This window comes from Melozone crissalis, unplaced genomic scaffold, assembly GCF_028551555.1.
Source record: "Melozone crissalis strain CALT ecotype California unplaced genomic scaffold, PUWL_Pcris_2 ptg000007l_1, whole genome shotgun sequence".
NCBI lineage: Eukaryota > Metazoa > Chordata > Aves > Passeriformes > Passerellidae > Melozone > Melozone crissalis.
In genome coordinates, this window is record NW_026535785.1 from 3,246,736 (window position 1) to 3,534,426 (window position 287,691).

At 44.3% G+C, this 287,691-nt stretch overlaps 7 protein-coding genes and 1 long non-coding RNA gene across 11 annotated transcripts; 2 read left to right on the top strand and 6 right to left on the bottom strand.

Annotated features, from left to right (window-relative positions):
* Positions 1 to 3,208: 3,208 nt before the first annotated feature.
* CRISPLD2 (cysteine rich secretory protein LCCL domain containing 2) lies at positions 3,209 to 25,138 on the bottom strand. Its single transcript, XM_054296129.1, has 14 exons — positions 24,896 to 25,138; positions 19,511 to 19,629; positions 17,208 to 17,340; positions 16,987 to 17,102; positions 15,608 to 15,708; positions 14,272 to 14,430; positions 13,332 to 13,392; positions 12,499 to 12,565; positions 11,427 to 11,557; positions 11,234 to 11,277; positions 10,259 to 10,331; positions 9,508 to 9,583; positions 5,157 to 5,290; positions 3,209 to 3,263 (listed from the first exon to the last, which is right to left on the bottom strand). The coding sequence occupies exons 1-14, from the start codon at positions 25,136 to 25,138 to the stop codon at positions 3,209 to 3,211; spliced, it is 1,512 nt and encodes a 503-aa protein (XP_054152104.1).
* Positions 25,139 to 36,175: 11,037 nt separating this feature from the next.
* Positions 36,176 to 83,301, bottom strand: USP10 (ubiquitin specific peptidase 10). The gene is made up of 14 exons (XM_054296127.1): positions 83,199 to 83,301; positions 64,124 to 64,192; positions 61,091 to 61,136; positions 55,678 to 56,688; positions 50,142 to 50,233; positions 48,536 to 48,645; positions 48,041 to 48,096; positions 46,760 to 46,863; positions 45,942 to 46,041; positions 43,829 to 44,009; positions 40,358 to 40,523; positions 38,443 to 38,587; positions 37,351 to 37,416; positions 36,176 to 36,449 (listed from the first exon to the last, which is right to left on the bottom strand). The coding sequence occupies exons 1-14, from the start codon at positions 83,217 to 83,219 to the stop codon at positions 36,262 to 36,264; spliced, it is 2,355 nt and encodes a 784-aa protein (XP_054152102.1). The 5' UTR covers positions 83,220 to 83,301; the 3' UTR covers positions 36,176 to 36,261.
* A 5,808-nt stretch (positions 83,302 to 89,109) lies between these two features.
* On the bottom strand, positions 89,110 to 109,123 carry KLHL36 (kelch like family member 36). Its single transcript, XM_054269408.1, has 5 exons — positions 108,884 to 109,123; positions 104,091 to 104,172; positions 99,338 to 100,411; positions 97,597 to 97,754; positions 89,110 to 91,158 (listed from the first exon to the last, which is right to left on the bottom strand). Exons 2-5 carry the CDS (start codon positions 104,148 to 104,150, stop codon positions 90,603 to 90,605), a joined length of 1,848 nt encoding a protein of 615 aa, XP_054125383.1. The 5' UTR covers positions 104,151 to 104,172; positions 108,884 to 109,123; the 3' UTR covers positions 89,110 to 90,602.
* A 227-nt stretch (positions 109,124 to 109,350) lies between these two features.
* On the top strand, positions 109,351 to 129,321 carry COTL1 (coactosin like F-actin binding protein 1). The gene is made up of 4 exons (XM_054269515.1): positions 109,351 to 109,466; positions 109,846 to 109,928; positions 120,091 to 120,248; positions 128,001 to 129,321. Exons 1-4 carry the CDS (start codon positions 109,390 to 109,392, stop codon positions 128,109 to 128,111), a joined length of 429 nt encoding a protein of 142 aa, XP_054125490.1. The 5' UTR covers positions 109,351 to 109,389; the 3' UTR covers positions 128,112 to 129,321.
* Positions 117,667 to 176,044, bottom strand: LOC128932797 (uncharacterized). The gene is made up of 5 exons (XR_008482725.1): positions 175,918 to 176,044; positions 161,312 to 161,414; positions 134,723 to 134,775; positions 125,598 to 125,679; positions 117,667 to 117,787 (listed from the first exon to the last, which is right to left on the bottom strand). It is a non-coding gene; the product is annotated as an uncharacterized LOC128932797 (long non-coding RNA).
* A 2,628-nt stretch (positions 176,045 to 178,672) lies between these two features.
* On the top strand, positions 178,673 to 189,135 carry MEAK7 (MTOR associated protein, eak-7 homolog). 3 transcript variants are annotated; one of them, XM_054296381.1, is made up of 9 exons: positions 178,673 to 178,836; positions 179,023 to 179,137; positions 180,231 to 180,407; positions 182,993 to 183,223; positions 183,691 to 183,835; positions 184,469 to 184,909; positions 186,110 to 186,228; positions 187,057 to 187,236; positions 188,208 to 189,135. In XM_054296381.1, exons 3-9 carry the CDS (start codon positions 180,240 to 180,242, stop codon positions 188,340 to 188,342), a joined length of 1,419 nt encoding a protein of 472 aa, XP_054152356.1. In that variant the 5' UTR covers positions 178,673 to 178,836; positions 179,023 to 179,137; positions 180,231 to 180,239; the 3' UTR covers positions 188,343 to 189,135. The 3 variants fall into 3 exon arrangements, with proteins under 3 accessions (XP_054152356.1, XP_054152358.1, XP_054152357.1); XM_054296383.1 differs by having other exon boundaries at positions 188,211 to 189,135; XM_054296382.1 differs by having other exon boundaries at positions 179,023 to 179,132.
* A 2,366-nt stretch (positions 189,136 to 191,501) lies between these two features.
* Positions 191,502 to 218,672, bottom strand: ATP2C2 (ATPase secretory pathway Ca2+ transporting 2). Of its 2 annotated transcripts, none has more exons than XM_054296385.1 (27): positions 218,574 to 218,672; positions 213,209 to 213,319; positions 212,461 to 212,577; positions 209,626 to 209,715; positions 209,017 to 209,052; positions 208,867 to 208,928; positions 207,630 to 207,738; positions 207,404 to 207,553; positions 206,982 to 207,050; positions 206,602 to 206,677; positions 206,309 to 206,375; positions 205,046 to 205,170; positions 203,195 to 203,292; positions 201,674 to 201,775; positions 200,741 to 200,830; positions 199,296 to 199,397; positions 198,583 to 198,739; positions 196,839 to 197,009; positions 196,410 to 196,507; positions 196,272 to 196,322; positions 195,430 to 195,596; positions 194,514 to 194,582; positions 194,319 to 194,435; positions 193,587 to 193,734; positions 192,915 to 193,010; positions 192,471 to 192,612; positions 191,502 to 191,825 (listed from the first exon to the last, which is right to left on the bottom strand). In XM_054296385.1, the coding sequence occupies exons 1-27, from the start codon at positions 218,670 to 218,672 to the stop codon at positions 191,713 to 191,715; spliced, it is 2,832 nt and encodes a 943-aa protein (XP_054152360.1). In that variant the 3' UTR covers positions 191,502 to 191,712. The 2 variants fall into 2 exon arrangements, with proteins under 2 accessions (XP_054152360.1, XP_054152361.1); XM_054296386.1 differs by adding an exon at positions 215,056 to 215,061 and having other exon boundaries at positions 191,723 to 192,612; positions 213,209 to 213,310.
* A 7,478-nt stretch (positions 218,673 to 226,150) lies between these two features.
* Positions 226,151 to 239,457, bottom strand: WFDC1 (WAP four-disulfide core domain 1). Its single transcript, XM_054269530.1, has 7 exons — positions 239,305 to 239,457; positions 233,927 to 234,125; positions 232,623 to 232,706; positions 229,779 to 229,919; positions 228,219 to 228,260; positions 227,374 to 227,448; positions 226,151 to 226,604 (listed from the first exon to the last, which is right to left on the bottom strand). The coding sequence occupies exons 1-6, from the start codon at positions 239,455 to 239,457 to the stop codon at positions 227,390 to 227,392; spliced, it is 678 nt and encodes a 225-aa protein (XP_054125505.1). The 3' UTR covers positions 226,151 to 226,604; positions 227,374 to 227,389.
* Positions 239,458 to 287,691: the final 48,234 nt, after the last annotated feature.

The window sequence follows — 287,691 nt, forward strand, 5'->3', positions numbered from 1 at the left end:
ACCCAACTCTGGCTGAGCATTAAAGACAAGAGAAGCATTCATTCTGGGAAGGTTTTATTTCACAAATAATTCAGAAATCAAAAGAAAATGGAAGGGTAGGGAGGAAAAGATACTTTACAATTCTGTATTTAGACCCAAAAAAAAAAAAATCTAGTTTATAAACAACCACAGCCCCTTGGAAAACATGCATAGGCACACAAAAATTTACAAGTAACTTTTATACATAGGAAGTAAAATACACCATTTTTCATAGAAAAAAAAAAAAAAGAAAAGCAACTCTATGAACTGGCCCTAAATATTTAGACTGCACAAGTGACAAACTGGAGCCTCCTCAACCAGCTGTTGGCTGGAAGTCTTAAAAACAAGGAATGAGTGGAGCCAAGGCCCCACCAGCCCAGGCTCTGGATTCCACCCTGGTTGTGTCTCCTGGAGGTTGGGCTGAGCCAGGTGTTCTGCAATGACCAAGCCATTGCTTCCAACCCCCAAATTATTGGAAAGGAACAACCAGGCAGCAGCACCAGCTTTGTCTGCACCTGGATGCTGCAGGTGCCTACAGATCTGCAGAGCTGGGGCTGAGGAGGAGAGGGCCTGGTGAGAGACAGACGTGATGATGCATCTTTAAGCTGCACTGAAATATAGCAGGCTGAGAAATGTCTTGGTATCAGAAATAAAAATCTGTCAATATTTGGCTAAAAAAACTGGTACTGTCCCACCTCTTCATGAATAGCTAGCACACACGATTGCGAGTCATTGACAGGTCATGACTGCCTTGGAGGACCTGATCACCCCTAATTCTGGGGGAGGTATGTTTAAATTAATAGCACCCAGGACCTCGAAAAATATTTGTGTAGTAAAGTCACAATTTCTCTTTTGTACAACAAATACAAAAATAAACAGATACAGACTTAAATTAACATCGGTTTCTAAAAATCCAAACCAGTTGGCTGAAGATAAAAATACGCGATTGTAACTTGAATTAAGCATTTTAGGATATTTCTGTTGGAATAATAACCCTTCCCCTGTCCCCTTTCTGTCACCTAGATACATCCCCAGCTGTTTGGGTTTTTATGTGCTCTCAGTAATCCCCTGGGTTTTACTCCAAGAGCCCTCACAGTCCTTTCCATCACCTTCCATCCGTAGTTTTCATGGACCCCACGCTAGAGCCGAGGTGTTTTATGTGCTCCTGCAGTCCCCATGAACCTGACTGCACCTCTCACTCTCCCCAGTTCCATTCCCAGCCCATTTGGCCCAGGATTCTGGGATTTGGTCCCAGATTCTTGCTGCAGTGTTGGATGGGCTGGAACCAGACCACGCTCACCCCAACGCTTCACAGCGGGCAGAAAAGGGGGAGCTTCTCCTCACTGCCAACATCTCAAATGCTCCCAACCAGCAGATTTTCTAGGATATGTTCCAGCTGGTTTTAACACCAATTTATTTAGTAAGAAAAGGAAATGGTTCAGTTTTCCTATCTATACTGTACACCTTGGACGACAATACTACATTAACAGATGACACAAAGGGTCACTTCTCTCTATCCACCCCAAAGTGGCTTTTCTGTGCAGTATCTTTGGAGACAGTGAAATGCAGCTCCAATTTCAGGTTTTCATCCCAAATTCAGATTTTACGGAGAAATAAATCCCAGTGGAGTGACAAACTGAGTGATAAATGTCATTTAAATGCCATTTCCTTGGTGATTTCATGGTGTTTACAGAATTAAATATGAATTTAATCATATAAATGCTTATGTCTGTCCAGATTAAACCAAACATATTCTGGGCGTAAAAGCAGCTGTGAAACATCAGCCAAACAGAGGGAAATATTTTCCCATTTGTTATCCAATATTACAATTCATTGAACGGAAGGACTGCGCATTTACAAAAACTGAAGAATCACTGTTGGCTGTGTCTTCTCATGACTGATGAAGTTACTGCATGTGTGTGTATAAAAACTCACCAGATTTGTGTTTAGATCAATCATAAAAATTCATTTCCAATATGCAGCAGAGAATGTCCTTCTGCCTAAAAAAAAGCAGTTCATGCTGAGCCCTTCTCTTGGCTTTGAAATGAATTTGGGTGCACATCAAGACAAAAATATCAAAATATGGAATAACACCATTACAACACCTTATGAGTTTTGCAAAACCCACCATCCTGGATATCAAATGCTCATGTTTACATCTTTAAAGTCTCAGAACTGCACACACCACAAGGAGCTTCACAAAGGGAAAGTGAACCCGTTTCCTACAGATGCAACCATTCCTAGCAGAAATAAGATTAATTTTATCACTACTCAACTACTATAAAACAACCAGCACTGCTGTATAAACCAATACACTGCATTTAACTGAAGTTACGGCGTGGAGTATAGGATGAGATGCGCCAGCACAGGAGCCCCAATTCTCTGACTGCTCAGAGGTTGCCAAAATACCTGGGAGTGTTTGACCAGCAAACACCAAACCTGCTCTTTGGATGATCTGGTGGCCTCATTTTCTGCAGTGAGGATCTCTGCCACCGTTTTACACCCTGCTCCAGGCCCACAAAACCTTAATTTTGGCTGCCAAGAACATCCCCAAACCCCATCGTTCGAGGGACCCAGCAGCCTCACACAGCTGCTGCACGTCACCTCAGTGGGAAAACACCACTTTTTATGCCTTTTTGCACAGAAACCATCCAACACACACAAAATCACTCTGTCAAAGCCCATCCTCTCCCCAGACAATGCCATTTTTTCAATGAGTTTCTCATTTCAAAGTGCCCAGCGCCTGGACAGTCGCTCACTCCCGAGTCTCCTCATCTTCACACCCATCCCAGGAGAAGCTTCACACCCTCAAAACACCATCCAGGGCCAGGCTGAGATCCCTGAATCTGCTGCACGTGGAGCCACCACCATCCTGTGTAGCAACACCTCTGGTAGAACAAAACCTAGAACAGTTCATGGTCGCTGAATGCCCCTAGAGAAACACAAAACACGAGACAAAAAAAGATACAACGCTGCACGGGTGCGATGAGATGCCAACAGCTGAGTCAGAACCTGGGGTCTTTTTTTGGGGTTTTTTCTTTTTTTTTTCCCCTTTTCTTTTGGAATTCCCTGAAGGAGATGGGCAAGGAGGGTACGGGCAGAGCTGATGCTGTTCAGAGGAGCTTTTGGCGTCTCTGGAGATCAACAGAGAGCTCTCCCAAAGGAACCTGCACCTTCCCTGGGGGGTTTTTTACTGCTTCACAGCAAAGATTCGGAAGGCATTCCCATCTGAAGGGTTCTTCAAGCTGGAGACAAAGAAAAAAAGAAAAGAAAACAAACATGGAATAAAACAAGTGAACACAACACAGAACCCAAACAGGCAGCTCTGAGTTTCCCCTATCTCTTTCCTACCAGGAGCAGGAGAAAGATAAAGGATGAGAAAGAAGTGGCACAAATCCACGGTTGCATCCTTTTTGTAATGTTTTCAATCCAAATCTGTAGTGCTAATGCCAAAAAAAGGAGTTGGAAGACAACAGGTTCTCTTACAGCCCTAGCTTTTATCCAAGGAACACTGTGCTCCCTTGTGCAGAGATTCAGGCATAAAGAGGAATATGTTTTCCTAAAAAAAACCTGCTGTCAAATAGGCTGGCAGCTTCCCAGAGCCTGTCTGGCTTGGCTCCTAGAGCTGGGAGTAGGAATGGCCCCATCAGCTCATGGTAAATGACAATAAATATGGATATTCCTTTTCAACCTGCAGAGGTGTCCCCAGCTGCTTGGGGTGGATGTGTGCTTGGGGAAAGGGGGTGTTTCTATTCCCGTGTCCTGCAGTACTGAAAAAACTCAGGAAAAATACAAAATTTCATATTCCCACAAGATAAACATTGCAACAAGGGTAATGACCCAGTAAACCCTCAAGGAAATCTTTTCCCATACCTGTTTGGGTGTATGTCTTTACTCAAGGTTATTTCCAGTGTCCTAAAGGGTGAGGGTTCACCTTGATCATGGAAAAGCTGTTTCAGTGTCTGGTGGATCTCACAGCATGAGGCTGCTCCTTATTGCTGAGTGTAAATAACACTTTCCAAATGTTCATCCCCACTGTGAGAAGGTCTCTGGTTTCCCTCACCCCTCAGATCAGCACTGGCTGCTCACATTGCATTTCCCTGGGAGGGGTGGGATTTATTCTGAGCTAGGGCACAGTTTGCCATCCCAGTAAAAAGTTGTCTTTTAGTATAAAATATAAGTGAAAGCAAGACTGAGATAAAAAAATTCAAAGCAACAGGAGGTTTTTCACCTAAATCCAAGTTATCCGATTGGAAAATGCTGACCCTGGTAATCCATATTAAAACCCCCATATTTAACAGCTTTCCTGTCTTAGTCTGCTTTTATTTCTTGAGATGCTCTAAAGCATTCTGGAATATCTATTATTAGAATAAAACCAGAAAACTTGATAGAATTTCTTATGCTCTTTATAAAAGAAAAACTGCCCAGAGCAGACAGAGTTAGAATTGACCAAAACCCCCCTAACTGTGAGAAAATTTGTGCTTGTGAAGATAGCCCTGAGAAATAAGTGCCATCACACCAATATCTGAAAAAACACATAACAGGTTGAAAGTGAAGTCTCAGATTAGGAAGGACTGGATGGGCTGTGACAGGATTGTTGTGGTCTTGAGGAGGTGCGGGATTTTGGAAGCACAGATTTGCAATTGGTCACTGAAATTGAGAAACTACAAAAAATACCTACAAGGGTGGCAAATGAATCTTCAAAAAGTATTTGATCATGTCTCAAGAGGTTAATTTACTTATTTCAAAGAGAATAGAGGACATGGATGAACAAATGAATCCCACACCTAGAACTGAATGGAAATCCAAATTACAAAACCCAAATCATGACCCGGGCTGAGAACTGCAAATACCTGTGCTGACCTCCTGATGTGTTAAACACATCGCAAAATGTATTAGCATGGATTTGTGCTGTGACAGAATCTAACAAGGTTTAACAGCATTTCACAGCAGCCTGAGCACAGCTCCTGGCTGGGGGAGGAACGAGCAGGACAGCACGCTCCATTTGCTTGGCTGTCACAGCTCACAGGGACACTGGGAAGTCACTTCTCCCCAAGTCAAGCTGATATCTGCTGACTCTCCCAGGCAGCTGAAATCGCTGGGAAAGAAGAGGGAAGTGCAAAGGAAGGAAATCTCACCTCTCTGACTGGACGCCGTTCCTTAAGGAGCCCACGTAGGTTTTCTTCTTCTCCACAGGCATCACGTCCACAAAGCCTCCTCTTTCATCTGAAATGACCCCTGCGTGCACTGCAGTTTTGCAGATACTGGAGCTCTGGAAAATATTTAATTGTTTTGACTTATGTACTGTCTGTATTTTATTTACGAAGATTTATCAATTCCATCAGCACCAAGAAAAACAGAATAGACAAAGAAACAGTTATGAAATAGTTTTGTCCCTCTTTTGGACAAACTAGGGACTAGATCTTGCAGGTATCTCATAATCCCTGGGTGAAAGAAGATCCACCATCACCACAGAGGAGAAGCAGATTTTCCATCATTCTGAGGTGGAGCTGCACATGTGAGATCATCATAAAATCATGGAATGGTTTGTGTTGGAAAGGACCTTAAAGTTCATCCAATTGCACCCCTGCCATGGCAGGAACACCTTCCACTGTCCCAGGCTGCTCCAAGCCCCATCCAACCTGGCTTTGGACATTTCCAGGGATGGGGCAGCCACAGCTTCCCTGGAAAACCTGTGCCAGGGCCTCCTCACCTTCACAGGGAACAATTCCTTCCCAATGTCCAGTCTAAACCCACACTTCTTCATCTTATCCAGGGCCAAGACTGAACTGAGGACAACTTTCCAGTCAGTGCCTCTTGGGACTGCACCAGAGAAACCTCTGAGGTGAAACTCTGTGCTACTGACAGCAAAGGTTACTCACACAGTTGCTTGCAAAGGAAATTATTCTCCTGAATTAAGGTAAATGATCAGTAATTATCTGGGACAGCTCATATCCTTCTTTCTAGGAAAGACAGAAGGGCTGCCCCCTTTGTCTGGTGCAGTTTTTGGATGTTTCACCGCCTAAAACAGCATCAAATGTGGACAGAGATTACACTTCTAGAAAGACCAAACTTCTCTGTTGCACATCCCAGATGTGCAGAGTCACAAGAGCTGGAGGAACACAAACCACCAGCAACTGATGACTAAGCCCCCAAAACATCCAGAAAAAGGGAGCAAAAGCACAGAAGGCTGAGGGACAGTGTAAACTTGGCCATCAGCTCTCTGCAGGGTTTACGCACAGCAAGCTGGAAGAACAGAAAGGAAAAACCAACTCTGCACAGCAAAACTGCAGCAGGTGAAAATCCCAAGCCCAGAAATGCCCTGATTGCTAAAAATCCAAGTACCACAAAAGCAGTGCCAAGTGCAACTCTTCCCGTTGTGTAAGCAGGGTGCAGCCCATGCTGCCTCCCTGCCACAGCCATATATGGCAGCTCTTGTCCCCTATATATATATTTATCACTTTGGATGGCCTATCTCTTGGCAGGCCTCAGAGTTTTGAGTGCTGGTTTTGTGTTTTGCTTCTATATATGGTCAATGGAGCAAGGGAATGCTGTGTTTGGAAGATATGCAGTGAATTTGCCCTAATATGTGGTGGGAAATCTATAAATCTAAAACTGGCTCGTAAAATTAAACTGTCCTGGATCAATTTGAAGCACCCTCCACTGGGAGACATCCTGAGCAATGTTCTTTTCAAAGCATTCCTGTTATTTCTTTTTCCAGGACTTGCTGTTCCGCCGCTCACTCAAAGCTCTGAGCAACAGATCTACCCCAAACCTCCTCTTATCACTCTGTTGGGTTACAGCCCTCTGTGCTTTGATTAATTAATTGCAGAGCTTTTGGAAGATGAGATATTACAAGAATAAGGTCCAGGAGTACAGCAGCGTGGGCAATAAAACAGTTTTCCATGGTGAAGCCCCTTGGGATGCTCTGAGACCAATTCCTGATGAAATGAGCCCCAGGGCACACACCATAAAATGACAACGCACTTTATAGTGGGTCATTACCAATAATCTCTGACTGTGAGCTTAATCACCCAGAATTTCCTCACTAGTGTGACTGGTTTAATCACTAAGTTCATATCTCCTGGGAGCTGACTGCCAACTCAGTTTGCTCTGGTGACAAATTCCTGCCTCTGTGCAGGCCATCCCTCCATCCATCCATCCCTCCATCCCTCCATCCATCCTTCCATCTGCCATCCATCCATCTGCCATCCATCCATCCATCCTTCCATCTGCCATCCATCCATCCATCCATCTCCAAGCAATCACTGCACGACTGTGGATAAATCCTTATCTCAAAAGTTGGGCAGCTGTTCTCTTTCTCTCCACAGGGCTCCTGGGCAGGGATGGGGATGGGTTTCCCCTGCAGGATTATGTCACACCAGGAGCCAGGCAGAGTGACAAATGACAGAGTCTCATGGAAGTCAAAAGCTCTTTTACAACCTCCATAAAGGTCCCTGGCTGTTCCCACAGCTCCAGGTTGGACAGGGCTTGGAGCACTCTGGTCTATGGAAAATGTCCCTGCCCATGGCAGGGGGTGGAGCTGGATGAGCTTTGGAGTCCCTTCCAACCCAAACCATTCCATGGCTCTGTGATCATCCCAGAACCAGGCCCGTCCACTTTACCATTGCTTATTTCTTGCATTTTATTCATTTACCCCAAAATTCAAGTCTCCTCTCTGTCCCTATTCCACAGCCTTACTAATTTCCCCACTAACAAATTCCCTGTACTGCTTTTTAAAGCAAAGTGCAGACTGGAAATGGGGATACATGTTTCATTGTCTTTTAGGTAGCTTATTTAATAAGACTCATTTGGAGCCCCAGGGCCTTGAAAGTGCCACCCTAGACATGAAGTTGGCTTCTCAAAGCCCTCCCAGAAAACCTGCACTTGTCTCATCCAGCTCATTGCCTACTTTAATAAAATTATTCCCCAGCAGTGGGCTTGGGTTAATTCCCCTGCATGGGCCTTTCTCCCTAGAAAAATCCTTTCCCCAAATTCTCCTTGCTTGGTGTGGTTATTTCTCTTCTCCACTTCCCATTCTGAGCATCCCCACCTCTCCTTTGCAGCACCATTCAGAGCCACCTCAAACTCTTTGTCCCACCTGCTCTGCCACCAACCTCAATTCTTTCCTGACACCTCCACACCACCCTGCTAGCACAGCAGTCCAAACAAAAAGGTTAACCAAACCCTCGAGGAAGTGGCCAAATACTTTTTTATTGCCGCTGCTTTTTGTTTTTCTCCCAAGCCCCTGTTTCTGAAACAATACCCAGGAGGGAGAGTAGGAAATGGGTTCATTAAAGGACACTAATCCTTTTGCGTCAGTGCAGTGCCAGCCTGGGATGCTGCTCCTCACCTAATTCCCCTGTAATCACAGGCCCTGTTCAGGGCTGATCTGAGGGAGCTTTGTCCTCTGTAAAAAAGACAAAACTATTTCCCATTTCCTGCAGGTGGGAGCATGCAGGTACTGCAGGGAGGCAGCTGCTCCGTGGATTTGCCTGTGAGCTAGTCCAGGATAACCTGTTTGTGCAGCTCTGCCTTCAAAAAAATTGGTCTGGAGCAAAATTAAAAATAGTCTGGGGTTGGGGTTTTTTTGTCTTTTTTGAAATTGCTTTCAAAATTGCTTCTCCACATTACTGTATGATTCCTGCAGGATGGATTTTCTCAGCTGTCTGCAAAGCTCCAGGGTCACCTGAAGCTGGGGGTCCACAATGTGCTGGCTGCTTTCCCCAGGTTTTCTAAACCAGGATCCTACAGGGCAGCCAGGGAGCTGCCATTCCTGAACACAGCCCCCGATGGAAAACAGAAAATGAGGGAAAAAACCAAAATAACCAGACACCCACAAATGGAAAAACATCGAGACCCAGTTTTTGGAGGCCTAATGGTAAGAGATTTCAAGAAAATGACTCTGCCTAGTTTTAGCATCAAGTCTCAGCTCATCCCCTTGAGCAAAGCTCAGAAAAACAAACCCATAAAACCAGCACTTTTGTTTCCACTGCTCTGAGCTCTGTCCTGGCTGCTCAGAAGCTGTTCCTCTCCCAGAAAGAGGAGGAAAGGAGAGAGAGAGGTCTTTTCTGTCAGCTCTGTAGTGTGATAGGATGGAATAAAAGCCCTTTGGTGCTCATCTATAAATCTCAAACTGCTTTAAACAGGTACAGCCATTATTTCACAACCAGAGCCCAGAGGCTTGGGGAGATTGAGGGACATGACCAAATCTCAATGGCCATGATTAATTCTTTAGGAAGGAGTCAGTGCTGGAGAGTAGAACAACTCACCAAACCCAACTCAAGGAGTTGTGGAGTGACACATCCAAATCCTTCTGAATAAATCAGTGTACGGAGACCAAAAGGGCTCCCCAAGCCTGCTGACCCCATCTTTCACCCCTTTTTGCCCATCCCCACACGGAATAACCACGAGAGAGTTTGAATTTCCCCCCTGAAGCCCAGGATGAGCCCAGCTGTGGGACAGGGCAGTCAGGATGTTGGTACTCACATCTGCATAAACGTTGGTGCCGAACACGGGCGCCCAGTACGATGGCTCGTCCTTGCAGTGGGCAGGGCAGTAAATCCTGGAAAACAATGGATTCAGATTGATTCTGCTGCACAGGAAGGCCAGCTGCATTCCTGGGAGATTTCGAGTGCCTGCGTCTGGTCTGCAGGTGGCAACAGTGAATTTGATTACTCGCTCCCCTCAGATGACATTTGGTTTTTGCTGCAGAGCTGCAAATAGAGGGATTTGGACCAGCAGAAGAGGGGTTGGTCTTTTATGACCCTTTCAAGGGGGACTACCTGTATTTCTGCTCAATTCTGTGCACATAAATCTCTGCATGTGTTTGTGCCCCCCTGCCCTGTCACTTACTCCTGCAGTTTCCACAACAAACTTCTTCCATGTTTTAAGGTGGAAAGGAAAACCACATCCAAAACCAAAACCCAGCAAGTGCAGAAGCAAAAAGACAAAGAGCATACATTTGCACACTCACACATGGGAGTGTGCTGAGACAGGATTGTGCAGCCTGGCTGATATGTTACTGAGGCCATCTAAAAAACATGAAGTGAATTTTCTACAGTGATGCCAAGAACAGCATGGTGGCAGGAGGAAACACACAATTCCCAACACCCTCCTCCAGTTCAACCAGTATGATCAGCTCTTCTCCCACCATCCCTCAAATTCAGGGCCCTCAGCACCTCTGTGAAGCTGCCCCTCATTTAGGACAGAGGTTTTTAACCCAACAGATCTGTGTTACCTTGGGCAGTGGCTCGCTGGCTTTTTGAAGTGGCACAGCTCAGCTACCGTGGTGTAACAATCCAGAGTCTGTGCTGCCAAGATAAACGTGGAAAGGCAAATTATTACACCCAAAAGCTCAGGCTGCTGCAGAAAACACAAGTCAGAGCCACACAATGCATGAGGTGGGACCCTTGAGCACCAGGAGAAAAGCTGTTCCAGCAACAGGATCCCAGGATGGGGCTGACCAGCTCTCCAGCAGGAATCCTGGAGATTTTTAAGGCCACTACAGTGTGGCCTTGAATAGGTCACAGCTTTCAGAAGAGACAAGCAGCTGATCCACACCACCTGGGTTTGCTGCAGCTCCAGATGTGGAGCCCAAATATCCTGACACCTGCAGTTCTCCCTGAGAGGGGCTCGGGTGGATCTCATCACAAGGATGGTTCTGCATTGGAGGATTTTTTCAAAGGTATTCAGAAAGTGGGAATTGTTTAAAAAGCAGAGCAGTGTTTATTTGTATGCCCATCAGAAATGTGATGATTCACTGTTAAAAACTAATTTCACATGAATTGTGTTTGTCATTACATTACTGCACTGGGGCATTAGCCACTATATTTTTTTTTCGGTTTTTCTAAGAGTTGACAATTGACTGAAGCTTTAAAGATGGATGGCTCAACTTCCACCCCTTCACTATCAGCAGCTAAATCTGGACCCCACATAATCTATCAGCAGGAGATGCTGCTGGAATTGGCCCATTTTCACCTATTTCTCTACTTTCCTCCCAGGAAAATGAGGTGGAATTGCCCAGGGTGGGTGGGCTGTGACCCTAAGGTTCTGATCACCCCAGACCACCACTCCAGGGTCTGGTTGTGGCACAGAACCATTCGACACAACCACTGGAAATGAAAAAGAGCCCTGAAAGGAATGATGTTTTCAAGTCCCCCATAAAACACCAGCAACAATATATTTTTTTTCCCCCTCAACATTTAAAACTTACTTGTGACTTTAGAAACCATGAATGCATTCGAAGGTTTGCTTTTCCTGTAAAACAAGCAAACAAAAAGAAAATTATTAAAAAAAAATAAGCAGAGTAGAATTATTTGGAGCACTGTGCCTACATGAGAGCAACAATGACTGAATATTTGGGTGTATTTAAAGGTAATTCTAACAGTTTTTGGTGAGGGCAGTACCTGAATGACTCCACACCATTCCTGGTGGATTTGACAAAAGCAGGAGTCCTCCCTTTCCTGGTGATGTCCACCAGCCCTCCCTTGTTGTCCAGGATTCCATAGTGGATTGCAGCCCGACAGATGCTGGAGGACTGACAGGAGATAAATAGATGTGAAATGAAATGAAATAAATCTCATTCACAGAGCAACGCTGCCCAAGCGCTATGTGAAAAACAGAGGAGAAATGAAACCACCACCAAGTGGAAAATAAGCTGAGTACACTCCTTTGGAATCTGGTTGTTAAATCTTCCTCTCCCAATACAGATTCTTTTATTACTATTATTTTAAGCGCTGCCTGGTTGAATGGCAAGATTTTTTTTTTTTTTTTGAAATAACAAAACCATACATTTAAATACAATTTAGAGGAAAAGCAGTGTTGGAAGCGAGCGACCAGTCTGAAATATTTCCAGTTCTCGAGAAAATATTGAAACCCAAAATATTTCTGCTGACGCCACTTGTAGGGGTTGGGTGTCTGCAATCACAGAATTTCCAGGGCACAGACACATCAGGGGTGATGCAGTCACACACCAACAGTTGGAACAGGAAATGAAAACCTGATTTTACCCAAAAAAACCCCCTTTAATCTTCCAACTTCCTTCACACCAAAAAGCAGTTTTGATGGGGAAATGGTGCTATGTTTTATTTATAAATTATCTTATTAATTTAAGATCAAGCAAATCAGCCCAAAATATTATGTAGTTATAAAATTTAAGTGTTTTTTATATAAAGTTGTCTGTTCAGATGATAGGAGCAAAGAGATCTTTGTAAGAGCTGCCTGTTGGTGCTCATCCCTCATTTTCCATGGGACATGAAGGACAATTCCTGACAAAATCACATCTGGAGCCACTTTGCCTTCCCTTTTTTCAACAGCAAGATGAGGAAAATACAGATAATCTTTATAAGCACCATTTTACAGCCCCACAACCGGAGAGCACGAAGAGCCAGATTACAGCAGAATGGCTGGCATTTCCCATTCCTGTCATTCCCACTGCCTCCCACAAATTACATCCAGCAGCTATTAAAAGGTACTTACACTTTCATAATAAAATGTTCCAAAGATCTTTCCCTTACTGTACAAGCAGCCAGCTGGGCACAAATACCTAGTAAAGATATTTATCTTTGAGGGTGGCGAAAAACAATTCAAGAAAAACAGACTTTGACTCTATTGCACTTTAATAGTCATTCCATTCATTTCACGTAGCTCTCCTGTTTTAAAAACAAGATTGCAAAATAGCTGCTTTTTTAAAAACAGTTTCTCCACCCTCCTTGAGAGCCCGACCAATATTTAGGTTCTGTGGATTTGGTTTTTCTCCAAGTGATAAACTGTCCTGTTCTCTGCACAAACCTCAAGCAGAAGTTCTGGACTGGCTGGGAGGGGACAAGCCATGAATTATTGGTCTGCCTTGGGCAGCAGTGGAATGCATGAAAAAGGCTCGAAAAATGACTCTGCTGAAATTTATTAAATTATTTTGGACACCTGAAACTGTGGGTCATCATGGCTGAGTAAAATCATCCAAATCACCTTATTGCCAGGCTAGGCTGAAGGCCTAAATTAAGAGAAATTTAGGGGATTTTTTTTTTTTTTTGGGTTTTGGGCTTTTCCTAATGAGATCTACCTAGAGAGTCACAAAATATATATAGTGGAATATGTCCTATGTTTGCAAGAATTGAATAATATTTAGTAATAAAATATAAATATTTATTAAATATATATTATATATAATATACTATATCATATATCATATATCATATATTATATATTATAATCAATATATTATCATTTATTATACATATTTATAGCAATAAAAAGTAAATATTTATTTACTTTTCCCCTCAGCACTCCAAGAAGTATCAACAAAACCCTACCTGTTGCACGTTGAGCCTCTGCACTTGTCTCTCATCTTGGTTTCACAGGTAATGACTTGTGCTGGGGAGGAGGAAAAAAACTCAAATAAATACATTTTTTTAAAAAAGGAAATTGCTCAGCCTGCTCTTGAGCTACAGAAATGAGCAAGCTCCACACATCTTTCCTGGAGGTCTTTGGTGCAGCAAGATAAAATCTGATTTTATGCAGCCTGGAGCAGTTGGTGCCTCTTTAGCCCTTCACCTGAGACAGGTGTCTGTGGAATATTAGCAGGGAAGATGCAGCTGACAGATGAAGGCTTTGATTTGCAGCCCGAGGTCTGCACTCAGAGCTCTCATTCTCCTTTTAATTACAGACTCTCCAGATGCTGGCTGATAAACTTGAGAAGGGCCCTCTGGCTTGCCCCACCTTGTTTTCTCAATTGGTGTCTTTTAATTAACAGCGGCTGGAAAACAGCTCAGGAAGCACCAGCAGCTCCACAAACAACTTCAGAAATATTCCCCACCAAGGAATACAGAGGAAACAAGCCATAAACCCCAGAAAAGTTGTGAAGAAGGGTAAGTGCTGAGTGCAGAGTTTTTTAAAGGAGAAATAAAACCAGTGTTTCCTAAACGTGTTACTGATTGAGGGGACTTTTGGTACATTGATATTTTATTGAGATTAGGAGGACATGGGATACTGGAGTCAGTCAGAGGAGGCCACAGGGATGCTCTGAGAGCTTTGCTCACCACTTCCAGCAGCTTTCTGCACAGCTGAGATGTTCACACAGTGAATTTTCACACAGATCACCTTTCCTCCACTCAAACATCCTCCCAATTTCTTTGTCCCTGAGCCTCCTCATCACTTCCCACACCTTTTTGCACTGAGGTGCTCCAAAACCCATAGGAAAAAGAAAAAGAAAAAGAAAAAGAGAGAAAGAAAAAGTGCAAGTTTGTGTCTTACTCATGTAGGATTCTGGGGTGATTTTCTTGGGCCTGAGGGTTTTGCTGGGTTTGTTTTCTGGAAGGTGGAACTGCACCGGCTTCTGCTCGGCCACCTGCGGGATCTCCACCTCATTGGTCTCGTCTGCCTCAGCAATGATGGGATCTTCATAGCGGTGATCTGGGCAGAAAAGGGGGTTCAAAATCATCACAGGGTGCTCACACTGGTGGGCAAGTCAGGTTCATGGTCAGTGGGGATGGTTTGGTTGGACAAGGATCTGCTTTTAGGCAGCTGGGAGATCAGAAATGCCCACTGGAGGCAGCACAGGGTTGTTGCCAGGACACTCCTCCCCTGCTCCTCTGCACTTGGAGCGCCATTTACACCACCTCACAATAAAGATTTGAAGGAATCCTCACTAATTAGTGAAAAAACCAGCTGTTATTCCTTCCTCTGTTTCCCACTGAGCTCTTCCCTCTGGAGGAAAACTCAAACTTGCTGAAGGGCTCATATTCCATCAGGGCATCCCCCTCCTTCTCTCCCTGCTGGAGCCCACCTGCACCCTGGGGTCCTCCTTCAAACCCCACAAGATAAAAAATGAGAAATGCATGGGAGCAGCAAAATTAGCTTTGGGCAAGTCTCCAGGGAATCTCCCTGTTTTCAAAGAGCTCAACTCTCTGGGAAGCAAAACACTGGGGAGGAGAGAAATGGCCCCAGGAGATCCTGGATGCTGCTGCTGGAGGGCTCACCCTAATAATCTGTTTTATCCTATTGACTTCTCTTCCAAAAACATTCCACAGGTCAGGAAAAACCCTTCAGGATCTCCTTCCTCTCCTCCAAGGGACACGAATCGCCAGGTTCATTTTGCATCCCTGAAAAGCTGAAAACCATCCCTTGAATCCCCCACCCTGAAAGGTGGGGAGGGAGGCAAAGGCTCCACCCGTGGCCCCTGAAAGTGCAGGGCAGGCAGGCGAGCTCTGCCCACCCAGGATGCCTCTGCCAAGCCCTGGAGAACATTCCAGCAAATGTTCTTCCCCAGCAAACCCCACCAGGATGGGATCGCTCCTGCCAGTGCTCAAAACACCCTACAGCTCCCAGGCCAAACCCATGGGAGCTCAGCGCTCCTTCTCCCCATCCAAACTCTCTGGAAAACATGCTGAACCCCAGCTCCAGACTTTCAGCAGCTCAGGGATTCCTGCTTTCCGTAGCTGATGATCTCCCACGCTTCCCAACATCGGAATATTGAGGACGGCTGATTAAGAGGGGCATGAAGCTGTGGCTGGTCCCAATTAGAACCTCCCACAGGTTTGCTCCAGCCTTGCCCCCCACCCCAGAGGAGCCCCAGGCCCCCAGCAGGTACCTTTGTAGCAGAGGTTGTTCTGGCAGCTCCCCCCATAGCTGGGAGGGCACTCGGAGCAGGGACGGCCGGTCTTGTATGGAGCTTCCCCAATCCAGTTGCCCCTGGTAGCACGGGAGAAATGAGCACCCATCAGACACCCAGACAGCCTCCCAAGCCTCCAAACCCAGAAACACCATCCTGGCCTACAGCAAATAAATAGAGACTAAACAACCAGCCTTGTAGGAAAGATGTTCCTGCTCGTTCCATCTCTAAAATGACATTTTTTAGGGGTTTGCTAAATTGTGTGCCATATTGCTTTTATATTACATTCCAATATCAACACCAGGGTCTTATGTGAACAGAAATGAATCAATGGATTACTGCATTTTCCTGATGAAACCCCCCAGAAACAACAGCCCATTTTGGCCTCCTGTCCTGCAGGTTTTAGGGGATGGGGAGGTTGAAGGAGCTGGAGTTAAGCTGTGCCTATAAACTCCTGGGTTATGCTCTTTGAGCTGTCTCCACCTATAAGGCTACATGAGGACAATGTGCACCGGTGCCAGAGATGGGAGATTAAGCAGAAACTGCAGAAACAGAGTGTTTTTCCATGCAGCAGCTCTGAATGGATGACGTGTAAATCTCCCAGCCTGCTGAGGGGGCTCTGTGGGAGATGCTGTTATCCCTCAGGAGCAGCAGGCTGGTGAATCCCCCAAAACCAGAAGCAAAATGTGCTCATCTGACGTGGGGAGAGGGGCTTGGAGAACCCACCCAGAGAGCTGCAGCCCCACATTTCTTTTTCCTTTGCATTATCCTGCTCTGTGATCCCCTGAAGTCAGGTGCTCCCCAAGCCACTCTGTTTGCATACAGAGATTTCCCTATTTTGTTTTGAAGTTTGAAATTGCCAAGGGCTTGGAGCGAGAATGTTTCTCCTATTAGCCATTAAACCAGAAAATCTCAACTGCCACTGCCAGGTAGTAAACTCCTCCTGGATGTAGTAGGCAAAGAAATATGATTTTCATTTTGAAATTTAGTCAAACCGTCGAGCCGGTGAAATCCTGACTGCTGCAGCTATTTCAGGGTTTTTTTGGCACCCACCACCAGCCCATCCCTTCCCACCCTGTGACAGCAGAGAGCAAGCCTTGCTCAGCAGCCAGCTCCATCTCCTGCTCCTCCTTTCCCTTCCCGTGGCAGGGACATCAAAGCTCCAGCCTGGCCCCAGCCTCCCATTCAGTTTTCCAGGCAACGCTCGCTCTGTAGCTTTGAACCAGCACAGCGCTGAAGAAAAAAAAATTTAAAGCCACAACCAGCAGTCTAGACTGCCTGAAATCTCTTCCCCAGAGCTGGTTGAGGCAGCTGCCAGTGTTGGGAGGGCTGGAGGGGGCCCAGCTGCTCTGCCTTACTTGGGGGAGTAGTTGCAGACCAGGTAGACAGCGTTCTCCCACATCTCCCCCCACACATTCATCTGCTTGCAGACGTTCACGGCACAGCCAATCCTGTTGGTGGTGGCCCAGACTATCTGTAAGGGAAGCGTGGTTGTTGAAAATAAGTAAATTTAGCTCATTCCAGACATGGGGGGGGGGGATGTGGGGAGTGTGGGTGCAGAGCCCTTGGAGTGCTTTACCTGGGTGTAATGGGTGCACATGGCACCTGAGCACCTGTCTGGGCACCAGGGGTTGCACTCGTGGGGGTATGGGAAGGTGTAATCCTTCACCTCATCATACCAGGACTGCACATGGAAGGCTGGAGACCGATACCTGAGGGGGGGGAAAGGCAGCTGGAGTCAGGATGTGATGGTAGAAGATTGAAGATTTCAAATTAGAAAACAAACAAACAAACAAACAAACAAACAAAAACCAAAATAACCCCCCTCCCAAAAAAAAAAAAAAAAAAAAAACCAAAAAAAAGGGTTTTTTAAAATGTTAAAGCTGAGGGGTTAGATGGGATATTGGGAAGGAATTGTTCCTGTGAGGGTGGGGAGATGCCCAGAGAAGCTGCGGCTGCCCCTGGATCCCTGGAAATGCCCAATGCCCGGATGGAGAGATCTTGGAGCACCCTGGGACAGTGGAAGCTGTCCCTGCCCATGGCAGGGTAGTTGGAGCTGGAAAGATCTTTGAGGTCTCTTCCAACCCAAACTGTTGTGTGTTTCTATGATTTTTTTCCCCTCAGATTCACAGCCTGACCTGACTCTGTATTATTTATAGGTTTGACAAGATCCTCAAGTGCTGCTGACCTGAAATGCCCTCTCCCTTTTCCACTCAACTACAAAATAACTTCTAGTTTGGCGGGAAGTTGTGTTTTGAAAGTAAACACAAGCTGGGCTTTGCCAAACATCTTAAACCAAAAACCATCGTGTACCTATTTTACCAGGGGGCAATTTGCTAAATCTGGGAGTTAACTCACAGCCAATACTGCAAGAACTTTGAAAGTGAGTGGGCTTTTCCTCACCCACATCCCACCAGGAGCTGGTGTGGAGTGGTTGGTGCTCTGCACTCCTATCCTGCCTTTTTTTGGCAGCAATATTCCCCTGCACCAAGCCCCTTATACCCTGTGTGCAATTTCTGCCTCAGATATCACAGTCTAATGCTGTTTGTGATCTTTGGGGGGCACAGATGGTGCCAAAACCACCTGTACAAACTCATACACACTTCACACACAATGATCTGTACCAAACTCACTGCTTTCTGATTGCTTTCAACAGCTCACACCAAGCCAGCTGCCAGAATTCCAAATGATATCATTACCCACTGGAGCTTATCCCCTCAGCCAACTTTTCATTAAAAATCACTCATTAGAAGTATTTCAAAAACATCCATCCCATGATGTCATGAGGCAAATTCTTTCCGAGTCCTATTTTACAGGAGAGGAAATGGAGGCAATCAAGTCGTGGCCCATTCCTGAAAGAGCTGAGATAAATCTGAATTTTCTTTCCTCTCAGGGACCTCAAAGGGACCAAGATTGGATCTTCCTCCATCAGGACCCATGGCCATCCTGAGCACTTGTGGGACAGCCAAGAACAGCACCATCTTTTGACTTTGTTTCCAATTAATTAACCACTCTACTTGCCAAACATTAAAATGGGCCCAATTTTTACATCTGGCTAATTTCACACCAGCAAATTTCCTTTGCTTTCCACCAAGTTCTACCTGATTTACAGCAAAGATAACTGGACTTCCACCCAGGAAATGGGGGGAAAATGTTCAGTGCTCCTGAGCAAGTACAAAATATTTGCTGTGGAAATCAGGTTTAACCTATAGCAAGCTTAAAAACAGGGGCTTAACAATAAACAAATTTCATCTTGAGATGGAGAGGAAAATCCCTTTGGAAGCCTTCATGTCAGCTTTCCTAACTGGGTTAATGACTCTAGTTTAGGTACTTGTCCCAGGAATTGGAAAAAAAAAAAAAAAAAACCTACAAAGTGTTTTCAGTAAAGAAAAATCAGGAGCCAGATAAATATTCATGGAAAACACAGCGAGAGAGAATTAAATTCTGAACCGAATCCAGACACAAATTCTGAGCTGAATGCAGACATTGCTTCTGACAAAATTCAGCATTCAGCCACATGATGCCAGAAGCCCCTCAAACAGCAGATTTAGGAGCAAGGGTTCAGGCTTCTGTACTTGTTCTCCTCAAGGAGAAGGAGGGACTTTGAGCGTGTTACAGAGGTGCTACCCCCAGATCCAGATGGATGGAGGAGCCCAAATCAGTGCTGGGAACTCTCAGTGGAAGGTGGCTGCAGGAGTTACCATGACACCCATCCCACTGATCACAATTAATCACAATTAATCACAATTAATGACCCCCAGATTTTCTCCCATCTCCCCAGCGCTCCACCAAGCACCAGAGCAAACATTTCCAGCAGTCTCTCTCCAAAGGAGGGCCCATAAATCACCCTTTGCAATGGTCCTGTGGCACCCCAAGCCTTACCTGCCCCAGTGAACAGCCAGGTTCTGCCCAATGGACCTGATGAGGTCGCTGGGCCCGTGGTCCCAGATGCACTGCTGGGCCCAGGCGTGTGCTGACCTCTCCAGCTCCTCATCCCAGGTCTGCAGGGGTGGGGACAGAAAAGAACAGGTCAATTTTGCATCTCTAACATGCTAAATCAAGAGATTAAACCAACAGCAGTTAGTGGACAAAGATTAAGGTACAGACCACCACCCTTATTTCTGGCCTATCCTGGTGAAGCCACCGCGTTTCTGCGCTAAAATCACATTTCTCAGCACGTTCCCCTGCCATGAAAGTCCAGGGCACTGAAGGGTTGGTGATTTTCCCCAGCTGATGCCATGCATCTGGGGAAATGGTTCCCTCAGTTCATCAGAAAACACGCAGACCCACGTGGGAACACCTCAGGAGCACATCCAGACCATCCACCCTGAACCACGAGATGTTCTTGGCAGTTGGTTTCCTAATATGTTTTTAAAAATTAAAAATTAAAATTCGAGCTTGGAGATCCCATGATCTCCAACATGGCACACATTTCTGAGATCCCATGATCTCCAGTATAACACACATTTCTGGGATCCCATGATCTCCAACATGACACAGACATTTCTGGGATCCCATGATCTCCAACATGGCACCTATTTCTTTCTGGGTTTCCATGATTTCCAGTATGACCATATGACATATTTCTGAGTCCTGCAGGAGTTCTGACACGCACTCCGTGCTTTGATGCATTCCAGGATGGTTTTTCATCCATTGTCCTTACTGTTGGGATATCTCCAGGCTTTCCCACCAGGTGAGAGCTCCACTACCTCCACCACCACGCAGCTGGAGATCCTTGATCCAACCCCCTCATCAAGAACTGTGGGTCTGAGGCTCTCAGTCTCAGCTCCCCTCCTCCTTCCAGAATAAATGAGAGTCCACCAGTCAAATACATCAGGGGTGGCAATGTCCCAAGGTTTTTTAAGCTTTTTCCACTCTCACTGAAGCAGGCATCACGTTAGAAGTGACAAATCCCATTTCTGAGGGCAGGATGCTGGGGTGAGATCACTGCTCATCGAATATCAGAGTTGTGAGCCAAAGGAGAGCTGCAGCATGACACAAAGGCAAACAGGAAAGCAGCTCTGCTGGCTCTGCTGCCCAGGAGAGCATTTGTTCTAAAGGCCAGGCTCTCTGGGCCCAGCAGCCAGTGCCCTGAATTCATTGTGTGATTACTGACAGCTGCTCTATTCAGGGCAGCCCTTAGAGGATAATTGGTTGGGATTAAAATGTTACCACACATTCCTACGAATGAAACCAAAGAGAGGAGAGGTCTTGCAATGTGCACCCAGCCCATCCACATGCCAGCACGAGACTGTCCTCTTTGGACATTTACCATCACAACCAGCTGCTCTTTCCAAGTGCTGTCTCCTCCAGAAGAAAGGCAAATTCTGATCTCAAGCATTTCAAAGGACCCGAAGGGCTGCAGGGCATCAAACACATTTACAAACCATCCAGTGCTCACTCTGAGCATATCTGCACACAGTCTCAGGCAGTTGTAGCTGGGATGGGGAAGGACTGTGCATCCCTGGGTAAGGCAACAGGAAAATGCAGTGTCTCCTGGAGCTTGGTGTGTCTGCACTGTCTCAGAGAGGCCAACATGACCTCATCTCACTGAGCTCACAGAAGAGTGAAGCACTCTCAGCATCCCAGATTCCAGCAGCATCCCAGAGCTGCCCCAGTCTCACCAGCTTGGCTTTGGACTCAGCAGTGACCAAGAAAATTCAACCCCGTGTGGACACAGCTCCGACACAGGGAACCGAACCATTTTCCCTCTCAGCTCCTCGGGAGTGATGGGGTCAGACCCGCCACACATCCCCGGCCCTCTTGCAGCAGACACAGCTTTTTGTGGTTCCCCACCCTGTGGGCTCGCAGCTGCCCTCCCATCCAGCATCGAAGCCACAGAAACTCTCCCAAGCTGTTCTGCACTCCCAGCTCCCCAGACTTCCTACCCAGCTCTGTTCCCTGCAGCCCCGCAGGCGGAGATGTTCCAAATTTCTTAATTTAATGCAGAGACGTCCTGAGCAACGGGCTATTAAATGGGAATTAATGCGCGCGTTCGCGCTGTGTCTCCCTTTGATGCCTGCGGATAAAATAAATGAACTCGGACAAGAGACACTTAACAGGGAATTGGGACGGAGCTCCATCTCTGCACAGCTTTTTGCTGCATGAGGAGAGAAGCTCCTTTCTGCAGGCATCAGATTACAAAGCCATCCCATCTAAATTAGAGCAGTTATTTGCCTCTTGCTTCTCAGACGTGAATGCGGTCAGGAGGCTGGAATTATTTCAGAGCAATAAACATAGAGGGGGAGAAAAAAAAAAAAAAAAAAGAGATTTCAGACTTTCCCAGCTATACTTGCAAGAATTCTTTATGCCAATATTCAAAGCAGTATCCAGGAAGATGACTGAAGCCAGAGGGGCAATGAGCCTGTGCTCAGCTTCCTTCAGAAGCAGAGGTTGAAAATTATTTGGGTGTGTGTGATTCCAAGTGGGTTAGCACAGGGACTCTCTTTTTTTTTTTACTCCTTTCAAAGTGGAATGGACAGTGTATATGTAAAATATATGCATGGCATACACACAAATCCCACCACAACTTGTAGGCCCAAGTTTAATAATGCATCCCACAAGGAGTCTGCTCCCTCAGCCTGAGGAGCCTGCAAACCCAAAGCCAGACACCTGAATTGCAGTGATCAGGTTACTCGCTCATTTTTCTCCCCAGCCCAGACTTTCTGCAATACAGCTTCCTTCTAAAAGTGGCATCAAACCCCAGGGCTGACATGTCCTGGCAGAGGTCTGGAGATGCTTTTTGCTAACCCCCACAGAAACGCTGCCCCATCCTGACAGGGAAAGCCGCCACCCTACAGCTGAGAGGAAGGATGCATACCTTATACATGAAAGCAAACTATTTTCCTTCCAGCAATCTGCACTGAGAACAATTTTGCTTTATCCAGCTGTCTCTGGGGCCGCCGCAAGAGGAAAGATTCCTGCCTTTCATCACTGCTGAAAGCATCTGACTAAGCCATCCCAAAAGGTCACCGTGCCTTAGGACCTATTTTGTCCTTTTTCCTCTGAGTCCGTTATGTGCTTTTCACTCTGGGGCTGTTAACAAGGAGTTTGTTTTGGCCTTGGCACCCACCCACCTCTGTTCAGCATCCAAATGCACTCTGGAAGTGTCGATCACGGAGCTGGTAGAGGGGTTAAGGTTAATTTTGAACTGGCCCAGCTTTGTCAGGAAGTTGTGCCCTGCTCACTCGTTTTCCATTAGCACTGAATACCTGTGCCAGCTTTCAGTTAATTACACAGGCCCAGCAGCTAAACTGTTTCTTTCTTCATTTTTCAGTCTACTTTGCCTTTATCCCATATATATATAAAAATTCTTTTGATCTCCAGATAAGTAATAGAATTCACTGTGGCCTTGCTTTCTCATTAACAGTGTCCAAAACCAGAAGTTCATCCAGAAGCAGTTAAATATATTCCTTTCCTGGAATGTATTAGGTCCCATTTCCCTTTTAGACCACTTAAATACATCAGATATGGAGCTGGGAGGAAGGATTTTCACAAGGGATTGGTTGGAGGTTGATGGGCAAGAACAAGCTCTACCCTATTCATCCACAAATTATCCCAGCACATCTCCAGTGATGCTCCCCTCCAGCACCAAGGGGAAAGAGGAAAGTTTATCCATGGCTCTACAGACAGACCATCCTCTTAAACGAGTCCAAATGAGAAATGTCCTCTGCAGGACAAAGGATTAAAGAGAAATTCCCCTTCAGCACATACACGGCATTTCCAAGTCCTACTGGGTAAACATGAGCACATGAAAGGCTGATTATAGCCCTTCCAAGCAGCACCATCTCATACTCAGCTCCTTTCTTCAGAGCACACAAGGCCCTTTCACTGGCCCTGCATCACCCATGAAAACCACTAGAAAAGCTCCCGGAGCAAAGGCAAACACAGGAGTGCAAACAGCGGCCGGGCCGGGGCTCTGCCAAAGCAGGGCCAACCAAAACACCCTGGGCAGCTCCTGCCTTGTGTTTGCCCTCTGGAAATGCATCAAGCAGCCTCTCCTGGCAGTGCTTCCCTGCAGGACAACGCTGAGAAAGGGATGCAATCCCCTGTTCTTAGAAAGGCAAGGGATTTCTGGCAGAACCCAGCTGGTGGGGACGGACCGAGGGACAGCTGTCCTTCCTCACCATCCCCTGCCCTCCCTCCTCTTCCCCTTCTCCCTGCCGCCACAAAAGGCAGGATTTTCCATCTGCAGCCCTCACTTCAGCACAGCTGGAAGACAATTTTATATTACATTTAAGTTTACTCTTCTTTTACCCTTTAAAACGTGGCCTTAACAAGCCATCCATGATTTGATCCGTCAGCAGGGGCACATGGCTGAGGTCAGGCCAGTTTTGATCAGAACTATATTTGCACATTGGGAAAAGGCACACAAAAAGTAATTATTTGCCTACATCATTTTGTGGCCCTGTAATATTTTGATGGCATGGCAAAAATAGCTCAAAGTAGGGTCTCTGGCACCAGGTGAAAAAAAACAATATTCATGTGAATTGTTGATGGCAAAGGCATATTTTGTACTCCTCCAACTTCTAGGTTCTCCCTCTAAAACAGGAGAATACATTGACCAAATTTTTATTTTGGTTTCCTGAGCTACAAAACCCAACGGCACTGACCCATCCACCCAGAGCTCCCAAAGCCTTTCCAGCTATTTCCATTCCTTTGCAGATGGAGCCACATTCCTCAGGCCCCGTTTCCCTGTGGTCCCGTGCAGATTCCCAGGAGCATCGTGGAGGTTTGGCTCTCACATTGCTGAGCTCAGGTGATCAGTGTGTGACTGAGGGCAGGTGAACCTCCAGCATTGAGTTGGTAACCCAAAATCCACCAGAAAATCCCCTGAGCAGACTGAGGTGTCCCCACAACAGCCTGAAAGCTTTCACAGGGAGAGCAGGGGTTAAACACTGGGGAGAAATTTCTGCTTTTATGACCTGGAGGTAATGGAAGAACCTGCTGAGGCAGGCTGGGGAATTGCCATCACTGGAGATGCATCCAGGGCTGGGCCAGATGCTCCTTTATGAATAATGGAACCACTTCTGGAACTGTGCAGAGGACGGACTGGATGACCCATCAGCAGCAGCCCCTTCCAAGCAAAACAGGCCACAGATCTAAAGCATCCTTCACTCTGGAGTGAAAGGCTTCAGGAAACTCCTTGAGAAAAACTTACTTCAGAGGAAATTTGCGACACCTCTCACACCACAAGGAAAATTTAAATACAGTTAGGGGAAAAAAATAAAAGTAGAAATAAAGTGATGTATCAGGCTCTAGACTCACCATGTATTCCATGTTAGAGGCCACTGGATACACCTGACCTCTCAGTTTATTGTGGAGCATCAGGATCTCCTGTCTGTCCGAGAACAAAATGGCTCTCTTGGACCTGGAGTGAGCTTCCCCATCCTGGTACTTGCTCAGGATGCTCTCCAGGTGGCTCGAGTTGGGCAGGATGAAGCTCTCAGCTGTCTTTGTGAGCAGCAGCACACATCCCAGGGGAATGATCCAGGGCAGGGCAGGAGCCATGCTGCCAGCAGAAGCACAGGTGAAGGTGATGATGATGCTGGGTTTTCCTGCAGGGACTCTCTTGGGTCAGTGCAGCTCTGGAATTTGGGGAGAAACAGAGAATCAGAGCAGTGCCACAGGAGATTTCAGAGCATTTATCCCCCAACCACGAGGTCTCACAGCCCAGATTTGAGCTTGGAAAAGAGTGGTGCTTAAAATTATTGCTCACCCCAGAGACAGGGAGACCCAAAGAGCACCGAAAGAGGTGAGGACTCAGAGTTTATTACACCTGGGAGTTTCACTGATGCTGCTTTGGGAGTGAACCCTTCCCAGGCATGCAGGAGGATGCTTTCAGCACCCCTGATGGAGCTGCCACCCTGCAATGCCCATCAGCTCTGAGCAACCCCATCTCCATCCCTCCACAGGCAGGGCGACACTTGGAGCCATCCCCCAAAGAGCAAAGCCGAGATTCGCTATTTTATGAACAAAAGGGAAAGTTCAACCCCCAGCCAGGCGGGTGAGGAGCTCGGGCAGCCCAAGAGCCGCTCTGGGGCGGCAGCAGAGCAGCTGCAGGGCCGGGTGAGAGCGGCTGTTTTTGGGAAATGTCACCGCGGGACGGAGCAGCGCGGTCCCCGCTGGCACTGACGCACCCGGGGCTCTCGCTGACGCTCCCGGGATGTGAGTGATGGAGCAGCGGCAGCAGCCGCCCTCCCCCGGCCAGATTAGGTGTTCCCAGGCACTCGGATGCCGTCAGCACCGACAGAGTGATCTTGGGTTGTGGATACCGTGGGACAGAGAGAGAGAGAACAGCAAGCGTTTCTCACAGCGGCTTGCGAGGAATTTTAGAGAGTTGGAAAGATCTTGTTGAGTATAAACAATTTGCAAGTGGTGTTTTTCTACTTCGTCCTTCTGTTCTTCTCAAGGACAGTGTGTAAAGAAGTTAGCCAGTTCTATTCAATTGGCTAACTAACTTTTGTTAGTTAACCAATCGAATAGAACCTATCACATCACTCTATAAAACCGCGCAGTTCCTTTAAATTAAATTTTCTTTCTCTTTTCTACAGCCCTGCCTCTCGCCTGCTCCTGTGTCCGTCTCGGTGCAAGAGTGACATCTGGTCTGTGAGCAGCTTCCTTTAATCCCTTGCTCCACAGTGCTCCTGCTCCTCCTGTCATCCCCAAGCACTTCCAGCCCTCCCGTGCTCCAGTTTAGCAATCCTTGAGCATCTTGGCTGGTTTTGTTTGGATCATTCACAGGAGGCTGTGCAGCACTCGCTGAGGCCCTGGAGTAGGATCAATCCATCCAGGGCAAGAAGCATCTCTACAGACAGAGCAAGCACAGGATCTCCCTCCTTACGGTTAATTTTTGGGAGAAAGTTTCCCAGCACGAGGTGAGGATCTGGTTTTGACAGCACTCTTGGAAGCCACGCTGAAAGCATTCCTCTGCAGCGGCAGGAAACAACCCCCAGATTAACAGGAATTATTTGAGAAGTTTCATCAATGACACGGGATTTGGACACTCTGAGAGCGGAGGAGCTGGAAGCCAACCAAAGCAGGGAACAGCCATCTGACTCCCAGCTAAAAGCAGCACTTGAGCACAAAACCCCAAATCTCTGTCCCCCAACCTGCTAGAGCAGCATCTGAGGAGAACAGCAGCAAGCACAGGCAGGAACCCAAAAAAAACTCTGAGAACCCCAGAAAACTTGTTGGCTGACTGCACAAAAGACACAGAGTCCCTGCTTGAGGCTTCTTTCTTGGCCTGAACGTCGAGGCAGATGAAAACCAGCTGCCCTCAGCCTCTCTCCAGGCAGCCTTTGCCTGGCTACAACAATGCAGGATGTCATTGCTCAGTTTGGGTAACAAATCCTCATCATTTCCTGCTCTGCAGAGCAAGCCGAACACACACGCCTTGTCCCCAGCTGCAGGCACACCTGGAGGGCAGGACAGTCGGTGGCACAGGGACAGACAGACAGACAGACACTTCTTTAACCTCATCCTGCTCAGCCCCACCTGCGGCATTCGCTTCCCCCCAGGCAGGAGCCCGAATTTCTGACCCGGCTGCACAGGGGCAGGGGAGAAGGAGCAAGCTGCTTTTGTAGACTGTCTGACCCAAATTCAGGGAACAATTCCTACTTTGAGGCACTTCCCTGAGAGGTTAAAAATAGCTGCATTGCCAGGGCCATTGACAATGTGGCCATTTAGCCCTCCCTGCAGGAACAGCCGGCGCTCAGAGGCGCCCGTTGCACCCCTCGCTTGGCTGCCTGCCCTCGGCTGAGCGGGAGCCCAAATCCGCCACCCATCTAAGGCAAACACTGAACTTTCAGAGAGGGCAGATTGAAAAAAGTCAGCTGTAGCATCTGAGAGCCAGAGGAGCTGCCCCGCTCAGCGCTCTGCAGCGCGTCTGGCGCGGCGAGGCAGCCAAAACCTCCCAACAGATGGTGCTTTATTCCTTGGGATGTGCTTTACTCCTCGGGATGTGCTTTACTCCTACTTTTCCAGGGATGTGCTTCCCTGGCTCCCACTTGCCAGCAAAAGGATACCAGCACCTCTTAAAAATTAGGTCATTTTGGCTTAATCTATTTCACTCGGGGTGTGCAAGTCCCGTCCTCTGCTTCAGCTTGAGGTGAGGAGCATCCCAAGGGAGGATAAAGGGAGCAGAGAGTTCCCTGACCAGATTAATTGAAAGCAGCTGGAAGATGCTCAGGTTTCAGAAAGCTGTCACAGATTTCAGATGTCCATCCATCTGCCTCTCGGTATCCCCATGCCCAGGTGCAGAAGAACACTGGGACTTGTGTGCTGCAGCAATGCCTCACCCAGGGAGGCTGAAATCATAGAATCACACTGCCTTTGAGCTGGGGTTTGACATTATTCACAGGAAATCATCAGCTGACAGTCAGCTGAGGAAGCCTCTGCTGTTGATTTCGAGGATTCAAGGGGAGCACAAGCTCCCTTTAAACACATCAGGCCCTTGACACTGGTGCCAGGTGAACATCTGGGAGCCATCAGAAACGACTGAGTCAGCAGAAAAGGACTCCTGGAGATGCTGGAAAGCCTGTCCAAAGTGGGGAGAAATGGGAGGCCTTCTGGGGTCTGAGGGAGTTAAAGAGCAGCACTGGACTTAGGGAAAGGTTATTTTTAGAAAGCTATTTCCCCAGCTAATGGATGGTGTCTGCTGTGCAGGAAAGCAGGAGAGCTGCTCCCATCTGAAGCCTGGCAGAGACACTGCTAAAGCCACATGCAGGCTGATCCTGCATTCATGTCCCTGTATCACCTTTTTCCTTAGGGGCACTGAGCTTTGACTGCCCCCCTGGTGAAGCACATGAGTGGGCTCCTGCTCCTGGGTTGTGGGTGACATTTGCAGCTAAAACATCCCAGGGCCTGTGGAGTTACACATGGCACCAGCTGGCGAGGATGGAAAATGAAAAGTTGGCTCAGGATGTCAGGAGAGCATTTAAAACAGTGAAGCAGAGGGGAGTCAGCCTGGGATCAGCTTCTAAACTGAGCCTGGGATCAGCTTCTAACCTGAGTTAGCCTGGGATCTAGGATGAGTTAGCCTGGGATCAACTTTAACCTGTGCAAAGAAATCCAGGGATAAAGCCACAAGAGGATGCAGGAAACCCCAGGTCATCTCTTTCCCTGGGATGCACACACCCCAAGCTGTGCTGGATTGTGCTGCCTTCCAAAGACAAGGAGGATGACAAGTTCCTAGGCACAGGACAGCAGTGACACATTGCACTGGGCACACCACAGATTCAGCATCTTCAAGGCCATGGGTTAAAACATCTGGACCTTCCTTTTCTCCCACAGAACCCAAGTGAGTGAATTTCTATGGAAAGCCACATGGAGAACCCACTGGTGACAGACACATGTGGTGATGCTGAAGTTCCTTTCCTACAGGACCTGAGAGCAGAGCAGCACAAACACAGGCAGCCTGGAGCACACAGATGTGCCCACAGGACTGCAGCAGCATCCCTTGGATATTCTCTATTTGCATAGAAATCCACTCCTGTACTTGCAAACTCCTCCCATTCATTCCAGATTAATGCTTCTTAATCTTGCATTAAATTCTGCAGGGCACACACGAGGGAAGCTCAGTTTTGTGTTGTTTTATACCATCCAGGCAACTTTTTGGAGAAGTTACTAAACCTGTGCCTTCTTCAGAGTCATTTCTTGCACTCCCACCACCCTTAAAGCCAAAACTTCAGCAGCCAGGACTGAACTTTACACTTACCTTGCTGAGTACTTCCAAGTCTCCAGGTAACTGCAGCTCCTCCAAGCCTGCTTGTGGGAAATAAATTAACGTATCTGAAATATCTAAACGAGGAGGAGAGGGGGAAAAAAAGGACGGAATAAGCCTGAGGAGGTGCGAGATGTGCAAGGTCTGTGCTCAGACTCGGAGCAGCGCAGCCGCCCAGGGCTGCCCGGTGGTATTTATGCTCTGCAGGCAGAGGGGAGAACCCGGGATCATCCCAGTGACAACGGGCGTGGAGCAATAACGAGGAGCAGAGGGAGGGGAAAAGGGGGGGAAAGCCACAGGGAGAGGGGCTGGGATGGCAGGAGCTCAGGGGCGGTCATTGGGGCTCGGAGGAGGAGGAGGAGGAGGAGGAGGAGGCAGCCCTGCTCTATAAAAGCGCTGCCTGTGCTGTGCCAGCTCCGGGACTCGCAGCCAGGAATTCCAGGGCACGCGGAATCCTCCCGGCACAGGGGGGACCGCGACACTGCCCTGAGGGCTGTGGTGACCAGGGAGGGGAATTCCAGACAGGAATTTTCCCTGGAAGGGGCTGGAGGCAGCGCTCTGTCCCCTCTGCCGGCTCAGCACAGGGAAATCCCACCCAGCTGCGTCCCCTCCAGTAAAACCCCATGGCATCCCCCTTTATTTCCAGAGCCGGATTTTTGCTGGGAACAGATTAATCGCACTGTGGTTTGCTGCCAAAGCTCTCCCAGCGCTGACATTCCTCCGGTACAGGAGCGGGAGCCGCAGGGAATGGGGAACGCAGAAAGCGGGTGAGACACGCAGGCAGCACTCACCGCTCTGCCGATGGCCCAGCAGCTCCAGCCTTGGCATCCAGCTCCGTGGTTTCACCCGCTGTGAAAGGAAGCGATTGAGCAAAAGACACGCTAAAAGTTCCTTCCTTTTTCTCGAGGTAAACAAACAGGGAAAACCCAGAGCGCTGTCGTGAGTAACAAGGCGAGCGTGTCACGGCAGCGGCAGCAGCGGCATCCCCGGCATTCCCGTGGGATCCGCATCCCAGCAGGATCAGCACAAACCCGGGATGTCCCCTGAGGAGGGACACCAGCCACACCCTGCACAGAGCCAGGGGAGCACCATCTCCTGGGAGCTGCCACAGCCAAGAAAAGCAGCTCTGATTTTTCCAAACGCGCTGCCTTGTCCTCTTTCCAAAGTTTTTTTTTTGGGGGGGGGAAAAAAAGTCCTTCTATTCTTCTAAGCAGTCAATATTTATTTCTTCCTTCAGGCAAAACACCAAGCACTTTTATTTACTGTTTACTAGGAGGGAGTTTACAAGATATTCCCAGAGGTTTGTTCAAACCCAGCAGCGCTCAGAAAGCAGAGGGACGTTTATCAAACTCGTTCAGCAGAGCAGGAGCAGAGCAGCAAATACGGGCAGCTGGGAGAGCAGCAGTGCTCTGAGCAAAGAAAGAACCGTCTGAAGCCAGCACCGAGGCTGATTCCATCTCTGACACCATTTTCCTGAGGATTTTTCAAGAAGGAACAGATTGCCACCGCTGGGGTTGCGTCTCCCATTCCAAGCTGAGCTGGGCAGCCAGTCCTCACCAGCCAGCCCCAGCCCCACAGCCACAGCAGCCCCTCTGGCTGCTCTTCCCCTGCCCACACTCTCCCATCCCAGCTGTATTTACAAAGAGTTTCTATTTACTTCCACACAAACTGTGTATGGGAACCAGCAACACGTGGTCCAGCAGCTGGACCTGCCACTTCTGCCCTGCCAGGAGCTGTTCAGTGCAGTTTGCTCCCAAAAAAAGCTCAGATTTTGACACCAACACAGGCAACTCAAAGACCACCCAGGACTGGGCTGACAGAAGGTTCTGCACTGCTTTACTGTAAAATCACTGTATACTCTTATTTTTTCTTTTTTACCCCTTGCTCTTTTGATTCCCTCTGGATCAGTGAGTTTGCTGTAGGCTGATTTAATTATCTGAAAGATGCTGCAGCCCCTCCCCAGTTCCTAATTTCCCCAAAACACAGTGAGTTTCACCCCAACACAGTGAACCCTGTTGCCCCCACACAGGCTGCCATCCCAAAACCAGGCAGCTCCCCAGCCCTGACTCACAGCCCTCAGAAGGTGCTGCTCACTCCAATTACCATAAAGCTGAATTAACTCATTTTAAATCTCACATACCGACGGACAGATAATTTCCAGACCTCAGAGGAATCTGGTATTTTGTAATCTCCACAAATATCCCTATGGGAAATGAATCCCTGTAGGATGGTTTGGGCTGTCTGACTGCTCCATCAACCTGGCTGCTTTACAAAGATTTGATTTTTTAATTTATTTTTTTAATATACACCAGGATGGTTTCACTGTACAAGACACACACAGGGCCTGGTTGTGCTCAGGGATGAGCACAGCCTGGAACAAGAATTTTTTACCCACCTCATTTTGTCTTGAGTCAGCAGCTTGGGGTCATTTGTTCCACCAAAGCCAAAACAATCAGAAGTTACTTTTAATCATTCCTCCTTATTACTGCCTTGATTATAACGTCTCCATTTCATATGTGGTAAAAGCCACATAAAGCAGGCTGCATATATAAGTATATATTAGCAGAGAGGCTTTTAATGTAATAGCCAATGAATGGGAAGAGACACAGATTTCCCTATGCCCTCCTAATTGACCAGGCAGACAGAGAGTCTTGATCTCCACTGGAATTAATGCTCCTTTATTTCCCTCTCAAACACAGCTCGGCAGGAATGGCCCCAAAGCAGGGCAGGATGAGAGGCACAGAGCTGCAGGGGATCCCCTGGTTGGATCCAGAGCACAGGGGGTTGAACAGGGTGAGGTGGCAGCAGGGATGGGCAGGAGCTTGGCTGGGATCAGCAGCAGTGAGAGCACAGGGGGAGCAGCAGCTCCTGGGCTGGGCACCAGGGAATCACCCCCTGAGCTGGGCACCAGGCTCAGGTTTGGGGGAATCACCCCCTGAGCTGGGCACCAGGCTCAGGTTTGGGGGAATCACCCCCTGAGCTGGGCACCAGGCTCAGGTTTGGGGGAATCAGCCCCTGAGTTTGGCACCAGGCTCAGGTTTGAAGGATTCACCCCCTGAGCTGGGCACCAGGCTCAGGTTTGGGGGGCAATCACCCCCCATTTGCTGCCTGCTCACATCCCCCTCGTGCCTGGGCTGTGTTTACCTGAGGGAGCCAAGGAATCCCTGCCACATCCACCACCCCAGCAGGGTGGAGATGCCCCTCTCTTGACCATGCTACTCCAGCAGATGAATTAACAGTGTGGGGATCCAAATCACAGGAGGGAAATCCAGGCATTGATGGATTTGTTCCCAAACACAATTATTACTTGGCACTGTGAGCTCCTTGTTTGTTCTTTCTTGCTGCTCTCCTGTTTTGGGGTAGCCTGGACTGACCACCCAGGTCCATCTGCAGCTTCTCCACCTTCTCATAGTCAAGAATATTCCCCCAAATGCCTCAGCAGCTGATGATGAGCAAGAAAACAACTCCCCATAAATCTGTCCTGTTTCATCAGTGAAAAGCTGATGTAAAACAATGAAATAAGAACGAGAGCTGCAGCAATTTCAGAAAATTGCAGAAAATTTAGGGGGCACCACTGACTACACAAAGTACAAGTCAAATATGAACTGAAATGCACAAAATCCTTCCCTATGAAGGTGGTGAGGCACAGGCTGTCCAGAGCAGCTGTGGCTGTCCCAGCTCTGGAGGGGTTCAGGGCAAGGTTGGACAGGGCTTGGAGCAAACTGGCCTGGTGGAAGGTGGCCCTGCCCATGGCAGGCGCTGGGACAAGAGGAGTTTTAAGGTCCTTTCCAACCCAAACAGTTTGGAATTCCACGAAAACCACTCACCTTGTTCCCACAGGTTCCCTGGTCACATCTGCACACTGCAACAGTTCAGGACCCTGAACCCAGCACCCACCTTTGGAGGTTCCACCCCAGAGCAGAAGCTGAACTGCTACCACAAGCTCTGCAGCCACCACATCTGGTTATTCACCAATAGAAATGATTTCCAAAAAATCCTCTGGGTCATTAAGACAGCCTGAAATCAACCCCCAGCTGCACAAATCTCCAGCATGTTGGGAACATCCCCTACACATCCAAGGTTTCCTCTTCATTCCTAGTGAAAAGCAGCAGATTCAGAGCACATTTACAGAGATAAACTCTGACAGCTCAGGATCCATCCTGGCAGCAGCCCTGGCCCAGCCCAGCCCTGAGGGACACCATCTCCAGAGGATATTGTGGAAAACAGCAATTTTCTACTTAAAACAGCTTCCCCCACCCCAAACACCTCATGGCTTTCACAATCACCCTCCCCCATCCCATCCATCTCTTCCCCTGCACATCTCCTTCATGGCACAAGGTTTTTCCCCACAGCCCTTTGGAGCTGCACATCCAGTTTCTCATTTTGGAAATTCCAGGTCTTGTTGTGCATTAAGAAAAAAACCCCAAACATTTCTCAAAATGTGGTTTGAACTTCAGCAAACAACCAGTGGATTTACGGTGTATCAGAGGCTGTTGGGGTTTTTGTTTTACATAATCACACCCAGAGCAAATGATCAAAAGCTGCAAGCTCTTGTTTTGCAACAATGGGGGAGTTACCACAGAAAATAAAAATTGTGGCTGTGTGTCTACATCGCTGTTGCCACATACTTTTATTTCCTTTTTAATACACTGCAGAAGAATGACTTTAGTGACAAATACATTTATAATATCCTCAGTAAAAAATGCAAAAAATCACTTTTAAGTGACACTGAGACAACGTCAATTCATACTGAGACAATTTCAACACTTGATTTTTAAACTGGCAATGACTCATTGCCATTTCTTAAAATGGCAACATATGTAACCTCTATTAAGTAATATATTAATTACTGATCACCTGCAGTTTTCTCTGCACTGTTCAGGTTAAGCTGCACTATCAGAAATGCACTTTTTCACAATGCACTGGGGATAGAGCTAAATAAATACCCAACACAGGTACAGGACTAATTAAAACCAGGATTTCTGCTGAACAGAAAACCACTTTAACCAGGTTCCAGAAACAGGATGTGAATAATAACCAGCACAGAACAATAAGTTCAAAACCTGGTTTCTTTCTTTTTTGGAACAACCTCCCAGTCCCCCAAGATTTCCATTTCTCACCAGTGGGTGCTCTGGGGCAATTCCCATCACAGAGATGGGAGCATCAATTCTACAGCAGGCTCAGCTCCAGGAGCTGAGGTTTTCCCTGCAAACAGCCAAAATCCAAGTGAGCTTTGCAGAGAAAATTGTTTTGAAATTGGTGGAATGTCACCAAAATCACGAGCAGTCACCACCTGTGAATCAGAAAATCCTAATAAAGCATGAGCAGCAAAAACATAACAATACATGTAGACATCCAAAACAATGCCAGAGCATCATTAAAGTAATTCAGCAGAGCAGGAGCAGCCCAAAGAGCCTTGGGGTTGGGAGGATGCTCCTTCCTGCAGCCAGAACTCTGGGCAGAAGGGTCAGGACAAGCCAGGGAGCCTCCACCATCCCATGATGAAATAAGGATAAAACACCACTGTCATCAGAGAATTAAATAATGTATAGGAGTTTTTTAGAAAAAGCAACAGGAAGCTGATCAAGGAAATATTTTTACCAGAAGTTCTCCAGGGCAATGTCAGCTGGCTGACAAAGAGACAAACAAAACATCATCTGCTTCAGAAATAAGAGTGCAGGAGTTCCCAGGAGGACACAGAAGGAATTCCATCCCCTCTCCTGGCTGCTCAGTGCTCAGCCCTGGGACCACCACATCCCTTTCCCTCTCCCCTCCAAGTTCAGTTCCACCTGAATGCAAAACAGGAATACTTCTGAAGTTTCAAAAAGCTGTAAAAGCAAAGAAAAATCATCTCCACTTCATTTGGGGAAGGCTCCCCACACCTTGAGAAACAGAAACCTTTGGAGTTTCCAAGGGCAGGATTCACACCTGAGGAAAAACAAAACCCACACACACACACACTCCTTAAACCAACTTTGTGACTTTTATTGATGGGCGACAACTTTATACTTCTAGGTATCACTAAACTGTGTACAATTAGGAACTCAACATTATAGGAGAGCAGACAGCAAAATTAAACAAAGCAGACTTAAAGAAATATCAATCTTAATTATTTTGCCCATTTTCTTAATTTCATGTACACAGAAGCATAAATGCAGTTTGAAATTTCTTAATAGCAATAAAGTTACAATCACCCATCTATATAGACTAACATCTTAACTCCAAATATTTGATCTGCAATGTGTACTTAAGCAGTTTCTCATCGCACAATTATTAAAATGTGTCTTCCTATCAGGAACCAGCAACTCTGCAGTTTGTACATGTTTTGAAGCACAAAGGACCATTTCCATCTCATACACATCGGCTCATATTTTACCACTTATCAAAAAACTATTGGGGAAGCAGAGAGAGCTTTTTATCATTTTTTTTTAAATTTTTTTTCTTTTTTTACTGAAGTAAAGATAAAACATTTTCACAGAAATCTACAAGTTCTGTTGCTGGTGCAGGGTTTTCTTCTACTACGCAATTAGAAAGTGGGAATTCAACGCAAATCCCCATTTTTTTTATATTATCTTAGGATTCAGCATTAACTCGGATGAACTTTATTTCTTTTTTTTTTTTTCATATTTTTTGTGATTCACGAGGCTTCCAACCGAGCGACTTCATTCTGCAAAGTCAAAAAAAGTCAACACAAACCATGTTGTGCACAAACGGCAGCTTCCTTTAGCACTCTATCCCATAGCTGCAAGGGGACCAAAAAAAAAAAAAAAAAAAAAAAAAAAAAAAAAAAGAGAATAAAAAGGGGGGAAAAAAACCAGAAAAAAAACGAAAAAAACAAAAATCACTCAGAAGAGCATTTACAGGAGAAAAAGTTAGTGATGTTGGCGTTCTACGGGGCGGGGAGGTGGGGTCACAGCAGGTCCACCTGGCGGTAGTACAGGAGGTAGGCCGTGCGCTCCAGGGCCGCCTTGACCACCTGCGAGTGGTGGATGACCCTGACGGCCTGGTCGTCGATGCGCAGCCACCCGTTGAGGCCGATCTGGAACACGTCCGTGGTGTAGTGCCCGCCCGTGGCGCTGTTGCCGTGGTGGTACACAACTGTGGGGACACACAGGGGGAGTGCTGTGGTGGCGTTTACCTCAGAAGGTCAGGTTCCTCCTCTGATTGTTGCAGTGCGATGTAATAGCCTGTTTCAGCTATCCCAGTTCCTCCCACAGGTTTTAAGGTCCTTTCCAACCCAAATCAGTCTGGGATTCCATGAAAACCACTCACCTTGTTCCCACGGGTTCCCTGGTCACATCTGCACACTGCAACAGTTCAGGACCCTGAACCCAGCACCCACCTTTGGAGGTTTCACCCCAGAGCAGAAGCTGAACTGCTACCACAAGCTCTGCAGCCACCACATCTGGTTATTCACCAATAGAAATGATTTCCAAAAAATCCTCTGGGTCATTAAGACAGCCTGAAATCAACCCCCAGCTGCACAAATCTCCACAGGTGTGCCAACAACCTCTCCCTTCGCCTTCCCCTTGCTTGCCCAGCAAGGGCATCATGTGATTGGCAGAGTTCTAAAGATGCCTCTCAGCCCTGGGGACACTGGGCTATCCAGGTGTCATTTGTCCCCTGAGATTTCCCCACCCTTACCTGGTTGGTGGGATCCCTACCCCTTCCCACCCCCTCTCCCCGGGGTTAAAAGACACAGCAACCACAGAGTTCCTTGGTTCTGTTGGGGCTGTTGCTGCATTCAGAGGTCTGTGTGCCAGAATAAAGCTCTGGATCCAAACCCTCCATCAGAACCAACTCCTTCCTCCACCATCACCTTAAAGCTTCACCAGAGATAAACAAGAATTTCACACCCAAAATTTAAAAGAAAACACTTAATGTAACCCAGTGTTTCTATAATTCCATATGCAGAATCTGCACTTGCAATAGATGTAAAATACACCCATAAAACCACCCAGATAAGTAAAACAATAAATAAAAGACACAGATAAAATACCTGCAAAGAGCCGGTAGGTTCTTTGGCCTTTGGAAATTTTACTTTTCACACCAGGAGATAGTAGCTCTGGAGGAGGAAAAACAGCCACACATTAGAATTTCCATATCAAGAGGATCAATTATTTTTCAGAGAAATCAACACTGTCACAAAGGAGAACATTTAATTGAAATTTCTTCTGCAGCCTATAAAGAATGGTCATGGTTCTGATAGCTGGTAATCAAGGGAGTGAATTTGCAGGTTTGCAATACTGTGGTTTATTAAAGGTTAAAAAACACCACCAAAAAATGAAGGGAAAATAAGACATAGTAAAAGATCAGATTATTCTATTTTCTCCCTTTCACTCCTAGGAGGATTTGATCCTTGACAGAATCAATTTCAGATTCCAAGTCAGGCTTACATTCCTAAAAGAAAATTGCACAATAAAATATTAAGTAAAAAAAAAAAAGGCACTACATGACAAGGTCCAGATCTCAGCTGAGATGTGAGCATACATTGATTTTATTTATTCCTATTTGAGCTACTGGCTGGCTAATAGTCCATTTGTCAGCTCAAAACAAAAGGCATTATTTTGGCAGGTTCAGATGCTGGACCATTTCCAATCTCATTATTTAAAGTCAGTATCTCCTAGGATACTTGTTAAACAAAGGATCCTTGTTTAACCTCTGCACTATAGATTGTCTACCTTCAGGCTGCATTTTCAATAAAACACCAGTTTCCTTCCAACTGCCACTCATTAATTAAATAATTTGACACTTCTCTGAATTAAATTCATGATAAAAATATCCAATATTGGCAACAGGGACACACATCCAAGAGGATCACTTCCCATATTTGCCCTCAGCAGCCTATATCCTTACTCTAAAAACCCACAAGAAATTCTCATTTGGCCAACCCAAAACCTTTGGGACTTCATAGGCAATAAGATCTTTGAGCATAAATAACCCCCATAAAATATTCACCCAAATGACCAAATTTTCATACAACGATGAGAACAAAATCTTGTGTGGGAGAAAATTAAAACACAGACACTGTAGGAAATACAACATTCTCTTTTCCATGAGGAGAGGGAAATTCTGTTCCTAAATCTTTTACCTTTGCTGATTTCCAGATCAACAGTATATTCAATATTCTTGATCAGCTTCTGGCATCCTCCAGTCTTCTCATACACGAAGCGTTTGAGGTGTAAAACGAGAACAGGGGGCAGCTTTTCTAAGGTGAGTCTTCGACTGATCTCCACCTGAGAGCATTTCATTTTAAGTATTAAAATTAATAATAATAATAATTTTAAATTTAAGTATTTAATTTTAAATATACTAGCAGCAAACAAAACAAACTCCACACGTGTTATTATTGCAGTATTAATTTATGATAAACACTCATTTGTGACTTAAAGCCCACTGGATCATCAATCCTATCACTATTTCAAAGGAGAACTCAATATATTCAAAGAGAAAAATGTGAGTTATGACCAAACTTTTCTCTACTAAATAGTGATTTTTATATAATTATAACCAAACAATCCACAAAATTTCTGCCTAGAAACCAGGAGCTGAGCTCAGAACTGTAGAACAAAAATGTTTTCCCTTCCAAGAAATGAAGACATGAAAATATTTCTCAAAATAACTATTTAAGGTTTTTCTTCATTTTTTTGAGAAAAATCTCTTTATTGGTAACCATGATCATATTATTTTTCAATACATGGCTTGATTCTGCTAGAACCTATGTGTTGAATAGAAACTCATGGGGGAAAAGTACTATATCTTTCCAAGGTTTTACAGACAATATATTCAGTGTTTTTACTACAATTTTAATACAAAAACCAACTATTTCAATTTGAATTTCTTTTGAAAAATGATCTGGAAGACACTGTGGGTGCCTGTATTTCCATCCAAACTCTGAAATATCACGAAGTACCTAACTCATTTCTTCCAACCCAGCACTGGGTTGTCCAGTCAAAAACTCTAAACTATTTGCAGTAAAAAAAGAAAAAATGAATGGCAGGCAAAACAAGATCTTTGTGGTAAATCATAATCAGCTTGCAAATGTTTTCTTCACATGGAAAACAACTGGAGAGATATGTGTTCTGAATACTCAAGGTAAACAAATTTCTGCTATTCATCTTTAGCTTTCTAAGGGAAATGAACCTTTCTTTATCTAATCCTGTTCTCACTTGGAGGATTTTGAAAACTTACAGACAGGAAAGTCAGAGGAACAGCTACAATTCCAGAGTTACCAACAGTGACCATGGAATTCCAGGTGACAATCCCCGCACACCAGAGATGCCTTTACAAGAGCCCACCACAGGAAAAAAGGCAAGGCCTTAGTGAGGGAAATTTAATTATTATCCTCCAAAGTGCCAAACCAAAGGCATGCTTTTCCTCCTTGTAAGTACTTTTCTATTGTAGCTATTGCTATCATGTATTATATGTAAAATATAAAGTTTATAAAAAATATAAAGTTTATAAAAAATAAACTCAGAAGAGCTGCTCCTTTACTAACAGCATCTGGCAATCCCCAGGAATCAATAAATTTATATAAATAAAATATAAAGTTTATAAAATATAAAGTTTATAAATATAAAGTTTATAAACATAAAGTTTATAAATATAAAGTTTATAAAAATATAAAGTTTATAAAATATAAAGTTTATAAAAAATAAACTCAGAAGAGCTGCTCCTTTAATAACAGCATCTGGCAATCCCCAGGAATCAGTAAGTTAGGATATTGAACATAAAATTATGTATCTTTACCACAATTCAGCCTGATAATTTAGTATATTCTCCATTAAAATCTCCAATAAATTATTACATCAACTCAAGCCTTAATTATTTACAGGCCTGGCTTTGTTTTAGAGCTGACACCTCACTGCTCCAGGACGCTGAAAAGGTTTGTGCCTATTTTGTTACAGCATGCTCCAACAACTCTCTGTAAAGCCAGAGCTCTATGAAAACCCTTTTAAATTAAAAGTTTAGCAGCTGGCTGTGAGGAAGGGCTGAGCAGAACTCACCTCCTGCTTGGTTTTTGTGGTGTAGCCCTGCACAGACTCCCTGGCCACCAGGCTTTCCAAGGCATCCTGCACCGTGCGGATCTTGTCCGACTGGATGTCCAGCTGCAGGGTGAAGAAAAGCTGCAGCGTGGCAGATTCCTTGGAACTCTGCTGGTAAACTACAGATCTGTGGAGAAAAAAAGGAATCAAAATGAAATAAAGAGTGGTTTTCAACCAGACAGAACCTTCAAGGAAGAATGAGTTACTTAAGTAACTCAATTTATATTTAACATCAAGTTTTAACAACTTATCCCAATTTAAATTATTTTCGTCTACTAAAAGGATTCTGAATGTAACTGAACTGTTTTATTCATGCAAAGTTTAAAGAAAAAGACTGAAAATTTTGATAAGCATTTTTTAAAAATTCACCTCCTGGCTCTTTTTGTTAGTTTAGTTTTCCACCAGCTCTTCACAAGTGCAAAGTGCCAGTGATTATCTGTGTTGTACTGTAAAACTCACAGCTGATTCCAGATTCTCCAATAAAAATACACTATTATTTCCAGTCACTTCTCTAAAACCAATTTTATACTGATTTTATAGTGTTTGCTTAAATCTTGCCATAGAAAATATAAGCTATGCTCCACTGAGGACTGGCAGTTCATTTTCTTCCCATCATTTTCTGTACCAAGACTTTGTCCATGTATATAAATTATTATGTCGTTATCTATTGAAAGCAGAATTGTAATTAACACAGCTCTGACCCATTTGGCCATGCTGGAATATTTCCAGGTCAGGAAGGAAGTGTTAACATTCAGGTTAATTTTAATGTTCAGGATAACAAAAAGAGCTTTTTTTACTCAGGCAAAGCCCTGAAGCACCAACACAAAGCCAATGCAGCTTAATATTGGCAAATATATATCCTTTAGAGGGAGAGAATGCATGAACAGCAGCACCTTTGTTTTAAAAAACAGAAATTATATTTCAACACCTCTTCGGGATATTTTCTTCACAGGGTATGCAGAAATTAATTTGATAGCAAAATCTTCACTGGGCTATGATTTCTCTATAACCATGCCCCTAATGAGAATAATTACAAATCTCAGCTGGACATGGGAAAATCCATAATTTTCAATGAAAAATTACTCAAGCACTGCAAGAATTCCCAGGAAAACTTTGTACTTCCCACTTAAGCCTCATGTTGCTAAGAAAGGCTTTATAGGCTGGGGTTTTTAAGTAATTAAGCCTAAATAGACATTTAATAGACTCAAGCCTCCCAAGGACAGCCTAAAACCTCCCAAGCCTGAAGTTTCCCCAGACAGAAGATGCCAATTGAAATCATCTTTTCCTCACTGCTTTTCCCATTGGATTTTTCCAGTTCCTGAAGCTCTGATTTAGTGGAATTCTACTGGCAGTTTTATATTCAGCCCTTCCCATCTCCACCCCTGAGGATGAAGCTTTCCCACATCCCAGGGGATGCTGCTTCTGTGGTGTGAAGGATAAATAAAGTGGATGTGGTGCCAGCAGATGTTGGATTGGATCCCGTGGTTCAGCTGCTCAGTGCAATGTTTTCCCTTTTTCCAGTACTACCTTTGCTTTATTTCATTTTCATGGACTTCTACAGAAAACTGTCATCATCTCAGTATTTTTAATATAAAAACTGATGGAATTATGTAGATATCTAAACAATTGTGACAAATTCTGGTAAATACACCTGGGGTATTAACAGCACCTTGGATATGTGAACCATTGATGCAGGATTCCATCAATACCTACAAACATCTGTCTACCAAATTCTATGGAAAATATAATTTTATTTACCAGCTGTCTGGCTCAAAACCCAGAAGAATAAATAATTTCAGAGCATTTCCAAGGCAGAAGGCACTAGCCCACATTATTCACACTTCTAGACTCAATATCTGGCAACACAGAGAGTCAAACACCAGCAATTAAGTGTCTGTCTCCAGTTTAAAAATAATTCTTCAAGTCTAGCAGTTTTGTTTTGCTGTGTGTTTTTAGCAAGTGTTTACTTTGCTTTCATTTTAAATTATACTTTTCTCCAAACAAGTCAGGAGGTTTCCTTTGCAAAAAAACATTCAGATTCTCCTTTCTGCCTTTGTCTGCTATCAGACCTGCACAGAAGTGATATGCCACATTCTTTTCATTCCAGTAACATCTTGTAACAATTTACATTTTTCCAGACTTCTTTTTCCTTTAACATTTCTTTACTATTAAACACAGCTTTCTCTGGGAAGCATGAAGGGTCTGAATAACCTAAAATTCACAAGTTTTTATGTTTGAATGAATTGTTTTACTGTCAAGATAAAACAATGTGATCTCAGTCTCTCTCAGTATCTTTATTTATGAGATGAGAGTCCTCAAAGGTCATAAAAATAGGCAAAAACTCCTAAAATTGGGAAAGTCTTTTTCCACATGCAATTCAGGGCTTAGGATCTCACAACAGACTTTTCATTTAAGACATTTTCAAAGATGTCTTAAATCTTAAAGATAAAACAATGTGAATCTCATTCTCTCTCATAACATGAGATGAGATTCCTCAAAGGTCATAAAAATAGGCAAAAACTCTTAAAATTAGGCAAGTCCTTCTCCTTTTCCTTTCCTGAATTCCATGGAATTCAGGGCTTGGGATCTCACAACAGACTTTTCATTTAAGACATTTTCAAAGATGTCTTAAATCTTAAAGATGAAACAATGTGAATCTCACTGTCTCTCAGTATCCTTAGTTATGAGATGAGAGTCCTCAAAGGTCATAAAAATAGGCAAAAACTCCTAATATTGGGAAAGTCTTTTTCCACATGCAATTCAGGGCTTGGGATCTCACAACAGACTTTTCATTTAAGACATTTTCAAAGATGTCTTAAATCTTAAAACAACGTGAATCTCATTCTCTCTCATAACATGAGATGAGATTCCTCAAAGGTCATAAAAATAGGCAAAAACTCCTAAAATTAGGGAAGTCCTTTTCCTTTTCATTTCCTGAATTCCATGCAATTCAGGGCTCGGGATCTCACAACAGACTTTTCATTTAAGACATTTTCAAAGATGTCTTAAAGATAAAACAATGTGAATCTTATTCTCTCTCAGTATCCTTAGTTATAACATGAGATGAGAGTCCTCAAAGGTCATAAAAATAAGCAAAAACTCCTAAAATTAGGGAAGTCCTTTTCCACATGCAATTCAGGGCTCGGGACCTCACAACAGTCTTTTCATTTAAGACATTTTCAAAGATGTCTTAAATCTTAAAGATAAAACAACATGAATCTCATTCTCTCTCATAACATGAGATGAGATTCCTCAAAGGTCATAAAAATAGGCAAAAACTCCTAAAATTAGGCAAGTCCTTTTCCTTTTCCTTTTCATTTCCTGAATTCCATGCAATTCAGGGCTCGGGACCTCACAACAGACTTTTCATTGAAGACATTTTCAAAGATTCAACCACTTCAAGTCAAGAACTTGTAGAAATCAGCACTGTACCTTATGTGGCCCCCAAAGATGTCAGTGATGGGGGTCTGCACAAAGTCAGCCTGGCGAGTGACCGAGGATTTGTTGCGGGGTCCCACCTGCTCCCACTCGTCCTCGCTGCCCTCGCCCTGCTCCTCCTGCTCCTCCTCCTTGGGGACACTCTGGGCCTCGGGGCCGTTGGACACCGACACCTCTGCAGTGATCGGGGAAAACACAGGGTCAGACACATTTACAAATAAAGATCCAGGCAGATAGAGGATTTGAAAAGTAAAAAACCCAATACAAACAGCAGAAAACCCAATAGAAATAATTCAGGATAATGTGTTTTCAAAAATCCCCCAAAAATTCTATTAAAACCCCCTAAAAACCCTCTAAAAATCCCCTTAAAATCCCATTAAAAATCTTAATAAATCCTATTAAAAATCCCTAAAAAATGCCCTAATTTTTTTTTTAAATTATCAAAAATCTCCCCAAAATTGCTGAAAATTTACTAAAAAGTCCCCTTAAAATTCCCAAAAAACTCCCAATAAATCCCTAAAAATCCCCCCAAAAAATCCCCAAAAATGCCCAAAAATCCCTAAAAAATCCACTAAATTTTTTTCTTAAGTTACTAAAAACTGTCCCAAAAATTGTTAAAAATTCACCAAAAAAATCCCAAAAAGTCCCCTAAAAATCCCTTAAAAATTCCCAAAAAAGCTCCCAATAAATCCCTGAAAATTCCCCAAAAAATGCCCCACAACCCTTAAAGAATCGCTAAAAAAATCCCCTAAAAGTTTTTTTAATTACCAAAAAATGCCCCAAAAATTGCTAAAAATTAACTAAAAAATCCCAAGAAGTCCCCAAAAAACTCCCAAGAAATCTCTAAAAATTCCCCCGAAAAATGCCCCAAAATCCCCTAAATTTTTTAAAATTACTAAGAAATGTCCCAAAATTTGCTAAAAATTCACTAAAAAAATCCCAAAAAGTCCCCAAAAATCCCTTAAAATTCCCAAAAAAACTCCCAATAAATCCCTAAAAATTCCCCCCAAAATCCCAAAAAATCCCTAAATAATTCTCAGTAAAACCCCCAAAAAATGCATAATCGTTTTAATTTTAAAACCATTATTTTTTTAATTTAGAAAGAACAAGCATGTTCCAACTTTGCTCCCTGCATGACACATCCATGTGTTAACAGAAGGCATTCACTGATGACTGTATGTAAATATCAAAGTTTGATATATTTTTAGTAGTAAATTTATGGGGTAGAAAATTAGAAAGCCAAGTGTTATTCTGGCAACAGAATTATGCCATTATTAAATCCAACTCCTTTTCTGCACAGGTATTTTACAGGGAACCCAAAGCTTAACAAATATTTTTTCAACCTTCAAATTCAGGTTATAAACTGCACAGAGCTAAGGAACAAAATATGGTATGACTTTATATCCTAAAAAATTTACCCTGCTACAGAGAAATTGGGTAACTGGTGATGTGAATTCTTACTTGGCTATGGGTTGCAGGATTTTATTTGTGAAAGGGTTCAAGTTAAAGCCTCTATAAATAAACTAAAATGACATTTAACTCAGCATACAAATTCTAGTAGTACTTTCAAAGCAAATTCACCTCCAACTTTATAAGAATTTCCATATAATTTAGTAGGTTGGTTTGTATTAGATAGAAAAAGAAAGATTTTAACAGTTGGTTTATAGGTCAGTGAAAAAGACACTGATGCACTTTTGAACTCCCATGGAGAGTCAAAACCCACTGACATTACATGTGTTATAAATGACAAACTGATGAACTAGAGTTTAGGACAGATAAACTAGAGTTAGCCTCAAATAATGCTCAGCTGGGCTCAGGAAAATGTGTGATATTGAGTTTTGTTGTTTAGGAGAAAGGGATGTGATTTACAATTCAGAGTATTGACAGAGCCATGATGCCTTTCCCAGATCATCCATAAACTGGGCAGAATGCACTCACTGTATCCAGAATTTACCAAAATATTATTTGCTTATGTCCCAGTCCTCTAAAACATGATATTCTATCCCTATCTCAACCTCTACTCCAAGCACTACTCTAATATGGAATCACCCAAAAAAACAATATTTGAAATTAATTGTTTGCTATTAAAAAAACAAAATCCACTAACTTTCATTATGTGGAGAGAGAAGTTTCTTGAGGGTCAGCATTTCTTCATGTAGTCCATTGAGGATAAATCCCAAGTATTCTTCAGCATCCTCTTGCCTGCCCTGAACAAAATATTTTTTTCAATTAATTCTATGATATTTTCATGGTGTCCTTTTAACAGAAGGTTCATGACACTGAACAAATCCAGCATTCTCCTATAAATTTAGCAATTACTCAGTCTAAAGTTATGCCAAATAAAGTTTATATTTTATTATAAGACAAAGTCTTTTTTAACTAGTTAAACCCAAACTGTGCTAAGCAGTAAATACACACATCAGTTCTACAATGATTAAAAGAATTCTGCATTTTTCTCAATACAAATTCCATTTAATGTGTGAGCTGAAATTTTTTCTCCCCATTTCTTTTACAGCCACTCTTAAAAGTTGCTGTCAAGCCAAGGCCAAATCAAAGAATAGTTTGAATTATTATCTTTTCTTTATATTGAAATTAAACCTGACCTTCAATCAGTCTTAGCTGAATTCCTCATAAAAATGAACAACTGCTCATTTTTTAAATGTAAATCAATTGGTAACTCCATTATAAAAAGACATGTTCCATTCCAACAGTAATTTTTCCATTATTCTGACATATCAAACTGCCAAACCTGTAATTAAGATTTCCCTGTAATTCAGGTCCCAAGACAGTTGAGCTTTATTACCATGAGCTCTCCATGAGCTGATTTTAGTGGCATTTGAGCAGAGCCTGAGGTTTTTTTGCAGTTTTTAAGGGCTGGGACTGCCCTGCAATGCAGTGGCACAAGTGAAGGATTTGAAGTCTCACCTTTTCTGACAGACTTGACTTTATAACTGTCAAGAGCCTGTAAATGTAGGTTGGTTCAAAGGCAGCTCCTGGTCGGATGTCTCTCACTATTTTATCACCTAAAGCTGCAAGGTGAAAGAGAATTCATGTGAGTAATAATAAATAAAAGGGATTTTTTACATTATAGCTTAATAGTCTCTTCACATATCACTAGTTTTGCAGTCCAGCACTTTTTTTACTAATGGCTTAATTGTAATTTGGGGTCTTGAGGTCAGAAGTTACAAGACACAACCCTCATTGCTTTAAAACCTATCACCCTGCATAAACTCACAGACAGGAAAAGTTCTGAGATTAACAAGAATATCAACAGCCATCGTAAAAGAACACTTTTAGTGCTATTTGCATTTTTCTATTTCTTTAGTACTCAAAGAACACATCCTTAAACCTTCTGTGTATCTGCATTTTTTAACAGATCCCTTTTGCTCACTGCAGAATAAAAACCCCAAGAATAGCCTGACAAAATGTTCCACTAATGGCAATACAAGGCCTCAGAACTGTACTTGAAAACTACACAAGAAAATGACCTACAAGTAAAATAAGTTGCATAAGCCAGTAAGATTTGTTTCACAGAAAGAAACCACAGAAATGTCTGAACTGTTTGGAAATCACTGGAACAACCAGCTCCTCCTGATATTTCCTTATCATGTTACATAAAGAATAGTTTCAGGAATGTGCTTGTTTCTACAAGTTTGCAATACAACAGACTTGGCTTAAAATGAAGATTAAACAACTGAAACCTTTAAGATCATTTATTTGCATCAAAAAATATGCTGTTCCTCACTTCATAATCACCACTGAGCCTAAATATGTATGAATAAATATGTATTAGGAGAAATCAGATCTGTCTGAAGTTTTCCCGCTGGAATCAGAAGCCAGGATAATATTCCTGTAGGCAACATCAAGTGCTTAAGGGACCTGTTCTGGGCACATTTTGTTCCAAATCAGTGAATGTTCAGGATTTAAGGAGCAGAATTGAGCAATCTGATAAACAAACAGTTGGAACTGTGGAAGGAAGTGGAGGAAAATGCAGGGAGTATCAATTGATTTTCTTAGAAAGGGCATTTTCTTAGAAGGCATCTTTAAAATAAGTGAACCTTCAACAAAAACGGTTCCTATTGCACTTCTACACTTGGTCTACCAAATACAAGGAAAAAATCCAAGGTGCAACACCTCCCCCATGCAGAGCTTTACCCCAAAGGCTTCTCCCCACCATTTTCTGCTTGTGCCCCTGCTCCCACTCACCTTGCTTTGCTTTAGGAGGCACAGGCATATTAGTGAACTCATTCATTAAACGAACACTGAAACAGAAGGGAAGACACTGGACATGAGCAGCAATTTAACACTTACAAGAACAAATAATAAAATTAGAACATTGTCACTCTGACTGCCAAAACAAACAAAATCAGAGTATCACAGAAATCTGGGTGAAGTTCAGACAAAAAAATCCACCTGATCACTGCACTGAAACCCAGGTGTTGGGCTGGTCCTTGCACCTCCCACAGTTCAATTTTGCACATTAAATACTTCACAAAACTGACACTCCCAATGCAACAGGAATTCTCTTCCTTGACAATCCAAGCACTTGTAAAACACCAAGTTCATTATAAGAGTGTCACCCAAAAAACACATGAAAAACTTCCAGCCATAGATCAGCTTTTATCAACAGCCATTGTTAGGTATTTCTGAAGGAGTTCAGCCACATCCCAGAGTTTGATTCCTTTTTCCCAAGCTACTTACAAACTGTCTAGCATTGGTGTGGAGGTGCACGGCCTCTGCGATTTGGAATACATTGGAATGGACTTCATTAAATGATACATTGGAGGGCAAGCAACCAAGGCTTGCAGGGTCTATGCAGTGGCATTAAGGAAATATGCAGGAAATGGCATCTGCGTTTTAACCAAATATTCAATTACATGCAAAACAATAAAAATGCAGCTCTGTTTTCCTTATGAAGTCGATCAATCCAAGAATTTAACTGGAAAAGAGGATGAAGCTTTATCACAACATTAACCAATATACAGAAGTTGTATTAAAAAAAACCCGAGCATCGTGGAACATGCGGTGATTTCACTGATATTTTAATCGTGGCAAAAACTTGAATTCATGGCAAAGGAAACTTAATCCAGGAGGAGGAGAGGAAAAGAACTTTCACAGGAAGGACTTTAGAGAATTAACCATTAGAAAATTGGCAGGAGATAACCTGGAACACATTTTCTGAGAAGAATGGAAGAAACCAGCTGAAACTTAAAGGTGCTGAGTCACCCCTGCAACCAAAGCAAAACCTGCTGAGATGTGAGACATTCTGCACTGCAAAGGGTCAGGAGCAAACTGGAAAACTCCAGATATGCTGGGAGAATGATACTCTACAAAATCACAACTTGGTGAGAGCAGTAAACAGAAGAAATGCACTAAAAAACTGGAGGGAAAGGGAAATGGCAAAATAAGGCATCGATCTCAAAAGTTGAAGAGAGATTAATTTGATCCCCTGCAATGTGCAAAAACCAATGTAAAACCTCAAGACTGAAAAAATGGGAGCTAAGATATATAGTGTACATAACCAAATGTGCAGAACTGGTTAAGTAAGATAAAAGCTTTATTTAAGGCACAGTTGTTGGCCTAGAAATAGTTCATTAGGATCTGCCATGATCAGTCTTGAAATTGGTGTTAACATTTTTCACTGGCAGCACCAGCACTGGAAGTATCCCAAGTGTCACACTGCTGACATGGGAGACAATTCTTCTTAATTATTAATATTTTTATTAATATCACAGTATACCATGGAGGGAAGGTGTTTTCTGTTCCTCAGGGTAAAAGTTATTTTTGCAGGGGAATACAACTCCAATTCATTAAGAGCAAACTCATCTTCTATATGTAAATTTGTAGTAGGATTAATTTAGATTAAATGCTGATTGACACAGATGAGATAACAGTGAAAACCTGCTCAGCACAAACCCAAATGATCCATTTAAAACTGCAAAACAAAGCCCAAGTGCAAGAACAGTTACTTCAAGTGCAAAAGAGAAATAACCATTTAAATGGATGCACAGAATCGAGGGGAAACACTGCTAGAAATCACCAGGGTTTCAGTCAGGAGAAGTTACAGCTCTGAAATATTTTGACAAACTGCAAACAGGATTGCAGGGGAACCCTGCACACCAGGCTCAATGACCCAAAATCCCCCTGGATTGCTGGCTGCTACATTTCAACATTTTAACCACAGCAGCAGGATCTGGGAAAACAAAACACTTTTATAAAATACTTACCAGAACAATCCAAAACAACTCTGACAGATATAATATAAAAATATCAATTAAGAGCATTAATTTTTCCCAGGGAAGGATACAGCATTGATGTAGCACCAGTTTCCTTTGTTGATCAGCCCTCGGGGTTGCAAAGACACTGGTTTATGTATTAGTCTTACATTTTCCAGTATTTCTGCAGAATGAGAAACAGTCAATTGAGCATCAACATCAAACAAATATCTGCTGCAGCATCACAGAGAAATTCAAACCAATGAGGAAGATTCCCAGAACCTCCAGCAGATGATTTCCACTCCATTTACCCACTGCTCTCACTCCAAACCAGACGTTTTTCTTCCACTGAAGATCCTGGGATTCAAAGCAGGAGATGCTGATACAAAACTGATCATTCCATAGCAAGATCTACTGATTTGAGTGTTTGTTTCCCTAAATCCAGATGTTTTATTTATATTGCTACATAGATACATACACAGATATAAAATGCAATCAGCTGGAATCACTTGTCACCAGCTTTATGAAGTATTTCCCACATTTTTCTGCTTTGAAGAGGGATGAAGTCAGTGCAGCAGTTTCAGTTCAGAAGTTTCACCAATCTTATAACAAAATCATCTCAGTGCAAACACATAGACTGATGTGCTCTGCTCTTCAGAACACACAGTTTTATTTAACACTTCCAAAATCTACGAGATAAAAGCCTTACATAATATAATTCCTGCTCTTTCCTGCTTTCAAAACCCAAGCTGAAAACTTAGAAACCACTGCACATTAGTCTGTCCCAGTTATGAAACCAAGAACAACAAAAGGAGCTTTTCCAGGAATCCTGACCTGTTATTTAGAAACCTAAATAAGAACTGTTCAAAGAAAATATTGGAGCTCATAAACTTTAAACTTGCAAAATAAGGTGTATACAAGACAAAATACAAACTGCAAGTAAATACAGCAATTGTGTACCAGTGGGGTTAGTTTTTTTATAATAAATGTGAGGAGCTGTAAAGGTTTTACATGCTATAACCTGAAAGGATTTGAGCTGTTCGCTACAGGACTAAAAAGATAAAATAACATGATGTAGGTACAAAAGCAGAGGTACAAAGTTGAAAGTAAGCAGAGGAGATGGCAGAACTGCAAACAAAATCCACATCCTTCTGCTGCCAAGCTATCTCCCCTATCTATAAGATCATATTTCCTGCAGATAACATCAGTTCTAAGCAAACAAAATTGACAAAAAAATAAAAAAGTTTCATTCCCTTGTCTATTACATAAAGAACATGCCACCTGAAAGAGCAGACAGCAAAGAAATGTAAAATGGAAGATGAGGTAGCACAGATGCAGAATAAGATTCTTTTCTAGTGAAGGCTAAAATATGTTATTAAATTGCTGCTCAAGTGCTTCAGAATGTATTGTCAGAGCAGCAACATTTGAACTGTGTTCACACACAGTATTTCTGTTGACATAATTCATCATTGTTGAAAACAAGGATAAAAGTAACAGGAAAAGTTCTATTTTTTGTGTCTACCAATAACTTTTTACATTAACTCTTTTCTTCCCCGTTTTTGCATCATGCTCAATAAAGGCATTAAGAGGACCTTTAGCATCCTCTTGTGGTCACAAAGCTGCTCTGGGAACAGGCTCCAGTGCCATTGCTGGAGTTTTGCTTCTTTTAACAAAGACCTGGGTTTGTCTACAGCAATTACATCCAGCAGCACATTTCCAGCTCACATTAACACACAGTAACTAAAGAACTTTTACAAATGTACCAGAAGAAAAACAGACGACTGTGAGAAAATCTTAACATTTCAAAACCTGTTGGAAAGCTCATGTCATCACCTAGTACCCTTTGGAGGGTACTGATTTGTGAAATGAGGAAATGTTCAGACATTTCTGTTGGTAAACAGAATTATTAATTGGGTTTTGTTATTACAATTACCTCTCACATTTTTCTTTAGCAAGGTGATTTCCTAACAAAGCAACTCCAGAGTTTAAGGCAAGAGGAGCCCCGTGGATGTGGTGTCCATGCTGAAGGGATAAAGGTGCTTACAAGTCAGGAACTGAACTCTTGGCTTAAGGCCCTGATTTAGAGAATATTGTCTCTGTCACTCTGATCTTTCCTCAAATCTGGACAAGGCCTAAAAAATCCCAGGACAACATTGCTGGATGTCCCTAAACAAAAACATTTCCTGTAAGAAACAAGTCTGAATGTACAAAAGGCTGCATTGCTGAAGATTATAAAACCCCCAGATCCTGGATGTCTCCACAACTCCTTGCTCTAGCATTTACCTACCTTTACAATGAGAAAAAATCTTCTACTATATGACATTGAAACACCTTTCTTACAATGTGAATGAATTTCATTTTATCACTAGCCTTGGCAGAAGTGATCTCCTTCACTTTATGAATCACCATCTTCTTTATGGATTTGTTTTGTAAATTTGGATTTACAACCACAGTCGTGCCAACAATATCATCTGACACAAACTAACTCTGAATATTTCATGTTTGCCCACATGGTTTTTAAATCTTATTTCCATTTTTGCTGCTGTACCATGAAATTTTCCTTCAGAAGGAAAGCCCAAAGACTGCCATTGCATCAAGTCCTCCACAGCAGAATTTGTTATTTTCCATGTTTTCCATGTAAATTGGTATTAACACACACTGGTGAAAAAAACTTTGTTTTCTTCAGATGTACTAAAGAGACTCATCAATTCCCTAGAGCCTCCAGATCTTTTTGTCTAATCTGTCCACCATTAGTTCTTCACATTGTACTCTCATTTGGTTTGGTGTTCTGGTGTCTTCCACACTTGCATTTATTGGATTCCCTTCCTTCTAATTTAAAATCATTCCAGATTTAATCAGATCTTAAAAGTTTCTGTTCTTTGATTCACCTGAAATCCTGTCTGCTGTAAACAGATTTTATGAGCACTGTTACCTCCATCACCCACAGTGAAAACACTGCAAGAAAATATGATTCAGAAAATTGGTTTAGATTCTCTCACTGCAATTTTTCCTAAGATCACCAAGAATAGTTAAAAGACTACTCGGAGAATTGATATTTTTCCAATCACTTATTTCCTACACTATATAAGGCATTATTAATTATCAGTTATAATTGTAGGGGACCAGCTGTGAAATGTGGCAAGTAAAGCCCTGAAGAGTCGTATTTTTCACCAATATAATTTATGACCTTACTATCCCATAGATATTAATTATTAAAATGTTTGTCCTAGCATCTAAATTAGGCTGTGGTGCATAATTACTGCATCACATTGTCCCTTTCTGCACCTGCACAGCAGATGCACCTTGGGCACTTGCTAAAATTACCTCTTCTGCCTTTGTTTCTCATCAAGATTAACATGAAATTTGTCTATTTATTTTCTAGTCCTGATCATCTCCTTACCTTGTGTAGCTTCTGTCTTTGAGACTAAAGGAAGCACAGATCTCTGCAGGCTGAATTAAGCAGCATTAAATGATCTTCAGGGGGCCTGTGAATCATTAACCTCCCTTGTAATAACTGCTGAAATTGAAGTACAAACCAACAATTTGTCCCTGGAAAAGCAACTCCTCTTCTTGTGTTCTAAATAAAAACTGTGCAGAAGGACCTTGGCACTCCAGCACTGGGTTGTTTGTTAATTTGATTTGTTAATTGGATTTGTTCATTTTGCCTGCTAATTCAGGTGTAGAGTTTACCTGTGTCCAGCACCCCATGGAACTTGTGGTACAAATTTCATTCCCATTGGCATGAGCTGAAGTTGCTGAATTCACAACAAACCCAACAGGGGGATCTCAACTCAGCCACAGGGAAAACAAGGAACACACCTGACAAACACACAGAGCCTCTCACAGTGATGATCAGGGAGGCAGGAGATTTAAAATTTACCTACAGAACAGAGCAAATGATCTGTCTGGAAAGCATGAACTGAAGCTCTTGTAGCACATTTTTGAGTGTGGGAGGATGAACAAAGCACTCAGGTACCTGTTTTTTGAGTACATATAAAGAAATTAAAGAAAAGCACCTTTTTCCACAGAGCAGAGCACTGATCACATGGCATTTCAATCTCCAAGTAAACATTTTACACCAAAATCAGCAGCATCTGAATTACAGGAATTGCAGCAATAACTCCTACCTAAACCAGCTACAATGAGCAGATGAATTCCTTTTATCCATATTCAGATTATTCCTCTGCCCAAAGAGCAAGCAAATAGTGAAGGTGCAGAAGAAAACTGGGTAAAAGTTACATTTGTGTTTTACTACAGTGAAGACAGAATAAAAAGCTCTGCTCCCACCTGGTGGCAAAAAATAGTACAGAAACAGTGAAAGTCTAGAAAGTTAACTTACAGCTGGAACAACATGGACAAGAGAAAAAACCTTTTCCATTCATGGCAAGCAATCCTAGCTTTATGATGGTCACAAAATAGCTTTAAGTTAAAAATCACTACCAAATGATAGCTTGAGATTTTAAGACAACATTCTCCATATGGGTTCATACAGACTGTATTCACCTGCTCTTTTATATATATATTGTTGTAATACAGTGTTTGTGATATCTCAGTGGAAAATACACTGAAATATAAATTATTCTGACAGCTTTTCTCCCAACAGACAATTCTGAGTACTGAAACCATTGCTGAGTAAGGAGGGGAGGAGAGGCAGCACACAATTCTGGGCACTGTGGACATCATCTCAGGTCAGCTTCTGCTCAGAGTGGAAACCTGACTTGAAGCTGTCACTTTCAAAGCAGCATTGCACCTGTAAATGAGCTTGCAGCATAAACAGCAGGACTCTGCACAAAGCCATCTCACACAGTGACCACTTCACAGAATTAAAATAATTCCTTTGGTTCCAACACTGGTGAGTCAGTGACACAAAATGCACCCAAGCTGGGAGAACTTCACCATTTCTGGCTGAATCTGCACAACCAGCCTCCTGCAGCTTCTAGCATTTCCCATTAAGAGCACAAATATGACAGGACCAAGAGTCAAAGCTTTTGTATCACTCATTCCCTGTCCTGATGTCCCCTCTGGACAACTCCTGAGGGTTATTCCTGAGCTGGGCACAGCAAGTATTGGTTATGGATAAAGCAATACTGTTTGTAATGGTTAAATTGGAAGGAGAGACCCCTCAAGAAGCATTTTAGTAAATATAGTTATTTTCTGAATTGAAATTTCTGAAGCAAGACCTATGTAGCCATTACACTTCAACTGCTGTTTAGTGCCCAGGAATTTCAGCTACTTTGGTATAAATACAGTAATGCTCTTCTTGCAATAGAATACTACAAAATTGTAAATATTGGATATTGTAACACACCATTTTCTGAACAAACCTAACATAGTCTCATTTTTGTAACAGCACACAGCCCATTTGAAACCACAGATCACTTCCACAGACTGTTTGACAAGTTGTTTGACAAGCAGCAATAGTTTCCCTGTACCTGGGATAACGACATGGCAATGCCTGCTTGGAATGTTTACTCAGGGGGATACAAACTGGCTAATTCAAATGCAGTGTTTGAACAGCCAGCTCATTACCAGAGGAATGTTCTCTATCAATTCTGCACACTCCTGTTCACAAGGAGTGTGAACAGCGTAACATTGCAGTGTAACATCCACTCGTGTGTGTAACTATACCTGCAATCTTTATGGCTACGGGATCCTCTGAAACTGGAACAGGTCCCTCTTTGACTTCAACCTGTTTTTCAGGGACCAGAGGAGATGTGGCAGGAGGGGTATACTTAGTCTCAACATAGACCACAGATGTGGAAGCAGAGGGCTTGGAATTGTGAAAAAGACTAGCCCACGACTTTGCAGGCTGATTAACAGGGACAGATCCTGCGAGCGGGACCGTCGCCTCAGTAGTAGGTGAAGCTTCCTCAGGCTTAGCTTGGTCTGAGTCAGAGCTTTCCACAGTGTGCAATTCTACCCCATTGGCAGCCGTGTCCTCACCAGAGGAGGATTCAAGTGTTTGTCCATTACTAACGCCCAGAGTTTCAGTAGTATCAGTACCGGCATAGGCCTGTACAACAGCTGTCCTTAGGGGGCTCTCTCTGACGGCCTCCGGGGGGAGGCAGAACTGTTCCGAGTGAGCCAGGCGGCAAAGCTCGGCCTGCCCGCCAGTCCTGCCCCCGGGGCCGGGCTCGGCACACGCAGCTCCGGCCAGGAAATCCACGGAGCTGCCGGGGCTGCTGCAAGTCCTCGGCGTGGCCAGCGAGGGGAGGTCTCCGGGCAGCTCCGTGTCCTCGGCGCCGCCGAGTCCCGCGGCCGAGGCGTGGCCGTTCACCAGCGCCTCGGGGGCGGCCACGGCGTCAGGGACATCTTCCAGGTAACTGTAGTACCCGGGCGGTCTTTTCTTCTTCTTTTTGCGCTCCCTCTGCCCCAGGCCCCCAGCCAAGGCGTCGTTTTCGGCGTTGGAGCCGCTGTCCAGAGCCAGGGTGGGGTCACTGAACTGGCAGTCAATGGAGTTGTAGTTGGCGTCGCTGAGAGCATCATCTGGGCTTTTCTGAGCGGGGGCACAGCTGAGAATGAATTCTGGAGCCTGAGGGTTCAGAGTGCTCGAAATGCTGTAGTCGGTGTTGTTCAGGACAGATGGCTGAGTCTCGATAACTTCATTAACACCAAATTCTATTCTCTGATACTCTTCCCCTGGACAAGAGAAAGCAGATCTCAGTCAGAGAATCACACTGAAACAAAAAGCTACAAAAGCAAGAAAAACACTTTCCTATTTTGCTGTAACTGAGAAAACAAAGTAGACTCCCCAAATAAAAGGAATTCTCATTCTCAACCATGACAACTTTCAAAACATCATTTTCTTAAGAATAGCAGAGCATGATTCAGGTTCTCATAACCAGAGTTATGTAATTTCCAAATCACTGCAGAATCCTGCATATAATCCCAATTAAATTCCCCTCATAAGAAAACTATTAAAATCCAAGGTCTATAGGAATAATCTGTATTACTTACTGGATAATTGCCTGTGAAATATGGTGTAACACTTAATTCCACGCTTTTTTCAAGCCAGTCTGTTCAACTGACAATTACAAAATCTAAGCCTTTCCTTTTTAACTTTTCCATATGTGAGGTTTGCTTTTTGAGGGGCTGGGTTTGGTTTTTCTGGTGGGATTTATCACAACTAAACATAACTGAAAAATATATTTATTAATTGCATGGCACACTGCAATTAAAGCTTTCGAGCCTCCAAGCTCATTTATAACTTCAATAATTTTATCACAGTTAAATGTATTACGATGTGAGAGTAATGATATACATGAATCTAGGATTTTATGACAAAACACAACACATTCCTCAACATAAATCTGCATTCAACTTGTACATAGGAATTGTACTGAAAACTTATGAACAGATTTTTTTTGTTTTATTGATTTATTTAGTTGCCCTGGAACTAAATACTCTCATGGCAGGCTGCAGTATCACAAAACATTTTCAGCCACCAAATTCAGCCATTTCCTGGATTTTATTTATTGTTATAATGTATGTGTGCTAAGTGGCAACACTGAATACTTCAGCTAAACTATTTCTGTAAGTACTGAGTAAAGACATAAAATTAATGAAACAGTTTCAGGAATTTTGAAGGTAAGCTGACATTTAAAGCTCTGCAAGTCTTTATGATATGTATGTTACTGTTCCAAGGACATTACATTTTAATATTTTGTGTTTCCTCAACCATGGGGGCTCAAACACACATTTCCAATTTTTAAGACTTATTACAGAACCAAACAACACTAGGTATTAATTCCGAAGGAATTAAGTGGATACAGCACTAAACTTTTCAGATTTTGTGCCACTTACATTATGCATGACATCAACAAATACATATTTGCAAGTACAGACTCACTAAAAATGAGGTGGATTTTTTTTAAAGCACAACAAAAAGCAACCAGCAGTTCTCAGAAAAGAAGTTATTCACACACCTAAGGAAAAAAAATCCTCTGGGAAAACAACCTAGCAGGGAATATTTTGATATATGACTGTCAATATAAAAGTTTTGCAGTTCTGGATGTTCTCTAGAAAAATCTGCTAACAAATATTTTAGCTTTAAAAAATGTGAAGGGAACAAGAATCTGCATTTTTTTAATACCAAATGAAGAGTAACAAACATACAATGTGTGTTGATGTCTGACTTATCCATGCAATACCAACATATGATTTAATGAACAAATTAAAACGATGCTAATTACTTTTCTGCATTGATCTATTAATCTGACTATATGAGAAGCAGACAGGTCACACAACAACTTCAATCTTGCTCCTAGTCAGACTAAAGGAGACTTTTTAAGAATAAAAAAGGGTAAAAGCTCCACACACATCTGGCTTCTCTAAATCATCTTAGGAAAAGAGTGAATTTCAAATTTCTAATTTCTAGATTTCTAATTTTTTTCCCCCTCTCCCTGTGAGAAAGCATTTTTAACACCCTGTCTGCCATTCACCAACCACTTCTGCAGTCACTGAGGAGCCATCAGCACCCAGAGGAGAGGCTGAAGCTCCTTTTTAAACCTCCAGCAGCCTGGAGCCAGGCAGGGGGAGCTGTGCCTGGTGGGCACTGGGTGCCCGGGGGGGGCAGTGCCACAGAGCCTGAGCTGGCAGTGCACACACAGCTCCCTCTGCTGCATCTGAGGGCAAATGCAAAATTCTAGGGGCTTTAAGGGATAGAAATGCACAACAAAACCATTCCTCATTGGTTCATCTGTTTATGGTTCTTTCTACTCTCTGTTACAACAGCACAAAGCACAAGGAATAATTGCTAACACCCAATATTCCTCCAACTTTGACAAAAATGAATTTCTGGGCACATTTCAAATCCCTACCACTTCAAATAATTCATGACTACTTCTTTTCTAAAATCCAAGTTCAAGAAAGCAGCAATTGCTTCAGAACAAAGAATGTGGTTTCCCTCCATGGGTGAGTCAAGTCCATCAGAGGCCAAAGTGAAAGCTGTCACCTCTGTACCCCTGTCCTGCTCCTCTGTCCCCAGCAAGCTCCCAGCACTTGTGGGACCCAGAACTAACCTGGCAAAAATCATCTAAAGGAGCTTTTTTTTTCTAGTTTTGGTGAATTTATCAGTTTATTTTACACTCAGGGCTAGTGGGGAGCAGAAAACAGAACACATCCCTTACACAACATCATAGGCTGAAACCTTGCCAAGAGCAGAACTGATGTTGTAGCATTTAACAAACAAATTAGGAAGTTACAGCTGAGTAATTAATCTTTGTACCTTACAGGAGGATTAGAGTAATAAACACCAGCAGCTACTGTACAATTGGTCTGTGCAATGACTGGCAGAAGCTCATTTGCTGTAAGATTGTGTCAAGTTCATTTGAGAAAAATAAGAGGTAATATATTTTCTTATTTGTTTTGACTTTCCAACTTTGCTTCAGGGCATCTTTGTTTCAATCTAGTTCACAGCTCTATTTCTGAATGGACTGAAACAGATCTCTGTGCCATGAACAACGAGGCACACATATTGAAACAAGCACCAGCAGATGCTCCAAGGACAGTCTGTGTACAACCCCAAAATCGGTGAGTGCACAGCACTAATTAGTGTGAACAGAGTTCTGCACATTAGAGCTTAAGCCATGATTTGATTACTCCTAGGAGGTGTTAACAGATCTTCTGATTCTGTAATAAAGTTAAACACTGAAGTACAGAAAAAATGAAGACCATGGGGAATGGTAACATGGTAAGTGTGTGCCATCATATAAAAATACAAATATTCTGCATGACCAAGCATTCCAGTTTAGTTTGCACAGCTTCCTATGCAGCCACCACAGTGATAATGTGCATGCACAGTACAGTGCAAGATTGTTAAAGACATTTTTCAAGCAAAACCTAATTTGCTGTCATTACCTAATCTCAGGGTTGGGAGGGGTTCTCTCAAGGTCTAGGAATGATCTGAAAGACATTTGTACAAACCATCTTTCTGTATGGCTTGTGAGCATTAAAATCTCAGCCTGAAAGAACAAAACTTAAATCTAGTTAGACAAAGAAATAAATGACTGGATGCCCCTGTCACCAACAGACAATTCACACCATGTGGCCTTTTTAAAGAACCTTTCCAACTCCTATTTAGAACTACTCAGGGTCCTAAAACTGATACTAAATAAAATTTCTGAATTGTCAAAAATGCTGCTGATCTGCTCTCAAATGAGACCTGTGGTCCTTCTTTCTGACTGCCTATCTTGTTTATCTTTAAAAGGAAGGCCAAAGTCTCTAAGGACAATGATTGGGGTGTAGTTTGGTCCTCTTCTGAGCACTTATGAGAAATGTTCAGTCAGATATTTCCATGATTTCCCAAGGAGACCTGGAAAATGACCTAGACATTTTCACTGTCTAGGTCTCAGCTTCCTTGCTCTCTGGTTCAGGGAATAAATCAAAACCTGATTTACCTGCTGCTTAAAATTCTGTGGAAGTTTGGTTAAAACTACTCAGAGTGAGGATGCCAGGGCAGCTCCCACCTATCTGTCCACTTCTTACAACCCTGAAGTAAGGGCAGGTTTTGGGGTAGAGGCAGAGGAGACCTGTGAGTGTTACAGCTTTAAAAGGGGAACTCTGTCATTTAGTATTAAATCAAGTCACACCTTCATCAAGAGATTTAAATAAAACCAAACCAGGATTCTCCAGAAAACAGCCAAGCCAGGCAGAAACAAGAGTGAAAGGGAGCACAGAGCAGAGCACTGCCTGCAGAGCAGCCTTGCTGGAACTGTTAGAAAACACTCATGCTATGGCTCTTCAGCCTCCTCATCTTCACAGCCACATCCTGCAGAATTCCACAAGATTCTGACTGTGGCAGCACAGCGAAGGAGGAACAAGATGCCCACTGTAATCAGCTGAAGTTCAATGCAGGATTTTCCAAACCTCTCACAGGTATCACTCAGTAAAGTTTAAAAATCCAACCTAATTATGCCTGTGTAGGTGCTGAGCAAGTTGTAACAATTGTATTCAAAGAGAAGTTACAGTAAATCTCAGGAAAGTGTCACAACCTTGAAGTTTTAAAAAAAAAATCTTGATTTCTTACCATCATGAAACTTACCTGTGGATTTAATACCACATGAAACTGTTTCATTGTATGGGGGGAGCTGTACAAAAAAGAAATGAAACTTATTTAAAGGCAAAGCAAATCTATGAACATTCCATATCAGTTTCATATGAAACATCCAAATCCTTTAAAAAATAACATCATAATTGAGATTTGATTTTTGGAGAGGATGCCTTGAACTCATGCTTCTATATTTATCAAATCCCACACTCCAGCTTCAGGTGTCCTTGCAGATTACCACAAGTACTGAGAGATAAAGATTATCTTGGTTACACACCACAGGCTCACCAAGCTCTCAATTCACCTCCCAGCATCTTTCTTTATCAATTTATTTTAGGATGAGGAACATATCCTCTTTTTAGACAAAAGCTGAAGACAGACCAAACTGGGAAAGGATGAAACAAACCTTTGCAAGGAACAATCACACCTAAACCTTTTGACTCTAACCTGCTCCAGGGTGATCCTCGGAATGTTCCAGCTCAGGTGGGGTCTTGAACACATTGATCAGCATGAAGCACCCAGAGCTCAGAGCGTGGATAACTTTATACAAACACTGCCACCATTTCATGGGCTCAGGGCTGGCAGAACCCTTGCCATGGTGTAACCACAGGGGGACAATTCCTGACCCCCTCACCTGCCCCTAAACCTCCTGAGCAGCTCCAAGCCCTGCAGAACCAGCAGCCACTGCCACACTGCACCCAGCTCAGAGGGCACAGAGCAGCTTCACAATGCTGCTCTAAATATAACTCCAATGCTGTAGCAAATAAAATATTTCTTTATTGAAGTTTTCAATTCCTTAAACAACAGATACTCACATATCACCTTTTTAGTGCACTGCAGGCACCAGTGCATCAGAAACAGCAAGAAAAATATTCCTGAAATTCCACTGCAAAAGTATTTTAAAAACTACATGCTGTAAATCCATTTATGAACCTCAATACATCTTAATGTATCATTTTTTTAAGCCAGAAATGAGAACCAATGGGTCGAGCTCCATATTAATTCTGAACACAGGTTCAATATAATTTTACTCAGAGCTAAAAAAAATTACCATAAATGTCTATAACAAACAGTTTATGATACACCTTACAATTTTTGTTTTTATTCAAAGCAAAGACCTTCAGAGAATAAGATTTTCTAAAAGTAGTCAGCCTCTTGATGCCCAAAATATCAGAATAATCAACAGCACTCTTGCAAAGCTGCCTTGCTCCATACACCTGGGTCGTGGGAACCATTCCAGCCAACAGGCATGAGACAGAACATGTGCCAAAAATGTCACATGTAAAAGGCACATTTTAGACAACAGAATGACTGGGTTGGAAGAGACCTTCAAGATTATTGAGTCCAATCCAGTCCCAACACCCCACCTAAACCCTGGCACCCAGTGCCACGTCCAGGCTTTGTTAAACACACCCAGGGATGGGGACTCCACCACCTCCCCAGGCAGAAAATTCCAGAACTTTATCACTTTTTCATTAAAAATTTTTTCTCTAATATCCAACCTGTATTTCCCTTTAGCTTTAACTACTCCCTTGCCAGTCCCCCTTGGGTGTGAGGTTAAGGGACCTCAGGGGGACAGCAGCAATGTGGGACTGTCCCCAGCAGGATGTGTGCCAAACATCCCTGCAGCATTATCAGCTCTGCCTTGTCCTTCTTGAGTCTCACCCTGCCTTTTGCAGACCAATTTTTTACACCAATTAGTGCAAAACTAATAAGCATCACTTTTATTTCATCATCCAGGTAATTAAAACATTGAAGTGAACCAGATCAAGGACAAACTTAAGGAACATTGTTCAACAGCTCTTTATTTTGAAGCTAACCAGTAAGTGGTACACTGAGGAAATGAAGTCACACTGGTGCTGGTGCTGCAGGTTCATGCTTTGAGAACAGCTCAAGATTTGACATTTTCATCATCCTCTAAGTGTTGAAAAAGCTGATGGGGGCACTTCAGGTGACACTACACAGGATGACAATGTCCCACTGCTGTGACTGCAGTTATGGTGGGAGAACAGCAGGGTCATCACAGCTAACAGGAATTACCCAAAGATCTCCTCTGCTACACAGCTCTCCCCCCAGAAATAAATGCTTTTTCCTTTCTGAATTTCCCTCACTCCTCACCCCACCCCGTTCCCTTTGTGCCCTTTCATTGTTCAGCAGTTTATTACACTAATTAGCCTTGGAAAATTAAGCTACAGGAAAGTAAGTCACGTTAACAATGGTTTGTAAACTGTGACAAAAGGATTTCCCCATCCACAGCTCGAGTGTTTGTTTCCTTTATGCTGAGAGGGCAGGATGGAAGCATGACTGAAATGTCTGAATGGAAATGTCTGGAGGAAATGCATGGAAATGGACCCAGAGGAAAATTATTTTTCAAGTCTGGAGATGAGGACAATGGGATAAACTCCTCCCTAGAAAGGAAAATGGTTCATGATTGACTACCAAGAACTGCAGAGAATGAGAGGCTGCAATGCTCTGTGAGTGTGCAATGAACTCCAACACACAAAGGCAACTGTTCCCACTCTGTGCCTCTCTCTGTCACTAATTAGTTCATTATTAATGCATTTCTCAGACCTCACACACAGCCTTCTCTGTGAGCACAGCTCTGAGGGCCAGCAGTGCTCCACCTGGCCAGAAATATGAACAATCCTTGTGCTTCAAAAGGCTCCCAAGGCGTAGAAGCCCACCTTACAACCAAGAACTCTGCTGGGAAAGTTCTCAGTATCCACCCCTTAAAAAACCCATCAAAACTGAGGTACAGGGCTGGAAAATTCATCATCAACATCCCACCACTACTGTCAGCTAGTCCAGCTCTGAAAGATGACAAGCAGAAAGTGGAATCGTTAATTTATGTCTAAAAATTGATTTAATATCCACAGACATGGAAAGAAGACTACTAAATAAAATTTTCAGTTTGTAAATTAGCAAGCCAAGTGAATGACAAATATTTGTATTGTTGTATTTCAAATTCACACAAAGAGATGGAGCTTCAAGATGTTATTTCTAAAATAAGTTTAAAGTAGATCTTACCTCAACAGAGCATCGTGGAGTCACAAAGAACTGATTAAATTCATCAGGGCTGAACTCCCCAAAAATATACTAAAAATAAAAGAGAAGGATCTTTGTTAAAGAACTATTAATATTCAGTACAATCAATAAATTCATATCAAAATGCTTAGGATAAATTCAAAAAAGACCCATGTGCTGGGAGTCAGGAACTCTTACCTTGCATCCCAATTCTCTTTTGGTTCCTTCCTACATCTTTAGCAAGGAACTTTAGGCTCTGAAGGTGTAAGCAAAGCATTTTCCTTCAGATTCCTATTGGAGGTGATCACAAACTGCTCCTCACCCTGTGACCAGTTTAAAACCCTGTTTGGGTGCAGCTGCACCAGTTCATAGCCCCAAGCAAAGGCTGGTTTGCCTTTTAAACCCATCCCTCACCAAATGAGAAAAAACCAAGAATTATTTCTCCAGAGTTGTGCTAAATGAGGAGTTACACATGACTAAGTGTACCTGAGGGCACAAAGAACTGAAATTGTAGGAAAACACACAAAAATCATCAATTCTGTTATTCCTGAAACTCTCCATAACAAACCTAAAATAAAACATCTTTCCCCAACATTATCTTCCTGCAGCTTTCAGATACTTTGCATCTAGATACTCTGAAAAAAGTACCTAACAAGGTCACAAAGAAAATTACACTAAATGAGAAAATTAATTTACAGAAAACAAAGATTGCCAATAAAAAGGCCTGAGCTGTGGGCATTTCACAGCACCTGGAAATTTCTATAAACTTCCACTCCAGCTGTAACAGAATAACACCCAAACATTCAGGACAGAAAGAAGTTAAACAAGGAGCTGAATAAAGTGACAAAACAAAGAGGATGAAAACCACTCCTGGCATGCAGCAGGTCAGCCTGGCCAGCACAGCACAGCCCCCACTCCCATTTATCTCCCTGTTCTCCCATTCTGGACCATTCCCTGCTCTCCTCCCACCAGCAAAGCTTTTTCAGCAGTTTTGAATCTTGCTCGTGGTAAATCTTTAGCTTGGTTCTATTGAGACACAACAAACCAGAGTGGGAGCTGAGCCAGAGAAAAGAATTCCCAAAATCTGGGAAATCATCTCTTGTGAAGTGCAGCCTGCTGCCACACTGCACACACAACAACCCAATCCCAGGGGTTTTATTTCCAGACTTGAGGTGGTTTATTCCAATGGAATTTGCTGCTTGCATGACTCACAGCCATCCACATTCAGAAATCTCACAGCTTAACTGAAAGCCAAATCCCCAGCAATTCCAAACCGTCCTTTTCTTACACAAAAACTGATTTATACACACACCACTTTCACGTGTGCCCATTTCAGTGGCCTTCAGGTTTTTAAAAAAACTAGAAATGTGATCTGGTTTAGACTACAAACAACTCAAAGAGTCAAAACAAACTGGAACATCTGTGATTCAAAGGGTGAAACACAGTTAAACATTTAATGCTTCAAAATCTCTTCCCTCAGCCAAGTGCTGCCCACCAAGGGAGAATCCAACACCCAAACCCAACAAATCCCTAAATTGTACCCAATTCACAGCTCCTGGCACAGCATTCAGGATGGTTTATACTTTCTGTATAACCAAGGCATTTTTATTCAGAACATATGAAGTAGAATTTATCACAGTCCAAAAACAAACTGAAGAAAACCACTTGCTGACTCATCATTAAAATTATGTTTTAGGAGGTATTTTTGATGCTGTCATGCAACAGAACAAAACAATAGTCTCAAGGCAAGTCTATTAAAAGTTCTAGAAATCCAACCCTAATTTCTCAATCTAATAGTATAATACAGTCATTTCATTAGCCAGCATTTTAAGCAAAGTATCACAGGCCTAGTATGTCTTTCTGAGCTTCTTTTTTAATGAACAGGACAAAAATTGAACAAAGTGATCATTAATATTGTATTAATTAACTGTTTTGATTGTGTATTCATATAGAGAAATTTGTGTCTATGCAACTCTTCCTGTGGAATTTAAAATAGGATTTTAAATATTTACCAACATCTCATCCTAGTCAGACTAAAGCTTAAAAATCCCCTTCCCATTTGGCCTTGAAATAAACAGAATTTGATCTGTTTTTATTTGCCAATGCATATTTACACCAGCATTAAGTCACCAGCTGAAAGATCCCTGCATCATAACTGAGAGAAATGATGTTTCAAAATAAACTTAAGGCCCTGATGATGATATCAGTCCTTAAACTTAAAGAGTGGTGACATCAAATCTGCCCAGTTTAACCAACCTCCTCTGCCTGCAGCCATCCTCATCTCCCCAGAAATAACTTCTGCAAGCTGGACAGAATTTCCCACCCTTTTCGAGACACCACTGTGCACTCGAGTGAAAGAGAACTGTGATAGCACATCCCTTGGCAAGTACAACAACCCCTAGCAGAAAAAGAAAGGATTCAGAGGGAAAAATGTATTTTAAGCAATTTGAAAGATACTGTAACTCCCTGCCTGCTGTCCATCCATCCATCCCAAGGAATCAGTGTACCTGGCACTCTGTAAGTTACCTGTGTAAGAAAATACTTGTTTAGTTCTAAAACTGCATCAGCATTGCTGCAGTATTTACCCTGTACCATTAATTCAAATTCTGAAGGTTTTACAGCATCTTAAATGCCCAAGTAATAAGAAATTTTAAGCAAGAATCTTATAAGATCTAATAAAAAGTAGCACACTTACAAGAATATCCTTATTATCAGCATGAGTTTTGGGGTCCTACTTGTTTGCACCCTCAAAATTACTCCAACTAACCTCAAAATTCTCAAAGTTGCCTTCTTCCCAATCTGACAAATAAAATCTAATGCTTGGCACATTAAACATTTAATTAAATTACTTACACGAGCTACTGACAGTCAGCATTAATTTCTCCCCCACTCTATAAATAACATTTTAACACATGCCAGAGATACATCAGCACGTGTTAAAAGCTTGGCCAAACTAATTTCTGATGATTTCAATTCCGATTTGAGTATTTTCAAGTGTGCAAGAAACACACACCCATTACAACTGCATCAGACTGATGCCTTAATGCCCCCACACTGTCCCAGTCTCTGGTCCTGCATGTCACAGCACCTCAAGGTCCCCGTAGGGATAACAGACAGACTGCACAAGCTCCACAACAGTGGGAGTCAGACACAGCCAGCTCAGGGTCAGCCCTGGAGCAGGTGAGAGATTGTGCTGTGCTGGGGATAAGCTGCTTGTGCTGCTCCATCACTGCTGGGCCAAGGCAGCCACAGCCTCACCTGCAGCAGCAACTGCACGGCCCTGAGGGAAGGTCGGGCACTGCCGTGAGCACAGAGCTCACCTGGCCCAGCAGCACAAACTCCCATCAGTAACAGAAATCTGGCAACACACAACCCCAAAATATTAATAAATATTACCTGTGAAATCCTGAGGTTGCATTAATAGCTCTGCACAAATTTTCAGACAAAATACGTATATATATATATGCATAGGAATATGTATAGGAATATGTATGGGTCTATGTACGGGTCTATGTACGGGTCTATGTACGGGTCTATGTACGGGTCTATGTATGGGTCTATGTATGGGTCTATGTATAGGTATTGCTTCAAAAACTGATTTGGATTTATAGCCTCATTAAAAAATGTAGCTGCTTGAAAATCACATTACACAGCAGTCAATGGTGTCAGTGTTCACTCACGTGGATAAAGCTCAGAGATCCAGTCTCACACCAAGACTGAATGTGGAAGAAAATCTAAAGAGAACACTGGGAGAAAGTTCTGAAAATTTCCAACTGTAATGATATCCCCAGACTTACTTTTAAAGATACCTAATCCCTAAGAGGCTTAATTCAGTCCCATCTGCCCTCCCTCTCCTGTCAAACCCTCTCCACAGCCTCTCCCAGAGCTGTCTGTCTGTCCTGGCTGCTGGGAAGGAATCTCTGGTGAGTTTGGAGCAGGAATTTCACTGACCCTGCACTGAGGGTGCCCAAGGTCCCTCAGGACACCCCAGGCCAGGGAGGTTCATGTCTGTCACAGGTTGAAAGCAGATCAGAACAGTAGCAAACACACCCCAGTGACCTTGCACTGGCAACTGTATAAAAATGAAAGCTCCTGAGGGGGGAGGCAGGGCTGGGTGGGAACAACGGGGCTCTGTGAATCCTTGCAGAGGAGATGAAACACAGGGCAGCTCTGCCTCTGCTGCCTTTCCAATTCCTCACCAAGGCCACCAAACTCCTCCTCTGGGATGGATGAACACCTCCAAACCCAAACACTCTGATGGATCCATTCCATTCTCAGCAATAACCCAACCTGACCATTTACAGTGTTAAAAACCACACTAAACTCCCATGATTTAACTCATGTGAGCAAACATACACCAACTTAATAAAATGCTTTGCTTACACTGCACAATCTAGTATTTATGTATTTTCCACCCAGTATCTTCCATACTGAGGTTCCATAAGCAATCACTCAAGTTCTGAACTTCTGGGAGTTTTCAAATGTGAATGTCTTCTTGCAGATGTCACATGCATGAGAGCAAGGATGAAAATAAAACCAGCAATGCTTAAATAAACCTGAAAATGAGGTTTTAGGACATACCAAAAATCTTCCCCTTCAGATACAGACACTAACAACCACCAGCACATTAATTAAAGAAAAAATTGCAAAATTAAACATACTTTATGCTATTCTAAAATGGCATCTTCTCTCATGAACCTGCTGGTGATGTGGGTATTCTAGTACTTCATACTTAATTTATTTGCACCTATCAAGATTTTGCAATAAAGTCTGGGCATTGAATGCAAAATATTGTCATACTCTTGGGACTATTAAAAAACCCACACAACTAAATTCTTAAAAATAACCAAGGAATCAGTTACAACTGTAGTTCTGAAATGCTTCCTGTGTGACTCAAAAGAGAATAAAAGAAGAGCTGCATCTTGACTCTCTTCCCCAAGTTAAAATTTTAAGATTAGAATATTATACAAATACTCTGCAGATGAGAATATCCTTTTAAGTGTAGCATTTTTGAAATCTATTTTTTCTATAATACAAGTTAGGAACATTGAGTGGATGAGACTATTAAAGCTGGAGTTTTCAGCTCACTCCTGAGCCTCTGGCAGCGATTTCCATGTTCAGTCTGACATGCTGCAAGGAATCAAGTTCCCTGTATTGAATCCCTGCCTCCCAACATTAATTCTCTTCAGAAAAATACTCATGTTAAACACTTCCTTAGAGCAAATCCCAAATCCTGCTGATTGTCAGCCCCTGGTGTTTCCAGCCACAACAAAACTGGAATCAGTTTCTAACTTAATCTCCCCAATGCAATTACAGCAGTGGAACATCCAGCTGCACTCCAGGAGATTCTGCAGCACTTGGAACAAATCATTTCATCAATAACATCCCCTTCACATCTTCAAGATATTATTTGCAGCTGGATTTTAACATAAATTACATAAAATGCATTAACCAAACAAATCTATCCAAGAAGATTTGTTTTCTACCACTCAGGAATGAAAGTAAAAGTATTTCTATATTTGTGTGGTAACTCGGATCACTAGGCAACATTTAACTATGCAGATAAAAGCAGCAGCAACAAAACTAATTCCAAAAAGGTGGGGAAAGACCCCAAAGGGTTAAAATACCTGACCTGCAAGCTCTGCCCATGCTGACTGGTTTGTGCTGTGGTCCCCCAAGCACTTGAAAAAGGAATGCAAATGTTACCAGTGCCTGGCATGAAACCCACACTGCTGTTCCTGCCCAGCAGCACCGAGGCTGCCCTGCAGGAATAAAAGGAGGCTGAGTCTGTGCTCCACAGCTGCCTGTCCTAGAAAAATAGGTAGAAATAGCACTGCTGCTGCATCATCATCCTGGGATCACCTGGGCTGCAAAAAGCTACAGGAAAATGAAGTGTCAACTTTGGCTTTCAGAAAGCATTAACGTGGCTTTCATCTACCACCCAACAGCTTCAGATCTTCAGTCAAATCAGTTTAAGCTGCAAATACTCCCACTTCAAGTGCTTTTCCATAAAGGAGTTAAAAATACAGCTTTTACAGCTGGATTATTCCTTGCCACCACTGAATGTCTCAGCAGAAGGCCAAACAAGTCAAACTAGTTCACATTTGAAGTGAAATGATGAAATAGCTGATGTATACCCTAAGCTACACTTAGATATATATTATACATATTATATATATAATCTTGGCCACCCAGTTACTCCTGCAAATTGGATTTACTCTCACAGCTCTGGGACAGGCTGCAGCAGAGCAGGAAAAGGAAGCATTCAGCCAGAAGTGTGATTTCTGGCAAGGAAAAAAAGGCACAGGGATATGACTGCACTTGGGTTTATTAGCAGAGAAAACACTCTCCCATTACTCATCCTGCAGCAAACAAGGCATTGCTTCCTCAGCCTTTACTTCTCTCCCAATTTCTCAATTTTATGGAAAATGTTGGAAAAAGCAGCCTTCCCACAGGTTGTGCTTTCCTCTGAGATGAAATTCAGATGATTACTTAACTGGACACAAGGTTTTACAAACTAACAAATCTCAAGAAAGTTTTTACTGAAATGTTTAAAAAAGTACAGACAAAACTGTGAAACTGAAAAACAGTTTTGCTGTTTGGGCTTTTTATAGATTTTGAATTTGCACCCAGCATCCCATAACCAGGAGCTATGAAAACCACTGGCCATGAATTTACAGCTGTCCACAGCCTAAACAGTATTTCAGGCAAAGCATATGTCAATATACCTCTTTACCAAAAAATAAAGTTGACTTTTCTAAACACAAGCATATGCAAATGAAGGCACACTTGAAGGTGGAGCAGTTGCATATTAAAACTTTTAACAGCTGAAAATGTAACAAATCACAAGCAAACTCTCAGAGAAGCTGCCAGTCCTTTATCATTAGCCTGCAGCTCCAAACTAGAACATGAACACATCTCCACAGTGCCTGGAGAAAGATCAGAGCTAGGTAAATGTAGGTCACCTAAGCCCATGAGTCAGTGCAACTCCTCCTGCCCACCATTTAAGCTATCAAAGGCTCAAAAATATAGTGCATGATCAAACCTTTCCTTTTTTTCCTTCCCAATTCAGGAGCTTTTAGGATGTTATTACAGAATTACAGCTGAAAAAATTACATATTTTCTACATGTTTCACATCAATTAATCTGACAGGTTTTATTCCTTCATAAGAAAAAAAAAAGAATTCTCATCCTCAAAAAGTCATTTTCTGGTCAGAGGAAAGGCAGACCTCTGGCCAGTAGGGAAGCACAGTTGTGACTGTCACATTACTGGCAGGACAAGTTTCATGACCAAATTACCCCTTCCAGCCTGATGTAATTAAGGGAGCACATTGTGGATCTCAGAAGTTTATCCTGAATATTGTAACTCAAATACAAAAGCAAAGCAGGTTGTACTTTTTTTTTATCAATTATATAACGTACTTCAAATCAAAGCAACAAACTGAACAACAACCATAGAGAATCCTGCCAAAAGACAAGCCAGTTTCTTACACCCAAACAAGTTCTGTTTACGTATGCTCCTCATTCTATTTCAAATAATGAGGTGCCTGTTGGCACTCCTCTATTTCAAACAGCAGCTGCCACAAAGTGCATCCAGCCCAAGGAAGTTTTGTATAAAATGGTCAGTGCAGCGAGCAGGGGGGAGAAAAAGGGAGTGCAAGAATAAAAACCAACCCGTGTCACACAGACACCACTGCATTTCTGTGGGAGCTGTTCCACAGACTCCTCATCCTCCCATGTCAGGACTGCACCAGCAGAAAACTCTGCTGCTTCACATTTCAGATTTGCCCCAGCTGATATTTTCTGTTCCACAAAACAACAAAGAGAAAGCCCACCAGAACAGGGACAATCTTATTTTGTAAATAATCACAGCATAAGGAGGGCAGTGCAGCTGCAGCACTTGTACAGGATCATAAAGCAATGGCCCCTGACAGAAGAACTGTACCCACATTTTATAAACTACTTTTAATTTGTATTCTGTGGTACAGCACTGAGTGTTCTTGATGAGAAAACTCCTTCCCTGCACCTTCCCTGGCAGCCAGGGCAGGAACACACATGAAGATCAGGCATTTGGGGACTACAGCAGCAATACCTGCAAAGTGCATTCCAGGCACCAGGGAGAGGGAGGGAACTGAATTGTGAGAGGTGATTACATCAACTCTTGGCTCTGGGGAGAGCAAAAGAAGGAATTTCTGACACCTTTCCACCACCACTACAAACCCACAGAACATCTGCCTGTGATAATGAGAAATAGTAACATTTTCCTACCTGTTTTCTTGCTATGTTAAAACTAAATACAAGCCAAACAAAAATACTTTCCTATCATAATCTCCCAGCTGGCAGTCCTCACAAATATCAAATGAAAAAGAAACCCTTCCCAAACGGGGAGACTGGTCCTTCCTCAGTTCTGCACTCAAGCACAGTGGTTGGTAAAACCCCTCTGGCCAAGGCTCTGTCTCCTCACAGCCTCTAAAAGTTTGGAAACAGCAGCTCCAGGCCGGCTGCTCATAACTCAGCAAACACATTTATTTATTCAAGCTCTGCAGGCTCCTCTTGCACTGAACTAGCTATTGAGTCTATGTGCAAATTGGAAACTCTCCCTATAATGAAGAACAAAAATAATTAAGACTTGCATTATTCTGATTTACCACTGCATGATAAGCTCTGAGGAGAGAGAAGCCGGAACATGAAGTTCCTCAAGAACACAGCCAGTTTAACTACTCTATTACAGGTGGAGCAGGCAAAACAATCCCTCAGTCATTTTATCTAATACTTCCCAGCAGAAAACCTTTAGTGCTGGCCCTTTTTTTTTTTCTTTTCTCTGCCAAGCCAAAATCATTAGAGCTGCAACCTTCAGTGGGATGAAGTTCTAAGAACACAATGGTAAAATCAGTTCTGCATCTGGAGAACACAGCTTGGGCCACATTAAATAGCAAATTGCCTTGGAACACCTCACAGTGTCCACCCAAGTTCCAGGCACGTTCCAGAAATTCACCTTTTTCTGTAGTTTACAAAATCTTTATTTAGCAGCTAAGATCCCGAAGGATTGTTTTCCACAAGCCTCTCTCAGTTCCTCAAGGTGGAAAAGCAGCACAAGCATCTTCCCTGCCATGCCCAGAGCCTGCAGCTCCAGGAGCCAGCACATTCCTGCCCTGGCCAGGCAGCAACAAAGCCTGGCTCTCCTGGAATGGCTTCCAGCTCACAAACTGCAGCCTGGCACTGCCCTGCCACTGCAAAGCCTTTCTTCTCCTCTTGCTGTGTCTGAATTTACCTCACAGGCTGCTTTTATCCATCAAATCCATGATTTAAAGAAGTAAAACCAACAGATATAGACTTGGAGGGGGTTATTAAAAAGAAAGAATCAGAAGTAGAGCTCTAGGAGTAAAACGTGCAAGAATGCGACTTTTAAGAAATGAAACAGATTAAATATGGGCACAGATTAAATATGGGTTGTTAGTAGTTCAAAAATATTACAATTGGCTTGATGAGGCCAAAGATGAGGAACAAGAGTTAGATGAAGAGCTGAACTTCAGAGGATCTGAAGTTATGGGTAAAGACAGCAAAGGAGAAAAAAAGAAATTGAGAATGGGTTTTGTGCCCCCCAGACCACTCTCCCTTCCAAAAGCTGAACTATCACCCAAGATTGTGGAGTCATGAAATCCTTCCACTGCTGTGAGGAATCTCTAACTCAGCTCCAGCAGTTTGTATCTCACACTCCCTCTCCTGTGAGCTGCTCCATGTGCCCTCTCCATGCAGGTGAAGGTGCCAACCTTGCAGATACAGCAGCCAATATTCAGGATGGCATCCTATTATTTTAAATAAGGAAATCACACTAAAAATAATGCTTTTAAAATACAGCAAACAAAAGCAAAGCTGCAAAATTCAGACTGCTTGTATCTTCAAAAAGTCCCACTAGTTTGTGTATGTTTGATATTTTCTTTGCTTATTTCTACTACTCTCATCTTCACAGAGGACAAATCCCTCAAAGGATCCACACAGACCCATCCAAGAGAACCATTCCACCCTGGGCAGTGGGAGATTGCTGTTCCTATTTGTCTAGCAAGCTGGAAAATACAGTGGAATATAAAGAAAAGTGGGAAAAGAATGTATAGCCACTGAATTACTGCAGCTAAACACTGTGGAAAACTAAAATCTCTCTCTACCAGCACCTCAGCAAACGAGTCACCCACACGATGCTTTTCACAAGCAATTACTCAGGGCAGGATTTAGGGTGGCTAAGATTAGGTGAGGCAAAAATTAGCTATCAGGACTCCATCCTGACAAGGAACACAGATTAGCACTTTTGGAAAGCAGCTCAGCCCACCTGCCCAGCACTCATGTGTCTCTTTTGATGGCCTAACTTCACTTCTCAGCCCTAAATTTTTGAAGAGCTGAATGCTCAGAACATTTTGCTGAATTGACAATCTCATTTCTTCTCCACAGGCTGAATGATCAACGAGGTGATTACTGTCAAATTAAATAAAAAAATCATTTGGATCATTTTTCCTTATTTTTTCCACTGGTGGAAGGAGTGTTAAGGAACTGAGGAACCAGTGTCAAGCAGAATATACAAATGGCCAAGAACAAGGAAGAATGAGACTTTCCCCTCTGTGAGTTGCCAAAAATGGGTTATCTCATAGAGAAACAGCCAAAAATAAACCAGAGAATACGTGAAAAACACAATGGTTGGTAAAGGACTCATGGGGGTCACAGAAATGAAACACAACAACCACCACAGAATAAAGGCTCCAATATTTCATGTTCTTTATCAGCTGAGGTTTCAGTACCAGTTCTGCAGAGGTTCTTGCTGTGCTTTCTGCAGGAACTCCAGGACTGCAGCAGGTGACACACATGGATGTGGGATGTCCCATGAGGACACCAGCCCATGTTCTGATTCCCAGCACATTCTCAGCCCAACACGCGGCAGGTGGAAACCTGCAAGGATCTGGCAAAGCCTGTGACAGCAACTTTGTATTTTCAAGGGGTTTGCAAGTTAAAATGAAAATTGGGACACGACACATACGCCACCTCCTCCCCAGACAGTTTTAGAGCTTAAGTATCTGCAAAACAATTTTATGTAGATGCAACATAGCTGTTAAAAGAAATGAACAGATTAATAGACTGCTGCCACCAAACCCCAAACAGTAAATATACTAAAAATTCGTATTTTTAAGTGACAGCATTAAAAATTGGGTATGAGTATGGCAGTAGGTATATTGCAAGAAAAAAAAGAAATCTTAAATGGTCAAAGTAGCTCATTTCAAAGGACTACCACTGATAATGCTGCTACTTTATGTCTTTCCTTGTACAACATCTTCTGTCAGCATTCAGAATTATTTTGCACATATGAATGAACAGAATGCACAAAACAACACTCCAGATATTTCCCAACGCATTTAGTCTCGAAGACACTGAAATAATTTTGCTTTCTGGATGTTAAAAAGCGATTAAAGCAGAATATGCTGACAAACTGATAAAGGCCCAATCTCAGAGAGCTCCCTGGGTACCCTCACGCAGCAGCAGCTGAGTCACCACTTCCCTGGCTGCTCACCCAGGCAGCTCAGAACAGGAACATCCACGGCAGCAGGAGCACAGGCAGCTCTGCTCAGAGCAGGGACAGAGGCAGGAGAGCTCTGTGTGCAGTGTCCCTGCTCTCAGCACAGCTCCAGCACCTCCTGCTCTCCTGTCCCTCATCCATCCATGGTTTGGAGACCCCACAGAAGTGCCACCCAACTGTCATCAGGCCCACCGTGCAGACGAGGTTGAGAAATGATGATGAAATCACACCCTGAACCCTCACACTTCTGCACACTCGGAACCTGTGAGACTTTCCACTTTCAAACAACACCAATGCAGGCAGTTTTTGGAAGAACATGTTTCTCGTGGGTCTGTTCATTGCCTCCTTTGGTCCCAAATCTAATTAAGAGATCTTGCAAATCATAATGACATTCAGTAAAGCAAGGAATTACTCACACAATTGTTCAGAATGGTTGTTTTGCAAATAAGGCAGAAAACAGAAACTGAACTAGAAAATACAAACTGATTTAAGTTGCACATTAGTGATGTCTCCATTATCAAACATTGCTGGCTACTCAGCAAACACACTGCATGTGCTGGACACTCAGACCTGCCAATAAGCAGTTGTTCACTAATTCTAAGTGGTTTTTATATCAAGCTGTCACAAAAGAAATAAATTTAGAGCACACACGCTTAAAATTGGTTTCATACCAAATGGCTAAAAAACACCTTAGCTCTTAGCTTATGTCTTTCCTAACTATAAAAATCCATGAGGAATTCAGACCAATTATGAAGCCACAGAGGCTGCACAGCTCAGCCCCACTGGAGCAGTGCTGGGCAGGAGGGACCCCTCAGAGCCCCTGGCACCCACCAGTGCCAGCAGCACAAAGCCAAGGGGGAAATGGGCACAGCTGCCCTCCCACAGCACTGCAGGCTCAGCACTGATCACAACTCGGGGACATCTCTGTTCCAAGGATGTGATCACATCAAACCAGAAAATCATGTCAGCCTTAATGTGACAATCATTAGTGCCAAGTGTAACACACATCCACTGCATTTATTCTCTCAGATTCAGGAAACTCAGAGCTGTGGCAACACCTGGAACACCACGGCAGCATCTGCCACCTGCACTGAGCAACAAGAGTGACCCCCACAATTCACTGACCACCACAACCCAGGGACCCCCACAATTCTGCACTATGGCTGGACTACAGTGAAGCTCAAGAGACTGAGACCACCATGAGTCTGTTGACAGGAACAAATTCAAAGCTTTATTTCTTCTGCTCTGAAAGCTGACTGCTCCTCTTTCACACCTCTGACTCTGCTGCACTTACATTTTCTGTGGCTTGCAATGCCAGGATGACAATTTTATGTATCTCATTCTTGCCTGCTCTGAAAGCACACTAACTGCATAAACTCTTTTTCATTGTTGTTTCAAGTTCTGTTAGAGAGTTCTCACTCTGTGTGATGAAATGTGGAAGCCTAAACTTGTTAGGGGCAATGGTCTATGGTCACAGCCCTTAACTGAGAAGAAAGTGAGTACTGCCTAAGCAAGGGGAAATTGCCTCAGTAAGTTGTCTCTGACTTTTTTCCAACTTTGTATCAATTAAACACAGCACTCCACAGACCTTTTCAAACAGTTGTGGTTTTGTATCCCAAAGGCAGCAGCAGAACAGAAAGTGAGGTTTTCCATGCTGTAAGGACACCAGAGTGCTATTTCTTGCTTTCTTTGGTCAGCTAGCTATTATTAGAACCCCTAAGATTTAATGGATAGACTGAGTACACTGGAGCTCCAGAGAACTTGATTCTTTTTGCAATTCAGCTGTTACCTGTGCTGACAATGACTCTTTTCCTTTCTGCTTGACTTCCCTCTCCTTTTTACCCTATCTACTCATATTTAAAATGACAAGGCCACCCCACACTATGTGCCAGACTCATTTTGAACTGAATGCCTTCCCTAAGTAACATGGTCCAAACCCATTGTTTTAATACAACTAATCTAATTGCCTGCCTCTACCATTAACAAATTAACTGAACTTTTTCCACTTCCCTCTCCAGTCAGCCTAAAGCTTGCACCAAGAATTCTAGGGATTATCAGTATTTTACCTATTTTAACAGGTTGCTATAGTACCTACAAAGACATCCCACTCCAACAAGACAAAATATTTTCAGAGCAGAAGCCTTCACTTCTCTGTATGAATGATACACCACTTCTGTATTTTGAGTTACAGTGGCAAATCCACTGCCAGCCTGCAACATTCAGGGGGAAAAATGAGGCAGGAAATTCACAGTGATTCTGTAAATCACTACAGCAGGCTCTAATGTTGTATTAAAAAACATGCCCAGTGCACTGGGGGAATAACTCAGCTGTTTCTGCTGGTCTGCTCAGTGGAGTTCAAACAAAATAAGAAGTCTTTCATACACAGATTTCTTTGAAGAAAACCTACTTTCCTGCATGTTTTTTTAAAATGCATCTTTTCACACAACCTTTAGAGACATCCTCTCCTTTACAGCTTCTTACAGATTGTGCGTTTTTCTCTTCCACCTCAAAGCTGAGCCTCACTTGGGGTATTTACTTTTTTAACAAAGTAAAATAATTTCAGATCCCTTAAGTGGTTTTCCAGTTTGTGTTAACATTACCCTCGATGGCAGCCCATCTATATCCCTTTTTTTTCCTACTATAATTCCAAAGCAAACAACACAGAGTGCTTCCCTTAAAGCTCCCATCCATGATCTGAATTCACACACAATGCTACCAGCAGCAAATTCCCCCAAGTGCTCCTGCACATTTCTTTCCTACACCACTGACATTGGTGGCTACAACAGAATCTCAACAAGCATTTCTTGATTTGAAGAACAGATTTTTTTTCACAAGGTGCATGATTCAAAGAAGCCTTGCACAAACACTTTGTTAGGGTTACTGTGATTTAATCTTCCTCCTGCCTAACTACAGGTGAAGAAAAACAGAGCTTGTAGCACACAGTGACGATCAATAAATTGTATGCTGTCAAACAAGGAGGAAAAGTTCTTACACATATTTAAAATATCAGGAATATCTGGAAATAAATTAGGTATTAGAGAGTCAAATGCAAAATGAAAAGAGTAATGTACTTCAAAGTTTTACTCTATTAAAGCACTAATGAATATATTAACATGAACACTAACAAAACAGAATCCTTCAAAGTGTTTTAAAAATAACCAACACAGCCCCATTATTGGAAATACTTAAAACACAGTGTTAAATACCTATGGCACAATTTCATAAAACAAAAACAGGGTTCAGAACCCCAATTTTAAAATCTCAGACTATTCTCTTATGGAATGTCCGAATATACAAACACACACATGTACACACACACACTTTTTCACCACAAAGCACAACCCTTTGTTCCCTAATCCCCAGTTGTGTGTTTAATGATCACACATAAAAACTTCCATCAAAAAGCAAAAGCGCAGTTCCAGCACGTTTAATTCTTTGCAAATGAACATCTACATTGCTGAAATGGCATCAGAGTGACAAATGACCATAATCCAATGGCCCAAGGCCAGCAAGTTCTATTCTAACAGATCTGGCAGTTTTGTAGGACACAGCATGTTGTGTGAAATGAGACTGCTCAGTTCACCTACACACAAAACCCCACTTCCCTTCACAAGGATTTTAGCAGCTCCATCAATGCAAAGACCAGTATGTCTGAGCAACTGCCTACAGAAACTGGATTTATTAATAGGTAAATGGCTGGATCCATTCTAAGAAGGCTCCAGATCAGTGCTATAGTCTAGAATGCACAGAATAAATAGCAGTGATTCACAAAACCTGTGGGTTTCAGCCTATTTGCATGCTGCCATATAGTTCCAAATTTAAGTTCTATGTCAGTTTTCCCAGACTTCCTTTTTTTAAGTCAACCAACCCACATTCACCCACTTCACTCAGTGTGGATTCACCATTCACATTTTAGAAAGGCAAATGATCCCTTGTGGCTACCCAAACTCCCAGCTCCAGCTTGAATTCCCAAGATCACAGAATTCCCAAGAAGGAATAACTGCACACTCCATGGGCAAAAGATGAGCCCAGACCCTTCTGAGCAATGAAAAAGAAGTGGGGAGAGACAAATCCAGCTTCTTCAGCCCTTTAAACACAGACACAACCGAGCAGCAGCAGCGAGATGGGGCACTCACACACCTCCCCCCAATCCCACTCCCACAGCCACCCTTTATTTTGTGTTCAGGGTGTTTGTCCCCCACATCTTCAGTGAATTTCACAAACCTGACAGAATCCAACTGCCCCATCCCCAAACGTTTCTTTCTGCCCATGAGGACACTCCAACATTACATATATGTGCACAAGGAACTCATCCAGCTGCATAACAACCATTTTTTGGACATTATTTTCGAGACATCGATTTCCTAATCACCACAAACATCAGGCAAGACACTGCAAAGGCAGCACAGCACAAATGCCTGCAGGCTGCTGCCTTTTTTTTTTTTTTTCTTGTCTTCTAGAAAGAGTCCTGGCTTAAGGAAACACCAAGCTGCAGCCTGGCAGGGAGCAGGCCATAAAAGAGGCAGCTTGCAGTGCAGTGTTGCAGGAGTCAGGTTGCACGCCATGTTCGAGTTCCAGTTCTTCTGGTTGCCAGGCCAGACACAACCTGGGTGAGGATGAGCAGCTTAGGAACTTGTTCAGCTTTTTTTTCTCAGCTCAAACCCAGCCTGGTTTTCACTTCAGCTGGGTTTGGGGCCAGCGTGGTACCTTTAAAATGGCACCGAGCTCATCTGACACCACAGTAATGGTGGAAGAACAAAACAAGCATAAATGATTCATTCTGCTATGGTATCCTTTCTTCTGCTCAACTTGTTTTCACAGGATTTACAAATGATGCCTCTGTATTAATTCTTTCTATGAAAAACAATAGAAAAAGTGGCTAAAACAATTGTTTATACAGTTCCTACAGAGTTTTAGTCTTTCCAAACAGGGAAATAGTTTTTAAGCTGTCTTTTTTATTTTTTTTTTTAAGAGATTTTTAGATGCCCTTGATGACAAGTGGGTTTAACTAGATCAGCTTAACATCTTTAGTGTCATGGAGCAATAGAGCAGGTTCACTTGTAGCTCACCTTAAAAAAAGGACAGATTGTGAATGCAGTCAGCACACACCCAGCAGACCCACACAACCCTGAAACCTCTCATGAGGTGATTATGAAATTGTGACATGGAGCACAGAGGTACAAACAGCAGCAAGAGCTGAACTGTGCTACCAAACACCTCTGTGCTGGCTGAGCTGAGCTGGCACCCAAAATCAATGGGAATATTCGATAGGATGGGGTTTCAGGAGTCATTTGTCACAACGTGCAAACTGACTGATGAAATATTTCTGCCCACTATTCCATGAATCCACCCATGGCAGAAATCTGACTCTGCGTTTTGGCTGGAGGAGCAGCACCATTTTCCTGAAGATGTTTTTTCCCCTGTGTGACAAAAAATGCCTCAGTGATGGTACAGCCAAATTGGAGATATGGAAGAAGAACACACTTCTGTCTACTTCTGCATCATGACATGAACATAATGATTCAATAATCTTATTTATCTTCTACTCAGAACAGGCAACTTTTATCAAAACTTTCTTATTTTTTCTGTAACACTATCATCCTAAACCAAAAAGGAAACACCTTACACATGTAAAACTGCATCCCTGAGCTTATCTTCAGGATTTCATCCCACAGGCTCCAAGACATTGTTACCTTAATTCAGCATCTCAGCACTGCTCTGGAAGATGTGCTCACATAAATCCCACACAGCATCTCAATAAACTGGTTACATTCGAAAAAAACCCAAAAACAGGTTGTGTTTAGTAACATGAACAAAGCATTAGGTAAACAATATTTTATAAATGTGCTTCCAAAATATATATGTTCCATGTTCCATATGCAAACTATCTAATACAAATAATATATTACAACTTCAGCAGCAACTTCACAAGACCTAAAATCCACCTTTACCTACAGAGGGGGATGATTTAAAGTAGTCTGTGCTCAAATTGCTACTAAAGATGAATTTACAGCACAGTTTTTATTTCAGCAATGGAGCACTTCACCATGAACTAAATCACCAGCATAACTTATTTTTTTGTTTTAAAGTACACCAACATAATTATGTACAGACCAAACCAAATCCTTAACTCCTCTAAATCATTTTAAAAGTCGCATTTTAAACACCAAACTCGTTAAACTGACCACATGCACGGCTGAGGGGGGAGAAAGCAGGCAGTGAAACAACTCTTGAGCTGGACACTGAATGCTTCTGATGTATCTGCATTCCAAAATTCATTCACTGGGACAGTAAAAAAAGTGAGTGAGATTCCTTCACTTTGAAATAAAACTTGAGGGACACAAAATTTTAAAATGAGTCGTAAATTTGAAGCAAACTCCAGACACTGCAGCTGCCTTAAGAACACCCACATTAACAAAAGCTCTCCCGTTTTTCTCTCAGACATAAATAAATCAAGCTGGACAAGGAATGTCGGTATAGTTTTCACGAATTAAGAACTTTAAAAATGGAAATAACAGTGCCACCAGTGCACGTCTTCATTTGATGTGTAACTTAAGTTCATTGAGAAGAAAAAAGACCAAATCTATAGGACTTATAGTAAAGCATCATCCTGTTCAAAATGACTTTGTATGAAACGTGCTTTCTATGACAGAAGACACAGATCCTTAACAAAATTACTTTTAACGCTACCACACTTTTCTAAACTTTATTGTTTGCTAAACAACAAAGCTGCTCTAAGTCTTGCAAATAAAACGCTCCAGAGCTCCACACGCTTCTCCTGACACTCCTGCTTTCAAACTCTTTGGGAGAAAAACCTTAAGGGAAAGAAACAGCGAAGCGAACCCATTCAATCATTCGCTCTAAGCACACACCGGATTAGCCCAGGAACCGAGCTGTAAACTTCCAGCGCAAAACCACCACGACTGCAGTTTTTTTTCCACTCGGTGCACAAATCTCCGGGGCTGGTTCAGCCAGTGGGATCCGGGGAATCCGCACACGCATCCCCGGGCACGGCGATCTTGCAACACTCAGCCCTTTGCACCCCGATGCGCCGGGCTTTAGCGAGTGTTTGGGCGGGGGGGAGGGGGGAGGATTAGTTTACAAATCTCCTTATTCCCTTCTCGTTATAGAATCGTTTCTGCCTCTCCCCCCCTTCCAAAAAAATTCAAAAGAGCGGCCGGAGCGATGGGCTCTGTCCGAGGCACGCTCGGCCGGGGGCTCAGCAGCGGCTCCCCCCGCCCCGGGCCCCGGCGTGGGGACACCGACACCGGCGCGGGGCCGACCCCCCGCGCTCCGGGCCCCTCCGGGATGGGAATTCCGCCCCGGGAGCGCCGGATCCGCCGTCCCCGCGGGCAGCGAGGCCGCCCCACCGCCCTCAGCACATTCAATGAACGTGCACAATCACCCTGGGCCTACTCCCGGCCACCACGCTCCCCCCCCATCCCGCGGCCCGCCCGCCGCCGGGAGCCCGGCGCGGTCCGGGCGCGGTGCCGCAGTGGTGCCCGCGGTCCCGGCCGGTACCTGCGCGCCGTGCAGGGCCATGGCGCCCCGCGTCCCCCGGGAGCTCGGCGGTCCCGGCCCCTCACGCCGCCGCCCCCGCCGCCGCCATCTTCTCCCTCGCACGCACCAGCCGGGCCGGGCGGGCGGGCGCGCGCCGCACCGCGCATGCGCCGTCCCCGCCCGCCCGCTGCGCGCGCACGGGGCGGGAGCTGAGGGCGCCCAGGGAAAAGGGCGGGAGGCGGCTCCGCCTCCCTGAGGGGAGCGAGGCGGGCGAGGAGCCCCGAGAGCTCCCCTGGAACCGCCCGGCGGGCATCCCGCCTGTGGGAGTCTGAGGGAGCGGAGGGGGTTTAGCCTAGGGGAGAGGAGGCTGAGAAAGGATCTGGTTAATGCATGTAAAATATCGCCAAGGTGGGTTCTGAAAGAATCATGGACGGAGCTTAAAGATCATCCGCTTCCACTCCCTGCCATGATCAGGGACGCCTTCTACTGTCCCAGCTTGCTCCGTGCCCTGTGCGGCCTGGCCTGGGACATTGCCAGGGATCCAGGGGCACCCTGTGCCAGCCTGGTGCCAGACCTTTTTCTGTGGTGCTCAACAACAGAACAAGCAGCGGTGGCCATAAACTAAACCACGAGAAGTTTCAGCTCAGTGTGAGAAGGAATTTCTGTCCGTGTAAGGTGGCAGAGCTCTGGAACAGCTGCTCAAGGAGGGCATGGGGTCTCTTCTGAGGGAGCCATTCTGACCCCACCTGGCCACGTTCCTGCTCCAGGTGTCCCTACCTTGGCAAAGTTGTTGGGCTGGGTGATCTCCAAAGATCCTTTCCAGCCCAAATAATTCTGTGATTCCTTGATTAAGTTGGAAAAACCTTCCAAGACCATTGAGTCCAACCTGTGACCAACCCCGACCTGGTCAGGCAGCCCAGTGTCACATCCAGGAATTCCTTGGACACCTCCAGGGATGGTGATTCCACCACCTCCCTGGACAGCCTGTTCCAATGTTTAATCACCCTTTCTGTGAAAAAATTCCTCCTGATGTCCAATTTTCTTCTGTAAAAGGGCACATGCACAAATCTTATTTGTCAGTCTGGTAGGTGACAGGTAAGGCTGTGTGCCCAGGTGATGCCAGAGTGTAGCTGTCCCACCTCTGTCCCAAATAACCAGGGTGGGAAAGGGTTCAGGGCTTTATCTAGGAAAAAAAAATAGGAATGACTAAGCCAATCTCATGATTTTGAGAGGATTGAGTCATAACAATACTGAAACCCCCAGGCAAGAATCCATCAAATTAATCGCTAATTTACTCCATATTTTTTTTTCCTTGCAACAAACTACCAAGTCCTGCAAAAGTCTAATTCAGCTCTGGATCCATAGCGAGTGATGGAGACAACTTTATATCAGTGAGAAAATTGAATAGAAGGAAGAGCACAGAAGAACTCGGTGTCTTTGGGAAAGTGGGGAGAAGATTCCTCCCCGTCTCCAGGACAAGGACACGTCCCTCCTGTTTTGTGAAGAGCAACACTTCCCGTGTGCTAATGACAGTAAATGATTTTCTCTATCAGCCTTCACCCTTCCAGCTGACACACCCAGCTGCCGCTCCCTCGCTTTTGTCTCTCCCCAGTGCTGCTGTGCTGTCCTGAGGCAGAGAACCAGCAGTGAAAATGGCTGGTTAATATTAAAGGGGAGAAACAAAAAAGGGAGACAAATGTTCAGGCTTTTTGCATACAGCATTTCAAACGTCTGAAAGCCCCTCTCCCCTCGGGACTCTAATTTACAAGGTAAATAATGGAGTGAAAACCCTTACGTGGCTCGTCTGGTTGAAAGCAAAATTCCCTTCTGCCCACAATGCTGCCTAAGTAAACTGACTGTTCCAAAATACAAATGAGCACAGTGTCTTCAGCCTGGAAAGCAGAAATTCAAATACCAAAAGTGCTAAAACCCAGAGCTGAGGGTGAAAACTGAGAAAGGATGTCACTGTTTCATTCAGCAATGTTTTAAACACGTTCGATTTTATCCCATCTTAGTATAGTTTAATTATAAAGTCTGTTAACGTTTTACCATAATATTTTCTAATAATCTAAGGGGTTTTTTGTAATACTGTGCTTTGATGAAACTTACCTGCTGCAAAGTTTCCACCTCGGTTCTGTTCCAATAATTTTTGCCTGTTATTTCATTACTGCTTTCATTGCACAAACCAGTTGTATCTTCTTACATTCTTTATGCCAGTGGCTGTGAATTATCCCTCCAAATCAACAAGTTGCTTTTCCAAATTAAAAAAAATAACCAGTGTTGTGTTTTTCTTTCTGCATATGCACATTCTTAAAATTCATGGAGCAATGTTCCCGACAACATGTGGATTTATCAAAACCAAACGAGGCTGTGGAAATAAAGGATTGTGTGACAGCAGCCCGGGAGCTGGATAAACCACTCCCAGGGTATCTGGCTCCGGGTGCTGCTGGAATTGCTCCTATCCTGCTGCAAATGCAAAGTGCTGGGGACTCCGTGGGACTTCACAAGGTCATGGGATCTGTGCTCATGTGACAGTGCCAGATGTGTACACACGGCTTCTGAAGGTGACTTTTGGGGAGCGGGAGCACTCAGGACCCTCACACCACCTTTTCAGGGACAGAGGGAATGCTGTAGCCCTTCAGGAGGTTTGGTGCTGTCCTTGTAGAGCTTCCTCCTGGTGCCAAGAGTTTCAGGAGCTCCCAGGACCTTTTCTCCAGAGATGCAGAACCTTTATCCCAACAGTTTCTAGGTCCAGTAAGGGCTTTGCCTACATGCAGTATTTGCAAGCCCTGGTTGGATCTCAGGGAGGGTCAGTTGCCTCATATTAAAACCAGGATATTTAAGTTTTCAGTAGAGAACCAGCCAGCTCTAGGTCACCATCAAAGATTGTACAATTATCGACCTTATCGACCTTGGTGATATTTTTTTAACTTTCTGAGCCCTAAATGTCCCAGGCCAGCAGCAGGCACTGGGAATGGGCAGAGGGAACCTGAGAGCAGAAGGGCAGGAATGGTTCTGCAGGTGGAAGAGTTTACACAGGTAACATGGGCAAACAGCAGCTATTTAATTCCAAAAATGGGTTAATGCAAACCTGACTTCAAATTCCATTGAAAAGGGGGAATTCCTAAATTTTCTGGACATTTCTAAAAAGATTTGCTGATGCAAAAAGCTGAAGCATGGACTAGGTCAAGCAGAAACACATTTGAAGTGTGGACAAGCCTTGAGCAGATCATGTGGATGCTTGACTCAGTGTTTCAATGATCTATGCAGAACTTCTGGCTAATTAATTGTGACTTATTCATCCTTATCTTAAATACAAGGTTCCCTCTTCTCATTCAACCATCTCTGTCAGTCCTGGAGCGTCAAAAGAACCAGCAAGTCTCCATCTCACCTTCCCCTCGTGTTCTGTCACCAAACCCATCATAAAACAAAGTTATATTTTTTTCCCAAAGCTACTCCAGGTTCCAGGAGGAACTAAAAGATGTGTGTAGCACCAACAACCCCGTGCCTGGCCTGTGTCCTCCTGTGTGGAATTACCAGGAAGGAGGAGGAAGCTATGAGTAGCTGAGCTGTGAGTAGCTGAGCTCTGACTCTCACAGTGTGGTGACAGAACCTCTCCATCTGCCCTGACCTGATCCCTGAGACACCCCAGAGCCACAAGTTCATGAAGGGATAATTAGCACTTCTCTCATTATTACATTCATGAGAACTGAAATAGCTCAAAAGCTGAAATAAAATAATATTTAAAGCCTGTCACGCCAGCTTTTATTTTTTTGTCTTACTGGTCAGAGCTTTGCTAAGACATACCAGCAAGGGAAGAATCACAATTCAAATCTGGGCTTGTTTTCTGCAAGTTAAATTGCCCTCAGAAAGAGCACTGGAGGTTGAATTATTTCTTTACATTCCCTAGACACACAACCCCTTTTTTTGCTGTCACGCAAGAATCCAGAATCCCAAACAGTGCCCAGAAAATCAGCAGTGTTTGGAAGAAACCCCTGAAAGCAGTCAGATTCTTACACACAAAGACACCAGCACATTTTTCTCAATTTAAAATATCAACTTGAGAACAAAAATATTTCCATCTTCTCTCTCAAGCCCTCAAAACAACTGCATCTCACACCAGGCTGGGATTGTTCCTCAGGGCGCCTCGAGGGATTTGTTATCCAACGTCAGAGTTGCAGCAGCAGCTCCTTGGCATGCCAGTGCCACCATGCAGGCATGGAAGTGTGGGAAGAGCAAACCTGAGGGTTCTGGTAGCTGCTTTGTTTCAGGTAAAACGAGCTTTCCTCAGAATTTGGCAATGGAAGCCTTTTTAGAAATGAGGCAGAGCAGTTGTGATTTTTCCCTGGGGCAGGAAGAAAGAGCTGTGCTTCCTGGCAAGAGTGAAACACTTCACAGAGCTTAGGGATGAAGGCAGTGGGATCTGCAGGTTCAGGAGCCAGGCTGAACCAAGAGAATGCACCTTTCCTCTGCCAACCCTCATTCCTCACCAAGAAGATTGTTCAGACCTCAAAAACCAGAGCAGAAATCCACTGGTGTCACACAAATTCTCCCTTTCATTTTTCAGGAATTCCAGCACGCCAGTTCCCAAAAGCTGAGCAGTGCTGGGGAGTGAGGGTGAGCTCCAAACTCCCTGTGCTGTCTGCTGACACTTCTGAGGGGTGATCAGCCACATCTGGATCCACAACATCCCAAATCCAGGGGGATCAGCCACATCTGGACCCACAACATCCCAAATCCAGGGGGATCAGCCACATCTGGACCCACAACATCCCAAATCTGGGGTGATCAGCCACATCTGGATCCACAGCATCCCAAATCCAGGGGGATCAGCCACACCTGGATCCACAACATCCCAAATCTGGGGTGATCAGCCACATCTGGACCCACAACATCCCAAATCCAGGGGTGATCGGCCATGTCTGGATCCACAGCATCCCAAATCTGGGGTGATCAGCCACATCTGGATCCACAGCATCCCAAATCCAGGGGGATCAGCCACACCTGGACCCACAACATCCCAAATCCAGGGGTGATCGGCCATGTCTGGATCCACAACATCCCAAATCTGGGGTGATCAGCCACATCTGGATCCACAATATCCCAAATGCAGGGGTGATCAGCCACATCTGGACTGAAAACACCCCAAATCCAGAGGCACTGTGCCAGACCTTGCCTTTAGGAGTGCTCCCTGCCATGGGCTTGGAGGTGCAAATGGGGATCACTTGTTCCTTTAGTAACGGGAAAATGCTTCTGGCAGCAGCAGGTAGGATCCCCCAGGGACCTCTAATGACACAGGACATGTCCCACCCTCACTCACAGCCTCTGGCTTTGGTATTTTCCCCAACAAACCCTTTTTGATGAGCACTGAAGCTGTCTTTTGTTCATGTTTAACATTAAGAAATTGTACATTGTTTATCTACACTCCATTAAATTCTGTCTTTGAAACCACCCTACAAACTGGATTGGATCTTTTGTCAGACCTGCAAAAATGTGAAAAGGAATGGTTTGGCTTGAAGGGACCTCAAAACTCACCTTGTGTCACCCCCTGCCATGGGCAGGGACACCTTCCCCTGTCCCAGGGTGCTCCAAGCCCTCTCCAGCCTGGCCTGGGACACTTCCAGGGATCCAGCACCTCCCCACCCTCACAGGGGAGAATTCCTTCCCAATATCCCATCTAACCCTGCCCTCTGGCAGTGGGAGCCATTGCCCCTTGTATCTTCTGACTGTCTGGAGCAGAAAAATGTAGAAAAAAAATGAATTATCTAAATAAGTTCTACTTCTACTTAATATTGTTACATTTATCTTGCTGCTAAAATGTTTCCACTGTTATGAATTCCACTGAAAAATGATTACAGGATTATTTTTTTCCAATTAATCAAAAAGGAAAACCTCAGTGAAATCAATACACAAGACATCAGACTGTGATGAATAGAATATTCTAAACTGGATTTATTGTTCCCAGACATTAATGTCATACATAAACACAATAAAAGAGGGGATATAGTAACAAGCAACCCAGTAACAGAAAAAAAGCAAGTCTTTGAAATTTTTGTTGAATACTTACACATGAAAATGTCCCCAAAAAGTTAAGTAGCTGTCAGTCAACATAGCAAGGATTTCAGATATTAAAAAAAATAACCCCAAAAACTTGTCAATGAGTTTGTCATAACCAAAATGTTCAATTTGGGGTTTTTTGGTTTTAAATTTATTTTTAGGCTAAAAAAGAATAACCATTACCTCATGCAGTACACTAAGGCTTTAAAATAAATCCATTAATGCAAATGAAAGCCTGACTCCTGAGGCTTTTTTTTAATTAAAAAAAACACCAAAAAAAAACCCCTCAAAGAGTTCCAGAAAATTAATTCCAACTAGTTTTCTTAGCATTGAAGAAACAACCTATAACCTCCTTGCACTCCAGAAATTTATTGTCACCTCTTTCCTTACACATGTGCTTGTAGTAGGTCTTAAAGTAGTTTTCTTTAGTAGAAACTCTTACCAGAGTTTCAAATGAAATCAAGTGCAAAAATGTTTTCTTAGTGTTTTCCAATGATTGAGGTAAGTAGTTTGAGGGGGGGAAAAAAAAGACAAAAGAATGAGGGTAGCAGGATATCACCTGGAAAAAAGACAAAAGAATGAGGGTAGCAGGATATCACCTGCACATACACCAGATCAGAGAAATCTGAAATACATGGAAAGGGAGATGGGAGAGGAGGACTGAGGAGAAAATAACAGCAATGATCAACAGCTGAACTTTAAACCAAAGCCCTTGAAATGCACTCAGCAGATCAGCAGCCACTGAATAAAGGGTGTTTATGGCATGGCTGTCGAGCTGGGCTCTGGGGGAGCTGGGATTGTGACAATAGTCCCGATTCCAGCTGACTGCCTGACAATGCTGGGAATGCCAGCGCTGCTCCGGCAGCTGCTCCACGTCCTGGCCAAGCCACACAGACACCAAAGATCATCACACCAGGAGCTCCTGATGCCAACAGCGCGGTCACGAGCACAGAGCTGCAGCTTCTACAGTCAACAACGTAATATATGGCAAACGAGAGACTGAGTTAGCAAAATGTGGTATAAAAAAGTAGAAAAGTTGTTTTTAAAAACCTCCTTAAAACGTCGATATAATACGATGTATGTGGAAATGCCATGAACCACAGAAGGAGAAGCCTAAGCCTTGACATTCAGGAGAGCAGCAGAACCTCTCTGGCCACATCACCCTTCGTATAGCAAGAGGGGGAGTTTTTGGTTTTGTTGTTTTTACCTTAAACATGAGTTTAATTCAAAAACCACATTCAAGTGAACATTTTCTGAGGTTTCAGAAGATGCCCTCCCCACCCTGTTTAAAAAGAAAAAGAATTAAGGTTAGATAGAAATGTCTAAATACAAGGAGCCCACCACCCAAGGGTGGCTATCCAGGAGTGGTCATCTTCCTCGATCTTGATGTTTCTTTGTTTTTATCTTTTTCTTTTTGTCCTCTGTTTTGGGTTTCAGGGCGCAGACGCACGCGGACACTCCGGCAATCGCTTTGGGCAAGTCCGTCCCTTTGCACCACTTATTTTTCTCCTTATCGTACACCTGGACTGTTTTGGAGAAGACAGCCTCCTCCCAGCTGTACCCTCCAAGGATGTAAATCTTGCCTTCCCAAACCGCCACCCCCGATTCACTGTTGGCTTGCAGCAGAGGGGCCACCCTGGTCCACTGGTTGCACTGGGGGCTGTAGGACTCCACGCTGAGGATGTCGAACCGAGCCATGGTCTCGATGTTGTCGTCGCTGCCGCCGATGGAGTAGATGTTGTCCTGCAGGGTGCACATGCTGTGCCAGCCCCTGGCCGTGATCATGGGCCTCTTCTCCTCCCACACGTCCGTGCGGTAGTCGTAGCACAGCAGGTTCTTTCTGTAGGGCCCGATCTGGTAATCGTGGCCTCCCGAGATGTACACGAACTCCTTGTACACGGTGCCGGCGTGGCCGTAGGTGAACCTGGGGCACAAACAGGAGCAGTCCTTAAGGGTTTTATCAACACACCAGCACGCAGAGGGGCTGTGCTAAAGAAGCAAATAAACAGTAACTAAAGGCAGAAGAATCCCTGATCTGGCGGTTACCCAGTAACTGTAACTCCTCTCATTCCCAGGGCCTCACCCTGCACTGCAGAGTGCACAGCCTGGCAACCACTTTTAAATCACCCTTTCCATAGCTGGTCACTACAGAGCACTAAGGCATGACAATCACTTCTTAATGCATCCTCTAGAGTGTGTCACACAACAGAAATAGCCCATCCTGCTCTGCTGGCATGACCTTCACTCCCATGTTTCTGCTCCAGTGCTTGGCTTGCATCAGCCTGAGAGGGCCAGAGAGGGAAAAAAATCCACATCTCAGAAAGGGTTTCTGTGACAGAAAGAGGAAATAATCATGACACGTCTCAGACTTACCAGTAGGGATAAACCAAGAGAAACCAAGAGGAAAACTGCTGCTGCCTTGCCCTTGCACAGCTTTAGGATCACTGCATCCATTTCTTACCCACGGGCGCTCTCTGCCCGGTTCACCTGCAGTCCCAACACAGGCAGTGTCCTTTTCATGAGCCATCTGTCTGCTCTGCCACCGCTGCCCTACAGCTGGGAACTTCCTTGGTCACCCCAGGACAAGGCAGCAGCCCCCAGCCCATCACAGATCATGAGAGAAAATGAGATTGGAGAAGCAGCACCATGCATGCTGCATCCACAGGGCAGAGAGAAACCCCTTTTGATCATCTGTAATAAACCCACTATAAGAACAGCCTGGAGACCTAAGTTTAACTTCACACTGGGCTATTCCTGACCAAACCCCTTTGAGACAGCCAAGGTGATGAACAGCATCAGCTGCTTTGAACATATTGTTCATACACATATTTTTTCCCTCTTTTGGGGGAGTTGGGGTGTCAAAAGATGCAGCACCAGCCACAGCGAATTGGCTCTCACAAGGAGCCCAAGCAATTCAATCCCCACAGGGCACAGAGCAATGTTCTCATCAGGCTGCACTCACCAGCCTCTACCACCATCCTTTGTGGTCAGGCCCTGCAGACCACGCAGCCTCCATGGCAGACAGAGCTCTGTTAGCATTGCTGCAGCCTTTGAACTGTGCCTGGACACGCTGGAGCTCCGTGTGGAGAGAACCTTGAGCTGTTTTTATTTCACAGGCTAATGGTTTCTCTGAGCCACACAAATGCTATCGGAACATCTTCCACGCACCTGAGTGCCAGCACTTGCGTGCCAAGGGAGAAGATGGCCTAGGAAAGAAACCCCACATTTACCCTGAAAGCACAAGGCTTCTGAGATGAGCTAAAAGATGGTTATTATCCTAGATGCCTACCAAAACCTCTGATCCCTGTCTGAATCAGATATTTTAATAGGTTCCTGCTACAAGAAGCAGAAAACCCCCTGACACGCTTGGGCTGACAGTGCTGAGTGACCAGGACAGTCTGTTCAACTACAGGGGCTGGAGATCTTGCAGAGGTGACTTCACTGCTGTTCTCCTCCTTGGCCTCTCAGGGAAAAGATGGAGAGAAAAAAAGAGAGAGCTTTGGTGCAGTTATGGACTTTATCCAAAAAGGCAACTCAGAATTTCCAGAGCTCTCACTGTGCCTCATGATGGAAGCAGTTAATTCACGCTCAGTGCTTCTGGGGGACACCATGTACCCTGAGCACATGGACCCCTGGCTTTCACCCTGACAGAAACACCAGGCAGGTGAAGTGCCCAGAGATGCTGCTCCTTGGCTGAGGTCTCTCCCAGACAAAACAGGGGCTGTCCCACTCCAGTGGCTCCTGGGCTGCTTGTCAGAGCCTGTGTTTCTCTACAAACACAGGAATGGGTTAAAAATGCTCACTCTGGGGATGGGGTGAACAGCTTGAGCTCAGTTCATTTCAAACTGCAGCAGACTTTAAACCCACATGAAGCCAAGCTGCCTGGAGGCTGTGCTGTACCAGGGAGTTTGGAGGAGTCAGGAGGGGGACAATGAGAGGACATGGAGTGCACCCCAGAGCCCTGCACTGCTGGTGGCAATCACACTGCATTCACCATTCAGGGGGAAAATGACCCTAAGTTAATGAAAACCTGCTTGGCTTTTGGAGAAGTAAGTTAAATATTCTCCTGCTCTGGAGCTCTGTGCAGGTAAGCAAGCAATAGCCATTGTGTCTCAAGCACAGGAATGCAGCCCAGCACGGGCAGCTGCAGAAAAAACACTGATTTTCTGGTTCTTTTGTCTCAGTCAATGTCTGTGTCTAGGAAACAGCAACAGCCAGAGAGTGCTTTGACACAAACCATCAGATCTGAAGCACCAAATCAACCATCAATTTGTTTTTGTCCAGCACAGGACAAATACCCACTGAAAGGCACCAGAGGTGTTTCACTTTGAAACTTTCACTTCTGAAAGCTCATCCAAAATAGCATCACTTTCCTAGGAGCTGCATGAAATAGATGCATAAATTGAAACCAATCAATACAAATCCTTTCTACGAGGCCTGTGATTGAGAGAGGGGCATTTCTAAATGGGCAACAGAACAGGCACATCAATAGAGTGGGTCTAGACATCCTCCAACAGAGAGCATTGAGCATTTTGGCAGCATTATCTGCAAGAGTGGCCAGAAAAAAGCAGAGGCATTAAAGAAAAGAGATTTGATTTTAACATCTGCTGGAGCCTGGCACCAATTTTGAATGCCTTAACCCAGATGCAGTGCTGAAAAATTAGTTCCTGACCCAGTAACACCATTCAAATGCCAGAAAACCTACAATTTACTGCCCAAGACAGAAGAGCACATAACTCAGTAGAGCTTTGGGAATCCCCTGCTCCAACCCAAGTCCAGGTGAGCTGTGGTTGCTCTGGATCTCGGTGTCCACTTGTGGTAGCCCTGAGAGATCATTCATGACCCAACTGGCAGAGCAGATAGCATCACTGCCCAACCTGTTCCAGCACAGCTCCCCACACAGCAGCTTTCAGTTCTTCTGCCAAACTTTAACCTAGGGCCACTCCATTAATTCACTGCTGGCTGCAGCAGACCTTCCATGGTGTGCTCCGGATGAGAACACACTGCCCCACCTGCAGCTCCTCAGCACCGCTGCTCCCTGCCGGGCTAGAAACCATAACAGAAACTGCTCCCAGTTTCTGGGAAAAGGGGAAAAAATATAAAACCTCTCTGAAGAAAGGAAAGGTATCCCACAAGCAAGGACCCTAATTGTTACCGTTAGGCTGGATGTGACATACACACATGATCAGGGTTTAAGAAGAAAAAGTTTTTTATTCTGCGTGTTCTCCAGCTTATATACTCTTAACAAAGTGTGATCTTAAGTCATTAACTACATCACAGTAACTTATTATATTCATTGGTGTAAAGCAATTAACATTTCTGTAAAACTTTTGCCAATTATATTAATGTAATAAGGCATGTATACACATCTCAGCAAAGCTGAGTGAACAGAAGAAATAACAATTGATGATTTTTGAGTGTATCCATAGCAAAGAAGACAAGACTGTCAGCATAGAAACAGATTACAAAAGATACAGGAAATTTTTTGTAAGCTAGACTACGTGCATAAGTAGATGTGTATATGTGCCTTATTAAATTTCTGTAAATCTTTTACCAATCATATTGATGCTAATTGCTTTGCACCAATGAATATAAGTTTTTGTGATGTAGTTAGTGACTTAAGATCACGCTTTGTTAAGAGTATATAAGCAGGAGAACACACAGAATAAAAAACTTTTTTCTTCTTAGACCCTGATCACATGTGTGTATGTCAAGCTGACCTAACAGTAACATTGTGGCAAGCTCTGACCCTTGGGAAGCAACAAAACAAACCCATTTTCTGGATGTTCAGCATAGAAGCTTTAACAAACAACCTCTGAGAGTCCCACCCCACACAGCTTGAGTTGAACAACACGAGCCCACACCCCAGGATGAGCTCAGCACGAGCCTGTCACTCCAGGGAACAGGATCCAGGCAGTTGCTGGCTTGGGGCAGTCAGGAATGGCACCAAAAATCTGCTGGTGGTCATGCTCCCAGAAGGACCAAAACTCCTACACGAGTTCTCTTCAGAGGGAAGAAAACAGAAAAATATGAGAAAAGAACAGTTTTGTTGGGATACAATGCCTGATCAGGCAGTCAGGAAGCAGAAGACTGGAGCTTCTGTTTCCTCTACATGAGAAGTCTTGCTGCTGGAAGAGGGCTGGGGGAGATGTTGAGTGAAACAGGAACTTAAATCTGTTTGGGAACACAGAGATCAGATGAGGAGTGCATTGAAGGGAAGAGTGGAGCAGGCAGCAGGAACTGTAGCTGGAATGCTTTCAGTCTTGAATGGATCACAGAATCCTCTCCCATCCTTCCTCCCCTGCCAGTAAATCACACTCACAGGGATGGGGCAGCCACAGCTTCTCTGGGCAAACAGAGAATGGTCTCACCATCTCACAGCTGAGAATTGTTTTCTAATATCTGATCTAAGCCTGCCCTCTGCCCGTGGGAAGCCATTCCCCCTTGTCCTGGCCCTCCAGGCCCTTGTGAATTCTCTCTCCATGGTTCCTGTGGGCTCCTTCAGGCGCTGGAGTGCCACAGTTGGGTCACCCTGAAGCTCCTCTTCTCCAGACTGAACAATCCCAGTTCTCTCAGCCTTCCCTCTTAGGAGAGCTGCTCCATCCCTCTGATCACCCTGGTGCCTCCTCTGGGCTTGCTCCACCTCAAGTACCTCAAGGAGGGGCTGCCCAGAGGCTTTTCAGCAGCCCCAGATCTGCCAGGGCACCCAGCTCCAGCAGTGGATGTGTGTCAGAAAGGTTCCTGTAGCTCACCTCTGGGTCTGGCCTTTTGCAAACTGCATAAAGTTCTTTTTGCTTTATTCCTTCTGTGCAGAAGCAATTCAAACTCAAACAATTCACTGCCCAGCACTAAATGGAAAAAAAGGGCTGAAAAGACAAAAAATCCAAAGGGCCCAAGAGTCCACTAAGATCTAAATAAAGACACTTAAATGTGCAAAACTGCAGCTGGATGGAAAAATGGGGAGCTGTCACCACACAGCTGAGCTGACACAAGGACAGAGCAACAGAGAGGGAAGATGCAGAATCGTTTATTTGGGTGCAGGAATAATTCATCCTAAAAGGGGTCTGTCCCCTAAAGGGGGGACTTTTGCCTTGTCCAAGCAAACCAGCCAGGCAATCTAATAACAAATTAACACCCACAAGTCAAAGTTCACTTTAAATGCCGCAGCTGCAGAATTCCCAAAGCCAGCACACAGGCAGCAGTTGGAATATTCAGACAAACTGCTCCTTTTTAGAGAGGCTGGGTGGATAAAGCCAACTGTGTGGACTTCCCCAGGATCATTTATGAGTAAAAATATCCCCACAGGATACACCTCACAGGTGATCCCAGTTAAGAGAAGGATTTAGGACCTGAAGGTACTCTCCTACACAGCTTCCCAGGCAGGGCTGTGGTGTTTAGCCCCAACTGCTGGATCTGCCCAAGTGAGCAGAAATAAAAAGCATCCTGCTTGTGAAGAGCACTCGAGCCCAGCTGCTAGCCTGGATCAGCCTTGCATTGCAGCACCTGCCCAAAATAGAATTGGGCAACAGGGTTCTGTGCCTTCACTGGCTGCCTCTGGCTCTGCAGCCCTGCAGCTCAGGGACCAGGGAAAATCCCTGAACTCTCACACAAACTGCAGGAACCTGCTCTGTGATGGCACCAGGGAAGCCAGCACTGCTGCTGAGCTTTCAGGCATCATGGAAACAGCTTCCACACAGCCTGTGATCCCCTCAAATGTGAAACATCACCAAATCTGATCACAGCAAATGAAATGCTGTCCTGCTGTCCTTCCAAAGTCACTGCTCTGACACTGATTCAAGACACAGCAATGTTCTGTCTGCTACAACAAGAGCTGCAGGGCTTAAACCTCTCACAAGAGCTGTTCTAGCCACATTTTAACTCAGATATAGAGAGAGAGAGCTCACATTTGCCAGGGTTCTGTATTTCCAACACAGATAAATGTGTTTAGCTGTGACAGCCAGCCTGAGCAGCCCAACAAAAACACCCTACAAGGAAAATCATCACACCAAGGTGACAAAGTAAGGCCAAAGAAATGACAAATCCTTTTGACCAAGACGTGAAAAGTGCTTCTGAAATTATTCAACTCCAAGAGGCCTCAGGAAAAGCTTTGTAAGAATTGTAGAATGAAATCAGAGCTCGCCCTCCCATCCTCCAGATGCACCTCGGGATGAAAATTCAAACCCTGCTGACACAAGGCACTGCCTGCTCAGCTCCAGCTGCTGCTGTGGTTGGCATGGCTGATGTCACATTGCTTTTACATCCCTTCTCTCCCTTCCAGGGCTCCTTTCATCAGCCAAAGCCACACAAGCTCCCTTTGCTGCCCCCCTGCAAACGCAGGGGAGCCTCCAGACAGTGCAGTTACCTGGGCAGTCCTGCTATGTAGGTCCAGGAGTCCTTCTGAGGGCTGTAGGTCTCCACTGAGGACAGGGCCCCGTTTTCATTCCTGCCACCAACAGCCACCAGCATGTCAGTGATGGCTCCCAGGTAGAAATCCACTCGTCGCTGTCTCATGGAGGCAACCTGGCAAAGAGAAATGAGCTGCCGGCATCTTCCAGGGTTGGGCAAGCAAGGGACTTAAGGGCTATTCGTGTCTGAGGATGGGAAAGTTGCTCCTTCCCCTTTATTTGGTAAGGAGAAATTCTGGTTTTGACTATTATATTCATAAAACACTTCTGTTTTTCTGCAGTAGCATCCATTTCAAACAAGGGGAAAGCAGGAGACATCTAAGAGACAGGTTACTCTGTAAACATTTGTGTTTATAGGAACTCTTTCCCAGCTCTGCAACAAACAGATATTGGAATCACTGAAATCCACAAGTGAGCCATCCAGGATGGCTGATCCATAGAGGAATCACGACTGGTTCATATGGAAACCATGGCTGCTCCATACAGGAACCATGGCTGCTCCATATGGGAACAAGGAGTGGCTGACACAGTAACCCACACACATGAAGGGTTTTGTGGCAGCACTGGGAGCAAAGAGCTCGTTCTAAGGGACATTTAGCACACAGACACTTGACAACTGTCAGAGACATTTCCTTCTTACATCATACCCATTTCTGATTTATATGTACTACTGCTTGAGGCAGATGAGCCAAGCAATCACCTCTAAGTCCATTCCAGAATTATTCCCAGAAGTAATCTAAAGAACTGTGGGTGGATGCTGATCAGAAATTTCTCAGATGAGATGCCCAAATCCCAAATAAAGCTGAATGTCTGAATATCTGAATATTGCTCTTTGTGTAATTTAAGCATTCCCATAAAGGACTCAAGCAGCTGCTTCAATGTAAATAACTTGACTTGTCATTTGGAAGAGCTGACATGTTGACTATGCCAACAAGCCCTGCCCTTCCACCAGCAAAGGAGAAAACACTCTAAACATCAAGAAAAATAATCCAGCTCAGGCCTCACCTTTATCCACTGGTTACAGTGGGGGTCATACCTATATAGGAGATTTGACACTGCATCCCCTCCATTGTCCTGCATCCCCCCCAAATCCCAAATGAAGATATCTGAATACTGAATATCAGATACCAGAATATCTGAATATTGCTCTATGTGTAATTTAAGCATTCCCACAAAAGACTCAAGCAGCTGCTTCAACTTAACTAACTTGACTTTTCATTTGCAAGTGGGAATAGCCACTTTTCATATGCCTCTGGAATAGCCATGTTGGCTATTCCAACAAGCCCTGCCCTTCTACCAGCAAAGGAGAGAACACTCTAAACACCAAGAGAAATAATCCAGCTCAGGCCTCACCTTTATCCACTGGTTACAGCGGGGGTCATACCTATATAGGAGATTTGACACTGCATCCCCTCCATTGTCCTGCATCCCCCCCAAATCCCAAATGAAGATATCTGAATATCTGAACATTGAATATCTGATATTGAATATCAGAAAGCTGAATATCCAAATATTGCTCTTTGTGAAATTTAAGCATTCCCACAAAGGACTCAAGCAGCTGCTTCAACATAACTAACTTGACTTTTCATTTGCGAGTGCTGCCACGTTGACTATTCCAACAAGCCCTGCCCTTCCACCAGCAAAACACTCTAAACATCAAGGACTTTGAACAGAAAAATAATCCAGCTCAAGCCTCACCTTTATCCACTGGTTACAGCGGGGGTCATACCTATATAGGAGATTTGAGGCCGCATCCCCTCCGTTGTCCCGGGAGAAGCTGCCCCCGGCTATGAAGATGAATCCTCCCAGGACGGCCACGCAGTGGTGACTCCTGCGGGCGGGCAGGGGCGTCTCTGCCACCCACTGTCCCTTCCTGGTGTCCAGGAAGCAGGTGTCATCGCAGAGCTCCAGGCAGCGCTCCGACACCTCCCCTCCCACGAAGAGCAGGCGCTCCTCGCAGGTGCGCAGCGCCGTGCGCTTGCTCTGCAGCACGGGCTGCGCCGCCACGCTGTTGTGGTAGCTGACGGCCTCCTCGATGAAGCCCTCGCAGTTGGCTTCCTTGGGCAGCAGCGAGCACACGGCGGGCTTCACCCGGTGCAGCAGGTCGCTCTTGGGGATCAGGGGGAAGTGGATGTTGTCCAGCACTTGGTAAGCCTCGTTCTCCCGCTCCGGGTACTGCGTGAGCCACTGCAGGGCCGCCTGCAGCAGGTCGTGCTCGCACTCCTGCTGCACGTCGCTGCTGTCCAGGTACTGGCACAGCTTCTGCAGGGAGATGTTCTGCAGGAAGTCCGGCGTGAAGGACAGAGTGCCGAAGTTCTGCAGGATGAAGGAGTCGATGTAGGAGTCGAGGCGTTTCAGGTTGTAGATGGAGGCCAGCTCCTGCAGGTACAGGTAGTTCTCCTCGCTGACTTCGTTCTCCAGGTACTCGCAGCAGAAGTCCACCACCTTCCAGATCTGCAGCAGGTGCGCCGTCTCCAGCACGTAGTCGATGTTGCCTCCGTCCAGGGACAGCTCGCTGCCGTACAGGAAATCCACCACGGCCTTGAGGCCGATGTAGGAGGCCCCAAAGAGCTCCACCTCCTTCTGGTGGGCCTCCCTCATGCCGATGGTGAACATGGAGTTGAAGTAGTCGCTGCACACAGCCAGGAGGTTCCTGTGGGCCGGGACTCTCTGCTCGTCCACCACCAGCACGATGTCACAGAAGAGGCCTCGGTGCCTCTGCTCGTTCAGGCTCTGCAGAACCAGGCTGGAGTGGTCATCCCACCTGTACACCTGGGGAACACAAACAGCATCAGGCAGGTGGCACCTCCACCACGATCAGCTCCAGAGTGGAACGTGTTTTCCCACTAAGTGCAGTCACACATGAGTCAGAGACAGCTTTTGTGTGTTGCATATTCACATTTATAATAAATTCTGACATGAAATAGTTGGCAAGTGACACAGTACGAGCCTGAGCTCCTCACCTTCACTTTGAAAGGCCTATGGAGACTTTTACTGCTTCCTACTCCCCTTTCTTTATAAAATTTACTCTTCCTTCCCCCACAGTGCTGCATTGAAACCTCCTCCCTGATGAGTTATACAGGCACAATTTTCTGAAGCTCTTCCACTCATTGTCTCAGAGACATCTTGCTGACATTTCCTTTCTTCCTTGTCCCCCAAATGACTCCTTGCAGAGTTCTCCCAGCTAAGCTGCTCACAGAGCATTCAGAGTGGGAAGCAGTACTCTGAATTTTCATTCAGCCCATGTATTGTTTGGGTTACTGCTTGCTTGACAGCTACCCCCTCTTAAATCTTTCCAGAACTCTGCATTTCTAAGCTTGTTAGGGTAAAATCCCTCTCTTTCTTCCCACATTATTCCAGGCACACACACTGCACTCAGAAGGAATAGCTGTTTATTTCTGTGGAAAGCCACACATGTGGAGAGCTGATTCCCACAAGGCTTCTCCTCGCTTCCAGAAGCTGAGGTAGGTTTTGTATAAATGAATAGCAGCAGATATTTTTCTTTTAAAGGACAGGGAAAATGCCCTCAGGACACATCCATTAAGTGCCCTTCTGGGGTCCCTCTGCTCCTCACATTCTGACCACCAGCTCTGGACGTGTCACTGAGCTTTTGAGACCACAAGCATTTGCTTTTTTTCCTCACATATTCACATCACCAGCCTTAGGATGAACCAGGATGGAAACATTTTGTTACCCCTCAAATGTCCTGCAGAACGTGAACTGAACTCTGCTGCTCAGCCCACAATGCCAAGTGAAATTTTAGGACCACCCTCTGGAGGAATTAAATGTGTGATTGCACACTCAGGTACCTGGTGAGGCCTCTTAATAAAAGCCAGGTAAATGCAAATAGCAAATACTTTAATTACCAAATCCAAACCAGGCAGAGCCTGTAAGGACTTGTGTGAGCAGTGAGAAGGGGTGGAATGGAAGCACATCCCTGTGTCCTACCTAGGGCAGCTCTCAGCAGTCCTGGCTGTCTGAATCGTGCCCAGTCCTAAACCCCCAGGCTGCATTGCCAGGGGTGACACCTGAAAAGGTCCCACAGGTGACCTGACCTCCAACACTCTCCCATCCCTTCCCTTCCCCACCAAGCTGCTGTTTCTCCTGGGAATCCCAATTCCCTGTGGCTCTCCTGGCTGCCCAGGCAGAGAGCACACAGCCACAGCAGTCTGCAAAAGCTTTGCTGGGTTGCTTAAACCACAGTGGGACCCTCTCTACCCACCTGGGTGGAAAACGTTTAATTCTTAAAGCCAAGAGGGCTTTTTGAGACCCAAATTAACAGCCAAATGTGCGGCTCTTACTGTGACATCCCAGCAGATCCTCTTTATTTCCTTATGTTCTCTTCTAAACAATGGAGCCCAAGCTGCCAAAAGTCCTGCTGTTGGAATGGCTCTGAACACTCAAGTGTGCAGAGTTAAACCAGTCTAAGGGAAGAGGCTTCAATAATTAAAAGGTTTCTGCATCAAAACTCTTTAATTTGCCTTATACTTGTGAACACACCTCTGAATTTAAAAAGGGATCTATGGCATAAACAACAAAGTGGCCTCCACTGAGGAATAGGAAAAAAAGAAAAAAAAAAAAAAAAAGGTGTTCAAGGACTGTAAAGCTTTTTATCTGTGTTTTCCTGAGGTTGGGAAAAGCTGATATTGTACAGGAGCCTAAGCAGAAACCAGGGGGTGGAGAGGAGAGGGGAGAAGAATAAATATGGCAAAGGATAAACCACACTTCTGTAATCAGGGGTAGTTGATGGTGGCAGATGAACAGACAAGAAATAACAACTTGCAGCACCCTCTCCCAAATCTGACTGACAGGGGATGGGATTGAACCAAAAACCCTTGGATTGAACCAAACCCACCCTCCCTCTGATCCCTGGGAGCTGGCTGATCATTTCTCTCTAATATTCCCTAATTCCACCATCATGCATAACGAGATTACAGCAGAATATCAGATTTGCCAGAGATGCCTCTGTGCTGAGCTGGATGCTGAGGCAGCGGCGTAATCCTGAATCCTGCCCTCAGATCTGCCTGGCAGCTCCTGGAATCCCTGTGGCCATGTGGGATTGCTGCTGCTGCTCCAGGAACCAGGTACAAACCCATCCCACACTGAATACAGCCCATGTGGGATTGCTGCTGCTCCAGGAACAGGGCACAAACCCATCTGGTGCCCCAGGAACCAGGCACAAACTCATCTGCTGCTCCAGGAACAGGGCACAAACCCATCTGCTGCCCCAGGAACCAGGTATGACCCATCCCACCCTGCACACAGGCACTCACAGCTCAGGATTTCAGCCACTTGCTGAGTTCATTTGTTTGGAGCAAGGAATGGAGCTGAGAGCTGCACATTTCAGAACCAAGACTAATTTCATACTGAACTTGAGCATCTTCCTCAAGCTATTTATATTCTGGAGAGCAGCCTTACATTATCCAGTGATTCTAAGTTTAACAGATAGTGACAGCTGCTGTCTAAGCAAGCAAATAAAACAATGCTGTCAAGTTAATTAATTTTTAATGTGATGAATTATCATTACATTCAGACTAAACAATTTAAGTGGCAGACAGGCTCAGGGAAAGATTATATTGGTAGGGATGCATTTAAAAATTAGTCCTATTTATCTTTCATCAATTGTGTTAGACCAGAATTTCAGCTTCTCTTGGATTCAAAGATCTAATTTCTCTCAGACTGTTAATGCAGCTCTGCTGCTCATCAATGGTGCAAAAGAAAATGAGATCTGGCTCATTCAGCTTTGGTAAGGAGGCACTGAAAAGTTTCTCTTTTCCAGCTTCTTTTCCTGGTATTCCAAGGTACCTGTTCTGCATTTCCTGTAACTACAGCACAAAAGCAGCTTGCACTGGCACAAAACAAAGTGAACATAATAATTACAGCTGCTATTAACATTTTATAAGTCATCCTGAGGACCTGCATAAAGAGCTGCCTGTGATGGATTTCCGTGAATTCACAAATAAAAACAATGTATTTGTGCAGACAGAGCTTTGATACAAAGAAAATGAACCCCACAAAGTTAAGAAATAAGCTCAAGTTCTGTGAGTTCACCGGGCTAAGCACAGTTTGCAGGATCGAGGCTCCCATCTTGAACTGAATCTAAGGAGCAATCCCAGCTTTGCTTTTGTAACGAGCTTGGGTTTTACGAGATGGATCAGTTTAAAAAACAAACACACCACATTTCATAACAGAATTTTTAGTATAGAGAAACTACTGTGCTGCAATGATGTGGGTTTCTGAGTTATGAGTCACGATGAGCAGATGCCCATTCGCTGCTGCTTTTCCTTTTTTTCCCCTTTAATCACCAGGCAGCAACTTCTACCAAAAATACTTGAGCAGGTAAGCCACCATTTCCATCCCTCATTTTAAACCTCTGAATCCTCACATTCCCCCCCAAAGGACACCTTGTACCCCCAGCAGGAATTTTGGCAGCGACACGAATCGTACGAACCTTGGAGGATTCGCTGATCTTGTGCGGGCGGCAGATCCTGCTCTGCCGGGTTCCCTCCATGACCGCCCGATCCGCAGCGCTCCTGCAACAAAGGCAGGGGAGGGAGATGTTCAGCGGCTCGCCAGCCCCTCCTGGGCGCTCACCCGCATCTTCCACCGAGCAGGGAACGTGCTGGAAACGCCCGGCTTGAAAAATATCAATTTTCCCTCCTCGCTGCTGTTGCCAAAGGTCGGTGGTGTCAACAAGTTGGGCTCAGCCCAGCCCAGCCCAGCCCCGGGCTCAGCGCTGGGGATGCGGGAGCGCTGCCCGGGGCCGGCCGGAGCGCCCCGGCCCCGCTACATCGGCCGGAGGGGCAAAATCCGGGCGAAAAACAGCCGGGAAAACAAAGCGGGGACAAATTCCTGCGGGCTGCAGCCGCCCCTCGCCCGCGGCCCGGGCAGGAAACGCCGGCGGGGCGGGAGCGGGCGGGGCGGGAGCGAGCGGGGCCGGGAACGGCGGGGGAGGCGCCGGGAGGGGCGGGGATACCCGCGGAGAGACCGAGAGATGGGCAGGGATGCTCGGACACACCCGGGAGATCGGGGCTGTTCCTGCTCCGGGATGCTCGGACACGCGCGGGAGATCAGGGCTGCTCCCTGCTCGGACACATCCGGAGATCAGAGCTGTTCCCTGCTCCGGGATGCATGGACACATCCCGGGAGATGGGAGCTGTTCCCTGCCCCGGGATGCTCGGACACACCCGGAGATCAGGGCTGCTCCTGCTCCAGGATACACGGACACATCCCAGGAGATGCGAGCTGTTCCCTGCCCTGGGATAGACGGACACACCCGGGAGATCGGGTCTGTTCCTACTCTGCGATGCTCAGACACATTTGGGAGATCAGGGCTGTTCCCTGCACAGAGAGCACATCCCGGGAGATCGGGACCGTTTCCTACCCTGGGGTGCATGGACATATCCCGGAGATCAGGGCTGTTCCTTGCTCCAGGATACAGAGACACATCCCAGGACATCGGGGCTGTTCTCTGCCTCGGGATGCTCGGACACATCCCAGGAGCTCGAGGCTGTTCCTTGCTCCAGGATACACAGACACATCCCAGGAGACGGAGCTGTTCCCTGTCCCGGGATGCTCGGACACACCCGGGAGCTCGGGGCTGTTCCTGCCGGGTCAGGAATGATGCTTGCAGGGCCTGAGGCAAGGCAGACATGGGTGGCCGTGCCAGGGGCATTGGCTGCAGGGAATTTGCGTTTTTTTGTGTTTTGTTTGTACAGTGTTGATAAACTGTGCAGTGGCTGTGGGAGGTGCAGCCCGAAGCTCCATCACCATCTCCTGCTTACCCGGCATGACACTACCTGACCTCAGAAATTCACCTCCCCAGTGGGGCTTTCCCTGCCTCTGTGGGACTTTCCCTCATTCCTTACGGCCCAGGAGGCTCAAAATGAAGAACCTCCCCCTGGTGAGCAGCAGGCTGAATGTTCCCTGCCTCAGGGGGGAATCAGAAGCAAAGACACTGCACAGAGCCACCGGGTCCAGTTTCAGGGCAGTGGTCAAGGGGAAAAGCCCTTTGCTCACCCAGCACCCCGGGTACCCCCCAGAGGTGATCACAGGGACAGCAGAAGGCTGTGTGTGTGTCCAGACTCCATCTGCTCTCACCAAGGACAGCCCAGCTTGGAGAGGTGTCCCAGGTGGTGACAAGGCTGTGTGGCTGTAGAGGGTGATGTGTGACACCAGGGGACGGTGCCACAGCTGCCTGTGCCATCAGAGGGTGATGTGTGACACCAGGGGACGGTGCCACAGCTGCCTGTGCCATCAGAGGGTGATGTGTGACACCAGGGGACTGTGCCACAGCTGCCTGTGCCATCAGAGGGTGATGTGTGACACCAGGGGACTGTGCCACAGCTGCCTGTGCCATCAGAGGGTGATGTGTGACACCAGGGGACTGTGCCACGGCTGCAGAGGGTGATGTGTGACACCAGGGGACTGTGCCACGCTGCCTGTGCCATCAGAGGGTGATGTGTGACACCAGGGGACTGTGCCACGGCTGCAGAGGGTGATGTGTGACACCAGGGGAGTGTGCCACGCTGCCTGTGCCATCAGAGGGTGATGTGTGACACCAGGAGACTGTGCCACACTGCCTGTGCCAGCACCTCCGCCTGCCCCAGCCTCTGCCACCCTCCAGTGCTGGGGCAGCAGCACCCAGCCAGCCCCAAGGACACCCCAGGAACCAGAGGGGATGATGGGCCTGTACTCATCTATTGATTACTGAGCCTGGGGATGAAAGTGGTTTTTGCCAGCTTTGGTCTCTCCTCGTGTGACCATGAGGACCTGGGTAAAGACCCTCGGCTGTGTGAGTGAAATCCCACTCTGCTGCCAGCCCCAATTCCAACTGTGACCTGAAAATTGACAGCCCAATGCTGTGGCTTGAAAACTGACAACCCCTAGACATTGACCTGAAAATTGACAACCCCAATATTGTGACTTGAAAACTGACAACCTCAATACTAACTGTGACTTGAAAACTGACAACCCCAATACTAACTGTGACTTGAAAACTGACAACCCCAATACTAATTGTGATCTGAAAATTGACAACCCCAATGCTAACTGTGATCTGAAAATTCAGGGCATCCTCTTCCTGAAGGAGACCATTGTTCTATCCATTCCTTTCTCTGTTCTCTCCATTCCTTTCTCTGCTTCTGCACAGAAAAGTCAGGGATGGAGAAGCAGGATTGAGAACAGGCACATAGAAAGACTGGAGAAGAAGCAAAAAGTGGGGGAGATGGCAAAGAGACACAGGGACAAGGCACTTGCAGGGGTGTAATTTAAGATAATGATAATGTTCCTGGGGCCCATGGCTGTGCAGAGCCATCCTGTTTGCTCAGCTCCCTCCAAATATTCTGAGACCCTTCCTGAACCTCATGGTACATTCTAGACAGCTGAAGGTCACTCCAGACTCGATCCCATGCCTGCTGGAGATGTTTTTTGAGGAGGTCTATAAGTCCTCACTTTCTCTTGTGCTTCCTCTCCAAGGACTCCTGTGACATGGACAGGTATTTCTGGTATTTCTGGTATTTCTGACAGACCAGTGACATCTCCCTCACAGGATGAAAAGCCCCGTGTTCTGAAGGTCTCAGAATTGCCATATGAAAAGCAAGTCAGAGCTCACCAAAGTCAAAAAAGTAGGTGATTTCCTCACTCCAGTTACAGCCTGATGAAACTGAGCACAATACTTATCCCTACACGCATTTAAAAAAATATCCATGGAAAAGTGAGAAAAGACAAGGAAGAGAAGCAAAGAGAAGAAGTTTGGTCTCACAAGGGAGATGTGCATTTCTGATGTTAGATCTGGCACTGAAATGTGTGAGGCATGAAGTCCCTAATTAAGAGAATTAATTCTCCAGCCACTGGGTCACAGAGAGCTGCACAAGGATGAGGTTCCCTCCTCCTAAGGGGATGACATTGGAGTCACCCACCTGTGCCCTAGGAGACATCAGGAGCTGAGGGTCAGAGACTGAAGGGACAAGGACAAGGACAAGGACAAGCAGCAGTGTCACAGGTATAAACAGCAGCAAGTGCCAATGGATGATAAACACAGACTACAAAAATACATTAATGAGCAGATAATGCTCAGCATAAAGGCTTTAGAAAAAATTAAAGCACTCCTAAAAGCAAAGAAAATCAATATAAATCCAGAAGTATTAATGTGTGATTATATTTTCATCTAGAGCCTGCAGCCTGCAGATACTGAGTGTGATTCACTCGGTGTCCTCCACTTGTACTGACTTCAGAAATATTTCCCTGTTCCCTATGACCTCATCGAGCCAGAGAGGCACTGCAGCAGTGCCCCAAGCCTCGCGTCATGCAGGGCCGGGGATGCAGCTGGAAGGAGCTGGGGCAGCCCTGGTGGCACTAAAGGGTCCCTGGCACTCAGGGCTGCTCTGGAGCTCTCGTCCCTCACGTCTGACAGCACTCAGTGACAGGGGGGTGATGGGGCTCCTGCTGCTCAGCCTTCACAGGCACAGCACTGATGTCAAACAAGCAATGGTCATCCCCTGCAAACTTTAAAAGAAACAAAATGTGATACTTTTTACCGAGGAATGCAGTTTTTTATTAAATGGAAAATCCAATCCTATGGGTTTTGGGTAGAAGCCCACTAAAATGCCGAAGGGCTGGTTGGTAAAACTCCAGTCCTTGGGCACGACATCACCCCGCGCTGTTTATTCCCGCGGGTTCTGCAAAGCAGAGAGCTGTCTCTGTTTCTGTGGGAATGCAGCTCGGCCTCACAGGCAGCCTCAGGCTCTGCCCGCATCTCCCGGAGCGCGGGGACTCGCGGGGATGCGGGATCGCTCCTGGGCAGCGCCGGCAGCCCGGCAGGGGGAGATCGCTGCATTGCAACGGGGCGAGCCGCTCGCACAGAGACACGGACACACACACGGATACACACACAGACACACGGACACACACACGGATACACACACAGACACACGGACACACACACGGACACACACACGGATACACACACAGACACACGGACACACGGATACACACACAGACACACGGACACACACACGGACACACACACGGATACACACACAGACACACGGACAGACACACCTGGCCGAGCAGCGGCTGTCACCACCCAAAATCACCCCGGAGCCGCTGTTCGAGGCCGGGGCCGCCCTGAGCGCTGGGGCCGGGATGCGGGTGATGCTCAGCCCCCGCTGCTCCGCACAGCCCTGAGCCCCCATCCCCGAGCCCCCATCGCCATCCCGGCCCCGAGCCCCCATCCCCGCTCACCTGCTCCTCCTCTCCGCGCTACCTGCCGTGCTCCCGGCCCGTTCCCCGGCCCCTCCGCGCCGCCGCCGGCCGCTCCATCCCGGGCTCTGCCTCCTTCCTCCTCCCGGCCCTCAGCGGCCGCCGCAGCATCGGGGGGCTGCCAGCACGGCGGCGCCCGGGAAAAGCATCCCCTCTGCCGGGAAAAGCATCCCCGGGGCGGGTGGGTGCCGTGCCGGGCCGGGCCGAGCCCCGCGGCCCCCGCGCCCCCGCGCCCGGGCTATTGCATCACCGCGGTGCCCCCGGCGGGCCGGGAGGGGCCGGGCCAGGCCGCGCTGAGCCATTGGCGGCGGCGGCGGCGGGGGCGGGACGGGCGCGCTGCGCGGGGCCACGCTCGGCTCGGCTCGGCTCGGCTCGGCTCGGCTCGGCTCGGCTCGGCTCGGCTCGCTGAGCGCGGTGCGGCAGCAGCGGCGGCCGCGGCCCCCCCAGCTCCGCGCCGCTCCGCGCTGCCTCCCCTCCCCTTCGCCCCCATGGCCACCAAAATCGACAAGGAGGCGTGCAGGGAGGCGTACAACCTCGTCAGGGACGATGCCACCGAGGTGAACTGGTAGGTGCCCCCCGGCATCCCCCCGGACGGGCAGCGGGCGCTGGGGTTCGCTGTCCTCTCTCCCCGCTCCCCAAAGGGTGAATTCTACAGATCTCGCCCCCTTCTCCTCTTCCTCTCTTCCTAAAGGATGGGTTTTTCACCGCCTATTCTTCCCCATCTCCTCCTTTCCCTTCTTAAAGACTGTGACTGTTCGGTGTATTCTTCGTCTTCCCCATCTCCTCCTTTCCTTTTCTAAAGACTGTGACTGTTCGGTGTATTCTTCTCCTTCCCTTCCCCCATTCCAAAGGGTGACTTTAAACGTGTTGTTCCCCTTTCCTTCCCCCCATCCGGAAAGGTGACTTTTAACTGTATTTTCCCCTTGTCTTCTCCCTCCCCGAAGGGTGACGTTTAAGTACAATGGCTCTACGATCGTCCCTGGAGACCAAGGGGTAGACTATGAAACCTTCAAAAGGAAGTGCACAGGTAAGCTCCGTCTCCGTGCCTTGGCCCCTTTCCGCCCTTCTTGGTGCCCGCTGAGAGGGGAAAGGACGGGGGGAAACTTGGGGGGACCGGGATTAGCGCTGCTGCTGCTGCTTCCCTGCCCGCCCTGTCCTGCGGGATCGCCTTTCAGCCCCACACAGTGCAGCTCCCCCAAGTCCAGAGTCCTGCGGCTCCTTTGTCTCACCCTTAGACTTCACGTCCTTTGGGCTCTTCCTCCCCTCTTTGCACAATCTTTCGCTGCTCCTCGGTTATAAACGAGATAAAACGCCTGATAAGCAACGGCCGCCTTGTTGGCAATGCAATTTCAGGGCAAACCCGACTCGGTCGTGGCCAGAAAGATGCGGTCGTGCAGATCGTTGGGGATGAAATACTCATAAAATCCTTCTGAAAACCATAGCACTGAAGTGAGTGCAGTTGGAAGGCTCGTTGGGGTTTTTTAAAGACACAAACCTGACTGGAGGGTGGTCGTTGCAAAGCTGGGCTGAACAATCCAGCCCTGCAAACAATCGGACAGTCGCAGATGTGGCGTTGCACAACCGCAACTGTTGCGGCTCCAGGTTCAAACGTGGCAGTGGATTGTGGAGCTGCCGGCTGAGGAACGTTCAGGGCAGGAACAAAGCCTGGGGAAAATGAAGATAAATTCAGGAGTGATTAACTGCCTCTGATCGTGACTTTTGATGAGTTTCACAAAGGGGGGGTTTTGATTTTTATCTCAGTTTTTATCAGTTTTTCTCCTATCTTGGCTGCTAGTTAATGTCACCAAGCGAGGTGAGATATGGAGTATTTTGTACTAATACTGGATTATAACAAAGACTCACTGAGCCAGTTCCTGTACAATGTAGTGCTGTGGTTCACCTGCATTTTCAGAATTCTGTGTCTGAGCTGTGGAGGAATTGTGTTGAGCAGTCTCTGCCTACCAAGGTGGGGCAGTTCATGGGGACACCGTGGGGCTGGCAGTCCCAGGGCTTGGCTGGGCTTTACTCAGTGGAAGGGGAGAACTCTTAGGAAAGTAACTGAGGGCAGGACAGCTCTGATCTGACAGGAGAAAAGTGTATTTTAGTCCTTGGAAAGGAGCCATGAGATGAAGATGGTTTAGGCTGCTCTGCTACGATGTTGGCAGTGGGGTCTCACTGAGATTAATGCAGCCACGCGCTTCCAGCTGTTCCTGAGAACCTGCAGGGAAATTCTCAGAACTAGGAAAGGTCCTGTTGTGGTTGGTGTCAGAAGAGCTGATCCTGCACTGCAGGAACTCCTTCCCACTCATCTCTTTTTAGTGGGCAACAGAAGGGAAGAGCAATTACCTGGAACCCAGGGAATCCCAGGGCTCAGCACTGTGGAAGTTCATGGCAGTGGTTAATTGTTCCCTTGGGAGGTCAGTGACTTCAGGATCTGAGTTCTCTGTCTCCTCTCCTGAACAACTTAACTGAGCATCTCTGCTGTCTCCAGACACCTGAGGCTTGCAGGGGAACCTTCCCCATTTTTTTTCTCTCCTTGCCTTTATACAGTTCCTGTCTTTCTTTTTGTCTGAGCTGATTTTCAACGCTTTTTCTGGAAGAGAAAAGAACTTAAGAACTTCCTCTCCTCCATCCTGTGGCAAAGGGAATCCTTTTCTGGGGTGGCTGAGCAGGCAGAGGGGCTTTGGCAGAGCACAGGGAGGGGTTGGGTTGGGGAGGATGAGGATGACAAATGGTGGAGGCACACACTGCACTCTGGAGTGGCCACACCTGTGTTATTAACAGGGCTTATAAACAGGGCCCAAACTAAGCTGACCCCAAGACAGAAAAAAAGGAAATTTTCCATATTTTAGAAAAAAGCTCAGTAAGGAAAGAGTTAAATATAGGGCACTTGTGGGGTAAGCTGTGGCCCATTGTTTGCCTTTAATGGGGAGCTAAATCCCTTAGAGCTGCTCCATTGCTCCCTGTTCCTCCTTTCCCTTTCCCTTGTGCACCTGCTGAGGGCTGTTCCCTGGCACACCAGGACCAAGAAATTGTCCTCAAAGGCACCTCTGGAGCACAGCTGTTGGAGGCTTTAAAAAAAAGGCAAATTGAGGTGCCTGGTCCATGGCTGAGAGCTGAAAAAGATCTTCCTCCACCCACGAATTTCGGTGCTGCAGTTGGGGAAGGAAGAGATGCAAGTTTTGGAGCCTCCATCTGTGCAGCAAACGTTCACCTGGCCTGCTAGACACAGTCAGGGATCAAACCTTGTGCCAGCAGTGAAGTTGGAGACTTCCTTCCCATCTGGAAGAAAGTAGAGTTGGTTGGAATATTTCTACTGAAACAAAGTCAGTAAAAAAGAGTAGCAAGGGATGGGAAAAGCTGTTGAATGTTATTTCTTCTTGTTGCTCCATCTCTTTCATCCTGGTCTCTTCCATCTCCTTTTATGTTTCATTGGAGGGGAGAGGAGCTGCTATCAATGCAAACAGCTTCAAAAAATGCAATTAAAAATTTAAAAAACCCTGGTATCAGAACAAACTTCTTTGTTTTGAATTCCTGTTGTGTGAGAAACGCTGCCCTGAAAGCCACAAAGTGCAGCAGCTGCCTCTGGTAAAAGCTGATCATCACTTGGTGGTTAGAGGTGAGAGCAGGAGCTGGGATTGAAATCTCAGCGTGCAAAGAGTCCGGGTCAGAGCTCACTGTGCTCCACTTTCTGCAGCAGCTGTTCTGAGCTGCAAACATCGCGTTCCTGCTTTCTTTAAGAGCCATTCTCATGAAAAGCACCTTGGTACCCATTGCTCCCCTGCTGGGCGGGGTCGCTGAGTGCTGCCTCCTGTGGCTCTGGGACCTGGAGGGGCTTTTGTGCCACTTTGGAATCTCTTTGCCTGTGGTGCATGTCCTGCCTTGTACAGTGACAGATGTCAGGGGGCTGTTGGTAACAGCCCCTACTTTTGCTTTTTCCCCCCCTATCCATAACCCTTTCCATGCCCATCACTGCCTCTGCAAACCTGCTTGGGGAACCAGAGTGGCTGGGGACAAAGGGAAAGGAGAGAAAAAGGAGAGAAACTGAAATTGCTTCTTTTAGAGGAAGTAGCAGCTGAGGGAGGCCGTGTCACAAATCAGCTCTGCACACCTCCAGCCCTGCTCTGGGGCTGCTGGGGTGCCACAGGTGCTGAGCTGGGGCAGGGAGGCCCATGCCCTGAGCCAGGAGCTGCTGCTGTCCCTGCTGTGGGTTCTGTCCTCTGCTGTGCTCTCAGATACACCCCCCACATCAGACCTGCATCCTACAGATCCTGGCATGGGGGCCTTTTCCTCTTTCCATCTTCACTAAGCTTTGTGCAGGAACAGCAAGGTTGTACAAACAGCATCATTAAATGATCACATTTCCCCCATCCCCATTTGGGGACAGCAGCTGCCACTCCTAGAGGAAGGAAACATGGAAAGAAGAGCTCCTTCAGTGCCCTCTTGTTCAGGGTCCTGGGGTGATGCTGCAAACACAGCCTGACCCTGAACTTCTGTGTGTCAATCACTGTAGTGCTGTCCCTGTCAAGGTCTGTTTGTCTCAGACAACTCCAACACTGCCTGGGAGGCAGCAGACCCTGCTTTAGAGACAGACATCCATCTTCCCTGGCCCCCAAAGGCAGCCCCAGTGTGTGAGACCTCTCCTCCAGCCTAAACCAAAGCAAAGCCAAGGAGGTTGGTTTAGGCCATGGAGGTTGGTTTGGGCCATGGAGGTTGGTTTAAGCCAAGGAGGCTGGTTTAGGCCATGGAGGTTGGTTTAGGCCAAGGAGGCTGGTTTAGGCCATGGAGGTTGGTTTGGGCCAAGGAGGTTGGTTTAGGCCAAAGAGGTTGGTTTGGGCCAAGGAGGTTGGTTTAGGCCAAGGAGGTTGGTTTAGGCCAAAGAGGTTGGTTTAGGCCATGGAGGTTGGTTTAGGCCAAGGAGGTTGGTTTAAGCCACTGGCACATCCTTGGGTGATTCGGAGGTGGCTGCTGGGGGCTCTTCCTCCTGCAGTCCTGCCTAAGGGCCAGTGTCCTGCCTAAGGGCCAGTCTAATGGCCAATGTCCTGCCTGTGCTGGCCCTGGTCTGACCCACAGAGTCAGGACACAGAGCTGAGGGCATTCACTGTGTCAGGGCCACTGAACACCCGCTGCGGACACCCCGTGCCTGCTGGCTGAGACTGTTTGGGTTTAACATCACAGATTACCTCTGCATTAAACAAGTACTTGATTCAAGGTTTCTGATCCATTTTACTCCCCAGTTCCATCTCTTGCTCTGCAGATGGCCTGGCTCCAGAGGAAGCATTAATTTGGTGGTTAGCACTACGTGCCATCAGGACACTTTGAAAAAAAAAAAACAAAAACAGCTGAGCTGGTGCATTTGAGGCCAGAAATAGATAAGAGTTGAAGGTTATTGTATGGAAGGATGTGACAGCTCTTAGGATTTTTTTGGGATGTTTTTAATTTCAAAGTCTTATAACTGGGCTGATGATGCTGTTGCTGAGAAGAACAGAATGAGTTACCACTGAAATGGCATCCTGTGAAACTTTTGTGTGTGTCTGTTGTACCTGACTGCCCTGGACATTGCCTCAGTGTCTCTGTTATGAAGCAGCAGAGCATCACATTGGCTCTGTCTGTGGTTTCATTTAATTTTTTTAGCGTGTATTCTGCCATTAAAAAGATGGAGTGGTCAGAAGGCTGGATTTCCCCCCACCTCCGCCCCATGCCATATGTGAACAGCTGTTTTCAATGCATCTCTGACAAAAGAAATAATGAGCCTTTTATTTGGAAAGCCTCAGTGCAGATAAATAATTGCAATGACAGCATGAAATGGGATAGTTATTCATGTGTCTGAAAAGATCAGCCCAAAACCACACTGGGCATTCAGCAGCAGGAAGAACAGAAAATCTTTAGAAGAACAGAAAATAAATACCCTATAAAATCATTTGGGGTTGATATAAAATATTAGAAAATAGAAATAAAATTGGCTCCTAATAAAAATACAAGTTTTTTGGGGTTAGATCAATTGTCCCAGAAAGCCTGGGCTGCACATTAAAAAGGAAGGAGCTGTGAGTTGAGACATCACCAAGGTAACGTTGGCACCTGAGGTTGTAGGAAAGATTTGTAAAAACACACGAGGACATATAATGAGATAGGTGCTTATCTGCATTTGGCTGCATCTTAAGTTGCTAAAATGGGCCTTGTAAATCAATCTCCTACTGCTTTTGTTTTTCCTCCTCAGCGTTCATCTCTCCTGCTTTCCCTTACTGGCTATGTCAGGGAAGACCTGGGGCCATGGGTGGCTTATGGAGTTTGTCACCCTGCCCCTGTGCCCTCCCTGCCTGTGTGGACGTGCTCTTGGCAGGGTCACAGAGATCTCCTGGCTGCCAGCTGCAGCCCAGGCTTAGCCCGGGTGTGGCTTTAGGGAATATTCTCACTGATTTTTGTGGGAGTGACCAGGTCAGGGAGTAATCAGGTCAGGGCCTGCAGTGATGGTAACTCTTGGTTTTTTTGGTAACTCTTGGTAACTCCTTGGTTTCGTGATGGTAACTGATGGTAGCTCTTGGTTTTGTGATAACTCTTGGTAATTCTTGGGTTTTTTGGTAACTCTTGGCAACTCTTTGGTTTTGTGATGGTAACTGATGGTACCTCTTGGTTTTTTGGTAATAACTGATGGTAACCTGGTTTTTTGACTCTTTAGTTTTGTGATGGTAACTGATGGTAACTTGGTTTGTGGTGGTAACTGATGGTAGCTCTTGGTTTTGTGGTAACTCTTGATAGCTCTTTGGTATTGTGATGGTAACTGATGGTAGCTCTTGGTTTTGTGGTGTTTAATTAAATATCATGGCTGTGGGTCTGCCTTTGCCATCCCGTGGTGGGCACACGAGCAGGGAAAGAAGAGCTTTGTACCTTTTGCCTGCCCTTTGTTTTGGGGCCTGCCTGGCCCTTCTGGCCAACCATTCCTTCCTTCAGGGAAGAGCTGGGTTGCCTTCTGCTCCCACTCTGCCCTCAGCATCCACCCAGGTCAGGAGAGGAGCTATGACTGTCACTGGGGTAGCAGCACCCCCTGGAGTAGAGCAGCCACTATGGGGTCACTGTTCCCTTGCACTTGTGTCCCTGCACTCACATGGGCCACCCCGAGTCACCTGGAGGAAGTTTGGTGTCCCAGCAAGGCCCTCTGGTGGGGTCTGAGATGATTAAATGAACACTTTGGGGTAGAGCAAGGCAGCCCTGCACGAGAGCTGGGGGCTCAGTGCAGGGTTTAAGAGGGAAAAAACAGTGTAGGAAGAGGGAAGGAACATTTCTGTCTGCACTTGTAGCCATGTGACCATGGAGCTGACTGAAGAAGTGGAAAATTGACAAATTAATCTAATATTAATCCAATTGAAGCAAACAAATTAAATCTTTATGGAACCTGTCATGTGCTGTAGTAATTCATGTTGGACAGAAGACAAAAGCAGGTCAGTCCATCACCTGCCTGGCTGCCTGTGACCTTGATTCAGCCGGCAGGTGAAGCTGGGAGCAGGGGTTTTATCATGGAGCAGGGGTTTTATCATGGAGCAGAGTTTTTATTGAGGCAAATCTCTGGCCTGGCCACTCAGAGCCCTCAGAATCCTGATGGTTTGGCAGTGAATTTCTTTCCTGCAGCTATTATCTTTTACTGATGACTCACTGCATTTTAATCTAAGGGGGAATTTTTCAGCACAGCTGAACCAAAGCACTTGAGTGGATGTAGAAAAAGGGAAGGATACCATGAAGGAAATCTCTGTAGTTTGGCATCAAGCTTTGTTGACAGCCAAGGGCAGCTTAAGCAGAATATTTGGAAAATCCTGTCTTAGTGATAAATAAAGAGTTTGGAGAGAAATACCAAGTGATGCTGGTTAAGGCATTCATTGTGCTGCTCATTGTTTGTCCAGCCATGGTGAAGGGAGCCGTGGTATTAATTGAATAAACATTGTTAATTTCTGCTGTTTGGATCCTGTGTGATCTCAAATAAAGCTGCTATTTCTGTTCTCCCCAGACCAGTTATTCACTTCTCTCTGCCCTGAAATTCATGTCTCAGTGGCTGGGAAGGGGTGGCACAGCTCTGGGCAGGATTTCCTCCTTCAGGGGCAATCTGTGCTGCCTCTCTCTGATTTGTTCTGCTCCCCTCACTCCCAGCAAATTCCTAAAACCACCGTGAGTGCTTTTGTGTGAGCAGGGGCTGCTGGATGTTAATGCCTTGAGATTTCTCAGGGAATTGGCACTGATGGCATTGATGACTTCCAGCGTGGGGAGCTGATGTGGCAGGGCAGAACTGATGAACTGTGAAAGAGGAAATCTGGGACTAGGGAAGAACTTGCGTTTTGATCCCCTTATCACTCCGAACACGCTTCAGACTAATTGTGAAACTCAGCCACTTCTGCTCGGGGATTCTGACCTGCACTTGGAGAGGCTTATACCCAGGCTGAGCCAGTGCTAAAAACCTCTCCATCCGTCCCTGATGCCCTTTTAGGAACTGAGACATGTTAATTGCTCAGGGCTCCAATTCACATTCCCTCTGGCTTTGTGTGCAGCAGCTAAGGCATCACGTTTGTGCTAAATATCCTGTTTGTGCTAAAGAGCCTGCTCTGCCTCCAGTGGGGTTTAAACTCCATGGGGAGACAGGAGGAGACAGGACCCAGCTGGGTGTGACCCCTTCAAGCCCCCACAAGTGAGGCAGCCCCAGGAAAATCTGTCTAAAGGTGACTCAGAGCCCCAGTCCAACCTCAGGTGCTCATTAAACTTACAGGACATGGTGAAGTAAAGGGTTGTTCATGCTCAGGTGATCTCATGGATGAAAGCTGGAATTGCTGCATTTGGCTCTCTTCAGCCAGGATGGGCAAGCACTGAGAGTTCTGCTGAGAAGCAAATCCTGCTGCTGCCAGTGAGCTGTGGGATAATGTCAAAGGGAAGTTATTCTGACTGGGAAATTCACAGAATCCCAGAATGGTTTGTGCTGGAAGAGGCCTTAAAGATCATGTCATTCCAGCCCCATCATAAGCAGGGAAACCTTCCACTATCCCAGGCTGCTCCAAGCCCCTTCCAACCTGGCCTTGGACACTTGGATGGGGCATCCCTGGAGCTCCCTCTCTGTGCTGCTATGAAAAAGCACTGGTTTTTCACATTCATTATCTTTTTTCCACTATCTTTATCACAAAGGGGCACATTGCAGTGTTCAGGCTCTGTGACAGGGATGAAAACCCAAGGTGGGGACAGAGGGCTCCATGGGAAGGGTGTGACACCACTGCAGTGCAGGAGCTCCCAGCACTGTGGGACTGCCAGGGCTGTTCCCAGAGGAGGCACAGGACAGCTCTGGGCAGTGTGGCCTCCTTTGCTGTCAGAGCAGGGGAAGCAAGGCTGGCTCCTGGAGCTGTTAATTGTAACATTAGGGGATTTACTGTCTCTCTTCACCTTGGGTATTTCCTGGCTGTCGCTTCATTTATGGCTCTAATCAATCTTGGGAAGAGGATTTGCTGTCAGAACCAGCAGCCCCCACGTGCATTTCCTACACTCACCAGCAGCAGGGCAGCTGAGAGAGAAGTTTTGTTTGCCTGCATTGTTGATACACGACTCTCTCCTTCCAAAGATCCATCTGGATTTTTCCCCTGAATAAGATCTTTCTTTTTGTTTCTATTTTGAAATCTTCAGAGGAGTTTGTTTTGAACATTGTACTGGCTCACACACCCCCCTACATCCATTTTCCAGTTTGCCCAGTATTACTCAGTCGGTAACAAAAAAATTAAAAAGAACAAAGAGAATAAAACAGGGAGAGCAGAGGTGGATTTTTTTCAGACTTAAAAAAGTCTTCTCTTTTATCAAGGAGAATTTGTATTTGTCCACGCTTCGGCAAATCAAAGTGTTAAAGAAGCTCTGAGATATGTTAGCTTGCAGAGAATATCCAAATTCTTTTTAGCATTGATTTCTAGCAGCTTATTTTTAGGGGATGAGCAATTTAGAGCTGCTTCTCCCCTGTCTCCAGAGCTCCTGGGGCTGTCCTGGCTGCTCACAGAGTCTGCTGGGGATGTTGGCAGTCATTCCTGCACCTGGAGCCTACATTTTCACCTGGCAATTAGTCAGCCCAGCAAATCCCTCTAAGGCACATTGAACTGGCCACAACAAGTGTGCCAGGATTACCAGGAGTCTTCTCTAACAGCAGGTTTGTTCTTCTGCTTTGAGTCACCTCCTTTAAAGGCCTTAAGTGACCTCTGAGAGATGAAGATTGAAATATTGATTATTAGGAATATCCCACAATTGCACAAGTGTCCATCTGCTCTGCTTTCTGCCCTCCTGGTGGAAGGTTCCAGCATCCCTTGGAGCCTGGGGATGCAGGGGGATGGTGCTTACTCCTGATCAGGAAGCTTCCAACGGCTCCATGAGTCACAGGAGATGGAGGAAGGAGCTCTCTGAGATAAGAGTCTGCAAGGTTGTCACACATATGGCCAGGCTAAATCAGTCTGGTGTGATGGAGCACGAGCCAGCTGTGAAACAGGGATCAGCACAGCTCTAAAGTCCAGGGCTTTTCCCTCCAGGGCTTTGGAAGGAATAGAACACCTGGGCAAGTCATTGCAGATTTTTCTTTTCCTCCTTCCTCTCCCCTCCTTCTTGTAAACTCATACTACACTACAAGTGAGCCAGAAATGGATGGAAGGAAGGAGAAAGCTCACACTTGCACAATGGCCAGTTTCTGGTAATGTTATAAAGTGTGACCCTAATCCTGCTATTCTGTAAGAAAGAGACATGAGGATATGGTAATGGTTTCTGGCAATGTTATACAGTGTGACCCTAATCCTGCTATTCTGTAAGAAGGAGACACCAGGATATCACTGTCTTCCCTTCTTCACCAGACCTGCAGATGAATCATTTGGCTCAATGTGTAACTGTGCTCTTGATCTGCCTGCTGACTGTATTTTAGCCATTTCCACTGTGGTGTGGGGTGTCCAGCACAGCCAGTTTCCTCCCAGGAACTCAGAGAACCCAGAAAGGGCAGAGCCCACATGAGCAAAGCACACCTTGCAAGCACAGGGCATATGTGCAGAGCCCTGTCCTGCCCCCTGATTCCCAAATGCTGGCACTTGGAAACACGGGATCAGTGCCTTGCCTTGGTGTTTGGGAGCTGTAGGCTCACCCTGAAGAGGGGAATGCAGGGATGTTGCTGGTTTTAATCCTTTGGTTCCTTTTTTGCCTCATTGCAGACGATGTGCGATTGTTCGGCTTTGTCCGATTCACCACCGGCGATGCCATGAGCAAGAGAGTCAAGTTTGCCCTCATCACCTGGATTGGAGAGGATGTCAGTGGCCTGCAGAGAGCCAAAACTGGGACTGACAAGACTCTGGTCAAGGAAGTAGTACAGGTAAGCTCTTCCTTTTCCTCCTAACCAGCAGCTCCCATTGCTGTTCTCTGTACCAACAGCAGCAGGAGGGAGAGAGAGGGAAGGGTTGGCTCATCCTCCAACTTAGGAGTTAATCCTTTAAAAAGAAGACAGTTTCCTATTGCCTGTCTTCATCCTAGGAAGGCTTAACATCTGCCCTTTGAGCACTCAGGCATAAAGAAGCATCTTTTGAGCTTAAGGCTGCTTTAGCTATTTCATGAGGAGGGAATTTCTGCACTCCCCTCCTTGCCACCACTGAGATGTGTCCCATCCCCTTCCTTGCTATGGAAATAACTCACTATTGAATGATCATCAGCAGTATTCAGTTCAGCAGGTAAAATTAAACAGGAAAACCCACACCCTTGTTTAAACTTCTCCAGAGGCCTTTTGCCTTTGCACGGTGGGTTTGTGGAGCTAATCACCCAAAGTCTGAAGTCCCCGTGGCACCAATTAACTAACAGCTCTTAATGGCTAACTAGATGTGAACAGGCTTTGTTTGGCCTTGGGCGTAGCAGGGGAAAGAGAAATGTGCTCAGTCCAAGTGAGAACAAACAACAGCCAGGAGAGAAGTGACTCTGGGAGGCACAGCTGAGACCTGGCTGTGATGGAGAGGATGCTGATGTTTGGAATGTTTCTTCTGGAGGAGTATTTGGAGCAAAATTAGCTCCTCCATTGAGACATAGAACCAGCTCACCAGAGCATGAGAAATGGTTTTGTTTATGCTCTTGGATAACAGGCTGATGATTAAATTAATCTCCCTCAATAACTGAGCTCTTGCCAGTGTAAAGAAACCTCCCAACAGGACACTGGAAGGGTGAGAATGAAGCCCCCTCGACTCTTTGGTAGTTTATATGATACAGAAGATTACATTTAGATAGGAAGAATGAAGATAATACATCCCTGTCCTTCCAGAGGATAAACTCTGGTGCTGAATGTTTCAGAATGACGACTCAGAGGGGCCTGTTCTCCAAAGAAACTTCCAGAATGACACCTGAGAGACAGGAAAGCAAGTTTCTGCTCATGGGAAGCAGCTGAAACTGCGTAATTGTAGCTGAAGATGAAATTATAGAGTACTAATGAATGACTCTTATGTGAGTCACTAAGCCCAAGATTTTCTTTAAAATCTGTTTAGACAATGTATTCCTGTTGAGTTGAATAGCATTCCTGAGCACTGTGCTCAGATCTGTCCCTAGGTCTGTTACATATAATTTGCAATTTCACTTGTTTCATCTTTGATTAGTAGTCTGTACAAGTTAATAATCTGGTGGAGCATTAACCACTCTTGGCTGTTACTTAAAAGCTTTCATATTCCAATTAGTCTGTACTAAAATATAAAAACAATACAACTGGTGCTTGATACACTTTTACTGAGCAACCTTGTCTATAAATGCTTGCAAAGCATTTCTGAATGTCACAGCAATGGTGATCTGTCCAGGAGAAATTATCTTGACAAGTATTTTGAATAGTTCTTGATATGCAACTGAATCCCTCTGAGTGCAGTGAGATAAAGCAGAACCATTTTCTTCTTTTTATGCCTGTGACCTTGCAGGTAATCTGTCAGAATAAACAAGGACAAGAAAGTCCAGCTGAAATTTAAGGGAGGGAATTTATCCCAGAGCTATTTCACTCTTAGCAGCTCCCTTGACCTTCAAGGACATTCTCAGTGTTCTGTTTTTTACAGAGATTATTTGAAATGTGAGTTAAACATAGAAAAATATACTTTTTTTTTTAATTTCTGTAATGATAAACTCCAAATCTGAGCCAGTGTTGGTTCATCATTTGGAATAAGCAGTGCCCTGAGGTGGGAGGTTTTTGGTCTGCAAACCCTGAGTGGGTGCAGTTGGGCCCTCAGGTGCACTCACCCTGTGGAAGGGTGGCACAAGGAGGATTTTTGAGCTGCACAAGGGACAGTTTGGGGTTCCAGAAGAGCACTCTTCACTCTGAGAAGACCTCAGCAAACCCTGAAGGGCTCTCACAATCTTGTACTACTTGCCAAAGCACCTGTGGGTCTTTATTTAACACCCAAGTGTGAGGAGATTCCTGTTTTATACCCTGTGCTGTATTGGTGAGCTGGGCTAAGCTCTGCTCAGGGCTCAGCAAACACCAATAAATGCTGCTGTTCCTGTGAGGCCAAGGGAGAGCCAGTCAGCTCAGGCACCTCCTGCCAGCCCTGGGACAGAGAGGATCTCACCAGGGATGGTTATTGGGCTCCCAGAAGTACCTGCCATCAGGAAAATGATGCCTGACACACAGGGACATGAACTGGTTAGGAGGGGATTATGGGCTGTGAACTATTACAGAGCAGAGGGAGGAACTGGGCTGCCCTGGCAAATTTTGTGTTCCTGCCTTGGAAGGAGGAGCAGGTGCTGTGAAATCCATGGGGAGGTGGCTCTGGAGCGCTGATAGTGAGTGCAGGAGGTTGCCAGAAAACCTCTCAGGAAGAAAGAACAATTGATTTTTAGCTGTAATAACTGTAAAATGACAGGGGTGGATCTCATCTGCTACAAATAGCTGTAGTTCTTCTGATCTGTGCAAGATGGGAGCCAGGTCTTCTGGCCCTACTTGGACCTATGCTCATTAGCTCTTTAATGTTGTTGGAAAATGAGTTTTGAGTTTATTGTATTTCTTTTGGATTGTACACAAATCCATTTAAGGAACTATCAGGAGCTATTTTTTTTCCCCACAGCCATTTATTTTTCCATCCTTTCCTCCTTAACTCAGCAGGAAATGTTGGCTCCAGCCTGCAGCCTGGTTCAGCTGGGAGCAGATGAGAAGTAAGGCCAGGATGGGGAACAAGTATTTATCTGTAAAAATGGGTCTAGCTAAGCCCTGCTGTGTGAGACTGCTGTGGAATGGAGACAGGAGAGGCACAATCCCACCTCCTACCCATGGGCTCCTCTCCATGCCAAGGACAGATCTAATGGGGGAAGAATGGCACAGAATTTCCCATTGCAGGTGGCTGATAAACATCTTTGGGAGATGATTTCTGGGGTAGAGTCTAAACCTGCCCTTAGAACAATCTAAACAACTGGGAACTTCATGGAGCAGTGACTTCTGCTTTGGCAGCAGCCATGTGTCACCTTGTGCCCAGGGTGGGCTGGCAGATGTGTTCAGAGAGCCACCCCACAGCCCTGATGTCCCCTGCCAGCTGCACTTTGGTCACCAGACCCACAGCAAGGACCGGCCCAGGCACTTGGAGTGGCCCCTGGTGCTGCAATGGGGTGGTTCTGATGCAAACACCAAAGAAATGGAGCTCGGTTTCCCTCGGAGTGCTCCTTCCTCTCTGTGAACTCTGTCCCTTCATGACTGCATTTCCTACCAGATTTGAACTGTTCCTTAGGCAGCACTGGGGTCTTTTTCCTGACAGGGCTGAATTCATGTCCTGCAGGACTCTCCCAGCAAAGGAACTGCCCAATCTTTGCCAGTTTGTCAGATTTTCCATGGATTTTGACTCTGTTTTCATCAGCACTCCTTCCCCCACAAAATCATGTGCTCTGTTATTTCCCTAATTCATATTCAGGGTAAAACAGCTCTGTTTCTGTGAGCAAATATTCAAGGCATTTTATTCATCATTATTTTTGGTGAGGAATTCATCTGGCTTTCATGATGTCAACAGCTCTACTGGGTTCCTGTTTTGCAGCTCATACCCAGATCTTTTTTTTGCTCACCTTTCCCTTTTCCTCTGGATTTCTCACTGCACTGATGATGTGCCCCAAGAGGGAGCCCCACTGATGGGGTCCCTGTCCCTGATTTTGGGATCACACAGAATTCCCTGAATGTGCTTTGGTTTTCTCATATCAGTACAGAGACCTGAGCAGAAGATGAAATAGCTGAATTAAAGCAGAAGGTTTAACAGCTTTGTTAGAGGCAGGAAATCAAACTCACAGGGAACAGCTATGTCACAGTTACTCATGAGGGTGAGTGAGATCCTGCTGGGAAGGCAAAATAAATTCTCCTTTTGGTTGTTTTTTCCTGTTCTGGTTTACTGCAATGACCATACCCAATGGATATGGATTTACAAGAAGTCCCAGTCTAGAGAAGAGGATCAGAATCAGCAGCTTCTCACCTCCCTGTGTCTGACACACAGACGTGTGACTCTTGCAGTGGGATGGAGCACAGCAGAGAGAATTTGCAGAGCAGCTGAAATGCAGCTCCCATTGCTGAGAGAAGTGTTTGCCAGAGGTTTGGACTGGCTTCTCTCACAGTCTGGAACTGCTCCATGTAAAATTGGCAGGCAGTGGATTTGAAGAGAGGGTTTTTGCTGAGCTTGGAGTCTGACAGCTGAGTGCAGGAGCAGGTTTGCTGTAGGGCTGGGACTTAGACCCTGCTGGAAAAGAAACCTGGGAGATGTCACCTCTGCACTGAGGCTGAGGTGACCAGTGCATGGGAGTGGTGACATTAAGCAGAGTAGAACTGAGGGTTCTGAACATCAGCAGAAGCTGCTGCAAGCCCCAGTAAAAATAAAATAAATAAAAAATGGCAAGAAGATGCTCAGCTACCTGGCACCATCTGTGGCTGCTGGGAAGTGTCTGTGGACTATGCAAGGATTTTACTCCTGGCTTCAGCTTCCCAGGCTGGGATTTATATGGCTCTCTGCAGACCTGGTTTGGTACAATATCTGCACCACATGGATTTTCCCTTGGGCAATTTAGGGAAATTTTATGGCCCATATGCTAAACATTCAGGGCTTGGAAGAGAGGAAGAAAATCTACTCCACCCCTTTTTTCCCCCTTTAAGTTGGCTGGAAGAGAAGGATTGAGCTTTCTGCACAAATTTCATGTTTCCCATGGAGGGTGCAGGCTCCTTCTCTGCTCCTGCATGGTTGGAGCCCTCTCAGTCTGTGCCTGGTGTGGGATTCCAAAATTGTGATCCTCAGGCACAAAGAGGAGCTGGAGCCAGAGTGGATTATTGGAGAACCAGGAGTGAACCTCAGTATTTCTGTGTGCTGGTCACTGATTTGAGAGGCAAAGCAAAGAGCCTGTGGTCACTGCTGTGTTGTGAGAGTGATTAAGATAAATGGCATCATTGTTTTTGTTATCTGGAGGCTGCTGCTGACTGGGGTGAAGACAAAGGCTAGAATTCACTGGCAGGGCTTGCTGTGGTTGTGGAAAGCCTGGGGTTGGGGGGAGGAGAAGGGAAAAGGAAGTGGAGGATGTAAGATGAAGACACATGTCAGCAAATCAAGGGCCCAAGCACCAGAGTTATGCACTGTGCCTTAGGATTTGCAGCCTGAACTAAAGCTCAGAGAGCTCAGGCAGTAAATTCAGAGTGATGAGGCTGATGAAGGTCAAGCAGGATGTTAAAATCACAAATTCCAGGCACCAAACTCACCAAAAGCATCTTCCCTCCTTAGGGCCAGGCTTGAGGAGACACCATGGTGGGTCAGAGCTGGTGTGAGGAACCAAGGAGCACCCTGAGAGAATGGAATAAAGCAGAGTTATTAATAGCAGTGACCCACATTGCACTCTGAGGGTACAAATCTGGCACAAGAGGTGGCCCAGTCAGCTAAGAGGATATTTAAGTGTGGCTGGGAGCAGAACCCATCTGGCCACTGCTGGGGGGACACTGTTCATTCCTTGCAGGGTGTTTTGGTGAAATGGTGGCTGATGCCCCCAGATCATCACCCAGGAGTCATCTGGATAAGTGTCTGCTTGAGAAGGCATTGAGTAATTATATTTACTGTGTGGCACATGTGATGAATTCTCCTCTGTTTGGGCATGAGTGCACTTGCAGTTTCAATTTCAGAATCAGCTGGATTCTGCAGAGTGGGCACTGAAGAAAACCCTCCCCACTCTTACAAAATACACTTTTCATTATAAAATACACTCTTTCATTAAAGAAAACCCTTCCCACACTTATAAATTACACTTTTCATGGAATCCCTCTCAGAAATAGTTTTATGGACCTGCCTCAGTTCTCACTAAAGCAGGGCAAAGACTCATCCTGAAATCATGTAGTGTTGGATAATCTGCTCCCAAGGTGAGGAAAATGTGTTAAACCTGGTGTCATAGAAAAGGAATTGAAAAGGCTCAGCTCAAAACTCACACAGGAGCATCAAACAGCTGAAAATGCTGGGATGGGTCTTAGCAAGGGCTGAGCTTTGCAGAGATGTCACCCTGGAGACCTGGAAGTAGGACACTCGTGAGCATGACTAAATCTGATGGTTTGGGCAGTTTGCCTCTTCTTTTCTATCTTAAAAAAAAAAAAAAAAAGAAGAAGAGAAAAGAAAATGATTTGTTTTTCTCCAAAAAGCAATGTCTTTCCCATTTTCCCTGCACTCTGCCAAGCCGGGGGTGAGTGCCTGTGCTGTCCCCATGGCCAGGAAAGGCGGGCACTGCAGGCAGGGCTGTTATTGCTGAGCACTCTGGAGCTGCCCCTCGGGCTCAGCAGAGCAGCCAAGGCTCCCGAGCAGCTCCCAGGATTTCCTGAGTGTGAAACAGGATCAGCCCCAGCCCAGAGGGGGGAGGAGGGAGCTGCTTTCCTCTCTTTTCCATCTCTCCCACCGCATGAAAGGGGTGCTGAGGCTCTTTCAAGCTGCATCCTCCTCCACCCCCTCCTTTATCTGACTCTGATCCCAAACTGAGACCCTTGGGATGCTGCCAATAAAGAGCTCTCCCATGGCTTAGAGGCTGAAACCAATTAGGAGCCCCCCTGTGCCAGTGCCAGGGAGACCCACACAAGATTCCTGCTGCCCTCCCAAAGCGTTCCCTCCTTCTCCATCACCCTTTGGGGAACTCACTGCCCAGGGATTGGGGCATTGCAGATTCCCTGAGATGTCTCAGCAAAGCTGTTGGGATTTTAATTCGTGTTTTTGGTGGAGTGCAGTGGATGCTTGTGTTTGTCACGTGGGGGAAGGGAGACTCAAGCAGTGCTCTCAGTTGTGGTTAGGAAGGGGAGGAAAATGCTAAAGCAAGCAGCAAACAGGCTGTTTGCTGAATGGCTGTGCACACACATGGATGCCATGCCAGCCCTGCTGGGAGGCAGGAAGGACAGCCCCAACAAGGGAAAAAATCCCCGAGCTGCCCCTGACAGGAGCCCTAAAGGCACCCTGGGTCCCATTCTGCTCCCAGCAAGGTTTTCTGTGTCCCAGCCTCTCATCCCAGCACTGCCTGGGGCTTGCCCAGCTCCAGAGCTCTCCAGAGGGAGGAAGCTGCCCTGCACACACAAGTGCATCCATCCAGGAGCTCACTTGGGACACAAAGCACAGGGCAGAGCCTGTGCACAGCCTGTCTGGGGCAATGTCTGCCTTGTGTTTGCTCCTGGGAGCATCCCTGTGCTGCTCAGTCCTTCTCAGGTGTGACACTGTAGTGTTCTCTGGTGTGGTGCTGTTCTTTTTTTAGGAGAAGAGGCCCTAAAAAGGGCACAGAGAGGATTAGTGACTTGGCCAAGATTATGCTGAGGGTCACTGGTGGTCAGGAGGTCAGTAATTTTGAGGGTTTCAGTTCTTATACTGCTTAGGGAACTTGACCTAACCTGGCCTGTGCACCCCTGCCCCCCTGCACTGGGTCTGCAGCCAGTGGCTGTGGGAGTAGATATATAACATTTTTCCAGGTTAAATGTTGGGTTTTGCCTTCACCAGCCCTCTGTCTCATCCACAGCTTGCTATTTATCATCCCAGCCACAGGAGATCAGGGGATGCAGCTCAGACACCCAGGGAAGCTGAATAACCCGTCTTCAATCAGCTAATTGAAAATATCCCTCTTTGTTAACAGGCTTTTTCTTTATCTCTTACAGAACTTTGCCAAAGAATTTGTGATCAGTGACCACAAAGAGCTGGATGAGGATTACATCAAGAACGAGCTGAAGAAAGCAGGGGGGGCTAATTATGATGCACAGACTGAGTAAAGGCAGGAACCTCCTGGCACCATCACCTGCATCTCCAAGGGAGGGCAAAGGCACAACAAACTAACACCTGAGAGATGAGGCAACTGAACTCCCCAGCTTTCTGTGGCTGCACCTAAGAACTCCCTTTTTTGCATTCAGAGGACTTTTATTTTCCATTCTTTCTCATTAAACATTCCTCTCTGGGGCTCTGTTTTTCTTTTTCCCCCTTTTTTTACTCATAACTCTGTTTCACACCTGTGGAATTTAGGTTTGGCTCTGCTTTGGCCCTACTCAGCCCTGTGTTTGTAGAGGCTTGCCACTGTGTCCTTCTTCATGTCTGTGTGTTTTACTTGGGCTCAACCTGGTCTCTGAGGGAAGAAAGTTTTGAGGGAGTTCTGAACATCAATTATTTTAATTTTTGAAAAATTTGTTCTGACTGATATTCTTGGGAATAGCATTATTTGCTGTCCTAGGTTCAGATCAGCTTGAGATGATTTCCCTCAAACTCTGATTAAATCATCTAAGCAGAAATGTCCAGCTGAGATGTTATCTAACAGCTTCAACAACAAAGCCAACAAACAAAACCATTTCTTTGACTCCTGATAAATGGGAATAAATTTGCCTTAAACATTGCTTGACAGTTGCTATGCTCTGTGCTGCATCTCTGTCCCTCCCTCTTAAAAATAAGATCCACCACACTCCTAAAGTGGGTTTTGTTGCTTTTTGGAGGTGTCACAGCACAGTAAACTGAGGGGCTTAGAAATGTCTGGATCTTGGTCACTATTTTGCATACGTTGGTCTCTGGGTTTGTATCTGACTTTGCTAATGCTGGGGCTCAGGAGGTGAAACTGAAATGCATAGATGTCCTTTTTCAATGATGTCTGAAAAAAACAGCAGCTGCTGAATCCTTCCCTACCCGTCCCCCCTGGTTATTCTGCAGTTAAACACAACATCTTCAGTTGCTTGGGGCCTTTGGCAGGGAACATCCTCCAGCTGGGCCCAAGGGATGGGGCAGGGCAGCTCCATCCCAGCTGGGGTTAAATCTCCAACAGCACAGAGAGAACCTGGGCTCACTTTGGTACCAAACTGTTTGTTTGGGGGGCTCCTTTGTATGGCTTTTGTTTTTCCATCCAGGGTAACTGTGCCCAGAATGACCTGTTGGGAGAGGCTGTGGGGCTTGGGAGTCAGAGCTGTAAATCCATGACAGAATAAATGTTTTTCAAGAACAATTCTCAGAGACTCCGTTGTTCTTTTTACCATCCCTGCAACAAAGCCATATTTAGGATGTTTCTTAATCCTTGGTGGGAAGCTTTGAGCTGCTGCAGTCTTGGGGCTATTAGGAGAATTAAACACTGGCTTAGATGTAAAATGATCCCAGCCCTTGTCTGCTCCTCACTGCTCTGACAGGCAGAGGTGACCACCGTGCACCTGACACACTTTTTTGTTCAGCAGCTCTGCTCCTCCATTTCCAGTGCCAAAACACCAAGTGGGAATTGTAATTAGGTCAAAGAGAATTTCACAGCCACGGAAAATAAACGTAGAGAGGTCAGGAATAGATTTGGGAACAAGAACAACACTTTCAGACAAGTTTTGCAGCTTCCTGCACAGGGTTACATGGGGCATTGCAGTTCTGGACAGGACTTCCTAAACCTTGCCCTGAAAGAAGGGAAATGGTTGTTTTTTACAGGACTGACAGCAGGGACAGGCATCACTAATGGGAAAGGGCTTTGCAGAGAGCTTGTGATGCTCTGAGGCTTTGCCTTGCTGGTTCAGTGACCACGATAAACTGGAATTTGACACCCTGTGGCACAAATCTCTGCCTGGTTGTGAAGCCTGGCAGCACCGCCACTAGAAATTCATCAGCACCAGCTGTGGTGAGGGCTCAAGAAAGAGCTCAGCAGAGGCAAATTAGCTTTCTCAGCCTTCCAAGGCATCTCAGCGAGACAAATGGAGCACTTGTGTTGCCTTTGGCAAGCTGGGTCCAGGGATGGAGGCAGAGGAGGCATCACCCTGGCTCTGGTTGCTTTGCTATCCTTAATCCAGTCCTTAGAACATGGAAAATCCCACATTCCCTCTTTGAATAACCTCTGGGGTGCACAGGCACATGGACTCTGCTGCTGAGCACAGGAATATCAAGTTTGCATGGTAACACACGAGAAAAATGAGAAGGAATTACTGATTTGTAATATGAAGATAAATCCTTGTGGGAAAAAAAAGAAAATCATAATGAATGAGTGAAATAGCAGAGAAGCAGTGGGGTTGGGTTTTTTCCAACCTCAATTTCATCTTTGAGGGCAGGCTGTGCAGGGATACCACCCTGGTGATGCTATGGAGAACTTTGTGGGGAAAAGCTGGGGTGAGATGCAGGGGAGCACTGCTGCTGCTGTGCCCCTGGCCTCACTGGGTCAGAGCTGCAAACCAGCAGGGAGCTCCTGTTTGTGCAGTCCTGTCCTGTCCTGTCCCTCTGGCAGCACTGCAACAGCCAAGTCAATCAAACCCCTGCCTGTCAAAGCCTCAGTCAGACAGGAGATTATCTTGGTCACAAAGAATGTCCTGAAACACACCCAGCCCAAGCTGATGGATGCACATCCCAGGGGGATGCCTGGGAGAGTTTGGGGCAAAATGTGTTTCCAGAATTAAATGTTTCATTTTATTTACTTCTCATTCCTGAGGAGTAATCTGAATTAGCCATTAAATGACTTTGTTTCTAGAATGCTGATTATATTTCAGTGTAGGAATGGTTTTCATTTCCCACAGGAGAGTGACTTTATTGGTGTTGTGTCAAACCCTTACACTGGTGGTGGGAGCAGCTCAGCTGGTCCAGGGGCTGACAAGCCTGGCCTAACTCACAATCTGTCCTGCAGCCTAAAACACATCTCTGGGGTCTGCACCCACTAGGCTGGAAAATATTTACACTACAGTGTTTGCAGGCATTCTCTTTCTGTGCTTACAGATAATCATGCAAGGAACAACTGGCAAAAATGGAGCAGCAGAAAGGCTGGGATGTGAAGAGCAAAAGCTTGAGATCAATTATCTGTGCTGTGTTTGGGGTCTCATGCTTGGCATATCACAAGAACAGAAAATAAATTGGAATTTGTCTCTGTTCTGGGACCCCAGGGGAGCTGAGTGCCTGTGAGTGGCTGCTCTGATCTGATGCATCAGGGACTCTGCTGTGGGTTGTATTTTCACCCACAGTGGTGGAGACAAAGAAGGAATTAATAATGCCTATTTTTGCTACAACACTGCTCATCAGGAGTTCCCAGAGTGTTTTAGGAAGTTTGGAATCACAGAATCATTAAGGTTGGAAAAGACTTCCAAGATCATCAGGTCCAACCTTTTGCCCAACAATACCATGTCACCAAAACCAGAGCACTGAGAGCCATCTCCTGTTGTTTATTGAACAATTCCAGGCATGGTGATTCCATCACTTCCAGTGCCTGAAAACCCTTTCAGTGAAGAAATTCCTCCTAAAAATTGTTTCTGGCCTGGAGTTGCTCACTTTGCTTTTCTTTCAAGGACTGCTTGATTTGTGTAAGTATATCTGGGCTGGGAAACAAAGAGAAACCTTCCAAGATATTCCACCTTCCTCCCTCTCTCCACCATCAAAATGTCCAATAAAGATTTTCATTAACCTCACGACTTCCTCAGAATGAGAGCAAATTTCTGTGGAAATGAAGCTGAAGGGAACAAACAGCATCTGCTGTGCAAATATTAAATGCAGGCAGGAGATGAATAGACTTATCTCCTTTATCATGATTAGCCACATTTCGGCCTTGTAATTTTGGCCTATCACTCAAAAGAAGCTGTAATCAGGATGTAATACATCCTATTGGCAAATTACAGCCAGGCAGCTGCTGGAGGCAGCAGCTGAGCCCTTCAGCAATTTCAACTTGGTTTTATTACACCAGGGCAAGGCTCCAATGAGTAGATTAGTGACATGATTTAAAAATAATAAGAGTTGAATCTCGTCCCACTGAAGGATGATGCTGGTTTTCGTGGGAAGAAGTGTTTTGCCAAAATCAGGACTGCAGGAGCTCTCAGGGGTGTCCTCAGCAGGGCGAGACTGTGAGAGCAAAGGAGCTGTGGTGAGATCAGCCCCGAGCAAAGGTGTGAACTCCTCACCGGGATTGCTGGGTTACTGCGAGCCAAGAACAGTTCCACGTGAGGAAAGTTCAATGAAATCTGGCTACAGAATACGGGGCTCAGACAAGATTTAAAGTGTGCTGTGGCAAAGTGTGAATTTTCAGCTCTCTTCTTGAAGCAGCAGTGAAGGGGGTGTTACCATAACAAAGAGCACCAGAAGTGTATTTAACCTCAAATGTCAGTATTTCAATTTTGCTGAGCTCCGAACCAAGATAAAACTAAAAGCTGTTACAATTCTTGAGAGTAACAATCCTGCAAAAGTCCCTAAAGTTTTATGCAAAAATTCCCAGTATTTTTTCAGGCAAGAACCATAACTCCTGGTCCTAAAACAGATTCTTGTCACAAAATCACAAATTCTGTGGGCTATTAGAGACACCTGGTAAGAGTAAGAGAAGCACTGTTCTCTTTTCTAGATGCAAAGTGACTTTGTCTATTTTGCAGTGCCCATATCAAAATTCCCTGTACAATCCAGACCAGCAGCTGTTTTCCATATCCATGTGCTGGCTGTCCCCAGATACCATATTCTGTTTGAGAATTATTTGCCTTTTTTTCCCCTAACACTTTTAGTTCAGTTGGAATGACAGGGTTGATGAAAAACTTCTTGGGCTCAATAACAAAACTAGTTTTTAGGGCAGAAATCAGCACTTTCCTCCTCTTTTAAGCTGTTTTCCAGGAAGAATCTTGCATCTGGCTGTATCTCCCTTCTAAAACACAAAGTTTCTGGACGATCCCACTTCTGGATTCTCACTTAATGTGAAAATATTGTATTTGTTTAAGTAGTTACAGCTATGGAGTGATTTGATAGGGAATCTCATTTGTGATCTGTACAGAGCAGCCAACTTATCTCACATCAGAGCTGTAAATCAAACATGCTACAACATTTATTATCTTTATCTCCCTTATTTAAGACCCAAACCTGTCAGATGAAACCATAAATCTGCTCCTTGCATCAAGCCTCTTAATATTCCAGTTGATGTTTGTTTCCAAAAACTCTGCCAACGTTTCATTTTCCTCTCATACTGACACTTAATGCCTTAAGTGCTTGCAAAGATAAACACTGGCTTTAAGCAGCACAATCTCATGATCAGTTTAGCTGAGGATTATCACAGGGTGCACAGAGGAGTCAGGCATAAATTGAGCACTTTTTGCCCTGGCTGCTGATTTAATTGCAATGAATGGGGTGGAATATTCTGAGAATCACTGACCTGGGACGTAGAGGAGATTCAACTCACAATTTTACCCAATTAAACCTGCTGGGATGGGACACCAGGCTGTAACTGGGACCCAGGCTGGGGGTGAAGAGAGAAGATGAATTTTACTGGGGGCTGAACTGGTGTCTGGCAGGACAGACCAAGAACCAGTGGCAAAAGGCTGAAGACACATTGACTGAAACATCAAAGTAGACACAAACAGTTTATAAGGAAAGATGATTAACCTCTGGAAGAAATAAAACAATTGACTGATTCACCTTTTCACTACAAGGCAAAGCAAGAACTCTCTTCAGTAGATGCTTGAATGAAACACCAACAATTGGATTTAGCAAATGGGAAATACAATTGTCTGCAGTGCACAGATGATTAAATTTGATCTCAGCTCCCTTATGAACTTGAAGCAGCTTCCTGTCTCAGGTGCAATAACACAAGAGATGATTCAAAGTGCATTTTCACAGAGCTCAGATGCATTTTCAGCGGTGAGGCAGCTCTGCTCCAGGCTGGGCAAACAGCTGGAATAAAAATGTCTTAAATTGTTAGAGGGCTCCAAGGGCAAAACTCATCTCTCAGAGCCATGGGATTCCCAGCCTTAAACAAGAACACACAAGCCTTTGTTTGCTGTACTGCTCTTTTTCCTTTCCAGCCTCATTTTGAATAGATTAAATCGTTTGCAGCAGGGTTTATGGCTTATACCAAATGCTACTTTCAGCACAGCCAGAAAAGCTGGAGTCTTCCAGTGGAAAAAGTATTTTAGAACTGATGTTGTATTAAAATAAACCAGCACAAGCTCATCCCCTTAAATGTAAACCAGGCAAGAAACCAAGAAAGTTTGATTTTAGTGCATGTTGGACCAAAATGTAGAAAAGAATCTGCAAGATGTGCTGGGAAAGAGCTGTGACAGATTAAAACAAGGTATGGAACTGGTCAGCTCTGCCCTCCTGGCAGCCCAGACAAACAGCTCAGAACCTGCCTGCACATCACTGAGTGCCCCTCTCAGCACAGGAACAGAAAGTGAAAGCATCTGAGCAAGAAATAACAAATCCTTCACTCAACAGAGGCACAAAGCAGAGCAGCCACTCCAGGCTCTGTAGAGCTGGTGAGGGGTTCTTGCTGCACTCCTGCTCCAGACACCACAAACAGGACAAGGCAGGAGGGCACAGTGCTCAAAAACTGAAGTAAAAGCAGTGAAATGTTTGCTAAATGCTCTGACTTTTCCATTCAAGGCTTTAAAGTGCTCCCAGCAAGTTGATCTCTGCAGAAAGAATTAGAGTTACTCACCCATCCCCTGGGCAGCACAGCAGGTGCTCACTGGTTACTCTGCATGGCAAATCCTGTGCAAAGTGATAATGAATAAATGTCAAACTAAGCTCAGAAGGGTCCACTTAGGGTAACTGACAATTAAATATTGCCCTGGTAATGCAAATATCCCTAATATCAGTGCACAGCTCTCAGCTTTCCATTCTACAAGGATATTTTTTGTGAGTTTAAAACCTGCTTAGTGGAGCAAGTCCCCATTCTGCTTTCACCAGCTTGTAAACATCCCCCACAGGCCAAAATCCTCCTGGATTTTTGATTGGAAATGTAAATCCCAACAAAAAACAACAGAGCTTTCACTGCAAACTTCCTTTCCAGGCTTAACTGCTCCCAAGGCTGCTTCTGGTGACACTGCCATGCCAGTCTGACATTTCTTTTTTTTATTTGCTTGCAACTTGTAAATCTGAGCTGCAAGAGTGATCCAGCAATGATCACAGTGTTCCTTTTTGCTGGCTTCAATATCTGAGTGCAGCTCTGCCTGCAGCAGCAGGTTGTCAGAATCACCACCCAGTTACAAATCTTCTCAAATATACACAATAATTCTTCCAAATTCCCATTTTACTACATTATTTATACCAACAGATGTCAAGGCAAGAACACACTGGATTGCTTTCTGAAAACTGGCACTGATTTCAGTTTGGGAGTGCATTCTCCTAATGAGAACCACGTTAGAGGAGAGGATGTTTTCAAAGCAACTGGTTCTGGCATGTTAGATGTTGAAAATAAAGATATGCTTTTCTGTATCCTAAAAGAATTCCACAAAATTCACACATACTTGGGAAAACAAAAGATCTTTTGTGTGTGTGTGTGAATATTGACCCATTTCTGGAGCAAGAAATTCAAGCTAACAAAAAAAATCTGCAATGAGGACAGCTCATTTTGGGACTTCTTTACTGTGTAGATTCTTGAACCACTCATAGCAGTGATTTTTGAAATTCTTTGCTTTTGAAAGGTTCTTTGTGAGGGAAATGGGGTCTAGATGGAATCAGGGCTTTGGGAGCTGGAATAGAGAGTCCACTTTCTCATTAAACAGAGCAATTTTCATGTTCTAAGCATGACAGACCAATACAAATCATAGACAGACAAATCATAGAAACCAAATACTGAAATTCAGGATTTAAACCCACAGGCAGATCTGCCCTTCCACTCTGTTCCAAGGGAAAGGAGGAAAAAACCATCCCCAGTTTGTGTTCACTCAACACTGAGGGGACAGAGAGCTCCCATTCAGCAGCCTGATGTGTGAGGCTGACTGGGGCATGAGATGGATTTGGGGTAAACCTCCATGGAACCCTGAAAATTCTCCTCCAGATTCTCCCAGGGACCTCTGGTATTTTCCAGGACAGAACTGGAGAGCTCCTGTCTGTCTCCTCACACACTCACACTAATTAATGTGCCTCTGCAAATTATTTCATGCAAGGAAATTACAGCCACATCTCCTCTGCTGGCATCATCTGAGATAAGCTCTGAAATTGTACCTCACTCTCCTTTCCTACAGAACAACAACATTTTTACTCCTCCAGGCTTTCCTGTCCAGGTTATTTTTCAGCTGTTACAAATGTGGTGTGGTGAAAGCATCACCAAAGAAAATGTCTCATAAATAGTAACAGGGCGCTGTGTTACCCTCTCACTCTGGAGAGTGAAAGATCATTTCATTTCAGCAAAGAAGTGCAGAAGAAATGGCTAAAATCTTTTATTACAAGTCATCTGCTCCTTCTCTCTGTTCCTGTTGATTGAACAGAGAGGAAAGTAACAGACTCAGAACTGTGATTTTTTTGTTTATTGTGCATTCATAGCTCTATGTTGGATTCAAGAACATGAATTATTACTGAGCTACATCTGTTAGAGAACACTGTCCAGGTAAAATCAGCTTCTGCTGGCTCCTGTTCAGATGAAATCAATAGGCTTTTTGCCATCATTTTTATAGGCCCTGATATTGCTGTAAAATGTAAGGGTAAAATATTTGGACAGGCAGACACATATGATGTGTCTGTGCAAACTGAAGCCAAAGCTTTTCAGCCTCCAGCAAGATTGTGTTCTAAATTAAGTATAAAGAAGAAGGATAATTTGATTCAGAAATAACATTATCTTTCCTGCAGCTCCCCTCACACCAGAAGGTGCATTTGGTGTCACCATCATTAATAAAAGCCCAGAGAATCAAAGATCCATGGCAGTGCCATTTAGCTCCCCTGATATTCTGGCTAAAAACACGCTCTGATTAATCTGGAGCACAGGCCAGGGGTGCTGAACTGGTTTGCAAGCAGGGAGTGCAGAATGTGGGGATCTATTTAGTGGAAATGGTGTCTGCAAGGGGACCAGGCCAGGATGTACAAGATGGTGAGCTCAGGAGGGAATGATCCCTAAAAGGGAAGAAATGGTCCTTAAAATGGAAAAAATGGTCTCTGAAAGGGAAGGAATGATCCCTAAAAGGGAAGAAATGGTCCTTAAAATGGAAAAAATGGTCTCTGAAAGGGAAGAAATGATCCCTAAAAGGGAAGAAATGGTCCCTAAAATGGAAAAAATGGTCCCTGAAAGGGAAGGAATGATCCCTAAAAGGGAAGAAATGGTCCCTAAAATGGAAAAAATGGTCCCTGAAAGGGAAGGAATGATCCCTAAAAGGGAAGAAATGGTCCCTGAAAGGGAAGGAATGATCCCTAAAGGGGAAGGAATGGTCTCTAAAAATGAACCCTAAAAGGGAAGAAATGATCCCTAAAAGGGAAGAAAATGGTCCCTAAAAGGGAAGAAGCGATCCCTAAAAATGACCCCTAAAAGGGATGTATGCTGCTCTGGCATTGGCAGCACATCACTGCAGTGTGGTTGCATTTTCCCCCCCTTTTTTCTGTGTGACAGTTGTGGATTAACTTCAGGCTCAGACTGCCAAAGGGCCATCCCCATGGGTGGGATTGCTCTGGAGCTGCAATCTCCTCTTTGATGCAGCTCCTGGAGCAGAATCCTACATGAGGAAGTGGTTTTTGAGGTTAGCTAAAGAATGTAGAGTGATGATGGGTTTTGTTTTCTTCAGTCATCAAGCTTTGCCTGAGGAAGACTTTAAAGAAATCAGTATTTTCTGTATTTGCTGGCTGCCCAGTGATAAAGGGAAGGACATCCAGAGTTCCTGTACACCTGGACATGATGGCACAGGCTGGATCACCTTCCTGCCCAGCTTTTATTCCCTTTGGAGTAGAGGGGAGAGGCAGCTGAATTCAGAGGACACAATCAGAACCTCTAAATGAGCATTTAACTTTTCTCTAGGTGCTTGCAATAATCTCTTTGGACACTGACATGGTCAGGGATCAGTTAGGGATCCCCAAGCTTGAAAACACATGAAAATAGAAGTTCTCAACACACAGTTCCTCAAAATGAACTCCTCATTCAGGAGCTGGTTCATACTTGGAGATGCCTCTATAAGCAATGTGTGTTTTCAGTAGAAGACACAGCAATGGTTCCATGTGAAGCAGCCTGGCAAAGAAAGAAACTAAGAAAGAAAAACTGACCCCAAAAGGAAAGATGATAAAGCAGAAGATGGAAAGAAAGTTGGTTTCAAAGATAAAATCTTTAGAAGGCTTTTGGAAACACAAGTGAGGAGAGGAGATTATTTGGAATTGACTGGAATATTTTTAGTGAGAAAATGAATTCAATAGCCACAATTCTCTGTGTCTCCAGCACACAGGGACATTTCACATTAACCTTTATGAGCAGACATATATTTTCTCTCTCATTGAAGCATTTTCCCTCTTCTATTTTCAGAGCCCTCTGGAGTGCTCAGATAACGCCCCTCTGTAAGCCAATCCCAGCTGGAGACTATTTAATAGGACTCTTTTTAAGATAAAATATTTCTGCAAAGGTGGAAATAATGCTATACCTACAGTCCTTTTCAAAGGAAGCAGAACAAGAGAATTTTGCTGTGGAAAACCCCTGTTTGATCATTCCAGTGCCTGTCTCTCTCCTGCAGGACACAGCAGTGACAGGGCTATGTGATTTGTGGTTATGGCAATCACTGAGGCTCATCTGGAGACCCCTGAATTTCATTATTCTGTTCCACACCATTCCCACTGACCCTGCAGTGTCCTTGTACCTGCTCTGACCTGTCTGAGGGTGCTGTCAGCTTAATTTGGTCGCTAAAGGACCGGAGCAAGAGCAGGAGCCTGTGCTACAGCTCCTCAGTTTGCCCTCCTGCACCTCCCAAAGGCAATGGCAGGGAAAGGAACAGAGGAACCTGCTTTGTCTGCTCCAGTTTAACAGAAAATCCCCTCTTGGGGTCTCAATATACTCCTGAGTGGGCCTGAATGCAACATAAAATCCCATTCTGCTAGGGGCTTTAATTTCCTTCTGTGCCATGGAGAGCTGTCCTTGTTCATGTAAGGCACTTGGCTAATTGAGCTGTTAATTTACTTGTCATGTTGATTTTGGGCAGGTTCTCTCCAGCCTTCAGAATTTGTTTTCTTAAAAGCCAGGAAGGAACATTTTGACATTTTCCCTCAGCAGGTGTTTATTATTTCTGGCCTCTGAGTGTTCTGAGCACCCAGCTCCTGGAAACCAGGGCTGCTGGGCTCTCTGAGAGCTGCCTCTGCTGCTCCTCTCCCTCCAGCTGGGCTTTACACCCAGGAGAAACCTCAGCCCACATCAGAGGAGCAATCTGGGCCAGCCAGGAAATCTTCAGCCTTTCATGGCCCTCAGGGGCAGGAAAATCAACAAAGAGAAAAATGCTCAAGGTCTCATGTACTGTCCTACAGCCCAAAGCACCAGGAAACAGGAACTGGAAGTGTTTTCAGTTTATTCATCAGTCCTGCTCTCTCTGCCCCATGCACCCACAAGATATAAGGACAACAGGACATATATTCTATATTGACTATATATTCTATATTGACTATTTATTCTATATTGACTATTTATTCTATATTGAATATTTATTCTATATTGACTATTTATTCTATATTGAATATATATTCTATATTGACTATATACTCTATATTGACTATATATTCTATATTGACTATATATTCTATATTGAATATATATTCTATATTGACTATATATTTTATATTGACTATACATTCTATATTGAATATATATTCTATATTGACTATATATTCTACATTGACTGTTTATTCTATATTGAATATATATTCTATATTGACTATTTATTCTATATTGAATATACTCTATATTGACTATTTATTCAATATTGACTATATACTCTATATTGGCTATATATTCTATATTGACTATTCTATTTTGCCTATATTTCAGAAGATGAAAGTTTTAAACACAGCCAAAACTTTAAAAAATACACATTGCTTAGAGGAAAAATAAAAATCCCACAAAAAGTTGTGACGCTTACAACAAAGCCAAATATTTTTTTACACAACCAAACTATTTTATGTTGATTTTATACATTGTTTGAATACGTATAAGAAATTCTGTCTTACCACTGACATTTCTTTCATTGCTAATTCTTCAAAGATTAATAATAACAAGTATTATAAAAAATGTAAACTATTCAACTTATCTTTTTTTCTTCCCTGCTAAACTGAATTGATGCATTCCCAGGAAAGGTTTTAACTCTGCAAAATCAGCACATCCCACAGAATTTTTGTTCCACAGGGAAAAATTTTATCTACCTGCATCCGGTAATTGTTCTATTTTTCACCTCCAAAAGACCTCAGTTGGATCAGATCAGCTTTCCTATTCTGGTTTACATTTGTTTCCAACAGGAAACCATGTCTGTCAACAGCTGAGTATTCTGCAATTAGAATCCCATCCAACACGTGACAGCTCTTTCTAGCACGCTGCAAGAATGGCAAAAGGGCATTTTGGATGGCTTAGAGGCATTAATATGAATGTGTGTCACACACCAGGCATTGTTGATTTGCCATGACAATATCTCCATGGAGATTTCTAAAATACTTATCCCTGGTTAATGTTTCAGTATTGGTCAGAGACTCATTCTACACCCCAAATTTTGGGGTTAATTTGGGTATCTTAGGGGTTCCAAAGGAAGTACAATTAGCTTGGGTGCAATTTTCAGAGATTCACAGAATATCCTGAGTTGGAAGGGACCCACCCTGCAGAGACACCCCCAAAATCCCCCCTGTGCATCCCTGGAGTGCTGTCCAACCTCTCCTGGAGCTCTGGCAGCCTTGGGGATGTTCCCATTCCCTGGGGAGCCTGGGCAGTGCCAGCACCCTCTGGGGAAGAGCCTTTCCTGATATGCACCCTAAACCTGCCCTGGCACAGGCCTGGAGAGAAGAGATCAGTGTCTGCCCTTCCCTTCAGGAGGAAGCTGCAGACTGCAAGGAGATCTTGACCACCTCAATGTTTCTGTAATCCCCTTTCCCCTTCCCTTCCCTTCCCTTCCCTTCCCTTCCCTTCCCTTCCCTAAATATTTATTGTGATTATTTTACATGCTCAGCTGTCATTGTCTCTTTTTTTTTCTGCCTCTCTGGTTTTGCTTTATTACCAGGAATCCATCCACTCCAGGAGTTCTGCTATTTTGATTGACTCTAAGAAATTAAACTACTGAATTGTCTTTCATTACACAATTTAATTCTGTTTGCTTTTGGAAAGGTTTTAGGATAATCTGCCTGCTGACCTTGGCTTGAGCAGAACAAACCCCCCTGTGTGCTGCAGGGGGTCAGTGCTGTGGCATGGGAAAGCTCCTCTCCAGTGGGCAAAGCCTTGGGGCTGCACTGAGCTGTGTGCTCTGCACACAAACTGTGCAAGAAAACAATGAGCATTATCACTAATGAATTCATCTCCATTTTTTCCCTTTCAGCACAGATTATATTTAACAAGCTATAAAGCCAAAACAGCTGTAGGTGAATAACAGCAGAGCTCAGAATGGACTCTGGCCCTAAAAATGTCACTGAAAGCCTTCAGATGTGCAAAGATCCTTGCTCATTCTCCCTCAGGAGCGCTGGCACAAACTGCTCCAGCTCCCTGGGCTCAGGATGGACTGAGCTCACTGTGAAATGACTTTCTGGGAAGCCTCTCCCTTGTTTATTGCAATTCCTTGTTTTCTGGAAGAGACTCTGGGGTTGTTCTGGCTCTTCTGAATGTGACCTCAGATGTCTTAGTTGTGATTTCTCTAGCTGGGAGAGGGTTTAGCAGCATGGTTCAGGGGCCAACAAAGAATGATCCCAGTTAGTGTGAAATGTTCACCTGGTGCCTGTGTCAGTCAAAGTGCCCAGATGGAAATGGATAATAAAATTCATGACACAAGAACACAACTCACAGAGAAAAAGTACTGAAATAGTTAAGGCAAATGTGGCTTCAGGCTACAAAAGAAACTCCAGAAAACTCAAGCAAATTTGCTATCAGGGATCAATTCTGTTTCCCAAAAGAAGCTCAGTCTGGAACTTCTAACAACAAATCTCCAGCATTTGCTGAGCTTCTCCTTGCTGGGACAAAGAATTTAAACTATTTCAGGCCTGACTTCAGGCATTTACTACCAGGGTGTGTTTGGCAGGGCCAGCTGAGGGAACCTTCAGGGATGGCCTGGGGAGGGAAGCTCCCTGCTCCACCACAGCTGGAATGTTTCACAGCTATTCTCCCTTTTGGTGATATCTCACTGGACTCTTGAGTCTCTCTGAGCTTCAGGAAGAATTCTTTGCAGTGATTTGCCCTTGGCAGCTTTGCTGACTTTCCTGATGGAAGGAGCAGGAGAAATGAGTGCCCTGATGTTCTCTGAGTGCCTCTGTGAAAGCACTGCTGCTTTTTCCAAGCATTTTCCAGGCTGCTGGGGCAAGGCCGTAGTTCTGGGATCATTGATAGCAGAGCTCTGAAATAATCAGAGCCAGCAACACCCTGTGGATGTGGATCAGCCATTGGGATCATGCTTCTGGTGAAATGCTGAGTGCAGGACACAGCATTCACTCTCACTTTCCCTGCCTAGAAGAGAATAGAGCATTTCTGACAGAGGAAAAAGTCTGGAGCAGTAGCTGCAGGAGATGTCTCATCAGCACAGAGACTTCTGGTCCAACATAAACTTCTCATTACTGTTTAATACATTCAAAGAGGCAAGTTTGCTTGCTCTGGATCAGTGTGATGTGATTCTGTGTCATGACTTTTCTGAGCTGGCACAAGGAGCCCTTAAGCTGGATTTATTGTTTTGTTGAATCATGACCTCAGGGATTTGTGAGAGAAATGAACTGCAGCCAAGGGCTGGAGATTTTAAGGCAGTTTACAAGTGGAACCTGGGTCAGGCTGAAGTCAACAGCAAATCTCTGTATTCTTTTTTGGAACAAACCCACTTGATCTCTGAAATGTGAACTCTCTGTGAGAACATATGAACCAGGTTTGGTGTGCGTTGAATTTCTGGCCTGAGGCTTCAAGGAGAGGACATTCCTTCTGTCAGAATGATGGAGAGGCCATCCCACCTCCTGTGGGATGGGGGCTGGAGCAGGCTCACATCAGCACCCTGAGCATCCTCAACTCTCCCTCCCCCTTCTCTGACAAAGCCACTCTGCAGGGTTTGTGCCCCACTGCTGCAGCTGATGCTCCCACACCCACCCTGGTGCAAGCACGAGGCAGGAAACACTGAAATGATCCTTGGTTTGGAAAGGGATCTCCAATCCTCCTGTGGCTGCCATTGGTGTCCTTCCAGCCAGTGAGTAAGTAGTCAGAGCTGGATAAAAGCCACTTCTCCCATCTCTCCCCCAGATTCCTTTCCAAGACATTTTGAAAGGCTCAAGATCCTTTCTACTGCAGTATGGAATATTTTGGAAGATGAAATACAATGTGGCTTATATAAAACTGCAGGATGCAGAACACAACCCCATTCAGACACAATCAAATCTTCCCTGAATATTGACATCCTTTAGAAATTTTTGATTATTTTCACCAAATTTTCAGAATCACTAAACCACCTGAATTACTTTTTAATGTTGCTTTGATTAAAATATTAATTTTCTTTCAAGCAATAAATTATCTTAGCCAGAAAATAATTTGCATTAGTTGAGCATATGGGTTGACTCAAAGACAAGTTAATTACAGAACACAGTGCAGAGAACCTTTGCCTGCTTGAAGGAGACTGCTACAAAAAGGAAAAATGAAATAGGTGTTATCTCTTTTTAAATTAAATTGCCTGTTACAGGGGATGTACTTTATTCAACATGAAACAGAGTCTAGATGAAATGAGAAGCAAAAGAAAAAATGAGTTTGAAAAGGTATTAGGAGAAAAAGAAGAAAAAACCACCTAAATAAAGGCTGGAGGAGAGAATGAGGTTTTTTTTTCTGTATTTTTCAAAAGGTCCCAAAGGAACTGAGGTGACACTGAGAGATGCAAGATGGAAGAGAACAGCACTGAACCCACACTCTGCTGGGTTAAGGGAATTTCTGCTGCAATTGCTGCAACTAAGTCAGGGCAGGGCTCTGATTTTCACCAAGAAAAGCAAGTTCTTAACCCAAACAATTCCTCCCCATGCACCACAGACTCCCTGTAATTGTCCTTGGGAGCAGGACAAGGCCAAGGCCACAGCCTGACACACCAGCTGAGCCTTGCTGTCAGCTCAGGATATCTTCATGCACAACATATCATTTCAAAAGGCAGCTTTAAACACTGGGATGATACAATTCTGCTCTCTGTGATTCCTTCCAGATTATATATGTGGATATTAACTATGTAAATACATTTATCATTCATGTAATAACTACATATGGTGATGAATATAAACATGGGAGTCATGCCAAAGGCCAGGGAGAGGCTGTGCTGAATTTCAGAACGAGACTTCTGGTCCCATCTCAGGCTCTCTGATAAGATCAGAGAAGTCTTGGTGCACATTAGAGCTTCATGTTCCAGTATGAGACCATCCAGAACTGGGAAACATTTCCAGGATTGACTTCCAGGATTGATTTCCAGGCTTGACACACTTCCAGGTGTGAAAATGGAATTCCCCCAGAGAAGAAAAGATGAAAAATGCAAGGTAGCTTTCCCCCAGCCATGTGTGCAGTGCAGGCTTACAAAGAGCCCAGTGATTTTCAGGGTCATTCTCTTTAATCTCAGTGTACAATCCATCTCCACAAACCTACAGGATTTGAAATGCTTGGTGCATGAATTCAGATCAATATAATGAATACCAGGTTGTCATTCCTGACACTGCTTGTGCAGGATAGAAGATTATAACATCAGAGTTACAATTATGTTACCAAAAGCCTTGGATTTAGTGAGTTAGTTAGATACCTGCAATTTACTCTCTTATTGATCATTCCTCATTCAACCTTTTATTTATCCCATACCTGGAAAATGCACAGCACAAGAACCAAACACCAGTTCACATTTATCTCCCTCCAAAAGCTTTCTTTAGTTTGATTGATTTTTGAATATACCTTCAGCTCTGGGTCACACCAACTGTGGCAATGACAGCCCTTTAGAGTCATTTCAGTATCTCATAAAAAGGGATTTAAGTCCCTGCTTCTCACAGTACATCAGTTTTATTGTCTGTGTGAAAGGTTTGGACAGGGCAGGGAGCAGCCAGCCCTGCTCTAAAGCACTGTTTGATCATAGGTAAGGAAAGGAAACTGTTCCTGTAAATATCTGGAGATTTATGGAGGGGCAGGAGTGCAGTGGATGTGTTTTGTGCAGTGAATCAGGACATGGTTTATGGCCAATCACAGACACAGCACTGTTAAAGCCTTTCCAAGGCATTTCACACATTTGGATTGTCCTGTGTGCGGCAGGGAGAAAACCTGAACACTAATTTCCACGTTTTCATGGCTCTTAAAAATAATATATAATCCTGTAACCCAAGTTTTGGATGACAACTGTAGATGCACTTTCCTACTTAAGCTCCACGAATCAAGAATATCTTCATAATTAATTCTTTGGACAGAATAAACTGATTCATAGATGTCATTAAGGGCATAATTTAGCGAACCATCATTACAAGATAAAATCCAGCCTGGCTCAGAAATATTCCCAATTTGAGTCTAGACTTTCCTGGGGTCTGTATTGGCAAGGCAATGTGGGTATGGGTTTGGGGCAATATAGGGAAATTTCTGTGGGGAAGGGCAGGACTGAGCTCTGCACCAAGGAGGTTTTTATGGGCACCACTCTGGTGCACTGGTACTGAGGCTTTCAAAAGGACCCTGACCTGTCCCCAAGGATAGAGGGAACTTTAGATGTGGAAAGCTTGAGTAGCTTGTTATTTTTGAAATTTTTTTTTAATCCATCTTGTTCTAAAGGAATTCTGAACATGAGCAGAATTCTGAACACTCAGCATCTCAGGACTTTAACCTAAAGCAGGGACATCCCTCACCCAAACAGATGTTTAATATCAGAGAGTGGACTCACTAAAAATCTGTTCAAGAGCAGGTGACAAAAAAAAGTTTACAAGCCAGTCTGTGTCCAGCTGGGATGTGCTGGCCAGGCAGTGATGCCAACCTGGTGCCAGTGCTCAGAGCAGGGCAGGGTGCTGGGGTGGATCTCCTGCCTTGTTCACATGCTCCCCTCACTGCTCTCCTTTGCTCAACCAGCAGCTTTACACAATGCCTTCAGGACTTTCTTCATGTCTGAGCAGTGCCAGAGAAAAGCAGAATTGGGGAGGTCTTGTACAGCATCAAAGTCAGAGCAGAGCACAGGAAACAGAGCACTTTAACCCTAATCTGACATTATTAAATTCGAAAAGGACAGGGGAAACACATCCTGGTGAAAGGGGACCATGAGGAGCATTTTTTCCCCACAGCGTACCAACCCTAAATTAGTATTCTGTGCTCTCTGAAGGAGGAATGCTTTTTTTGTGCTGTACTACTTCAAAATGGCCCTTCAGAAAGTGTTTCTCAGCATGCAGGGAACAGCTGAAGGCCTTGAAAAAAAAAGAGTGCATTCAAACCAGCACTTGGCACTTGCAAAGATTTTGGCTTTCTATGACCCCAGTCCTCCCATTCTTCTACAACTACTATCCAAAAAGAAATATTTTCATCCAGCTGGCCTCCCCTGTAACAAAATAAGCCAGAATCTTTGTGTTAATTTGCAAACTGGGCAGTTCTCTGGGATTTGGGCACTCCCAGCTGTAATTTATTCCTTCATGTGACATTTATTCCCAGCACAGTGACACTGGCCAGGGCAATGTGGGCACTTGCCAAGAGAGCCAGGATCTCCTGCCCTGCTGGAAGGGCTCAAATGGCCACTGCAAGGGGCTGGAGGGAGAGGAGTTCTCTGCTCCTGCAGGGCCACCATCCTGCTGGGAAATGGAGCCTGAGCCCTTTCCCCCAGGGATATCAGCTCAGCTCTTTGTGTCATTCTGTCTGTCTTTCTTCTGCCCTTTCACCAGACAAGGGACTCCACACCCAGACCAAACTCACAGAGTGGATACCAGAAACCTTGGATGGATACAAGTTCCAGCTCATTTCCATTGCTTTGATTTAGTTCAACATCAGGTCTTTAATTTGTCATAACCTTCAAGTTCTTTTACAAAATTAAAACATTTTCTTATCTGTTACTGATTATTTTCTCATGTTCCTTCCCTGGGAGATTAAGTGAGATACTATCTGTAAGCACTTTGAAGATGTTACAGTGCTTATTACTGTATTTGAAAAGTCAACAGAATCATAAAGTTACAGGGTAAAAATATATATTAAAAAGGAATAAATCCCAGACAGCACTCCTGACTCATCAACACAGCTGGATGCTGAGTCCTTCTGACCCTGGATCATGTTCTGCTCTTTTTCCCACTGTCCAAATCCCTCTGATTGCCCAGGTGAGGAAAAAAAGGAGCATCATCTAATTCAAATTCCCAGTTTCATCCTAAAGAAATCCCCTGGGATCCAAAGCTTTTCTCTGAGCAGAAAGGGAATTTTACATCACCAGTTTCTGGCCTTGTGTACGTAGGCAGACAGCTCTGGTTTCACAACTTGAACATCGTGGGCTACAAATTACAGCCTGATTCAGATGCTGCCTCATATGTGGCACATCTGTGCCTTCTGCCAGCCCAGGAATTGCTGGGAGTTCGGCAGGGCAGGGCTTGCAGCTTCAATTTAATCCCTTAGTGCCTGCAAGGGGATGCCCTGAGGGAATGGAAAGGAGGTGCAAAGTGCAGCCCTCCCAAATTCAGGGCAGGAACAGTCATAAGGACACAGAGCACTGACAGATGGATTTCCCTGTTCTGCAGTCCACAGTAATTGAAGAATTATTGTGCAATTAGTGGCAAAATAATACAGAGCAGGAAATGGATTCAGGTAGATGTTAGCATCAGGGAGGGGATATTGAAGGTGGCACCATGATGTCACTTGGTTTGTGTCCCTTTATCTCCTAACAGAATCTATCCTGGGGAAAGGAATGTACTTTGGAATGGGAGTTTTGCCTTCACTCAGCAGTTTTTGCAGCCAGGCCTTTGAGGGCTCCTGTGATATGAATCCTCCATCACCTGCAACTGCACTGACCTCTCTGTGCATTTTAAAAACTTGTTTTCTTCTCAGAAGAGTTCCTCCCTGCTTCTCCAGAGCTCCTCTTCAGTCTTGCCATCTTGGAAAGGCTTCAGTCAAGCCCATCAGAGGCAGATTCGGTTTTCATTGCTCACATGTGACGTGCCTTGCTGACCTTTTGGTGCATCTGTTAAACCTGGTCACCGTGACACTTCAATTTCCCCAAAGAGAAAGGAGGAACCAAAAACCCAAAGGGTTTCATCTGCAAAGCTTCCACCTCTGAACTCCACAAAGCAATGTTTAAATTGAAGGAGTTAATAAGTGTCAGGAGCCTTTTTTAGAGCTCAGAGAAGTGCAGAGAATACAGCAAAGGAACAGCAATGTCTGCAGAACTGTGATTCAGATTTCTTGTACCTTCTCTACAGAACTCACAGAATTTTCTTGGGTATTAATTCTGTCCCTTGTGCTTTGTGCTTCTCTGACACTGAGCCAAGCCTGCTCAGCTAATGCTTTTACAACTCAAAGAACCTATTTTATCTCATTATTTTTCAGCCACTTGAAATTAGGGTTTGAAACTGCTCTTACAAAGAGCCATCTGAACTGATGAGAATGGGAAAAAATAGCTCAAGTGCCCATCAGAGAAATATCCTGACTGTCAGCTGCTTCTGGGGAAGAAACCACTGCACTGAGCTACAAGAGGAAGCATCAAGAGCTCTTTAGCCCCCTTTTTGCTTCTAAAGAGGAAATCGTGTGAGCATGGTTTGAGGAACAAAGTGGGGAGAGCTGAGGTGTGAACTCTGCTAAACCCCAGAGGTGGTGGCACTGAGTCTGCATTTCAGCAGCTCTGAGAAAAATGCACAGAGGGGGCTTTTCATTGATCCCAACGCAAGGATGGAACCAGCAATTCAGCACCTTGTCTGTGTGCACCAAAAGGGGAAAGAGCAGGAAAGGTGTTGTGCCTAATTCTCCACCACTGGTAGGAATAAGGAAAGCACTCTGTGAATGTGCTGTCTCTATGGTAACTGTGCAACAGGGCTCTCACTGCAAGGATCTGCTCACTGCTTTTTGCACTGCACAGGAAATAAATACCTGAACCTTCTGTGTGAGCTCCAGCATCTGTGGATTTTACTGACTTCTGAGCAGAAGATGTACAAAAAAAAACCAAACAGAATTTTCTTATTTCAGATTTCAGTTTTGGAGCTAGACTGCCAAAAACCCTAAAAATGAACCAGGTTTTTATCAGTGGGAAAACAATAAATGGGAGAGAAAAAATCCCTCCACTGAAAAGGCCTTTTATGCACAGAGGAAGAATTTTTCTTTTTTTTTTTGTAGTGTGTACTACAGCTGTCTCCTTTCTCTTTCATATGCTCACTGCGTCTCAAGCATGGGTTTAAGGAGATGTAGACTTTGTTTCTCTGGATTATTTCTTCTGGGCATTACCCAAAGCCAGATTGCCTTTGCCTCCAGCTGGTCATATTCATATCTGAGTTTTCACTGGATCTTTTTGGAATTTGTGGCACTCATCTGGACTTCTGTAGATCTGGCCTCAAGGAAAAGTTTTGGATCTGCAGGTATTTCAGCTCTTTTTCCTGACACAAGAATGGTATTTCACATGCATTTCAGAGTGCAGAGGTGGAAGGAGAGGGTGATGGCAAGATCACAGATTAAAAGCAATGATACAGATGGACAAAATTTCCATCCCACACTCAACAGTGGCTGCAACACTGCCCTTTTGACCATGCTTTGGTTACTTCAGTTTCCATTCCCCTTGGAGACAGAGCCTCTCCTCTTTCCCAGTTCCTCTCAGAAACTGTTCTATTCCAGGCTGCCCCAGTCATTTCCACTCTGTGCTGACACAGAAAAAGGGGCTCAGCCCAACAGGAATCCTGGGAGGTCAGGGGTGTTGCACCTCTAATAACTTCCCAAGACTGAAACATGAAAGTAGCCCAAAAACAAGAGTGAAAAGGAGCAAAAAATGATTTTGCTAAGAAGCACTGAGTTCAGGGCAGGTTCATTTGCAAGGGGGTTTCCTACTTTTCTTTCCATTGAAATACAAGGAAATAAAAACTCCCCAGTTAATCTGCTTAATTTACTCACATCCTGAAACCATTAATAAAACCATTTGGGAAGCCAGTTGCAAGTGATGCTGTAGTCTCTTTGTAATTCTTGTAACATCTCTGGAAAGTATCACAGTGGGCTCTGCTCTGGGTTCAGGCACCCACAGAGTGGCTGCAGCAACACAGCACAGTAACACCAAGTCCTCCCTGAAATCCCAGGAATGCTTTATTCAACATCCTGAGCTGAAGTCTGCAATTATTCTTGTGCTTATCACCAAGAATTTTACATGTATAATGTCCTTTTTTCGAGGAACTGGTGGCCTCAGCTGGCTCCAGCATTTATAACTCACGTTTTTGCTAGCAACAGAGGAAAGTTAATGCAATTTTAAAAGATTTTAGGTCAAGTTCATCCATGTTTAATGCACTGGGAAATAATCTAGCTCATTCTGTGCATCTCAATTTGCTTGACTGCTTAAAACAGCAACTGCGTCTGTGTCCAAGCACAGAACAGGACTTACATGGTCAGACATACATAATTTGTGGATTTTACTGCACAATGAAAATGCAATGGCATTGTGGCTGTGCCCTGATGCAAACCAAAGGGGTTTCACTGGGAATGGTGGGGCTCCCTGTAGGTGTTACACTGGCAGGAGCCAGTGGGAATGCAGCATGGCTGGGCTGATGAGGACTCTGGAATTTTGCCTGTTTTCTCTGAGCAGGGGCTTTGTGCTATTTCCTGTTCCCAGTCCTTGTCCTTTCCACTGGTGCCTCCATCCTCACCCACTGACACTCCACCTTTCCACTTCCTGCTTTTCCATGCTCTGCTGACACATCCTTTAACAGCACAGCAGCTTTGCTCTTCCTTCCAGCCCCCCTCCTACTTCCTGTCCCATCCCTCCTCAGATCTGGGGGTTTGACCCCAATTTCCCTCCTGCACACGTTTCTTTGTTTCCTGAAATGGTGGTCTCACTCTGCTTTTTTCCTGTTCTTGTTTGGCTGGTGAAGGGAGCCTTTCCAGGAACACCCAGGAGCACAGACCATGTGAAAAGTGTGATAATGGTGAAAGAGGGCAGATAAGGCCCAAGCAAAAGATGAGGATGAGTAAAATGATTTTGATAAAAACGCAAACCAGATAAGTGACAGCAGTGAACAGAAGTATTTCACACTCAGAGCAGACTGCAATCAAGATGGGGAAGAAAGTCTGGTAAATTTAGCTAATGTTGACTCAGCTGATGTCCCCAGGGTGATCCACTAGATCTGCTTTACAGTTCCCTCAGGCTGCTGCCTCATATTTGAGTCTTTATCCAAAAAAGCTTTCAACCAATAAAAGAACCCAAACATCTGCCTCTTTCCCCCTCAGAAAAACTCCAGAGGGTTTATCTGCAAGTGCTCTTTAGTCTGTGCTCTGTGCTGAGCCTTCCTGGAGGAGATGTGGTTCCAGGAACCACTGATCTGCATCAGGTACTGCCGACCAGCTGGAGCTGGGAAGAACAAGCTGGGAATGCTCAGCTGAAATCCTCATTACTGAGTGTTTGGCAGAATTATGAGCATTCATTCTTTGAAGCCAGTGATAAATGCCAAGAAAAGCTGAATTTCTAGGACTGCCTGTTAAAGTGCCTCCAATGCCCACATCCCAGAGTGTGTATGCACGCCAAAATATCTGATTTAATTACTACATCTGATATATATCAACCAAAATATTTTTAAGTAGATGCTGTAAATTGTAAATGAAATACATGAAATACTCTCCCGCTTTACTCCTAGAAAAGGCTTTTAAATTTTAATAACCTCCCAGAATGTCCCTCAGACATGCTGGGTGTCCAATGAGACACAGCTCACTCAGGAGAAACACAGAGTGCACCAAGCAGCAACTGCTTGTTAAGGATATCAGCCCAAGAATAGCATCCATCTGAAACACCAAGGAGAATTTAGGTCAGGAGAACATAATTACCCAAGTTGGAGTTTGTCCAGGTTACCTGGATTACCACTGCTATAAAAAGCAGAGTGGGACCATCAGTGAGTGATTAGGAGCTGTGTTTAGCAAGGCTTTGGAAGATCCTAATGTGAATTAGTGTTCCATTCCAACCAACTTTTGGGATGAGTTGTGCATCCATTTCATTAAAATCTCTTCTTTATGCCATGGCATTCAGCTGCTGCTTTATAGCCAGTCACAACAGTGTGATTTATTTTTTTCTAAAGATTCAAGCAAAAACATTACATAGCATTAAAGTCTTCTGTATTAGATAAATAATAAAAGCTATTAAATGTTTAAAAATTGGCAGTTGGTCAACTCTTGCATTTTATTTTTGGGTTCTTTGTGATCTCAGCCCTGCAAGGAGCCTCCAGATGGAACAGGATTAAGGACTATCCTTTCTGTGAGCCCTAAATTGGTATCTCCAGCTGTAAACCTATTAGAAAGGGAATCAGCTCCCCCAAACCTACTGCAGGATGCACCTGTAGAGCACAGTGAACTTCCAGAGGCAGGTTCATAGCAGCCTTTGCCTGGAGGGTATTTGGGGAACCCCTCTGTGCAGAGCTCACCTCTGTGTGGTGCCAGCTGGGCAGCCTGACCTGCTCCATCACCATCTGGCACTTCTCACTGCCTTCCCTGCACTTTGCTTTCAAAGAAATTAAAAGTAAATCTCTCATTCCCAGAACAATAGTTATTGCTAAAGGAAATGGAGGCAGACTGGGGCATGTTCAAGGCTGAGTAATCCCTGACAGTTTTCCCTTCTGTGCTGGCCTGTCCCTCGCAGACCTATTTGGCCTCTTTGCTGACTCACAAATCCACATGGCAGACTTAAAAGACTTTATTATAAATACACCAATAATCTGAGCTGTCACTCCTGTGAGCTGCTAAGCTTCTGCTTGGGGCAGGGGTAATAATGAGTTCTTCTATTCCTTTATTTTCCATGAGGGAGAGCTGTGCATGGATTTGTTATCAGACATCTGCCCTGTGGGATTCTACAGCTACTTATTCCTATTTCCACATTCTGGGGAAGGATGGATTCCCTCGGTTATTTTCACAGAATCACAGAATTTCTAGGTTGGAAGAGACCTTTAAGATCATCGAGTCCAACCCATGTTCTAATACCTTAACTAGATCATGGCACCAAGTGCCACATCCAGTCTTTTTGCTTGTGAGTAGAGGAAAAAAAGGGCAGCTAAAGCTCCTTCCTTTGTGTGAATTGTGGCATTCAGCAGTTCCTGGAGGGCTGCGGTGCTGCACACAAGGGCTCAGAGAGCACAAATCCATGACTGTGTTTAGCCAAGCCTGGATGTGGCACTGGGTGCCAGGGTTTAGCTGAGGTGTTGGGGCTGGGTTGGACTCCATGAGCTTTAGGGTCTTTTCCAACCTGGTCATTCTGTGAATTCTGTGACTCCCCAGCATCCTGAAATCAGAGCAGCCATGGACAGGACTGTACAAGGTTCTGAGAGATCACAACTGCAGGAAGGAGGCTGTGACTGGAAATTTGCCATGAACAATGAAAAGGGAAGCCATGCTAAGCCTCCAGCGAGCAAAAGTTCATTACCAGCTGTTCTACTCACAAGGTTTTGCTGCCCACCCTCAGCCTCTCTGTCTGCACCTTCCAGCTCCTCAGCCTGGGGCTGCCAGAGTAGAAGAGCTCCCCTATTCACATTTTTATTCTGTGATGTTAATCAAGTAGGCTAATTATATATATGCCAGGGTTGACATTGGCAGGAATCATGGAACTGGAACCACCTCCCACCCCCTCACGCTCCCCTTCTGTTCAGACCTGGACTGTTATTAATACCCTAACACCAAATCACTTCCATTCTGTTCCTCCAGTTATGGCAAATGCATGTGCCAATTAGACTTTTGCCCCTAATTTGCATGTGCCCCTGAGATTTGAACAGCATGCCTCAAGAAAATGGGTCAAAATTCAATGAAAAAATGTTCTACCACCGCTGCTTCTACAAAACCTCTGCCTTCCTTGAGAACATGTTGATTTTCACGTGTTGGCACAAAAAACCCCTCCCCCCAAACATGAAGCATTTCAATGCAGTTAAATTATTCTGCTTTGGCTTTGTGCCCAGGAAATATTTTTGGGGTTTGCACATAGAGTTCTCTCGTGCATTTCCATTCAGAAGCAATAGGATTGATGCTGAAATGATTGCTGGATTGCTGTGCTCTGCAAACATTTGCTGTGTTGTCTGCTGGAGACAGAGAGGGGGTAATCACTCGTGAACTATTTCTGTGGGAGAGCCCTCGTGCTGCTCCAGCCATTTCAGATGCACTGCAATTTGTTCAGTGCCAGAACTGGCACTGGAGAGGCTGCAGCTGCTGGGATCACACCTGGGAGCCAAGCAAACAGGAATTCTTCCCACAGTGGGCACCAAGGGCACTGCTGAACCAACCTCACTGTTCAACAAATGCATTTATCAAGCACAATCCTGTAAGGCTGTCATTAAATACTGCACATTCTGTCTTTACTCAGGCAATAATATAACCCCTCACAGTGCTTTAAGTTTATTTTAGCATTTTGCAATTCCTCAGATTGTTCCTATCCACTTTTGGCCATGTTCATCTGCTACTTCTTAAAAATAAAATTTAAAAAATCCCCCAAGATCTCTCTTCATTATATCAAGTAAGAGGCAATCAAAGCCAGATTTGTGTGGGAGCTCACCCAGACATATTATTTAGAGACCTGAAAAGGTCTTTTTGGTTCAATTTTCCCTATCCCCCATTTCAGCTGCTGGGATCCAGGAATTCCCCCCAGACACAGAGCTCTTTTCCCTCTCACGTACAAATGTGTTGCTCTAAGTTTTGCACATCACATTCCTTGGTGTAAAATCTTGGCTGGACTCAGAGAGACTTGTTTCAGCAAATGGTCAGAACAAGTCAAGATAAATCAGGGGAATTTGTGTTCACACCTAGAAAGGTCCTCCGGTTTCTGCTTTCTGATAATCCTGTGGCAAATTCTAGGCAGGCAGTAGGATCATAAATTGTGTAACCACACAGCCACAGATAACATCCAATGTGACTCAGAGCAAATAAAGATTTTTTTTTCCTCAGAAGCAGAGAAAATATCAGCTCTGTAGGAATTCCTGCTCCACCTGAGGCAAGGACATGAAGGTCAGTGGGTGGAGCAGAATTGCTTTTCCATCTTCTGGAGAGGAAGATGGTTCTGAAATGCATTCAGCATCTAGAGAATAAAATACAATGAGAGATCCCTCGAGCTACTTTGCTTCATTGTGGGCGCACCAAGGAATTCCACAAATCTGTTCATCACAAAGTTCATCTGATGGACAAAGCTTTGTGTGCACATTATAAGTAGGACAAGGACAGAAAAAATGAAGTTCTATTTATATCACTGTAAACAGATGTCCAAGACAAGACCAAGCAAGCAGCCAGAGGGACAAAACCATCCCAAGAAGCAGCCAAATAAATTCTCATCCATGGAAGCTCTCAGTGCTCATCTCAGCTGAGGCTAGAGGTGTGCACACAGCTAATTAGTACTTGCTTCTGCCTAAATTAGTGACCTGTCAGAGCAGAGTGTAGGGAACAGATGAGACAATCTCCCACACCACCCCTGTGGGATTTAACAGAGCTCGCCTCCAGGGCTCTGCAATTGTGGCACACAGAAAATGCACCAATGTTTTTCTGGCTGCAGCAAGGCAGAGTTTCTCCAAGCAGGTACAGACCTCACCCCACTGGGATGTTCTGGGGCTGACCAGAGCCACCAGACTGGGTGCTTTCCTTGCAAGGATCTGAGGCACTGGAAAACAAACACCTGATATTCCCTCTCACTCCAAGAGCAGCTGTGTTAGCTCAGGCTCAGAAATCAGGGAACAAAGGGTCCCTGATAAAGCTGCTCTAGGCCCATCTGCTCAGAACTGATTTCTGGGATGAAGGAAATAAGAAAGGGAGAAAAGCCCTTAAAGCACAGGCCTTTTTGGGTTTTAGGATGAATCCTTTGCAGTTTGTGACTGGGGTTGCCAAAGCAATCCTGAGCCTGTCTGAACAAAGGTAGAGCTGAAGGCACACACAAGTGGGCAGGGTTTGTGCCCTCTCTGGGGCTGTTGGGCACCTCCACCTGCTGAAACATCACCCAGCAGGTGCCACACCAACTCTGGGGAAGGATTAGTACAATTTAAGGGTAGTGTTTAATTTTGTACTACTAAAATGTGTCTTTTGAATACAAATTCTTGTTTCAAAGGCTGTTCCCAAGGCTCAGCCACCTCCTGACTTTGCAGAGGAACAGGGGTTGCTGGGCAAAGGCATGGAGTGGTCTGGCTGGAGAGACTGAGGGTACAGCAAAACTGGGATCTAGACCTTCACATACCTAAATCAAAGAGTTTGAAGTTACTTTGGACAACAGGACTGATTTGTGGATGGAGAGGGAAAAATACTTAATTTCCCTTCCCACAACACCCCAAGGTTATTCTGCAATGAGCTGCGAGCCTGCACCCATTGCACTCCTGGAGTTCCAAAGAGGATCTGGAGCTGCAGGGACCCGTGGAGGGTGAGCACACAGCCCTGCAGGCAGTTGCTGCGAGTCAAACACAAAAGAAAGCATGCAGCTCTGCACTGGTACCAACAGAGAGATCCCATGGCAACTTTTATTCTGCAGCTCTCAAACAAACTGCTACAGCAGGGAGCAGGAGAGGTGGGAGGTGGGGGTAAAACCACAGCCATGAGACATCTCCCTCCAGGACACTTGTGCCCACATTTCTTGGCTCCTGTTTCACTGTTATTTGTAAAGGAGCTGAAGAAGCCAGACTTTTGCCAGCCTATCACTGGAGAAGGCACCAGCAGCCACAGATCCAGCTCAGCACAGAGCAGAAGCAGCTGTCTATTAAACCATTGGAGAACTTTGCAGTGCAGCTGCCTTTGCAGCATAAATAATTTCTGTTAATGGGCCAGGTTGGCAAATGAATTCAATTGTTTCCTCTCAAATAGGGTTTTTGCATCCAATTTTGACAGGGTGTTTGAAGTGAGGGCTCTCAACTCAATGCTTTTTGGAGAGGTTTTCCAGACACATTTCTGAAGAACACCTGGGAATTTGGTGACATTGCAGTATTTGTAAGATCTTGTATAACACAGTAACAAGAACCAACTACTAAGCATGACCTAGAACCATCTCCATCCCTGTGCCACAAGTATCTGTTAGACTTTGGATAAGCGAAGTGAAGGAAAGGAGCAGGACATATAGGGAAAAAACCCCAAGGAAACCAAAAAACCCAACAACCCCACATTTTCCTTTAGATAGCAAATACTCAGCCCAACCAGTTCCACAGTCAGGATGCTGGATGGTCAGTTAGAGAGTGGCATGAGCTGGCATTGCTGCTGAGACAAAAACATGCCCAGCTCTGGTCTTTGGCAAGTTACTCCATCTTTGACGCATGCCAAGTGATGAGAGGCCTTTGAGAGGGTGAAATCCACACCCTCCTTCAGCCTTTGGTACCCAGTTTGTGTAAGAGTAACAGGATCTGCTGGTGGGGTTTAGGTGTTAGAGGCAGCTTATGATTGCTGGGAAAACTCAGGTTTTGTCTCTTTGTTCATCAAGAACACTCTCAGTGAACATGGCAGGACTTTTCATGATGAGAGAAAGAGGAAAGAGTCCACCCCCATTAGCCAAAAAAACCCATAATAATCTTGTTGGACAAGTCAGCACAGAGTGGCCATTCAGGAGGGGCTGCAAAGAAACAAAGCTGAGTACCTAAGGGTTGGACTCATGATCCTTGTGGGTCCCTTCCAATTCAGAATATTCCATGACAATGGGACATGTATGGATGGCAGAGTATGTTTTCTTCTATATATTCACATTTTTAATCTGGTACCATAAGGTTTAATCACTTTTGCCTCAAATACCAAACAGCCTGTATTGAAGTGAAGGGAGAAGCGACTATCTGATGATGCATCGAACTCTAATTTATTGATCAATCAATCACTTTATATAACAGTGTTAATTAACTTCATGCATATTGCAAAATCCGAGCTCACAATAGGCTAACAGAGAAAACTCTAACCACTCCTTTTGTTTCACAAAACTTACAATTGTTTATCAAAAACAGAACCAACGTTCTCACTGTGATATGAAGGGTTCCCAAAACTTCTATATTGGTTCTCAGGGCGCTAGCTTTTCCCAGAGAAGGTGTTCTGCTTGTTATGGGAAGACTGTCTGAGAACTTTATTGTTTATAAAGAGAGTCTAATTGTTTATAGAAATCAGGCTGGGAACTGCTTTAGGAACTGCTTTACTTTTACCTTTTACTTTTCTCTCAATTGTATATCTTCATGGCCTTTTTCTTTAAGCCATTCTTGAACTAAACTCTCCACAAGCCTGTGTTGCTAAACCTCCAGCTACCAGCACAGCTTTTTAAACCAAGCTCTTGTTTAATGATAACTCTGGTATCATTGATTTTATTCATTTTAATAACCCCCTGGATTCAGTTTGTTCTGTGTTGCTGCATCCTCTGCAAGGGCAGTGATTTTGCACATTATAATGGTTTCTGCATTAAGCATCTTCTGTGGAAAATCAGAAAACTCCAGCTGAGCAAATTGCTGGGTGTTGTTGGGGCTGTGCTTGGTGCTTTGAAAAAAAGAAATCCATCTCTCCTGCAAGCCTTAACCAGGACTGGTGTGCATGCCAGCTGTCAGCATGGGGGAAGCAGGGTAATTGGAGCGATTAAAAGCTCACAATGGTTACAGACACGCTTTTGCATTTAAGGTGGAGTGAAACTGTGCTGTGACAGTGCCATGGCTGCTCTGGGGAAGGCTGTGGAATCCTAGCTGTCATCTCTGCAGCAGTATTTCACATTCTGGAACCTTGACCCCACCAGTTGGCAGCTACATCAACACCTCCAGACATGCTGGGGAGCAGCAGCACAAAGGGATGGATGTGCTGACCCCCAAGCTGTGCTAAGGAGCTGTGCTTTAAAAATATCCTCCACTCGAATATATAATGAAATAGTGGCAATTTTAGTAGCTAATGTGAGGTGAACACAGGAGGGCTCTTATTTATTGTTGCAAACAGTGAAGGGAATGAGAAATTTCCACATATATTTGATAGGATTCAGTAAAATCTCAGAGATAGGGATCCAGAATCTCTGTAGAAATCAGGACCATGCAGAGAGCAATGACATTACAGTTCACTTGAATTACTGCACCAGTGGGATTTTGCAATTTATCTGCTGCTTTGCCCCTCAAAGGATTGAGCCAAGCAATATGAGTGTGCAGGACATCTGAATATCATCTAAGTTTTCCAGAAAATAGTTATATCTTCCTGGAGCATAAAGGAGACCTTGAGGAAAAACAAACAGTGCTGTCCTCTCCCTCCAAAGGCTTTCTTTATATGCACATTTCACACTGGATAAAAATAGCCTTAAACCCTGGGTTAAGTAAGCTTCTTATATTGGAAAAACCTGTTTCAAGTGGACAAAGGAGACAGAAGTGGCACACCATAAAAAGGCCTTTGGTTTCAGTGTCTGCAACTTGAAACACCACCCTGGTCTCATCTTCTGTGTCCCAGAGGGAACCAACCAACACTGATTGCAAAGAGCAGAGAGTAAGCATGAACAGGGTGTGGGCTGTCTACTTCTCCTTTCTGCATTTCAAGATCAGGCTAAGTTCCTTTTCAAGACTAACTGGAAACTCTGAAGAAATATTCACAAGGAAAAGACAAAAATCCATTCTGTATCTCTCATCAGTACTCAAAACTTACAAGCTGGTCAAGATCTGCACTATAGAAGAATCAACTGCAGTAATTTCCATAAGTAGTAATTTTGAAACTGTCTCACACACACATAGCTTATTTGTGTTGTAATTATTTCTGAGTTACAGTTCAAAGGAAAGTTGAAGAAAGTCAGAGAACAGGATATGAGACTTCCTGGTGCATTTGCAAACTGCAATGCATAAAGCACTTGAGCTCTGTAGATTACTCCAAAGGGAATGGGGAGGGGACTAAGGAAAGCAAGCCCATTGTTTGGCTAAACTTATTAGTCAAGTGTTCAGAAACAAAAGAGTGAAAGAAGAAGAGCTAAGCAAGATATTCAGAGACTGCATGCTATTGCTCAGTTCTGCTGGTCTGTTCCTCTTGGTTACATTTCAAGCAAACTTGGTCACTTCAGTGTGCCTCAGTTTCCCCTTAAACACCCCACACTGCCCCAGAATAAGAAGTCAGAAGGTTATTCATTTCTCATAATTAGCCACACAAAGATTATACCTTGGAGGATTCCGGCCTGAGCCCTTAAAACTGATCCTGGTAGGACTAGAAACAAAAGCTTTATTATTATTATTTCTTATTAGTTACTACCATTCTCCTCAGAAGCCTTGTGGTCAAACCCAGAGTTTCTGTGAGAGCTCCTGGGGTAGATGCAGGACCAGCAGCTGGGTGACAGAGGGAATTCATCACTGTCCTACAGCAAGCCATTCCCACACCTGAATCCATGCCTTTGGAGATGGAGACCAGCTTAAAAGTGAAATTCAGTGGATCCCTCACCACACCAACTTAATGCTACAGCTCTGGAGGCCAAGCTCCACCACTGGCTGTGAATAGTTCAAGGTCTAGAAAAGAATCCACTTTGCTGTATAACAAATTCCTTTGATAAAACTGAAGGCAAGACAAAACCAGGAAAAAGTGAAACTGGAAGAAGAAACTAGAAGGAAAGAATACATCAATCCAGCATTAACTACTCAATAAAGAATTAAAGTAATAAAATCACTACAGAAATCACAATCTTTAGGCAGAATTAGGTACCAATACTGATGATGGGTGGCTGTGGAAAGTGCTGTACCCTCACAAGGTTCAGTCAGAGAACCCCCACCTGCCTTGAACCAGCACAAACACATGCAGCTGTTCTTTCTCAACATAATATTTAGAACATTAACACATCTCCATAAAGCCCTTTAAACTAAGGTTTTATATCCCAACCTGGTGCAAAAACTGTATTAGCACTGAGAACTGTCAGAGAGACATTTCAGGGTTCCATGTGGGTTCTCTTTTCCCCTCTTTTTTTCTGTTAAAGGAAATATCTTGGAAACCTTGGAAAGGACAGGCCTCCTATGTCTGTTTAGTAATGAGCCATGGGCATATCTGACCATTTCTTAGTACATTGAAAGGGATTTCTCCTCCAAGAACAGATAAAAAGGAGTTAGGCCTAATTGAACAACATACCTGAATAAGTCAGAAGCAAGAATGCAAAACTCTGAAAACTGCAGATCTTCCCTCAATTTTCTCTTGGACTTTTCCATGGAGATTTTGCCAGCATGGAACAATCCTTTGAAGCAATGGAACAAATGTGTGAGTCACTTTAAAAGTTCTCATTTTAGGCCAAAAGCTGAATTAGTTGCCCACTCTAATGGGGACAGATATTAGGCTGAAACCCATGGCTCCACTGATTCAGCACATTGGTGTCTCAGGAGACAAAATGTTCCTGTTGTCCAGGCAGGCTGGAATTGCAGGAGAGCAGGGAAGCTGTCCTGCAATGCTTTACAGGGCCTAAAACTGCAAGCAAAGAAAGCATAATTTTGCTAAAAAGACAGAACTGAAGTGGGAAACAAAAACTTACTTGCAGTCTTAATTTATTTCAAAACACGGACATAGATTCATCTGGATTTAACAGCTTTCTAGAGGAAATGGGCCATGCCTCTTCCCTGAGAAATCAGCAGTGATACTGAGCAAGTGAAGGCACACAGCCAGTGTCAAACTGTACCTTGACACACAATTAATAAAACAATGCCCACAATTAAGAAAACACACTTGGGGAAACCAAGGATTTTAAGGGCACCTGTGTTAAAGGGCAAAAAAAGGAGAGAATTTACAATTGGAACATGATTATTTGGCTCAATGCAAGGGTTATTAGGTGAAACTGTGTGACTTCTATTATGGGAAAGGCAGATTAAAGCATAATAATGAACTCACTGGGTTCAGAAAATTACTTGTAGGGCAAACAAAAGAATGAAAGGATAAAAAAAAAAGTACAAAAAAGATTCAACAGCCATCACATTCAAGGTAACACAAAGAGATAACACAGGCAGTGTTTCCACACACCCCACCAGTGCTTTCCCAAAAACAGAGCTGTGACTTGTCTCCCTCAGACTAAACAGGAAACAAGAACTGGTTTGGACTGGAGCCACAAATTCACAGTGAAATGATTGCTGGAGAAAGCATTTGGTACCAGCTTCAAACCCCACCAGAAGACAGAGATTGCTCATCTAATTTCTTTTTTCACATATGAGCAGGAATTTCATTAAGATTTTAAACCCTGCTTTCTGTGGGGTTTCACCTGGAAAAGCACATGGCACTGGTCTTTAGGAATTAGTAGGATGGTGTGTATGTTACAACGATGAAAGTGCAGCAAACCAAAATGACAGCAAGCAGAAAGAAGATTTAGCACAGGAAAATACAGACTGAAAATGAAATTCCTAGACAACACATTTGATGCACCACTATTTAATATTTAAATCCCCAACCTTCCTATTTATTCCTGTTGAAATGCATAATGTGAAAATAATTTTGACTTTTTCCTCCCCAAAGGCAAATTCTCAGCTTTGAAAATTTTAGCTCTGAAGCTGTCATACATCTGCTGTCTTTTTACACAAGCGTTTCACTAGAGATAGTCAGACAATGTTGGTTTCCAACCTTTATTTTCACTTTTTGCATTTAGAACTGAGCCCATGCCTGCTATTAGGGAGTTCTAGATGCTCTCCAGTCAGAAACCCTAAATACTGTGGTGTGTGAGAAACTGCCACACTGGTAAACCCATTGCTCCTAATGAGAACAGTCTACTAGCAAACCAGGATTTATTTATTGCAGACATTATGAATAATTTCTAACAACAAATCCATCTGAGAATTTTGCCATTTGCCAGCAAACAAAGGAAGTGGCAGGATTTCCCAAATTAATTTTAATGCATTATTTACCAAAGCCTCTTGTATAATGAGGTAGGGAACAATTCTCTGCTGACAGACAGAACTAGAGTAACAATCTAAACTGATATTTTTCATCTTCTGTTTCTACAAAATGGCAAGGACTAGAAACATTCATATTTGTATCCTTCATCACCTTTATAAACACTGTGACCCAAAGCCTTATATGTTCATTAATATGATTAATTAATGTGCTTATATGCCACTTAATACATAGCATATAATGAAATATTTACTGACATAGCACCCCATCGCTAATCATACATTTTGTTAATAAAGAAAAAAGTGGTGCTTGCAAAACTAAAGACAAATTAAACCAAAACATCTCTAAAATCTTCAAAAGACCTTATCAGAGCATACTTTTCAGACAGAGCATTTCCTCCAGCAGCCTCACCCCAAGGCCTGCTCAAAGCCAATCAATCACTCCCCACCCTCCTCCTCATCACTTCCTTTTAAGCAATAGCTGGAAATAGCCCCATCTGCTCTGAAAATCAAAGAGCAGCAGCTGGTGATCAGCCCCTTGTAGAGAAGCCTGTGAGACTTAAGGATATTGTCCTGAGCAACTCAGTCAAAATTAATTATAACCTAGATGGAATTAATTAGAGGCTATCTTTATTTCATCTCCATTGTTGTGCAGACAATTGTTTGCTGCTCCTCACATGACTTGGTAATTACAGTAAGATGAAACCACTTAAGATGAAATGTCCTGAATGGGTTTTGATTCAGATTTACAAAAGTGTGTTTGCAGGGCTGGGGGGAGAAGAGTGCTGTTTGTTAAATACAGATCTCCACACACACACACACACACATAAAAGGTTTGTCAGCTTACTATTGCTCAGTTGGGGCAGCAAAACAGAAGGTTTTGTTAATTAAAAAAAACCAAAAGAGTAACTAGAAACAAGTTATCTCTAGCACAGAGAAATTATGGTGGAATTCTGTTGTAAAATTCAGATTTTAGATTCAGAAAGCCTTGCCCTCCTATTTGAAGGTGTAAGAGGCTTCCTGAGATCTGTTACATGGTACCAGTAGTTTTATCTTGCACTGTGGGAGGGAGTTTCTATAGGTACTTGAATTCCAAGCCAGATCAAATGGTTCTAATCAGTATTTTTTCAACCTTTTATCAAGGCAGGCAAGTGCCTGCACGTGATGCAGAGGCTTCCCAGATGGTTTTCAGCTAAAAGCAAAGAGTCTTATCAGGACTGCAAAGAGACAGTGGCAGATTTCTATTTGGTTAGTAACCACTGCTCTCCATATTAACATCTTTGATTAGATTACAGGAATGAGATTCTCTAGTGTGATAGTATAAAAGCCATCTGAGAACAGCAAAAAAAACCCCAAACCTTGCATTTAAGGGAGGAAAACATCCATCTAGTTGTAATCTACTGAAGTAATTTCTCCCTAGCAGCATAAAAAAGCTTAATTATTCTAAAACAATAATGTCTGTTGCACATGGGCTTGGGGGAGGCTAAATGGAAGCTGACCCTCCCTGTGGACATGAGTGCTCCATGTTTCCAGGGGTAATAAATAACATATCCCCTGCTGGAACCAGCAAATGCAGTGCCTGGCACTCCTGGGAATTGGCTAAACTGAGCACAAAAGTGGAGCTGAGTGATTAATTCATGCGGTGCCTGCTATGAGGAAGATCCACAGGCTCTGGGTCATGGGGACATTAATTTTAGAGTGTGAAATCCTATGAAATTATCATGACTTTCACATGTATAATACATGAGGAGGCAGGGAGGCTCAGCTTCATTCTGTCTCTTCTTACAACAGTGGCAGTGGCTCATGAGTGAATTTTTGCTTCATCGGTCATATGACAGCCTCAGGAGAAGGAAACAGCAAAGACAAAATGGTTCTTGATAGCAGCAAACTGTTCTAAATGTGCTCAGCTTTCTCATTTCTGAAAAATCCACAGGAGAATGTGTTAAAAATCAACAGGAAAACCATCAGGTGGTTTTTGGGGCAGGTAAGTCACAGGCATTGCAGTGGGAGCCCTCCCAGGCATTCCAGAGCAATCCAAGACTTTGCTGAGGTAATTCCATTTAAAATGAACACTCTGTATCCATCCCTGGTTCTACAGCAGTGATTCCACATGGAGGTACAGAGCTACACCCAGCAGTTGGTCTTTGGGTACTAAAATATTGCAGTTATACAACACACACACAAAATGCTCAAAAACTTTAAAACTCAGAAAGTACACAACTCTCTTGTGGTTGTCACAGATATGCAAGATTAACTAAGTGTAGCAATAAATGAAATGAATACACATAATGTCCTTAGACCTTAATAATCCTGTGACAATCTGACTTGATTTCCAAACCAATTTTCCCATTTTTTATCCTCTGGAGAACAATTGCTGTCTACCAAGTTGCTTTCCAGAAACACTGCAGTAAAATATTCAATCTCCTGTGAGCAGAAAAAGGTCATCATGGGCATTATGTGCAGTGGAGCACAGAAAAACCCAATTCATCCAAATAAAATGAATTATATGTGTTTATTTAAAAGCGATGACTTCTCATTATGTAATTGGTTTAATTAATAGGAATTTTAGTCTAAATCCAAAATAGCAACAAAAGATTCTTTGTAAGCTAGCAAAAAAGAAAAAAAAGTGATTTATTTATGTGTGCAAAATCCTAAATATTTCACACACCACTGTTCAAAGGATCTTTCTGTGATTTCAGCCTCATTTTAATCTTACCAGCATAAGACACTGTTTACAATTCCTCCTGCTCTTGAAGAGGGTTTACAAACCTTGTGTCCCAACCAGCCATACTATAATTTCCCACATTTAATTAGAAAATAGATGAGTTCAGTTTATTTGGACTGGTACTTGAAGTTAGCAATTAAGTGCTTCACTTAATAGGAGTGTGTGCTGTAAATCTGGCCTTTCATTACATGCACAGCTCCCCACACAAAAGGTTTCTGGGAGCAGACAGAAGCTTGCAGGCATTGCTTTAACAAAAATACATTATTTAGGAATATTGTGATGTATTTCCACTGCCCCTGAGGGACTTACACTAATACAGCCTATTATCTGTCCTTATTACATTGAACTAAGTATGCAATTAATTGGCAATCTGTAGTGGATTATGGAAACATTCCAGATGGATGGGGGTTTATCACAGCATTTTGCTGCAGCAGATACTGTAATTTCCTAACTTTGGGACACTGACTTTACAAGAATTTATTTCTTTGTCACATAGGTCTTGTGAGCAAGAATTTCCATTTCCTTTTACAGCAGAGGCAAGGGCTGGAGATGCAGCACAAAGCACTGTGAGATAACACAGTACTGCTTCAGCAGACTGTCTGTGCTCACACACAATGGGATGTGTGGGCTGCACCTCCCTCAAGAAATGAAAATGCAATCAATTGACTTAGTTAATATTTTGCTCTGTGGGAAAAACTCCATCAGACAGTCTGGAGCTCCATTAATCCATGGCACAGCCTGAGCAGGAGAAAGCCCTTTGTGGTTTGCCAGCCCTCCTCAGCAATTTGGGGGTGAGGGGGGGAGCTGTTCACCTCTCTACCCTTGCCTTCCACTGCCACTGGAGCTGGATAATGCAGGGAAAACCTGGGGTGAGGTATCTGGAGCTGCCACAGATGGCTCCACTGCCACGGGGACCGTGGCTGTTGGGAGGGAGAGCTCACCTGGGAGCTGAATCCAGACAATATCCAGGGAGCAGCAGACCCAGCAATGCATCACAGGGCAGGCAGGGGTTTGGAACACACCACTCTCCAAGGAAGGGGGTCTCTAAGATATCAAAATAAGATGTTATTGTGCACAAATCTCACCAATGTATTATTGACAGAAAGGAAGTGTACAGAGAGACCATTTGAAACCAGCAGAACATGAGCTCCTGTTCTGGTGCAGCAAAGAGAGGGAGGCCATAGGAAAAAAACCCTCTCATTGTACCACACTTTGGGGCAAATGCAGACATTTCTCTCCCTGCAGTGGCAATGAGTATTGTTATTTATTAGACCACCTAGGTCTGTGCAGATAAAAAGTCACCTTCAAACAGCATTCATGTCATGTCGCAGCTCTTACTCCATGTCTCAAGACTTGTGTTTTCTCCTCTCAGCATAAATGCCCAGGAAGCTCCTACAATGCATGGATAAGAGTTCTGTTCTTGCTCAACTGGGTATCAGTTCCTAAAAGTGAACAGCTCACTGCTTTTCCTATGCACTCAGCAAGTATCACAATTCCTGTGAACATTTATAAATGCATATCTGCATAGACCACAGCTCAGCCAAGTAACCCAATCCCCATGTGAACTACATGTCCTGCTGGAGGAATTTTCACTTTAATGTAATTTAAGATATAAATCTGACTGTAAGGTAAAATATCTTTTAATTCTTCCAGCTATACCTAAGTCTCCTGATTCCCCCTTCTCTTTGGCACTTGCCACCCTCATTTATTTTCAGACTGATAATTGCCCCCTTTACATTTCCATAAACAGACCCCCACACATCTAGCCAGTCTCCAAATTGCTTTTGCCATGTGTTAGGATTAATAATTAATGAAGCCAGCTGATTGTTCCAAGTGACCCATTATCGTGTCAGGGCAGAGATGAACTAGAGAGAAGACAGGATTCATTTCTGAACCTCCAATTTCAATATCAAAGTTCAAATTCAAAACACCACCAGCACCATAAATCTATTTCTCTCAAGAGAGCTCTTTTTTTTTCAGAGCTGGCCAGAACAGTCCCTCAGCCTGGAAAGCAGATATTCCCATGCTCAGGGCTTTTTAAACATAAACTATTTGTTCTCCAGTATGTGGCATTTCTCAGGGCTTTTCTGACTGATTTAAGTATCATCCAGGTATTTAATGATAATCAAGAAGAGAAAAAGAAAGGGAAAGGGAAATGTACATTAGCATGAAAGATTAAGGGACATGAATATGCATAGCACACACACAAGAATAAAAAGCTGCTGTACAATGGGATGCCACAGAGCAGAGTGGGAGGGCTTCTGTTCATTAAGTGTTGATACAGTGGATTTAAATAAAATTGAATAAAATCCAATTTAAATGCTAGGATAAAAAGCCTTGAACGAGCAGGCAGGGAACAGAATGAATTTCTGTCCCTCAGAGGTCAGATCAATGCCTGACCGACAGCAGCTGCAGATGGTCGGCAGCAGAAGCCTGCAAAAAATAAAGAATTAAATGGTTAGATCAGGTCTGCTGATTCTTTTTAATCCCATTCTTTGCTGTTCCTGTAACATAATATTTATCTCTAGTACAAAAAAAAAAAAACCCAAAAACAAAGCCTATCACAGGTGCCTTAACAGAGTTGATATCTTATTTATTTGCATCATGTCTCGAACCACCTTAGCCTCTACATGCATAATCCTAAAACAGTACTACTCAATTCTACAAGAATAATTGATACTTCAGCAAGAAGATTGTAAATTCACCCGCTGAGAAAAAGCAAACAAACAAATAAATGACAGCTCATCAATTTATTTGAAGTCACAAGCAAGGCTTCACTGGAGATAGCATTGCACAGCTTATTATCAGCCTGCTGTTAATGTAGGGCTCCCTGCTTTGACATTATTTAAGGATGACTAACTCATGTTACATTTATTTCCTCTAAACTTGCTCTGGGCTATATGAAAAGCAGGAATCAATTAATTATTTGCAGAACCATTCAGACAGCACTACAAACAAAATTTAGGCTTTCAACACAACACTTTTGTGGAGGGCAGTATCACATGAAGTTGTACCACAAGAAATGAAAAAATCCAGAAAGGTAAAAATTAATTTTCAATGGGTTATAAAACCACTGAAGCGTTTTAAGTGTGACAGCAATTTAGATGGAAACATTGATATCTGAAAAGTTAAAAATGCAGATGGAATTGCATAGGTTTCATTGTTTTCAATCGTGTCTGCTTTCTTCACCACTCATAATTAATATTTACAGAATGCAAAACCTTTCTTAAGAGCCATCCTAGTGCCTCAGGATCAGAGTTTTTTCAGCAGATGACTCACATTTTAATCCCTTGCATGTCACGGTAGGGCACAGCAAAGGAGGGTGCTCATATTGTCTCTGGTTGGCTGCACAGATGAAATGGTGCTGCTGTGACTTCATTGTCCCCAAGGGACTCAGCATGGGCAGCATGTTTTAGTCATGACAGAAGGCAAAACCTGTGCGTGGTTATTTAAGGCAATCACTGAATCACTTTTGTGTTGTGCCTGGTATTGATTCACTCCTAACAGCTCTTGGCTTTCAGCAATAATCTCACTTTACCCTGAGATGTGTCAGGGACTGCACAGGTGGGGACAGAAGAGTCACAGAGCAGCCTCTAATGTGAATTACAGACAGGTTACAATGCAGTGGATAAAACATCTTGAATTAGATACACCTGCCTTCTGTCTTAATGGAGAATACCTGACCTGCTCTCAGGTTTCTGCTTCAAAAGGTGGGCTGGAATCTCCAGCACTTGGATTAGACACTGGGAGCAATCCCATACTTGTTTAAGGAATAGGTAGGTGATTTATCAAGCTGCTGCCAGCTAAAATCAGATTATAATGCAATAATACAATGATATCTTAAACACTGTGGTAATGATGCCTTCTACCCACATAAATTAGGAAAACTCTGCAGTAGGTAAAACAGAGAAGTTTCATCTGAAACTTGAGTGGACAGCACATTTGAAGGTACTTATTACCCAAAAGGATGCAGGTACATTGTGCTTCTTCTCTGCAGGGAAAAAGAACCAAGACCTCTCCAGGGATTTTCTGAGGAGTTTGCAAAAAAGGCCTTTTTATCATTTTAGAAGAGCAATTACTAAACCACTTCAGCCATGGAGTACCAGCAGCTGTCTATCTTCATTTTTCCTGAAAATGTTAAAAGTGCAAAATGCACTGAGCAGCTGTGGATTATTTATGGTGCCTTTACTACCCATGGTCTCAAATGCACTGTTCCACATTGAAGGAATATGCCTTACCATGAATGATCTGTGAAACAGACAGTCCTAGCAGTTCAGTACTGAAAATGGGATGTCTTGAGGGAAAAAATAGAGCTGGTGAGAGTGTATTTCAAGTAATAAAGTGCATTCAGTACTAATTAATCTGTAAAGTGACAATATGAACAGACTGGCTGGATCCTCTTTGTCTGGTTATTTTGCTGTGTGCCAACACAGAGCTATTCAGGGATACCAGAGCAGTTTGTTAAGTACATGACTGGGTGGTACATGACTAAAATTTCCTGGAATTACATATGCACTTGACTTTTCATGCACAAAAAATCTGACTCAAACCTGTGCTAGGTTAGCAGTGCCATTTCTCACTTGTGTTTCAAAAAACTGGCTGAAGTTTCTGGCTTCGAGTCTGCAGATTCTCCTCCAAGACAACCATTTTGTTTGCCCATTGCACTGCTACTGGAAGGGGACAGCAACTCTCCCCACGCAAGATGAAGTAAGGGGAAGAAATAGTCTCAAAAATCAGAGCTGTTGTCATGGAAACCAGAACAAGGATTTTCGAGGCCAAAATGGATGCATTTATAAATCAGAGACGAGGAAAATCCGACCCTTTTATAAAAATACGTTAAGTGGAAAATGTCTTTATCATAGGAAGTCAGGTATTTACTAGCTCAACAAATGCTGCAGTGTAAAGCAGTATGTGAGTAAATATTTTTTTCTATAATACAATATGATCTCATCAGCACCAGTGGTTCATGCATTTGAGAGAAAGGCAGTAGTAGCCATAGAAACAGCCTGCTCTCCCTGAGTGGCAGAAGGGATCGTGTGACACCCACTTTTGGTGCTGGCCTCACACTCTGCCAGATTTGTGGCTGTTTTTGAGTGTCAGGGGGTGATTTTGATGCATTCCAAGCCACTGGAACCAGTTTTATTCTGCGCAGCTCCACAGCTTGGCATTGCCTTTGAGAGGAGGTACCTAAGGGAGGGAGATTGTTTCTGCAGGATGGGAATAAAGGGTGGCTACAGGGGTGCTTGTAGAAACAGTGCTGTAACTTTTCCTCCCTGTGTTGTTAGAAAGCATGTTGCTACAGCACCGCAATAAAATCAGGGCCATTACACCATGTACTCTTTCAGTATTTGTGTGAAGAGATGTACAAGCGAACAACAAACCTGCTTGAGGCCATAGAGCAAGACAAGGACAGACCTTGGAGAAAAAAAAGTTTTTTTCTTTTTCAATCCCAACCATTTGCACAAAGCATTTCACCACTTCACCTTCTTTTCTCACCATGAATCTCCCCTTCCCCACATCAGCTGCCAGCACAGAGCCCTACCTAAAGGCAGAGCTTGGCTTGGACTCTGATCTCCTGTGACACATTTTCTGTTTAGTGCTGGAAATCGCTGCTTTAAACTGCAACTTGAGCCCTGTCTGGGGACACAGGCTCTGAGTCACCTCTAGCAGCAGCTGATTTACAGGCAGCCCTTCAAAGCTGTCCCAGCTCACTGCTATTATCTTGATCTCACTGGTACCTTCCTCAGTATGAAAGCACAGGTTATCCTCTCGCTTGTTTGCAATGCCTAATTAGGCCCAAGATGTAAAAACCAGGCTGACCTTTAACAGCTCTTTGTACTGGGCAGAAGAGCTGGATTTGCAGTTTCAGACTGCTTGTTGGTAATGATGGTTTCCCTCTCCTGTGAAAAAGCACAACTTGAAAACAGAAACCACAGAGAAAGCTGCTGTGTTCTGCTCTGGAGAGCATCTGTGGGGGACACATCTGCCACACGTGTTTAATGAAGGTACTGGAGTACCCACACATGGAATAAACACTGAGATGGAGCGGTTTATTGTCCTAACTTCCTCCCACAGCTCATGGCTCCAGCGGGGAGCACAGCTGGATCACACAGGATCCAGCTGCTGGATCACACAGGAAGCTGCTGAATTACACAGGATCCAGCTGCTGGATCACCAGGTTTCCAGCTTGACTTTTTACACTCTCAGTGCAAAGAACAGGCGTTGAAAGGGTGGTTGGCCTCTGACCTGGAAACTCCCTCAGCAGGAGCATAATCTGTGCAATTTAGTGAGAGTATCTTGTGGCTTTAAGAGTTGGTTACCCTGCAGTTTACAGCCTAATGTCACAGGCAAATGACAAAACTCCATCCAGCTGGATCACACAGAAAGCTGCTCCAGAACCAGGCTTTTATAGCCCAAAGTTTTGAAAAAAAACCAACCTGGAACTTATTGGAGCAATTTGAGAAGGTGAGATGTACAAGGACATGACTGCATAATATATATAGTCTGTGTGTATAAATATATACACATACACTCCTGGGAAAGGCATGAGGCAGGAACAGCTTCCTCTCCCACGCTTTGATCTGGTGTCTCACCTTTTCCTGGATACTCTTGGAGCAGAGATCCCCACACTGAGCAGTCAGAAACAACTGGGTGCTCCCACAACCTGCACTGGTTTTGTTCTGGGCAATAACCATCCCATGCTGGGCTCTGGGTCACTTTGTGAAAGGTAACCAAAGGCTTTGGACTCTGAGAGACACACTCCATACCAGGACAGAACTATGGGAAGCAGTCAAAAAGATGCGTTACAGTGGAAAATAAACTGTGCTGCACAAACAAGAAGAACAAAGAATGAATAGATCAAATCCAGCCCAGGTGGAAGGGAAGAAGCTGTGTGGGAAAAGGAGCTGCTCATAACAAAGCAGGGCACTTGTACAAACCCCTGAAACGGCAAGAAATTTATTTGTTTCCTCAATGGCTCTTGACATCACAAGCCATGATCATGTTTCCATCACTTATTTTCAAAACTTAAGGGTTTTTCATACAACAGAGGACAAAACACTGGTTTCTTGTTACATGGTGGATGTCAATACTGCACAGTGCCAAGAAACACAGCTGCCCTGCTGAAAAAGCCTTCCCTCACAAATCTAGCATGTTTCAAGGGGTTTTCTCCCACTGCTTGGAGAAAGAGTCTGCATGCATTAAAGAGGTGAACAAGAGTGAAAATTATTTCAGCAATGTTACCAGAACTTTCCCATCTCCCACTTAAACATGTTTTTGTTAGCCACAGAGTGCTCTAAAATTGTTTGATGTTTTTCACTATGTTTGCACCTCATTGTTTCTGCTGGCGGTGGCACTTCCAGGATTTGGGGTCGGCAGACCAAACAGTCTGACCCCAAGGAGACGATTGTGGTAACACCCTGTGAGGTGATCCATGCTCCCAAACAGAACAGAAAGTCTGGGCCACAGTGTTACTGTGTGTAGTGCTGCCCACATTACATTTGAAATAGAGGGAATTAAGCTGTGTTCTGAGGAAATGAGGAAATGAGACCTTCTGTTTCCATCTGCATCCTCTGCTTTCCATCCTGCAGTACTATATATGGAAATAGCTAAAGTTATATATTTTCTATGGAAGACTTCTTCATTGGAGAAAATACCCTCAACAAATTCTAAAATTCCTTCATAGAAAGCAGCCTGTAAATTAAAAAAAAAAAACAAAACCCAAAATGAAACTAACCAAACAAAAAAAGAAGCAAACCCAAAGACAGTTGATATTTAGAATTCTACCATTTGATTCCTTTACTGAGTTACAAGCTTGTTGTATTCCTCTATGCTTTTCACTAAACACAGATTACAAACCTTTGCAAACAAAACAAAAGAGTTGGGTAATGCAGTAAGTAATCTGGAATTTAATTCAAACTAGGCCTGGGCTAAGCAGAAAATAAACAAAAGAGGCTGTGTAGGATTTCTCAGCATCAGAGGCTGCATATTTGGTAGAAAAGGTTCTCTTGTTAAGGACTGTTTTCCTTGTTGAATTGGCTGTGGTTTATATGAATGTTATCCCACCTGTACGTACATTTTCTAAAATACTGCATGTTCTAATCACAGAATCAGAGAACGGTTTGGAGGTGACCTTAAGCATCACTTAGTTCCAACACCAATAATCAGATTCATCTGTTCACTGCACCCTTTCTCCTTTTATGGAAGACTTGCTTACCAGCAGGCAGAGGGGTTTGTAAAGGGAAGTACAAAGACTTGCAAAACCCAGAACTTCCTTTGTGACTACCTAAGGACTCAGTTTGGGTGAGAATCAGACTTTCTTTTAGCCTTATATGGCAATCCTACAAAAACCCGAAGGCAAATCAGGTGAGAAGCTGTGAAGTTACAGCTCCTACAGCAGCCAGTTACAGGCAGAGCTGAACAACACAAACATAAAAGGCCATGAGGGGTAGGTTTGGATGATACCTTTTAAAGTCAAAAGGATTTTGTGCTGAGGTCACCCTACAGATGATCAGAGGGCCCAGCCTACAACTAGTTTAATCAAATATTATTGCAGGATTTCACTGTGACTGCAGATGCCTTGTGAAACTTCATGTGCCATCAAAACAGGAGACACTGAGCCTAATGGCATTAAAAGGGGTGAAATGATTTTTGTGTTCAGAAACTTCTGTTTTGGAGCCTAAAACATGGAAGGGCCTTTTATAATTTAACTCTTTTAACTCAAATGTGACCTCTATTGCAAAGGGTACAGTTCTGCAATATAATATAACTGAAATGCTGAGTAATAACTGGAAGTGAAAAGCATCAGCTGTGTTTCCTCCATGTGACTTACAGCAGGGCTTATCTGCACTCCAGGCTGCAAGAGGCTTCAAACTGAACGGCTTATTTGGACCTACAGTGCCAATCTCTCCTTCCCAGGAGGTGAACATACCCCAAAATACCCTGCTGAAAAGTGCCTCCGGTGTGATAATGCCATTTCTGGAGTTCTCAGATGCCTGTGGCTGAGAGGGCTGGAGCTCTGCTCACTGCATGTGTGAGTGCAGCTAATTATAAGCTCTTTGGAGCAGAAATCCTGTCTGTCTCAGAGTCTTTGGCACAGCAGGGTCCCTTTCTCAGCTGGCCTTCAGTGAGAGCTCAGTGCGAGGTATGAATCATATCAAAGGTGAATCAGAACGATTCTGAGTCACTGACACCAGAGAGTAACAACCTTAACATATGTATACAAGACTAATGAGCTGCAAAATTTCTCCGTTCCAACTCAAGAGAGGAGAAAAAATTATTTTAAAGAAACTAAAAGATAACTGAGGTAAACCACCTGTGCTTGATATAAACACAGAGCTGCTTAGCTCATAATTTATATTCTATTTCCTTATCTTGAAATAATTTATTTTAACTGAAGGAGACTTACCTGAACTAAGACTTGAACTGAAATGAGGATTACCTGGAACTAAGGTCATCTAAATTTTCTGTGGTATTGGAAAACTAATAAAACCAAACCTACTCCAATTTATTAAAGTAAAAAAAATATACCGTTTTTAAAATAAATAGCTTGGGGTTTTGTGGTTTTGTTTTTTTCACTCTGCAATCAAACACAGGTCTAACACCAGTTCACAAAATTAGCCACAATTGTTTATAGAACCTTCTTTTGTGTTTTTCCTCTTTTTTATACACCAGTGTATTCTAAAATGTCCTTAAAAGGCATCTTTGTGTATTCTCACTTTCTGACTGGCAGAAACAAAGCACTCGAGACACTTCCCCAGCTCTGCTGAGTAGCTGAAAATACACATGAGGAAGTGACGACTCATTTAAGGAGAGCTGCGAATTGCTGCCCTTACGCACCAGGTTTCCAGCTTGACTTTTTACAGTGCAAAGAACAGGCGTTGAAAGGCTGGTTAGCCTCTGACCTGGAAATTCCCCCAGCAGGAGCATAATCTGTGCGATTTAGTGTGAGTATCTCGTGGCTTTAAGGGCTGGAGTTTACACCCTAACGTCACAGGGAAGTGACAAAACTCCATCCAGGAGCAGCAGGAAGCTCGGGTTCGGTTGAGGGGCAGGGCAGACAAACCCACAGCTCACAGTCAGCTCTGTCACAAACGGGCAAGGCTTGAATAAAAAAGGATAAATTGGAGCTAAACCAGGCCAGGTACCTTTCAGCAGCTTTTGACTGATTCTGGAGAAACAGGGTCTTGAAATCATCATTTCTTTGTGAAGATGATACTTGCCACTCAGAATTAGCTGGCTGGTTGTCAGTGCAAGGTCTTACAAGAATCTCAAGTCTTGTATCTCCAGACTGAAAAGAAGTCCTACAGAAGGAGATAAAATATGAAACACAACCAATAAAACAAACAAATGTAAAAATCCAATTGCACGTGAAGCAATACATCCACAGAAAGACTAACCTTTAAAAATAAATTAAAGAAGAAAAAGTTAACTTGAATGAAAACACTTTGTTCTTCTCATTGTGCACGTTTCACTTTGTGGAAGTTCATTAACACTGATGGAAACCAAACACACAGCAGATTTTTTCCAGGACCTGCTCATGTAGCCCAGGGAGGGATTTCCACCAAGAACAGAGTTTTGTCCTCATGGTCATTATGCAGAGTTAATAGGAAAGGGATAAACTAATTTATTACACAGGTTTTACTTCTAACACACAGTGTGTAAAGGGGGAATCCAAGCCCGCTCGGAGCGATGCTGAAGCCCGCAGTGTGGGGAACTTCCTAAACATGCGATGCCATCGTGTGGGCAAAGACATCTCCAGCACTTTCCAGAGGAATGTCATTGAATCCTGGAATGTTTCGAGCTGTTTTGAGCTAAAATGATCATCTCAACCCTGCTACGGGCAGGGGCAATTTCCACTAGCTCAGGATATATTCATATCCTATGAACATACCATTAATTATTTCATTTTTATTTTATGTCGTCCTGATCCTGCTGAAGGAGCTGGGGAACTCCTGTGCCTCTAGTGGTGATAAGAGAGAATCTGGAAGAGCATCCACCCTGGAATTCTGGTCAATCTGTTCCTGAGCTGGCAACAGGAAGAGTATTCTATAGGTTTTTATGAAATTTTGCACCTGTGAAGGTTAAAAAAATTCCCCCCACAATTCAAAAGTGTGATTTAAGTTAATCAAGACTTTTATTCATTCCTGAAAAAGAGCAAAACAGTGGGAGCTCTGCCATGGTTAGTGCAGATAGAATCACAGATTGGGTTGGATTAGAAAGGACCTTAAAGCTCATCTCATTCCAACCCCTGCCATGGGCAGGAACACCTTTCACTAGCTCAGGGTGCTCCAAGCCCCATCCAACCTGGTCTTGAAAGCTTCCAGGGATGGGACATTAATAACTTCTCTGGGAAACTATTTTTTCCCCCTAAATTCTCTTCTTTTGTACATTTCTGCTTTCTGTTGAAAACACACTGATCAGACTATAATTAAAGTCATGGTACCTTGTTGCAGGAATACTCACAACACCAGATTTGTGTGAATTTGCCCATCTCTGGAAGGAGAAGGAGGCTTCATACAGAGCTCAGGCTGTTAAAAAAATCAACCAGAATCAGACAAAGCATGGACAAAAATGGTGTCACTGCTCTGAATGTGAAGGCCTTGGTGTGCTGCAGGAACCAAACCCTGTAGCTGAAAGAACAAGAATAATACAAATGGGATGAAAAGTTGCCAACCTGAAAAAAAGTGAGTTGTGGGACCAGAGTTTTGCAACCACTGAGGTTATAATTTTTTCTCCCAAGCCTTCACATGCCTGATTGAAGGCATGGCCAGTCCTTGTCACCTTGCGTTTGTCCCCTAGCCCATGTACAGCCTTTTTACCTCTCAGCCTCACACCAGCCTGATTTTGCCAGTCAGGAGACAGAAACTGAACCTGTTCATTGACACATTGTTGTGCTTTTCCTCCACTCCCCACTGCCATTGAAACTGACCAGAGCCGGAGCATTTACCCTGAAAGTGACCTGTGTGTGTATTTACTACACACAGTGTATTTACTACACACAGGCACACCCAGCTTTTCCCTTCCCAAAGCCATGAGCTGTTTCCAGCACAGATCAGGGCCAGCAACACCTTCACCCACACACCTTTCTAGGACCTTCCCAGGATAATTTCTGGGATGGTTTTTAAAATGCTTCAGCACAGGGCACCTGGCACCTCAGCCCTGACAGGAGCTGTGAAGGGTGGTTGCTGTGTGCCAGCTACAGCTCTGAATTTTTACTCTTTTTGAAACACTTTTTAGGGCCAGGGAGGCTGAGGGAAAAGGGATGCCTCAGGAAGAAGGGTCCCCTCAGGGAGGAGGGTTCCTGGAAAAGCAGGGTCTCCTCAGAGAAAAGGGTTCCTTAAAAAGCAGGGTCCCCTCAGGGAAGAGGTTTTCATGGAAAAGCAGGGTCTCCTCAGGGAAAAGGGTTCCTGAAAAAGCAGGGTCTCCTCAGGGAAAATGGTTCCTGGAAAAGCAGGGTCACCTCAGGGAGGGCGGTTTCCTAAAGGAGAGTCTCTCCAGGAAAAAGGGTCCCCTCAGGGTGGAGGAGTCCCCTCAAAATGGAGACTTTGCTCAGGGCGGAGGGTTTCCTCAAAAATGAGGGAAATGTCCGCTCAAAAATGAGGGTTTCCTCAGGGAAAAGCGTTCCCTTAGAGACAAGTCCCCTCAAGGCTGAGGAAGCCCTGATGGAGGCGGGGTGGCTCTCGCTGCGTGCGGAGCTCTCAGGCTGCCTCCTCACCGCCCGCCTGTCCCCTCCAGATCGCGGGGGCAACACCGCTGCTCCTGGCCTTCCCCGCCTTCCTCCATCCCCGCCTTCCTTCACTTCCTCCACCCCTTCTCTGCCTTCCTCCATCCCTTCCCTGCCTACCTCGCTCCGCCCGTCCCTCCCCGTGGCCGAGGGCCGGCCCCGCGCTCCGCCCCGGCCGTGCGGGCGGAGGTGCCGGATGGCGCCGGCCGGGCCCGGGCCGGTGTCACAGCGCGGGGCCCATCGGGGGCTGTCGAGGGCCGGGCCGGTGTCACAGCCCGGGGCCCATCGGGGGCTATCGAGGGCCGGGCTCGGGCCGGTGTCACAGCCCGGGGCCCTGCCGGTAAGCGAGGGGCGGGTGGTGGACTCGGCCCAGCCCCAGCCTCGTCACCGGGATGGGGCGGGAGCTGCTGCCACCGGCTGCGGAGGATGGGCAGTGCTGAGCTAAGCTGGGCACACCGGGAATAAACCCTTCAAAGCCCCCTTTTCGCTGCTTAAATTAACGACATGTCCACGGTCTGTTTTTTAGGTTGTAGTGGTTTCCATTCAGCCCTCGGTGTTTACCCCACGATCGGCGTCTTCCTCAGGCAAACAAGGCTTTAGGCCTGAAGGTGAAGCAGCCACAGCCCGGCCTCTTGTCTACGGTAAACAAAGTTAACGACAGGAATATTGCATTGGGCTCAGCAGTGTGTCCTTCAGAAAAGGCTGAAGGGCTGTGTGATGGGCTCGTCTACAAAGGAGAGGTGTTAGGAAGGATATGGAATTTACAGAAAAAAACCCTGCAAAATGATGTTTAGGTTCCATATCTGATATTTTTCATATTGCCACCCCAGGCTTGTGTCTTCCTTGGACAGGTGGGAAGGCTGTTGGCAGTGGTGGCCGTCACTGTGGTCATGGTGGAATTTGAGGTTTCGGGCATCGTTAGGTCTGCTGCTCCAAAGGGGAGGGCAAAGCACATGGCCCAGACACACTAAAAATCAATCTGTAGTGCAGGTGATTCCTGGGACATTGAGAGAAATAGTTGTACCACTAAAAGTATAAAATAAACAAAGAAACCCCAAACCAACCCTCACCGCCAGCTTTAATTCTGTGGGTACCAACTCCCAATGATTGATTTATTGGTTTTATAAAAATCTGTGTGTTTTTAATGGGTCTTGAGTTGTGTTCCTAACTGTTTTTGTTCCTTTATTTCGAATTATTTCTATAGTGTGTCCATGAAAAAACCCACTCTTAAGTGATTTTCAGAGACTTTGCAGTGATGGTGTTTTAGTACCACATTATGTTGGCAAACTTAGGTTCAGTCCATTAATGCACCAGAAAGATGCAACATAATCTGTCATAACAAATCCATTATCAGGCTTTTCCCTTCATGTTAGGGATGTAATCCAGCTGTCAAACTCACGGTCATTTTGTGTAAACTAATTTTACCATTAGATCATATTGGTTTTTCCATTTGAGAGAGACTTGACTGAGGTTGGCCAGGGTGGTTTTAGCCAAGAGCTGTCAGACTGTCAGCTTTTAAAGCACAGTTACTGTTCACAGGTCTTCTCCAGGTTCATAAGCCTTGGTGAACACAGAGACTAAACAGTAGTTTTAATAATTTCCTGTAAGGCTGCCAATTTGCTCTTCTTGTAAAGCTTGCACTGGTATGTCAGTCTGTTTGATGTGTCTTTCATGGCCCTTGTGATACCTTTCTGTGTTTAATGTTTCTTTTGATTTTTTTTCTCTTTGCTTCAGGTTGAAAAGATGGGGAATGCTGAAAGCAATGCCTATCAGAATCACCTTTCCAGATTTCTTCCAGAGGAGCAGTCTGACATTGATGGACTGTTTGACACCTTATCAGGATCCAGTGGCTCGTCTGGAGCAAAAAATGCCAAAGCTGCAAAGAAGACTGTGACTCTGGCAGCACTACAGGTAAGACAGTCTGTTATTCATCATATATCTGGGATGTAGTGCATTGAACAGAATTCCAGAAATAAACTATAAAGATGTGGTATTTTTTAAGGATTGTTCATCTCAATTTTTCATATTTTGGGGCAGGATGGATATTTTACTTTTTCTTGCAGTTTAACCAGAGTAGTGACTTTCAGATTTGCATTTATCTCTTAAATTGCACTTTTGGGTCCATTTGCAGTTTTCCTAATTCTGAAGTAAGTTAGGGTGTATGGAAATATTTTCACAGAGACCTGAAAAATGGGAAGAATATTTTTACCCCTGGAGTCTGTAGTGTGGGATCATTTACAGATTGTCTTGAGGGGCTGTCACAAAGTCAATTTTTATTTGGTTATGCCTGTCTCCCTTGACATATCACTGTCTCTAATCTCTTCACTTGTACTAAAAGGAGAGAATTCAATTTGACTTGATTAAGCTGTGGCTCCCTGTTTTAGCTAATTAACATGCATTATGCTTCTGATTAACTTTGCATTCATTTTCTAATCAAGAAAAGAGAAAAATGAGTCATTGGGAGCCTTAATAACTTCAGCTAGTCAGGAACTAAGTGGCCAGATGAATGTGGTGGTAAAGTGCAGTTTGATGTATATTACACAGATAATGGAGCCCAATTAAAGCTCATTGAGAGCAGCAGGTTATTTTAAGGTGTTCAGCAATGCCTGTGCATACAGACCAGCCTCAGCCTTCCTGCAGCCTGGCTGGCTCTGAGCTGCCACCAATTTTTGAAGCACTGCCTGGCTTTTCAGCACTAGTTCATCCACTGTCCTTGGTGCCAAAAATCAAAGGTAAAAGCAGACTGCAGGTCTATATTTTGAGTATTCGCTTTTACTCAGATTAATAAGTCTTTCAGGTAATTTTTTGAGATATCTGAACGTCCTTGTTTGGGACCTGGCAGAAATTCTCTTTCTAGCTTTGCCCCAGATCAGTGTGATCTTTGGTGAACATTTGCCTTTTTCCTTCCTGCCTTTTGTTTGCCAGCTGAAATTGAAATCTTTTGGAAGGTTTCCCGTAGGTGCAGGGAGAATGGCAATGGCATTTGTGCCTTGTAGGTGACAATGCTCATGCCTGGACTGAAGTGTGACAGATTTGATCCAACAACAATCTGGTACCACTGGTCCCAAGCACCTGGACCAGGACAGGCTGCACTGCTTAGCTGGGGAAGCAGGTGGAGCAGGAACCTCTTGATAATTTCATGAAGCCTTTTTAAAACAAGGGTTCTAAGCTGTCAGAGGTGTGAGTTAGATGGTTATTAAGGATTCCTTTTTTACACACCTCCCTTTTTCACACCCCAGGCCCACTCTTTGGAATAGCTAGAAGCAAAATGAAACAGCTCAGTGAAGTGGTGGGATTGGGTAGGGAGTAGGCAGGTAAATCAGCAGTGTGAAGTAAAAACCCTTGAGTATAATGCTTTAGTTGTGTTCCCTGCTGCCTCTCCCACTCGAGGCTCATAGAGGATTTTCAGAAAGCCTCTCAAAGGCAGCTGTATCCGCTGTGAGCATCCCTCCCTTGCTGTGGAGCACTCTGATGTGATGCTGTGGCTGATGTTGCTGCTGCTGCTGCTGCTGGAATCAGTGGGAGCTGTGGCACTGACGTCGGTGCCAGCAGCACAGAGCTCAGGGTGCTGGAGCTCTCATGCCCAGCAACAGCCATTAACAGCAAACAGCAGCAGCCCAGGTGGCTGCCCAGGAGTGGTATTGAGCCAGAATCAGCAATAGCAGCTCCCCTGAGTGGAGCTTCAGTTGGGCTTTCAGGCATGATGGGACTCCACTGATTTCAGCACAGTCCCCACTGAGCTACACCCAGTGTGGAAGAGTCAAGCCAGGTCCTCAGCACACCTCTGTGCACAGTGAGGACACTGGGTAATCACCCCCTCCTCTGTGCATGTACTCGAGGTGATTTATTTTTAAACTCTGTAATTATCTTGAACACTTTGAATCCAGAGTCAGATCTTTCCCACAGAGCTGTGATGAGTGATGATATATTCCAGCTAGATTTCAATTCAAAAGGCCAAACATGCAGTGCAAATGAATAAGTGCTGATTTTGACTCTCTTTAACACCAGGGATGCTTTTAAAAAGTCAGGTGATCTGTGCTTCAATTAGTTGCTAGGCAGGGAGAAATTTTCCAGGAATGTTTTTACACGTGTATGTGGGGTTAAACACTGCTGAGGCCAAAACTGAGATATGGAAAACACTCCACTGTGCTTTTAAGTGAGCTGCACTATCAAAAGCAGAATTAAAACACAGTTTTGAATGTTTTACTGGCAGAGCTGTAAACCTTTGCACCAGAGTTATCACCTAGAAACTCTTTGTTGATATCCTATTAAGACTTTACAGTGTTGATTTTTCTGAGGCCCATGGTGTTTCTAGAAAACAGTATCAACCTAATTCACTATAAAAATACAGAGTTTTAGTTTTTCTCTTGGCAAAGCACTTCTTTGACAAAATTTTATCACTGATGCTACCTACTGTCTGTCAGCACAGATTAACTGGAACACACCAGGTATTCCTCATTTGTGGAACGTGCTCTTTGCTGTTTCTGTCACTGCAGGCACACACCCGGGAGCCCCTGCCAGAGGCAATGACTGCTCGGTTGTACAATGGGATGAAAAGCATTGACCTGCCTGGAAAATCAGCCGGGCTCAGTGAACAGATTGCCAAGGAGCAGTTTGTAATTTTTATGTCAAACCTCCTAAAAGGGAATGCAGATGAGAAGATTAGCATCATAATGAGAATGATCGCCAGGACGGGAGGGCCTCTGAAGGGCAAACAAATCCAAGAGGTAAACAAGCAGTTAAATGATGTGTGTTGGGGGGACAGTGAGAGAGCAGGGCTGTGGTTAAGAGCCAGCAAGGGCTGTGGTGTGGCTGGTGCTTCTGGGAAGTGAGTAAAATGCTTTCCAAAGCTTTAATTGCAGGATCAACTATGTAACTTTTGAGATATCACAGAACAGTAATTCACTAGCAGCTCCTACACTGCTAAACTTGACCTTCCCCTCCCTCTTTCATTCTCTATTTTATGGAGGTGCTTTGTGAAGTAACATGTATGAAATAGCTTGAAAAGGGATCCTTTTCAAGGCCTATGGCACTCAAATAGCATTTCTGTAGTTCCTGACTTGTCATGGCAAGAGATGTTTCTGCCTTTGGGATTTCAGCATCACTACTGCTTGACTTTATCTTCAGACAGTCCTTTGAAGCCCTTGGAAAATTCACTTAAATACCAAAATGGTGATGTTTTAATCTTTTTAAGTTCACAGAGGATCTGATCACATCTGTAGTCCATGTACTGAGCTACAGGAAGGAGCTGAAGGGTTGGAGTTTGGAGAATACAAGGGATTCTTCAAGTGGAGTCAAAGCTTTGGCTTCTGAGCTGCTCTCAGAGTTGAAGCTTCCAGGTAAGCAGCCCTGATTCAGCTTTTCCCAGAACTTGTGTAATCAGTGATCTCATGAGAATTTCTCTCTTTAGGTCACATCTTTGAATTTTAAGGGGGAAACCAAAACTTTAAACCTAGTGCTTAGAAAATGACATTGGAGTTTTATTTATTTAACCTTACCATTTTTCTCCCCTAAATTCAGGTGAGATTTGATTGAAGTCCTGGTTTGTCATGGAACATGACTATTTTACAAATACCTGAGTTGCAAGTGGTAGGAATGGGCATCTAAATAATATTTATTTAAATAAAATTTATCATGTATTTTTGGCTATATCCTTTTATAAAGCATAGGTCTGTCTTTGCACTGTTGTAATAACAGATCTTGCTGTCTTGTAAAGAACAGTTCATGAGTTGTAGCTTGAAGTCTGTGTTTCTAAATCATGACAGCCCAACCAAAGAATGCCACAGGTAAAGGTTTCTCAGTTTTATGGTTGCATTTGTTTAATGTAGTTGACACTTTACTGTTCATGGCTCCTTTTATATATGGTTTTCTGTCCATTACAGTAATGGACTATTATGTTTACACTTAAAAATCACCTGATTATTTTCCAGACAGGGAGACTTACTCCTCTCCCTGTGTGTCTTATTCTTCAGATGGGACAAAACCCGTGGGTTCTCAGCTGCTGGAGACAAGTTTTGACCAGAGTGTCATTGAGGACTGGGTGTACAGAGTCCCCCAGATCTCAGTTTTCCTCAGTGTTGTCATCAGGCAAGGCCTCCACGTCCTGCATTCCCTCCCAGACCAAACCAACGACATCCTCAACCTGGTTCCTCACTGCAAAGGCATCAAAGGAAGAGGAGTTGTCAGTCTCTTTGACATCCCAGCCATCATCTACATCAACTCCCACCTGCCTGCAGAGATGCAGCACAAGTGGCAGCTTTTATTTTCCTCCAGGCTCCACGGGGAAAGCTTCTCCCAGCTCTGTGCCCATATAGTGAGCAAAGGTCCTTGCATAGTGATCATAAGGGACTTGGATGGTTTCATCTTTGGTGGGTTTGCATCTCACTCCTGGGAGGTGAAGCCTCAGTTTCAAGGTAAAACTCAACTTTTCTTTCTTTAGTGTTTCTGGTAAATTCCCTGGTTTTTGTACAGGCACAAGAATCCTGTTCCCTTGATGGATACTGTCCCTTTAATGACACAAAGTGTTCCTTACACTTCCAAAATAACACTGATTTTCAATATAAAGAATATAAAAGAATATAAAACACATGCAGTTATTCTTAGCATGGCAGTCAGGCATGTTGCTGATTAATATTTATAGTTTTTTTATTTGATAAGGCTTTTGAAATTGCAGGACTTATTGACCACAGAACAAGTTTTCAGGGAAACCTATCAAGCCCTGTAGCTGCTTAGGTTTAAAATTAAATGAAAATGAATGAAGTAGAGCACAGATGATGAATTAGTGTCTAAATAATTTGACCACAGGATGGCAGTCCTCCATCAGGAACACCTGAGCCTCCTCTTGCCATTTGTGCACTGTCTTTGTTCCCCTTGTAAAATCCAGCAGCCGGAGGATTCTTTGGGCAAGCTAAACTTCTTGTTCCCTTAAAACTTTGAGAGAGAAGAGGGGGTTTTTGAAGAACTCTTTGGAAAGAATGTTTGTGATGGATCTGTGAAGAAAAAGCCATGGGCTATGGGTATTTAGTGTTGCTGGGAATCCTCACTGTGGCTACATTAGAAACTCAGTTCATTTCCTAAATGAGTATTTGAAAATTACCACTTCAGACAGTTGGTATGATACTATTTTACTCTGATTACACATCCCTTTTCTTGTATTTTTTCCTGTTAGAGAAACATACAAAGCCTATAGGGCAAGCACACCACAGGTGCCTCTGAATCCTGAACTAGGCATGGTGAAAATTGCTCTAAATCATTGACTGAACTGATTTATCTATCATTGTAGTCAGAACTGGGGATGTCTGCATTCAGTTTGTACAGATCTGTCAGTTGGGCAGTGTTAGGTGATATAATGCAGTCTGGGGTAGGTGACATAGTGACATAATGTCCTAGTGGTGCCTCTGACTGGCCTTGATCACAGCCTGCAATTGCATTGATTTTTGTGACTGCAAAGAGTTCACTGAGAATAAAAAATACATATAAATTTTGATGGGGAATCTACTGGCTTTCTGAGATGGCAGCTGCTGTCTTTGAATTATTCAGCTTAAATTATTTTTTCTAATTTATTTGTTATTTCTTGACCTCTTGTCTGACCTGAGGTGCTTCTCTGTTTGCAGGTGACAACAGATGCTTTCTGTTTTCTGTTTCCCCCACTCTGGCTGTGTACACATACACAGGCTACAATGACCACTACATGTATTTAAACCATGGCCAACAGACTATGCCAAATGGACTTGTAAGTATTCAGAAATGATGATTTGGAAATTGGATTTGTGGTGGTGTTTGGAAGTGTTTTGTGGGTTTTTTACTTTCTGAGAGCAGATTTATTTCACTTGTTATTCTCTGAGGATATTTGCATGCCTGAAGCAGCACAGGACAGTAATCTGTGTAACTGAGGATTTTTCCACTGACTGCTCTCCCTGCCACAGCAACTGCTTTTGGAAATATGGAGGAGAAATCCCAGCAGGATGAGAGTGCAGACATTGCAAGTAGCTGCTGCTGCTGTGTGATGACAGTGGCAGGAGCTGCTCCTGCTCAAGTTCACAAATGAGCTCTCCAGATGCAGAGGAGTTTCTGCAGAGCTACAACACACCACCTGTCCTGGAAATACTTTACAGTTTTGGAGCATTATGTGCCCATAACTTCGGGAATTTCCAGCAGGCTGGAATTAATTTGCTCTAGAAGAAGTGAACAACATCAAATTACATTATTCGATTATTTGATTATTTGGTTTCTCTAGATACTTTCCTAAATGGAAAGGAGGCAGCAAACCTGAGCACTGTTTGAAATGGAACTGTTAATAGTCAATAAACAAAACCCAGGAGTTTAATTTCTGGCACAAGTGACAGATATTTGTATTCTGTGAAGCACAGAGATAGGGCAATATCACTCAGGTAAGTTTTTAGTTGCATCCAAGAATAATTGATGTAGGTATCTCCTTTTTTGACCTTCCCACAGAAGTGTGGCATAAATAGTGACCACAGCAGCTTACTTTCAGGTTTCCTGACTTTCCCATCTGTTTTCCCTGTGCAGGATGTGTTTGATGTGCTGGTTTTCTCCACAGGGCATGGGTGGGCAGCATGGCTACTTTGGGCTCTGGATAGACAGTGACTATGGGAAGGGCCACAGCAAAGCCAAACCTCGCTGCACCACCTACAACAGCCCCCAGCTGTCAGCCAAAGAGGATTTCACCCTGGATGCCATGGAAGTTTGGGCAGTGGGAGATGCCCCTGAGAGTGCAGGGGTAGGTGAAATTGTGAATTGAACCTGTGAAATTGTGTCCTGGTTGGAACAGAAGGTGTGAGTGCAAAGCTCATGGTTGCAGTTTTCTGTTTAAACACTGTCTCTGCATTGTAGTGAATATTTTCTTTACCTGGCCCTGTGATGCCTTGTGTTTTGTAGCACCAAATAGCAGAACTGTAGTGGAATTATTGAGGTTACCATAGAAAGGATATCAGGAGCCATGAGGTGATAGAGTCAGAATTAGCAGTACTTTGAATTTCAAAAGGCCTTTTTGATAATGAGGAATGGTCTCTGGGAGGAACCTCCTTGGAGGGGCTCAGTAAAATCCAGAGTTTCTAAAAGCACTGGAAATTCTCAAGTAAAAGTTCAAGATGAGACCCAAAAGCTTTCTTTATCAGTAATTTTAAATTTACTATTGTTTCACCATAAATTTGTATGAATAGATTTATGCCAGTCCTTTTTCACATGGTTTATTTTTGGGAATGAGAAGAAACCCTCTCTCCAGTTTCCTCTATCCCTGCAATTTATTCTTTTATTAAACTGTCTGGTCTGTACAGTTTGGTGGGGTTTTAAAATTTATTTCTTTTTAATTTTTATTTCTTTTCAAACTAAATTCATGCACCCTGACTTCACTGGATACGTAGCTCTAAATAGAAACAGAGCAAACAGAAAATGTTGAATTGTAACTAGATCTCTTTAGAAACCTCACATCAGCATTTCAGACTGAGATGGGGTTAACCAGGATGTCCTGGATGACTTGTAACCTGAATAAACTTGAAATATCTCAGTGTCATCTTAGGAAGAGTTTATGGCTGCTTTATGTAGCTGAAGCAGTAAAAATCATTTGATGTATTTGTGAATTTTGAAATTGGAAACACATTTTCTCCATTGTGCCAAGCTTGCAGACCACATCCCGTCCCTGTAGCCTGATACGGACCCTTTAAATTGACTGTATTTTATTTTGTTTTGAAGAAGAAAGGTAAGAAGAGTATCCTGGATGTGGATCCTCAGGCTCAGGCCTTGCTGGAAATGGCTGGGAAAAGCCGTCAGAGCGAGGGCCTGCGGGAGCCCGTGGAAGAGGAGGAAGGTGATGATGATGAGAACTAAAGGAGCCACAGTAACATGTAAAAACTTCACTTTTGTTTTCTTCAAGTGCTGGTGATGTTCCTTGGACAAGATATTCCTTTTTTTTCCCTCCTTGAATGTACCTAATTGTCTGGGACAAAGCTGAAGCCTTGTACTTGTGTAATATTTAGGTGTAAAGCACTAATCTGCCTGCAGGGTTTTGTGTGGGGAGGACAGAAAAATTACCTGGGGACATAATCATTAGGCATGGCTGAGCTCCAGCTGAATATGAATCTGCTTCCATTCCCCATAGATCATGTCTGCACACTGAATTAAAAGCAGCAGAAGTTATTGACAGTGTGGCATTCTGTCCTGGAGAATTGATATGTACATAGTTGTATATTTATAAAACCTGTTCCAGGCACTGATTAAAGCTCTTATACCTCAACTGCACATATTTATTTGCATGCAATGGAATTAGTCAGCAAAGCTTACAAACTGTAACAATGTCTTACACTGTTGAACATAGAATAGCCCACATGATGCCATATGAAGGGTGCTATAAATCTGCATTGCTTCAGTTAAAGCATTAAATTTCAAGCTTTCTAAGTCAGATTTTCAGCAGCTGATTCCACATGAGCTGTAGGATGTTACACAACAAGTTTTATAGTACTACACTCTCCCTAGTGCATTTCTCTTCACCTGTTTCTGCAGAAACTTGTCTGTTGCTTTGTAAACTTAGACCAGAATCATTGGAGCCATATTTATCCTAAAAATACCTCCAGCAGAATTCTCTAGAGAAGGTAGATTCTTCAGTGGCCACATGAGACTGGAGTAAAAGATCAGGCTGTAAAACAGGCAGAGTAAGAAGCAGCCACACTTAAATTGAGAATAGAATCTGCAGATACCTTGTGAAAGAAATAAAAATCACGATTTTGTCTGTAAAATGTTTAAAGATGATTGCTGTACACTTTATTTCCACATAATGAATCATTATTATGGAAAGGAATCCCCACAATGCGAAATGCAGTTGTTGGGGTTTGTGCTCTGTTTTGTGACTCTTCACCAGTCAGCACCAGTTTTGTCAGGTCTCTTATACTCAGGACTTTTTCTACTTGAATTAGTTCCCATCTCTCAGTAATTATTAGTTTGACCTTGCTAATTTACTGTGTGCAATTAACTTGTCAAAAATAACCCTGATTTCTAGCAGGGGCTGCAATTTCTAACTCAGCAACAAGTGTTTGGTTATCAGTGTCTCTGACTGTCAGTTTTTCTCCTCCTGAGGAAAAGGATTGTGTCCAATCCCCTTTGTCCTGGCATGAATTTGTCTTCTTTGCAGCTTAGAGAAAAACAATATTATGCTATAATTTCTGCTCATGTGGCCTTCCTTAAAATTCTTTCCCTTGGTGTTTTCTTGTATGAGATTTTTCCCCCACCTGTTGTTTTTCATAGGGAGCCAGATTTGAATATTCTGAACAATCTGCACTTGTGCCTTAACGTAGATCTCATTTGTAAAAATTACATTAAACAACATGAATTTAGTTTTGAAAGGAGAGCATGAACAAATCACTCCAGCCAGGTATCCTGGGACTCAGCTGTGTGTTTTGTGGAGTACCTGAACTAATGCTTGGGGCATTTCCATGCTGTTTGTTGCAGTACAGAGAATGCTGTGAAAGGCCTGGGAGAATGTCCTTTTATGCTGTATTTGCTTAGGGAAACCAGATAATCTCTCAAGTTTGTAACACACAGGAAAAAATTAGCATCAGAACAATTGCACTGATACTTTTGTATAGTTTTCTTCTCTATATATATAAATAATATTAATTTTACAATGTAAGGAGTAGTAAGTACATGATGCTGTCTGTAAGTATTGTGGTAGCAGCTTTTGTTTGAATATTTTCAAACTCCCACCATGAGTCTCAGAGGTCTTTTTCACTTAGCAGTGACTAAGCCTATTAAACACTCCCATGTAGATGGCACACAGGATGAGAGAGTTGAATTTCTGCAGTTAAACATAAAATAATCAGCTAGACTTTATTCTCCTTCCATTACAAGGCAGAAGCTTGTTTTTGAGAACTAAAACCATCTGCAAGGGTATAAAAAACCTGAATTGTACAAAGCTACTCCCCACCAAAAATATTTCAGTGGCCAGGTTTTCTTTGATTTTTAATGAGTATTAGTAAAGCTGTTTCTTTCTAGATTATGAACCCAAAACATAATCCTGTTTGAACTTCATCCTGTGACTATCAGCATAGCATTGTGACCTCTGAAATTGTAATTTTTTGACAAGTTTGTGTCTGAGACTCTTCCTCTTCACTTTGAGGGTGTTAAGCTGGGCCAAGAAGAAAACTGACACTGGCACTTTAGCAGATGTCTCAGTGAAGCATTATTTACTAGGACACCACTGATCCAACCAGCAGATGGGATTATTCCAAATTGTTCTTTAAATGTAAGAGACGAGCTTGGGAAAGACTCAATATTTATTTTAACCTGAACTTAATCATTAAGAAATCTGGGCTTCATGCTCTCGCACCTAAAAATGTCCAGAAAGCTTTTGTCAGCAGTGGGCTTAGCTGTGATCTGAACAGCTCAGTCCCTTCTGTGCAGTTTTGGCCCAGCTGCACAGCCCAACATCCCTGCTCTGTTCCTGACATCTTTATTCTCAGGCTCTTTGGAAGTGAGTCCCTTTCCCATTAAATCCATCCTCTGCTGAGCACTGGGTCTGATCAGCCTTCCCTTCTTGTCCTGCCAGGCACACAGGTACAAAACTGACAGCTGAGGGTTGGCACTTCAGCTCCCTGCTCCTCAGTTTCCTTACTGAGTCAAGGCTGGAAATCTGGGAATTCACAAACACTACAGATTGAAGGAAAAGAAATGCTTCAAGGCAGGTCTTTTCCACTCTTCTAATGAATCATTAAAGGATGGGTCTAAATCACGAGTCTCACTCAGACACTTGTCAGTAACATTTTAAAATGTAGATTTTATTAATAAAAATGATTTTGATTTAAATAAATAAAATTTCAGTTTATGCACAATAGATTTTTCTGTACAAGTGTGAAACTCTTCTTTTGTCTGGGACTAGCTCAGCCTTCTGGAGTAGACATCAGTGTTATAAAAATATACCTGCTCTTGGTTTAAAAAAGGAGCCACTCTGCAGGTTTCTGCAGGCAGCTCACATGGAGGGGGCAGAAGAGCCTCTGGTGTAAGGACTGTTGGTACAGCTGCACTTGAGTACCTTCAGGGAGGATGTGTGGTCACAAGGCCATGGACTGGGATTGTCACAGCTGTGTTCCAGGTGCATTTCAGAGCAGTCTCAGTCAGTTGTGACATCCCCTGGTGTGCTTTGGGGGGCAGCAGTGGTGGATTGGGATTGTCGCAGCTGTGTTCCAGGTGCATTTCAGAGCAGTCTCAGTCAGTTGTGACATCCCCTGGTGTGCTTTGGGGGGCAGCAGCGCTTTTCACAGAGTTTGATGAGCTCGGACACCACGAACACTGAGGAAGCCAGGCCGGTGAGGAACAGCAGGTCTGGGAGAGGAGGGAGTGAGGTGAGCTCAGCTGGGCAGGAATCCCAGCCCAGGGCTTCCCTGCAGCTGGAATTGGGCTGGTGAGCCCCTGTGTGCCCTCCTGTGCCCCTGCCAGCTGAGTTAGGGACAGCACTGCAGCACACAAGGGCCACCCACAGCTGGGACGGTCCCCTTGGAGGGGGGAAACGGGAATCATTTGGGATTCCTGCCCCCTGCTTATGACACAGCACAATGCAGATGGAACACGGTGTGGTAGGGTGCAGTTTGCTGATTGAAATTAAAATCTGTGTTGCATTTCAGCTGGGAAACTGAAGTTTAACGCAGCTCTTTACAAAGGGAGTGTCTGCATAATGATCTGAGAAATATCATCATACAGAGCTGCAAAATCTTGGCATGTCTCAGTTTACGTGCATTTATGTGCAGTAAATCAATATTCAGAATGTAAGTTGGGATAATATGAACTACTTGTGCTATTTGGTACAGCTCTGTGTAAATACACAGAGATTGGAGCTGTTGGTTGATCTCCCCTACCAGTGAGGTGTTGGGAGCTAACAGAGCAAACTGGAAATGGCATCTGCTTTCTAAAGTCACTTTAAGGAAAAAAAACCAAAACAAAAACCAAACCATTATTTATTCTGCAACTTACCTACCACTCCTAAATTCTCTGTCTGAAAGATCTTTTGCAGTGGAGGGATGTAGATAACTGCCAGCTGTCCCAAAAATGAGCCAAGCACGGAATACAAGAACATGCGGTTTCGGAAAAAGCCAATTTCAAATATCAACTTTGTCTAAAAAAGGAAAAAAAAAATTAAAAAGTAGCTTTTCCCAATCACTGTTGGAGCTAAATATCACCTTGTTTCTTTACATTTCATTTCCATTACTTTTAAAGTTAAATAAGCATTAACTTAGAGCTATGTAATTGAAAGTGTAGTTGCACTTGTGATGGATAATATTATCTGTATAAAAAGTTGATAAGAATCATACTGCTTTAAATAACATTAAAAAACCCCTTACTATGCAAAGTGCTGGTATTCTAATGTTTATGTTTGTGATTTGAGACAAGAAATTACTGCTGACAGAGCCATCTCACCTGAGAGCGACATGTCAGGGCATTGAAGAGGTCAAAAAACACAAAACAGGTGAAAGTCATTGTTGTGGTTCGAGGAGTTATGCCCCCTTTTGGATTCTGGAAGCACACAAAAATTCATGGGTTAGTTTAACCTTTCAAAAATATTCCAATTCAATAGAAGAATTAAATGTTCCCTTTAATGAGCCCAGTCAAATCACAGGGTAGTAAAACAAAAGAGTAAATGTAGTTCTAGCTATTGTAGGTAGCATTCAGTTCTCTCTGCTAATTTTAAAGTTTATGATCTTATCAACCATACTCTAAATTCTTAAACTGATGTGGACTTTGAGTAAAGAACATCCTAAATTAAATTACTGAAACTTAAAGTACCAACAGCAATCCATTGTACTCGGCATTTTCTGCTGGGAAAATGGAAAGGTGGAGGTGAAAAGTCCCTTAAAGTATTGATTAAGTAATAGTTTTCCCATTCTGGATTGGAAGGCCCAAATTAGAGGTAACAGAGGGAGGCAGGAGCAGAGCTGGGAGCTGACCCTGCTCTCTCAGCCCTCTGCCCACACTGATCCTTCCCAATGGGGTGGATTCCAGAAAATCCTTCTCATGTCCTTCAGAAACTGCCCTCACTTTGTGCTCCACCCACCCTGATGGAAACCAGATCCGAGTGCAGATTTCCCTCACCTCCTTCCAGAAGACAAAGAGGGTTCCGCTGATGATGATGATTGCTGACATGAAGATTTTCAGGATCAGGGATTTGCTGAGGATGGTGTCTGTGATGCACCTCGGGGGCTGCTTGATGGTGTCCCTGTCAACAGGTTCAACCCCCAAGCTGCCTCCAAGAGAAGCAGAGGGATGTGTTAATTAATGCAGGGTCCCAAAATGTTCATCCTGAGAAACCAGGATGGAGCTGGAGGGTGCAGTTCTTTGGGACACAGTGTGAATATTCAAAAAAGGTGACATAAGGCCCAAATTTGTCCATGTCACTGATACCAAAGGTCTTTTCTGCATATTGAGCTGCTAAAATAACATTAAATCATCAGACCACCCCAGAGTGAGACTGAGCATAATGTGGAAGCTGTAATTGTATTTAGCTGTAGCTGTAATTGGCAGTTGGATGAGGTTCCTAAGTCTTGTGATTTTGGGGCATATCCCCACTATTCCCTGGTGGTATTTTCAGGATAACAGGCCATTGCTAGTCAAAAAAGGAATAGTTAAGTGATTCTACATAAACGAGGAAAATACAGAAAACCTCAAGTAAATGTGAAGTGCTTTTTGAAAGGCCAGGAGGGAACAGAAGTGCAGCTTATTGAACCACTGATAATGATTGATGAGGAATCACAACATTTTGTGCTCCTAGGCCAAATTCAGGCATATTAAACCCAAGATTATTTTGCTCATTGGACTCTTCCATACCTCTGTGCTGGCGGCCCATCCATGATGATGTTGATCCATAAGATCTGCATGGCATTGAGTGGGTTGGGTAGGTTGAGCACTGTTGACAGGGTAATTAGGCTCAAAGCTGAAATACTCCTGCAAGCACAGAACATTATTGTGCAGGGCCTCACCCTGAAGCTGCTTTCACAGGAGCTGAAGCGAACAGGAACTTACGTGCTCAACTGGAACCGGACAAAATTCTTTATGTTGTAAAATATTCCCTTTCCCTCTTCTATTGCATTCCTGGAAGGGAGAGGGGATTTTATTAAGTCAAGAGCACTCACACTGTTTACACTGAGCTCCCTGTGACACTCAAAACACAACTGTCTTTTGTAGCCCTTATTTCAGAGGAAGCTCAGAGCCCAGCTCAGCAGGAGGCTGTCAATGCAGCTTCTCACTTACAATTCCTTTATCAACACATAGATCTGACAGCCTGGGTCACATGGCCAGGTTTTGGTTCATAAAGCAGCCTTGGGACCTATTTATATACTCACCCTGCCCACTCTGTTGTTATGAACCAACAGAGCATTGCAAATTACATTTTTACTCTGAGCTTCCTGGATGAGGCAGAGTGCGAGGTAGAATCATAAAGGTTGGAAAACACCTCCAGGATTACTGAGTCCAAATTATGAGCAAAAAAACTGTGATCTACCCAGACATTTAGGTGCTCTCAGATCCCAAGTTAGCTACAGAATCATAAAGGTTGGAAAAGACCTCTAGGATCACCGAGCCCAAATTATGACCAGAAAATCTCTGATCTACCCAGACTTTTGAATGCTCTCAGATCCCCAGTTAGCTACAGAACCATAAAGGCTGGAAAACACCTTGGATCACCGAGCCCAAATTATGACCAGAAAAGCTCTGAGCTACCCAGACTTTTGAGTGCTCTCAGATCCCCAGTTAGAGGAGCCAGGGCTTTCAGGTCAGAACCATTTGGAAGGAAAGTCATTGCCATGTGTGCAACTAAAGCCGAGTCAGATCCACCCTGGCGCTCTCCACTTCCATCCCCAGCCCTCCTTACACAACAAACAGGCTTGCTGCAGCAGCCAGCCACGAAAGAGCTGCAGAGTAAGAAGATCTCCAAACCTACATGACTTTTGAGAAGTCATCATCCACGAGGATCATGTTGGCAGCCTCTTTGCTGACGTCTGTGCCCGCCCGTCCCATGGCGATCCCGATATCAGCCGATTTCAGGGCCACGGCGTCGTTGACACCATCCCCTGTCATGGACACCACAGCACCAGCCCTCTGCAAGGCCTGTGGGAGGGGACAGCTCAGAGGCTCTCAAACCAGGACAGGAACAAGCCATGCTGGCAGTTTCAGAGCCTGGACTGTTTGCTTTGCTCTTTTTGTATTGAAAGATCTGTTGGACTCTGAGGGTAAAACAAACTCAGCAGCACACAGAGCACAAAGCTCAGAGCAAGAATTAGGTTTTTCAGGAGTATAGGGAATCTCACAACTCCAGCAGAAGTTAGAGGAGGGGAGTAAAACCCTCAGAAATCATTCTCCTGATGTTGTAGCTGCTAATACCTCACTAGTTTCTTTTGTATGCCCAGGGCCCAGACTTGCAAGGAAAATGATAAAATCATAGAATATCAGAAGTTAGAAGGGGGCAGTAAAACCCTCAGAAATCATTATCCTGATGTTGTAAAATACCTCACTATGTTTTTTTTGTATGCCCAGGCCCCAAGACTCGCAAGAAAAATCATAAAATCGCAGAATATCCTGAGGTGGAAAGGACCCACGAGGATCATCAAGTCCAATTCCACAGCTAATACCTTCAGAGAAACAGTGCCAGTGCTCTAGCTGGGGTTTTACAGTCCTTCAGTTTGAGCTGATGCTGCTGGGGAAGATCAGATAATCCACAGAACTGAGGCTCCCTCCCCCTTGTTTTTGTGAGGTGTACAATGAATTTCACAGGCTCTTATTTACCTTTATTATTTTTAGTTTGTGCTTTGGGCTTGTTCTGAAGAAAATGGAAACCTGAAAAACAACAAAGACAAAATATAATCTCGTATTAGATGGAAGCTATTGGAAATAGGCTTTTTTTAATGTAATCAAAGCCATTACATTTTGGACAGTGGAGGAGAGCTCTGCCTCTGCCAGTTGGTCCAGCTCTTCCCCAGACATGGCTTTCAGCTTCCCATTGCACAGACCAATATTCTGTCCTGCAAAGAAAAGAGATACTCACACTCCAAATATTAGTGGATTCTATAATCCTAGCAAAGCTATCTGTGTCTTTTAGGAGGCTTACACTGAGATTTTGTCTTTTCTGGTCCTAAAATAGTGGAATTAATTTACTGGAATTTGGCCCAGATTTTGTAGCTGCTCTATACTCCATTTAATGTTTGTTTCAATGGAAAAGCAAAAATTCAGTGACCTTTAAAGCCTCTACTGAGCACACAGAAACAATGATAAAAGTGATTATTAAGGGATAAAACACTTGCCTGATGTGACAGACATACCACAGACCCATGGGAGAGCAGCAAAGTTTGGTACCTATAGCCACAGCTGTTTCCAGGGCATCTCCAGTGATCATCTTCACTGACACACCAGACTCAAACAGGATTTGCACAGCTTCTCTCACCCCAGCCCTCGGGGGATCAATTATTCCCACCAGACCTAGAAATGTTAGTTTGCCAAGTTCTGGACCTGAAGCCAAAGCAAGTACTAGGAACAGAGGGGAGAAAAAGAGGACAAGAGTAAATTGTTAATGATGTATTTCCGTGTTTTAAAAGGAATATTTAGAGAAGATATTAAATTGCCTGTTCCCAGCAGAAAAAGTCATTAAAAACAGATCTTTAGTCATTACAATCAAATCTTGTATAGACACAAAAATTCAGTCCACTAAATGATAGTTTCTCTGAATGAGAGCATTTCTGTTTGACATGTTTCTCTTAGGATTTCTTTCTTGCTAATTTTAAGCTGTCTACCACGTCTTGCCTAAATGCAGATGGATTAAATCTGAGCCATGTTATGTTAAACCAGACACTGTTAAACTCCTAAGTTAAACAATAGCATTCCTGCAAAAACTTACACTTTTTTTAAAACCTAAAAATGTGAAATGTAAATTCAGTTAAACCAGTGAAACTCCCATCATGTAAACATCCAGGCTCTGAACATTTTGTCTCTGTTCCTGGTGCACACCCGTTATCACTCAATCATTCTTAAATCACTCAAGGATATTTTGCCAGGGGTCCATGTCAGCCTTGCTTTGATGATGGAATCAAAAGCTGCAGCAGCTGCCTGAGTTAATCACTTCCCCTCAGAGCAGTAATTTGCCATTGCCACGAGGGCAGATAATTTGGATGTTGTAAATCAAGCGCTACACAGGAGCTCCTAACCACAGGACACGGGGTGGGAGAATCTGTGCATTAACTCCACCATCCTCCAGATGCAGCTGCCAAGGCTTGTCCTCATCTCCTTACGAGCTGGGAATGGTGTCTGTGTCACTGTGTGGAAGTCTGAGGTGTTTCTGAGGGGAGATTCTGGTGATGAAGGAGGTGACACATGGATAAAGCTCCCGTGGGCTGTGCACTGACAGGCAGCTGGGATCAGGAGATCCAGATATTTGGGCCCAGCAAAGGATTGAACCAAGCTTCAAACAGAAATCTCAGCTCCCAACTCCATGTTTGGAACTCCTTCCAAAGTGGATTTTTGTTGCTGTCTTCTCCAAAATCAAAATTGGCAGAGCAGTGCTTAGATTGAGCCCAGCACAAAGCTCTGCAATGCAGCACCCAGAGCGTGTCCCAGACAATCACAGCTCTCCATGGAAGAGAAACACTCAATTTCCAGGGCTTGTTTTCAGCTCCTTTCAAACTCACTAATTTAAACCCAGCACAAAAAACCAGATCAGCTGGCAGACCTAAGGCATGGCCCTTGGCACTCTGACAAGAGTTGGGAAGAGACCATGAAAGTGATCTAAGAACTGAAGGCTTTAAGCTGAAAGGGGAGATTTAGATTGGAGATTAGGAATAAATTCTTCCCTGGGAGGGTGGGGAGGCCCTGGCACAGGGCACTGTGGCTGCCCCTGGATCCTGGAATGTCCAAGGCCAGGTTGGACAGGGCTTGGAGCACCCTGGGACAGTGGAAGGTGTCCTGCCATGGCAGGGGTAGGATGAGATGAACTTTAAAGTCCTTCAACCCAAACCATTCTGTGATTTTGTGAGGACTGAGCCTCTGCCCATCCTAACCACAACAGAGCAGAAAAGTTTTAGGCCAGATAGGGGCAGTAAGGACTGACCTCTAAGTCCTGAGGAGCCCATTTTCTTTTCCTCCTGCTGGTACAGGGCTTTTTGCTGGGGTGTGAGTGACAATGAGATGCCACCACTGTTGTACAGAGTGCAGTGCTGGATAACTTCTTCAAATGCTCCTTTCATAAAGTAAATATCTTCCTGATCCTTGAAAGCAAGGTGAAAATACACTTTATCCAAAAAAAGGAGCACATTTTGAATAAGTCTTTAGGTAGAAAAGATCCTGTTTCCTCTTTTACCTGTTCCAAGAGATGCCCAGGAGCATATATTATGGATGGGATGGGATATTTTTGCTCTGGCCATTTTTCATGTTCAGCCCTCACAGACAGCATGGAGATGAAAAGGTTGGTGAGTTTTTAAAGCAGAGCATAACATCAGCCAAAATGAGCTCCTTAACCCAGTAAGGGACAAAGGGCCAACCTTTGCTCCCACACACCAGACCTTTCTCTCCCTGTCAGTCATCTCTGAAAAGCTTTTGTTTTCCTGCTTGAACCACTGTATGAAAAGTATTCCCCCCTCCAATTCAAACTCAGTTTTACAGGCTAAAAGTCCCCCCAAGCTGGGAATTTTGAGGTTTGTTCTGTTTTCTCCAGACATAGTTAACTTCTGAAAACATTATTTGCTGAGGAGATACCATTTCATGCCCATTGTTGAGGCGCACAATTAGAAACACGAAACCAGCCCCTGCCTCTGTTTGCTTTACCTGATTTTTCAGTGTGCATTTCACAGCCATCCACTTCTGCTCGGAGCTGAATGGAATTTCCTTCTTTCTTACATAAATGTCCTTTATGTCAGCTAATTCCATCTGAAGCAAGGTAAAACAAAAAGAGCTCTGTGAGGCTGGGCATTGCCAAAACCTGGATATATTTTCTATATCACAGGAATTGACTGTTGACTGTGTCCTTACAGGCTGTCAGATACCACAGAGCTCAAGAGAAAACACAAGGAAAGCAAAATTCCTATTTCAAACCATTTTTTCCCTTTTGGTGTGCCTGATATGGGATAAATTAAATTGGAGTTTGAAGCTTGATTCCTGATAAATTTTTAAAGAATTAGGGAGCTGCCCTGCCTGTTTGTGAGGCTTTGGGTCAAAGGAGGATCAAATCCATTCCCTAAATCTATGGCTGAGCAGATTTCTGGGTTTCTTTTCTGGGTTATTTCCCAGCACCTATACTTGAAGGAAGAAAGGAAATAGCAAATAACAGAATGGTCAGTCATGGATGTGGTTTTGAATTATTTCCTGATGAATTACACTCAAAATGCAATTCACAACAAAACCTTTCAGTCCAAATCAATACACTCCTGTGCCAGGTGAAGTGGGAGACACTGGAAGCTGCTTTTGATCGCCTCTGTCACCAGCTCCCACCAAACCATAACATTAAAAAGAAAAATAGGAGAGACACCCTCCCTCATATTCTGCTATTGCTTGGCTTGAATTCCAGAGTGGGAAGAAGGTTTTAACTCAGCAATTGGGGAAAGGAAATGCCATTGTTTAAAAAGAAAAATTTAAAAAATCATGGCTTCACTGCCAGCGTTATGAGCTTTAAAAGCAGGAGTAAGATCAGGTGTTTGTAGGGGCATCCTTTCATCAGGGACCGGAGGGCTGAGGCCACAGCCTGGGTGACACTGATGAGGTGACACCAATGAGGTGACACCTTGGGGTGTTTCACAGCTCTGCCCAGGAGTGTGAATCCAATATCCATAAAAACATTTTGTTTTACATAATCATGACAAGGAAAAAGTACAAGCTAGCAGATGCCCCAAAATGAGGGTGACCCTCTGCCATGCAATCTGGCCTGGCCTGTTCCTGCCTATTTTTAACTTTTCTCTTCCTCCTGGACTCTTCATTGGCACATGCAGGAAATATAAAAAATGTTTTCCCATCTGAGCCTAAAATAAATGCATTACCCAGCCTAATTAACCAAGCCAGGCAATGATTGCTGTCAGCACAGGAGCTCAAGGAAAGTGTTTGTCCATGACTAAAGGATGGCTGGGAGAGGAAACTTCTGTGGCAGAGGGGACAGGGGAGGACCAAAACCAGCCTGGGGAATTTAAAGCAGTCTGACTTTGCTGCCAGACCTCGTAAATCAAGATTTTATTTATTTATTTATTTGAATTGCAGGAAATTTGAAACTCTAAGGGTCTTACCTTCATTGCCAGGGCAATGAGAGCTCCTTCTGTGGGCTGTCCTATCACAGTGTTTTTCCTGATGACAGCATTATTGACTACACAGCCAGCCTGGAGAAAGGGACAGGTTTGCATGGGATATTTTTGTCATTACTGAAGTCACAGCTTTTTAATGTCTTTAAATGAAATGGAAGAAGAGGAATGAAGGTTGGAAGACGGAAGGTTGGGGAATGAAAGGAGCCACATCCCAAAAGTTTTGGGAAAAACTCAGCAGCATCACTTGAGATTAGTTCTTGTGTTTTCTAAAGCCACTTAATGCATGTAATACACCAGTATTTTGGTAAAATATTATGCTTTGGATAAATTAACATCAAGAAAACATAAGCTCATCTAATGAGCTCACAGATCATGAAAATGAAGGCTCAGTCTCTCCTCCTATTGTTTCTAATGTGCAGTATGAATAAAACAGGACCTAGTCTCCATTTGAGATTCCAGCTTGAATCATTTCACCACCCAAACACTCCACTTTAGCCTGCAGCTGAATGTTCAAAATTTTATGTAAAGCTGACACAAAACCCAGAGAACATCACAATAAATTTATAAACTGACTGTGTAGCTGGCTAATGTCTAGAAACTGTGCACATTAAAAACCTGAACAGGGTAAAATGTATTGGTTTCTCCTCTGCCAGAATTGTATTTTTATTCAGAATATCATTGACTCCTGAAGCTGATGGCTCTGGTCTCTCCCTGCATGCCTTATGATCATTGCCTTTCACTCCTAACTTCAGGAATTACATCACACTCAGTCTTTCCATGAGAATGTTTTAGCAAGCCAGTCCATTTTAGAATTACAAAAGTAGGTTTTTTTTTTTCCCCCCAGTAATTATCCAAAGTTATTTGTGCAACTGAAAACTGAATGTCACTAGGATAAGCTGGTTCATAATTTATACTTACCTCCACGAGTTTCCCGATGGAGATGTTGGAAAACTCTTTAAGGATCTCCTTGGATGGCAGAAGATAAACATTTCCATCTCCATTGTAGCCCACCCCGCTGACCTGAGGGAGGGAGGGAGAGAGAGGTGGGAAATTTTTCCTTTGCCAGGCAGGACTGGACTGCAGATGTGTGCAGGGGGCTGCACTCAAGAAAATTCTCATTTTGAAGGAGTGCAGGGGTTCTTCTTTCTCTCTCAAAGCAAGGCTTAAAGGAAAGGCTGCAGACAGTGACAATATCACATTAAAATGGGTTTTTAGGGACAAAAGGAGTGAATTTTTTTGCTTGTTTGCTGTGATTCCAGAAGTGTCCTGCAGCTCAGGGGAGAGATGCAGACCTTTGGCAGCAATGGCATCACTGGATTTGTTCAAGCCCTGCCCTCTTGCTGACTGTCCTATCTCTCCTCTGCCTCACATTTTGCATTTCCCTCATTTTGCACAGAGAGGAATGACCCAAGCAGAGAATGAAGCTGCTCTTATAATAAATACTCCTGCAGGAGATGGAGCAGCAAGGGTCAGTGTCACTGTTGAGTCAGGAACAGGAGTGAGGTGACACATAGACTCCAGGTTTCTTCAGGAGGTTAAATTGACTTTTATTGAAAACTTACTATTTTATACACCATTCCAATACAGGTGGACCTGATTGGTCATTTAATCAACACCCCATCACACCACTGGCTAATTAAGAAGTCACACTGGTAAACATCTTATGAGAAAACAACTGCCCAAAACACCGGCTGTAAGATTGCTTTAATTCTTTCTCTCAACCTTCTCAAAACCAGAACAATTCCTCGGAAGGTTTATCTGGCTTTCTCTCTCTGACCAGATTGTCACATCCACAGGTCAGTGGCAGGTTTCAGAATTTACAGTAACTGCAAGGAACAGTTATGCCAATCACAGAATTCACATAATGACTAGGTTGGAAGAGACCTTCAAGATCATCGAGTCCAACCCAGCCCCAACAGCTCAACTAAACCCTGGCACCCAGTGCCACATCCAGGCTTTGTTAAACACACCCAGGGATGTGTTCAAAAAAACTCCAATTCCACCACCTCCTCAAGCCAGCCATTCTAATATTTTATCACTCTTTTCTGTGAAAAACTTTTCCCTAATACCCAACCTGCATTTCCCCTGTTGCAGCTTGAGGCTGTGTCCTCTTGTTCTGACATTTGCTGCCTGGAGAAAGAGACCAACCCCACCTGACCACAGTCACCTTTCAGGAGTTGTAGAGAGTGATAAGGTCACCTCTGAGTCTCCTTTTCTCCAATGAACATCTCTGTGGGACCTGAGCAGTTCTGTCCCCTCAGCCCCAACTCTGCTTGTCCCCAGGGCTGGACAAATCCCTTCTCTGTGTGGAACATGACAGAAACTGGTGGGTTTGGGGCTGGCCAGCATCCCTGGTTTGTGTCTGAGTGAACCAAAGGCAGGCAGTGCTGCTGGATTCCAGCAGGAGAGGCTGGGTCAGCCCCTCAGCCCCATCCCTACCTCAGCCTGGCAGCCGTCCGAGGTCACGAGCCGCGTCACCGTCATCTCGTTGGCCGTCAGAGTGCCCGTCTTGTCCGAGCAGATGACATTGCAGCAACCTGGGGCAGGGATGGCTCCAGTCAGAGCTGGGCAGTAATGCAGCCCAGCAGGGAGATTGAGAGGGGGGAGAACAACTTTCACTCGTGGTGTTTGAACTGCATCGGTGAAAGGGAGAAAAGATCGAAAGATCCTTTCCCCTAACAGGGAAGGGAAGGATCTGAGTGCAAACTGGGGCATTGTGAGCATCACTGGGGTGTGAGATGTAGTAGGGGACACCTGAAGAGGTCATATTGTCTTGGTCAATGTTTCTGAGCTGCAATATCACAGAATAGAAGAGCTGCTCTATTCCAAAAAGACAGACCCAATTCCCACCCTGCCAATTAAGCCTTACTTCTCTAAATCAGGCATTGCAGCCTTTCCCTGCCTCACCAAGGGACTGTGAGAGGTGATCGGTTAAAAACTGTCACAAAAAATACTCAAAGATCCACATCTAAGAGCAGAATCTGCCCCTTTGCTCTGCTCTGTGCCAATCTTGATCCAGCAAAGCACATTTTTCTAGAGCCCATTTATAAAATAGCACAAGAGGGTGAAGCAGCAGAGGCACCACTTTCCAGATAGTTTCTACTCCCAAGAAGGGAGGAAATTAATACAAAATAAGCATCAGGCTCCAGCTCCCTTCTGAGTGTGAATATCTTCCCTGGCTCTGGAGGTGATCACAGTGCTCAGGCACAAACCTCATGAGCACAGTGACCTCCAGGAAAAAGCCTGGAGAGAAAATAAAGCAGATTGAGCTGCAATTAAATGAATCACACTTTGGAAGGATTAGCAGAAAGCAAAGCTGTGACCTCCAATACCTCATTTTCAGCGAGTGATAATTAAAGAAGGATTGTTTTTCTCCTTTTCAGAAGTTTCCCAGACAGTTTTGGCCGTGCCTTCTCTGCACCTGCAGTTCCACCTCTGTGGGCGCAGCCCTAGCAGAACAAATTCCCTCAGGAGGGAAAAGCCCTTTCAGATGTGCTGGGTCAGGGCAGAGACAATAAAATCAGGGTGATAAGATTCCTTAACTGCAGAACAAACAAGGGCAGTTCCAACAATAGCAGTGCTTCCTAGGAGGACAGGTTTCAGCTGCAGGACGTGGCCGTGCAGCAGATTTTGGGAACTGCACGGCCCAGCCTTGGTGTTTATTGTGCCTTTATTGAGTGGTGCTAAAGAGACTCTGTGTCTCCTCCTCCATATCCCTGCCACCCTGAGCAGGGCAGAGCAGCAAATCCTGGAGTACAGCACCTGGGAGTGAGGGACAAATTAAAGATAAGGGGAGCTGGAAGAACAATTCCATCCTGGTTCATTGTGCCTTGCAGCCGTGAGGATGTGCTGGACACCTCCTCAAATCCCCTCTGTCCCCCTCTCCATGACTTTTTGGATATCAGGGAGATTTCCACCCAGCCTGCAGAATGAAAAATGGCTTTATTCCTGCAGTCAGGAAGGGGCTGGGGAGGTTTTTCTAGCCAGACACTGAAGAAGTGGACAGGATGGATCTGCAGGAGGATCCCACTCATGGAGAGGAAGGAAAAACAAAGATTTTATAACCCAATGTGTGCCTGCTCCCCGTGGGCTGGATTGCACCATTCCAACCATGCTCACACCACCAAACTAAGGGAAACACAGGGCAGAAAATGCATTTAATTCTGAGGGGGTTGCTTTGACCCAGTACCCCTATTCCAAATTTATTTTTCTGGATCAGCTTGTGGCTGCCCAGCTCAGATTTGGGAGCCTGGCAGGTGACCAGGCCGTGTGGCCCCTCTGCAGCCTTACCTAAGGTCTCTACTATGGGCAGCTTCTTCACAATCACCTTTTTCTTGGCCATGCGCAGCACTCCCAGCACCAGGGTGACAGTGACCACGATGGGCAGCCCCTCAGGGATGGCAGCCACGGCCAGGCTGGGGACAGCAGAGACACAACAGCCTCAACACAGGGCCCAAACCACAGTACTGACCCAAAGGTGCCAAAGGGATATCCCCAGGGCTGAGTTTTCCTAAGGGGATAACCCTGGCACACTGAAAATACAAAAGCAGGATGTTTATCCAGCCCTTCGAGCTTTTCCTGGATGATTTTGACAGAGCAGTTATTTTTCTTCTTTACATTGACAAAGAGAAGTAATTTCTGGCTAAGCAGGGATGTAGAGGCTGGATTTAATTTCATTTATTTAACTTTCTGAGGATAGGAATTGAATATTCCTTGGCATCAGGGCTCACATATTAACCACTGGCTCCTGGCCACGTGCAGCCCCTCACCTCCTCTCTTATCCACAATGTGGGGGACAAAACCAGCTCCCCAAATATCCCCATCATCAAAACCTGCAACACCTGATATGCTGGAAAAATCCAGCCCAGTCTGTATACTGGACATTAGATATTCCTTGGGAAGCTCTGAATGCTTCTAGGCATGTGCAAAATGCAATCCAGGAGACCTTATAAAACCATCATCTGCCCTCCAAAACTCAGAATTTACCACTTTCCCTGCACTGAATCAGTTTGGCTTCTCTGTTGTTTCCTCACCCAGGATTTTTTTTTTCTTTCCATAGAACATTTTTTATTTAAGAATTGATTTTAGAACCATGACAACGCCAAGTTAACAGGTTTTATGGGCACTGCTGAAACCACATTTTTATTGTGTTTGATTAAGAAGCTGTGCATGCCTCTTTATGCTGTATGAGGTGTGCATTCCTTTCTTTAGATGTAAATCCAGTGGGAACAGCAAAGAGTAATATTTGCTGTTGGTACACTCCCACTAAATTCACAGCACAGATAGGAAAGGGCACCCACAGCAGGATGAGGCAGAGATGCCAGTGAAGATTTTTGAGATAACAGTTTACAAAATTAAATAAACCCTCAAGCTTGGTTCTGTTTTTCTCTGCTCTGTTTAAACCTCACATTAATTTTGCCAGTGCATGAGAAATACGTATTTATGAAAGGTTTTACTCAAGTTCTCTTATGTGAAAAGTTAATTGTTTTGAACAGGGAATTTTTTGCGATGTTTCATTAGAAATGAAAGAGAGAAGGGCTCTCCAGTCCTCACCTGACTCCAATGGTGAACATGCTGAGGAGATGCTTCCCTTGCAGCCAGCCAATGAGCATTATCAAACCTGGGGGTGTAAAGGATTTGATTAAAAAAAGAATTAAAAAATTCCCTAACCTCTTTTAACTGATGTTGTAGAACTAAAACCCAATGAGGTACCCAAATCTCTCCTTCAGTGCTGTCCCTGCTGGAAGCCCCAAAGTCCAGGTACACCAGACCCACCAGGGCTTTTGGGAGAGCACAGAGGGATCCCACAGCCAGCCCTGCAAGTGTGAGCCCTGCATCCCACTCACCAATTATCCCAAAGGAGAACAGGGTCAGCTGCTTCCCCAGCCTGTCCATGCTCTTCTGCAGAGGTGTCTTGGGAGTCTGGAAAAATTAGGGATGAGTGGTTTTTCTTTGGGTGTTTTGTGGGATGAGGAGAAGATGGTTAGCTCAGAACAAGTGATCCAACAGTGCTGGTTTCAATCCATGGTCCCTTGTGCTTTTCCCACCCTCAACCCTCCAAGGGCAGAGCCTGTCCTGTCCTTCTCTGTCACTTGGTGTCCCTCACTCACACGGGCATTGTGTGGCAGGAGCAGAACTGAGCCCAGTGCACTGGCTCCTGGGACTGCTCCTGCTCACAGACTTTCACCCAGGACATCCAGAACCTCCCCAGCCAGGACTGTGTTACCTCCTCAGCCTGCATCATCTTGAACACCTCGCCAAACTGGGAATTCTCACCCGTGCCAATAACCACGCCCTGAAAAAAGGGAAAAAGAGAGATGGAGGTGGAAAAACCTAGAGAGTCCCAGATGGGTTTGGGATGGAAGGGACCTTAAGCCTCTTGTTCCAGCCCCTGCCATGGGCAGAGACACTTTCCACTGTCTTAAGCTGCTCCAAGCCCCATCCAACCTGGCCTTGGACACTGCCAGTGATCCAGGGGCAGCCACAGCTTCTCTGTGCCAGGGCATCCCCACCCTCACAGGGAAGAATTCCTTCCCAACATCCAACCTCACCTCTGTCCTTCACCTTTTCCTATCTCTCCATGCGCACACCAAAAGAATCTGTAATTAATGCCCAGGAAAGGAAAAGATCAGTGATGTCAGGACTCACTTTCCCCTTCCCGTATCGCACCAGGGTCCCCATGAAAACCACATTGCTCAGCGTGGTGATGTCCCCAGCCTCCAGCAGCACACCCTCAGTCTTGTTGCAAGGCTCAGCTTCTCCAGTAAAACTGGATTCATCCACCAGCAGATCTGTAACCTGATTCAAAAGATGAATTTCTGGCACTGTTAAGACAAGGGCTTTGCCAGCCAGGCTGGTTTCCAGCTGAATTTACCTCGATGAGCCTGAGGTCTGCAGGAACCCTGTCACCCACAGACAGGTAGATGATATCTCCAGGCACCAGCTCTCGTGCTAGAAGGTGCTGCAGTTTTCCTTCCCTTAGGCTACATGAGGCAAAAGGAACAAAAAGAAGAAAGGGAAGCAGGCTGTGAGGGTTTTATTCCTCCTGCAAGCTTGGGAATGTGGCTGGCAAGAAAGCCTTTTGCCACAAAGAGCTCCCAATGTAAATAAGAACAGAAAATCTTCATAGCAATGAGCTGAGGATTATGTTCAGCTTGGGCTTGGTTTTAATTCGTAAATAGATGGGCAGGTTATGGATGATTTACATTTCAGGAGTGACTTTGTAAACTATAAATATTATTTATACATTAGAGGAGCAATGAGAAATTGTGCTTACATGCTTTAAATAATGAATTTCAGACTCTTGAACTTAAAAAAGAGGCGTTTTAAAGCTAGAATTACCCCTGGCATTCCACTGCTGCATTCAAAGTGGAGCCTTCCTGGCAGTTGGATGCTTCTGGTGTCATATCATAAATAAATAAAGAACCAACAGTGGGATTTGTAAGCTCCAGGGTGAACTTTGGACCAGAGGAAAACCCCACACCTCTCTGGCAGGGCAAGGCTTCCCTGAGCCTCACAACTTATTCCTGTTTGCTGTGACAAAACTGATTTGCAAAGACATAAATAAGGAAAACATTTCTTGTGATTTCCAGCACTGATAACAAACATCAAAGTGGGGAAAGAGGTGTCTGATCCACCCTGCAGCTGCTCCATGGGCTGTGACCTGGCTGTGCCTGTGCCTGACACGTGTGTGCAGCACCAGGGAGGACAGGAACCCCATCCCACCTGCACTGCACTCAGGTGCTGCTTTGTGCCCAGATCTTGGGGGAAATAAACTACCCTAAACCAAAAAAAATATATACACAGGTGAGGTTTTTCCTGCCTGGGGAGACAGTGACATGCAGGGATGTGGAGCAGGACTTTTCTGGGACTATCCTGTCTTAGCATTTAATTCCACAGGGTGCCTACTCCTTATTTCTATTTTTTTCCTCGTAGTTAAACAAAAATTCTAATAATTTCTGATCAATACTGATTATTTCATCCCTGACCTGGACCTGCACCCATTCACAGTGCCACCCCTCCAGAGACCAGCTCCTCACAATGTGCACCACAGCCTGGAATCATTCTCTTCTCCCTTTGGTGCTGCCCTCTCAGCCCCCTCCCTGTCTCACCAGTTGCACTCGGGGGGCACCAGCTTGTTGAGCTCCTCCAGGGACTTTTCTGAGCGATATTCCTTGGGAAGGAGAAGGAGAGGAGAGCCAAGTTACAGCAGGGGCTCTGTGCTGCTGGCCATGGCCACTGCAGAGCTCTGCACAACCCACCTGGATGAAGGCCACGGTGACCACGATGAGCACGGCCTGCGAACAGAGAGGTGACAGGTGTGGGCACAGGAACCATAGGGCAGGATGGAGCCACCACCTTGGGGACAAAGGACAGGGGCTACCACCGTGAGGACAGGTGACATCCAGTGTGTGGATGGGGGACAGGTGACACCCGCCATGGGGACAAGGACAGGGGCCACCCACTGTGGGGATGGAGGGCAGGTGACACCCACCATGGGGACAAAGGACAGGTGACACTCACTGTGGGGATGGGGGACAAGTGACACCCACCATGGGGACAAAGGATAGGTGTCACATGGGTGATGGGGCCACCACTATGGAGATAAAGGACAGGTGACACCCTCTGTGGTGATATAGGACATGTGACACGCACTGTGGTGATGGGGACAGGTGACAGGTACCATGGTGATGGGGGACAGGTGACACCCACTGTGGTGATGGGGACAGGACGCTCACCACAGTGATGGAGACAGGTGACACGTAGCATGGTGGTGGGGACAGGTGACACCATGGTGATGGGGACAGGTGACACCACAGTGATGGGGACAGGTGACACTCACCATGGTGATAGGGACAGGTGACACTCACCATGGTGATGCTGGCGGCGTCCTCGTACTCCTTGGTGATGACACTCACCAGAGCTGAGGCCAGCAGCAGAAGGATGAGGGGGTTTTTGAACTGAGAACACAAGGGAAATATGGAAGGAGAGGTGCTGAAAGTGAGATGGCTGCAGACCCAGCAGGAAGAGTTCCTCAGGAAGGGTTCCTCAGGAAGGATCCCTCAGGAAGGATCCCTCAGGAAGGATCCCAAAGGAAGGATCCCAAAGGAAGGATCCCACAGGAAGGATCCCACAGGAAGGGCCCAGCAGGAAAGGTTCCAGCAGGAAGGATCCCTCAGGAAGGGTCCCATGAGAAGGGTTCCTCAGGAAAGGCCCAGCAGGGAGGGCGCAGCAGGAAGGGTTCCTCAGTCCCTCAGGAAGGGTCCCTCAGGAAGGGTCCCTCAGGAAGGGTCCCACAGGAAGGGTCCCTCAGGAAGGGTCCCTGCATGGTTCTGCTCCAGGACCCTCCTTACATCATGGTCAGGTTCTGCAGTTTCTGCCCCACAGGGATTTGGTGGCCTTGGGGATTAGCAGGAAAAACTCTGCTGCAGTCTCAAAGTGTGCTGAGGGAAATATAGGTTGGATATGAGGGAAAAGTTTTAACAGGAGTGATAAAGATCTGGAATGGCTGCCTGGGGAGGTGGTGGAGTCCCCATCCCTGGGTGTGTTTAACAAAGCCTGGATGTGGCACTGGGTGCCAGGGCTTGGTTGAGGTGTTGGGACTGGGTTGGACTCAATAACCTTGAAGGTCTCTTCCAACCTGATAATTCTGTGAATTCTGTGAAGTTCACACCAAAACACCTGAATCCTCTCACTTCTCCCCTTTTTGCACGGGCACTGCTCCCCTTTGCAGACACAGAGCTGATTCCAAAAGCTTCTTAGATGCACAACAAGAACAAACAAAACCTTTACTGTCCTTTTAGAATCTGAAACCAGAAATCCTCTTTCTTCTTCTTTTTCATTTTTTCTTTGATTAATCTGCTCAAATCCTCACTGGACTGAGGGCTGTGGGAGTCAGGTGCTCACTTGTTTCACTTCTAAGCAGAGATTTTGAGGCCCTTTTTGCTACCTGAGAAAATTACAGCTCTGCTTAACTGATGTGGGAATTGATGGAAAGGAATTAAATGGATATAGATAAATCTGCCTGCTTTGTGCAACAGATGTGTGGTGATGCTGAGCAGGAAAGCCAGGGTTTAAATTTATTCTTGGATGGATCCAAAGGTGAAAGTCCCTCCATTTCTCTTTAGAAAAACGAGGCAAAGGGGATGTTTACAAAAATAGCAACTGGAAAAAGCAACAGCAAAGGGCTGCTGGGTGTGTATGGTGCAGGAGCAGAGGCACCAAAAGGTTGCAGGAGGATCAGAGATGTACCAACAAATCCCTTTGGTGTCCCTGTAGGAGAAACTGGTTCTTAAGGCTGAGCAGAAAAAAAAAATCTCACTTTTTATCAGAAATAAAAGAATCCTTGGAGAGATTTAGTGATCCTTACCAAAAGCGTAAAGAATATCAATCATATATAAAAAAAGGGATGAACCATGAAATAAAAATGAAGTCTTTCAAAGCAACTCAAATCCTTGTGATACAGCTAAGCAAGATCAGTCAAATCCCTGGTTAGAAATGAAAAATAAAAACAAACAAAAGGCCCTTCTTGTCTGGTTAAAAGATCTCAAAGAGAGGTGAAAGATGTATGAAATACTGATGAGAAATAGATAATAAAAGCAAAATTCAAGGATAACTCAGCTGGGGAAAGACAAGATGACAAATATCACTTTCTGCCTGGCTTTTGGGGCAGTTGGTGTGAATTTGTGGGTGTCACAGCCCATGGCACCATTTCTACATGTACCTGTCACTGGTGTGTCACTGACAGAGACCCTGATGCCTCAGGTTTTGGCTTTTCTATTTTCCACATTCTGTGCTGCTCTAGTGTGTGGGTCTGGGTTCACATCAGGGGATGCTGAGCTCTGTGCACAGAGCAGGGACACAAAACAATTCCTGCTCCAGCTGGGCACCAAGGACAAATGATCCCAATCTCAGCCCAAGAGCACAAACACCGTGGGCTGGAGAGAGAAAAACAAGCAGGGTGGGACTGCAGGGGCTAAAGCTGGAATGGGACAATGAACTGCAAGGTGCAAATGGAGCAGAACTGATCCCAGGGAGAGACCCTGGGAGCGCTCGTGCATTTTGGGGCCATTTTGGTTCACCTTGGGTTCATTTTGGGACCATTTTGGTTCATCTTGGGTTCATTTTGGGACCATTTTGGTTCATCTTGGGTGCAGCCCTGGCTGGGCTCTTGTGCTGCCCAAGGTGGATCAATTGAGGCTTCTGAATAAATCCCTACTTTATTCTTTATCTCCATCTAGTCTCTGTTCTGGGTCAACCTTCACAAGGCATCAACCCTAAAACTCCCCTGAGCTCCACAGCTGCCCCTTTCCTAGAAGGACAGCCAAAATCAGAGCATCTTCCAAAATCAGAGCATCTTCCAGCCACTGGTTTTCCTCAAATTTTTCATGAATTTCTCACTTGCCTTAAAGGGAATAAATATGCGCCAGCAATCTGATCTACAGTTAGGTTTGTGGGCTGTGTGGGGATAAAAAGGTCCATTTCTGTCTGCAGATGTTATCTGCACCCTCAGGGAGCTGCAGAGGAGCCTCACAGTGGCTTTTCCCAGGGGAAGGAGCAGTTCCTGTGCCCAGGGCACAGCCTGTTCCAAGGCTCAGCCTCTGCAAGTAGAAACCCTGAATATTTCAATGCAGGCACACGCTCAGCAGAACCCAGCCAGGTTTTGTTTCTGCCAAGAAATGATGATCTGTGCAGAAAATCCTCACCTGGTCCAGATATTTCTTCCATATTGGCTCTGTGTTCTCTACTGAAAATTCATTCCAGCCGTGTTTTGACCGGCGCTGGAGCACGGAAAACTCAGAGAGTCCAGTCTGTAAATCAACCTAGAGGGGAAAAAAACCCAACCCAAACATTTCATATCATAGCTACAGAAAACTATTATGTCAAATTCATATTAAACCCCTATTAGCAGACTAGGCAAGATCTTCATGGCTCAGTCCCACGTGAATAAAATAAATCCTTCTGTTGTTTTGCTGTTTAAATATATATTTTTGTTAAATTATAAAATTTTACCATCAACCATCACAGAAACCCATGAAGTAAGCACAAGTTAATTAAAAAAAAAGCATATTCCCAAAAGGGAGAATTGTACCAGAAATTGTACCATTGACTATGAATTAGAAATGTAAAATAGTTAAAGAAAGAAGGATTTTCTGACTTCACTGTGTATTTAAAGAAAAAATAAAAATAAATACACCCTGACAAAACTCAAAGGGAAAAAAATGAGAAGGGATAAAATCTATTCTGCCTGGATTTAAAAAATACTGAGGTCAGAACCCAAAACATAGCCAAGCACTAAAGCTTTCCCTGACGGTGGGGACCCTCAGAGGATCCATCCCACAAAAAGTCAGAAGGATTGGGCACTCCAGGAGTTTGCAAGGCAATTAAAGGCTGATTTTGCAGCTCAGGCCCTCCCCACAGGCAGATCCCACATTCCCAAGGGCAAATCCTTACGTTGAGGGCTCTTGCCAAGTCCTCCTTGTGGCATTTGCAGGCGTCCTTCGGGGGCAGCACTGCCACCTCCTGCTCCTGCTGGATGATTTTCAGCTCACACTCCTGCTGGGGCTGAGCAAACACAGCAAAGCACTCGTCAGGTGAGAGCAGTGTTAATTAAAGCTTCCCAGCACCTCCTTGCTTTTCCCTTCATCCCATTCCCTCCCCTTGCCAGCTGGGCTCCTTCAGTCACTACAACACTTCCCAAATCTCAGGGCTTTAATACCAGCTCTAATTCATCCTGAGAGCAGGCTTAAAGGCAGGGGCAGGTTCTTGTGGGGGCAGAGAGGCTGTGAGGAGCTGGGGAGCCACAAAGGGAAGCTCGTGGTGCTGATCAGGAGAGGTTTGTGCTGATCAGGAAAGGTTTGTTCTGTTTGAGTGTCCTGTCCAGAGCAGCTCTGTCCCCTGCCAGTGTCTCACAGCCCAGACTCGGTGCTCAGAGCAAGGAAAACATTTTTCCCCTCGTGAAAACACAATAAATGAACTGAAAATGTGAGCTAGAAATGTGAACCAGGAGAAGCAAAACCTGCCCTCCTGTGTCCAGGGCTGTTTTGCCTCTGCAGCTCCTCCGAGCAGGGTAAACCCTTCCTGCCCCATCCAGGCAGCCCAAACCCTCAGCATCCCAACCTCTCCCTTTTAATTCCCCTAATTTCCTTCTCTAAAATGCACTTCTCACAGCAGCAGCATCCCCAAAATCTCTGCCAGGCCCACAATGAGGGCACTGTGATCAGGCTGAGTACAGAGAGGGAGAAATCTCCCCCTTCCCAAGGGAGAGGATCTCCATTCCCTTTCCCTTCAACCATAAAGCACAGAAATGTGTTCATTAAAAATGTGTTTAATGAATTTAATGTGTTCATTAAAAAAGGAACTCCCAGGGCTTGTGGCAGGCACTGGGCACCAGCTCCCAGCACCTTGGGATGTTTGCTGTGGGATGCACTCAGGTCTGGCTCATCCTCCTGCAGGGGCATTTGGGGACTTGAATATTCAGGAGCTTTCTAGGAACATCCAGGGCTTTGCAATCTACAGCCTGAGATAAATGCAGAAAATGATAAATGCAGAAAGTCATAAATGCAGAAAATTATGAATGCAGAAAATGATAAATGCAGAAAGTCATAAATGCAGAAAATCATAAATGCAGAAAATGTCCTCGGCTGTTTTCTCATTGAGTTAGTTTCAGTTTTGGGGTTTCTGGAGGGCTCAGAGCATCTCTAAGCCCTGTTCCTGGACCAGGCTTTAGCCATATCCATCTGTTGTAGCCCCTTTTTAGGGCCATTTCCTGACATTTCCCTCAAGCTGGTGACCCCATTTTGCCCAGAGAAGCTGCAGCACTGCTCCCCTTTTTAAGCCATCCTAGCACTGGACAACACCCTTATTTCCACATCTCCTTAACAGACCTCTTGAGAAGGGACAAAAATACCCATTCCATGTTTAAAACTTATTATTTATTTGATTTATATCCATGTTTGGGGGATTTATTTGATTTATATCCCTGTTTGGGTGTGCTGCTTTTACAAATCCATCAGTTCCCTGTAACTTTGTTGACATCCTGACACTGAAATCCGAAAAAGCCACTTATGGAGATGGAAAGGTTTGGTGGGAAGAGAACACAAGGCTGCCATGGATAAACACATCCTGGAATTCACTGCCAGCCTGATTAATGTGGCTGCTCTGTGCTGCAGGTGACACACACAGGTATCAAGGTACAGCGCTGCCCTGGACGAGTTTAAATTTTAATAAAAGCAGCTGGAGGGCAGGAAGAGACCTGGACATGAAGATAACATGCCTGCAGTCCCCAAGGGAAGCAGGACCCGGCTCTATCAGCAATATTTACCTTCAAAAAGGTGTGGAGGAAATAAATGCCAAAGGCTGTGGATGTGTCTGAGCCCTCTGTGGTTTCTCAGCGCCTGGCAGCCAGAGGCTGCTGTGACAGGAACAGCTTCACTGGGATGAGTTCTCCCAATAAAGGGTTTCTCCCTCATGAGCATGGCACAGCTTTTCCCACCAGAACAGCCCCTGAAATGCATCAGAGGGGCCCTATCTCCCTCCTCTTGCTCTGCATTTGCTGCCTCTGTGCCCCAATCCCATCCCAGCCCATGGATGTGGGGTGCCAGGAGTGTCCTGTGCAAATCCCTTCCCAAACAAACCTCTCCTGGCTCTGTGTTTACACTGCAAAGCAGATGTGGCTTATCCACAATATCCATTTACATTTATAACCTTTATCCTCTCTGCACAAGAGCACAGACTCCACTCAGCAGGGTAGGAAGACAAATATAACAAATATAATATATAACAAAAGGGGAATTATCAGTTTATCCATTTCTTTGCAAGATCAGGAGATACTGGGGGCTGTAAGGAGCAGCTGGTGTGGCTGGGAGCCACCTTGGAGGTACCTGAGCATCCCTCATCCCAAAACAATCCATCAATTGTGCCACTGAGCAGCCCATGTGGAAGAAAGAGAGCATGGGGCTTTCTGCAGAGCACACAGCCCTTTTTGTGTGCTCTGGCAAACAGCCCAAAATATCAGTGCTCGGGATTTTCCCCCACCTCTGCTGAGGCTGAGGCTTTGCATATTCCTTTCCCTGTCTTGGGTTACTTTGGAGCAGCTAATGGACTGCAATCCAGAGTGGGCTGGGTTATTTAGATTACATGAAGCCCTTCCAAATATTAAACTTTATCCTGCCAAAAACCCAATAAATTAATCAAACCATTCTCTCCAAAGCCTTTTACATTTCTGCTTTTGGGTGGACATGGCAGGCAAAAGGAGCCATGTTCCAGGGGTGCAGGCAGAATGCAGAATCCACCCTGCAGGTGAGGAGCTGCCTTGCTGGGCTTCCCTCTCCAAGCTCCCAGCCCTTTCCCACCACCACCATTTCTGCACCTCCCACACAATTTCTCACTTCCCTGTTGCACATCTGCCAACAGAATTCCAATATTTTTCACATGAAACAACGATCTGGTCCCCCTGCTTGCAGATACAAATTTCAAAGTAGTGCCTTTGATTGTGCAGAAGGCCCCAGGTTTGCAGTGAAGCTGATTTGAAGCACCCAGCTGCAGCCCCTCGAGAGTCCTGCCTTGGGCTGTGCCCACTGGGGAGCCCCTGGTGCACGGGCAGAGGGAAAGGGGATGTAAAGAAGCAGTGCCCAGGCTTTTCTCCCATTTTCACACACACTGGGATGCTCAGAAGAAAACAATCTTTGACTTTTCTTCAGATTTCTGCGGGAAACAGTTCTCCTAAAGTGTAAAATCAGCCCCACAAGAATTCCCCTGGTTCTGAACAGGGCACTTCAGGAAAGGGTTAAACCATGGCCAGCAGAGCCTGGACAGGGCTGGGTGTGTGCTCTGCCATCTCCAGGTGACACCATGGCCACAGGTGAGCTGGCCAGCACTCCACAGTGACAGCTCTGGGGCTTTCCTTCACAGGAAATGTTGGGGAAGGCATTTCCTCACAATCTCTTGGGCATTTCTCCTGCCTGGAGTCCCATCAGATCACCAGCAATCACACCTATATGGCCCACCACAGTGCTTTGTCCAGAATATTTATATTTATATTTATAATTTTATTACATATATTTTATATATTATATATATTTTTATATTTTATATATATAATGTATATTTTATATATATTATGTATATTATATATTTATACTTATATTTATATTTAGCACATAAGATTGAAAGTGCGCTGCAACTATTTTCAAGTGAAGCAGCAAAATGCCATCAAGTAGGAGGAAAAGGAGTCATTTACCAGCCTAAATCATACTCTGGGAATAAGTTCTTGATTTACTAAGTTCTTATTTTCATTTTACACTGCTGTCTACCTCCTTCCCCATGCCAAAGCTCTCCTCACCTCCCTCCTCTGTTACACACACACCACTCTCTGCAAGGACCAGAGCTAAAACTCAAGGGGGTTTAGATTTGGAAGTAAACACATGGCACTATTTATTTTGGCACAGCATAAATGGTGCAGCCTAAGAACAAGCCAGCCTAATTGCCAGTGGCCTCCTGCCTACGTGCAATCAGAAATCCCAGCTTCCCACCAAGCCAGGGCACGGGGACTTTGTGTAACCTCATCAAGATCTTCTTTTCCTGGGGTTTTGAGCTCTGGCTGAGCAGTGCAGAGCAGCATCACCCCATGCACTGCACAGGGTGAGAGTTCAGTGTCTCATTTTCTTCTCCTTGTGGCACTGACCCACCCCACACTGGACAGGCGAGACTCAGAAAGGGGATTAGCTGAAATGATAGCTGGGAAAGGCTTCAGTCACTCAGGAAAAGCTCATTAATCTCTCCAAGTGTGTGGTTAGAATTCATTGGGATGGCAGTAAGGGCTAAGCTGAAGGGATTACACAAATGGGGTTCACGTGGCAGAGCACCCAACCCATCTGCCATGTGCCAGGAAAACTGGGGCTTGAGCCATGGGAGCCTTGTGCTGAGCAAATAGTCCGATCATCCCAGACTAGAAGATTTTGTGGTGAAAAACCAAGAAGAACAGCAAATATGTCACCCAAACCACCACTGGCCACTCCATCTGTGCTGAGGACAGGGAGGGCACAGCAGTGCAGCATTTTGCAGGAAAGGAAAGCAATATTTCCCAGTGGATTCTGCAGGTCTGAGCCAAAACTCTCCTTGGCCACTGGCTACCAGCCCTGACTGCAGGAACAGCACAGAGGGGTGCAGGAACAGCACAGAGGGTGCAGGAACAGCACAGAGGGGTGCAGGAACAACCTGAGGGTCAGAGCCTGAGGGTCACACCCCAAGGGTCACCTCCTGACGGTCACATCCCCAGGGTCACAGCCCGAGGGTCACATCCCCAGGGTCACAGCCCCAGGGTCACATCCTGACGGTCACAGCCCCAGGGTCAGAACCTGATGATCACATCCCAAGGGTCAGAGCCTGAGGGTCAGAGACCCAGGGTCACAGCCGTAGGGTCACAGCCGTAGGGTCACAGCCCCATAGCCAGTGACCAGCACTGGTGGCAGGGTACTCTGGTGACAGAGGAGCCCTGCTCTCCATTTCCCCTGCCGTGCCCACACTCCCATGGCACTCCAGGGCTCTCCCATGCTCTCCCTTAGTTTGGAAGCTCCTCAGAGCAGGGAACAAAGCTGCTGGGCAGGATTCGGGCCTCATCTCTTGGATTCCTGCATAGAAACAAGGCTCCCCATGGCTCTGACCCTGGCAAGCAGCACCCACCTCATCCCCCTGCTGCCGGAGCCTCGCACGGAGCGGGGACAGCGCGGCCACAGCGGGACAAACCCGGCAAAGCGCACAGAGCGAACCCCAAACACACAAACCATCCCAGCAGGTCCGGGCAAGAGGCAATCCTCACCTCCTCCTCCGGCTCGCCGCTTCCCAGGGGCTGATATTTCTGCACGAAGCGGAGGAGCGACTTTTTCTGGAAGAATTTGGTGATGCTCCCTTGGCCCATCTTCGCCGGGACCCGCGGGGCGGCACCACCGGGACCAGCGGGACGGGACCACCGGGATGAGCGGGGTGGGAGCAGCAGCAGGGCTGGCTCGGTCTCCCCGGCAGCTCGGGGTTACCTGCAGGGAGACAGAGGCACCTGGAGCGGCCGCCAAGTCACGCCTTCCTTCCCCGGGCCGCCGCAGCCGCAGGGAGGTGCGCGCCCTGCGAGCTGCGCCCATAAAAGCCGGCCGGGAAGGCTGGCTGTGTGTGACACCGGGCTGCGACACCCGGCACACCTCCATGGGCACCTGAAGAGCAGGTTGGGGTTATTCCTCCGCCCTCAGAAGGATTGCTGCGGGAGGAGCGTCGGCGGGGAGATAGGGAAGGTGTTTGGTCAGGGATAGGTTATATGCGCGGCGGAGCCTGTTTGTAAACTTCCAGGCTGGGATGGTTCTCCTTAGGAAATGCTCCAGTCAGCACAACGCTGAGATTTAGAAGTGTTTACATGATGGATGTATGATGTAGGGATCTCTAATGATGATTTACCAAACCCACAGTGTTTCATTTGTGCTTTCGTGGTGAAGCCAAACACTTCGGTGGACTTTGGTGGTTGGACTTTGATGTCCAGAACTGGACTTCAATAATCCCTGTGGGTCCCTTCCAGCTCTCTATCCTCTGGTTCTGTGATTCTAGGATTGATAAAGTGCACAGGTTGCATCATTCCCAAAGATTTATGGCTGCCTGTCAGGGAGCATCACGCTCTGGTTTGCCCCAGGAGAGCGACATCCTCCCCCAGGCCCTGTGACTGCAGGATCCACTTACCCTTAAACTGCCCCTGAGGTGTAACCTGAGAGAATCAGATCCTCCTTTGACAGTAAAAACTGCACTGAGGGAATAAAAGTCATTCCCAGCCAGAGAAAAACACATGTGCACTTTTCTGCAGGAGAAGAGTTTCCTCCAAGGACTATGTCCAGAAAATTGCACATTTATTTTGCTCTGGACCACGATGAGGCCAAGCCTTTGGACCTCTGTGACAGCCTGTGGTGCCAAAACCCCTCACCAAAATGCTGCTTTTCATGAAGCATCTGTGTCCTGTTTGCATCCCCCAGATGCAGGAAAAACTGGGGAGTCCCTGGAATACTCCACACAGCTACAGAGAGCACCCACCGAGGTGCTGTGGAGGGAAGGAGGGGTTTCTACCCAGCCTGGGAGGCAAACACAGCGATTGGGAAACCCTGCAAGGAGCCGGGACCTTGTAAAGCCCAGCTGGGGCTTCCCGGCTGCCGGAATTGAGCAATTCTTTCGCAAGGATCCGAGCGGGATGCGTCAGGCAGAGGGAGGGAGCTGCTGCATCACCCAACAGCGCTCCTTCCCGTGGGAAAGGAGCCAGCCGTGATGCTGGGCTCTGATTTTCGGGAATCTCACATCCAGGCCCTGCCCAGGGCTTAGGTGAGGTGCTTAGAGCAGATACAGAGGGATTTGGACTTTATCATTTGGGAATCAGGAGGTGAAACCTCTCTGAGCTCGTTTGTGCTCTTGAACTGGTTTCCCCCTCCTGGTGCAGCTCTTCCCAGGAGCTGGAGCACGTCCAGCTGGCTCTGGCAGCTCCTGACAGGGCACAGCAGCACTGCCTGCCAGGGAATCCCTCCCCCTGCCCACCTCAGCCTGTTTGTGGTCTCCACAATCTTAACATCACTCCAAATCCTTGTGTTCCTGCCAGGAAAGTGGTAGAAAATACCTTCCCCCTTTCTAGGCAGGTAGGAAGAAAATTTCCCTTTAGTTTTGCTTTTCTCACCCCAAATCCTCACCCATCATCCCTGAAGCTGCTGCCCAGGAGGAGCATCCTGGGGCTGTGCTGTGCCCTGCATGGACCTCATTAGCCACCGTGGCTAATTAAACAACAGGCTGATCCTTTCCTTATTTAGCATCATCCCCTTGGCACAGCCCTGCTGCTTGTAGGGACACATGGAGCTGCAAGAGCAAAATCCAAAATCTGCACCATGGCCACACCCTAGGTTAGGGAGGGGGAACAATGCCTTGAGTGGGACTGACAGAAATTCCAAGACAAAAAGGACATAGAAAAGGAGAAAAACATGTTGATGAGTATAATAATAATAATAATAGTAATAATAATGCACCATAACAATCACAGCAGGCTGTTTTATTATCCAGCAAACTGGGGAGGTTTGGGCTCAGGACCACGTCCCTCTCTCTCTCATCTTTGCGTTCCCTCAGTTCTGTTATGGGAAATTGTATTTGATGAGATGGAATAAATGCAGGAAAATAATGTTGCTGTTTGCCCCTCACTCTGAGAAATTGCTGAACAGACTCAAGTTTCATTTTCTTGCTGCTGTTGATTTCTGCATGTTAGGAAATCTAATGCAAAATTAATGTATTCTGCTATCCCATGGCTCAGAAAATGCTGGGAATAGACTGAATCTATTCAGAGGACTATAATGTTAAGAAAACAAAACTAATACAAGTTGTATTTCTTCACTCTATCATTTGCACACTCTAAAAACATATCACAGTCCAATTGCAGTGCCCTTACAGTATTTCCTATTTAATTGGATAATAAAGCTCCAGTTCTAAGGGGATTATTTGGAAAGCATTTTTTTTTTTGTCTTTTAAGTAGAAAATATCTGTTATGAAAACACACAGAGCAAAGGAGCCATTCTCTGAGACTCCCTGAGTCCAAAATTATGATGCTGTGAGCTCAAACCTCACAGCTCCTTCACCTGCTCCCCTGCCAGAACCAGGACTTGTTGCACTTTTGTTCCTCTTGTGCCACCTTGAGGGAAAAAATCTCTTCTGCATGGGTAGAATGGAGTTTGCTGCCACCCAAAAATCCAAGCACTTCACTTCTGGGTTGGGATTTTCCTGGGCAGAACTTCTGCTGCTCCTGTTTTTTAAAGCAAAGAACATCTTGTCCCATCAAGGTTGAGTAAAATCCAAAATCCATAATAATCCCAAATCCATAGGTCTGTCCCCAGGTGTGTAATGGGCAAGGAAGAGGGAATTTAATGGAAGCTTTTGGTTTCTTTTTGCACAGTTTCCATTGCTTAAACTGGGAGTCTCACCTGGTGGGGGACTCAGGATGAGTGGAACAATCCCCACCATCTACAGCTCTGTCTGGGAAACTCTAAAAATATTTTTTTTTTAGCCAGAAAAAGTTGGGCTTTTTTGGTTTGTTTTTGTTTTTTACTTTTGTATTTGTTTGTTTTTGTTGGTGGTTTTCTTTGTTTGTTTTGGGTTTGGTGTTTTAGTTGATTATTTTTGTTTTGATTGTTTGCTTTGTTTTTGTTTGGTTTTGTTTTTGTTTTTTGGTTTGGTGGTTTTTTTTTTTTAATTTACCTTTAAAGGATCCTAGATGATGCAGTAAATCCTTTTGCCATAGAGACACAATGAATGCTCACCCAACCCCACCTCCAGAGGGAAATACAGCCTGTGCAGCCAGGGTGAGGTGGGAGAAGAAAACAACCCCTGTATGAGCCAATCCCTGCTGTGTCACGGGCAAAGAGAATCCTCCAGCCTCCAAAAACTCTTTTATGGGTTGTCCAAACCTCAGAGGCTTCTTCACTGCTCAGCAAACTATGGAAAACTTCCTGAAGGTGACCAAGACAGTCCAATACCACAGAGTGGTACATCAGAGTTTATTTTATATTATTTTAGTGGTAGGAGTAGACTCCTTGAAGATCTATTTTGTTATTCCTTCTGTTGATCCTGTTGTTGGTTCCTGGGATGCCCTGGCAGCACTTCAGTGTCACTCCAGACACTGCCTCAGGTCATGCTGTGCTTTTTCCACAAAGATCACTGCCAAATTACAGCAGCAGAAACCGTTTTTGCTTGCATTGGTGTGGAAATGAGCTGAAATGAAACCATGATATTGTGGTGTTCACCAAACAAATCATTCTCCTGAAAGCTGAGGTTCGTGGTTGCTGTCACAATTCCCAGCAGGAGACAGGAGTTAGGTGAACACCCTTTGTGACCTCCTCATCCAAATGGGGAGGTCCAGGTGATCCCAAGGACCACGAGAGGTCCAAGGGATCTCAAGGATCGCAGGGACCATGAGAGGTCCAATGATCCTAAGGAGCACGAGAGGTCTGGGTGATCCCAAGAGATCCTAAGGACCACGAGAGGTCCAAGTGATCCCAAAGACTACAAGAGGTCCAAGTGATCCCAAGTAAGCTCAAGGACCACAAGAGGCCCAAGGACCACAAGAGGTCCAAGTGATCCCAAGGACCATGAGAGATCCAAGTGATCTCAAGAATTCCAAGAACCACGAGAGACCCAAGTGATCCCAAGGATCCCAAAGACCATGAGAGGTCCAAGAGATCCCAAGAATTCCAAGGACCACGAGAGGTCCAAGTGATCCTAAGGACCAAGAGCAGTCTAAATGATCCCAAGGATCCCAAGGACCATGATAGGTCCAATGATCCCAAGGACCACAAGAGGTCCAAGTATCCCAAAGACCACAAGAGGTCCAAGTGATCCCAAGGATCCCAAAGACCATGAGAGGTCCAAGTGATCCCAAGGATCCCAAAGACCACAAGAGGTCCAAGAGATCCCAAGGATCCCAAAGACCACAAGAGGTCCAAGAGATCCCAAGGACACCTTCCCTGGCACAGTGAGGAGCTTCCCTGCCACCTGGATCTGCCTGGGCTCACCTGAACCCCCCCAGCCCTTCCCAAATGCCAGCCCTGCTGCTGTCCCCCCGTGGCTCAGCTGCAGGCAGCTCCTGTCCCTGCTGTCCCTGCAGGCAGCTCGTGTCCCTGCTGTGCTGCCAGGGCAGAGCAGGAGCCCTCCTGTCCCTGCTGAGGAGCAGGTAGAGCAGGATCCTGGGTGGGGCAGGTGGGTGGTGGAGGCTGGGATCGGCCCAACCCCTGTGCTGTGCCAGCTCTGTCCTGCAGTGGGCACAGCCCAGCCCTGACCTTCACCTTGCTCGGTTTCTCCACCCTCTGAGGCTCCTGCCAAGCTGCCTGGGCAGTGCTGGTGCAGCCCAAAGCACCTGAGCTGGCAGCCCCAGCACTGCCCCAGTGCAAAGGGTCACTTCTGCTGGGGCATCACTGTCCACCTGCTCCTCTGAGGGCAGTGAAAATGCCAAAACTGAGTGTCTGACCCAAAACAGGGGCCCCTCTGAAAGCTGACAGAAGTGGTGGATGTGTTTTGGAGTCTATCACCTTCCTCCCAGTGGACAAAATGACTTTTGTCTCCCTGTGCTTGTGTTATGTTCTCCCAACAACTAAAATTGAGAAATTTTCTCCATTTTTTTCCCCCTAATCCAAAGCTGCAAGTACATCAAGAAGACACAACAGAAACTCAGCAGGGTTGAAAAATAGACTGGTCACTTTTTATTGAGCACCAAAGCAGAACCTGAACAGCACAAACCAGGGAGGGGCTCCTGGGGCTGCCCAGATCCTCGGGGATGTGGGAGCTGTGGGCAGTGCAGCACTCAGTGGCACACAGGAAGGTTATCATAGCACCAAACACGCTGCAGAGTGGTCATGAAAAGGTTAAAAACATCCTACACCAGGCATTTCCTACTGTGCTGCACCAGGCTGCTGATGGAGCATCTGTTTCTGGAGAGCAGAGCAGCTGAGGACAGCTCACCTGCTCTGTGTTTTCATTTCAGTGTCTGAGTTTCACATTTCAGTGTCTCACTGCTGAAAACATTGTCAAGTCCCTTCTGTGGCTTTTGTTTCTGAGTTTGACAATTAATAACTTGAATTAACCTGGAAAAATCCCCCTGAGCATTATAGCACCACTATAGAAGGGTGATGGCTGTGAAACACCCAGTAAACAGAAATTCATCATCAAATTATTAAATTGTCAATTTTCTTTTTTTTTTTTAAATTTAATTTCTTTTGCAAGCAGAACACACCTGTACTGTCCCACCCAGGTGGTCAGGTATGTGCTTCTGCAGCTACAAAGAAAACAGACACTGAAGTGAATGTGTCCCCTCAAATTAAGCATATTTTGGGCTGCTTTGAGAGATTAGGCTGAGATTTGAAGTTTTAATCTTTCAAATTTGTGAGTGCACACCACCAATTTTTCAACTAACTCCTCAGAAGGTTTTAGGAATTTTTTAGCTTAAAATTGAACATTTTGGCATTTACCCTTTGGGGCCAGCAGTGATCACTGGAGGGCTTTGCTCATTTAATCAGAATTTGATTTTTTTTTGCCTGCAGGAAGTAATGCTGAACAAAATCAATCCATTTCACTGGGCAGCACTGAGGAGCGAGGCTGCAGTAGGATAAGTGACAAGTTTCTGGTCTGAACACAGATTGGAATGATAAAATAGGGATTGGAGCCTGGACAACCTGATCTAGTGGAAGGTGATGAGCTTCAAATTCCCTTCCAAAACCATTCCAAAATTCTCTGGTTCTGTGGCCCCTGTGTCCAAGCAGGAATTAAGATCTCACTGCAGGAAGCTGTATAGGATAAAATTCTAGAAACAGCTCTGCCCAAACATGGTGCTGCATTTAATGTCTTGCACATTGAAAAAGAGTGAGTACAACAAATGGAGATATTTAGGGAAATGTGGAGCCCTTCAGCTGTTCTTTGCTCTGTAAAGCACCCAGGAGTGTGTTTAGAATAGGAAACAGAGGAGCAGTTTGGCACCTTCCATCTCTCCAGCTGCAAATGTCATGTGCAAAGCATCAAGAGTTTTATAGGTGTCTTGGATTTGGCTTAAACTATTTAGTGAGGGGAAAAAAACAATCCTGTATTTTGTGAGTGGAAGCAGGGGCTTGCATTTGTGAATTGGGTATTTATATGCAGTGCTACTACTGTGCAAATGAAAATGTTAATTTCATGCAGGCAGATGGGGACATGGACTAAACCATGGAGCAAATGTGGCTTTTCTGCCAGACAATTCTGGCTGGTTTGTCACAATAAATGCAACTGTCCCTTCAGGACTGCCACAGGAAAGGAAAAACCTTAACAGAAAATGTGTTTTCCATTGTATAATGGTAAACAGCTAAAAGAAGCTGTGAAGCCCAAATACAAATATCCAGACTTTAAGGATTTAGGAAAGTCAACATAAAAGGTACAGGACTCCTGAGGAGCAGGGGCTCATCTGCCAGACAATCCTTTTCAGCACACATATTTATCCTGGATTTGATTTTCTAACACATTTAACCAATTATCCAGACTTCAGGCCTCTTGCTGAGGTTTTGCAGGTACAAACCCCCAGATTTTGTGAGTATTAACTGTGCTGGCTAAAAACAGCACATTACAAAACCTGGCATGCATTTGTGTGTCAGCCTGGATACTGTAGGAAGGAACCCGTTCCATTATTAACTCTCAATCTGCAGCTCACCAGACTGAGAAGAGGAAAGTAACCTAAAATCATTTATAAAGCTGCTTTTGCTCCTAGCCTAAACTTCCTCAAATTCTTAAAACTTCAGGTTTAGCCATTTAGAGTGGGTGTCAAGCCTGGTTTTTATCTGGGTATAAATAGAAGAAACTTGCAGATTTCTTTGAATTTTAAGCTGATGAAAAGGCTTCTTTAAAGGGGTTGTTCCAGACAGGCAGGCGCTGGATTTGATCCAGAGAACCTCTTTAGTCTCACCTATTTTAAAGCAACTTAGAGATGATATTTAGGTAGAATTCTGACGTCACTGGGTTGTGTTCACAGGCCTGAAATCTGAATTGGTCACACAACAAGCACACGAAGGGCTGGCTCTGTGTCAGCAGCCTGATCATGGCACTGTGGCTTACAGGGATCCCTTGGAGGTGTTTGCATTTCATTTGTAGAAGGGCAGCTGATAAGCAGTGTGGTTTCCTTCAGGGGATCACATTTCTCCCCTTCCTGGTGGGGTTAAAACCTGGACTTTTCTTTGGATAATGAATTTTTCTGTCAGTGATGGACAGGGACCAGGGGGTGCTGGAGATGTGGAGATCTGGGACCAGAAAGCTGCTGGGTAAAGCATTCCTTGACAGAGGGGTCCAGCTGGGTGAAAACCAAACAACAAAAGAAAAAAAAAAAGAGGAAGAGGAGTTAAAATATTTATCTTTCCTAGGATGTTTGCACAGAACTTGTCCTTAAGTAGCTGAGCAATCTTAACAGCCAGCCTGACGTAGGTACAACACTGAACTGCTTTGTTTTCACAACTCCCAGCTAAACCCAAGTTAATCTTAAAGTGAAGCTGAAAGTGTAGAGAAAACCATCTCGGGACAGAACTTTTGGTGTAATAAATATTTTCATTCTTGCCTGATGCAAGGCTGATAAAACAGACAGAGCTTTTGCTGTTGGCTCTGACAGATCAATGTGCCTTTTCTCACATCAGTGGTGCCACTGCTCAGCACAAGTGTTCACACACAGAAAATTATCCACAAAACCCCCCCATGTGCTGAAGGATTTGCAAGACTGACCCTTTCTGCAGTCAGATTAAACAGAATAAATAGCTTTTTAATTTGTCTGGCAGGCCCAGTTACACCTGTGCTAGAAGAAGCCCCTAAACACAAAAGTTTAAAGTCTTAAGGAACACCAATTATTTTTCATCCTCTAAATGCCCACAAGGCAAAGGTTCTGCCAAGAAATCAGGTGTGTCTGATGGAATGAGAGTGTTTCATGCACCTGCACAGGGTTTAAGGTGCTGTCCTTACTCCAGCATTTTGCTCAGAGGAAATACCACTCTCAGAAAATGTTTCTGTGAATGATTGCATTCCAAGCACCAGCTATTTCCACCCAGCTTTCCCTTTATTCACAGGGCACTTACCCAGGCACACCTTCAATTAGCCCAAATGCTTCTGCTGGTTTTTCACATAGCCAACCAAATTGTTGGAGTTGCTCCCTGTAAAACAAACATCAGCAAAGTCAGGTTTTGGGTTGGGCTGTGGAAAATGGCTTCTCGAGGTTCCCTCAGCAGTGCAGGTTTATTTTATCATTATTTAACAGATAGCTGGGCTAGCCCACACTAGAAGAAAGGAAAAGAAATCCTCTCCTGGTTTAATCAGCCAAAGTGGCCAAATTTGGCTGTTTGGAAATCTTATGTCAAAGCTGCTGTCTAGTTGTACCTGAATGTCACTTCCAATCAGATCCAGATCCAAGAAGGAGGAACCAGGAGCTTTGGAACTGTGAGGAAAGATGTGGGAGATGCTCTTGCTTTCTCTGAGCCCCAGATTTGTGAGAGGGACCTGACACCTCTAGGGGAATTCACTGGGCTCCACCATCCCTTATCTCTTACCACAGCCCAAGACCCTGCTTTTGACAGAGCCCTGTGTTCAGCTGCAGCAGAGAGGAGTCTTGGACCAAGAACAAAGCTCCAAAAATATGCTTAAAAATAAAAAAAAAAGATTATTGGACTGGGTGGTTCCCCTGGCAGTTTAACTCATTCTGTCACAGCTGAAAATTCTGGTTCTCAAGAGTCCACAGTCAGGACATTGTAGATCTTAAAATAACATCTGACCGAGGCATAGAGAGTTGAAGATAAAGAATATTTTTTTTTCTATGTACAAACCTTCATTTCATAAGGAGCAAATTCCTTGTAAGCATTGCAAGAATGATAAAGCTTAAAATAACAACAACAACAACAACAACAACCACTTCATGCCAGCAGCTTACCAATATATTCCTTGTAATACTTATGCCTCAGGTTGTGTCCATCTGGAAAAGAAGGTTCATGGTGAGAACATACCGAGTCACGCTTCATTTTTTGTGTTAAACTCTGACCTGCTGTGTACAGCACAGAGAAATTAGAGATAGGGAAATAATAGCCTCACAATGAGGGACATAAAAGTCCTCTGTGGCTGAAGTAATTTGGGTTGCTATAAACCTCTTATAAACTGCTGAGATTACTGAGCTCTGTGGACACAACTCATTTGCCATAAGAGTGGGAATTGCCACTAGCATTTTATAACCTTTTCAATAGCTACAAGTCAAGGATTCAGAGGCTTTCCTAAATGAAATAAAATTTGGGTAACTTTTCAGACCATCTTTTAGCATTTTACATAATTCAAGTTCCAGGAGGTTGTTCTGTTTGCCATTTATATAATTATTTAAGCCCTTAGAAATACTTCATGTCTAAGATCCCCACAGTTCTACATTACATTGGTTACTGTGGATGTTATTAAAGAAAAGGTTATAAAAGAGATGATGGAAAAACTCTTAATCTGTTTTGGAAGCAGCTGAGAGACCTGGTTTGATGCTTCTCCTGTTTTTTATAGTGACCAAATGGCAAAACTGATGTCTCATGTCTCAGCACTGAGGTGATTTTAGCCCAGTGCCAATGTACATATCCTACAATTCACATGCTATGAGCTTTCATGGAAAATATTTTGGCATGCATGAAATTCTTTTTTGGGCAAATGTATCAGCAGAATGAAGGCAACGAAGTTTTGGATGCAGAAAGCAAAGTCAGAAGATAAATGTGGAATTTAAAACTCAGATTTCTCATTGAAGCATGCAATAACTTATAAATATTTCTAATTTTTGTGCTGTGTAGTAACAGCACAGGCAGACACAGCCCCAGAGGACACTGGCACGAGTGTCCTGGTGTCCTGGTCCTTTCCTTTCTGCTTCTGCCCTGCAAACATCAGCATGCATGAGAAGTTTTTTCCATTCAAGAGAGAAGGGAAATGTGGCAAATGGATTTGTAGAGAATTCTCAAAGCCTGACAGAAAGCTCACACCGTGTGCATCTGTATGCAAACCTTGAGACAAGAAATGCTGACTTAGAAACGCCATGGAACAGGACAAACATTGCTGAGAGAGAAATGGAGCTGGAAACGAGTTTCAAAAGGTGGCATTGCAAATAAGACTGGATACTTTGGAGAAACAGAACTGTGAAAGATGCATTGTAGTGGGAGCCATGAGGGGTAATTTTAGATTATTGGCTTTAAGGCATCTGCAGCATAGTGTGGCTAAAGCTGATAGGCCAAGAAATGCTCAAAATGCATTGTAATTAAGAAATAGTTGGCTTCTGATTGTGATGGCATGAATTATAAAATTTATATTATTTATTATTTATTATTTATACATTATAAAAGTTTTTAAAACGTGCTTCAGCTGCCCCATCTGTGAGTCAGAAACGGCCTCATCCCACAGGGGGAGGTTTCCTGCTACCCCATCTGTGAGTGAGAAAAGGGCTCCATCCCACAGGGGGAGGTTTCCTGGCCTGACCCACCTGGGTTTCCCCGGAGCTTGATGCACTGGCCCCTGTTGGGGATGCCCTCGGCCGTGTTGCCCGGGTTGATGATGTGGCACTCGTAGCCTGTGGGGCAGTGCAGGGGCTCGTCCCCGTCCTCTGTGGTGCTGCAGGCCTCAGCTGCAAGAGAATCCTCAGATGCTGTGACAGCCACGGGGACCCCAACACAGCCACCACCCCTCCTCAGGCTCCTTGCCATGGGGGCTGGCCCCTCCTGGCATGGCTCAGCCCCATTCCCTGCACAAACTCTCCCCACAGCCTGTGTGCCAGCTCTGGGGTGGGCACCATCCACATAGGACACCCATACCATAGGGTTTTAGTTTGTATGTTTTTCATGTATTTGTGGTCCTGCAATTCTTTGGTGTGTTGCCTTAAGTTCAACTTCTGTATCTTTCAGATTCTGTACTTCATCGGTGTGTGACTCTGAGCTTCATGTAAAGTGTTAGCAAGTTCTCCTCACAGTTTGATCAGACAAAACAATCCTTTTCCAGACCAAGGACACCATTGCAGCTTCAGGCCCAAAAAGCATAAAAAACAGCTAACTGAGAAGAGCAAACTGGGAGGATGCGACTTCATAACCTGAAGCTGTAATTTGGACAATTAACCCCAATATGTAAATGGACCAAAATTTATAAAAGTGTGAAAACTCGTGGCCTGGGGTCCATCTTGGGTCCATCTTGGGTGTAGCCATGGCCAGGCTCTTGTGCTGCCCAAGGTGTATCCTTTGAAGGCCTTTTCATAAATCCCTACTTTATTCCTTGAAGTCTGTCCAGCCTCTGTTCCAGGCCAGCCTCTTTAGGCACCAAGTGTAGAACTCTGAACTCCACACACAGTGTGAGCTGCAGCTTTCCCATTTTGGGCAGACACAACAATTCCTCTCCAGGCCTGGCAATCAAGGACCCCTCACTGCCTCAGGCCCTGAGAGACAGGAACAAAAGTGAGCTGGGGCAGCAAACTGGGGGTAAATGACTTCATTACCTGAAACTGGAATTGGAAGATTAACCCCTAACAGGCAAATGGACCAAACTTATAAAAGTGTGCAAACTCATGACCCATTGTCCATCTTTGGGTGTAGCCCCTGGGGGCCTTCATCTGCCCTAAATGTACCTGAAAGCCCTTCAACAAATATAAACAAACTGCTTTTTATCCTTCTAATTTTGTCTGAACTCTGTTTTTTGGTAGCCCAAAGGCATCATCAGTGCCCACCATGCAGGATGATCCTCCCATGGGACTGCTCTCCCCAGGCAGGGATAAATGTGTCCCACCAGGCAGGGACAAGCGTGTCCCACCAGGCAGGGACAAGTGTGTCCCACCAGGCAGGGATAAGTGTGTCCCACCAGGCAGGGATAAGTGTGTCCCACCAGGCAGGGACAAGCGTGTCCCACCAGGCAGGGACAAGTGTGTCCCACCAGGCAGGGATAAGTGTGTCCCACCAGGCAGGGACAAGTGTGTCCCACCAGGCAGGGATAAGTGTGTCCCACCAGGCAGGGACAAGCATGTCCCACCAGGCAGGGACAAGTGTGTCCCACCAGGCAGGGATAAGTGTGTCCCACCAGCTCTGGGCTGGGTGAGGGGTTGGAACATGAGCAGGAAGCTGGCATTGTGCTGCTCTGCTCTCTGCTCCACACCCACAGGCCTGCTGCTGAATCCAAACCTCAGCAGTGACTCACTGTGGGGTCAGGCAGTGCCACCCCTGTGCCAAACAGAGGTTTCACCACTCTGACCTGGGACAGGCAGCAAGTGCAGCTCAGAATGGGAAGGCAAAGCAGGATCTGGGCAGTATCTGTGGCCATTACATGTACAGACTCTGCAGGGCCACTCCTCTCTCTGATTTTTAATTTCAAGTACTCTGCTGTAATTCTCATGCCATGACTGATGGTTCTTGCTTCCCTAATTACTCCCTCAAGCTGAGATGAAGGGGTTCAGATAAGAACAAATAATATAAGCATGACAAGGATGGATGAGGAGGAACCTATTTTATCTTGTTTCTAGCTGTGCAGCTCCAATGAGCTGGAGGCAGAATTTTCTCTTCAAGAACTTGGAGTTTCCATAATAGATGAGAGTTGAGGCTTAGTGAGTCTAAAACCATCTGTGTAAGACCAAAGAGGGGAATTTATTGGCTCTACCTGGATCTGACTAAAGCTGATCAAAAGCTGGGTTAACTTTTCCATGAAAAATCCCAAAACTTCAGGTGTCCATAAATCTAGGAATGCCTCACAGAAGAAAACTTCTCTTCCAACCTCCCCATTCCTTCCTTATTTTAGTTTTAGGTATTAAAAAAATTAATTAAAACCCTTTTCCTATGGAATGAACCGGTAAGGCTCAATCTCATTGTCAGTCTCCAAATTTAGATGCCCCAGTTGGCACAGCTCTGCAGCAGTTTGCCAGGGCTCCTGTCCAAGTCACCTTCAGATCCAAGAGCCACAGCCCCAGCCCAAGGCATCTGGGTGAGGAGGCCACTCTGGATTAAAGGATCTCCCATTCCAAATCCACCCACACTCTATCAGGAAGCTGGCAGAAAATTATGTGTATGATGACAAAGCCTTTTTCTAAAAGGAAGATATATCTTTCTTTATCTGAAGAATGGGTACAAGCCCAGCACCCTGCAGCATTCCTAGTGCTCTGCTGCATAATCCATATCCATAAAAAGTATTTACTGCAGCAGAAAGCAGCTCCCAGCACCACACAGAGTTATTCCTGTGGAACTCCAGACAAATACCAGCAGCCCAACATCCCAGGCAAGCTCTGTGTAAGAGGGATTCATTCTCCAGGGCCTTTGTGGGATTATGGATATTGTAGAGAAGATAGAGAAATGTCCTGTACCTTGTAAGACTTCCTCTGGGCCATCCAAAAGCCACCCATTGCCTCCCAGCCAGCGGGGCTTGGGCTGAACCAGCCAGTCCAGGACTGCAGAGACAGAAACAAGAGACCACAGTGTCAAGATGTAGCAGCCACAGGACACAGAGTTATGGAAAAGTCATGGATTTCCTCTAAGGGCCTGTGAGGAGGCTGCCTGATGGATTCATCTGATTTGGAGTTATATTTGACCAAGTAGAAATTTTGCCACGCCAGTTTGCCTTGGATACTTCTAGGCATTGAGCATGAAAAATGCCATCCCAGGAAAACAAATGGCCTTGAGTGACTTCTACAATTCACCCAAGTAGAAATTTTGCCACACCATTTGCCTGTCCTTGGAAATGAACTGCCCTTGAGTGACTTCTACTATTCATCCAAGAGGAAATTTTCCCACACCAGCTTGCCTTGGACACTTCCAGGCATGGAGCATGGAAAATGCCATCCTGGGAAAAGAACTACCCTTGAGTGACATCTACAATTCATCCAAGCAGAAATTTTGCCACACCAGGTTGCCTTGGTGTGGCATCCCTACTTCCAGGCATGGAGCATGGAAAATGCCATCCTGGGAAAGAATTGCCCTTGAGTGACTTCTACAATTGGACCAAGGAGAAATTTTACCACACCAGTTTGCCTGTCCTTGGAAAAGAACTGGCCTTGAGTGACTTCTACAATTCACTCAAGTGGAAATTTTGCCACACCAGTTTGCCTTGGACACTTCCAGGCATGGAGCATGGAAGATGCCATCCTGGGAAAGAATTGCCCTTGAGTGACTTCTACAATTGGACCAAGGAGAAATTTTACCACACCAGTTTGCCTGTCCTTGGAAAAGAACTGGCCTTGAGTGACTTCTACAATTCACTCAAGTGGAAATTTTGCCACACCAGTTTGCCTTGGACACTTCCAGGCATGGAGCATGGAAGATGCCATCCTGGGAAAAGAACTGCCCTTGAGTGACTTCTACAATTGGACCAAGGAGAAATTTTGCCACACCAGCTTGCCTTGGACACTTCCAGGATGGAGCATAGGAAATGGCATCCCAGGAAAACAACTGCCCTTGAGTGATTTCTACAACTCACCCAAGTGGAAGTTTTCCCACACCAGCTTCCCTTGGATACCTTCTCACTCCTCAACCCCGCAGAAACCCCAAGTGCGGAACACAACCCGCGCTCCAACCTCCCGTGCTGCACCCAACGCACCTGAAGACCATCCCCACCACCACCCCCATCCCCACAAGCTCCCGTCTCTCCCAGCCCCCCCGGGGCTCCCTGTACCTGGCGGGGGCTGCACGGACTCGAGGCAGGCGTAGATGCAGCCGTTGTAGCAGCAGCGCTTGTGGCGCTGGCACTCGGCGTCGGAGCGGCAGCTGGGCACCTCGCAGGCGCGCTCCGGCAGGCTCTGCGGCGGCGGCGGGCACCGGTCGCTCTTCTGCTGCTGCTGGGAGCTGTGAGAATGAAGAGGGTACTCATAATCCTTTGCAAAGAGAAGAAAAGCAAGTCAGGTTCGCTGTAAGGTGAGTTATGGAACATCCTACCGGAGCCTTTCAAGTTTATCCATGGTGGAGCTCTGGGCTGTTAAATCAGAGACCATTTCTAAACCATGGGACATTCTGGTGAGATCTGTGAGTGATGCCAGCTTTGCCCCAAAGAAAATGAGCTCATTTGCAGCAGAAAGAAGCTGAGCTGCTCACTGCTCACTGACAGGATAAGAGAAGTGTAAAGTGCATTAACAGGCCCAGGAACATTTATGAGGCACCATTCAGATATTTTTCACACTGGGGCTGTTGTAGCAAGAAGCCAAATCCCTGCAGCAGAGGTGAATCACCCCAGCCCACTCCTTTCTCACCTGTGGCTCAACCACTCCCTCCCCTCTGGGCTGCAGAAAGGGCTCAGGGCACTCACGTCTCAGATTTATTAACAACCATTTATAAACTCTCATAAAATCAAAATTCTGGATTTGCATTTTTAAAAGAGATCAGCATCAAGCCAGGGGTGTGAAGTGAACACTGCCATGGCCTCAAGAGCAGTAAAGTCAAAAATACACAAAAATGTAAAGATACACTTGGCCAAATCACTGGTGTGTTACAAAATCAGTGATGAGAAACTGGGGTTGTTATTCCAAGAATAAACATGGTGCAACAACCCCCCAGGGGTTTCTAGGAAATTTCACCAGCAGACCATGGAGAATTTGAGGTGAGATTAGCATCCCTCTCTGCATCCTGCTCCATCCTTATTTCTCTAACCCCCAATGACTCCTTTGGAGCATCTGTCCTTTGACAAGAGCCTGTTCCCACATGGATTCTCCCAAAAACTGGTCAAGGAGACGCCATTGCAGAGATGGAGTGTCAGACAGACAGAGAATTCCTGATGTTTTCGCTATTGACAGTCTCCTGCCCCGTTCCCAATATCAATAAACAAATTTCTTCTGCTTTTTCCTCTAAAACCCTTCTGTGACATTGTTTTCCCATTAACTGATAGGCTGTTTAAACCACTAAAAAGGTTTGGAAAAACCCAATTTTGATGATGTTTTCCATGCTGAAGATGCAAGCAAGCTCTTGTATTTGTCCATTCCTCAAAAGCTGCAAACACTCCAAATTTGAAATATTAAAATCTTCATTTTTATATTTTATAAAAATGAAGATTTTCATTTTATATTTATATTCATATTATTTTCTTCATGAAAATCGAAGATATTGAACATACACGTTTCTTGGGTTTGGTTTTTTTGGGTTGCTGGATTTTAAATAGATAAAATTTTCATACCAGCTATAATTTTGGGATATAAGGGAGCAGTGAACAATAAATCTGTGCAGTTCCAAACACAGAACAGGTCTCCTTGCTGGAGGGAGTGCTCATCCTGGAAGGTCACAGTTTACCATTCTATTTGAAAGGTCATCTGCAGACGGAAATGGGACCAAAATAATACTGGCAAATAATGGACACATGAAAAAAACCCACCAAACAATTACTGCAGTTGCTTCACAGATGATTCAGAACCCAAGAAGCCAAAATTGCAATGAACAGCTGGCTCCATGAATGAAATTTCCGTTGGGGAACAATATAACAGTTGTGGCCAAATAACTTTGTACCTCATGACCTCCCTGCCATTTTTCTCTGGTCACCTATTGCTCACAACTCATTGCATTCAAAATAAGAATATTTTACTTATTTTGTTTAATAAACTTCCTTGTTTATGTGTAAACAGGATTCCCTCGTTCCCCAAAATAACCTGGTTAAGGACATCTCCAGGTTTGGGTTATAAGGTTTTTAAAAGCTCTCCCAGCATTCACAGTTTGGCTCTGATTTATTATTTTTGCAGATTTTGACGACAGTCAAAATTTCTTTAAAAACATTTTTCAGTGCAGGAGGTAAATTTCTGTTTCCCAGGGAGACTTATTAAACATTTTAATGACAATATCTGCCTTAGATAGCCAGAAACAAAGTAAGGGGAAAAGTGCAGAGTTCAGCTGAGGAACCCTGGAAGTCAACAAAGATGAGGAAGAACCTGGATGGAATCACTCAGTCTCAGCCATAATTTCAATAGGGATGCAGTCTGCCTCCCAAAAATCCCAGCTCTGTTCTGTTATTTGTGTCTGGAACTGGTCCCTGAGCTTGTGTTAAAGCACAGCTCTGCTAATTCACATTCTGCATGGAGCCCCTTGAGGTGGCACATGAGGTTTATTTCAGCCTCCCACCACCAGCTCTGGCCCTGGCAGGTATTCCCAAACACTGGCCATAAAACAAAAAGAAAATGAAAAAAAAAAACCCCACAGTCAAAGGGAATTTTGAATCCTCCAATATTTCCATTAAAGACCTGGAAAATCACCCATCAGTGATGATCAAAGTGGCAAACATCAGCCTGAAAGCAGCTTGATGTGAAGGACAAGACCAAAGCAATGGCAATAATTTTCTCCTGTTGTCAGCTCCGGATTTGTCATTTTGGATCTGCTCTTTGCAGCTGGAAGAACCCTGCAGAACTGGGGTGGGCTCCAAAAGATGCACAATAATGAGTAAAAGGTTGGAAAGCAGGAAATACAGAAAAAGGTTTGTGTGTGTGTGCAGGTTCCAAAGGGGAGCTGAGGCTGCCCTCCTCACAGGTTACTCTGAGGATTTGGGGGCCAGAACACAAGGAGGGTACCCCAGGGCTGATTTATGACAGCTGGCTGCTGCAGGGTAAATAAATTGCTGGAAGAGCATTACAGCAGCTGTGAGGAATTCTTCATTTCTGGAAGATTTTAGAAGAAGGCTGGGATTTTTCTCCAACACTTGCTGTAGCTGACAGTGGAATGAAATCCAGACTGGCCCAGTTTTTCCCAGCAGACATGATGGGTGTTTTATGATGAACTGAGCCCACTCCCAGGTATCTCCCTCCCTCTGCCCCTTGGGAACAGTCCCTGGAGCGTGGGGGCTGCAGAACACCAGCTGCAAATCACTAAATCTGACAAATGTCCCTCTGTAAAACACATGGATTTGTTTTAAAGCCCAGCTCCTGCATCCCACTGTGGCTGCCAGGTTTTTCTCCTCACTGCCATCCCTCTTTCTCCCTTCTCCAGCCCCACTTGACCCCTCCTTGCCAGCCAACAGCCTTCCTCACCCAGGGTGAATGAAACCCCAGCCAGCTCCTCATCCTCACTCCTCCCTGCCATTCTGCACCCAGCATTTTTCTGGATTCACTCCTCCTGCTGCAGCCTCGGATTTTCTGGGCTCAGACCACACAGAGCTGTGTCCTTTGGGGTCCCACAGGGGTGGGACAGGTCCCACAGCTCCTGTGGCCCGTGTCCCACATGGCTGCACGTCCATGATCACCTCCATCTGTCATCCCTCCATCCAAATGACTCACAAATCAGCTGCTCTGCCCCCAGACTCTGATTTTTCCAACCACAGGGAACACACAGCGTTTGGTAGGAGAGAAAACATCCCTGTGAGAAAGCAGAGGGGCTGCCAGAACCGCAGGAGAGGATGCAGAGCAGACGCTTTCCCCCTTGACAAGGCTCGGAGGAGGAGAAAGAAAAGCATTTTCTGTTTTCCCTGGATCAATGTTTCTGTCAATATGAGCAATTTCTAGCTGAGCTTGCCAGATCAGTAGCACCTGGATTCGGGGCTGCCAGCAAAAACAGCCCTTTGAAGAAGTGCAGGTTGAAAGAAGAGGATATATCCCCAGGGGAGCTGGCTCCTTATCTGAAAATCAACATGTAAATTCCTCTTCTGCTCCTGTCCTATCTCTCTGGGTCATTCACCTCATGGTTCCTATTCAATTTGAGCTTCACTTTGAAATATGGCAGAATATCCAGATACATGCACTTTCCAGTGAGTGATTTTGCAGGAAATGCAGATTTTATATCACCATTTTCCAATTAAAGTGGAACCAGAGGATACCCTGGCCCAAGAGAGGCTATAATGAAATTTTTTTACAAAATCCTGAGGTACCTTTCCAACATCAGCACAATGTTTTCTAAAAAATTTCCAGAAGACAGAATTTCAGTTTCTTCATTGGGGGCAAGGGATGTGTGTCACAATTCTGAGTCAGCAACTGCACAAACCAAATGTTGCCATGCACAAACATCACCCTAAAAGTCATGGGTATAAAAACATCCTTTTGGAATTAACAGCTGCAGAAAACATGGAGGGATCTGCCTGTGACACTGAGGTGCTGTTTATACACATGCAGGAAGATGCAATCAGACCTGAGCATAAGAAAATAAAGTGTTTGGGGCTTGCACCCAAGCAATTCAAGGGGCAGTGCTGGTTTCTAAGGGAACTTGAATGGATCAAGCAAAAATTTCAAATTCAATTTTTTTTTTTTTCAAACAGCAGGACCAAAAACTTAAGCTAGCAAATTATTTTCCTTTTTTTTTCAATTCCAATTTCCTCTGTGACAATTGTTTGGCCCAGACACACCAAGGCAAGACTCAGCATCACTCCCTGCACTTGTTCTGTCCCAGTTCCAGCTCCAGCACTCCAGAGTGAAGGTTCCCAAAGGTTTTCCAGCAGTACCTGTGCTTAGGGCAGCTCTCTCCAGAGCGGGTTTGGGGGTTGTGGCTGTGCCCAGTGCCCTGTGGAGCCTGCAGGCTGCCAGGGGCAGGCACAGATGGTGGCACCCAGGGCGTGGGCAGCAGCTCTGCTTGCCACAGGGATGGATTTCTGGCATCACCACCCTTTATAGGGTGATGGGCACGCTGCTCTGGCACTGCGGGGCTGAGCTCTCTGTGCTCCAGGGATTTACAGAGCCGTGGGCAATACCCCCGTCCCACATTTACCCAAAGTTACCCCAAAAGGCAGCACAGGAGCTGGGCAGGGAACCCTCCCTGCTCCAAGCAATAAATCCCATTATTTTCCCCGCAATAAATCCCATTATTTTCCCCGCACTAAACCTCTCCCCGGAGCTCAGGGTTTGCATCCCCCTTCTCCCCGGTCCCTTTTCCTGCTGTCCCGGGGGTTTTCCAGGGAAAGCGGTGCCGGTGCCATCCCAAAGCTCCCCCAGCTTCCCCCTGCAGCAGCTAGGTGGCAAAAGTCCCGCACAGCCTGGGAAAACTTCACGGATGGCTGCGATACCGAGCCAGCCCGCCGATCCAACACTCCTTTATCCCAAACCCTGCCAGGATAACTCCCCCTTTTCTCGGCCAGCATCCCCCGAGCCCCCCAGCCCCACTCACATCGTATTTCTCCGTCATTTTCAGCAGAGCGCGTTTCCACAGGCTCCTGGCACTGCCCGGCTCCGGCAGCACCACCAGCACACACAGCGCTGCAGCCAGGAGCTTCTTACAGAAAAGAGTTTTTTGTATCTCTGGAAGCAGCCTGGAACTCATTTTTTATTTTTTTTTGTTCCAGGGAGAGATGGAAAAAGGAGCCCCGGAGATGTCGGGGTTTGCAAGGAGGGAAGGAGGAGAGGAGGGAGGGAAAGAGCGCTCCAAGCTTTCCCCTGCGCAGCTTCTGGGAAGGCAAAGGGGAAGGAATTAAAAAAAAAAAAAAAAAAAAAAAAAAAAAAAAAAAAAAAGGCACAAAAAGGAGCCCAGAGGCAGGAGCCGGGAGCTGCTGTTGAACTTGTTGAAGTTAGATCAGGTTCTCGGCTCACATGTTCGCACAAAGCTCACGCTCCCCTCGAGTGATGGACGGGAAGATTACTTGGAAAGATTATTTTTAGACCTTTGTTCCCAACATCTGGCATCCTCCGAGAGCCCCATTGAGAGGCGAGGCGTGGGATCAGATGACAGCTGCCGCAGGGGGAAATGAAGGTCTCGGAGGGGTGGGCTCGGCTGATTTTTTTTTGCAAACAGTTCACCCAAACTTCCCCAGAGCCTGGTGGGCTCTCCCTTTGTCTGCTTCCTGCTGGGGATTTGCATCACGCCTTGACAAAGTGACAACTTCATCTGGAAGGAAACGATCTGACAACATGATAAACATCCAGGGGCTTTCATTAAACCAAGGTGACGTTGGTTTGCTGAAAATTATTTAGGAGGAGGGGAAAAACCATAAGGAAAAAATAAATTGGGGTGTGGAATAGGGAAGGAAGGTGGAAATTACATGAGCACACAGAGAAAGCAAGGAAGGGGACATGAGTCAGGCTGGGCCTGACAATGGGAGGCACGGAAGGAGTGGACGTGGGGTGTTGGACATCTCATGGACATCCAGGGCCTGGAGAGTGGGAATGGGCTGGTGGAGTCAGCTGAAAGTGCCCAGCAATCTGCCTGGGATGGACACAGAGCAGGTGCACAGGAGAGCTGTAAGAACAAGGCAGTCATACACATTGGTGTGTATAAATGTGTTTATCTGCGTGTGTGTAACTGTAGAGACATCAGGAGGGCTCACTGAGCCAAATGTGGGGGTGTTTATTTTATAATTCCCCCTGAATTTCTCCTCCAGCAGCTTTTCCAGCCTCCACCTGAGTGAAGGAAGGAACAGAACCACAAAAGTTGTCAAGACACAGACACTAAGCCCTGTTTGCCTTCACTTTACCCCAGCTGCAGCCCTGCTGAGCAGAGAGGAGCCTTGCTGGATTTATTTTATATCCACTCTAAAATGGCTCTGCAGAGGAGTGTTATACCCTCTGGATACACACACACAAAAAAAATCTTCCAATTACTCTTTATATCTGAAAGCTGTGGAAATTCACTTTGATCCATGCCCAAGTGTCAATAGCTGCACACTGGTGGAAGCCAAAGGATTTCATCTTGAAGCTTGCCAGAATATGATGATGGGAACCTGGAAAAAGAGCAAGGTGTGCCTTAAAAAGCTCAGTAGTTAAGGGAATATATTTGATTTATTTGGAGTTAAGGTTCCTATAGTTTTTCTAGCAGTAATTGTGCTTTGGGCAGTTCTCTCTGTATCTCTCTATTAAAAGGTCCTGTGTAACAAAATCTGCTCAGTTGATGCCAGGGAATTTTGCTGGGAAGTAAAACTAGGGATTATTTTATGGGGAGAAAGGCCCCCAGGCCCCTGTCACTGCTCCAGGTCCTTGTCACCTGCTCCAGGCCCCTGTCACCTGCTCCAGGTCCTTGTCACCTAATCCAGGCCCCTGTCACTGCTCCAGGCCCCTGTCACTGCTCCAGATCCTTGTCACCTAATCCAGGTCCTTGTCACCTACTCCAGGCCCCTGTCACTGCTCCAGGCCCCTGTCACCTGCTCCAGGTCCTTGTCACCTGCTCCAGGTCCTGTCACTGCTCCAGGCCCCTGTCACTGCTCCAGGCCCCTGCCACTGCTCCAGGTCCTGTCACTGCTCCAGGCCCCTGTCACTGCTCCAGGCCCCTGCCACTGCTCCAGGTCCTGTCACCTGCTCCAGGTCCCTGTCACCTGCTCTGCCCCACTTCTCCAGCTCTCCTCTCCCCCAGACCTGCAGCCAGGCATTTAAAACAGAATTTATCCCAGTTTTCCTTCAAACAGGCCATTTTCCCCCGGCTACTCTCTTCATCCAGTGTGTGGGCAGCTCACAGCCAGCCCATGGAAGGGTGACTCCCTCAGGACAGAAGTGTCACCTTGGGATGCTGGCAGAGCTCAGCACCTGCAGGTCACTGTCACCTCCACCCAGATCCCATCCAACACCATCTGAAAGCTGCAATTACTGAAAGGCTCTGACAGCTCCAGTACATCCAGAGAGGAACAAATCACAACCCTGCCACCTCTCCCACCTCTGAGTTGATTTTTTACTGCTCAGAGAGCTTTGTCTGACACCACAGGAGTTTCCAATTCCTTTCACAAACTCTGTTTCAATATTAACACCTGCACCTTGATCTAGCCCATCCAGGAGCTCCCACCCATGTCCTGCTCCTGTGCTCTGAGGTGACAAATGACATGGCTGCTTGCACAGAGTAAACAAGATCTTTCCTTGGAGTATTCCTACTTTATTTATGTCTTTGTGCTGATCTTTCCCTGCTCTGTGCTCTTGCTGAAACCCAAACCACTGTGCAACAACTGCTCACGATAAATCTCCCTAATTTAATTCCATTTTTTGTTGTTTCATATACTTGCAATCTGCACTTGGAGCAACTAATTCCAAAGATTAATAGCTGCTTCAGACACCATTGACTGGCCTTTATTTTTGCAGATACACAGCTTTGACATTTATTTGGGAAAAAACAGGGTCCGTGCTTTGCAGTCCGTGGATTGTGCACTGAAGAAGTGAAAATTCTGCAGGACCAAAACTCAACAGCTGGTCATGGTCTTCACATCAAAATGAAGGTTGATGTTATAACACATCTGGAACTGTAACTCATCCTGCACACAGCTCTTTGATTAATTCTTCTGCTACCCATCTCCATTCCTCCACTGGTTCTGTCTCCAGTCTCTGTTGGAAGCTGGGCAAGGGATTGTATATTTATTTACAAGGTTAAGGAAAACTTCCCTGGCAATATTGAAAAAAGAAATAAGAATAAAAAAAGAAAAAAGAATATTTTCTTCCCCTTTTCTGGATATTCATCTTCTTGGCAGGGCAGTGTTGTCACAGGACAACTCCAGGACATCATTTATCCCATTTATATCCATATTATCCTCTCAATTGGAGCTCAGTGAAACCTAAAACATGACAGACTCAATCCACTCACTTCTGGAGGCATTTTTCATCCACTATAGAGCAGTTCCTGCCCTACCAAGTTCAGTTTTGAATGGCCCATTTAGACAAAAAAGAACAGCCTTGACTTTCTGAAGACTTTCTTGTTTTACACTGGCAGGTTTATGCCTCCACTTTTAGTGTAAAGCATTCTGAGCAGCTTGTGAAAAATTCCAGGCATCAGGCACAAATCCTAACAAACACAACCACTGGCAATAATCAGAAATTTAAAATTTACTGGTAAGCAGGTGTCTGAGCTGTGGAATTCAAATGCCAGGTATTTGATGATGGATGGTGACTTAAGAGGAATTATCACAAGAAAGAAAAAAATAATTGCAAGAAGATGTACCTGAATGAAAAGATGCACATTTTATCAGATTAGGCCAATAAAACCATTTTTGGAACTGGGATTCATGCTGCCTGATTGGGATGACTTAAATAATGGTTTTTAAAAATGTTCTCAGGGAGGTTGTGAGTGAAAGTCATGGGGCAGCCAAGGGAAAAGATCTTTTTCTAGCCAAAAGCAAGGTAGGTCAGCCTAAGTCAAGACTTGCCTTTTCCCAGAGGAAAGATCTGACTTTTAAAGAGAGATCATATCAAAGTGAGAGTTTCCTGAGAGGACAGCACTGCAGCAGGTGACTCATTTCAGCTGGATATTATCCCAGCACCTTCATGCCAGAATTCCTTTTCCAGGGGCTGTTTCCTTGCCAGCTCTGCACAGGTTCTGCTGCCAGCAGCAAAGGGCAGTGGTTTTCTGGGGTTATTTGAGATTTTTTATGTTACCTAACCCAGTGGGAAGGTTACAGCTTCTTTGTGTCCCTCCTAAAAAAATATAGGGGGGGAGGGACTATATATGAGCTAATAATAATTATTATTATATATATTATTATATATAATACATAATATATAATAAATATAACACATTATATATTATATTTATAATATATAAAATATAGATAATTTATTATTATAATATTTATATATAATTATAGCTATGATAATTATATAAACATATAATATATAATATATATTATATATTATATAAACCATTATATAATATATAATATATAATATATAATATATAATGTATAATATACTATATTATTATAGATATAATAATAATTATATATATTATATATACATGAGCTAATAATAATAATATATGAGCTAATTTAGATTATCTCACCCTTGCTAGTCTGGCTGCCTCACGAATGGAGGCTCTGCCCCACTTCCATTCACTCTTAGAAAAAACCCAGTAAATCCAGAGTGGTTTTGTTGTGAATATAAATATGTGAAATTGTGAATATGAACATAAAGAAACCACAGCCCTGGTTCAGCTTTCCAAAGCTGAACCTGCCCCATGAGAAGCAGGGAGAGCCCCAGGAGTGCTGGGCTCCCCAGCCCTGATGGACACCATCATTTGTCCCTGTGTGGTCACCCCTCCATGCTCTGCTTTGTGTGAGGTATCCTAGAGCAGAAATATTTTAATTATTACTTTTTTTCCTTGCTAACCCAGCTAACCCAGCAATTGGGATTGCTCCCTGCCTGGATTAGCAGGAAAAGGAGTCCCTTAGGTGTGCCAGTCCTGAGGGGTGAAAAAAATCAACAAATAGAGGAACAGCAGCATCTCTGGAGGGGTGACCCTGGATGCAGATGATTCACCCCCGCACCCATGAGCTTTTTTATGGCCAGCTCTCCATAAAGACCCCAAAACCTGTGGTTTCAATATTGGATTCATTCCTTCCCTTATTTGTGGCCAGCTCTAAAGGAAGACCCTAAACCTGGGGTTTCAATATTGGGTTCATTCCTTCCCTTATTTATGGCCAGAAAGACACCAAACCTGGGGTTTCAATATTGGGTTCATTCTTTCCCTTATTTATGGCCAGAAAGACACCAAACCTGGGGTTCCAATATTGGGTTCATTCCTTCCCTTATTTATGGCCAGAAAGACACCAAACCTGGGGTTCCAATATTGGGTTCATTCCTTCCCTTATTTATGGCCAGAAAGACACCAAACCTGGGGTTCCAATATTGGGTTCATTCCTTCCCTTATTTATGGCCAGAAAGACACCAAACCTGGGGTTTCAATATTGGGTTCATTCTTTCCCTTATTTATGGCCAGAAAGACACCAAACCTGGGGTTCCAATATTGGGCTCATTCCTTCCTTTATTTATTGCCAGCCCTACATGAAGACCTCAAACCTGGGGTTTCAATATTGGGTTCATTCCTTCCCTGAGCAGGAAAAGCTGTGCCAGATGTTTGCTCCCAGCGAGCTCCTCTGGGAATTTATAGAGTGAAATAAAAGATCAAAAGCAATTCAGAACACAGCCAGGTGATTCCCTTTAAGCATCTGGCCCCAAGCCCTCGCAGAGCCTGGCAGAGGTCAGTGTGAAGTGGCCCCTGACCATGTGGGAAGGCCTGTAAAGAGGAATATAAAGCCTCCACTCTTAGCCAGCTTTGCTGGAGATGAGGTCTGAGTGAAGCAGATGAATGTTATTAGGGAAGGACTTGCTGAGTGCTGCATCCCACTGACAAAACTCCCAGGAAGCCTCCAACTGCACGATCCCATTAATTAGGAGGCAGAATGGCTCTCAGTGTGGGGGAGAGGCTCCTCTTTGGGGACCATCCCAAACAATTCCTCTGGGTGGGACAGCCCCAGCTGCTCTTGCTGTCCCTCCCTGTGCCAGCTCCCTCCAGGGCACGGCTGTCCCACAGCCTTTTGTCTCCAAAAAGCTTCTGTGAGCTGCTGGTGCCCCCCAGGAGGGGACAGCAGGATGCTCTCCCTGTCAGGCCAGAGGGAATTGGTTCATTTTTGGGAGGGGAGGATGTGCAGTGGAGCTCTCACACTGAGAGGAGATGAGGTCCAGACTGGAAACCTCAGAGAAATCTCAGAGATTTACCCTAAAATTAAATACAAGGGAATTTGGCTGTGGATCCATGTTGATCTAAGCTTTTTTCTGACCCAGAGTTGGGAGCATTTCTTATCTCAAGGTTTGCATATAGATGCAGATTATGTGAGCCTTCTGTCAGGCTTTGAGAATTTTCTACAAATTAATTTCCCACAGATCCACAGCAAATCCTCAGCCTTGACCATGCTCTGCCTTCAGCCAGGCTGAATTCCTGGGGGTAACAGAGTTACACTCGGGACCCCCAGCCCTAAAAGAGCTGAGCTGTGCTCTGGGGGCTCCCACAAATTGTTCCCAGTCCTCATACAAAAGTGAACCTGCAGTCTTTCCCAGTGCTTGGCACTCCCTGCTGTGTCTAAATCGCCTGGGCAGGACAGAGCAGAGCAGGATGAGCTCATGGGAGCCAACAAGGCCATGGGGATGTCTCTGTTACCAAGTCATGGTTTGATTTCTGCAGCATCTGGAGCCCCTGCTCAAGCAGCAAACCAATCTGGAGGTTGTTAGCAGAGCACAGAGCAGAAGATCCCTGAACATGCTGTTAGCAGCAGGCAGAGATTAAGAGCAGCACTCACACCAGGCTGAATTTCAGACCTAGAACTGCAGAGGACAATCAAACCTCTGACTCTCATGGGAGCACCCCAGCCTGGCAGGGCACAGCTGCCTTTGCTGTTCCCCTTGTGGATTTTACATGCTGGAAAATGTTTATTGCAGTTTTGGTTTGATGTTCCTGTTAAGCTTTATGTACTGTATAACTATGCTATATAGTGTCATGTTTATGTTATATGAAGATAAATATTTTTATATATCTGCGTAGTTATATTTGTTTACATATCCATAAAATTAAATCTCCAGGATGTTTCTTATGTGGTTATGCCTCTCTAGCCTGTCCCTCAAAAATTAATGGAGGAGTATCATAGAATCCAAGACTGTTTTGGGTTGAAAAAGACCTTAAACCCCAAATTCAGCCATGTCCAGGGACACCTTCCATCATCCCAGGTTTCTCTAAGCCCCATCCAGCCTGGCCTTGGACATTCCAGGGATGCAGGGGCAGCCACAGCTGCTCTGGGCACCTGTGCCAGGGTCTCCCCACCCTCACAGGTTCACAGGGAAGAATTTATTCCCAAAATCTAATCCCAAACTAATTATCAAATCTCTCTGCTTGGTAGGTTATAACTCTTCGTAATACTGGCTACTTAATACCTGCAGGGCAGCTCCAGGGCTTGCCAGAGTTTGAGCTCAGATTTACACTCATGTTTTGCAGAGTTTGAGCTCAGATTCACACTCGTTTTGCAGAGTTTGTGCTCAGTTTTACGCTCATGTTTTGCAGAGTTTGAGCTCAGACTCACACTCATGTTTTGCACCACTTGGCAACTTATGGGGGTTTTTTTTGCTTCTTCAGGGTTCATTTATCTGAGTTTTGCAGTGCCCAGCAATGCTGGACATGTTCCAATGTAAATTATTCCTACAGAACCAGCAGTTTGTATATTTTGTCCAGCCTGGATCCTGCCAACCTCAGGCCTCTGTGACTTGTATTTAATTATTAAGAGTAGAAGAACAACCTAAAAGCAGTCCCATGGGCTGGTTTTTAGCACGTCTCCATAGGATGGGATGAACCTTTGCAGCTGGTTTAGCACAAATTCCAGGTCCCCTTCACCTCTCTTTTATCATCAACCTGTTCTTGAGTGTAACCAGCCCTAGGAAATCACTTTTTTCTGCTTTGTCTTCCTGAAGTAGGTGCATTATTTCATCATCTATGTTTTCTGTATTCTGAGAGTGTTAAAGGGAGGAAGTGAATAGCTGGGTATTCAAATACTTTTTCACAATATCTCTCTGTCTTCCCTTTAAAGTCCTGAATTTGAGGTTTTTTTCCCAACTTACATCCAGCAAGCTCTTTGGCAAGAGAAAGCTCAGATGAGGCTTGGTTCTTTAATTACATTATTGGCAGACTGTGGCATTCCTTTGTTACTTTCTTGATCTAATTCCCCCAAAGAGCTGCAAAAAGGAGAATGGTGGATTAATTTAATCATAGCTTCTTGTGTGGTTAAATACCAGCAGCTCCTTTATTGTCCTCCCACACCTTTGGGTGCTCTGAACTTCATCTCTTCCACCCAGGGTGAAAGATTTAATGTTCCATACTCTTCCTCTGGGTGTTTTTTCCCTTCAGATTTAATTCAAAAGGGGTGATGCAGACTGAATTCCATGTGCTGGGGATTCAGTGCCTGGGGTAGAGGATTTAGAGCCTTTCTTATTCCATCAAATCCTCCAGGGACAAAGTGCCAAGGCTGGTTTAGCTGATGGCTGAGTGACCCATCCCACAGCTCCCACAAGGGTCCTTGTGAGGAGGATTCCAAAATGCCAAACCCCAGCACTGGAGCAGTGAATCAGCTGGAGATTTTTGGGGCACTGAGCCCCACATCCAGAAAGGTCCTTGTGAGGAGGATTCCAAAATGCCAAATCCCAGCACTGGGGCAATGAATCTGCTGGAGGTTTTGGGGCACTGAGCGCCGCATCAGCCCCCCTCAGATTTTGCTGAGGCTGTGTGGAGGGAAAATCCTTCTCATGACAAGGTAATGGAGACAGATGGGGCAGGACCTCTTTCATCTGGAGCTCTGTGTCTGCAGAGCTGGCAGTTATTACCAACTTTGTCTCAATTAACTCAACACTTGTGCCAGAGGAGCCCTGGACATGCTGTTTGCAGCAGGGCAGATTTCCTTTGCTGTGCAGCTGTTTCAGGCTGTGACTGAGGAGTTTTGGCATTTACAGCTGAGCTGTTCCAGCCTCTCCCCTGGAACAGAGCTGTGGAAATGTGAGTGGTGTCTCCTCATCCCTGGGCCCTCAGATGGGAGGCCTGTCTTTGTCTCAGGGGATGAAATCCCACTTCCCCTTTGGGGAAATCCTATCCAGTTCCATCTCTTTCCCATTCCTCAGGCTCCTTCCTTTGGGAGCTTGTTGCCAGCCATAAGTCCCAGGCAAATCAAAGCAACTTTTAATTTTAATTTGGTGAGTAACAATTAGCACCCTCTGTAGAGTTATTAATTGGACAGTTACCAGTCCTGCTTTTAGAAATTCAAATAAACTCCTTCCTTCTTTCAAACTCTTCACAACAATTCTCTGAGCAGAAAACTCTTCATTCTCCACAGTCAGCCCTGTGTCACTGTTGAAAACTCAAGCTGCAAAGCTGGGCTGGAGCAGGTTCTTCCCAACTAATTTCTTAGGATTTTTAGCAGAGCTGCCTCAAAGAGAGATTTTCTTTGAAGATTTAGTCTGGAATTCCCACAGAGGAAGTTTTTCACACCTAAACGGGCAGATTTAGACCTCTCAACAATCAGCTTATATACAGCTTATATACAGTGAATTGCTACAGAGCAACACTTCACTCAAAGTACCAAGGAAAACAGATTTTAAACATTATTTAAATGAATGGAAGGGCTCTTAAATGAAGGGAGAATGAAGATGAATAAACCAGCAGTCTGTGCTATAGGAAGGCAGCATTATATCCAGGAGAAAACACTGGAATTTAGGTCAGAAATTCCATAACTTACACACAGGTCACACATGACCTGGCACAGCAGCCCAGCTCCTACACTTTCCTCTCTCTCTGGGGAAGAAAACATGCTGCTCTCCCCCCTCCACGCCAATTTAGATTTATAATTGTGTGTAACACGGCCTGATTCTGCTTTCTTTACAAGTAATTGTTTGCTGGGAGATCAGAAGAGATAATAACTGAGAATAAAGCAGCTCCCTCACGTGAATAATTGCACCATCAGCCCTTTAGTGAGAGTCACAGCCAGAACTTCCAGGCTGCTGCTGGGACCAATGCAAAGCCTCAGGAATGCATAAGCAAAGCCATTAGGCACAATGCATCTACTGGAGCAGCCACTCATTGAACACACCAGCTCCTGGAAATGTGGAAAAACATGTTCAGGGCAGGAATAACTCATGGCAGGAATAACTGTTCATGTTCAGGGCAGGAATAACTCATGGCTGGTCCCCCCAAAGGGGAGAAGTTATTCTAAAGCAGCACTGTTTATAAATATAATATTATATTTATAAATATAATATTATTATGTTATTATATTATTGTTTATAAAGTGACAACCTAAAAATAGATACTTTAGGGGGAAATGCTGATTATTCATAGATGTATTGTTGACAGGTATACTGCAAACTCAGATGTCAATGTGTGACAGTGTTCACAGGGGTTCTTGGATGAGGGAAGAGATGAGGATCTGACTCCATGTTTCAGAAGGCTTGATTTATTATTTTATGATATATATTACATTAAAACTATAATAAAAGAATAGAAGAAAAGGTTTCATCAGAAGGCTGGCTAAGAATAGAATAAGAAAGAATGATAACAAAGGTTTGTGGCTTGGCTCTCTGTCTGAGCCAGCTGACTGTGATTGGCCATGAATTAGAAACAACCACATGAGACCAATCACAGATCCACCTGTTGCATTCCACAGCAGCAGATAATCATTGTTTACATTTTGTTCCTGAGTCCTCTCAGCTTCTCAGGAGGAAAAATCCTAAGGAAAGGATTTGTCATAAAAGATGTCTGCGACAGTCAATGCATTTCATCAGTCTGCAAATTTTCAGAGGAAGGAAATAAAAATTCTGCAGGCAGTGGAATGAGAACGCCATGGGAATTCTGAATTGAAAGGCTGGAGTGGTGCCCACCAGTCAGGCAGGGTCATTTCAGCCTGTTTCACCTTCCTCTCATTCTGTCCATCCCTCCTCACTCTGTCCCTCCTTCCCCTCACTCTGCAGTGGTTTGTGTTCCCACACTCTGTGCAGAACAGATGTAGGAATAACTCCTGCTTTCCCTGACATATTTCTGATAGAGGGCTTTGCAAACGAGCTCCTTCCACACCAGAGCTTTGGGGCCACCATGCAGAGTGGTCTTGGGGCACTTGCCACCCCAGAAGCCGAGGGGTTACTGGCAAAGCCACAGGGACCTGGAAAGGGCCCCAGGAGCCTCCAGGAGGAATCTTGGCCTTAGCCCCGCATATCTGGGGATGTGAGTAATGTCTGAGCCCTACTGCTGCTCTGCTCTGACAAATGCCAGCCTGGATTGTGACCCTTTCCAGCAGGGAATGGATCCAGTGCCCCTGGAGCCAGCTGGAGCCTGGCCATGGAGCAGAGAGGGGCTGGGGCTGCCTCTTTGTATCCCCATCCTGCTACATCCCTGCCCCACCAGGGCACTGGGAGGGACCCAGGGCAAAGCCTGGAATCCACAGCAATTCCTCAGAGGGGATGGAAATCCTATTTATGGAAAGCAGCAAAAAAAGGACAGAGGGTTTTACGATGAGGTCTGGAACGAGGCAAGGGAAAAAAACAACGTGAGCGCCTCAGAGCCCAGCAGGGTTTGGTGTTTGAGTCAGCCCTGAGGTTTAATGGGGGCACTGCCAAGGTGCACCCCAAAATGTGCTCCTGAGGAGGTTTTACCTGCTGGCACCACAAGGATCAGTGCAGCTCTGGGCAGGGCTCATTGCAGAGCCTTTGTGGCTCCAGCTGCTGTAAAAAATGAGCACAGCCTTGGTCCCCACCCCAAAGCTCAGCTAACACTTGGAATTGCAATTATCCTGCCTGCCCCAGGATCCTGACCTTGCTGGGCTCCTGGAAAGGCTGGGAAAGTGGTGATGGTGGGGAGCAGAGCAGTGCTGACAGCACTGAGTGTTTCCAAGTGCAGGGATGAGCAGGGCTGTGATTCCAGCTCTGAGGGCTCCTCTGGGTCAGGGCACTCTGAAATGTGACACAGCCTCACCCCATCCCACCCCAAACAGGCAATAAGGGCTTATACAGGATCACTGAAATTCTGGGTTTGAAACAAACCAACCTTCATCAGAGGGCTCTGCATCAATCTGGGTGTGCTTGGCCTCCCTTTCTGCACAAGGGAAATATTTTGGGATGATTCTTTATTCTTCTTCTTCTTCTCCTTATTCTTTATTCTTCTTCTTATTATTATTAGTATTTCCTATTATTATTTGTTATTATTTCTTTTTATTATTATTTCTTCTTTTTTGTTCTTATTATTTCTTCTTATTATTATCTCTTTTTATTATTATTATTCTTATTATTATTTCTTCTTTCTTCTTATTATTATTTCTTCTTATTCTTCTTCTTCTTATTTCTTCTTCTTATGATTATTATTTCTTCTTTCTTCTTTTTCTTTCTTTTCTTCTTATTATTCCTTCTTCTTCTTCTTCTTTCTTCTTCTTCTTCTTATTCTTTCTTCTTCTTATTATTATTCTTTCTTCTTCTTCTTCTTCTTCTTCTTCTTCTTCTTCTTCTTCTTATTATTATTATTATTATTATTATTATATTCTGCCCCTGCTGTTTGGGTGTATGTTTCAAAGCAAAACCCCAACCCTCTAAAGTAGGAATATGGGAGGTGTAAAGTCAGCAAACTGACAACAGGCAGAGAAGAACCTAAAACTGTTCCTCATTAATTTTTTCAAGGTATGTCCCTCCTGCTTTGAATTTCACCCCTTAATGGCAGCTTTGCCCCTCAGTGTGTTTTGGGATGAAACCCTGTTCCCATTTCGAGTGAAATTGCTCTTCATTCTCATAGCCCAGGGACTGCAGCATCTGTGCTGAAATCTGTGGGTTTCACACTCTGCAGGGGGGCAAATATTGCCTTCAAGACTCAGTTTTCATTCAGGATTTTATGGAAGGAAACATTCCAGTTGTTCAAAGGCTGCATTTATAAAATGCTGATTCTGCAAGGTCTTTAATTCAGAGCCATATTTAAGGTGATGGTTACCCTTTCCCCATGTCAGAATCAGAAATATGAAAAATGCTTGTCAAAATATTTTTTAATAAAACCTGAGGAGTGAGGCCAAGGGTCAAGGAGCTCTGGAAAACAGAAATCCTTAAGGAGCATGTCTGGTTGTTTTGTTCTGAATGGGAAAGTTGCTTTGTTTGAGCCTTTTAAGTGTCTGCTGATAGAGATGAAGCAAAGCCCAACCTCTGATTTTGGAAATAGAACTGAAACTCCATCTCAGGGCAGTGGAGACACCAAATGCCTTTTGTTTAGGAGGAGCTGACCCCAAGGGATTCAAAAATCCAATACTTGACTCCAAAGAACAAGTATAAAGATGGTTTGGGTTGGTTTTTTTTTTAAATTTTATTTTTTTAATGCATTTTGGTCACTCTTTCTTCTCTCCCTTGGAGAAAAATCAACTTATTTTTATTTTTGTGGCTCTTGGGATGCTCAGATTGCTGATATATCAGGAGGAGCAGGATGTGCCAGCTGGGAGATCTTTGGGTGCAGATTCTGCAAAGACATATCAGAGATATGGAGCAATTGGAAATGCACCAAACTTACCCTGAGACAGGACTAAAATTCAGTGATTCCCTCTGTTAAAGAGTGATCCAGTGTTCATTCCTCTTGGATTAAAAGTTAAAATATCTTTTGAGGAAAAAAAAATTAGTTGCTTTTATTTTTCCTAGGATTTTTAATGTAGAAGGAGTTATTGGAGTATAATTACCTTAATATATAATACCTTTGTATAAAATAATATAATATAATACTTAAGTATAAAATACCTAAGTATAATAGGAGTATAATTACCTTAAATCAGGCATGGGCCATGAAGGAAACAGATGCTTATTTCTTTTAGAGATTAGAGAACCTTGCAGACTGCCCAGTAGGAAACAGAGTAGAAAGCAGGCAAAATATCTCATAAGCATCAGGCACATTGCAGCATTGCTCAGGAAATAACTAGATTTTATGACTGATAGGAGAAAAAAGAAAAGCTTTTTTTTTTTGTTTTTAACGTGGGTTGTAGCAAGATTTCATTCATTTTGGAGTAATCTGCCTCTCCAGCAATTGTATTTTGGCCTGCTGCACCTCCTAGATCTGCCTGATGGTTTGAAAGAGAAGCAAAAAGGGAATTTCCTGAAAATCCACTGGACACACACACAGCACAACAGCAGCTTTCCTTGAGGTGCCCTTTGGGGGTTTGTGATCTCAGGGTTTTCCAGGAGCTGCTGAGCATCACTTGGATCTCAGATCCCACACCCCTGTGAGGACCTGGGGCTGCTCCCCAGCCTGGACCAGCCCCAAATCAGCATTTTTGCTGTCAGAGCTCCCTGCCTGCCTCCACAGCAGCTCAGGAGGGCTGGGAGCCTCCAAGCATCCCCTGGCCTCTGCTGAGGAGAGATTTTCCAGTTCATTAAAGGCCTGATCCATTAATGGGCTGTGCGTGATTCCAGGGGCTGCTGTGCAGGGCTCCTGCAGCCGTGCCTGGAGCTTGTTAGCGTAATTTTCTAAAGATCAGCAGGCACGGATTGCCAAGGGAAGCCTTGGGGAAATGCCCTTCATCTCCCCTGACCGCGGGGTCCCTGCTGGGCTCCTGCTGCTGCCGGGGATGGGGCTCTCAGGGAAAGTTTTTGTCTTTATAAACCTGCACTGGCTGCAATCGAGAGCCATTAGATAATGGCAGCTCCACGGAGGCACAAACTTGGATTTTACATCCCCCTGTCACCACATTTCTCACACTTCCCAAGGACATTCTGAGATTCACATTCTCTGAGGTCCAGAGAATGTTCAAAACAATTCTTATCTCATTTGCTGTGCCTGTGTTGTGCCAAAGTGGAATGCACTCTAGAGGATTTTACCTGAAGGAAATGCTTACCTGAAGGGAATTGATAATTAGATTCTGGTGTGGGTGTTTTGATTCACTGACCAATTGAATCCAGGTGTGTGTGTGTTGGGACTGTTGGGACAGTCACAAGATGTTGTACAGTTGAGTTGAGTGCTTGGCAGATTCAGTTTAGATGTAATGTAATATAATATAGAATAATATAAAATCATAATATGTAATATTATATATTATAATATATAATACTATATAAAATATAGTATTATAATATATAATAATATATAGAATATATGTAATATAATGTAGAATAATAATGTAACAATATAGAATAATATATATTTATAATATATATAGTATATTGTATATTATAATAATATATAATATAGTAATACATAGAATATATGTAATATAACAGAATAATAATGTAATATAGAATATTACGTATAATATAGAATATATATTCTATATAATAATATAGAATTTAATATAACATATAGAATAATGTATTATAGAATAATATAGAATACTAATGTAATATAATTATACAATAATTTATATAACATGTATTCTATATAACAATAGGGAATGTAATATCATTTATAGAATAATGTAATATATCTAGAATAATATAGGAAAATAATGTAATTTAATTATAGAGTAATTTATACAATATCTATTCTATGTAATAATATAGAATGCAATATACTGTATAGAATAATGTAATATATATAAAATAATATATAATATTATATAATAATGTAATATAATTATAGAATAATTTATATAATATATATAAAGTAATTAATTATTTAATTAACTTCTAATAGATAGTCAGATGCATCATTTTCTCCCTGCCATGAGGGTTGCCTTGTTTCCAATATCCCCCAGTTTGGCTGAGCCCCCAGGGCTCCCACAAAAGTGAGGCACTGACTCAATTCTGGCTTCATTTTCTCCACTGTAGCTCTTATTAAGCTCAACAAGCTCAGACAAGGATGCTTTAGATGGAATTTTACCTGCTGGAAGGACACTGAATATATATTAACACAGAAGGGTGGTATGTATGTGGGAGTTATTAGACACCGGAGAAAGAAAACTAACCAGAATAATTCAATTTCCTAGACAAAAGGTGGAAAGTACTAAAATTAAGTAGCAAGTAATTCAATTTTCTGGTTACAAAACAGAACATTCTTGGTAGAATTAATGAATGAATGCTGAGTTTCTGAGCCAGTGTTTACAAATCAAATCTCACAGTACACAGGTGGCAAGGGACAATAAAAAGTCTAATTCTAAATTAGGGCCACCAAAGGAGGAGCTTGGAAGCTGGTTCATATTTTGAATAACTTTTTTTTTCCCACTGTGTGTGAGCCAGTTAGGGATGTGAATGTATTTCCAATATCTTGTTCCAAATGCAAGATGACCTGCAGTGATTTTCAGTTTTGCGTTGTGTAAGTCAGGCAGAGCCCTACCCCAGGGAAAGCATTATCAGCAGTGGCCCAAACAGGGAAACAGTGAAACTTAGAAAGAGAAAAGCAAAGTGCCTAAAGATAGACAAATTGTCTGGCTGGTCCAGACATTGTTTTCTTATCTCTGGCTAAGCTGGGGAAGGAGATTTGTTGGTCCTGACAAGGAAGCCCTTTGTACATTGTGGGAGCAGGAGACCCTGGGGGATGAGAACAATGGGCTTCCTTTGACACTGGGATGGATTACCTTCAGGAAGTGCATGTGGATTGCCCAGTGATTGAATTCCACTATTGCTTTTTCAGGATCATCTAATTATATTACAGACTCTATCCTGCTCCTTTAAATGGCCACAATCTCTTTTGCCACAGTAATGAAATAACCACTGCTCACAATAATTGTGTTTTTGTGATGGGCTCTGCAGCCAGAGCTGGAGCATTTTCTGCAACCACAGGGATGTGGTGGCACATCCATGCAGGCAGGTGCTGTGGGTCTGTCCCTCCTGTCCCTGCTCCTAAACCACCTTGGCAGGATTCTGTGGGAGGGAGAGAGCTCTGAGCTGCTCCTCAACCAGCACTGAAATGGTTTTGGGGGATAAAAAGGGAGAAACAGCAGGGCAGTGCTGTGTTCCTGCTGCATCAGCAGCTGCTCTGGATTTGGGACACTCTTTCCAGAGTTAGAGGGGACATCACTGGTATAAACACTGGGGTCAGATGGAGCAGCTCTCAGGGAGCCCAGGGCTCCTTCACCAGCCTCAAAACAACCCAAACTGCCTAAACCTGCCAGCAAAACACCAAACTCACTGCTCCCCTCACACCCAGCATCACACTAAACTCACTGCTCCCCTCACACCCAGCATCTTGCAGACTCCAGCCTTCTTTCTCAAGCAATCTGGTTTAGCAAAGTTTGTCCTTTCCCTTTTCCCCACAATGTTTGTCTCCAGGGAGATGCCAGCTTGCCCCACAGCTGTGGCATTCATGGAAAACCCTGAACAGGTCACCCTGCACTGCCCAAGGCCTGCCCCCAGCTTGCATCTTGCACAAACAGGCCCTTGTGGAGAACAAAGGGGATTCGTGGCTGTTTGCTTACAAACTTTTAAAAGCACAACTGTAATTTATGGGAGATTTCCCTTTCCTGTCACCAGAGCTGGAGGACAGTTCTGTGTTGCTTGCTGTGGTTATGTGCACACAGCCCTGGGATGCTGAGCTACCAAGGACATTTCCTTGCACAGATGTTGGGGAGTTTTTTTTGTGCTGAAAATGATGAATTCCAGAGATCACAAAAGCTAAAAAGCTGTCAGCAGAGAGCTTGTGGTTCAGGGCAAGGAAAGGCAGCTGCTGGGAGCACCTCTCCCTGCAGGGCCCCTGCAGTGACCTCCACCCCTGGCAGGGGATCAGTGAGGAGGAGGAGTGGGATGTCAGAGCAGGAGGGAGCTCCCACATGGGGTCAGTGAGAGCAGAGAGGGCTGGGATGTTTGGGAATGAATCTGCTCCCACAGAGTTAAAGGCTTCCTGAACAGAGGCCATGGGAGTGATTTACAAGAGATGCTTTACCAAAAAGGGAACTCAAATTGACAGAAATTACTCCTGGCCATTGCTACCTGGATATTTCACTATCTAATTAAATCAATTTTTTTTCTGATTTGCACAAAACCAGTTTGTGACTTTTACAGCCCAGTTGTGTGACAGAGGAGACAGACCCACAGATGAATCATTCCCCCTTTCCAAGTGACCTTTTGCTCCCGGGGATTAAAATCTCCACTTTATTTACAAACATCAGCTCACTGAATGAGCTGCTGAGGGCTGCAACTGTTGATGGATGCTAAGGCCATCTGAAACATCAAAGCAAAGGCTATTTATGAGCAAGGATGGGAAAAACATGGCAAGCTGCCTCTCCTCCTCCCCAGCCATGTGCTGCAGCCACGGTGAGAGGATTTCAGCAGCACAGGCTGCAACTTTTATGGGCTGGAGATGAAGTACCCAGGGTGGTCTGGATGGCAGCAAACACAAATCTCCTGATTCCTCAGAGCTTCAGGTGCCACTGAGCCCTGGGCTGGGGAGAAATGAGGCAGTGCAGATGTAGGAGGGGAGGAGGATGGATGAGGATGATGAGAAGGAGGAGAATGAAGGGCAAGAGGAGGAAGAGGATGAGAACAAGGAGGATGAGGAAGATGAGGAGGAGAAGGATGAGAAGGATGACGATGAGGAGGATGAGGAGAAGGAGGAGGAGGATGAGAAGAAGGAGGAGATTGAGGATGATAATGAGGATGAGGAGGAGGAGGATTATGAGGATGAGAACAAGGAGGATGAGGAAGATGAGGAGGAGGATGGCGATGAGGAGGATGAGGCATATGACAATGAGGAGGATGATGATGAGGAGGATGAGGATGTTGTTGCCCCTGGGTTGGGAGCATCAGGCTGGGCTGGATGTTGAAGGCTCTGTGTCAGCGTTACCCACTGGGCTGTCCCACCCAGTCACTTCCAGGAGTTGCCAAAATGGCTTTATCGGATCAACAAAATGATCTAAAATCCCTGCTCATTCCTCACTTTGTGTGAGCAGGGAGATCATTTATCCCCTCAGCCGCAGGAGCTAAATCAGACATGTCCTCCTGACATTCTCTCCCTCAGCTTTTCCAAGCTGCAGATCCCACAGAAAGCACCAGCCAGGATTCTTCCCCCATCAGTTTAGATTTCTTTCAGTCCTATTTGAATCAAAAAGTGGTCTGTTATTTTCCATTTAATTTTTTTTATTTTATTTTTTTTTTACCTAGCAGATTGAAAAGATTAAAAGGAGCAATTAATTTTTCAGATAAAATATTTCCCTGAACTTTCTTGGTCAAGAATTGGGATGTCTGCAATAGATTTCAGGTTCACACAAGTGACTGCTCTCTGTTTTTCTTGCAAAAAACCCAAATTAAACACACAAATCAAGGGTATCAGTAGCTTAGGATCTTGTCAGGAACTATAAATAACATGCAGTTTATTCCAAAGAAGCATATTTTGGAAAATAGTTTCACATTTCAGAAGGGCTACAGAGTGGTGCAAAAGGAGAGGAAAACTGGGCACAGTTTCCTCTTGTTCCCACTCCTTTCATTACATTTCACCTTGACATTTGCAATTTACCAGACAAATTATTTGCACCAAAATGGGAATATTTCCATAGATGAGGGAGGATGGGCAGCATCCAGAAGAATACTTGGGAGGTTTGTTCCTTCTGGGTTTGGCTCCTGAGCTCAGAGGGCTATTTCCACTGTGCATGGCACTCAAAAATAGCTCCCAGGATATATTGGGCTGAATAGCCACCAAAAAAGGGCATTTGTATTAAAAAGTACTAATATATCAATTTTCCCAGGCATGACAACCTTTCAACTTTGTTTGGCAGGTGAGAAGAAGTGAGAGCACTGAATTTCTGTTTTTACTGAGAGAAGGGAGCTGAGCCTGGAGCTGATTCAGTGTTTTTACTTCTCTCAGAGTTGGTTTTGTGGTAAAACTGCTCCCTGGAGCCGGAGGTAGATGTCAGATCCCCAGATGGACCTTTTGCAGCTCCTGCTGGGAAAAGCAGGCTGCTTTTTCTGCAAGCACAGGTTCCACATCATGTCAGCCTTTGGTAAATTTTCCCCTCAGGTCCTTGCGCTTTGCCACACCTCGGGTTCTTGGGAGCACACCTTCCTTTAAATGTGGGCTGAGAAAGAGCAAATGAGCCTCTAAACTCATGGAGCCAAAGAGGGGACACTCAGCCACACCATTTCTCACAACTTCCTCAAAAACTACTGACTTATCTCTCAAACTCATGCCCTACCTTAGGCCCTACATCTCCATCACACCCCAAACAAAAATGGCCGCCATTCTCCACATGAAGGTTGTGGGCTTTTTTCACATCTCCAAAACCATCTTCCAAAAAAACCCTAAATTACAAGCCCAGAACACTTCAGTAATGTTCAGGTGAAGGTCACTGGTCAGGGTAGAAAAGCAGAGGATTTTGGCAGCACGGGGGTTTAAGCACTTTAAATAATTCCCATTGAAGGAGGCCTCGTATGTTTAAACTTCCAGATGGGCTGTAGGGTTTTGCTGGTTTGGGATCTTGGACCTCAAAGCACACAAAGGAGAGATCTGTCAGGCTTCAGATGAACCACAAGGGCAAATTTAATCTGCTTAGAAATGTGCAGCTGACTTGATACAGATTTTCTGGTGCACAGATCAAAGGCAGTGCTGCACGCTGGGCTGGCCGAGTCCCCGTGTGGGAAATAGATGGGGAAAAATGAGCAGAAATATGGAAACTGTAAATGGGGCTTCAGTATTTGATAGATCCCCTCATTTGGTAAGGAAACCCTGGGAGAAAGGAGAGGGGAATGTAGGAATTTTGTTGCTGAGCTGTGAGTGCTTCAGACAAACCCCAAAACTGCTCCAACCACTGGCATGAGTGGTTTGCTGCCAACTTCTTTCACCTCCTTGGAGAAAATTCATTTTTTGAGCCTTCTGGGGAAAATGGTTAGGCAGAAATTACTCCAGCCTGGAGAGGATGGGATGACTTTTACACTCACAGCATTGATATGGCATTTACAGTGTACAACAATTCAAAGGGCTTGGGGTTCAAGTTGTGTGGCTCTCCAAGGGGGCTGTTGAAATGAAAAAGGGAAAATGAAGATTTTTTTGAGGGTTCTGGTGTGTTGGGAGTGTCTGTGCTGTGCTGCAGTGCTCCTGGCACAGAGGGAGCACACCCAGAGCTCTCTGTGAGCCCCTGAGTGACAATGCCTGACTTGCAGGATGCTCCCATCAGCCTCTCCCCCCTTCTCCCAGAAAACTTGAGGCCTTTTTTGAGAAGGCCTCAAGAAACTTGAGAAAACAAGAGGCCTTTCTGGGCCTCTTGATCTAAGGAATAAAACATCAGAACTTGTGGGAGAATTTAAGTGGCAGAATAGAAATGTTCCCAGAGCAAGGATTTGAAGATCCCCTGTTTCTGTGAGCTGTCATAAAGCAGGACTCTGCAGCCTTCCCCAGACAGGACCTTGACAGCAATCAATATCTAGAAAAATGAAGCCAATTGTTGGCAGCAGGATTTAATATCTCTTTGATATGGTGCTTTATTTTATTTCTGCGCCTGGCTGTCATCTGCTGAGACAAGATCTGGGAGGAGTGGAACAAAATCCAATTTTTTGTTGCACTTCCACAGAATTAGCGAGTTTGTTTTGCACCGTGAGATGAGCCACAGAATAACTGCTCAGTCCTCCCTTTGTCCCCCATCCCCAAATTCCTGAATTCCTCTGAAAGGTCAAATTTAGCTCTGCTTTGACCTGGAAAACAAGATATGTCTAACGGATTTTTAAGGATTAACTTTTCCAAGGTGCATTATTTAAGTCATTACTCCAGTGCTCAGCTGAACTGTCAAATTTGGGCTGTGTTGGGATACTTGGGATAATCTCCAATTAGACACAACAGATTCTGCTGGGAAAGCAGACAGAAATCAGGTAGTGCCCAGCACAGAGGCTGAGCTTTAACCTTAAAACCGGTATTATTTCCTATATTAATTATAAATAATATTATAAATACAGTTAATATATTAATAAGAAATAATGTCATAATATATTAATAATTATCAATAAATTAACAATGTAAAATTAATAGAAATTATAAAATAAATATTAATTAATGCCCTCATTGTGTTGACAGCAGCTTCACCTGGAATTCAGAAAGGTGATAAACACAACATTTTGGTTTTTAACATGTTTTAACATTTTGTTTACAAACTCTCCCCTTCTCCCTCCAGGAAAATGTGTGTTTAGTAAATAATTCTGATGACACGAGCACATTTTATTGTTTGAGTTAAATTAATGTCATAGACTTAATTAGTTACACATTTCCCTGGCAGGAAATGGGGAGCAATTAGTGCCACTGCATTAAAACACCCCTCAGCTCCTCCTCCTTTGCAGATGATTCCAATCTGGCTCATCTGCACTTCCCTGGGAATGCTTTCAGCAGAGATGCTTGAGGAGCAGCACAGGATGAAAAAAGTGACATAAAGTGACACAAAGTGACATTTTCAGGTTCTGCCATGTGTACCCACACCTGGAACCAGAGCTCTGCACCCTCTCATCCTCATCCTCCCCTACAACAAGGGAATGATTAAGCCCTTGTTCAGCTGTGTCCCTGCTAGGGTGCCATGAGGAGCAGGAGAGGCCTTTGGCTGAACCAAAACATCCCTGAATTCTCAGCAGCTTCCAGCACAAACCCAAACCACAGCCTGGTGCCACGTGAGGGAGATGAGCTCTGTGCCAGCCCAAAGCAGCACAGCCAGGCTCCCTGACTCACCCTGTGCCATCCTTCTGTCTCCAGAAGGAAAACCACACCTATTTCTGGATACACCTGTGCCCTATTTCTGGCATTTTCTATTTCAGGGGAGGCTCCTGCCTTCCTTAGCAGACACCTGTGTCTTGGTTTGGACAGACAGGTGTCTGCTAAGGAAGGCAGGAGCCTCCCCTGAAACAGAAAATGTAAACCCCCTCCCTCTGAATTATTATAAATTTGAAATTAAGGGGCTCTCAGGCAAAGATATGGGAGCAGGAAGAACAGTTCTTTATCAGGGAAGAAAATAAAAATAAAAATAAAAATAAAAATAAAAATAAAAATAAAAATAAAAATGCAGTAATACAGGACAACACTGGCAGAGTGAGAGCAGGAGCTGCCCCCCTGTGTGTCAGGGTGGCGGCACAGTCCCATCCCATGGTGGCTCAGCCCTCCTGCAGTGCCAGGTGTGGTTCTGCTGGAGCAGGGATTCTGGACAAGGGGGGAGTTTTCCTCTGAAGATCCAGTGGAAAGGGCAGCTGCTCCTCTGGGAATGCACTGGAAAAGGCTGTTCTGCTGTCCCAAACCTCAGATTGTATCCAGGTAGGAATGCTTGGCTCCTCCCCCTGGGCGGAGCATCTCCCAATGGGATGATGACATTTTATCAGCCATTTTATTTTATTTATTTATTTATTATTTATTTTATTTTTTATTTTATTTCTTATTTTTTAAAGGCAGTGACACTCCCTGGCCATGAACAGAAGAGATCTCCTGGAGGAAGGATTGGTTGTGGAAGAGATAAAGAAAACTGCCCAATGAACAGGAGATATCTGCCCCACCTCTAATAGATGATAAATAGAATGCACATTATCTTGCAATCTAGGACAACCTGTGCAGTGTCAGCCCTCTGGTGTCACCTGTCACCTACAGCTCCAAAATAACCTCCTCTCCCTTTACAGTGTTTTGTCATAATCAGAACAAGTGGAGGAACAGAGAGGGCTCCAGGAGCTGACAGAGAGGGTTTCAGCTTGCTCCCAGGATAATGAGGAAGATGTGCTGCTCATTTCAGTTCAGGGCCACTTTGAAATGAGCTGAGCCACTTAATTAATGAACATATTTAAAACAAGGAATGGAGGGATAAAAATCACTGAGAGGTGCAATTATTTTGACAGATGCTGCGAGTAAGGTCCTGTAATTCCTCACAGAAGGATTGTGCAGAGCTAATTGCAATGCAGTGATTCCACAAATAGGCTCCTCTGGGGGACTCCTTTGCTTTGGGGAGAATTGCTCCTTCACTGGGGCTTCATTCAGGGCCTTCTGAGACCTCACCAAAAGCTGAAAAGTGTTGTTTTTTAAGATAATATGGGGTGAGAGCAGCCAGTGCACTTTGGGACAGGATCTTGGCACCCTGGCCCTGAGCTCCTGGTTGTGTTGCTGTTGAACAATGAAAGGCACATCCAGACAGGCCCAAACCTGGCCTGAACCATCCCTGGGACACCTTCATGGTGTCATGGTCTGAAAAATGGCCCAGGGCAAGGGCTTGTGAACCTTCCAGTCAAAGGTGGGCACTGAAATTCTTTAACTGCCCCTGCAAACTGAGAACAGCACATCTGGAGAGCCAAACTCCTCCTCAGAACACTTATCTGTGATTTATGTCACCTCAAGCTTTTAATCCCCCTCACAAGTCAAAACACAGAGTTTTCTCTTTTTTTTCAGAGTACCCTAGGTAGTCACACAAAGTTCAGAATAAACCTCAGGCTCCCTGAATCCCAGCTGCTCTGAGATTCCTGCTTTAAACTCAGAGCCTTGCCTTAAATTCAAACTCAGGCTTGCCTCATGCAAGTGTAAATCTCAGAGTTGTGGAGTTTTAGAAGTCAGGACTCAAATTTTCTGAAGAAATTTGCCATTTGAGGATGAATGTAGAGAGAAGTGCTCATTTTGAGCGAGGTCTGATTTTGTTTGGAAATTAAATCTATTTACACAAGCTCTTTGCAGCTTAACAGCCGTGGGTAAACCTCCTGTAACCCCACATGGCACTATCAGTTCTGTTTGAAAGCTGGAAAAACTCACATTTTCCAATTTCAGAGACTTGTTTGCTTTCCTATTTGATAGCATCCTATCTCTTCTGATGCTCCATTTCTTCCATTTCCAGTTAAGAATGGCTCCTCCATTACTCCAGGACTATCAAATATTGCAAAAGATGAATTACATGGAAATAGATGTTTGGTACTTTGTCAATGCTAGTCTGCAGTAACAATCCAAAAAGCATTATAAAGACTCTAAAAGCCACTCAGAAAAAGAGATACCATTCATTTAATTTATTTTAGTGATGCTGTTAGTGTCATCCTCAAATGTCACACAGCATTTTCCCTTCTTTTAAAGGCAATTGAGGATCTGACTGCAATTCTGGTACCCATTCTGCCACAACTGTTGATTTAACTTGAAACTGTGAGCGTTTTTATGGTGCAGAAAATGTCACAATAGAAACATCCAGAGCTGGAGGATCTGAAAGCACAGCATGGCACTGCAAACTGGAGCTGGGCTGGGGCTCAGATCCACTCTAGAATTACTCTGGGAGATGCCTTTGCTGAGACTTTTAAGGGTGTTTTGGGCATTTTTAAAGAATTCAGCTGTCCCAGTTGAAGTAAGGAGCTTTTTCAGCGAAGACACTGTGGTGTTCATGCATAAAATGATTTTTAACAGGAGGAAGAGGATGGAGAGTGCTTGCTGACTGAGTGCACCTGTCCATGGAGCGAGCTGTGAAACATCTGGGTGAACAAACTGAGGGCAAGGAGAGTTTTGCTTTGAAAGGTAAACAAGCACTTCATGATATTAAAGCATTTTCAGAAAAAAAACCATGGTGTGCACTGAACATGGGGAAAGCTCTTCAGAAAGCTTGTACAAAATAAGGGATTTATTTACTAATTCTCAGACATCTGCTGGTGGGAGGTGTCTGATTTGCAGCATCCCCAAGGAATCAAACACACTGTGGTGCCATGACAGAGACCTAATTCTGTCTTTTTTCATCCACAATTAACCTTACAGATTAAACAGGAAGGGATCTAGATCAGAAGCACTGCTGAGAGACAAGGTAAAACACAGCCAGAAAATTCTCCTTTCATTGCAGTGCTCCTGTGAGCAAAGAGGGAATTCAGGAAACCAAATCTGAGCCTCTTTCTCTTAGTCTGACTCATCAGGTGAGTGGTCACAAATGGGAAATTCACTTTATAGCAACAGGCAGGGATTTGGGCACTCACTTGTTAACTCACACCGCAGCTTTAAAGCAAAGTTTTAGCAGCTTGGAGGAGAGGGAAACAAAAAGAAGTGGAAAATATGTTGCTGTAGAAGAGAAGCATTTAGAGAAGTTCTGTTGGAGGCAAAATGTGGAAATAAACAAATTCTTGTAGACACTGCCCTCATGCTGCCTTTTAATTGAACTACATAGATCAAGGAGTGCCACGGGGAAGGGAAAAACAAACCAGTGAGGAATTTAAATCAGTTTTAGGGAGGAATTAGGAAAGTCACCACCAAGCCAGGCCCCAGCTGTGAATTTCACTGATCTGAGGACCCTGATACACTGAATTTTCACATCTCTGGCTCACAGCAGAGCCTGGGGCAGCTCAGCCCCCTCAGGGCAGAGCCCAGCCCTTCTCTCCTGTGTTCTGGGTGTTGTTCTGGTGCCACATCTCACATGGAACTCCAGCCAGCCTTCCCCAGGATGTCTGGCCCCTACGCCAACCCCCGAGTCCTTCTTGTTTGGGGCTGATAATCCTCCCAGACCCAAACATACACTCTGGAAACGCTCTGGCTTCAAAGGGGGCTGTGGGCCCCCAGGAAAAAAAAAAAAATAAAATCCTTTGGTTCTGGGCAGGCACTTGTCAGGATTTTCCCCATGATGAATGACCTAAAACCCAAATAAACCTCTTTACTTGCCCAGTGCCATGAGGCCGGAGATTTAATTGGAGATCCCAGATGTTACCAGATAATATATAATTACAATGATCATCTTCTGATTAGACCAAAACCCAAAAAGCAACACTTGAGTGCCACTGAAGTCAGTGGGAGCTTTGCCAGCAGCTCCAGGCTGGCAGCATTTCACCCCACATTTCTTCCACAGCAGATTTAATTAGTGGTCGGTAATGAGGCACTCTTAAAAATTCTCCACATCTGGGGAAAGAGAAACATGATTAGATTAGAGTGTACAGTTATAATTCACAAACAGGATTGGTAGAACTAGTTTTCCTCTGCTTTTTTTCTCCTTCTTTGCCAGGAATAACACAATTAAACTCAGCGTCTCCACACGGAATGGGGTGAGGAAGGGCTGAAGTGAGGGGGTAGTTTGGACAGCTGCTGACATGTGGCCTGGTTTAGGGATCCCATTTCACATTTGAGGGAATCCTGATTAATTATTTCATTTTAATTGCTCTATTTCATTATTAACTATTTCTGATTATTTCAGAGAAAGTTGAAAATTAACCACAAATCGTCTCAGAACAGGTGGAAAAGAATCCAAGAGGAAACTAGGCAAAAAGTGAAAACTGCTTGTGAGAGAAGTTCAAACAACAAGATTGCACAGGTGGGGTGGTGAACAGAATAAGTTCAGACATCTGGAATGTAATTTTCATATTTCTTGGAGGAAAAAAAAAAAAACCCAAACAGAACAAGTTTTTCCATATTTGAGAATCCACAAGAAGCTATTTCTTTGATTTCCTGAACAAAAATTCTTTTGGTCATCTCAAACTCCTCCAGTATTCCAGGTCAGAAAAGAACAAAGGCTGGAAGCTGAGCTCCACAAAATGCTGTGACATAAAGCCAAAGTCTGTAATAATGGCTGCAAATATGGATTTTATTTCCATTTGCTTGCCTGAGTAAGTGCTCCCTGGTTTGCATTAGCATTTGGAAGAAATCATGCTGACTCCAAAGCAGTCAGGAGGGGAAGCCAGCAAATGGAACTTGGATTATGGGATCACTGGCTGGATTAAGCTGCCCAGAGAATGGCTACAACCTTCACTTTCACAAAGACTTTCCATTTGTGGATGCAAATGACTGGACAGCATGGTTACAGCTGTATTATTATACCCAGGATTTTTTTTTTCTCTTCCCCTTCCCAGAGGATTACTCCTTTTGCTTGGAATAAGGAGCAATAAAAACGAGCAGGCTGTAAAACCCAATGATCTGGATGGAATTACCTCCGACCTGCTTCAAACAGCAAATGTCCATGCAACTTTCCTTGGTTCAAATCCACATTTTAATATTTTAATCTTGTTCCTGCCCTTCAAGCCTCCTTTGTGTGGAAAGGTGGTGTTTGTTTCACCACACAGCCTGGAAGTATTGAGTTTCTGAGCTGCCTTTGCTCAGTTAGCACCAAAAGGAGCAATTACATTCAGCAGAACTGTAAGATCAGATGTCATAAATAGTCTGGAGCCTTCACACTGCCCTGGAGGGATCCCATTTTCAACCTCATCAAGGTATAATTGTGCATATCTACCAATGTCACCTCCACAGGGAAAAAGTCAACCTTGCATTTTACACACGAGCTGAGATGCTGAATAAAACTTCTGTCACTGTTGGCTGCTTAACACAACCAAAATTTACTTGGATCTGTTGTTGGCATCAGCTGGAATCTCATAAAACCTCACAAAAGTGGTTGACTTTGCATAAGCCTTTCCCTGCTTAGGAAGTACCTATCAAGAATAAGTTTGTGATGAATAGATTCATCTCTCTTCTCCAAAATTGTTATGGAAATATGTGACCTTCAGGAAAGAAGGTGATGCTTTGGGCTCCAAGGCTGAGGAGTAAATGTTATTCAAGTATTTCATGTTATTCAAGTATTTCATGCTGGCACTAGAAAGAGGCACTCTGCTACAGAACATTCCCTAACTGGTACATTTGGGGATTCGATCACATCAAATCCTTGATGTGGCAAATTTGGGGATTCAATCACATCAAATAATTCAGAGCAAACAGAAGAGACTTCTGATATAGCTCCCCACCTCTACACAAACCATGAAATTGGTTTTATTCGTGCATAGAACCAATAGATATCTGTAAAGCTCAATGCATTGACTGGGGGAGTGCTGGATCCATCACCTGGAGGTGTTCCAGCCTCTCCCTGAGGAACTGCTCATATAACTGGAGAGATTTGATAACATTAAATTATAGAACTGTGCTCTGTCACTGTCTGGCCAGGCTGGAGCACCCCGAGGGAGTGAATCTCTGCAGAGGAGCAGAGCTGTTAAAAATTAACTGCTGCTGGGGTGCTGGCCTTTCCTCCAGGTCTGAGAACAAAGATGTTTCCCTCCAGCAGCAGGGCAGGGAGTCTGGAACTCGAGAAATTGCTTCTTTTTTTCCTCAGGACTTTTCATTCCTCGCCTCTCCTTCCAATTATTTCAACTCCTGGGAGAGCCATCACCTCTTCTAATGGAAGTGATGCCAAAACTCCTGGGAGCACCAGCATGGCCCTAAAGAATATGAATCCTTCTCCCACTTTCTCTCTTAATCTCCACTAAATCCCCTTACATTATGCTGAATTAGATAACAGGGAGGGCATTAATATTTCCTCAGATAAGAAATAAGCTGCCCTGAGTTAAACAACCCCTATTATTTATATCCATGTGAGCAACAACCATGAATTAGAAGTTGCTGGATTCTCTGGCTTTTTTCTTTGCTTTTTTTTCTTTGTTTTTTTTTTTTTTTTTGCTTTTATTTTTTTGCCTTTTAAAAAAAAATTTATTTTTAAATATGGTGGCACATTGAAAAAAAAAAACTTGTGAAGCTGGGGCCAGAAGTTATTAAAGTAATGGGAAAAGCCTGATGGAACAAAGCTGATCCAGAACATGGATTGAGGAATATTATGTAACTATCAAATGTTTCCCAAAAGCAAGTGAATAGTGCCCTGAATCTGTGGACATGACATCACCACCTCCTAAGAACTTAATTCCCACAGATCCATTGTATCTTGTGATTATTTACAGGGGAAGCACTGAGTGAGATTGTCTCCAAAGCACACGCTGGCTGCTGCCTGTCAGGGCTTCAATAACTGGGTTTATGGGCTTCTCTTTTATTATCTCTGCTCCAAGATGTGAATCCCCACTGAATCCACCCACATCTGCATGGGGGAATTGCCTGCTGGGCATGGCTTGGATTTTTTCAGAAATTCCCCTCTCAGGAGAGAGTTTCTGAACCGAGGTGGGAAAGGATCTTGAAATATTTTGTCCACAGATGGAAACATTAAGAATCTAATTAGAAAAGTACATTTACTTGACCTGACAGGTTAATCTGAACAGTAACTATGGATGACACAGCCCCAGGTAAAACAAAATTCATGTGGCAATTCAGCAGGAGCAATTGATTAAAGAATTACCAACTAACCCCCATGAATCTGCATTTCTGAGGTCCAGCTCTAATTTCTCAGCAGTTAACTTAATGGCCAGCTGAAAGCCCAGTGCTCAGATGGTTCAACAGAATACTCATTCACCATCAACAAACACATAAACCAGGAGTAAGGAGGAAATTGTGGTGCATATTGGAATTAGCAGGATCTGGGCAAACTACCTGTAATCATTTCTTTGATGGATGAGGCTTTCCCCCCTTGGCAGGCAGCACAGGTTGTAATGCTTATAATGTGTTTATTATTTTAAATTGTTTGTTCTATCATCGTCTCAGCAAATGAAGGGAAATGGGTTGTCAGGATCATATACCTCTGGTTATCCAAACTGCTTGTTTAGCCTCAAAAATGCCTATTTTTCCTGTCCCTGAACAGAAATCTTTTCGTCCCCCACAATATTTGCTAAGTGTTTTCTTGCAAAACAGAACAATTCTGAAAATAAGAATAAAGAGGAATTATTAACAAGGAAAGCTAGGGTTTCCCAATCAGATTTTTGCACACTGTTATTTCTGTGGGGACTGCAGTCCTCTGACTTGTTTATTCTAAAATAAAACCCTGAATTGCACCCACCACTGAGGTCCATCCCACGTATCCAGATTCCCTTCAAAGAAATGAACCTGTAACTCCCTGCTTATGGGAATAAATCACACAGACTCCATTTCCTTCATGCTCGAAAAAGCCCATTCTTTATACACAAAACTCCTTTTATCCAGTTTTACAGACCTGGTGTGTGACTCCAGTTGGTCAGGAGCTTTCTTGCCAATTACTTTATTGGTCAGTAGCAAATAGTTATTCTGGAATGATGGGTCACTCAAACTCTCAGTGTGTACCTGCAGGAAAAGTTTGTGAGAGATAGTTTTCATTTTTCTATCTGTGTAAAAACATTCTATACAGATGTAAGTTGTTTTTTACCCAGGAATAGATTGTCATCTTAACCAACTGAAGTCCCCACAGAAATAACAGTGTGCAAAAAATCTGACTGGGAAACCCTTGCTTTCCTTGTTACTAATTCCTCTTTATTCTTATTTTCAGGATTGTTCTGTTTTGTAAGAAAACACTTAGCAAATATTGAGAGGGAAGAATAGATTTCTCTTCAAGGACAGGAAAAATAGGCACTTTTTGAGGCTAAACACCAGGATTGCTTTCACATGGGAACTTGCACAGTGCCAGCTTGACAAGGCCAGCCGCTGAATTTTAGGAGAGCAAGCTTGATTTTATGAAGCTTTTCTCTATGGTTTTTCTACCTTCGTGCAGCACCTGCTCCCCCCCAATTTCCACGCACTCGTTATAAATCCAGCTGCAAAGGCTTCAGAGCAGCAGGCAGGGAGATCCTGTTCATCATCCCCATCTCCAGAGTTTCAGCCGCACAAATCTCAGCAGGTCTGGGGGTGAGCTCACAGAGGGGAGGTGTTTTCCCTCTCCCCTCCCAAATTCTCCCTCTCCCCTCCCAAATTCTCCCTTCCCCAGCCATGCACCCCTGTTTGCACCAGTCCTGGAGGAGGTTTTTGTGTGCTCAAGTGAAGAAATAGCCTGACAGACTGCTGCCCGTGTCTAATCCTGCAAATCAGCACCAATAATCATCTTAGCTCCCCAGCAGATCTATTTTTAATGAGTGCCACCCCCAGCTGCCTCTGGGCTCCCCGTTCCAGATGTGCAGCCATTGGCTGTGGCTAATACTGGACTCTCACTGGGACCCTGTAATCCCTGGGGATTATTCACGGAGATGCTTCCCCTTCTTTTTACATAACCAAGGGGACCTTTCTTATTTATCATCAGGGTGAAGTGGCTGCTAAATTCAGGCCACAAAAGCTGTTCTCTGCACTGACCCTCTGTACACTGATATTTATCCATTTATAAATACAATATACTGAATTTGGATAAACAGGCTCCTAATTCTAGGGCTGACAGCTTTTCAGTTATTGTTACAATTAACAAAAATATAATATAATATAATATAATATAATATAATATAATATAATATAATATGTAATATATCTATTAGAAATATATATTTGTAATGGATAACATATATTTATAATACATATAATATTATAATGTATATACTAATATCTAATATAATGTATAGTATACTATATATAATATTTAAAATATATAATATTATATATTATATATTATATATTATATATTATATATTATATATTATATATATTACATATATAATATATTATATATTATATATTGTATTATATATTATATATTATATAAGATACTCATATATAGTATATATAATATCTATAATATATAAAATATAATATATAATATATAATACATTACATATAATATATAATACATTATATATTATATATGATATGTAATGCATTATATATTATGTATTATATAATATTATCGCAAATGATATTTTATTTTAACATTCTCTTATTTTATTATTTATTTTTATTATAATTTTTTTTTTTTTTTTTTCACTAGATTCAAAATTTTTCACTAGATTCAAATTTTCCCTTGGGGAAAATAAACCCCCAGTTTTACTCATAGCCCAAACCTTATGTAACTCTTCAGGATATGATTCATACTACAACTGCACTGGGTGACAACTGAATTTTGAAAGACACACACACAGACATTGATGTTGTCTGCCAGCATCTCAATTTTCTTTGAAACACATAAACTCTCACTGCCTTCCTATGGCTGCAGGGAGAAATCTGTCAATGTTTTTAAAGTTCACTATGAAATACCTCCCTTGCCACAAGAAGTGAGTGGGAAGATTTTTCCTGTTCCCTGAAGAGCTGTAAGATTTTGGAAGGTTTTCATGTTGTGCATCAGGACAATCCATCAACACTTTGAAACTCCTCGAGGAAGAGAAATTCAGATTTCTTGTCATCGGTTCTGTGCGACCAAAAACATTTTGTTCCCATGTGAAGCATTTCATTTTTGAGATGGAGATACCTGAAATATTGAAATGAAAAAATGATCACTCTCTAAAAACCCAATTTTCTTATTTTGATAGAATTTTAAAATTCCTTTAAAATTTTGTGATTTATTAAAGGCAAAATTGGATTAATTTCAGGTAAGAATTGCTCAGGGTGGCAATTTCTTTAGGAATCAATGGGTTTGTGGGCTCAGTTACCTGGATTAGAGTGTCCAAATTAAATTGGACCATTGATCAGGAGCCAGGGAGAGCTCCAGGACCATGGTGTGGTGTTACCAGGGCAGGAGCTGGGGGAAGGCAGCTGGCTGATATCTGGTTACTGAAACACACACCTTTCTGCCCAGAAACCTTAAAAATATTAAATATTTCATATGGTTTAATCAAAGAAAATGCTGCTACGTTATTTTATTTTAAGGAATTTGTAATCAGAAGCATTCTGTTGTAAGAAAATAAAATCAACCAAGAGGAAATCTCTGGCTAATGGCTTTTTAAAACCCCTCTGTTAAATAAATACTGAATTAAAAATTAAAATTTGCATGATGGAAATAGAAAGGAATTGTTTGCTTGCCTTTGCTGTTTGGCTTTCATATATTGGCTGGGTTGTGCAGAATGTTATTTCTATTCAGTCCTCCCCTCCCAATATTTCACTGTCACAGGATTTCAGCAGCCAATTCTCATACACTCATTTCAGCCTTAAAATCTCACTGCTAAGTCAATGTACATAATCCAGTGACAGATTGGGCTCTTACTGTGGAGACAGAAGAAATAATCAAGTGCAGGGCAGAAAATCCCAGACACCCATCTGACTTTAGTGCCAGGGAAAGCAGGCAGCTCCTTAAATTACAGAGAACATGTCAACAAATAGCAATAATGAGTGAACTATGGCCCAGAATGGCCTGAGCCTGGTGCCAGCAGGGCTTGGCTTGCCCAGCTCTGCTCTAATCCTTCATCTTTGTGGTCAGGGAGTGAGGGAATGCAGAGCTGGCACAAGGGCTGCAGAGAGGTTTTTGAGGGAGCAGAGATGCTCTGTTGTGGGAACCCCAGGACATTCCTCTGGATGACTCAAAACCCCGGCAGGGGCTCAGAGACCTTGGCACGGAGTCACAAACACCTGAGCCTTGGATTTTAGCCCATGGAAACAATTCCCAGCTTTGTGTGAAGAGTTACAGGCCACAAGAGTTTGAATAGAACGATAGTGAATTTGTCACAGGGTGAAAAAGTAGAATTTTAGTGTTTTAAAATGGGGGTTCAAGAGGCAAGATGGAGGAATCTGAGTGTGTCCTCTCCTCCTCCTCCTCCTCCTCCTCCTCCTCCTCCTCCTCCTCCTCCTCCTCCTCCTCCATCTTCTGCTGTGATGGTGACACTTCTGGATTGGTTTAGAGCAGAGACAGACTGTCTGACATAGGTAATAGCTATTGGGAAATTATTGTAAATAAAGTACAGGAAGTTTTTAGTATAAAAAGCCAACACCACCCCAAGGGCAGGGACTGTGCCACAACCCAACCTGCTGGACAGAGCTCAGCAGGTCAGAGACAGAATGGGATAGATAAGAGAAAATAAACAACCTTGAAAAGCAGAGACAAGGAATCTTGACTTCTTCGGTCATGGGTCTGGGAAAAAAGAGACTTTCTGATACCTCAGGAGCCATTTCAAGCACAGAAAACCTGAGACTGTCATTTAAGGAGCTGGGAGAGGAATTGGAAACACTGCTAAAATTCCCACTTTATTTCCATGCCTCCTGGGCTCTCCCCTCCTTTAAGGTCTCCCAAACGGAGTTAAATCCGTGCTCCTCAGGCAGGCATCGTTCCCTGGGGCTGTTGTGAAGCATCCTGCTCTCACACCTCTGAAGATCCACCAGGCTCTCTCTGTTTATTCCAAACTCACGCACCAGATGGACACCCAGCTCTCCAAAGAGCTTTGCTCCAACACCCAGCCTCCAGCTTGGTTTTTTAATTTATTTTTTATTTTCATTTTGAGGCAACCCCAGTAATGAAAATAAATGCCTGGGGCCTGACAGAAAGCAGGCATTTGATTACATGAACAGCCAGTTTTCCAGGCAGGAGTGATAACAAATTAAATAGCCATCTGAAACAGGGAGTAATGAACCCAGGAATGCTGGCACAAGTTGCCATCTGCGTGTTGCTCACTGAGGATTCAGTCTCCAAAGGAACCTGGATGCAGCAAAGTGTGTGACTGAGTGAGGGGCTGGCTCCAAACCTGGGGAGCAGCAGCAAAACCCCAAAAAAACCCCATAAAATGGGCAATAAACCTTGTGTTTAATTGCTTTGCTACAATAAAGGCAGAAAATCCACCTCAAAATTAAATAGTATATATTTATATTTATATTCATTAAATATTTATATTTATATATTTGAATTATTAAAATCGGTTATATATATTTTTATATTTATATAAAAATATATATTAATAGTTAATGTTTATGTAAACATATAATTATATAAAATATTTTATATTATAGAACACATATTATATTATAACAATTCTATTATAACAATCCAATTATATATTATATATTATATGTTATATGTTATATGTTATATATTATATATTACATATTACGTATTACGTATTACGTATTACATATTATATATTATATATTATATATTATATATTATATTATATATTATATATTATATATTAAATATTATAGCATATAGTATATAATATGCGTTATATAATTATATAATATCTATATTATATAATATATAATTATTAAATTTTACACAAATTATCATTATACAATTATATTACATATATTAATATAATATTATATATTATATAAATATATATATATATAATTAATATATATATGTGAACAAACACGACCTTAAATAAAATGATGTGTCAATTCCAATCTGCAGATACAGACAGCCTGTATTACTTCACACCACTCCATATTTAATCCTGAAGCAATCAAATGATGGTAAATCAGAGAAAAGATTGGAGATACATTTCTGACATGATGGTTTTAGCAACCCCCACAAGCAATGTTTCCCCTAAAAGGTGAATTTGTGTCTCTGAAATTCACAAGTTCCTGTGTAAAAGTTTGCACAACAAAGCAGGTGAAGAAATATCAATTCTGACACACCAAATCCCACTTTTTGAAGTCGCACAGCTTCACTGTCCAGGTGTTCAAGACCTTTGCACCAGAGGAAGATTTGTGTGAAAATATTTCACCTGCAAACATTGCTGCTAAATGAAGGAAAAAGGCAGAACTTGGCAGGTCCACAGGTGCAAAACACCTGCCCAGGCTGTGAGCAGCATTTTCCTTGTACAAAATATTTACTTTTAGGTTTCACAGCATAATTCACAATTTAAGCCAGGTAGCCAATATTTTCAATTTTATTTCCCACTCTTTGGTGCTTTCTCCTCTTCCTTTTCATTGCAGTTCCAGCAAGTTGGTGGCTCCAAGAGTTCTAGCCCATAGGAAATAAAAAGTAATAATAAAAAAGAAATTCAACTTTAAGACTTCATCATTGCTGTGAAAAGATTAAAAATCTAATCCAAACACACCTTTCAGAGCCAAGCAGGAGGTACAAGTGGGATAACATCTTTGGTTCTTTCATAAACAAAATTTGCAAAGATTAATTTGTGATTTAGCTGCAGGTGTTGGCAGTAGTGCTGTTAAGCACCTGCTCCATCCCTATGAAATCCTGTTGGTGTGTTTGCCTCAAATTTAAGTACAGGAAAAATTGTGTTCCTAAACAAGAGCTGCTGGGAGGAAACTTCACAGCAAGGCTGAATTTTAAATTAATTGATCTCCAAACTTCTCCATCAAAACTCCCTGCTCTGACACAAACAGTGTCAGAAAAATAGTGACACCAATTCTGCAGCAGATAGAAAAGCAGTTCTAGGAGACTTTCGGGCACTAAAGAAAGAATTGCAAAAATCTTCTGATGGTTTCATACTGAAAAAAATAATTGTATTGTTAGAATGTTCATTTTACTTTTCAAACAGAATCATATCCTGAAGAGTTATATAAGGTTTGGGCTGTGAGTAAAAAGGATTTCGTCCCAGGGAAAATTTGAATCTAGTGAAAAATTTTGAATGTTGTGAAAAATAAAATTATTATTTGAGATAATATTATATATTATGTATTTTACTTTTAGGGACAATGCCTTGGGGGACACAAAGGTGAGGTGGCCCAGCCTGGAGGGAGAAGCTGCCCATGGCAGATGCTGCCACCCCTGGGGACTGAGCTGGCTCCTCACTCACAGCCTGTGTGGCACCACGCTGTGCTCACTGAGGCTGCAATTAATGCAGAGTTATTAATCAAGCCCTGCTCTCCCCACTCCTCCTCTGACTCTGCCCTTGCACCCAAAGCCCCCTGTGCAAGGGCCCTGCAGGTGAAGCAGCAGCTCCATGGATCTGGAGGGGCTCCAGGTGAGCCCTCAGCCGCTGCCTGCTCTGCTCTGCTCACCAGGGAACAACTTCTCCTTTCACTCTGGGTGGGGATTCCCATATTTGCCATCACCCATGTCTGTTCCAGCTGAGGGACAGCTGAATGATCCCATCACACAGCACAGGGAATGTTCCTTTGGCTCCTGGTGTGGGCCAAAGTGCCCTTGGCTCTAAAAACCCTCATGGAACCCATGACTGGCTTGTGCACCTTTGGGATTCCCCTGCAGCAATTAACACAGCAATGCTAAAATATAATTACAGTACGTCCATTCTAAGGGATTAGACAATGTGCCCCATAGAACTGAGTTCATCCAGTTTGATTTTTCCACCTTTCTGCACCCTAGATTGTCTTCTTCCGCTTCCCCATGTGCTTTGTGCTGTCATTAGGAAAACAAACCAGTAAGATCTACTAATGATCATCCCCTCTGGCTTTATTACATTTTTCTGAGTAGATTAAGATGAGATATCAGGAAAAAATCCTCCCTGTGAGGGTGGGGAGATGCCCAAAGGAGCTGTGGCTGCCCCTGGATCCCTGGAATGTCCAAGGCCAGGTTGGAGAGGGCTTGGAGCCACCTGGGATAGTGAAAAATGTCCCTGCCATGGCAGAGGTGGGACTGAATGAGCTTTAAAGTTCCCTTCCAACCCAAACCATTCCATGATTCCACAAATATGCTGAAATTTCTCATGATCCCATGGAGAAGGCACTCAGCCCAGTTTAATTTCTTCTGTGCTGCTGTATTTTATTTTATAAAATATATCATTCTTATTATATATATAATATATAATATATAACATATAATATATCATATATAATGTATACATTATATATAATATACAATATACACATTATATAATATATACATTATATTATATATTATATACTATACATTATATATTATATATTATACATTATACATATTTCATATATATTATAAATATATAATATTTTAATATATTTATATATAATATATGCCATCTATATTTATTTTATATATAAAATATAGAATATTTTATAATTAAATAAAAAGTATCTATAATATTTGTAATATAATTTTGATATATATATATATTTTTAATAGCTGGCCACCAGTTCCAGATGTCTCTAAAAAAGGAGAGCATGTGAGTAATTCAATGCCAAGCACCAGCAGTGTGCAGGCAGAACAGATGGCCATTCCCACAGCCTTGGACCTGCATCCTCCTGACGTGTGAGATGCCAACTGCAGGGCAGCAAAAAAAAAAAAAAAATCAGGTATTGGGACTTTTTTATTAACTTTCTGGGGTGAGTGACATTTTGCTGGAAGCCAGGCTATTTCTGGCTGCCATGTGTGCTGCTGCTCATCCCTAAATTGGAGATGAAGTTGTGGGAAGAGGTGGAAGCTGTCGTGGTGCTGCAGACAGCTGCAGGATGAAGGTCCCTGGTCTAGACAGATGATGATAGAATCACATATTTTTAATTTAGTGTTGAAGGACACTTCTATCAGCACCAGCTATCAGTGGATACATTTTGCTCTGTGAGAAAATAACCAATTATTGCAGCAATTCTATACAAAGAAGTGGGATCATACAAGTAGAAGTGAATGATAATAAATATATGAAGAGATGTTATGGACTTTTTGCATCTTAATGTGTAGATGAAAAGTTGCAGATAGATTTACATATAAAGAAAGATTTGGATTTACATATAAAGAAAAAAATATCTAGATAGGCAATCAGTTGTCAAGGTTTTAGTGCCTTGGTTCCTCACATTTTCTCTTAATTTTCATATTGAAATTAATCATTATTTCATTGAAGTAAAAATAACAAGAAAAAAAATTCAGCCCTTCCTTAGCTTTGTGATTCAGCACCTTTGACCCATAGCAGGTTTTTCACAAAACCTTTCAACATCTCTGCAGAAAGAAAACCTGAAATTGTGGCTGCACTGGTTTATTCCATGATTAAATGAAAATGTCTCTGTTTCCAGCAGAGTTCTCCATTGTCTCCATTACTTGAAGCGCACACTTTTGGATAATTTACACATTCTAAACACTCATCTCTGGCATATTAGCACAATTTCCTTTATCAATCTAAAATTCACCTTGATGCTAAGTGATAACCACACAAGTTACTTGCACAAACTCTGGTTCCTCATTTCTAAATCCTCCTCCTGATTTTAACTCATTCACCCTAAAAATTGTTCACTTTAAATGGAAAGCTTTAGAAGTTCAGTAGTTAAGTTCCTATGCTGAAATTCCAGCCAGGAGGAGCCCAGATTTTGCAGCAGGGCTCCCACTGATGTGGCACTGACAAATAAATGAGTGAATTTTGCCTGATGTTTTCTCCCATACAAAACACTGGCAGCAGTGTGCAGGGCCATGTCTTTGAGAGCTGAGCACCCCTGAGAGTGCTTCCAGATACAGCCACAATGCACATTCTCAGTTAATTTGATAAAGATCATTTTCATTTTCCTGCCAGCCATTCTGTCTTTGGGAATTATTGCCTCCAGTGCCAAGCACAGGAGCACATTGTGCCAGGCAGCCCCTGCTCTGCAGGCTCAGCAGAATTCTGGGGTCCTTGAATTGTTAATAATTCCTGAAGGGACTGATCATTCCCTCAGCTGACACCAAAATTCCCACTAGCCCTGACAGAGCAGGATAAGGTTCTTTTTTTGGGCCCCGATCTACCAGGAGCCTGCACAGCCCCATGGGTTCCCATCTTTGCCATCTGAATTTGGTACCTGTAGCCCAAGGGTGTAAAGAATATTATAGAGAGTCTCTTGAAACATGCAGAGGGTAATAAAGGTGGTGTGAGAGCTGGAAAACATCACTTAGAAGGCATTCTGGGCACTAAAAGCAGTTATTAAGCTGTAGCTACACTGTGGGATTTTCTGCCCTGCTCCTTGCAGTTCTCCACAAACACTGGACAAGGCTAGGAATGGCAGAAGGGGTTTGAAAATGGAAAAAATACCTGATAACTTCTTGTTAGTCTCTTTCTGAAGAGAATTGAGCACTGGCAGCACAGGGATGGATCCATTTGTGGGCATGGGATGTTCTCAATTTTCCCTTGGGGCAGCAGAGAGGGGATGGGCAGCAAGGGGAGAACTTGGACAAGTCCCTGTCAGGAATGGGATAAAAGGGGTTAATCCTGCTTTGGGAGCAGGTGTGTGTGGCTTCTGGGAATTATTCCCATCCCTGTTTTTTACTGGGAATTATTCCCATCCCTGTTTTTTACTGTAAAAAGGCTCTGGGGCTGCTCAGAGGCAGCAGAGGTCCTGCCAAGCAGAGCCTCTCCAGCCACAGGGCACAGAGGGTTTGTTCAGCCATTCCCCTGCTCCTCAAGCAACTCATCAATGCAAAGTCAAGCTTTAAATACCTCCTCCTTCAGTTCCATAAAAATCTTGGTGACAAAACTCTCAGCTACCCAGAGGTCTGTGGGACAAGAGTTTGGTTCAGAGTCTGAACCAAAATGCTTTGCAATTTGATTTTTTCTCCTACTTACTCCAACCCACAAATAATTTCCAGTCCCTCTGCTGTTTATAAACCCCCACAGTCACGCTGTGCTCCATCCTCATGAAAACAACCACAGCACATGCACGTGGCTCCCAGCACATGCATCTTTTTGCCAGTGTGTGGCTTATGATGTGGCTATTAGCCAGGCTGCTGGCATTTCAAAATTCATCCCATTCCCCTCGTTCTGTCCCTCTGAGGTGCTCACATCAGGCTGAAATTAATTTCTAGGTATTCCAGTTCTGCTCCATGATGTCTTTTATTTTAGAAGGACATCTAAAGAAGAAGGGGGAAAAAGAAACTCTTATTTTTTTTTTTTTAAATTTGGATCACAGCACCAGAGCAAACAATGTAATCCTGATCTACCTGCTCTTTTGATTTTTTTCTCTATTTTACAATAGAGAATAGACTCAACAAAATTCATTGGGAGCTTTAGAACAGTGAGAAAATTAATCACTGAGCAAACTCACAGTGAGAGGGGTGAATGCTTTGGGTGGCCACAAGGTGCTGAAATCAGGTTTGTAACCCCCTTACACAGGTCAGGACAGGTGCTGTGGATCCCTTGGCTGATAAAAGGTTCTGATATTTATTTCTATTTATATTTATTTTTAAACTTACATTTTTATTTATAATTAACTGATATCTAAATTAATATTTAACTTATATCTATATTTATATTTAACTTATATCTATAGTTTTACTTAACTTTACATTTAACTTCACATTTAACTTTATATTTATATTTAATTTACATTTATATTATATCTATATCTATATCATCTGTATCTTCTATATAATCTATATCATACATTTACATTTACATTTACATTTACATATATTTGCATTTATATATTTATATATATATATATTTATATTTATATTTATATTTATATTTATATTTAACTTATATCTATAGTTTTATTTAACTTTACATTTAACTTTACATTTAACTTTATATTTATATGTAATTTACATTTATATTATATCTATATCTATATCTATATCTATATCATCTGTATCATCTATATCATCTATATAATCCATATCATACATTTCTATTTCTATTTCTATTTCCATTTACATTTATATTTACATTTATATTTATATTTATATTCACATTGAGGACTAGAGAAGGCAATAGAGCAAGCTGGAGTTTCTCAGCTGGTCTTTCAAAATGAAGAGTTTTCAGGGACAGAGCAGCATGGATGGATAAAATACTCCCAAACCTGGGATTCACCCCTATAGCCTGTACTCCAAACTGCAGTTTGCTGTGAGAACAGCACGTGTTGGAGAGGAAATTGTTGCTCAGTGCTCTCTGAGAAGCCTGATGAGAGGCAAGAGAGAGGCATAACCAGGTATCAGATGAAATTTCACTTCTTAGAGCAACAGCTCCATTCAAAACCCACAGCAAGCGTTGCCTGGGGACAAACTGCCCTGCAAGGGGCACCTGGATCCCCCCTGGCACAGGAACAAGTGCTCTGGCACTGAGCTGTGGCAGGAGCTGTCAGCTGGGGTGTCACACACGGCACAGACCGAGATCAGTGTGCTGAGCTCCAGTGTCAGGCGTGCAGGGAGCCCTGCTGGATTCCAGCCCCACAAATTGGGGTCAGGGGGACCTGAGAGCCCTCCCTGCCCTGCCAGCCCCTCCAGTGCCAGCTCCAGTCCTTAACAGTGCAGTTCTTGTTCCCTGGGTTAGGAAAATTAATCCACAAACGCCAGAGGTTTGTGTCCAAAAAGGAGACAGAGGAGTCCTTTGACTTTATTCCAATAAAGGGAGAGGCCATGGGGCATTCCCCTGGGGTCTCTCCAAGTTTTGGAGGGCTCAGCCTCCTTTTTATACCAATTTCCCACATTTCCCTCTCTTTTTCCCCATTTCTGAGGTACTTGTGAGGTTCAGACTTCCCAAAACACCTGATACCAAAGATTTTCCTCTAATGTACAACCCTCCCCTTTAATTTTTAATTCTTGTGGAATTAAGGGGTTTTTTCCCCATTTCTGAGGTACTTGGGAGGTTCAGACTTCCCAGAATGTCTGATTCCAAAGATTTTCCCTCTAAAGCATAACCCTCCCTTTTAATTCTTATGGAATTTAGGTGTTTTTCCCCATTTCTGAGGTACTTGAGAGGTACAGACTTCCAATACACCTGATACCAAAGATTTCCCTGTAATGTATAACCCTCCCTTTTAATTTTTAATTCTTCTAGAATTTAGGGGTTTTTCTCCCCCATTGCTTCTTTCATCTTTCAATGTCTAATTTCATTTCTCAGCAAACCTAAAGTCTGTTTGTAAAAGCAAATATATTTTTTCATTTATCAATCAATGGAACCCTTCCCATTTTTTTCTTTCATTTCTCAGTGCTGGTTTTATCTGCCAGCAGACCCACAGCTGGTTTGTAAAGACAAATCCCTCATTCCTTTCACCTGTTTCCATTGCTGAAGCAATCTGCTTTTCCCTGGTCCTTTACAGATGTTTTATAAGTGCACAGGAATGGTTTAATCTATAAGCTCTCCCCTTGGTTTCCAACAAAATCTAGCAGGAAGAAAAAAAATATATTTTAAAGGCATTGCACAGGCTGCGTGTAATAGCTACCACATAAATGTATTGCAATACTGCTCATTTCAGCCCAGAAATTGGGTTTTATTCTGACACTTTGTGTAAAAGGGAGATGACAGCGGTGCCAGCTTGCTGAACTTGTCAAAGAGATTATTTTGATTAATTTACTTCTGCCTTGCTCACTCTTCTCCCAAGGGCTGGAGGAAACGGCCTCAGGCTGAGCCAGAGGAGGTTTAGATTTGAAAATATTTGAAATATTTGAAAAAATTCCATCTAGAAAGGGTGATCAAGCATTGGAATAGTGGAGTCACCATTCCTGAAAATGTTCAAACCTGAGGACAGGGCTCAGTGGTGGTGGGCTCACAGCTGGACTTAGAGCTTTATCCCAACCTCACCAATCCTATAATTCTACAATTGTGCTGCTCCTGGGGCTGCCACCACCATTAGAAATCTCTGATTTCTGCAAGGATTTATTCTGGAAATCACGAAAAGTGCACCAGGAAAGTTTTCTTCTTCTTTAGACCCTTGGAAAACTCCACTTCAGAGGGTGACAGCCTGACTAATATCAGCCTGGGGAAGTGGCTGCTGCTCCCAGCTGTGCTGGGAGTAGGTGCTTTTCCATAATATTTTAAAATATCTGCAGCAAAATCACAAATTCAGGGTGAGGCTGAGCCCTGGCCAAGGAAATCCATCCAAGCAGCACCACAAAGTCACCTCCCATTCCTCAGTGGGTCTGAAGTCAGTGAGTTTCCCATTGGTTTTACTTTAAAAACTACAAATTCACCTTCACAAATGGGACACAAACTTTGCCACATTGTCTTCAAAACTCCTGCCACTTACACAAACACCACCCCACAGTAAAATCTCAAAAATGTGAATATTTTGCTCAGCAAATCTGTGGCTGCTGGGCCCAGGCTGCAGGCAGGCTGAGAGATGGACAGAAGTACATGTTCCTTTTTCTCTCTTTTTAGGTGCAAATATAATCCTGAAGATGATAAAATATTCATGGTACTAAATATTTAAATTCTTCTACCCTGCTGGTCTGGGTACTTCTACATTCACCAAAAAAAAAAAAAGGAAAAAAAAAAGGAAAAAAAGAGAGAGTTCTAAAAACTGAAAACAGAAACGCAGTGAAACAGAAAAAATGTGTGTTCAGCAAACACAGGTGAGTGTTTAGGAAATTGCAGCTTTAGTCAAAGCATTGCCACTGAAACAGCGATGAATTTATTGCAAAAGAATTACAAGAAAAAAGTAATTCACAGGGTCTCAGGTGAGGGAACACTTGCTTAAGAAGGGAACTGCACCTCTCTCAAAAGAAATGTTCTCAAATCCTTTTGGGCTGGTCTTTTAACAGGAAACACTTTATGAAATGTGTTTTAAGAACCACTAGATTGAGTTGACAATCCCCTCTATAGATATTTATTTACTGAGACATCCAGATCTCCTCTCACACTTGATTTTTACCAGTTGGCATTTATGTTTTCCAGACAGAGCCAGAATTATCCACAAATCCGTGAAAAATCCATGAGAAAATGTTGATGTTGATATACTGAATATAGAAAACACATGAGCAAACATCTTCCAGATCTGCTGTTAAACTAAAGTGATAAAGTTTATCCAACTCTGCAAACATAAAGGCAGGAAAAAAACCCAACAAATGACACACCTGTAGAGCCTTGGCCATTTTACTTTAAAATGCAAACCCAAAGCATTCAGAACAAATGGAGCATTTCTTTCATTTCCAGCCACATGAGCGATGCTGAATTATAATATGGGGCACATTTGAGGGACTTTGCTCCAGTATTAGGCCTTTAAATAAAAGGTTTTGTTCCTTATTTCTTTCTCCCATTTTCTTTTTTTGTGAGGGATTTTAACTCTTTATCTCTTCAAGGTTTTATTCCCCTTGATACAGCTGCAACCACAGCAGCAGGTTATTTCACCCCAAAATTGGTGTGGTTACTCATTGTGCTGTGATCAGCAAGAAGAATTCAGAGCTCAGAGAAAAGAATCAATCAAGAGTAAATCATTCTCCAGAATGGCTGAAAAAAATACAATTCATGGGATATGAACCCAGCAGGAGCGAGTTACCCCAAGCTGTGAAATTCCTGAAATAATTTCCTTTTCCAGGATTTTCTAGGAAGGTGATCTGTGTAAGGACAGAGGGGAGAAAAGCTGTTACACAACTCTCCTTGCTCACGTTTCAGAATTGCTTCATCAGGGCCCAATCTGGCAGTGTCACCCACACCCAGAGCTCTGCATCTGCCTGCCCATCTGAGAGCTTAATCTGCCTCTTTCATAAGATAATTACTGCAGGAATCGTTAATATTGCCCGTAATCGCTGGGCTTTTGTTAACACCTCTAAACCAGCCCAGCTCACACATCGGTTTGCACGGAACCTGGAACTTTGTGTTAAAGGAAGGACAAAAATTAGGGCTGAAATTTGCTGCTTTTGAACTCTGAGCCCACATCCAGAGCAACCCTTTGGGTTCTCTGCTGCGAATAATCCACCAGAAATTACTGATTTCTCTCCTTAATAAAAGGGCATGAATTCTCTCAAAATAACTGTCTTGATGCAGAAAATAACGTGGAGCATGGGACATCCCTTTAAAGGAAATTCTAACACTGAAATGTGAATCAGAAAGTGATTTCAAGAGAAAACTCCCCATTCCTGCCTAGTGAGAACCCCAAAATTTGTTAAAGGAACTAGAGAAATTATTTTTCTCCCCTCACATTTCTCAAAATCATTCCTCATTCACCACTGGTGACACATCTATATCCTAGAGTAGGTATGCACAAATGTATTTATTTATGCACTTAAAGGATGTCCAATACAAGCAATAAGAAATAAGAAAATGAAGTTGTGTAGTGTTAAATAATAGAGGCAAAGAAAACTTCTTATCAAACATGCATGAAAGTGATCTATACACAAATGACAGCAAGGAAATGTTCTTTATACATCAACCTCTGCATGAAAATAAAAAGCTTTTGAAATGACATAAATATGAGTATTTATCAAATTCTTCACTCAGTATAAAAATGATCTTTGCCAGTGCAGGAAAAACACTTTGATTCCTAACAAGGTGTTTATTTGGGTGTGGTTTTGGGTTCTGTTTTTTGAGTGCTGCTCTCCTGCAGGTCCAGGGGTGTCACATTCACATTCTATGGAAAAATCCCTTTGCCTTCCAGGATTTTTCTCCTGGGAAGCTGAGAAGCCTCAGAGAAAAAGGAAAACAATAATTATCTGATTTGCTTCTCCTGTGTTTCGCTCATGTGGGAATGTGTTTGGAGATTGTTTATCCACAGGTGATTGTTTCATGTGAATTGTTTTGACTCATTGGCCAATCAGAGCCAAGCTGTGTCAGAACTCTGGAAGGAGTCATGAGTTTTCATTATTATCTTTTAGCATTCTGTCTATATATTTTCTGTATTCTTTAGTATAGCATAATATATAATATAATATAATATAATATAATATAATATAATATAATATAATATAATACAATATAACATAACATAACATAATATAATATTATATATTATATATTATATAATACATATTATTTTCTATTCTATTCTATTCTATTCTATTCTACCCTATTCTATTCTATTCTATTCTAGAATAAATTAGCCTTCTGAGCACATGGGGTCAGATTCCCCATCCCTCCCCTTGTCTGGGGGCAGCACAAACACAATTCAGGGCTGTGATGGATCTGTGCAGGAAGGGAGCCCCAGGCTCGGGTTTCAGCTTTGCCAGGGCACAAAGCCAGGCAGGATGGATGAGGGGGAGGAAGGAGGCAAACAACACCAGCCAGGTGACTCCAAACACGACACCAGGGAGCAGATGAGCTCCTTGATGACAGCCCCTGAAGCTCCTCTCCTGCCATGTCTCTTTCCATGACTCAACTTGTGGTTTTAATGATGCGCCCTCGCTGCTCGTGAGCCAGGAGAAGAGATTAATCAAAGCACTGCTGCTTGATTAAAGCATTAATAATATATTTTACAGCAGCAGGGCTGTCTGTTAGAGGGAGGTTAAACTGTCTTTGGCAGGAGAGGTGTTTTCCTTCGTTAAATGTCAGGGGAGAAAAGTTCCAAAAACTGAGCAAAACCAAGATTTGGCAATGAGTAAAACTATTCTTGTCACCACGACTCTGCTGCCTCCAAAGAAAAATGGGAAATGCACTAAATTGGAGGGGGTTTAACAGGGATTTGAGGTGATCTCACATTTCTGACCCCTTTATTTTTGTTTTTTTCATGGAGAGAGGGGTCTCTCCTGCCAGAGGAGGTGCCAGCCATGGATAACCCAAAGGGGGATATCTGCTGTGGCTCAGTGCTGATTGCTCCCCATCCCCCTGGAAACATTCCCAGTTATCCTGAGGGATAACTCACTGGATTAAATCATTTTAGGAGCCCAGCTTTCCTCCTCTGACAGAGTGGGGTATCTGTCATGGGTTAAAATTGCCCAGAATCAACTTGAATAACAGATAAATAAAAACAACTTATCCTTAAAAAGAACAAAATTAACAACAGTGGGACAAGAATGAAAAAGGATGAAGCAATGAAGAATATTAAGATTGACAGCAGTGTTTTCTTCCATTCATAAATGTGATGATTCCATTTGTTTTGCAATAATGATATTTCACACAAGAGAATGGTTTAAAAAAAGAAAATTAAATCAAAATGTGTCAATGCAATAAAAATGTTTCCAAATCCCTGGACTGATTTTCTACTCACTTCAATCTCTTTTTGCTGGTGTAGTCCCATGGAATATAATAGCTTTGCTCTTCAGGGGATAAAATCAGATATAGAAATGAAGTTACAAATGGAAATGATGCCAAAAAGTCCCAACTTACTCTCCTGGGCAGTGTGCCAGAGCAGGACACTGCCAGAAATCATATTTTTGTCCAGGTAAAAAGACAAATGAATAGACAAAAATTAAAGGTCAGCTGTTAATGAGTATTAAACAACACCATCTGAAATAATCCCAGATAGATATGACCA

What these genes read in the sequence shown, in the direction of transcription:
- USP10 (XM_054296127.1), bottom strand. Translation starts at nt 83,219, where the DNA reads ATGGCCCTGCACGGCGCGCAG. An exon ending in CTCCACGATGCTCTGTTGAG is followed by an intron (nt 61,137 to 64,123) that starts GTAAGATCTACT and finishes TTTTTTGTACAG; the next exon opens with CTCCCCCCATACAATGAAAC. An exon ending in CCACAAAAACCAAGCAGGAG is followed by an intron (nt 38,588 to 40,357) that starts GTGAGTTCTGCT and finishes AAATGCTCTCAG; the next exon opens with GTGGAGATCAGTCGAAGACT.
- ATP2C2 (XM_054296385.1), bottom strand. Translation starts at nt 218,672, where the DNA reads ATGGGCCAAGGGAGCATCACCAAATTCTTCCAGAAAAAGTCGCTCCTC. An exon ending in TGCGATACGGGAAGGGGAAA is followed by an intron (nt 207,051 to 207,403) that starts GTGAGTCCTGAC and finishes CCCTTTTTTCAG; the next exon opens with GGCGTGGTTATTGGCACGGG. An exon ending in AGATGATGCAGGCTGAGGAG is followed by an intron (nt 206,678 to 206,981) that starts GTAACACAGTCC and finishes TAATTTTTCCAG; the next exon opens with ACTCCCAAGACACCTCTGCA.
- KLHL36 (XM_054269408.1), bottom strand. Translation starts at nt 104,150, where the DNA reads ATGGAGGGAACCCGGCAGAGCAGGATCTGCCGCCCGCACAAGATCAGC. An exon ending in GCTGTAACCAGTGGATAAAG is followed by an intron (nt 97,755 to 99,337) that starts GTGAGGCTTGAG and finishes TCTCTTTGCCAG; the next exon opens with GTTGCCTCCATGAGACAGCG. An exon ending in TACATAGCAGGACTGCCCAG is followed by an intron (nt 91,159 to 97,596) that starts GTAACTGCACTG and finishes TTTGTGCCCCAG; the next exon opens with GTTCACCTACGGCCACGCCG.
- CRISPLD2 (XM_054296129.1), bottom strand. Translation starts at nt 25,138, where the DNA reads ATGGCTCCTGCCCTGCCCTGGATCATTCCCCTGGGATGTGTGCTGCTG. An exon ending in TGTGCACCCATTACACCCAG is followed by an intron (nt 17,103 to 17,207) that starts GTAAAGCACTCC and finishes CTTCCCTTACAG; the next exon opens with ATAGTCTGGGCCACCACCAA. An exon ending in CATGGTTTCTAAAGTCACAA is followed by an intron (nt 10,332 to 11,233) that starts GTAAGTTTTAAA and finishes TTATCTTGGCAG; the next exon opens with CACAGACTCTGGATTGTTAC.
- COTL1 (XM_054269515.1), top strand. Translation starts at nt 109,390, where the DNA reads ATGGCCACCAAAATCGACAAGGAGGCGTGCAGGGAGGCGTACAACCTC. An exon ending in CTTCAAAAGGAAGTGCACAG is followed by an intron (nt 109,929 to 120,090) that starts GTAAGCTCCGTC and finishes GCCTCATTGCAG; the next exon opens with ACGATGTGCGATTGTTCGGC. An exon ending in TGGTCAAGGAAGTAGTACAG is followed by an intron (nt 120,249 to 128,000) that starts GTAAGCTCTTCC and finishes TATCTCTTACAG; the next exon opens with AACTTTGCCAAAGAATTTGT.
- WFDC1 (XM_054269530.1), bottom strand. Translation starts at nt 239,457, where the DNA reads ATGAGTTCCAGGCTGCTTCCAGAGATACAAAAAACTCTTTTCTGTAAG. An exon ending in AAATGACGGAGAAATACGAT is followed by an intron (nt 234,126 to 239,304) that starts GTGAGTGGGGCT and finishes CTCTTTGCAAAG; the next exon opens with GATTATGAGTACCCTCTTCA. An exon ending in GTATTACAAGGAATATATTG is followed by an intron (nt 227,449 to 228,218) that starts GTAAGCTGCTGG and finishes TTTGTTTTACAG; the next exon opens with GGAGCAACTCCAACAATTTG.
- MEAK7 (XM_054296381.1), top strand. Translation starts at nt 180,240, where the DNA reads ATGGGGAATGCTGAAAGCAATGCCTATCAGAATCACCTTTCCAGATTT. An exon ending in TGACTCTGGCAGCACTACAG is followed by an intron (nt 180,408 to 182,992) that starts GTAAGACAGTCT and finishes CTGTCACTGCAG; the next exon opens with GCACACACCCGGGAGCCCCT. An exon ending in ATGCCCCTGAGAGTGCAGGG is followed by an intron (nt 187,237 to 188,207) that starts GTAGGTGAAATT and finishes TTTGTTTTGAAG; the next exon opens with AAGAAAGGTAAGAAGAGTAT.